Source organism: Myodes glareolus, chromosome 13 (assembly GCF_982192425.1).
Source record: "Myodes glareolus chromosome 13, mMyoGla1.1, whole genome shotgun sequence".
NCBI classification, from domain to species: Eukaryota; Metazoa; Chordata; class Mammalia; order Rodentia; family Cricetidae; genus Myodes; species Myodes glareolus.
In genome coordinates, this window is record NC_142038.1 from 22,860,795 (window position 1) to 23,149,152 (window position 288,358).

Here is a 288,358-nt window from a genome sequence, read left to right on the forward strand (position 1 = left end):
TATAGCCCAGTGGAAGAGACGGGGGGGGGGGGGTGAGAGAGAGAGAGAGAGAGAGAGAGAGAGAGAGAGAGAGAGAGGAGAGAGAGAGAGAGATACTGGAAGTTGCCAGAACAATGACTGTCCTAGAAAACAGTAAAGCACCCCACAGCAAGGGCCAGGGAAGAGAGAAATTGAGAACCGTGTTCCTTCCCCAGGAATCCTGGGAAACACCCCAGACTTGGTATTGGTTTCTTGGCCTTTGCATGGCCTTCTTACGCCTCCCTATTAATTCCTGGCTAGGAATGGAGCAGGGGAACAATAGCTGGAGGAGAGTGAGAGGGTGAGGGGTGCAAAATAAAGAAAAGTCTGGTTGCCCCACTGAGAGGTGGGGGGGTGGTGGGAGGGACACCGCAGGCTCCAGTGCATGTGTGCACATGTTATACTAACGCTACATGGCACACGTGGCAGATGTAGCTCACACACCTCACACATATACCATATGCTATGCTGTATACATGGTGCATGCACACACTACACAGAATGTGCACACATAATATACAGATACACCCATCATACATGCCACATACACCACACACACCATATATGCCCACATTGCACGTATACCATTGTAATATTCTTTACAGGACATGCCATTCACACCACAGGATACACATACACCAGTCTCACACCCTCTGCTGTTTGTAGAGACTAACATCGCCACCTGCTGGTGATTTGCACGCAACAGCACCCCGCACCCTGTTGAAGAAATGATAACAAATACTATTGGGTACTTACTTACCCTGACTCCCGACAATAGGAGATCTCTCTGGTGCTTCTCGATGCTTTCTAAGGAGAAAGACTCAAACCATAAACACTGTTCTAAGAAGGGGTTCTCAGGACCACACAGGCACGGGGTGAAAGGTTCAGAGTATGAGCTGTGTTCAAGTCTCAGCGCACAGGGCACTGTGCTCCACTGTCTGATACTTCCGGCTAGGTGTGTCCCTTCCCATCCCTGCCCCTTTCTTTTCTTTCCCTTTAACAAAAACAGTTTGGGGCCTGGAGAGATGGCTCAGGATGAGTGTGTGGGAGGGATAGCTGGGGAAGTTGAAGGGTATCCCTCCTCCCTTGTCCTCCTTGATACAGAAGTCAGTTGACAGTGGCCATCAAGAGGGCCCCAGGGGGAGGGTGTAGGCTAGGGGCTCAGAAGGGTCCCTAAGAGGGCTGTGGACTCTAAAGGACCTGTGGTCTCCTGAGATTCACATATGTTGTCCTCCCTTCTTCCCTTCCTCCCTCCCTCCCTTCCTCCCTCCCTCCCTCCCTCCCTCATTCTTTGTCCTCTCCTTCTGCCCCTAATATCTTTCCTTCGCATGTCTCATTACACAGCCCAGTCTGGCCTTGAAGATTTGATTCCCCTTCCTGCCTCACTCCTTCCTGAGTGCAATCATTATGGTATGTCCCACCATGCCTGGCTAATCATCATCATCATCATCATCATCATCATCATCATCATCATCATCATCATCATCATCATCTCATTGTGTCTTTCTCTGTCTCTGTCAGACAGGGTCTCACGTAGCCCAGGGTAGCCTCAAATTTGATGCATAATCAAGGATGCCCCTGAATTCCTGACCCTCTTCTCTGTCTCTCAAGTACCGGGATTACACACATGTACCACCGTGCCTGGCTCAAGTTCTTTATTTTGAAATAATTTTAGGCCCTCAGAAAGATGGTACAAGAGTTCCCGGTACACCTTTACAAGTCGCCCCCTAGTGTTAACATCCTACCATGTCCCTGCAGATAATGATGTAGACAATGACGTTTACAGGACACAAAGCCAGGTAGCCAACTGTGGAGTCGCTGTGGTTTTTTACTGGCTTTTCAGGAACGCCACATTTGTGTCTCCGGGTCCCTGCTTTCCATCCGTCCAGCTGTCAGGGCTCCTCCTCCGTGAGAATTCTTTTCTTGCCTTTCATTGCTTGAAACTTGACAGCTCCTTTATCGACAGTTCCAGTCTGAACTGGTTTGATATTTCTCATGGCTAGATGAAGTCTGTACATTTTACGAGAACCCCACAGAAGCAATGTTGGGCAAACTGTCAGCAGGATGGGTGGGGACGATGTGACGCTCCCAAGGCTTGTGACTGGTGATGTTCTTTGATCGCAAGACCAAAGCGGGATCTTCTAATCCCAGTCTGGCTGAAGCTTCCCCTCCCCTGCAGGTCTCAGAGTGGGAGACAGGGAGATGCCGAGGGTGCTCTGAGTTGGTTCACATGCCCAGTATTGCACTGTAGTGCCGACTGCAAGTAGATTTCTTGAAGAACTTTAGGAAAATTCTTGTGCACACCAAACTAGCATATGCTTCCAAGTCCTTCTGATTGGCACCTTTGCAAGCACAGAAGTTTAGGAGGAGCCGGGCCCAGGGCCAGTACAGGACAAATCACTGTGGAGCGGAGAATTTGGTTGGCTTCTGTTTCTTCAAAAACAGAGCCCGACACTGAGGCTTTGAGGAGGAATTTGGATTCAGGGGTGCTGTTTGGGAGCAGAGTGAGGGAGTAAGGAGAAGGAGGAAACCATAACAAAAGACTTTTTTATTTATTTATTTTTAAATATGAGCCGCAATCCTAGCACTCAGGAAGTGATGACAAGTGTATCAGGAACCAGAGGCCAGCCTAGGCTAAATATATTCTGTAACTTTGTCGTAAAAAAAAAAAAACCAAACAAACAAATCAAGCAACAACAACAAATAAACAAACAAAAATCAATGACTGGAGATGCTGCCCAGTTGTAGAACCCAGCATCCATCCTTAGCACTGCAAAACCAAACAAGCAGAGCACATAGTTACTCATCTAGAGTAGAAACTGAGGGGTTACTGGATGATAGGGAGGGGCTGGTATGAGCTCCCTACCTCTTTCCACATGCCAAGTGCACAGGGGCATCTGGAAAGACTTCTGGACCAAAAAGTGCAGCTACTGGTGTTTGGAAGCTGGTCAGAGCACCGTGAGTGACTGATGCCTTAGCCTTGTAGTCTATGGGCAGGCCGCCAACAGTCTGATGTGGATGGGAGGAGGGAAGAGAAGAGGGAAGGGGAGAAGAGGAAGGGAAGGGAGGAGAAAAGGGAAGAGGAGGGAGAGAAGGGGAGAGAAGGGAGGAGGGCAGAGAGGAGAAAGGAAAGGAGGAGGAGGGAAGGGAGGAGGGCAGGGAGAGGAGGAGGAAGGGGAAGAGGAAGAAAGGGAGGAGGAGGGAAGGGAGGAATGAAAGGAGGGGGGAAGGGAAGAGGGCAGGAAGGAGGGAAGGGAGGAGGGGAAAGAGAGAATTTACAGGAGAATCTGCTCTACTGTTTGTCCTGAACTTTGCCTGCGTCCCCACCTCCCCCAGACTGTGTCTGGCAGGGAATCTTTAGTCCATGTGTTCCACATGTTGAAGAAAGGTTGCTACTCAGTCGGGAAGGGCAGAAAGCACAGATGACAGACGGCCACCTTTGCCCACACCGGGCCACATTCCTAGCTTTTTCTTACGTCTCAGGAAGCCCATGTCCTGGGATGGATGTGGTCTGGGCTTTGGTTCTAATTAGCGGTAGGAGCTCAACCAGGTTGTCTGAGCCTGTGTGAGCCTTGGTGTTTATAATTATAAAATGGAGGCAGTAATACTTACCTTGTTAATAAGCAAGATCATGTTCATAAAAGTCTGAGTGCAATGCCACCACAATAGTGCCAGCTCAGGCTCTGTGCTTGAACTCTGAGGCAGGGGCTGGCATGGCAGGAAGGAGAGGAGACAGGTACCCAGGCTCACATCTGTGAAATCTTCCGAGAGTACTCTGGAGAGTCTGGAGAGGGAAACAGAAGATCTGCAAGATTGCCCAACTTACCTTCTTTTGTCTGATGAATTGGCAGCTGTCAGGAAAGGCTCCTGTCCTCACCCGTCAGAATTCGTCTCTGGGCCTTAAAAACAAAACAAAACTCGCCAGGCGGTGGTGGCGCAGTTCTTTAATCTCAGCACTTGGGAGGCAGAGGCAGGTGGATCTCTTTGAGTTCAAGGCCAGCCTGGGCGACAAAGCAAGTTCCAAAACAATCAGGACTGTCCCACAGAGAAGCCCTATCTCGAAAAACCAAACCAAACCAACCAACCAACCAAACAAGCAAAAAAAAAAAAAAAACAAAAAAAACCCCAGCAGGGTAGGACGTCTCTACAGCTGTGAGCAGACGCTGGCGTGGGTTGAGACTTAGACCGGTGGTTTCTTACTAGGCGAGGCTCCATAGGCTGTTTCGGGTCCCTGTGTTTCCTAAGCATTCCACAGTTTCTGTCAAGTGTTGTCAATAAAGGAAGCACTTCTGTGGGAGTCTTCAGAGACAACAGAGGTAACGTAGTCTACCATGAAGTCCTCACTGATGTGGGGTCAGGAGGAAAAGAGCTTAAACCCGGAGGCTCTGACGTCAGATTGCCGTGTGCTGAGCACCTGGGGGCGATTCTCCTGAGTTCTGGCTCCTCATGGTTAAAAGTTTCTTTCTTGTTGGTTTTTGTTTGTTTTTAAAATATGTATGCAGTGTACCATCTGCATGTCTAAGAGTCTCCCACGTGGTTCTGGTTTGGGTGGCAAAAAAACGAAAACAAAACAACAACAACAAAAACCAACAAAAAACAACAAAAAAAAACCCAAAAAACCTTCCGGAAAGGCCATGACTGTAGATGACCCCCAGGAGCAGCAGCTGGGGGGGGGGGTAGCCAGCCCGAGTGTGTGAGATGAGCTCTGTTTTCTGTGGAGGGCAGAGCCAGAGAAGTGGATTCCCCAGGCCCCGGGGAGCCCAGAAGATCACCAGTGGGGCCCAGACATTGGACAGTGATCTGTTTCTGCTTGTGATTGTGCCCTGGTTCCTTCCTCTTGGGGATTAGAATTCTAATTGTGAGCAGATTTGTGCAAATGACAAGAATTTCTGAATCGAAGGGTGTATGGGTCCGAGAATGCGGCAGATAAACCATGGCTCCAGGGCGTACATCAGTGTGTCAGTCCATGGGCTGGAGCCCGCCTGCCTTCTTCCTGCATCTCAGTCTCCGGCTCTGAGAGACTCTTCACTAGATCACTGAAGGTTAGAGCAGAGCAGGGTCCATCACCAATGGAGGAGACAAACCATCGATAAGGTAGGGAGGGAGCCATGGTCAGGTAGGGAGAGAACCATGAGTGAGGTAGGGAGGGAGTCAGAGTCATGGGTGAGGTAGGGAGGGAGCCATGGGTAAGGTGGGGAGGGAGCCATGAGTGAGGTAGGGGTGAGGTAGGGAGGGGGTCAGAGTCCTGAGTGAGGTAGGGAGGGAGCCATGGGTAAGGTGGGGAGGGAGCCATGGGTAAGGTGGGGAGGGAGCCATGGGTAAGGTGGGGAGGGAGCCATGGGTAAGGTGCAGAAATCCGATACTCTTCCTATGACAGACTAGACCTGGCTAGCTGCTCCCTGACGGCAGACTGAACATGCTGATCCTGTGGACTAGGGAATGAAGGGAGGGAAAGAGTGACGCTGGTTTGAGACAGATGGAACAGACTGTTTCCAAGAAAGTCAGCCCTCCATCACCTTTCAAACACTGGGCAGAATTAGATCCTTGGACTCGCAAATAAAAAAATCCTGGCATTTCTTGGTCAGGAGGCATGGACAGCACCCCCATTACAATCCTGTGTATGGGAAGACGCTATGTGGCCTCTTCCTCACTCCCAGAAACACTCAGCCAGGTAGTGTTGGGGTTCCCAGTCTCATTAATGAAAGAAAAGAAAGAGACTGAGCAGGGAGCTAGAGGAGAAGGGTATTAGACTTTGGGAGAAAAATCAATCAACAGGGCAGGTAAGCTGTAAAATCTTGGCAGCAGCTTTGAGATGGAAGAGGGAGGAAAGGAAGAGAGAAAGCCATGCCTTTTGAGTTAGGGTCTGAGAAAGGGCACGGTTTGCTATGCAGGTCAGAAAACCTCTGGACGGCAGAAGAAGCCAGGGGCTTTGGAGAAAGCGAGAAAGCCCAGAGAGTCAGGGAAAGAAAGCTTGCTTAGACTTTGCCCAGGATCCCATGGGAAAAGACAGGAAGAAGGAAGAGGCATTCTTTTTCTGAATCAAAATGAAAGTTTAGCAGGGAGGTCTGAAGGGGGCTACTGGCATGAGGAGCCTGGGGAAGACTAAGTCCACTATCTAATTAAAGGGGTAACCACTCCTATTGCCTTAGCAAGCCTACTGACCAATCAGATCGCCTGTGGGCTGGCCTGGCAAGGTAATTGGCAGGCACAGCTGGGCTAACTCCTAAGGGAGGGGTCAATGGGTACAAAGCTCTAATCTTGGAGCAGGTCAGCGAGTTATCTCCACCCAGGGTTAGAGCTGGCTCATTCTTTTGACCAGAAGGTCTAAGGAGGGGCAGTTTTATCATTCCGGTGTTACCAGGGAAATGTGAGGTGAGGGAGGGGTCCCCATCTCAATGCCCCAGCAAGGCTGCTCACTGTCTACCTAATGACCCCGCCCAAGAGCTGAGGTCCTAAAATCATGTAGGAGATGACTGAAATTGGGGGGAAATAGAATCTGTTTTCACCAGGAAAATCCAGAGATCTAATTCCAAAGCTGTTAGCAGAGGGACTGCTGTCTGGACTGGATTGGCGGCAACACCATTCAGGCAGAGGAATTCACTTAAGGGAAGAGAGATTAGGAGAAACCCTGCCTGATCCAGAACATCCCTCTTGCCTTTTTGCCTTGGCCAGGGATAGATCAAAGGATATTTCTTGTTTCTGGACAAGAAAAAACTACAGCTGTTGAGTTTAGAGTTCCTGCTCCTAAAAATGTGTGGCCAGTTTCTACCTCCTGTTCTTCCCAGGCCTCTCGGGGTAAATTAGACATGCTAGTCACACAACTGTGTGTGTGCAGGTTTATGTATGTATGCATGCATGCATGCGTGCATGTGTGTGCATGTATGTGTGTGTGTATATTTGTATGTATGTGTGAGTGTGCATGTGCATGTGTGTATTGTGTGTGTGGTAGTGATGGTGGTAGTGGTGGATGCTGCTGGTCTCCAGTACGCAGAGATTAGGGAGGCTACTCACATAGCTCATAATTGATGATTCCACAGGCTGCCAACTCCACGGGATGGTCTGACTTCTGCAAACTGCAAGTGTGGGGGTCGGAAAACCACAGTCTAAAGCAGTGGCTCCCAGCCTTCCACTGAGACCCATTCCTCATGTTGTGGTGACCCCCAAACCACAAAATTATTCCACTGCTACTTCATAACTGTAATTTTGCTACTGTTATGAATCATAATGTAAATATCTGATAGGCAGGATATCTGATATGTGACCTCCCCTGAAGGGGCTGAGGTCCATAGGTTGAGGACAGCTGATCTAGAAGAATGAAAATGATTATTTAAGTTGATCCAACAAGGTACAAAGAGAAAAATCCCATGAGAACAAGATTTCCCAAAGCCAGAATTGTTGACACATGGTTTCTCATGGATAAGGCCAGAAAAATTTCTTACTGGCTGCATCTCAGAATGAGATTATTCTCCACGCGGGAGACTTGCTACTTCCTGTTAAGGTGGCCGGGGAAGCAGAGGTAGGGTCGGGATGACTGGCACATGGTTCCCTCGCTGCTGAGGGCCTTACTTTCAAAGCAGGTGAGCTCTGCCGTGGGAACAACCAACAATACCCTGAAAGCCGCAACAATCCCTGAAGGCCCAGATGAGCGCACAGGCCGTCCCCGCGGACCCCCGAGTACCCACCGCCCGGAAAGACATTTCTGTCTACTTTGACACCGCCCACTTGTACAGACCAATGAAGACAGCCGCCTATTGCAGAAACCCTAAATAGATAACAAAAGGAGAAGGGGACCGCGCAGCCTAAAAGCCTCTGTTGAAAAGTCCAAGGGCTAAGTGCAGCCCGGTGCGGACGAGCAGATGTCGGGGTCGCTAATTAGATGGGTGCTGGCTCCCTGATCGCATCCCCTCCCCTCCGACAATGCGGTGGGGACAGTTTGCTGAGAAAGGTCAGAGACGGGTCTAAAGGACAGGGTGAGGTTAATTAAAGCTGCGTGCAGCTGCCTGGCGACTCAGACATATCACCATTTAAAGTTCTTTTTCTTTTCTGTCTTTTAAATATATTTTTATTTTTAACTAGCTTGAAATATAGGAGCTCAGGCACATAAACACACACACATGCTCACACACACATACACACACAACAACAACAACAACAGTAACAACTTTAGAAACAAACAAAAACCCCACTTGCCTTATTTGGTACTTCTTTGTACAAGACTGGGCCTGTATTGTACGGAGGGGGAAAGACAAGAAAATCATTAAATTCCAGCCTTTCATGGACTAGAAAGCAAGTTCAAGGCCAGCATGGGCAGCTTGGACTCTTTTTCAAAATGAAAAATCAAAACTGACTAGAGGGCCTGGAGGTGGCTAAGAGCATATACTGCTTTTTCCAGAGGACCTGAGATTGGTTCAGCGCCCCTACTGGGAAGTTCACAACTGCTTCTAACTGTAGCTCCAGGGGATCCAAAACCTCTAGCCTCCACAGGCACCTGCATTTATGTGCACATATCCACACACACACACACACACACACACACACACACACACTTAAAAATAATAAAAATAAATCTTTAAAAACATCTACTGGAGCATGTGAAGGGACTGATCCTGCAGACTCAAAGCTGCAGGGTCTCCACGACACAGGGCAACAACAGGATATCCAAGAGGAGCCCCAGTGAGGGCCCAGAAGAAGCCAGAGGCCTTAAACCCACCCAATGACTCATTTTCAGTGAACACTTGCAAGATTTATGGGCTAAAGGGTACACTGTAACTCACTGTGTCAAACTACAGCTTCCATGATGAGATTTTCTTTTCTTTTATATTTAATTTTACTTTATTTTGCGAGGGAGGTTGCAAGGGCAGAGGGCAGATATGAAGGGATAGGAAAAAGAATGGGACCGGGATGCATGATGTGAAATCCACAAAGGATCATTAAAAAGTATATATGTATACGTTCACGTGTGTGTGTGTGTGTGTGTGTATGTCTGTGTCTATGTGTGTTCGAAAAAGCCTGTGAATAAAGTTCAGTGATTGGGCACTTACCACCATCTGTGAGGCTTGGGTTCAATCTCTACAACTACCCGAAACTAACCAACTAACCAACCAAACTAACAAACAAAAACCAACACACACACATACAGCAGGCAAAGCAGAGTATAAGAATAGAAAGCCATGCCTTAAGCTGGGTGTGGTGGCACAGGCACAGGCCTTTTATCCCAGCACTCAGGAGGCAGAGGCAGGCAGATCTCTGTGAGTTCAAGGCCAGCCTGATCTATGGAATGAGTTCCAGGATACCCAAAGCTACACAGAGAAACCCGTTTCAAAAAACAAAAAAAGAAAATCATGCCTTATTACTGGCTCCATCTTCTTCTCTCAAGAGAATCCCACTGTTTCCAAGGACAGTTTCAGTCCAAGTCACAGTCCCTTAAAGAGCTGGTGAGGAAAGTTAGTATTGTTCTTTAAAAAGATAGGTGTGTTCCCTGGCAGGCTCACAGAGCAGCTGCTAGTCCGACAAACATGGCTGTGGGTCCCTGCAAGATCTCCAGGGTGGCAGCGCCATGCGGCCGGGGGAGTCAGGCGGGCGGTTACGGTGGATAAAAGGCTCACAGGACATAGTATTACTTAAAGAAGAGAGAGACATTTATTGCTTAAAGAAGAGAAAAACAGAGAGACATAAAGAGAAACATAGAGAGAAACAGAGACACGTACACACGACAAGAGACAAACACACAAGAGAGTTAAGATGGCGGAGGGAGTTAAGAGGGAGGGCAGAAGTGGCTGGGAGTGGGTGTGGCTAGCTCTTATAGCAAAGGAATAGCAGTACGGAGAGGGAGGGACAGGCAGAAGGCCCCCTCGGCCAGCAGCGGCACACCTTGAGATGGGTTGTGATACTAAAATACCCTTGATTTTTTTCAGGGACGCTTTTGACCTACAGCAATTCCCCAAGACTAAGGTTGAAATAGGTACATGAAGGAAGAAGTGGGGGGGATGGCCGGAAGGTAGGTGAGAGACGGGAGACCCCAGGTTGTCTGCATCAGAACCCAGCCTCTACCATGTATGTCCCTTGTGACGTGAGTGAAACCTGTGTGACCTCAGGGCCAGTCTTCCACTCTGGGACATGGGATTAGGACAAGCATTCGCAAGGAGCAGGCCTGGGTGACTCAAACCCTTGGCCCAGGGCCAGGCCTCTAGGATGCACTTTCTGTTCTTGACCACTGTTATCAGCAGCTCAGCTTCTGGCTCATAGTGACCACATAGCTGATGCATTCTGTTGCCTAAAAACTCTGGTCCAGGGCCAGGGAGCTGACTTGGTTAAAAACTACTGCTGTGGAAGTCTGACAATTTGACTTCCACCTCTCTCCTGCCCCCCGACCCCCCTCCCGCTTCTCCCTTCCCCACTCAGGTTCGTTTTTATTTATTGAAAATGTTGACGAAAGAGGTTTGTTTAGTCCAAAAGATGAAAGTACACATCGTCATCAAACTTTTCAAATTCTTCCTTCTTTTCTTCCACATCTTGGGTAAGGCAGGAGTGGTGGCGAGGACAGGGCAACTTGTCGGTGTGGCTTCAACTGCTGGGGCATGCCCGCCAGTCCCTGTATTGCAGACGAAGCTCCTAGTGTTGACTTCCGCCAGGGCCTTTGCAAACAAGCCAGCCTAGGAAAGTTCTGCATTGACAGTAGCTGCGTCACCCAGGGCACTGATCTTATCCCTCCGTATCACCAATCATCCACCACCTAGCAGTCAGGCAGGATGTAGCTGCAGGCGAGCTGAGCTCCCAGACAGAGGCCACAGTACAACTGCCAGCAATGGTAGTCGCTAATCACCAGGTGGAGTAAGCACCCTACCCCAGCAAGGCCAAGCTCCCTCGGAAGGACCAGGATCGAGCACATTGGTAGCAATTGAGGAAAGGTGTGGTGTGATATTTCATTTGTATTTTAATAAATAAACTTACCTGAAGATCAGATTGCAAAACAGTCACACTAGTCAGCCACACAGGCCAGGCAGTAGTGGCACACACAGGCCGGGGGGTGGTGGTGGTGGTGGTGGTGGTGGTGGTGGTGCATGCTTTTAATCCCAGCACAAGAGAGGACTATAAGGCGGGGTGAGACAGGAACTCGCTCTCTTTCAGTTTGAAGATTTCATAGAGGTAAGAGCTCTCTAGTGGCTCGGCTGCTTTGCTTTTCTGATCTTCGGGTTGAACCCCAGTATCTGTCTCTGGGTTTTTATTATTTGTGCTATGGAAAGGGGACTTCCACCCTTGGAACGCATTTTAAAAAAGGAAATGCAAGAAGCGCCTCCATAAAATTGTTCTCTGGTTCCACACATGTGGGAAACACACACACACACACACACACACACACACACACACACACACACACACGAGTAAATTCAGGAATTAACTGTGATGGAATGCAGAGGCTGTGGGAGGAAGATGCTGATTGAGGCCAGATTGGGATGTGTGGAGAGAAAGCCTTTAATGAGAGACCAGAAAATGGGGGCCAGTCCACCCCTAGGGTATCTGCTCAAGCTGCGAGCTGCAGCATCCTGTAACCTGACACCAAAGGGCTGTAGCCTGCTGTCCTGAGGGCCTCTGAGCACAGTGACCTTTATTTGCATGATCCTGGTCCCCAGGGCCCAGGTTTCTGTAGCAGACTTTGTACAACCTAAAATTATGGGCATGACAGTGTGGGCACAAAAGACTTGACTCTCATTGAAAAGGGAATAAAAGAGAGTCTTTCTGAAGCCATCTTGAGAAACCATGGCCCAGGAATACAGATTTAGGTAACCCCAAATTCCATGCTCCAACCTAGAAGCAGTTTCCTGAAGCTTTACTGTTTTACAGAAGAAAGAGAGTCATAATTCAAGGCAAGTTTAAAATGCACTGGTGGATATATCAGAGGGGCTGGTTCAGGAGGATGGGGGAAGCTTTCCTATAGGTCCAGATGCTAGCTGATGGCATCCTTAGCTTTTGGACTGATGGAAGCTAGTGGTCTGTTAAATTAATAGATTCTAAAAGCTTTCTTTCTTCCTTCCTTCCTTCCTTCCTTCCTTCCTTCCTTCCTTCCTTCCTTTCTTTCTTTCTTTCTTTCTTTCTTTCCTTTCTTCCTTTCTTTTTATCATCCTTCATTCCTTCCTATTTCTTTTTTCTTTCCAAGACAAGGTTTCTCTTTGTAACAACCCCGGGTGTCCTGGAACACGCTTTGTAGACCAGGCTGGCCTCAAATGCAGAGGTCTGCCTACCTCTGCCTTCCGAGTGCTGGGATTAAAGGCTTGCACCACCATGCCTGGCTCCCAAAGATTTTTATCTATGAGTTGCAAGATAGTAGTTCAGACAGAGAGGTGGACAAGGGACGACTGCTCCAGAGGGCTAGACCTCGTTTAAGATAAGGTAATTAGGCTTTAGACCTGCACCATTCAGATCTCTCCACAGTACTGGGATTCCAATCCATCAGCCAGTCTCTGTGGACACACTGTCTTTTCAGGAGTTTTCCTTCACAGCAGCTTGTACTGTATCCCCAGAATGCTACACTGGCCAATCAGAACTGTCCTTCACCTGGTGTAAATCACACGCTTGGAAACTGTGTGAGCCCGTCCCCCATCGCTCATCCATTGTGCATTACAGACAGCACAGCACTTTTTCTGCTCCCTTTCCAGCCCAATGGCTTCTTGCTGTACGCAGCAAACCATTTTCCCTGTTGTGGTCTAAAGAGAGATTCATTCACTGTGTGCAGAGCCCTTTCCCGCTACCCTAGTGCTGGATACCAGTCCACGACCGAGCTCCAAGCTGGCCTAAGCTATACAGTGTATACAGTGTAACGGTCTTAACAACAAAATAAACCAAAACCCACGAATAATTACAACTTCCCATTCACCTTCTACACGGCAACCTCTTTCTTTTTTCCTTTTTCTCATTTGTTTTGTTTTATGTTATTGAGACAGAATCTCACTCTGGAGCCTTGGCTGGCCTGTAGCTCCATACGTAGACCCGGCTGGCCTCAAGCTCATGGAGAGCCACCTGCCTCTGCTTTCCGATGAAAACGTGCACTACTATGCTGGGCTTGTACAGGGTTCCCCCACCCCAGGATTATTTTTGAGGGCTCCTAGCTGAGCACACGTCTTGGTATGGGCCATGCGTGGGGAGGACAGAGGGAAGGTATGACTGAGATATGGGATGAGGCGTGTCTAAAAGTTCAGAGGTGCGCAGTGATCTACGGAACCTTGCACCTTGGAATTACTTCCGTTTTTATTTCTCAGCAACGTCACTCTCTAGGTCTGTGCCTTAAAGCTCCCTGCACTTCTGTTCCTCATCCGCGTGCGTGAGTGCGTGTGTGATTGTGTATGTGTGTGTGCACGTGTGTGTGTAAAGGCCAGAAGTCGACACTTAGTGCCTATCTCAAGCATGCACCACTTTATCATTTGTGACAGAGTCTCTATTTGAATCAGTGCTTACTGGTTGGTAGGCTGGGTGGCTTTGATCTTGGGATCTGTCTGTCGCTACCCTGCCTGTTCTCAAACCTGGCTCTGTGTGTGTATGTGTGTGTGTGTGTGGTGTGTGCTGGTGGTGATCTGATTCAGATCCTCACGCTTGCATGGAAGGTACTTCGCCCACACAAAGCCATCTTCCCAGCCTTGCGGGAGTATGTGGAAACCCCAATAATCTAGCATGAAAGCATCAGTACTATGGAACTGTACACTTAGAAATGGCTACATGTGGTGGCACATGCCTTTAATCCCAGCACTCTGGAGGCAGAGGCAGGTGGATCTCTGTGAGTTCGAGGCCAGCCTGATCTACAGAGAGAGTACCAGGACAGGCTACACAGAGAAACCTCTGCTTTGAAAAACAAAACAAAACAAAAAAGGATGTATATTTTATTACATGTATATTTTACGACAATTAAGAAGCTAGTGGGTAAAGGTTTTCGCTGGACAGATTGGGGACCCCAGTTCCATTCCTGAAAAGCATATATAGGTGGAAGGAGAAAACGGACCCCACAAAATTATCTTCTGATCGCCACAGATGCAGTGCTCTATGCTGCACACACAAAATAATAATAAATAAAAGAAAAAAAATAGTATGGATATACGCTGAAACAGACTGGGAAGGACCAGCTGGCCTTCTGTCATGGTTTGACACCCGTCGGAACAGACTCAGGTCGGACTGTGGCTGGGGAGTTCTCCGCAATCATTACAAGGCCCTTTACTTTCTAGCAGACATTTGTTTGCCCCTTTGGAGCCAGTGGAGTCTGTGGGCAAGGAAAGAAGAGAATTGCGGAGCAGCGGCCTGCAGAGCCGGTCAACTGCTGTCCATCTGTGAGGGCGGCTTCCTTGTGCTTGCAGTTCTGAGGGTCCCTCGGGCCCTCTTCGTGCCTCCTTTGGCCCTCCCGTCCGGATCGCCCCCTGCTGTATCGACCCGATCGTGGCAGTCTGATAACTGTCAGAGCATTGTCCTCAGCAGGCTCAAGAAAAACACTGGGAAAATGCCTAGGGAAAGGAGCCGGTCAGCCAAAGATAAATACAAGCCTGTGCTGCCCCCTGCCGGAAATCTCTGCTCATAGCCTTCTCAAACCAGACGTGGTTGGTTTCCCAAAAAGAGCAGGGATAAGGGCCAGGATGAGGGCAATAGTCTTGAAAGGGTTTCCCAGAATCCACGACCCCCTCGTCACAGCCAGCCCCTGTGGTGCCCCCATCAAGAATGCCACCCTAGTGTCCTGTAGGTGAGCTTCAACCGCATTGTGGGGCAGTTCTGGCTCAGCTTGATCCCGCAGGGGGCGTCCTGTCTTCCTCTGGCCTCCTGCATTGCCCCACCCCCCACTTTTTTTTGTTCTAAACCGGTCTGCCCAACGTCACTAGGGTTCTGGTTCTATCATCAGAGTTTCCGAAGAGTCCGCCTGCTTATTAGGCATTAGAGCCTTGTCTCTGCCATCCATCTGATCTGTCCAGAACCTTATCAGATTCCCACGTTCTGCCTGATCTCCCTCAAAGTCAGCCTGACTCAGGATTGTTATAGAGTCCAAAGCCCTTGTTGTCTTATTCTCATCTTATCCATGTTTAATTGCGTCGTTATCCTTTCTACCAGTCATACATTCACACCTGCCGTGGATTCCGAGGCAGTTCCATTTGCTAATTGTGAGACCTTAGCTGAGCGACCTCTATAGCTTCGATGTCTTCATCTCCGCGGGGATAATGCATTAGAAGCAGGTTACTTGGGGTTCTGCAGTGCAGGCACGAAGCAGGACTTCGTGCATGAGAAATGTCAGCTTGATTGCTCGTTGGAAGCGTTGGCCATGTCTTCCCTTTCACGCCAACTTGTGCGTCTACCTGGGTTACTTGAATATTCACGAACAACCCGCTCCACAAAGCTCAGAGCCGCTCCGCTCCATGACTTTAGTTACAGCCACTACACTTTCTTTCCTCTTCCCTTTCTTTTTTTTTAAAATATTTTTTATGGTTTTATTTTAACTTTATTTTATGTGCATTGGTGTGAAGGTGTCAGATCCCCCGGAACTGGATTTTTCAGACAGTTGTGAGCTGCCATGTGGGTGCTGGGAATTGAACCCAGGTCCTCTGGAAGAGCAGTCAGTGCTCTTAATCGCTGAGCCATCTCTCCAGCCCTCCTCTTCCCTTTCTTAAAAATATTTTTATTTTATTTTATGTGTATGGGTGTTTTGTCTGCATGTATATCTATGCACTGCTTCCAAGAGGCCAATGGAAGGAGCTGGAACTAGAGCTACATTCAATTGTGAGCTGCCATGTGGGGGCTGGGAGCTGAACTGGATCCCAGTGTAGCTCTATGCCTTTCTCAGGGCACATTTTCTTTGGTTATTGTTGCTATTTTTTTTTTTTCGAGCCAGGGTTTCTCTGTAGTTTTTGGTGCCTGTCCTGGAACTAGCTCTTGTAGACCAGGCTGGCCTCGAACTCACAGAGATCCGCCTGCCTCTGCCTCCCGAGTGCTGGGATTAAAGCTATTGTTTGTTTTAAGATAGGGCTTCTTTGTGCAACAGTCCTGGCTGTCCTGGAACTCGCTTTGTAGACCAGGCTGATTTCGAACTCACAGAAATTCATCTGCTACTGCCTCCCCAGTGCTGGGATTAAAGGTGTGTGTGACCATCGTCCGGCTCAAGGTACACTTTTTAAGTGCTAAAACCAAGGTCCCTGGGTGACCACGTGCCTATGAAGCTGTGTCTGAAAGAAGCGAATCTAACGAAGAGAAAGTTACCGACAGAGTAGAAAGGAAGCAGGCTAAGCCATGGCAAGATACTCGGGAGACGGAAAGCAGATGGACCAGAATGGGTGGGGCGTGGTGGCGAGGAAAGAACGTTAGAAGACATACGCATGTAAGGGGTCGGGGGTGAGACTTAGGTGGTTTCCAGTTTCGTAAGGAAGAGCAAAGAGAGGCTCTCGGTCAAAAATGAGAGAAGAGAATGAGCGGGAGGGGGCAGGGAGAGGGACTGAGTTTAGGGAGATGTGTAGGAAAGATGGCCAGGATTGGGATTCCATCCTTTCAACGGAAGCCATCTTTGGGTGAGTTGGATGGAGATGGGAGCTGGAAGAGTGGGTGAAAGCAGTTGCTGGCGCATGTGAGCCATAGTGAGCCAGGGCAAAGTAAGCCCAGGTTAGCCTACAGTGGAAGTCAGGAGAGAGAGACAGAAACGAGAAGCGCCAGCGGGCTAGTAGTTTTCGCTCTCATGGCGCTGACGGTGTGAGAGGCCTATCAAACTGAAGCCCAGGATGTCGGGGATGGTTGGGTTTATGAGAAGGGGCCTGTTTGGTGAGGAAATCTGAGAAAACTTGGGTGGGACATGACCACGGAGTCGGGTTTCCCAAGAATGATGGGGGTGGGGTGGAGGATGAGACTTCAAGACAAGAGATAAAGCCTTGGCTCTGTCTTCGAGGTAGCTGGAAATCACGTCTGCTAGCATCTCTAACAACCATGTTTCTGGGAATGCTTTGGGATTTCTTTTTTTCCATCTCTCTTCAAATAGCTTACTGACGGGAACATTACCTTGTCTCGACAGCAGGGGGAGTGAGAGACTGCAACCAAAACTCTTGAGCTCAAGGTGACTGATAATTCCACTTGACCAAGCCTGGCGACCTGAATTCTATCTCAAGGTTTATCCCATATAGCAAGAAAAAGGACTCCCATTGCTGTTTTCTGACTTTCACATGCAGATGGTGGCATGGCCCACACAAAGAAATAAAAGCGTAATTTAAAAAACTAGACTACAAAGTGAGTCCTAGGACAGCCAGGGCTGTTACACAGAGAAACCCTGTCTCGAAAAACAAGCAAAGAAACAAATAAAAATAGATGAAAAAGTTCTCAATAAAATATTACTGGCAAACCAAATCCAAGAACACATCAAAAAGGTCATTCAATATGATCAAGGAGGCTTCATTCCAGAGATGAAGAGATGGCTCAGCATATATGAATCAATAAATGTGATCCACTATACAAACAGACAGAAAGACAAAAACCACATGATCATCTCATTAGATGCAGAAAAGATCTCTGACAAATTCAACACCCCTTCATGACAAAAGTCCTGTGGTACCATAGAGGGAAAGCGTGTTTTAGGAATCATGACTCTTAGTTGGCAATAAGAATGGATACAAATGGGAGAGTAGCAGATGGCACCTTGACCTTGATGCCAATATATGTCAGCAAGCCACTTTATTACTTACGTATGCATGTATGTATGTATTTATTTATTTATGGCTTTTCGAGAGAAGGTTTCTCTGTGTAACAGCCCTGGGTGTCCTGGAACTCACTTTGTAGACCAGGCTGGCCTCGAACTCACTGAGCTTCACCTGCCTCTGCCTCCCAAGTGCTGGAATTAAAGGTGTGTGCCACCACTGCCCGGCAGCAAGCCACATCTTAAATGATACAGTAGATTTGAGGGCTAAATTTGGTGCTCTTTGTTCCAGGGACCAAAACTGCTGGTCATCAGCAACTTAGTATGACTGACTCACAGATGTCTCCCTGCTCTGAGAGAGGAGGCAGGAGACTCCGTCCTCACTGCTAGGTGGGGATCTTTCCCCCTTTTCTTCCTCCACAGTGCAGTCTGGTGCTGCTGTGGCTACAAGTGAGAGGAGACTTGCCAAGCAAAAGGTGGACTACTGAGACCAGAAGCTCCTCGGCTGAGAAACTTCATGCAAACCACAGCTTACCTGGAAAGTAAAAGAGATGACAGCAGGCTTGTTGTCTGAAGCACAAGGGGGAGCCCCCTCTTCCCTCAGACGAGAGCTGCTAGAACGTCTGAAAACCACTGGACTCCACTGTGAGGTCAAGTGTGTGAATGAGAAAGTGAGAAGGGCAACAAAAGCTCAAGTGGGAGGAAAACGGAGGATGCTGAGGTCAGATAACAACATCGGAACAGCGTGTTGCAGATTGCTACAGATTACAAACCTTTAGAGAGAGAAGTGCTCTTTGCAATTCAGAAAGGACACTGGGAGGAGTAAAGCTAAAACTTATAAACCTACTTTAAATATGGGATGGTTTGAATGACAATGGACCCAATAGGCTCACATATCTGAATGCTTGCTCAGCAGCTGGTAGAACTGTTTAGGAAGGATTAGGAGGTGTGGCCTTGTTGGAGGAGGTGTGCCACTCGGGGAGGGCTTTCAAGTTTCAAAAGCCCATACCATTCCCAGTTAGCTCTCTGGTTGCCTCAAAATTGTAGATAAGGATGTAAGTTCTCAGCTGTTGCCCCAGCACCATGCTGATCTGCCATTCTTACTGCTCTGACGGTCATGGACTCACCCTCTGAAACTGTGAGCTCCCAGTAAATTCGTTCTTCTATAAGTTGCCTTGATCACGGTGTTTCTTCATAGCAATAGAAAAGTAACTAAGATGTTTTAGTAATGTTCTAACAGAACAGCCTTCTCCACTGAACAGACCATCTCAACATCATTAATTTAGGCCAAATCCTTTAGAGATTTTTTTAAAAATCTATCTGTCTGTCTGTCTGCCTGTCTGTCTGCCTGTCTATTTTTTAAGACAGGGTTTCTCTGTGTAACCTTGGTGGTCTTGGAACTCACTTTGTAGACCACACTGGCCTGGAACTGAGATCTGTCTGCCTCTGTCTCCCGAATGCTGAGATTAAAGGCATGTGTTACCACACCTAGTTTAGAGATATTTTTTAATGTGACTTGTGGTATTCACCTGAGAGATGGCAAGTTATTTTCTTCTCTGAACATCTTAATATTAATAAAAATTTTCTTGGTCTGGGGTAATGGCTTACTTTGTAAACTACTTGCCATACAAGCATAAGGACCCGAGTTTGAATGTCCCAGACCCATATAAAAAGCCAGGTGTGGTATAATCCCAGTACTGGGTAGGCAGATAGGCATTTCCAGGGCTCCCGGCCAGTTAATCTTGTTGAATCGGTGAACCCTAGTTTCAGTAAGAGACACTGCCTAAAAGTAGGGGCTGGAGAGTTGGCTCATCAGTTAGGAGCACATAATATTCCTGCAGTAGACCCAAGTTTAATTCCTAGTGTTGTTGGGTGGCTCAAAAATGAATTCAATTCTAGATCCAGGGAATCTAATACTCTATTCTGGTCTTAAAGGGCACCTATATTTACGTACACGTACACACACACACACACATTTAAAAAGGCAGTGTAGGCTTTGGATACCAGACAAATAAATGGTACACAGACATACATACGTGCAAAACATTCATACACATAAAGTACAATAAAAATAAATAAAAAATACTTCAAAGAAAAGAAAGGCAGAGTAGGATTGAGAAGACCAGCAGCAACCCTTAGCCTCCATACACAGACACATACATGTGCATGTGCAAACACACAGATAAATAGATAGTAAGTACTCTCATTGAAGACTCAACTACTGAGACACTGTTAAAATGTTCTCAGAAAGCTGGATATAGCGGTACACGCTTTTAATCCCACCCAGCACCTGGGAGGCAGAGGCAGGTGAATCTCTGTGAGTTAGAGGTCAGCCTGGTCTACATGAGGAGCTCCAGGACAACCAGGACTAGAGAAGTCCTTTCTCATAGAAAAAAAAATCAAACCAAAAAAAAAAAAAAGTTATCTAAAGCCTTTTCCTGTTGTGGTTAGAGAACACCAAGATCTAGCACGTGAAGTCTCCAAATTAAAGACATCATTTCTCCTGCTGTCAAAAGTCTTGCGGACTTCAAAGGTTCTTTTTCTTTTGTCTCTTAGACATAAAAATCTTTATTTTCTCCTCCATCAGGTATGAGTACCTAACATAACAGCTTCTGCACTGATTTACAGTCCCTGCAATACCTTCTCCATCATTTTGTAACAGCAAAAACAGCACTGTGGTCTAGGTTTGAGTCATCTGAGGTACATGAACATCTCAGGTTAGCCCAACTATCAGTTTCTTCATCTATAATTAAAAGCCTGTTGAAGGTTAAATGAGACCGAACAAAAAATGCTCTTCTCAGCCTACAGAATGTGGTGCTACCCATTGCTCTCAAGCCTAGCAACTTAATGGCAAATACTTGCTTGCTATTTTTACTACTTACAATGTTATTTATCCACCATGCTCAAACCTGATGAAAAACACGGTGTCTAGGTAGAACCAGATTTACTTTGGTTGGTGGTACTGCGGATCAGATCCAGGACTTTGGGGGTGCTGGGAAGTACCCGCCTTGGCTGAGCTATACTCCCAGCCCAGCTTTACTCATATTTTAACATGAATTAGAAACAAACACCTTGTAATTCACAACATTAAAATGTGCATGCTGCACCAGTACTCATGTATAATAGTGTATTTACAGAAGATAAAAATGTGTCCTCAGGAGAAATTCATCAAAACTGGGGCAGTTTTATATGGTTGCACTCATCTATATTTTAAAGTTGCATATGTTCAGTATGTACACTTTGGAAAACATAGCTAAGAAAAACAAAAATATAATTCCAATGTAGATAAACTTTATAGTGTTCTGGATTGGTACATAGAATACTTTATACATTAACTGCTCATGTTAAATCTGCATTTTTGTTTCTACAAAGTGATTTTGAAGTAAATAAAATTCAACTGTAACTTTATTTTTTAATTATTTATTTTTGTTTTTTTGAGATAAGGTTTCTCCTGTCTACCCTTGGCTGTCCTGGAACTCTCTATGTAGACCAGACTGGCTTTAGACTCAGAGATCCACCTATCTCCTGAGTGCTGGGATTAAAGGCATGCGTTCCTATATCTGGCTTAAGTTATGTGTATGAGTGTTTTGCATGCATGTATGTCTGTGCATGCCTAGTGCCTTCGGAGGCCAGAGACGAGCATCAGATCCTGTGGAACTGAAGTCCAGACAGTTGAGAGCTGAGTCAACCCATGGTTATTGGGACTCACACTGGGTCCTTTGAAGTGCAGCCAGTGTTCTGAGCTTTTCCTCCATCCCTGTGCAACTTATTTTGATGTACATTCCCAATCTCATGAAAATACTTTACAGACTTTAATAACACACACACTCTACCTATATAGGTATGGTTTTGAGAAAATCAAATGTGATTCTTCTGAAAAGACTGGAAGTTTTGAGTTTGCATGAGATGAATCTCTATATAGCATAGGCGTCTGTAGTTCAGGCTGGCCTCCTACTTGTAGCAATCCTGTTTCAGGCTGAATGCTGGTCTGTAGGTATGAGCCACACACCTGGCCAAAACAGGGGCATTTTATAGGATTAGTTTCATTTAGTACTGCTAACTCTGTGAGGTACTTTAGGCCCTCTGGTGTGCTATAGCTCATAACCCATGACAGGAAGCCTTTTCATGAGTAAAGCCTAACTTTGTGTATGGGGCACTCAAGTATTTTCACCGCTGCGAAGTTGGAAACGACAGTATATGTTCTTACACATCAGTTTCATGCTTTAGGTGTATTTTCTGTACAATAGTTTGTTCATATCAGAAATATGTCATATAGTTGTGGGTGTAAAATTTTTAAAATAGTTATGCCTGGGTAAAACTTACAGTATCAAAATAGGAATTAAAGTATTGGGGTCAACTTGAGAAATGGGAGTTATTTAACAGTGGAATATGTAAATTCTGAATTCTTATGTGTGTGTTTGCCTACATGCCTATGTGTACCTATGTGTGTGTCCAGTGTCATTAGATTCCTTGGAACTGGATTACAGAGGGTTGTTAGAATCCACCCCTGAGCTCCTGTTTGTTACGAGCTGGCAGCTAAAAGCAATGACAATATGTGGATCAGTGGAAGTTCAAATAACAGGAAACAATTTACAGTTTATTAGGCTGCTTAAGAAAAACCCACAAAAGTAAAAGGTACTCAGATTTCATTCTCAAGTTCAACTTGTGCCCGTATATAAATCGATTACCTATACTCTGGCCTTACGACTTCGTTTGCTGAACTTGACAAGAATTTGTGACTTACTGACAAGGCTACCTGGCTGCTTCATGCTCAAACCAAAGACTTGAAGGGCCACACTTTTAGGATGAAGCAGGAAATGTCCATATGCTGGCTGTTTTTCTGTTAGCTAGACACAGACTAGTTATTTTGGAAGAGGATGGGAGAAATCAGATTGGTCTATAGGGCCTGTGGGGCCTTTTCCTGACTGATGACTGATATGGGAGGGGCCCAGGACACTGGGCAGTGCCACCATTGAGTTACTGGTCCTGGTTGCTCTAAGAAGGCAGGCTGAGCAAGCCAGCAGGCAGCATTGCTCCATGGGCTCTGCAGCAGTGACTTTCCTCAGTGATGGAATATAACCTGAGAGCTGTAAGCTGAAATAACCCTTACCTCCTCAAGCTCATGGTCATGGTGTTTATCACAGCAATAGAACTGAATAGGATGTGAAGGTGAAGTCCAAGTTGTAAGAGATACCAGGATGCTAGAAATGACAGCACCTGCCATATCTGCCAAAGAAAGCTGCTGGCGTGTGATTAAACCTATACCCTTGCTGATTTTCCAATATAGATGGTTTTTATTTTTTTAGTCCTGGCTAGAACTTCAAGCACAACGTTAGACAGAATTGTGAGTGAACAACCCTACGGTATTTTATTTATTTTTCTTCTGTTTTAAACTTTTTGGGGGAGACAAAGTCTATATATTTTTGTCTGGATTTGTACTATGTATTTCAGGTTGGCAACAACTTTACAATAATCCTGTCTCAATCTCCTAACATCTAGGATTACAGGAGTACATCAGAACACCGCCTTATTCCTGATCTTAAAGGAAAAAGAATTCAGCATTTAATCTATTACCTTTAAATATTCTTTTCAAGTCGAAGGCCTTCTTTATGCTGTTTATCACGAAAGGATGTTAGAGTTTGACTTTTTTCTACTTACCAGAAGTATACACAAGATCATATATTTGTGTCCTTACTGATTTGCTATAACTACCCCCGGAAATCAACACCTGTGGAAGTACTGTGGTTATGTGTAGATATGATGTTTCCAGTTGAGGTCTAACAGTGCAATGCTCTAACTTCCTGCTGTAGCTCTTTGCAGTTGATAAAAAGATGGGGTTGGAAATAAGCCAGGTCAGTATGTTATGCCATGGGCCAAGTTGGACAGGAAGTGAATTCCAACTACCGTAACTTTGTGGGGTAGCCTCACCGAATACTCTGAGCCTCATTTTCATTTTTGTGAAACCAAATCTAAGTTGATGTGTTCAGCGACTTTCTAGAACACAGCTACCATGGAAAGTGAAACTCAACTGTATATGAATCTAATTGACTTTTGAACACTAAACCAATCTTGAGTTCTTGGGATAAATCTTACTAATAAGGTTTATAGTCCCTTTTATGTATTGCTAGATTCAGTTTGATAGTATTTTATTAATGATTTGGTATTTGTATGTGCAACAGATACTGGTATGCAGTTTTGTTGTGATGGTTTGGGCTGGGGGAAATAGTAGGATTTATTTTCTATTTTAAAACTTGCAAGAAAGGTAGGGCTAATTTTAATGTTTGTCAGGACTGAATAGTGACAGCATCTGTTTGTAAGATTTTCTTTGTTGGGGCTCTTGTGATTACTAATCTTTTTGTTACCAGTTAATCTTGTTATTTCAAGTTGCTTTTAAGTCTGCTTGTAGTCAAATCAAAATGATAAGGCTATTATCTCCTGTGGTTTTTGAAGTTAAACAAGGAAGCAAGAAAGCCACTTTCAATGACTGGAAAAGTCAGCAGTCACCAGAACTATTCAGGTAATCTCTATTCTTAACCCCTACTGTTAGTTTTAAATGTAGATAAATATTTTATCACCTCCTCATTGTTGCATGAACTTATGAACAAGAAATTTCAGTCTGTTCCACATAAGATTTATATACAAGCCTCTTGACTAACACTTGAAGCAAAGTTCTGTAATCACAAAATCATAAGCAGTTTTCAGGGTTATAAACAGCTCTCTCTCCCTCCTTATATATACAAACAATACCTATCTAAGAACCCGTAGGGAAGGAAGTGTGTAGTAGGAAACCACTGGCATAGAAATTTGAGACTAGAACTCAGACGACACCTTGCCTTGGTTTTCTCCATTGATAATTGAAGTTTTTAAGTCTGTTGATTGAAAAGGTTCTTGCTGGGGCTGGAGCAATGGCTCAGTGGTTGAGTGCATTTGCTATTCTTTATCTCTCTCTCTCTCTCTCTCTCTCTCTCTCTCTCTCTCTCTCTCTCTCTCTCTCTCTCTCTCTCTCTATCTATTTGAGACAGGGTTTCTCTGTGTAGCATTAGCTGTCCTGGATCTTGATTTGCAGACCAGGCCTGCCTCTGCCTCCCGAGTGCTGGGATTAAAGGCGTGCACCACCACTGCCAGGGGAACACTTGCTATTCTTGCTGAGGACACAGGTTCGGTTCCCAGCATTCACAGTGAGTAGTTCACACCTGTCTCTAATTTTAGTTCTGAGGATCTGATGCCCTCTTCTAGTCTCCATGGACACATGTATACATTCAGGCGCACACATATACACATATAACTCTGAAAAAGAAAAAAGGTTCTTTTTTGGTGCCAACAATTTAACTCACTCGATAGCAATGCCATTCATACTGCTTTTCTGAGTAGTCAAAATGAAAATATTTGGTATACATACATATACATTCAAATAATTTATTTTCCCCTCCAGTAATGATCAAGCCCAGAGCCTTCTACATATTAGTTGAGTATTATACCACTGAGCTGTATTTACAGGCCTCATACTTCACTCTTATAGAACAAATTAATTCACAAAAGCTTAAAATGAGACAAAAGCAAGATATATAGTCTGATTAAATAATGTAATTTTTTTCTTTTGTTTTTTTAAAGACAAGGTTTCTACTTTGTAGACCAGGCTGGCCTCAAACTCAGAGATCCATCTGGCCCTGCCTCCTGAGTGCTCGGATTAAAAGTGTGTTGCCACTACCACCCAGCTTAAATAATGTAATTCTAGTACCTCCCACAACTGAGAATCTGCTATAAACAGCTGTTGCCAGTTTTCCTTCTACATACATACGTTTGCTTTTTCACCTCATTTTATAAAAGTGCTATTTCATGTGAAAGCACTGTAATTATTCTAATTTTCAAACACATGAAGGTCAGTTTTCAGAAATCCTAAGCCTGTCAGAAAAACTGAATGGTATTTCATCAGTTGTCTCTACCGGCACATTACTTCTACCAAACTGGCAGGAGTAATGGTGGGTGGGATAACTTGAAATAAAGGCATGTGGAGTCCGGCTGCAATGACACCTGTCTGGTGGCATATCACTGTCTGAGTTACCAAGATGTGAATGGTACACACCATGGAAGGAGTCCTGAGATGAATGAAAATGGCCTGCTCCCCCTGAGGTAGGTGTGGCGCTGTGATAAGGCTCATCAGGCATACGGCAAGCTTGAAAGCAAGTCTTCCTGCCCACTCCTCGATGCATATCTAACTTGGCAATAAGAGGCTTTCCAACATTCACTTCCTGCTTCTCCTCCACAGTGTCTTCCAGTCCTGAATACTGATATGACAAACATACTGTGAAGATCAGGTGTTCCTAAAAATGAAAAGAGGTTTACCATGTTTATTAACTGTGGAAACCTAAAGTGCCACTCCCTACCCCACAACGAAGCCCCACTCAGCTCCCTCTCTGAGGTTCCTTTTCAACACTCCTAAAGCCAACAGGCAGGCTGTCTCATTCAATATTTATCTGTTTAATGAAATTCCAGTTCTTACTAAAGTAAGTCACATAATTTGTAAGTTATAACAAGTTCCATTTCTGATGCACTGTGAAAGGCATTTCCAAGCAGTGAGGCACTGGGATCTCATCCTTCCCCATAACTAGAAATAGGGTCCTTTAATGTGAACCCATCTATTTCACAAGGACATGAAAGGCCTAAGCTGTTTTAATATATTACTAGACAGTAACTCAATCAGAAAATGGGAGGAGAGTTGATGTAGACTAGATATGAACAAATAATAACAGTCTGTTGTATTCCTAAAAAGTATTCCTAATTTTTACTACACTGTAATCATGCAGCCAAGAAAAAAATGAAGATTTTTTTTTGCAAGGATATGCTTATATTAGAAAGCTTAACTGGACAGAACCAGTTTCTCATTTGTCAGTCAACAAGACATAGAATAAGAAGCAATCTATATTTTAATTTGCTGTGTGTTTTGTAGAAAGCAACAATAAAGAAATCATGCCCTAACTTCTCAACAGCATAGAAGACCGAGAGGTCCCTAGGTGAGTATCAGGGACAGAATTTAATGCCAAAAGTATCACTGAGAAGACCCACTGTAAATTAGTTATTGCTGCTCCAATTTAATATCAAATGAAGCAACTCATCTATGGGTTATGCCACAATCAGCTCTAGTTCCACAGTTTTTTTCATTAGTTGCTATAAACAGGAAAAGTAGTAACCTTCAATTTTTGTAGTGAACTGAGTCTAGTATAGAGGCAATGCTTGGGGAGCTCTTTTGATACTAAATAGCTGCCAGTTTCTTCAGGAGTCCCCTTATTTGCATGTTTTGGATCAATATCTAGGTCCTACAAAAAAAAACACACACACAAATCAGTGAATGTGAATAATGCCATCAATGGAAATCATAACATTGTCTATAACATAAAATATCTCCATAGATATTGTTCTCTCAAGAGCACTGGCTTGAATAGGTAACCCCTTACCCAGGACTAAAGAAATATGAAAACAATCTTCTAAGGTTGCAAGTTGACATAGGAATCCTGGCTTCTATACAATTAAAAAAATAGCTACATTAAAAACATTTAAAATAACTGGGTGGTGGTGGTGCACACTTTTAATCCCAGCACTCAGGAGGCAGAGGCAGGCGGATCTCTGTGAGTTTGAGGCCAGCCTGGTCTACAAGAGCTAGTTCCAGGACAGGAACCAAAGCTACAGAGAAACCATGTCTCGAAAACCCAAAAATATTTAAAATTATTTCTGAACAGATAGTTGCCTTCTAAACTACTCCTTGAAACACTTTGTAACCTATTCCAATTTCCTTTCCAGTCCTATTATTTAACTCCTCAGTTCTCTCTGTCTTTATTATCATTCCGGGAAGGTGCAGGGAGATTTGCATGCTTAGAATATGTAGAAAGAATAAATGAGCAAGATAAAAACTAGCCCCTCTCCTTTTCTTCTAGAGCTAACCCACTAGTGAATGACAGGACGTGTTCTGCTCCTCCAGAGGGAAGCCCGTGGTCTTCTCTGGCCCACAGGGAGGACTACCCTACACACTGTAGCTGTGACTGCAGTCCATGCTACATAATTTGTTCTCACATGAAGTCATGTCCTTCATGAAGTCTCTAGTAGGAATTTCTTTTTTCCCTAGTCTTTGCTTAATTTGTCACATGTACATAGGGAAGAAAATAGCTATTATTGGTTTTTTTTTCTTTTTCTCCCAAGACAGGATTTCTGGTTTCTGCATAGCTTTGGTGCCTGTCCTGGAACTTGTTCTGTAGACCAGACTGGCTCTGCCTGTCCCTCCTGAGTGCTGGGATTAAAGGCATGCACCACCACTGCCTAGTTTATATACTGGTTTTTAAAAACTAGTCCAAAGTGATATCAGAACTAAATGTTTGGAAAGAACAGATTTCTGTTCTTCTTATGGTTAACACAGCTTCACAAGTCAGTCTTTTTTCTTTAATGTTTACTTATTTTTTTATTTATGTATATGTATATGTGCCTGGCTGAGTATACGTGTATCACATGCATAAGGATACCTGTGGAGGTCGGAGGAAGTTGGATGCCCTGGAACTGGAGTTACACGTGGTTGTGAGGTAGCTAATGTGGGTGTTGAACTCTGGTCCTCTGCAAGAGCATTAAGTGCCCATAACCTTTGAGCTATCTCTCCAGCTCCAGCAGTGAATTTTATGTTGTAATAAAAACTTATACTATACACAAGTTTTTAAAATAAAGTTACTCAGCAGGGTGGTGGTAGTTCATGCCTTTAGTTCCAGAACTTGGGAGGCAGAGGCAGGCAGAACAAAGTGAGTTCCAGGACAGGCAGGGCTACTACTCAGAGAAACCCTGCCTTGAAAAACCAAAAATAAATAAAAATTAATAATAAGCAAGTAAATAAAGTTACTCATGACATTTATATACACACACTTTGTATATATAATATTTTATTCTTCTCACATTTAAAATTCTACTTAGGGGATAAGATATTGCAGATATCCTTTGTGAGTGAACTTTAGACACTTCTGAATTTAACAAATTTAAGGTATTATATAGTATAAGTATATAGTATAGTATAGTATGTAAGGTATATATAGTATACATATATAGTATAGTGTATAGTATAGTATGTAAGGTAAATATTATAATCAGTGTTGCACAAGTAAGCATGCATAAGAACATATACTTCTTTTACACTTATCATTGAATTCCATTTATTTATTTATTTATTTTATTTATTTATTCATTCATTCATTCATTCATTCATTCATTCATTCGAGACAGGGTTTCTCTGTAGCTTTGGAGCCTGTCCTGGAACTAGCTCTTGTAGACCAGGCTGACCTCAAACTCACAGAGATCTGCCAGCCTCTGACTCCCGAGTCTTGGGATTAAATGTGTGTGCTACCACTGCCCGGTATATCTTATGGTTTTAAAAGTTTATTATTTAAGTGGCTTCTTTCTTTCTTTCTTTCTTTCTTTCTTTCTTTCTTTCTTTCTTTCTTTCTTTCTTTCTTTCTTTCTTTCTGTGCTAGGGCTAGAACACTGGGTCTTACACACATGACATAAGCACTTTATCCCTTCATACATATATAGAAGGCCTCATCTCAAAATTTAGTTTTTAGTAAATGAGAACCTATCACTCTATTTTAATAAAATAATTGAGACTTACAAGTGGGAAATCGGTAACATAGGCATCACACATTATTATCTCAGGTGGTTTGTGGATTATACTTGTGTAGATTATCATGACATTCGAGAACTCTGCGGCAAATCCTAATTGAATATGAACACCACATTGAAATTTAAGGCACATACTTTCTGGAAGCTCTGGAAAAGAACAGCAGAAACAACATATAATAACATCATTTAAAGAGTGCTTGGTAAATTTTCTGATGGAGAGCAAATAAAACATGGAGAAATATATGGTTAGACCATTTGCTTTAAAACATTACGTAATGTTACTGGTGAAACATATACACACAATTAGTCCAAAACCCAAATTTTTACAATCTATATAGTTTTTTCTAGAGGTAATAAAAATATGCATAGATTTTTATTGATGACTCAATATTTACGATAAGAACTAGTGTGTGTGGTGTGGTATGGTGTGAAGGATAAAGTTCAGGGTTTTGTGCATTTTAGGTAAAACTGTCTACTATCAAAGCTTAAACCTCATACTCAAACAAGAATTGTATAAACTGTATTGTCACCAAGTGGATTTGATAATTTGTTAACTAGTCATTCAGCCACTCCTGGATATCTACAATATTTTTGGGTTTTGATATTTTTCTTCTCCTTTTTTTCAAGACAGGGTTTCTTTGTATAGCTCTGGCTGTACTGGAACAAACTCTGTAGATCACATTGACCTTGAACTCACACAGACTGAGTGCTGGGATTAAAGGTGTGCACCACCACTTCCAGCTTGATATTTTTCTATTAGCCGATATTTCATATATTTAATGCTTCAGATTGTTGGAGGTAGCTATTAGATGGTTCTTACACATGTATCATACAGTTAATTGACATGAAATATAAATATATTAGTTTCACTAAAACAGGGTTATTTTTTTGAGTGTGTGGGATTAAAAAAATGAAATGATTTTAAGTATCTCTCTCTGGTTTTTGAGACAGGGTGATAGATAGGTTCTAGGTAGCCCAGACTGACCTGGAACTCCCTAACTAGCCTAGGCTAGTTTTAACTTTCAATCCTCCTGCCTCGAGCTCTCAAGGGCTGGAATTGCAGGAGTAAACCAATACACCCAGTTAGACATTATCTTATGAAAGGTTTTGTTTTCTGTTGAGTTTATTTAATTTTAATTTTGTGGTAAGGTGCTGGGACTCTAACCTGAGGACTCACGTATGCCAGGCAAATACTTAACTACTAAGCTAGACCCTATCCCTTAATGTTCATCTTTACCACTATAATTTTGTTGGTGTTGTATACACACACACACACACACACACACAAAATGTTGTTCACACATACACAGTGTTGTTCACACAAAAACATATTTATATAAATGTATATATGTGGAAAAGACATTCAATTTTAATGATTTGTGCAATCATCTAGAAGATGATATATTTATAGCATTTTACCCCTTAATGTGCTTTAACATCCTAATTTGACAAAAACTACAACTTAAGGGAACAAAGTATTATAGATATTTTTTAAAACAGAAGTTCAAGAAATCCTTTTTTTTTTTTCGATCTTTTCTATGATAAAAGACTCGGAAAAGATATCTGGGAAATTTCACAAAAAATCCTTTCCTTCAGGCATTAATTTAAGCTCAAATTTTTAACTACAACATATAAAACTACCAGAAGGTTATTAAGGTACAGATATGATTTTCCTCTTCATCTTCTTTTTCTTGTCTTTGCCACTCTACCCACCAATGAAGTGTCACAGGTAGCATGACAGTAATAGCCATGAGCCATGTAGTCTACAGAGGTGGACGTGCAGTTAATATTTACAACCCTATGAGACTGCAGCTGCTTCTTAATTCTAGACAAGCTGAGTGCATGGTAGAACCCAGACCTGCCTGGCTCCTGACAGCTGCACATTTCACAAGTCACACTATGGAGAAGCTAAAGACTTGCCAGCATCCCACATAAATAAAAGCTTAACTTACTTTCAGAACAGAAGAATCAAATATGATTATTTAAGTTTTAGAGTTCTAGGCCAGCCTAGGCTACTTGATGAGACTTTTCTCAAAAGACAAAAACAAAAATAAATTTGTTTTCAATAATAATAAAATAATAATCTAAATAACTTGGTATTTCTAGCATAAACCAGTGTAATATATACAACTGAAAGATTAGTTTTGGACTTGCCTACTAGGTGAACATGTGCTCTTTTATATGTAGACTGGCCAAACACTCATGATCTTTCTGCCTTAGCCTTCCAAGTGTTGGGATTACAGGCACACACCACCCCAATTTCATTGTAAAACTTGGGGGAAAACTGTTTAGTTAGAATAAAAAAAGATGTATGATTTTAAAAATAAATTTATGCCTGGGTATGGTGGCACACACCTTTAATCTCAGTACCCAAAAAACAGAGGTAAGTGGGTCTCTGAGTTTGAGGCCCGCCTGATCTATAACAATGAGTTCTAGGCCAGGCAGGTCTACATACCGAGACCCTGTCTCAAAAGGCAAAGCAAAATAAACAAACAAAAAACAGGATAAAAATTTCTGACAGCTCTCATAGGAAACACATTACCATACCATGAGCCTTGGCCCACTGTAGATTCCGCACTAGAGACTCTGCAGAGCAAGCTGTCCCCTGAATTGGATCAGTAAGTGCTCTCTTTTCTGACAAGCTGCTTCGGATCTCTAGAGCTTGTTTGCCTTTGGTAAGATGACATTTACCCATATCTGAAAGACAAGAAGGTAAACATTTTTTTAAAGACCCATTCTTTTGTTATGTCTAAAATATTCAAGCCAGGCATAGTGGAGAACACTTTTAATCTTGGCACTTAGGAGGCAGAGGCAGGAGGATCTCTGTTTAAGGCTAGCCTGATCTATGTAGCAAACTCCAGGAGAGCTAGATAATATACAAAAACCATGCCTCAAAAAATAAAAACTTTAGGTTAAGCATTTCTTAATAAGTCAGGTTATATTCCCAATACCATCTGTTAACAAATATTTACTCAGTACCTACTATGTACTGAGCATAGTTCAAAATGCTGGGGATGAACCAATGAGCAAACATAAAAATACTGACCTAAAAGCATATTTCCTAATTACTAATTATGAGTTTTTTGAGAAAGGGTCCCATGTTGCATGTGTTGACCTCAAATTCACTATGAAGCAGAGGCTGGACATGAACTTGTGAACCACAACTGGCTCAGCATGCTTTCTTTTTAAGAGCTGCTACGGTAACTTTATGTCTGTGCTATGTGGAGAAACACTTTCAGTAGAAAGTCAAATGACAACACATACATGAGAAAATTTAAAATTAAATGTCACATTTTCTTCAACTTTCTCTACTTTTAAACAAGAAGTAGTATGTTAAAGCCACCTACCTAACCTAAGCATCATCATTTCCTTGCCGCCAGTTTGAAGTAATCAATACTCAACACACAGTATTTGTAAGTAATCTGTTAACATTTTAGCTTTGAGTTTAAAAAAATGATAAGCATGTTTTGCAGTTTTATTTTTATCCAAAATGGGCAGAATTTTGTATATTTGTAAGCATAAATTTAAATTTAAAATTTATCATATATTTGGTATAAGTAAATGGTAATTTACTGATTCTACTTCTGTTTGTTTTGAGACAGGGTTTATCTGTAAAGCCAAGTACTATAATCACGGTTAGACAAAATTCTTGGCTAAATCTGGAATACACTGATTTAGGGTTCTCAAGTAAAATATTACCAACAAGATGTGGGTGTATGTGTGTGTGTAGGCAGATATGCAGAGAGTAGGGGAGGGGGAATTCATGTAGGATTTGGCTTAGAGAAGTGTGAAGGTGCATGTTTAAAATCTGCAACATTCTCAGACAAACTGGGGATGGACACATCAAAGAGTTACGGTCTGACTTCTGGCAGAAATCCTTCTTGTTTGGGAGACATCTTTATTCCATTAGGCTTCCAACCAATGGATGAGGCCCACTCACATTACAGAATAACCTGCTTTAATGAAAGCTCATTAATCTAAACATTAACCCTACCTAGAATAATAGAGCAACCATCTAGAAACATCCTGAATAATGTTTAACTAGATGTTTTGGCACTGAGGCCCAGTTAAGTTAATACAAAATGAAACACTATAAGCTCCAATCCATTTTACAAAGTCAACATAACACTGATACCAAAAATCAAAACAAATAGTATGAGGAAGTAAAAACACAGGCTCACCTCTCATATGAATATAGACATGAAAATTCTTTTTCTACTGAACATTTTTTAATGAACACTTAAAAACATATTTAATATTTGCAACGAGATGTGAAAATTCTATGCAAAATGTTGGCATAGTAAATAAGGCTTCATTTAAAATGTGCCTATATTCATCTAAGTTGAATATAATCAATCATACTAGAAGATTAGAAGAATGGAAGCATCATATTATTTCATTCATAGCTGGAGAAAAACCATAAAATATGTTCACCATTTTAATTATAAAAAATCAGTATAGAAAAGGCTCCACCTCCAGCTTTAAAATATACTTTAAAAATGCAACTGGCCAGAGCATGATGGCTCATGCCCCTCCTACAAACACGTGGGAGGCTGTGGTGGATCAATACAACTGCTGTTCCAGGATGGTTAGGGCTACCTACTTCCCACAAAAGAAAGAAAGTTTAAACATCCAGAGAGTCTGGGGCAGCACCATACTCCTCAGTTTGAAGATTACTGAAGTAAATCCAAGGGCTTTAAATTTGAAGAAGCAGAATGTTTTCAAATGAAAGCTTAAGAGGAAACTCAATATGTAAAACAGATAAAAGCAGAACTTCTCCAGCTGAAGCAGGCAGGACAAAGTCTAAAGACCTGGCAAGTTAATGTTAAGTGATTAAGACACATGGTTTCTGTGTATGCGCACTTGCCTAAAAAAAAAGTGATCAACAGCTGTTAACAAAATATTTTATGCTCAATGTGCTACATCTGAGTTGTGTGGTGGCCTATGCCTGTAATACCTGTCCTCAGTAGACTAAGACAGGAGTAATGTGCTTGAGCATTTGAGGTCATCCGGGCTACAGAGTGAAACACTATCTTAAAAAGCAAAACAAAGACTCAAAAAACAACTAAAACATAACCTGTCAACTCTGTAAGATCTGTGAAACTTTAAGTTTTTAGGGCTTGCAAAGGGTGTACATTCTTTTTGATGTGGTTTACAAAAGTTCATTTCAAAAAATACACTGCAAAGCGTAGTACTTAGTAGTCTGAGGCAGGGGCTGGAGAGATGGCTTAGCAGTTGGCTGCTTTTGCAGAGGACCCAGGTTTGACTCTCAGCACCTACATGGGAACTCATAACTATCTGTAACTATATCAGATAGTTATGTATCAGTCAGGGGATCCAATGCTTTCTATCCTTCTCAGGGTCTAGGCATGTACGTGGTGCATAGACATACACGCAGACAAAACAGTTATACATATAAACAAAATTAACTAAAAAAAATCAATTAGAAAGGCTAGGACAGAAGGATTGTGAGGTAGAGGCCAGTCTGGGCTACACAGTAAGTCCCTGTCTCATAAAACAAAAACAAAAACACCAAATTCAACCACACTGTAACCCACATATTTATTCAAATGGTACAGATTTGGAATTGCCATGAGTTATAGCACTGTATGAATAAAGAAGGGGACAAAAGGAAATGGAAGATATCATCTTTAAGGTCATATACTTAAAGCGGGACCTAGAAAAATCTGAGTTCATCAAAGAAATAAGGAGGCCATTATTTTCTGGCAGGATGTCCACATTTCTGAAAGGTGAGTTGTAGAGGAAGATGCCTTGCTTGGCAGAGACTCCCCACTGCACATTTCTTTCTTTCTTTTTTTTTTTTAAAGATTTATTTATTTATTATGTATACAACATTCTGCCCCCATGTATGTCTGCACATCAGAAAAGGGCGACAGATCTCATTACAGATGGTTGTGAGCCACCCTGTGGTTGCTGGGAATTGAACTCAGGACCTCTGAAAGAGCAGCCAGTACTCTTAACCACTGAGCCATCTCTCCAGTCCTGCACATTTCTTTTCTAACAACTAGACTGGGCAGCAGCAAGACACCAGGTTGATAACAAGGCAGAGCTCTGAGGACTGAATTCTATCTCATCACTGCTCATAATATTCGCTAAGACAGCAAGGAAAGAGAAGAACTGAGTAGCATCAGAGTTGCGGAGCACTAAGCCAAAAAACTGTTTCCTGAACCACATGATAATTCTGAACTCCACACAGTATTGATGAGAATAAAATAACTAGCGAGCAAGGAACCCAGAGTGGGTTTCCCTCCACTGCTGGGCTTCTTCTCAGTGGACTACTCGGGTTAAAATTTTACCTTCTGCAACTTCATCCAGTAACACAGTAATTTTCTTGTCTTCTAATAATCTATCTTTTAAAAATTTCATAAAAATCCCATTTGCCAATCCAGAATGCTGGATTTCAAAAGCTTCTGCTCCTTGGCACCTTAAAGAAACAAGAGAAGAATGTGAAATAAGTCAGGCACAGAACAACAAAACCATGTATTAGCTGACAAACCTGAACATACACCAGAAGTCAAAGGCAGGATAGCGGCGATCAGAGGCTGGGAAGATGGGGTTGGAGGGAGATGTCAGTCAGGGCATAATGCTTATTTCTCTTAGACAGGGGAAGTAAATGGGTTTATGGAAACTGAAATGCTAACGGGGTTCATACAACCAGTTCATGCTGTGCACATTGTAGCACCCTGTATCCCACAAATATATATGCTTACAATCTGTCACTTCCAACACAAAGAAAAGTCAGTGTTTGCTAGTGGAGTGCCCATACCCACAGATAAGCTTCCCTCTTTCATCTGTCCTTCAACAGTTTCCCAACTGGAACTGCTGCTCAGTGTGTAAAGGCACTGAGACTGAAGTACACAGCTGAAGCTGTCAAGGACGTCAAGAAGGTAAATTTATGCCTAGATGCCCATGGATATTTCTGTCTCTAATCTACAGTCAAAACAGATATACAAGAATAAAGCAGCTGAATATAAAGTTTTCTTACGTGGCATATCCAAACACAATATTGGCAGTGACTTTCAGTGCATCCAAGATTGGAATGGTATCATCATAGTCATTTCTATTTATATGTATGGGAAGGAGAAAAGAGCAGATACAAGTATGAGAAATTACACAGTGTTCTTCAATGAAAAATATGCTAATACTTTTAGTACACATAAAATGACAGATTCAAATTCTTTTACTAAGAGAGCTACATACATACCAAAAGCAACCTAGGCACTACTACATTATAAAAATAGTAAGCAGCCATGTTTTGCTTGCACTCTCTCTCTCGGTTTTTCAAGACAGGGTTTCTCTGTAGCCTTGGAGCCTGTTCTGAAACTCACTCTGTAGACCAGGATGGCTTTGAACTCATAGAGATCCATCTGCCTCTACTGCTTGAGAGCTTGGACTAAAGGTGTAAAGCTGGGCCATGGTGGTGCACATGTTGTTAGCTTTTTTTTTTTTTAAAAAAAGCTAGGATCTTGCTGTGTAGTGTGGGCTAGCTTCAAACTCAAGATCCTCTCACTCTCAGTCTCCTGATTGCTAAGATAACGCTATACCTGGCTTTTAGTTTTTTCTAGGCAGGGTCTCATTATGCAGCCCTGGATGGCCTGAAACTTGCTATATAGACCAGGCTGGCTTTGAACTCACAAAGATCTGCCTGCTTTTGCCTTCTGAGTGTTGGGATTAAAGTTAGTGGCTTGTTAGCTTTAAAAATGAAGTTGTGCCAGGCAGTGATTGTGCATGCCTTTAATCCCAGCACTCAGGAGGCAGAGGCAGGCGGATCTCTGTGAGTTCAAGGCCAGCCTGGTCTACAAGAGCTAGTTCCAGGATAGCCACCAAAAGCACCAAAACCTCCAGAGAAACCCTGTCTCGAAAATCCAAAAAGAAAAAAAAAAGTTATATCTGAACTCCTTCATTGAATTCTGGTGGAATAATCATTGGTTCTGATCCTCAGAGACACAAAGGCAGACAAACAGATTTAAGACTTCCAAAATCTACTCAACTATACTTTTCACATTTTTAAAACAAGACAGACTGGTGACTACATGCTCTAAATTCAAGGGTGTGATTTGTTAATTTCTGGAGAATAACAGCAGTGATTGCTAGTAACACATACATGCATTCTAGAGAGTATGCTTTGGGGGTACAAGTATGTAATGTGTACCTTTTAGTTCCTTTCATAGCAAACAGAAAATAAGTTAATAATTAGATACTCAGACTGAAAATATATTAAGTAACTCATAATTCCCACTGGTTCTTAGCATCTTACTGAATTACCTTTTCCGACACATATCCAACAGGAACACATTGAGTCCAGTTTCCTTTTCTTGCATTAATTTCAGTATGTTTTGTACACACAGACAATTTTCAGACCTATATGGATTTGGAGCATCAACAGGGACCATAAAACTGTTCCCAAAGTTCTCATAACCGTGTCCTGCATAATATAACAACCCTGGGGGTGGGGAAAGGAGAGATGTCAACTCTCAATGCATTTCAACATTTACAGATATATACTGTAATAAAGAAAATAATGTAATTTTCTTCAGGTTGACGGAGGCATATCTAAGAAACACCCAATTACAGACACAATCAATAATTAAAAGTTGAAATATATTCTAATTTAAAGAAGTTAGACCCAGTTAATAGTATACTATTAAGGAGAAAAAGGTAGTGAGGATTTCTTTCCTAATTTGTCCCCTCATGAGGCTAAGATGCAAGAAAGAGTCTTGGTAAATATTTAACAGGTTCATAAGCAAACACAATTCAAGATGTTTAACATCATTTACCACTAACAAATCAAAACTGTGGTAAGATACCATTTAATTCTTACTAGGACTGTAATCAAAAGACAGGCAACAAAGATGAGGAGAAATCATCAGGATACTCATTTACTTGTAGTGGCAATATCTTTACCATAAGATTGGCCTTTGGGAAACCTGTGGGACATTTTTTAAAATTAATTGATGTGGGTGGGCCCAGCTCATCACTGTGGATGGTACCACTCTTAGGTGCCCTAGTCTTGAGTTATATAAAAAAATCAAACTGAACAAGCCATGGGGAGCAAGCCACAAAGCAGTATTCCTTCATGGCTTTAATTCTTACTTCCAGGTTCCTACTTGGAGTTCATGTCTTGACTTCCTTTCATGATGTGCTGTGATCAGAACATGGAAGTCAAAATTAAACCCCTCCTTCCTCAAGTTGCTTTTGGTCATGGTGTTTTATCACAGCAATAACAAGTAAACCAAAAAAGTACTGTAAGGAATCATACAGCCAATAGCTGTATGAGGCCCACTAGGACGTGGCCTTATATACTATTTATGCGGATATAAAGCATGTGTCTGCTCTCTTTTCCGGCTGCAGGATCCGGTTTCTGTTCTCCGTTCCAGCAGAGGATCCTGATTTGTGAGTCTACCCCTAAATAAATAACCGTCTAATAGTCTCAATTCTCAGCTAGTGTGGGATATCTTTTAAGCGTCCTTCTTTAACATGTGTGTGAATGCCAGAGTTCATGGAGTCCAGAAGAGGGTATTAGAGCTCCTGGATCTAGAGACACAGTCATTTATGAGCTGTCTGTCATGAGTGCTGTCTTCTGCAAGAGCTGCAAGTGCTCTTAACTGCTGAGCCATCATCTCTCTACTCCCAGTGGTTCCAATTATATGAAACATCAAGAACTGGGAAGTTCCTAAGACTGAAAGTACATTTGCGGTGGTCAAAGAGTGGGTTAAAGAGACGTACAAGGGGACGTGGCTCTCCTTATCCCAGTAATAAAATGAGGACTCATGCACATGACCTGTTCACAACTTAAGAATATTCTGATCCACTAAACTGTACTTTTAAAGAATGTAAGTTATACTTTTAGCAAGTGTTCAAAATGTATATCTATAGTCTTTCTTCCCTGATGTGGGATTCCCCTCTGTATGATGTGAATATCATTGGTTAATAAAGGAACTGCTTTGGGCCTATAGCAGAGCTATAGGGAAACAGAGCTAGGTGGGGAAAACTAAATTAAATGCTGGGAGAGAGGAGGAAGAGTCAGAAAGAAGCCATAAGGTTGCCACCGGAGACAGATGTGCTGAAACTTTGCTGGTAGGCCATGACCTTGTGGTGATGCACATATTAATGGAGATGGGTTAAATTAATATGTAAGAGTTAGCAAGAAAGAAACTAGAGCTAATGGGCCAAGCAGTAATTTAAGCAATATGGTATTTTTGTGATTATTTTGGGTCTGAGCTACCGAGTTGCTGGGTACCAACTAGTGGCCTCCTTCCAACAAATTGGTGCCCACATTGCCAACTAAAATCCACTTAAAACCTGAGAGGGCTTGTAAAGGAATTCTACACACTAAAAACAAAAACTAAAAAACACATTTTTCTCCCCAAATGGGCTTTGCTTGCTGGCGGCATGCTGCGACTCCTTTAAGAGAAGTTTTCCTGAGTTAGCTGTAGCAGAAAAAAACCCAAAAGCCGCAGTTTCAAAGTTGCGGCTTTCTGAGCTGTGCAGCCAGCACATAGGTTATTGAGACAGGATCTTACTTTGTAGTTTGGCTGGCATGGATCTCATTCAGCCCAGGCTGGTCTCAAAATTGTAACCATCCTCCTGCCTCAGCATCCTGAGTGCTGGGATGACAGGTGTGTCACAGAAGAAAAAAATTAAACAGCTGTTTCAAGTCACATGGCTGAGGTTTCTGGACTCCACAGGTGGTACTTCCACCACTGTATTATGTAATGTAATATCCTTGATTGACCATGTCTTTTTCTGTTCTTTCTCTTCATCTTTCTGTTATTACAGTGCCCCCCCAACACTATTACTCTGTATCTGTACAGATGTAACAGGAACTCAGTAAGCACTTGGCACTAACAATCAGCTGAGTCCAGCAGGGAAGGACCTTTTAGAACTCGTGCCATTTTCACAACTGCTATAAGTTAGACACCCAGTCATAAAGTCCGGGTGCTGCCCCATCTGACTCTAACAAGATTCAGCTATGGAGAAGCAGCAATTCTGAGAGTGGCTTAGCTCCTATTGACACATAAGACAGGTGTGGTTCCATCACATGGTTGCCATATCCTCAGAAACTGCTCAAATTAAGGCATTTACTACAAAATACGCTTCTTCCTTTCCAAAATCAATATGCAAACTGTATCAGAGTCTGCAATGAGATTATATCAAAGGGGATAATTTTTATGTAAATAAGCCAGTAAAAACAATTACATTTTAAAAATTCCATCTCCACTACTACTAATTCTCTTAATTATTCAAGGAAAGAAGAAAAATAGATACCTTTAGAAATATCAAGCTATTTAGTGTAGTTAGGAATATAATTATGCAAATTAAATAATTAGAGAATTTATGATTTTCAAGAATCATGTTGGGGCTGGTGAGATGACTCTTTGGGAGGGGGTGCTTGCCACCAAAATTGAAGACCCACGTTTGATCCCTAGGATCCACATTGTAGGAGAAAACCGACTCCTGCAAGTTGTTCTCTGATCATCTGGCACTGTGGTACACACACCAAATAAATACATGTAACTAAATTAGTTTTTTGAGACAAAGTCTCACTATGTAATCATATCTAGACTAGAACTCACTATACAGCACAGGTTGGCTTTGAACTTAGAAATCTCATTGTCTCTGCCTCCTAAATGCTAGGATTAAAAGTGTGAGCCACCAAGCATGTGTGTTAAAATTTTTTTTTAAAAAAACATAGCTATTTATTTTTGGCTATAGATAAAATATTTGAGTGGTGGCACATACTTGTAATCCCAGTACTACAGAAACTGAAACAGGAGGAACCTGAATTTAAGGACAGTTTAGGTTACATAGTGAAACTGTCTCAAACAGAACAAAGCAAAACAATCAAATAAAAACAGTAACAAACCTCTCCTACTCAAGTGGATTTGCATTCTACTTTGCAGAGAATCTCAAGTCACCAGCTCTGGGGGACTCACACACTCCTCTTGGACATACACAGGAGCTCGAGACATTGAGAGGTTTAAAAGCTCACTCCAACTCTAGACTTTGGATGCAGGTGAATTTGATCACTGTGCTGGCTTATAACGTTAATGTGAGTGTACTGACATTTCATTGTGTCAACCACATTATAGTTTATACCTCCCCCCACTGTTATTTTCCCCAAAGAAATCTTAGGAAGACTCTTAATACACAAAACCTGATGAGTTGGTCTTCTCTAGTCAAGGCCCAAAGTGCCACCTAGCCCAAATCTCCAATCTAAAGGACAGTCTGAAGTCCTTTAATAGATTTTTAGAGTGTGTGTGTGTATACATGTATGTTGAGTACACACATGTTTACATGGCTGTGTGCACACTTGTATAAAGATGTGCATGTGTATGGAGGTCTGAAGTTGATACTGGGTGCTGTCCTTGATCACTCTCCATCTTATAGACTGAGGCAGTCTCTCACACAAACCCGGAGATTGCAAACTAGGCTAGTCAGCCAGCTTATTCCGGGAGCCCATTTCTGTTCCTCAACTGCTTGGGATTACAGGCAGGTTTCTATGCATGCCTGTCAGTTATATGGGTGCTGAGAATCTCAACTGGTCCTTATGCCTATGCACCAATCACTTTATCCACTGAGCCAACTCTCTAGCCCATTTAGTAAAATGTCAAAAACTGTAATAATGGTAACAATGGATACAATAAACCAGGCAGTTTGAGTATGTCAGGCATGAGGGTAATTAATTTTATTCCTATAATGCTTTGATAATTGAGTTCTAGCCACTTTATAGATAACCTTCAGTTTGGAAAAATTACATTAACGATAAAATCAAAAGCATGGACATGGGTGAATTTATTCCAATGCTTAACCACTGACTTACACCAAACTAAATGACTAACTCCACAGTAAATGGGTTTTTGTCATATTCTGATCAAATTCATTTAATATTCTCTTCCACAAAAGGCATAGGTAAGCGGTAAGCAGTGATAAACACACAAACACATTTGGTGAGGAGGACAGACCGCCATACAGTTACTTTTTTCTCTACCAATCTATATAAGATAACTATATGTAAATTATTTCTATTTTTGGTTGTTGCTTGTTGACATGTTATGGACTGATTCACCTATTTTTCTTCTACAGTGAGTGGGCACTAAGAGAGCATCAATCTGTGCCTCTATTTTCTGTATCTAAAGTTCTTCATGCTGAAACTCCTAAAGGACCACTAGTCACCTGGGACACCAGGAGAGGTAAAGGCATGGTCCAGAAGAGAAATAAAAAGTTTCTTTATGGCAAGCCCTATACCATGAAGCCTTCACCACACTTACATTTAATGTAGATGTGTCTGATGTTTTTGGTAGTCACAATACTTCAAAATATAATGCAGTCATCCTGTTAAGACATGAATTAGGATTTTAAGTTTTTCTAGCTTTCTTAAGCTGCCCTTTGTTCTACTGTTTATTGTTTATTCTACACCGCAAACTGCTATTGTTACAGGGGATGTGTGTAAAGTGTCAGCCAAACTCAAGTCGTGTCTCCTACCCATCCTTTTACAGTTCCAGCTCTCTGCTTTATAACATGGGCAATGAGAAGTTAAATAGTCAGAGCTGGAAAGTTACGACAACAACTGCAGTAAAAATGAAGAGTGACTGAACATATAACTATTTATATAATTCTCTCACTCTCTAGATATTTACCAACCCAGAAACCTAAATTTAACCTAAATCAATACTTATCATTACTTTTTTTCTTACACTTCACTGTTTCTAGTGAAGTTTTAGAAGCAATTCCCTATGCAAGTCACCCAGGCACCTTAAAAACAGATAAATTATGTAACATATTTAAGCAACCCACTTTTTTTTCCTTAGTTTTTACCAAGACAGGGTTTCTCTGTGTAGTAGTCCTGGCTGTCTTGGAACTCTCTCTGTAGAACAGGCTGGCCTCAAACTCACAGAGATATGTCTGCCTCTCTCTCCTGAGTGCTTGGATTAAAAGCGTGTGCCACCACTGCCTGGATCACTTTTTTTAAAAAAAAAAAAACTTTCATTTATGGAAGACTCAGACTAAGTAAGTTCTCAAAGATAACATTTTTATAGGGAATTTTATCAACTGTAGTCATAATTTTTGAAGCTACATCCCACATAGTGTACAACAATGAATACTGGAAGGAGGACGGTCCCACCTTGGGTCTCAGCTGTGGAAGAGGCCTGGCATGTGATTCAGACAAGGAGTGATTGATAGCCTGGTTCCACCTTCTGCATGTAAAGTACCTGGATGCTTAGTTCACTGGGTGAATACTCTTGTAGACAAGTTTTCTCAAAAATGCATTCTCTGGTTCCTTCCTATCGCCATGATTCCTTTTCCTTTACTCTTTGACAATTTCTTTTATCATCATTACTATATTTTTAATTATTTAAAATAATTTTCAAATTCAAATATATTTTGATCATACTAAAACCCACTTCTTGTTAGAATGAAAAAATATAGGCCAGCTGTCAAAAGGCCTATTTGCATGGAATATGGTTTCCTATTTTTAAAGAAGATCTACTTTTCTTATTTTTAATTATGTGTATGCATATATGTCTGTGTGTGAGTATATGTACACGAGTGTAGGTGCCTACCAACATCAGAGGCATAGTATTCCCCTGAAGCTGGAGTTCTAGGCAGCTATGAGCTACTCAATGTGGGTGCTAGGAACTGAACTTGGGTCTTCTTGAAGGGCAGCATGTGCTTTTAAATGCTGAGCCATCTCTCTAACTACTCCCCATTTTTGTAAGAAAAATGGATGAATACATCCATTAATCATCAATTTATAATGCTCATGAGAAAACTATTCCTTCAAAATCTGCACACCGATAGAAATGGAAAACCTAAAGTAGCTACCTTGCTATTCATGTGCACTACAATAGTAACCCTCTTTACTGAGAGAACAGATCATTTAAATTATAAGACTCTTCATCATCCCTTAGTCAGCAGTTTGCTAAATCTTCAAAGGGGTGTTTTTTATTTTTTTAAAAAATTCTACCTCAAAGCCAGGCAGTGGTGGCACACACCTTTAATTCCAGTACTCAAGGCAGATGCAGGCGGATCTCTGTGAATTCAAGGCCAGCCTGGCTTACAAAGTGATTTCCAGGACAACCAGAGTTGTAAACTCAGAGAAACCCTGTCTCGAAAAAAACAAACAAACTAAATCAACAATAGCAACAAAAAAGAACGTTGTTCTAACATGTTAAAAAAAAACACACACAGAAGACATTAAGATAATTATCTATTCATATGGAATAAAGATAAAATTTATCTTTTTTTTACAAGAATATTAAAACCCTTCAACAGCATGTTTACCTACCTTTATCTGATTTCTCTTTATTTATTTTTTATATATATGAATGTTTTGCCTGTGCACCACTTGTGTGCCAGAATAGGGTTTTAGATTATCTGGAACTGTAATTACATATGATTGTGAGCAGCATGTGGGTGGTGGGTGTTGGGAATAGAACTCAGGTCCTCTGGGAGAACAAGTGCTCTTAATTGCTGAGTCATCTCTCCAGCCCATGACTTCCAACTCTTAACGAGTATAATAGGAATGGCACACAATTATAAAGATGAATATTAGAAATATCTTACCATATACTCCTTTGTCTAAAAGTAGTAAAAATTCATCCACAGCATTGCACATCTCATATTCAGTAAGATCCAACAATGAAACAACTTTGAAATCTAGTTGCCTTAATAAGTTGGTCAATTCATACACATCTACCAAAGGAGCTTTAAGTTTGGGGTGTTCCCAGTAATTCATATTTCCTATCAAAAGAGCAACCTTGTCCTTTGCTGTAAGAAAAAAAAACAAACGGGTGAGTGGGAAGGAAATAAAAGAGGGTATAAATACTAAAATTAATAGAAATATTAAAATGAAAAACTTTGCTTTAAGATTACTTATGACATTAAATTTCATTTTAGAGATATTACTTTACATAAGAGACTAAGAACACAACAGCCTGAAACATCAAAAAATTAAGACTAAATATGTATTCTTTGGGAATCAAAGAATATTTATTAGTTACATATGAAATATATACCGAAGTGTGCTTTCATCGAATTGGTTTTATTTTATTGAGAATGGGGGAAGTAAAACAAAGCAAACACCTAAAGAGGGGTAGGAAGATTTTACAGAGCTAGGAGAAGACAGACCAAAGAGAGAAAAGAAAGAACTTCACAAGGACCACATTTGTTCTATAGTAGTTGTGTGAATGGACTATCTCCTCCTACCTACAAATTAAAAAAATTATCATCATCATATTATAGCATTTATGAATGTGGACACACATATATAATGGTGTGTGTACAGTTCAGAGGGCAACTTTATCTTGCCTGTTCTCCTTCTCAACTTTTTAAAGACATAGTTCCTGTTTGCCTGGGACAAGGCTACTTGAGGAAATTTTTGACCTTAATTTTTTTACTTGGCTCAGACAGAAAGAGGTGTTTTGGGGTGGGGGCATGCAAATGATATGTACTTATGCCTTAAAAAGTATCAGTCTACTTAGGGGTGTGGCCTGGCCTGAACAGTTATAAACAGGCAAAGCTTAGTGCTTAACAGACTTCAACACTGCATCTTTCTTGATGGTCTTTGGGTGACAATGATGGCAAAGTGTCAAGAGACCTACACTGTGCAAAAATGAGAGCACAGAGAATTACATAAAACACACAATACTTCATAGTAAAATTAAAAACCACACTATTTGTTTATATATTTACTATATAATTCTTTTCATTGTTAAATTTTATTTTAAAAATTACAAATTTCATCATTACCGTAGAGTATATGACTTCTACATTTGAAAAAAACAACAGTCTGTTAGCAGCAGCCTCATATGCCTCGGGGTTTACTATATTTCTTCAATGCACTGGGACAATAATTGAGAAACTACCTAAAGGGTCTAATGACGCATGTCTCAAGACACATCTCTATCATTCAGTGATAGGTAATTGGAAAAGAATAATTTACAGAATACACAAGTCCAAGAATGTAGGAGCGTGAAAATACCAATAATTGCCCAAAGCTCCTGTAAAATTTTTTTTTTGTCAATGATAGTTCTTAGATTATATAACTTTTAAAAGTTTCCCAATAAAGATGGTGGGTCTTACCTTGACCAGTCTACTTATGAAGCAGTTCCTAGTTGGCAGGAGAGCTGAAATGGACTTAGAATAGAGAAGTAGAGATGGGCTGAGACAAGATGACAAGGACTCATTCTAGGAAATAGTTGTGGCAAAGAAACCAGATAAAGGAATAGTAAAATTTGAATTAAAGGAAATGAGAGGAATAAAGGAAACTTTAAAATAGCAAGTATGTAAGCAAGTTATTATGGGGTTTAGATGATAAATTTGATAAATTTATTTTGAAATTATTTACTGTAAGAGCCGCTGACAAGTTCTTAAACACAAACCATTTACTGGAAAAAGGACACACAGGGCTCAGAGCACAGTTCAGCAGTTGCGTACATGCTTAGCATGTGTGAGGTCCTGGGTTCAAGTCCCAGCACCAAGAAAAAAAACCAAAAAAATAAAATTCTATTTGATTATATAAAAGAACAATAAAATCACTTTAGAAATATACTTACTAGAGGATTCTAGACATTTTCCAGAACTTAGTACACACTCTTTAGCTTTGGCTGTCTTAGAACTCACTCTGTAGACCAGGCTGGTCTTGAACTCACAGAGATCTGCCTGCCTCTGCCTTGCAAGTGTTGGGATTAAAGACATGCACCTCTACACCTGGCTAAGCTTTCATCCACAAAAAATGAGGAGATAGTCTACATCTCAGGAGTAAATTACACATTTCATAAAGCAAAATAAGTAATCATTGCTGAACTTTCAATATCTGCTCAGTTATATTTGAGCTTGTCATTTGTGTGTAATTATTACATGTGCTTCTCACTACAGAATACAGTAGTTATGGCTTTGTTCGGATTACTATTATAGTTGGTCTTTTTTACCAAGTGAGAGCTAGGGGCAGGGCGGTTCTAAGGAAAAAACTTTATATTTGTAGCCTTGGTCACCAACAGACTATTAACTACATAAAAAACTCTAAGAACCATCTGTAAAACCCACAGAACCAGGAGATACAATGAACTGAACTACGTGAAATTTTACCATTATAAATGAAATGTAGAAGTTTCTTTTTAAAGACAGTAAGTAGTAGTCCTGTGTCTTCTTCAATATCAAGGCTAGCCTGAACTACGTTAAGATACTGCCTCAAAAAAAGAAGACAAAAAAAAAAATCAAAAAAGGAGTTCAAAATTCTGATAAAAGCGATTAGACATTATTTTAATCAGATAGCCATAGATCAATATGTTAACTATTTCTACTCTCTAAACATTAATCTACCAAGCCTTTATGAATGGCTCTCTTGGATCTTCCTCCTTGTGTCTTCTTCCCCAAAGCACACTTAAATGTCATTACCCATTAAATCTTCTTATCTTACATCCTTCTCTTCCAATTGTGGAAGGTGGGAAAGCAAACTTCAAGACTCATTGCCACCTACATGGTATTTTCCTAATTTCCACCTCACCAGAGAACAGCAAGAACTGCTTCTTCCTCTATGGAGCATGCCCATTTCGTTCTGTTTATGTGTTACCAGAAACCGAAATCACTCCTTAGAAACTGACTTGAAACCAAAAACAAAAGCTGTAATCTTTTTAAAGGTTCTTCCATAATTTCTTTTACCAAAAATAAAAATCTGTTCCAATGTCCTTCAATCAATCAAGGTAAATAACATAAATTCCTTCGCGATAATCAAAAATTGGAGTTAAATACTGTAATTATATTTGATGATGTACATTAAACTCAACTCACCCAAAGGCTGATCAGTTGTTTCTTCTTTATTATCTGTACAAAGATAAAAGAGCAAACAGATGCTGTTATTCATGGTATATCTTCAGAGTTAATGAGATAAAAGCAATGAATGCAGACAGCAGGATATCATTAAGCTATAATAAATATAGTAGAGTAGATGTCACAGAGGCTAGAAAAAGGAGGGGAGACAGGGTAAAGAAGAGGGCACAAAAACAGTAAGGGAAGTGGATTTAATGTTATATGGCATAATAGGGCAACTATATCTCTAACAATTATGAATTAAAGAATAATTAAAGGAGAAGCTCTTGAAGGGTCTCAGCACACAGATTCATAATATTTAAGCAGATAGAAAGGCTAATTACTGGACTGGCTCATTCTACACTGTCTATATGTATCAGGCCACAATACGGTTCTTCATAAATAATTATGAGTAATAATTTAAAAGAAAAATACAGAATATTGTTATGAATAGCTAACTTATAAGTAAAACATTTTTTGACAAAATATATGAGCTTATCACTATCATACATAGAATGAAATCACATTCACTCTCCAGTACCACTAGGAAGCGACACATAGAAAGAGGAAGCTCAATTCTCTATGAACCCACTATTTGGGGAAAGGGGAATTTACTTGTACATTTAATAATATTGATGCTATGGGAGCCCACTACAAGCTTTACCATAAATTCAATGTCTTTAAACTAGGTTTGGTTTCTTTGAATCTTGGAAAATAAGGAAAAGTAGGCCTGGAAAATGTTAAAAACTTAGTGATGGGTATATGCTAAAGTTTTCATGAAGTAATTTTACAACTTTTTTAAAGGGCAAGATAAAGCAGGTATTTTAGGGAAAGGGGTTCTATCAACACCAAGAGAAATGATTACTAGGATGTTTTCAATCAGTCTTCAGTTTGGGACACTTGAAGCAATTCTTTCTGAGCTTCACATGAATTTGAAGTTACTACAGCAAAAACGATCTATTGGTCACGGCTTTATTTATTTATTTATTTATTATTATTATTTATTTATTTATTATTAGGCTTTATTTTGCCTAATATGCTTATATATGGTCAGTAGAATCCAGACAGAACTTAATAACCTCATGCCTTCTTAATGCATTTCTGTGTGATTTGATTAAATCTATTCATGGACTCTATTTCTGTCTTTCAAAATGCCCACAGTTTATACTGACATCCTCTTTCTTTATATGATCCTCATTACTGAAATGTCCTTGTCCCTGGTGATAGCTTTCTTTAGTTTAGCTTGTTCAGAAATCTGTTCTAATCAAAACTTGCTAGAAACTGTCATTGTTAGTCTCTTAATAGTTATAGACAATTTATCCATTTACTGCCAATTCTCTCCACTAACTGCCTTTCATCAGGGGAAGGCACCTGCTCAACCACTCCAGGGATGTTTTGTGTCTGACAGTTTGGAATGTCATGTGTCACTCTATCAATGTGCATCCAGTCTTCCACATTAAAAGCAATGTACTTATTTCTATAAGGAGCAACATAAAAGGATTAAAAAAAAAAAGCATCAAAGCTGGATGGTGTAGTCAGCACTTGGCAGCACATATACAAGACTCCGGGTTTGATCCCAAGTAACACACAACAACAACAACAAAATTTTTCATCTTTTTTACATATTTGTTTATTTTGTGTGGGGGGACCATGGTACACATGGCGGTCAGAGGAAAACGTGAAAGAATTGGTTTTCTTTCCCCGCCATGTGGGCTCTAAGAGTCAAACACAGGTAATCAAGTATGGCCATAGGTAATCTTCCTCATTTACCTATACTGTCAGTTCAAGCACTGATATTTTATTGTTACCCAAAATACTTGATTTCAACCCTTATGGTCTTATATTCAAGAATATTTTTGTACTTTACTTGCTTTAAATTGAACTTCATGTAAGTAGTAGTAGCCTAAGAATGCAGGCAAGAATGTCTATTACACCTTTACTGTATCAAACTTACCAACCTAAAACAAAACTTTGTAATACTTACCAGGACATCCAAAATTATTTAATTCATCTACGAATAGAGTAAGAGAAAACAGATTAGTTTTATATAATCTAACAGCCAACAGCACAAATAACAGAATGAAGAGAAGCAGTTTATGAACTGTTAGATCATGTTACAGTGCTTTATTAGTTTAGAACTTTTCAAAGTTAAATAAAGAAGCTATAAAATAGGGAATAGGTAAGACTACTGCTGTTAAACCACACAGGACTTCGAAACTGCTCCACTTTCCCTAAATTACAAAAATCTAAATAATTAAACTCATTTATAATTTGTTCAAGTTTTAGATATTTTTCATAAATTATCTTTCAAAATAAAAACAAACAAAACCTTTAACTTTAAAATACCAGGAAACTGGATGAACTATTGTGGGCTATTGAAGAGGAGGGTTCCTGTGTATGCTAAACCTAGTTTCTCTATTATTAACATCTTATGTTAGTACACTACATGTATCACAACTAATGAACCATTTATGTTTTCCCCCAAGGCCTATTTAAGACACCAGAAGCATTTACTGTGTCTTCTTAAGACACTCTCGGTTGTGACAGTTACTCAGACATTCCTTGTTTTTAATGATAAGACATTCCCCATTTCAACTTTGAGCAGCAGAATATTCTCCAATTGGAATTTGTGTGTTTTTTTTTCATTTTGTTTTGTTTTTAAGTTAGACCAAGGTATGGCGTACTTTTTGGGAAAGCAGAACAGCTTTCAGAATTAACTTGCACCCTCCATACACTTTTCATACAGAATAGATAAATAATCTGATCACAAGTCTATGACATAAAGTCATCAGTGGTTTTTTACTTATCAAACTTTATGAAGACAAAAATGAATATGAAATAAGTTGCAAGTAATACAGGATTCATAAAGTATTATATGGGAATATATTATTTGGTTTATTTGCTTGAGATGATGTCTTGGTACATAGCCTAGGTTATCCTTAAATCTACAATCTTCCCACCTTAGTATTCTATGTCCTGGGATCACAGTCACATCACTATGCTAAGGCAGGTTATTTTCATACTACATAAAATCAGCTTAACAGGGAGTGGTATCAACTTGTTCATACAATATGTACCATTTGTGCTGTTTTTCATCTTACTGCATAGACTAGTTTCTACATAGGTAGGTTAGCACCTTACTCCACCTCTTTTCAGTAAGGATGTCTCATACAACTGTAATATAATTGGATGTTTCTGTCATATTCTGCCTTCCATCTTTGATGCCTTTCTTTTGGCTCCCTAAACAACTGTTTAAAATTTGCATGGTCTCACTACCCTAAACCACAGGCGAGCCTCACTTCTTCAACTACACCTCTTGTTCTAAAAATATTCTTACAAAATACACAAAATGGAATAAGAATCATCCATCATATACTCTACATTAAAATAAGATGTAAATGGAGGATACTGTCCATAGTATATAACAATCTATCAACTATGAAATGTGTTAGTTTTGTAGGATCACTGAGAAAAAGAGTTGGAACTGATGTTTTCCATCTGAAGATTTTAGAGCAACTCTAGCTACACTGCTATCCCTGTGTTCTAAATAGTTATGTGAAAATTATTAATTGATTGTTATCATCATTGAAAAAACTGCATAGTGAGTTGTACAATTACAGAAATAGCAGGGCAGGTTAACAATCACATGCTCACTCTAAAGTCAAACAGAAGGTGCTCTTTTATATTTATTTTTAAAGGTCTCCTATACGTTAGGAAGAGTAAAGAAACAAACATACATGCAATTAGGTAAAAAATGCAAGAGACAAGAAAAGTTTGGTTAAGATTTCTCTACATGGCTTCCCTTCTGTAAGATTAACAGATGCGAGATTGGAACTTCTTTATAGGAGAATTCTGATTCAAAACTCTGCATTAGGATCAAAACAGTAATAGAGATGAATGACAGGAAAACCAGGAAATATATGATTGACTATTACTATCTTACTTCATCCAAGTAGAAACTAAGAAAGCCTATGTAATAGTTCAAAGCAGCAATTGAAAAAATACTTAGCTATCCACAAACCTAATTTTGCAAATCAGTGTAATAGTACACTAAGGGGAGGTAACCTAAGTTTTAATACTGACTTATAACAATTTAAGTACAATGTTTTGGTTAACTGAAACAAGTTAGAAGTTTATACTAAAATGGATTTTCAGTTCTCTTTCCATAGTGAAAGTGGCATATAAATTAATCTAAAAAGAATCACAGTTCTGAAAATCCTTATCAATATTATTTTCGGTATTTAATGCTAGAGAAAAATGTATCAAATGATCTATTCATCCTGAAATTTTTATAGAAACCATATTTGCCTTTAAAGGGCATCTTAAGATAAATAAATAAGTAAAACAATCCAAACAAATATTGATGACAATATTTTAAATAAAGTTTAAGATTAAAAATTAACATTGTATTGCAAATATTCACTATTTCTAACACTATGGAGGAGCTCCAGGCCTTATGTGCAATAGGAACTCAGCTGAAGATTACTTCAGAAGTGTCTGTTCAATAGTGTCGAAGAAGATTTACATAACTTTAAGGATTAAGACACAGTATCCTTCAATCAAAATAGTTTATTAGAGCCAGTATTTTTTCTATCACTGCACTCAGTAAGCTAAGACATTACACCTCTTCCCAGAGTAACCAGCATGCAGGAGACCAAAGGATTATACTACCTTCGGTGCACTCCACTGCCTCATCTGTTCTTCCTTATGTTAGAGAAAACAAATTTGAATATATTGTAACTCATAATCTTAGGAAAGGGAGTCACTAAGTAAACATAGATAAACAACACAGAATCGTCAAAGCAACATATGCATCAATATTTCCTACTATTGAAAATGTCACCATAAATCCATTCAATATAAACAGAACTTCAAAAATCACATAATTCACAATAGTGAATACTGACCAATAATTATTTTTCATTTATGTGTCTCTGACTTTTTATTTTTCATTTAAAATCTTTTTCACCAAATCAATCTTTTACTAATTCACAACTACAAGGAATACATTTTGACACAAATATTTAAGATAAATTGCAATACTAAAAATAACTAAAATGAGCTAAACAAAATAATTTTTCAGTTTTTTGTTTTGTTCTTTGTATATAACTTAGGAGAATTAACTTAGTATGAAGTCTCTAGAATTTATGCATAAACAAATTAACTCCTTATATGTGATATGTTATTAACTGGTATAGGACAAAAAGTAGTAAGAGTTTCTATTGTTTAAGCACTCCAGTGTACACAGTTTATATTATGTCTTCTGTGTCAGAACTCCAATACTGCTTACCTATGATGATTTCTACTTTCTTACTATCTTGACTGTCTTGATCATTGTATACATGACACCAGTAGGTTCCTTCATGTTCTAGATCCACATATGGAACCTGTATCAAAATCAGAACACATATTTTCCTTCAACTTTAATTTAAAAATTGCTTAAATAAGTCATTTATATTTTTTAAACATTTATTTATTTATTTATTATGTATACAATATTCTGTCTGTGTGTATGCCTGCTGGCCAGAAGAGGGCACCAGACCTCTTTACAGATGGTTGTGAGCCACCATGTGGTTGCTGGGAATTGAACTCAGGACCTTTGGAAGAGCAGGCAACGTTCTTAACCTCTGGGCCATTTCTCCAGCCCCAATAAGTCATTTATATTTATAAAATTTCCCAAATACAGATTTCAAAAAATTTATACATCCTTAGATTATCTTCATTCATTAAGCTAAGTAATAGCAAGCAAATTATAAAATGATTCTAACAGTGCAAAGTTTGGTGCAGTAATATTTGACATCTTATTCCGAAGCTTGGGTTGAAATCTAGTCCTGTTGCAAATACAAGAAACTAATTAATACTGAAACAAAGCACTTGAACTAAAAGTACTGAAAACATTCCAAAGAGCATGAGCTTAAGTGGTCCCTTTATATCTTAATTGTATCATTTATTTTATAGATTAATCCAACCCTCCCACTCCCTAAAAAAAAATCAACTGCCTACCACGTAATGCTTTTTTGTTTCATGTGTTAATGGTGATTCATTTTTGAACCACTGGTAGTGAGGCATAGGGCTTCCAATAGCAACACACTGTAAAACCAATGTGCTGCCTGGCATCAGCTTTTGGGACCTTGGTTCAACACAGATTTGCAACTTGGATTCTGAGACACCATCCACACTTCCTTAAATTAAAAGAAAAAAAAATTCTGGGTTAAACACAAAACCAAAAATTTCCTACAATTTAAACAAAGACATATCTAAGCTTATCATTTAGTTTTTATAATCGTTAAAACCATACTTAAAGTATATTTTCATCAAAGTCCATAAATGTTAACAGATGTTCTGAAGAGAAAAGAATACTGTGGTGAACAAAAGCAGTTTAGAAATTCTGGGCTTACAGGTGGGGATACTCAAGAAAGGAGGAGTGAGGGGAGAAACTAAGCTTGAATTACAGCTGCCACATGTAAGTTTCAAGTTCAGCATCAGGCACAAGAATGAGAAGGGGCCATGTCATCTTAAGGGACTGACACAGAAAATGACAATCAAACCATGTGACATTAACTCTTAACGACTCAGGCGTGACAGTTATACTCTGAAGCTATTTTTAAATAAACATTTAAATAAAATAAAGCGATCCACTAACCAATGTGTAACTTCACTGATCACATACCCTGGAAGCTTTCTGTTACTTCTGTCACATCACAGACGTCTAGCTGCGACCACTCGCTAAATTCAAAGGTGGAACTGTTGTTAACTCGGCAGACATAAAAGCCTGCATCTTTTACATGCACTGTGTTAAAAATAAGTTCTGATGAATTTCCATATGGGATCTGCAAAAGAATCAACAAGCAAGGGTAAGTGAAGGATTCATCAAAAATCTAGCTTATAATACATGCTGTGTAAAATCTGATTTCATTACAGACCTTTGAAAAGTATGTTTTTTTTTCTTCAAGTTCTAAAATGTGCTAGTTAAAGGAGTAAAAAGTATGATTTTGAGGACTGGGGTATTAGAAATACAGTTCTTAACAAATCCATTCAACAGTGAGGTTAGTTGTCCCTCAGATCTTACAGGAGCTCACTGAACCTGTCTGTTCAGTCACTAAAATAGTACCTTTATTTATACAACTGTCTCACACACACACACACACACACACACATACACACGCACGCACGCACGCACATGCACACATAATGCATATAATGCAGTAAACACCACTGTGGCATGAAGGGAACAAATTGGCTATTATTTTCATTTCTGGTCAAATAGCTATGAATGTGTGCATAAACTATTTTACCTTGGGACTTCACTTTCTCATCTTTGAAACACTATGAGACAGGCTGCTTAACAAAACCATATCCAGCTATCTTTCAAGGTTTTGGCTTCATGGAAGCATGGACGTGAAAGGAAGAAATAGCCATAATATGTTTTTTTCACTTTGGTCAGAACCTGAGGCAATCATTAGTGTTCATGCTACTCTCAGATCAGAATAAATCTATCACAAATTCTCTCAGTTTTATGGTCATAAAGAAGACCTTCACAACTCTTTGAAGAAATACAAAACTTTCCTAACCTACCCTTGTTCTACTAGAGTCATTTTTTGAGTATGTAATTTTTTGAGCATGTCTATTTTGAGACAGGGTCTTATAATGTAGCTCTGGTACCCTTGAACTCATAAAGATCCATCTGCCTTTCTGCTCCCCAACTACTGGAATTAAAGGTGTGGGCCAACTATCTAGAAACTCTTGTCTTTTATGAAGAAACACACTTGATTTTCTCAGTTTCTCATAAGTTAAACATATAAGCATCTAACTTCACCAGCTTAGCAAACTGCTTAATTTGTAGGTTTCCCCATGCATATAAATAGTTTTTCAAAATATTTTACACATATTTATTGTGTGTATGTGCATGCATGTGCACGTATCACAAGTCATGTTACGATCGTCAGAGGACAACTTTTAGGAATTATTCTCTTTTTTATCATGTGAGTCCTAGGGATAAAACTCAGATCATCAGTCTTGTCAGTAAGAGTCTTTTCCAATGAGCCGTCTTTATAGACCCATGTTTTTCTACTGCTAAACTATCTATTTATCTACCCCCCCTTCTCTCTCTCCACACACCCACTCATACATCTATCTATTGAGACAAGGTTTCTCTACATACCCCGGCTATCCTAGAATTCACTATGTAGACCAGGGTAGTCTCAAACTCAGAGCTTCACCCATCTTTGCCTCTGGAGACCTGAGATTAAAGGCATGCACCATCCATGATTTTTTTTTAAATTTGAAGATACACTTTTATTTTATTGTGTATGTGCTTGCCTATATTTGTATATGTGCACCATAAGCACACAGTGTCTGCCGAGGCCAGAAGAGGCTATCAGATTTTCTGGAACTGAGTTATGGACAGTTGTAACCTGTCAAATTAGTTCTAGAAATCATACCTGGTTCTTTGGGAAGAACAGCAAGTGCTCTTAACTGCCAAGTCACTTCCAGTCACTACTAATCCATCTTATTTGCTATTTGCAAGACCCAAACACAGAGTCTAAGAGGGAAAAGTTTTTCTTTCTCAGTAATCCCATCTTCTCTAAAATTGTCTCTGTATTTTTTTCTTGGCTTCAACATGTGTTTTTTCCCCTTTATCCAATCATTTTCAAAAACATACTCTAAGTCCTTTGTATCATAATCAGCCAACAAACATTCTTCTTGGCATCCTCTTCTTGGCAGCACTGAAGGAGCTGGTCACCCCTATCTTCTTGAAAGACTTTGCTTTTTACTCTTCTAACTCTCTTGACTGGCCCATATTTTAATTTCATTCACTATAGACTCTCACTATTGTCTGTCAGGATATCCAAACTGCCCATGTGATTTCCTTGCACATATAACAGCATGGTCTGAAGTTACACTCTTATTTTCCCTCCTAGACAAAGACCTTACCAGTCTTCTCAAAAACAAAAACAAACAACCCCCAAAACAAACAAACAAAACTTACAGAGTAATTATGGCTAAGATATTCAAGAGGAAAAGCTAGGGAGTCCTCCTTAAGGGTTTTTTTTTTTTTTTTGCTTCTTCTTGCTCCACACTGATCTATCAGTCTGGTTAAGCATACCTTCAAGACACATGCTAAAGCATGCCTTGGGATCTCACTGTCATGAATTCACCAAGACCACATTACAGCTATTTCTCAGCAGCACAGACAATAGATACCTAATTGTCTTGCTGTTCTCTGCCTTCTTCAAGCAGAGAGCTTGTATGTACAAAGGTCATCAATTCTTTGTTTAAAGACTGTTGGTTCCTCACATCCTGTGACCATGCTGCTTATACTTCTCCTAGCTCTGAACTCATAAAGAGACCGCCATCTCTCTCTCTCCTAGATGTAGATTCTTTGGGGGAAAAGAGACATTATGTGTCACTGGTCCATTTTATCATGGCTTGGCACAAAACAGGCTCCATTACAGCTCTTTAAATTCAAGATGTATTCCACATTCCCTATATTCCTAACTTCTTCCAGTCATGATGTATTTTATAATTATAAACTTCATGTAGTAACTTTTTTCTCTATTTCTTCAAAAGAACTTCATTAAAATAAAAATAACTAGAAAAAATATGATAAAATACCATTTCTCAACAGCTAGATACATGTAGAATCTCACAACCTTGGTGACAGGAATTTACACAACCAGTAATGGTAACTAGGGGCCAACACAGACTTGACCTAGTACTAAATGTCTATGTAATCATTTTACTATATCCCATAGCTGCTCTGTCTTATTTTTATGTTGAGAAAAAATGTAAAAAACTGTACATTTTTCTATAAAATAACATAGTCTGTTGCAAACAACTATTAGAACTGTTAGGCCTCCCGGATCTCACGTCTCAGCACTCTGAGGTAGGCCCCACTCTGTTCCAGCCCAAATGTTGCAGGGCTCTTCAAGTCCTGAACTGCTAGGCTTCCTAGTTATCTGACTTGCCATTTGTCTGACATCACACCCAACTCCTCCAGAATCTGACTTCTCTTCACTGCCAGGCTGCCTGACTATTCTAGGATCTCATGTCTTTATGCCTCTAGCTAGACCCATTCCTTCCCTCACACAGGCCATCCTGCTCCTCTGAGAACATGCTTCCTTGTACCATTAGGTAGAATCTGTTCCAACATCCTTCAATAAAAGTCCCACAAAGGAAAGGGTATTAACCCTCTTACAATTTACAATAGCCTCTGCTGAACACTGTACAAACTTCCACTGCAAGAAGAAACATGACTTGGAAACTCAATCAACAAACTATTTCAGATGCACAAGTCCCAGGGCAGAAACAAAAATAACATACATACAAATCATGACAATATGTCACCTCCTAAAGTTACTAATCCTGTAAGAATGACTTGGAAAAACTACCAGATGTAGAATTCAAAAGATAGTAATTATGTTCAAACAAGTAGAATTCGAAAGATTGTAATTATGTTCAAACAACTCAGAGAAGATATGAAAATATTTCAGAAGAATAAAAGCAAAAAGCTGAGGGAAATGAGGAAGTCAAGGTAGACTTGCTGAAGAAAACTCAAACTGAAATCATGCTGAAAATGAAAAAAAAAATCAATAAGTCAAATAAAAACCTCAACAGAAAGCTTGATCAATATAATGGATCATGAGGAGAACAGTGACAGAGATGGAAGACTTGTATTGCTCAGTAAAGGTGAATAATAAACTTTTTTTTTAAAAAAAAAAGTATGGAAAACTGGAGAACTTTGAGAAGACACAGCCTTAGAAATATGAGCACTGAGAAAGGAGACTGCCACACCAAAGGCATGGAGAATATTTTCAATAAAACAACAACAACAACAACAACAAAAGTTTCTAAACCTAAAGAAAGAACTGCACATTCAGGTATAAAAGGCCTATAAAATACCAAATAGAGATGACCAGGAATGAAAATCCCCATGACATAATTATAGTTAAAATACTAAAAGCAGAGAATAAAGAAAGGGCATTAAAAGCTGAAAGACAGAAGGGTCAGTCACTTATAAAGGCAGGCCCATCAGAATAACACCTAGATTGTTCAATAAAAACTTTTATAGCCAGAAGTACCTGGGAAAATGTATTCGAAGCTCTAAAAGACCTTGACTGCTGACCCAGACTATTATACCCAACACAACTATCTATTAAAACTACAAGAGAAAAACTTTTTACAATAAAAACAAGAAAAAAGGAATTTATGCCATCAAGGCAGTTCTACAGAGGGTACCAGAGGGAATACTTTGGATTTAAGAGAAGGATAAACAAAGTCAAGGGGCCACAGGGAATAAACACTACCAAGAAAGCACAAAGAGGGGTAAGGGATGGAGAAATTGAGGGGTGGTGGAAGGCCTAACCAGAATGAAGGCTGCATGAAAAAGCTATATGGAAACCTATGATCTTCTAATCTCCCCTACAGGCAACATAGCTTTTTTCTATGTTTTCATTTAATAACATTATGCCTTCTGGGAGTGGCTTTACCCACCCACATTAGTGAAATAGTCAGGTATGATGGCTCACACTTTAATCCCAGCACTCAGGAAGTGAGGCAGCAGTATACCACAAATTCAAGACTGGTCTGGGTTTCACATTGAGTTCCAAGGCAGCTTGTGCTACAGAATAAGATCTTGCCTCCAACCAACTAAACAATAAACCGAAGTAGAATTAAAAGACATTTTAAAATTACCTCCTTATTCATTTTGAACCACTGATATTGTACAAAAGGATGTCCAGTTGCCCGGCAACACAGTTTTACAAACTGTCCAGCCAAAACTGCCTTTGACTCTGGGTTTACAGTGATCTTTAATCCTAAAAAAAAAGAAAAAGTAAAGTCACAAAAAAGGTTTTCCTTGCTTATATACACAAAACAACAAAGAAATGTTCATCTTTGTCACAAATCATATACTTCTCCTCTATCAGAATACTTCAGCTGAAAACTTTGTAAAACCACAAGAAAAAAATCTTAAAAGACTTTGATATACTCTATTTCTCCATGGTTAGAAAGGGAAATTAATTGCTACATTTCTCCAATTTTTAGAAATACTTTTCCCCAAACTCTAACATTTCTGAGATCAGGATGCACCTTTTGGGACACCTGCTAGACACTGTAGTGCAGTTCTCAATGCCAGCTCAGTACCTGGTCGTAAATGCCCATATGGTCAGAAACTTTAAGTAAGTAGTGTGCAAGTTAGTTTTTTCTGAGAAGTTGAGCTGGTGCGTAACTAGAAGCAACACCCCTACTGACTAGTGTTCATTGTACTGGAAAGGACTCTGAATATAGCAAAGAAGAAAGAAAATCTTCAACATCTCCCAGCTGCAAATGGTGCAATGTACACCGATGATCTGCCTGCAAGATATAATGGTGCAATAGTGGCACAAATGTCATTGGAGTAACCAACCAATTTTGATTGGCTTTAAGGGCTACTCCATGAGGTGGGACCTGTAACTGCCACTGCTAAAATGACAAAGAATCTGAGACCAGATAAGTCATGGGGGAAACCTACTACTATTATTCTACAAAACAAATAGCAATAAAATGATGCTCCTAATGACATATTGCTATACCCAGAATATTGATCAACCCTCATCAGAGAAGCTTCTTCTTGCAGTTGATGGAAATTAACACAGAAACCTAAAAGTGGACAATGTGCAGAGTGAGAGACTTTGGAACACACAGTCTTAAATGAGATTATCTTCACAAAGCCTTCTCCTCAAGGTCCAGGGTTCTACATAAAAGGAGGTAGAAATACTGTGGATAGCTCCAAGGAAGCAGTGTCTTCCAAATACAGAAGCGCTGTGCACATATGAACTCAAAGACACTGTGACAGCATATGCAAGACCTGCACAACTTCAAACCACATAAAATTCCAGCACACAGCAGAAAGGGAAGTGGGCATAGAGCACGACCTTAACCAAAAAGCTATTTGCAACTGATGCCTCTGGCAAAGAGAAAATCAGTTTTTTTCAATGAAGTATACTATATACATACTGGGTATATCAATTACACTCTAGGGCAGGCCCCATGTCCAGGAGTAGTTGGTCAGGTTTGCGTGTGTGTGTGTGTGTGTGTGTGTGTGTGTGTGTGTTTGGCATTTTGTTTCATTTCTGTCTTATTTGTTGTTTGTTTTGAGTTTTGCCTTTTGTTTTGTGGCTTACTCTTGCAGATAAAGAAAACATGGAGTTGCACGGATAGGGAGGTAAGAAGGATCTGAGAGGAGTTGGAGGAGGAGAAATATGATCAAAATATATTGTGTAAAAATTTTTAAAAATCTGTTTAGATTATTATTTTTATGTGTATGTAACTTGCATGCAAGTATGGAGACTGTACATATGTGTTTGCAGGAGTATGCACCTGTGATGAATACCAGGTACATCAAAATGAGAAGCAGTTTCACAAATAATTCAAGAAGACCAGATCTAGAGTAAAGTAGTCAACCCAACAACCCAAGTGCTATGGAAAAGCCCAATGAAAGAGCTAGCAGAAGGGGACAGCTTACTTCTAGGGGCTCCTTTAGAAACTGTTATTAGAGCCGGGCGGTGGTGGCACACGCCTTTAATCCCAGCACTCGGGAGGCAGAGGCAGGTGGTTCAGGGCCAGCCTGGTTTACAAGAGCTAGTTCCAGGACAGGCTCCAAAGCTACAGAGAAATCCTGTCTCGAAAAACTTAAAAAAAGAGAGAGAGAGAGAAAGAGAGAGAGAGAGAGAAACGGTTATTAGGTGCAAGAACTTAAGAGCACAAGTTTCAGGATGAACTTGTATTTATCTTCAACTTCATGCTAGTGCCACTGGAAGTGACACCCAGCTCTGCCTTAGCTACTTTTAGCTTTCAGAATAAATAAAAAGAGAAAAAGGAATTTCAGTTAGCTTCTCAAAAGACAGGGAGTATGGTACAATTATTTATCTCTTAGGAGTTATCTCTGGCTACAGTTCCATAACAATTGAATGGGATATGGCAAAATCAGACTAGAGTTCTTCCTTGAATCAAAATGCATTTAGTTTCTCCTTCTTGCATTTGGACCTTAAGGTCTGGTAAGATGCCATAGCATCTTCTAAGAACATCTTACCCTAATCATGCCTCTCTGCAAGGACTGTCAGAGAAAAACATGACTTTCACTGGAATAGGAACTAATGCTTTTTGTAAAATGGCAAAGTACAAAACAGAGAAAATACTAGCACACTCTACATCTTCAGTAAGATTTAAGAATGCAATGTATTAAAAAGGAAAACAGGTGATCAGATAAACTTACACACACACACACACACACACACACACACTTTTTTTTTGAGACAGGGTCTTACTATGTAGCTCCAGCTGTCCTAGAACCAACCAGCAGGCCGGCTTTGAATTTAGGAATCTATCTCTACCTTCCAAGTTCTCAGATTAAAAATGTATGCTACTACATCTGGTTTATAGTTCAAAGACCTTTTAGTAGGCAGAAATGATCGCCTTGTTCATCTCTGAATTCATATACTTAATGCCTAAAACTGTGAAGATAATGGAATATAAGAAGTGTTCAATGAGTAATTCCAAGTAAAGTCACAAATTAAACTGATTTGTCAGAGCTTATCTTTTTCTTATGATGGTCTTATTCTCAAATTTGTTATTAAAACGTAAAAGATGGTTCTATAATTGTTTTTTGTCTGTCTGAGAAAGACAATTACTCTGCAGCTAAAGCTTGCCTGGACTAACTACGTAGCCCAGGCTAACCTTAAACTCATGGTGCTCCTCTTACTTCAGTTTCCTGACTGATGAATTACAGGCATGAGCTTCCATTCCATGTGATTCCTGTAACTCTCTGAGGCAGAGAACACCCCATTTGCTGCATGCAACCTACAGTCAGAGTGATTATATTACTGAAAAGGAGAATAAGATACAAAAGTTATATTTATTTCTCAGAAAGGCTTAGATTTTCAGAGGCTTTGGCGTTCTATAAAGCATGAGAAATTAGTAGATAGCACAGTGCATTAAGCTAGTAGATTTCAATCCTTACAACTTCTGAGTACCTGTTAGTTGAAGTACTGAGTATATAAAAAATTTTTAAATGCTCCTTTAGGACATTCACTGTTTAGAGATGGGTAATAATGGCCCGTGGCATCTGCATTAGCAGTTCATTGCTCCTAGTCCATAGGCTCCAGTTGAAGCCAAGCATTCAATACTGTACACCTCAAAAGAAGGTATGCAAGGGTCTAAGAGGAAGGCTGGAAGTCCATGTTTCCTTTCTCATAATCTAGGACCCTTTGTATTTGTAGTCAGCAGTCTGGTTACATCTCCAGGTCGGCTGCCTCTTTTTCTTATCCAGCAAGTCTATTTTTGTTTGGTGATCCATGTGGTTCCTGGAAAGCTGACTCAGCCTAACTTCATTCTTGGCTTTAAGCCAGGCATATCAACACATTCCATATCCTTGGCTACAGTGAAAGTATTAGCAACAAGCAAGTGAGCAAAACTAGTTAACTAGAATAAACCTGCCTTTTTGCTTAGCATTCTGGGACAAAGATAAATGAGCTTAAGAACACCTGGCAGACATCCTGGGCTAGGTGAGTGTCAGTTTTAGAAGGAAGTCAATGCCAAGAAAGATGAGGAAAAACATTACACTTAGGGCTCTTCTCTGTTTCTTAGGAAGTCTTTTCCACTTCTGGGTGTTTCAGGTAGAAATAATAACATACACTCATCAATTTGAGCTTGGGTTTCTGGTAGCTGTGATTGACAATTTACTACTATATCTTACGCTCCTAATTTTTCATGTTAAAAATATATCAGAGTGGCTGAAGAGATGACTCAGTGGTTAAGAGTGTTTAGTGCTCTTCCAGAGAATGCAGGTTCAGTGCAGCACTCACCATCAAGCAGTTCACAACTATCTATAACTTCAGCTCCAGGGGATCCTATGCCCTCCGGCCTCTAAGAGCACCTGCATGCACGTGGTGAACACAAACTTATATAGACATGTGCACATATACATAAATAATTTAAAAATACATCATAACCAGTTTGGCTATATAAGGAAACATTAATACACCAAAATTGTGTAAAACAGAGAGCATCAAGTCCATAGTTTACAGTCTTTCCATGCTTGACTGGATTATTTGCTTCTAATGGAACATATAGCCAAATGGAATCCTGGAAAGGAGGCTTGCACAGCTGCTGCCACCAGCAAAGTTTGTTTATCTGAAACAGAATCTCACTACGTAGTGTAGGCTGGCCTGGAACTCTTGGTCTTCCTTTTAGTCTCTACAGTACGCAATACGGACATGGACTACCACACCTGGCCCAATCAAGCAACTTGATGAAAGGTCCTTACTCTCTGATATCACTGTAGTTGATCAACTTCACCTGCAGCTACATGGACAAACTGTTTTCTATTTTTTAAAGTAGCCCTCTCTCCAGCCTGTTTCCTATTTGTTTTGTTTTTATTTTGTATTTCGTTTTTATTTATATGTGTTTGTGTCTCTGTGTATTTCTGTGTATGTTATAGAAACCTTACATGTAAATACTTTAGCATGCATCTTTCTAGAATATGGGAGTCTTGTACTGAACTATAACATTATTGCATAATTCTCTAATATTAAATAGGTGGTTACACCAAAATTTTAAAATAATTGCTTAAAATGTCTTATATAGCTTGCTTCTTGAACTATAATCTAACACTTTTGATGTTTTTCTTTGGTCTCAACAGGGGCGGGGAGAATGATGCTCTATGCATTTATATGTTCTAAAAACACTGAATACAATTTACCTGGTTAAAAGATGTGTTTTTCTCTGAATTTGACTCCATGAATTTTTGAGGAACATTCCCAAAGGAAAAAACAAAACAAAACAAAAACCATCTACCTGGGGGGTTGAGAAGCTGAAGAACCTCAGTGTGCTCCAAAGCCTGTAGGAAGTCATTCAATTCTGTGACTGTACATCCTTTTTCACCCATTAGTTTCAGTAAACACAAGCTTGGGCTTCCTTCTGGCTCCAACACCTTAAGAGAACACTGCTCCAGGTCTAGGCAACTGAAACAACAGATTTAATTCGTGATATGCCCAATACGTAGCTGGACCATTATAGTGGTAGGAAACTAATTACATGATGAAAATTAAGCCCCTCCATTCTCCTTTCCCTCCTCCAGCATTCCTTCCTCTCCCCTTAGCTCCTATAATTAAGTTTAAAGAGTATGAGAGAAATTTAGCTTTGAGGCTAATCAAACTTTTGAATTGAAAAATTAAAAGTGAGGAAAAGACTAAAAATTTCTTCACTCTATTTATTTATTTACTTACTGAAACAGGGTCTTACTATGTAGCTCGAGCTGGCCTGGGACTTCCTATAAAGATCAGCTGACCTTGAATTTAGACAGCTACCTGTCTCTGCCTCCCAGCTGCTGGGTGTTAGGGCACAGTACCACCAGGCCTCTGCACTTTTCCTTCCTTTTCACTCTTTCTTCTTTATGGCTCTTACCAAGAAAATATTTTTATTTTTGTATCAAATACTATGATTAACAGTTGCAGTCAAGACACAAAAGGTTTGAAATTCTACAGATGATAGTGATTATTGGATTCAACCTCCTTTGATTATTTTAGACAGCATTTCTGATAAACTTTCAGCTGAATATTAAGCATGATATATATTCAGGTAACAGACTTACAGCTCCCTTAACTTTTTTAAAAGATGAAGTCGAATATGACTCAAAATGAAGGGACTACCCAGCTGACAAGATGCTGCTCTCATCTGAGGAATATGTTCCTCATCCCATGAGGCCAAGATACTGTAAATCATAGCAGGAACAGATATAAACAGTGGGAGAAGTACTAAGAACAGAGAAGTTAATGCCTTAAAAATGATATTGGATAGGATAATCAATGTTATAAAGTTAGCATCTGGAAAAGTCATAAGATTATATATTAGAATAAATTACTAAGTTTTCACATGAATAGGAGATTCATAAATACATGAGTGCAGTATACAAAATACACATTCCATGATTCAGAAGTCTGCCAGGCACTGAGACTTAAAATTACATCAGATATAAACAAGGGATGTTCTAACTGATATAAAAAAGTTCAATGGCCAGAGTTTTTCTTCTTAACAAAGATCAAATTGAAGTTAAATATTTCTGTTCCAAAACAAGATATAAAGCTAGAAGTAAGATTTTGTTTATCTTTTGCTTTGCTGCTTTTCTGGATTGGCATTCGCTGGCTTTTGGCTAAGGTGATATGTACGCTTAGCCAACTTTTATTTTTCCTGTTTTAGTTATGTTCTTCTAACAGTGTTTTGATGTGGTTTCTATAAACTTAAATTTAGAATTTAAAGAACTTCTTTATCACTGAAGTAGCTGAAATTTTGCTTTTAAAAATTATTTTTAGGTCCTATAGAAATGGCTACAACCCAAATTTGTTTACTAATATTTTGAAAGAAGCATTCTTACTGTTGTGTTTTGAAAAGGCTGGAATGGGAAGTAAAGGAGAACTCAAGCAACTACTAGAAAAAACTGGGTGAGATATATAGGCTTAGCCTAGTGTGGCAGTGGATGCTGGATTCTAAATATATACTGAATACATAGCAGTCAGAATTTACTGACAAAGATGATGTGTCTACAAGTGAAGTCTGGAGTGACTGGATTTTCTGGTCAACTGGAGAGATGTAGTAGTCACTCAGATACAGAAAACTAAGGGCAAGAGGTTTACTGGAGGGTACATACTACGTTTTGGACATGTTACATTTAAGATGCTTACGAGTCATTTAAGAGGAGATGGCAATAGCAGTCTACATACACACATCTGGGGAAAGCAGATATACTTAATAGTTGTAATCAGCTTGACTGTATTTAAAACCGTGAATGAAGGATAACATCAGAAGATTAGGTAGAAAGCATTTAGAGATAAAAGCATGACTTCTAGCGCACTTCAAAATTCAGACTGAATAGATAGATAAGGGACATTTGCGTTAATCGTTTAAATACATATTTTCTTTTTTATCACGATCTGCTTGAGGGTAAGATTTCTACAGCTAAAGAGCATCTTTACACTGAAGACTAGCAACAACAGATGTTTCCCTCTTGGTTCACGTTTCACAATCCTACTTTCAAGCACTCTGCTTTAGATATTTTAAAGCTTTCTGAAAGTTCTGCCAATCCTTGGAGTTCAGCTGTTCCACTCACCACCAGTCAACATATGCTGACACTCTAACACTATGTCTCAACTGGCAGCAAAGACATCTGATTTTCATCAAGCAGGGTGGTGCATACTTTTGATTCTAACACCTGAGAGGCAGAGGAAGATCTCTTTGAGATCCTCCCTTAAATGCCTGATGTTAGATCAGTTTGAACTGAATCAGGGTTTGAATGCAGGGCATTCCTACATGTCTCTGGTTATAGCAAGCTAGACTACAAGCAAAGATTCAAACTAAACCATCAATAATCACCTGACGTTTCTGATATTCCTAATCTCTGGAGACAGCTCTGAAGGGACCCTCCCTGTGGTTTATATTATTAAATTCTCATGTAGCTTAACTAAAAATGTAAGGAGTGAAGGGGAAGTGTGACAACAGGTCGAGGGAGCACAGTGGCACTCAGAAAGCAGAGGCAGGAGGATCATGACAAGTTTGAGGTCAGCCTGGTCTATGTAATAAGACTTCACCTTAAACCAAACCAAAGCAGCAAAACAAGAAAGAAGAAAAATTACTAGAAAAGACAACATTCTGAGATTAGGGCTGTGATTCAGTGAATGGGGAAAGCACTTCACGTTTCCCCACGACTTGTCATATATTCTGGGCCAGACTCTCACTCTGCAACCGGAGGACAATGTCTTTACCACCTCTTATTACCAGACACTCTTCTACCACCAGCATGAAGTCACTTGAAAAGAACGTTTAAAAAGACCTTAAACACAGTAAGAATCACCAACTGTAATCGCCTATCTCTTTGGTTCAGACATGCCAGTCTCAGGTTTTCCGTGCTAACTTTTATTGCTGTTTGTGAGACAGTGTCTTATTATGTGGCACTGACTGGCCCAGAACTCAACAATGATCCGCATGCCTCTGCTTCGTGAGTGCTGGGATTAAAGGTGCGCCTGGCTTTCAGTACTAACTTTTAATAGCAACCAATTCTTCTAATGTCAATCGGTGTGAGTTTACTACTTCCAGATTCTCCAACCCCACCCCCCATCCCCACTAACCTACACGAAGCTATCTAACCACTATCTTGAAAAACTCATGAAATCTACTTCAAATTCTAAGATCCTAAAAATGGACAGTAACTGGCCTTCTCTCTATACTAATAACTCCTTGTAATTTGCTTCAAATGTTTCCCTAAATTCCCCCAAACAATGATTAACACTATTCTGCAGTTTACTTAGCAATATCTTACTGAAGGCGTGGGAAGGAAAACTTAATACCCAGCATCAAGTACCCACTCCTTTTATAGTTTAGTAGCTTAGTACATTGACTTTTGTGTCTTCCTCCATCACCATATAGGCTCTCTCCTAAGCACCTTCCTTAACTGGATTCACAGTTAACCCTGCAGATCTGCCCTCAAAGAAAACAATTTCTTGTATCATGTAAGTCTAGAAGTTGGGAAATTTATGAAGTTTGAATAATATTTTTATCTTTTTGGATACCCAACACCAGTATCTTTTTTCCCTAGAACAGAACTACGTCCTTTGCTCAGTTTTGCTAGTCCATTGTTTGTCTGACTTCTTCTCTGACACAGGGTCTCATGTGCCTGGTCTTAAACTCCTTGATTCTCCTGCCTCTGCCTCCCAAGTGCTAGGATTATAAGTATGCGGCACTAGCTCAGTTTGCCATTTTCTGATTTTTTTTTTAAAATCAGGCAATATGGGCCTCTTCTACTTGAGCAATAATCCCACACCAACAGTACTGTCTCAGTCCTAAAGTCTGAAGCTCAGGGTTGTTGGGAAGGTTAAGGTGGATAATGCATGTAAATAGGACACTGTAACACACTATGTGTTCAATAAATGATATTATTTACACCCAACCTAGCATTTCACGTTACTGTGAATGTTTCCCAAAACTAATCTATCAGAACTTCCAGCTAATAAGAAGCACTCAATCAATATAACTCTTGAGTGAAGGATTCCCCTCTCGATTTAAGAAGTATTTGTCTAAGAGAAGTTCTATGTATAAGAAATGACTTCTGCTCCTCAGCTTATACAGATGCACACAAATAATTTCAGTAAAAGTCAAAGTTTAGTTATTTGACAAGAAATTGGAGGAGCAAAAGGACTGGCTGAAATCTCGACAGGGGTATAAGGCGGCAGTTCACAGTTCCATGTGAGAAGCACTGGTGCACCTTCAGGTGACCCATAAGGTTAAAGTATTTTTTTTTTCCTTATAGTACTAAGTCACCATTTTCTATTTATTCTTCAAGGTGTATACACAAGTTTCTAGGGTTCTGGTACGATGCTGAAGGGAATGAATCAAATACAGAAAAGAATCCAGCTCTACAATTAAACTGTGGCACCATCAAGATGCCAGAGCGTTCAGCAGTTTGAGGCAGGAAGAATGAAGGCTACAAGATCCAGACCGGTTTTACTTTCAAATGGTAAATATTCGTATACACCTGCAGAAGACACAGAACCCCCCAAAAACCTATCTGTAGTCTTCAACAAGTCATCTTGAGATTCAAAATGTTGAGAAACACTGACTGTGGGGCCAAGGCACATATGTCAGTGATCCCTTTTCTCAGCAGGAAAACAGTTTAATTTCTCAAGAGTCTAATGTACATGGTGAAGTCAGGACAAAGTTTGGTCAGCTCGCTGGACTGAAACCGACGGGGAATTAGGTCCCGTCTTTCCCCTCCTTTCGTCTCTCTCTACCCAGCCTCCAGGAACCCCTGCACGCCTCCACCCGCCCGTGTCCCTCGGGATCGCCCTTTTGGGGTCCGAGGGCTGTGTCCACATCCCTCCCTTTTGCTTTAAAACCCACCGGATTACAGCCCTGCGGATAAGCGTTCCTTCTCTTAAGACAACGCGGGTTCATTTCCAGCCAGGGCTTTCCAGCTTCAGGGTCGGAAGGTCGGTGTGAAAGCGCCGTCTGGCCCTAAGGGCCAGACCCTTCCCGATCCCAGGGTCCTTGTCGGTCTCGCGCGACTCCCTGCCCCGGGGCACACCCCTCCACCCGAGGGTCCCGCGTCCCCGCTCACCTGAGCCTGAGGCGTCCCCGACTGCCCGCCAGCTCCGCCAGCTGCCTCCAGCCCCGGCCCTCGGGCGCTCGGTCCAAGCTCTCACTGAGCCTCCGCAGGAGCGGCTCCGGCAGGCGGTTGAGGGTTGCGCCGGCTGGAGGGGCGCTCGGAGGCCCCGAGGGCGCGGTCGGGGGAGACTGTACAGCCGGGGGCAGCGAGGCCTGCAGCGGCTGCCCCCACAGCGACATGGCTACGCTGGTGGCCCCGCCGCCCAGCTCCAGCCGGTCACCTCGGGCCTCGGCGCCCGTGTGCACCTTCCGCTTGCTCCTCGCCGTCCCGCGAGCCGCAGGAGCGGAAGGAGAAGTTCGCCGCACAGCGAGGCCCTCACAGGAAGAAGTACTGCTCCCGGCCCGCGCGACAGGTTCCCCTGAGAAGCCCCGGGGCGCGTCGGCCGAAGAGGGGGGCGGGCCTAGGGGGCGGGGTCGGGGTGCGCGTGTGTGGGCGGAGTTTGGGTGGGGCCTCGGTGCTATGTGCAGGTGGCCTCTCCAATTGCAAGGAGAGCTGGGCTTGGGGGCGGGTCCTAGGGTGGGGCCGGCTCCTGAGGGGCTACAGCCTCACCTGCGGTGAGGGGGCGGGACAGGGGGCGGGGTCTGGTTGAGGGCGTGCCACCGACTGGCCACCTCCTCTTGGCACGGGGCGGGATGTGGGCGGGGCGTGCGGCCGCTCCTCCGGGGCCGCAGCTGAGTCTGCGGAGCAGGAAGGGATGGGTGGGTAGAGCAGTTGGAGGAAGCAGCGGTGGAGGCATTGCCACAGCTAGGAAGCCTGCGGCGTAGGAGCTTCCCGGGACCGTGGGAGGATGCTTACCTCACGCCGGAGAGGGTAGCACGCGCTTCCTGGCGGCGCCCCCACACGCGCGTCTGCTCTCCGAGGACCCCGGGGCTTGCGTATGTGCGGTGTTCGCCTAAAGGCAGCCAGCTCCCCACATTGGGCAACCTCAGCAGACGCTTCCTCTGCAAGCGGATGATGTTGCCAGAGGGAATTAGTAGAATTGGAGATTTAGATACTCATAAGGGAATTGACCCAACTCGTTGCGAGACTTTTTTTAAGACTCGTTTCGAGACTGAGGGATTTAACCGTGCAGTTCGGTGGTAGAGCTCTGGTCTGGCTTGTTTAACGCTCTGGGGCCATCGTCAGCTCCGCAAAAGCAAGCAAGCAAAACCCAAATACTTCCGGGCTATTTTAACTAATTAGATCCTGCAAATGGATTTTAGCAGTAATGGTGTGTGTCCATCAGATGAAACTGTCATTCACAGTGTTCATATTCCAACCGGTTCCCCTAGCTCATGAGTCTAGATCATGGATGATTTAGATCATACAGGGGAACTGCTTGGAATATGAACGCCCCCTAGATTCTAGACGATGCAGCAGGAGAAGCTACACTTAACTCTTGCCTAGTCTCATCCACAGCAAAGGCTGTTATCCCGTTGGAAACTATAGGCTTGTTTGACATAGGAACAAACAACTTAGGGCGGCCAATCAGCCCTGAGGTACAAGCCTTCCAGGCCCAGTTTAGCATGCCTTTAGCTTTTCCTTAGACCCTGCAGGAGTGATTTGAATGATCAGATTCTACAGTAGCTAGTAGGGTGGGTGTTTTCTGTGCATGTTATCACAGTCTAGTACAGCCAGCCCCTGAGTTTGTTATATGACTTTGTTAAGTAAGTTGATTTCTGTCTCTTACCTGTTAAAATGGGACTGGATTGTACTATGTAGAGTTCTTGCCAGGATGAAAACATTTGATGCTCATAAAACAATGACTGACACGTACCAGATACTAATCTTTTTACCCTTGCCAGTACCAAGGCCTGTCTCACATTTAACTTGAATTGGAAAGCGTTCCCCAGGTTTCTAGAGTCTATGTTTTCCTGTTATTGGACAAATAACTTTCTATTATTTATGTGTGTCAGTTAGGGCATTAAAAGTCTTTGTGTGTGTGTTTGGAGGCCTCATGTAGTGCAAGCTGGCCTTAAACTTCTTCCTCTCTTCACCGTGATCCTGAGAGCTGGGGCTTCAGGTATTCACCACCGTGCACAGTTCTATGCAGACCCGGTTATAGAAACAGAGGCCTGTCATATGCTAGGCAAGCACTCTCTCAGCTATGTTACATCCCCAGTCCTACGTTTCCCAATCTATTGTCATTCTACCTTTTAATTTAAATTCAATTAAATTTAAATTCAATAATTTTATTTCCCCTTCCAAACCTACTTGCGCAAGCCGTTGTTTATGAAGGTTCTCCTATGTGAAAAGATCATAAGTTCATGTTTATACTATTTACCATGTGGATATCCTTTCTGTTTTCGGTCTGGGCTTCCTTATGCAGTATAGCTCAGCTAGGTGCCATGTTGCTTCCCTTCCCATTCCCCGGTTCTCCAAGTGCCTCTTTCACTTGGCCCTCCTCCTAAGAGTTTTTTTTCTGTCTAGCTATTTTAGAATCTACACAGTCACCTTTTCTGCTACCCTCCATTCCATTCTTTGACAGACCTTGCATTTTATGGTTGGTATATTTCTTCTCTTAATAAAGTCCTTATATTTCTACTATCTAATTTTCACTTTTCTTCTGGGCATGTGCGACTTTTAAAGTTAGCTGCGAGTTCAAATCTTCATGCTGCCGCTGATTGCTGATGTCCCCTTAGGTGAGTTAGTGACCCTGTCTGAGCTTTAGTTTCTGTGCCTGAGGAAGGCAGAGGATAACAGTACCTATCAATATAATGACTGGGGAAAGTAAGCACAGCATGTCCATTATTTAAGGATGGGAGTACATTCTGAGAAATGCATCATGAGGTGACTTTTGTTGTGTGAACCCAGTCTCCTGGGACAACAGGTGCAGTCTGTTGTTATTCTAGTTTGATTTCTGTTGCCATGATCAACACCACTACCAAAAACAACATATGGGGGTTTATTTCATCTTACCACCATTAAGGGAAATCGGGGCAGGAACTCAGGCAGGGCAGGAACTGATGGAGAGACCATACGGGGAATGCGGCTTCCTGGTTTGCCTCCATGGCTTGCTCAGATTGCTTTTTTATACAACTTTTATATACCACTTAGGGTAGAGATGGCACTCCCCAAAGTGAGCTCGCTAAGAGTTTGTCCCTCAGACGTGCCTGCAGGCAATCTAATAAAGCATTTTCTCAGTTGAGATTCCCTCTTCCCAGATGCCCCAAGTTTTTGTTAAATCAATTAGCATAGTTGTTGACCACCATGTTATGTGGCGTAGGTCTATATTAGTACCTTGAAAATTGATACATTAGTTTTGGGAACATTTTAATAACTCAGCTTCTTTTTCCTCTCCCAACAATTATATTAATGTCAGGAGAAAAAAAATGTATGAGTGCCTTTATATTTTTCCTTTTTCGAGACAGGGTTTCTCTGTAGCTTTGGAGCCTGTCCTGGAACTCGCTCTGTAGATCAGGTTGGCCTCAAACTCACAGAGATCTGCCTGTCTCTGCCTCCTGAGTGCTGGGATTAAAGACATGAACCACAACCACCTGGAAATGGCTTTAATTTTTAACTTAAAATTTTAATGAAAAATTTATTTATTTACTGTATGAGTGTGTATATGTGGTGGCGGTGGCAGCAGCGACAATGGGGGGAGGGGTAGGAGCAAACATGCAGAAGCCAGAAGACAACTTTTGAGAGAGGGTTCCATTATTCCACTGTATGGGTCCTAGGATTGAACTTGGATTGTCGGGTTTGGCAGGAAGAGCCATTTCACTGGCCAAAGATCACAACTTCTAAATATTCCTTAGATATAATGTGTGTGTATAGGTAATAAATATCACCGGGAGTTTTTCTTTATTAGCTGAAAGGGATAAAAGTCTCTTTGAATTGGACAATTTGAGGAAGCTTATGGTTGCAGTCCATAGAAAAGTCTGATGATGTAATCTTAATCTTACTCATGGATGTAGACACTGACTCATTTTTTTCTCTCACAGAATTTGATTGTAGATGTTAACCAAAAAAATGACAGATGCTATAGTTCATAAATGAACAGGTCTTAAAAGACTTGGTATAGGAGAATATCTAAAGGCCTCTGGGTCTGTATATACTGAAGATTAGGGAACTGAAAATGATGACAGCTGAATGTCATTCATCGTCTCCATCCCTTACTCCATGTCTAAACTTTTAGTGACCTCTCTGACTCATCCATGAGGTAGGACCGTGAAGGCCACACTCAGACCCAATACTGGCCATATCCCTTGTAGCCCATTCTGGCTGATGTTTCCTTAAGAACAGAGGGAATTATCTTATTTCACTTATAACTTAAACATAGTAGCTAAGTACATCATTCCAATGTTCCACACCCTACTTTCATAATGAATCATCTAGATCTTAATGCTTCTAGTTATTCTGAAGACTGTACTTGTCTAAATCCATCCATTCAAGTGCCAGCCAATAGTCACTGGGTACTTACGTTGTGTCTGACTCTTGTGCCAAGTACTGTTAGAGAATAGTTTTGTTTTTAGTTGAAGTCATGAACCTCAGCAAATACACAATGAACATATGTCAAAGATTTCACGTAACTCATTGTTTAGTGAGGGAACCAAAAATTATTGCCTCTTTGGAAGAGATTCTAATGATATGATTAACAGTGATAAATACATACAAACATACAAACCTATCAGGGATGCTGGAATGCGTTTGCTTCACAGACACAAAACTGGGCTTTTCCCACAGTGAGAGAGAGAATCAGCTGAGCTGCCACTTTACAGAGTTTATTAATGAGCAAGAATTGCTTACATTGCTGTGAGGTTTCTCCACTTCTCAGCGTTGTAAGACAGCCTTAGCCAAAGACAATGAAAGACAAAGAAAAGCACTTCCTTCTTTGTGGCCAGAGAGAGAAGTGCTCTCAGAAGCAGAGCAGGAAGAAGACCCAAGGAAACCACGGGAACAACTGTGGTTGGGTCAGGCGAGCTGGAGGCTCACAAGAAAAAGGGCAAAGACCAAACTGAAGAAAGGAGTCAGATCAGAATAAGTCAGACTAAAGGACTAAGTTGTTACAGGTTTGTGCCTGCTATGGCATCAGTGGGTTATACAGGGCGCCTTTTTAATAGCGTGTAGATCTTCTTTTCATAGTGTTTAAAAGAAAATGTCTGTCAGAGTCATCAGTTCTCCAGCGATTTGACTAGAGTAATGCCAAATTTATTTAAGTTAAAATGTGATTTTTCTCTAAAGGAACCTATAAAATTACCAAGGCTACAAGTGGCACGTGGAGATGTTGAAATCCTAAAAGCTGGCAAAAGCTTAAAGTTTGAGAAATCCTGATTTTAGTAAGTTATGGGGAATATTTGAAATATTGCAATCATGATAGTTATTTCACTTTTGGATTTTTGAGAACTTACTTAGGCTGTACTAGAAAGAAGACTGGAGGTTCAGGAGTCTTACAGCTGGCTTTGGTGGTGCAGGCCTGAAATGCGAGTACTCAGAGGACTGAGATAGAAGGATCAAAAGTTTAAGACCAGTCTGAGCTATATATCTGGAGTCTGGAAAAGCAAAATCTAAATAAAAAGTACTACAGAATAGATGAGAGGTCTATATGTAGTATAGTATAGTGTAGTGTAGTGTTGTGTAGTGTAGTGTAGTATTTTGTTGTAGTAAGTGATCTTTGCCAATAGTGATCTAGGAATGAAAATAAAAGCCACCATAAATTGGAGAAATATATAGAGTTACTTTTAACCAGTCTTGGTAGATTTTAATGTGAAATATCTCCTACAGGCTTATGTCTTTAACACCTCATCCTAGCTGAGAGTATGATTTGGGAAATTATGTATTTGAGCCCTAGCTCCAGAAAGTAGGTTGCTTTAACCTGGGCCTTGAGGGTAATAGCTTCAGCCCTCTTCTGGTTCCAGTCTTACTACTTCCTGTTCAGTCACTGAGATGTAAATAAGCAGCCTTATGCCCCTGCCATAGTCCCAGCTACTTCAGATACCATGCATTTCCCATCATGATGGATTATAAAAAAAGTAAATTCTTATTCCTTTAAGTTACTTTTGGCTAGTATGGAAAAAGAAAGGAATACAGGAAATGGATACTGAGAAGGAAAAGCTATTGCTATGATAATCCTGACCACATGGTTTGTATGTATTTGGAAATAGAACATAGGAGGACTATGGGAAGAGCTTAGAGCTATGGGTTAGCAAAGCCTTAGTATGCTGTAAACTCATATAGTTCTAGGGTAAAGGGGGATGTCAGGTTGTCAGGAGTTTAAGAAATCATATCCCTAATCAGGAACAGAGAATACTTTATGTGGTCCACCATCCTCTGCCTAGGGAATGGAGCCACCCACAGTGGGTGTGTCTTCCTACCTCATTTACTGTAAACAAGATAGTCCTTCATAGACGTGCCCACTGGACCAACCTAATCCAGACAGTCCCTCATTGAGACTCTCTTCCCAGGTGACTCTAGATTGCATCAAATTTGCAAAACTTACCACCATAATAAGCAGACAAAACACAAGAGTTACAGGGTGTCTTAGTCACTGTTCTACTGCTGTGAAGAGACATCATGACCAAGGCAACTCTTATCAAAGAGTTCAACTGGGGAATTAGGAGCTTGCCTACATTTCCAGAGGGTTAGTCCATTATCATCATGGTGGAAAGAAGACAGGCAAGGCTCTTGTTGGAGCAGTAGAGAGAGCTTTATATCCCCTCTGTCTGTGATCCACAGACAGCAGGCAGAGAGAGAGAGAGAGAGAGAGAGAGAGAGAGAGAGAGAGAGAGAGAGAGAGAGGAAGAGAGAGAGAGTCAGACAGACACACAGACACTGAGCCTGGCCTGGGCTTTTGAAATCTCAAAGCCCATTGCAAGTGACATACCCCTTAACAAGACCACACCTCCTAATCCTTTCCAAATGGCTCATCCACTGGGGACTAAGTATGCAAATATATGAGCCTATGGGGACCACTTTGATTAGGATCATCATGCCTTGCACTGAAGTTCTTGAAAACCATTGAATCCACGCAATATGTGGCAGGGTCAGATTCCCTGGAGGAAGTACTAGAGAGACCATTGTATGGAGCCTCTGTTCTGGTAGAGACCTCAAGCCATTGTAGATAGCTGAAAAAAGGGATGTCTGTGGAGGAAAGCTGCCCACCAAGTAGAGCTGCCCAGAGATAGCCTACACTCGCCTCAGGTGGACCAGGGCTATCCAAACTCATTGGCATTCTGATGTTGTCACCACAAGCTTTGGATAACGGACATGGAGCTGCAGAGTTTGTGTTTTCTCTGCTAGATTTGATCTTGTTCTGGTCTAGTCTTTTTATTTTTTATTTTTTGCTATAGTTCCATTCTTCCCTTTTGGAATGGGAATGTTTAGTCTGCACCATAGTATGTTGAAATTAAGTAACTTGATGTTTGCTGGGACTTATAGCTAAGAGTGCCTTCGTGCTCAAAGATACTTTTGACTTTTGAACAATATTGGAACTCTAAGCCTTTTAAAAAGATTTTTTATTTCATTTATTTATGTGTGTGTGTGTTACAGGTGTCAGAGGCATGTGTGCTCAATGACACATATATATGGAGGTCAGAAGACAACTCCTAGGAGTCTGGTCTCTCCTTCCACCACATGTATCTTGGGGATACAGCTCCGATTGTCAGGCTTGGTGACACACACCTTTTATTTGTTGAGCCACCCTGCCAGTCTGACTGTAGGAAGGTTTAAAGTAGGTTGCATAGTGAGATAACATGACCCTTGGGAGCCATGAGTGGATTGTTAGAATTTAAATGAAAATGTCCCCTACAGACTCCTGTGTGATCACTTGGCCTTCAATTGGTGATGTTTTGAAAGGCTGTAGACCTTTAAGAGGTGGGCCATCTCTGGAGAAGGTAGACCTTCAGCTGCCAGGTCTTCTCTATCATGACGAACCATACCCTCATAAACCATGAGCCCCAATCAACCTTTCCCCTCGTGTTATTTCTTGCCAGGTGTTGGGCCACAGAGCTGCCAAACTGTAGGAATCATCATGACTGAAAAATCCTGAGGTATTAACTTCCACTTATTTTGTTCAGGAAGAACCAAAACAAATCAGTTCTGTTTACATTTTGCGTATGTATTGCTAAGGACGGATGGACCCAGGTGTGTGTGCTCCAGGTGTGTGTGCACCAGGGTGTGTACTGTGGTCAGATTCCCTCCTTCACAGCGTGTGTTCCAGAGGTTGAACCCTAGCACATACACATAAACAGAGTGAGCACATAAATACATGTAATTTTTAAAGTGTAGCACTGACCCACTCTGCTCCTTCTGCCATCCTCACTGACAACCATAGATGTCCTCAAGCACTGTTTTTTCTCCCGTATTTAGGAACTACTCTCAGCCTCAAGTACTTTTTAGTGCTTGGTTTTAAGTCAGACTTGTTATAGTATCAAGACTGACTTTGAACTCGCGATGTTGCAGCCTCTACACTTCTACCCCCAGTTGCTAGGATTATAGGTGTATGCCACCACAGCCAGACAGACAATTTTTTTTTTAAATTGTAAAGCATCAAGAAAAAAGGAAGAGGTTAAGTTATTTGGCTAATCTTGAGGTGTCTATCCTTGTTCCTTGTTCCAAGATCAACAATTTCTTGCTTCCTTTTTGTTTCAGTATTTGTATTTTGTTACAGACTTGTATGTGTTGAAGTGTAGAACTGCAGAATTTCTGCAGGGATACTACATTCATTTTCATCTCTCACTATCCTCCCCTGGGTCCATACACAGAATCCCAGCTGATGCCTTGGTGGAAGCTGTTGTAAAACCAAAGAATCAGTCTAGACTGAATCTTCACTGTCAACTTGATTGGGTTTAGAATCACCATGGAAGCACACTTTTGGGGAGTCTATGAGGGGGTTTCCAGAAAGGTTTAACTGAGGGAAGTAGGACTGACGTTTTGACTGAATAGAAAGGAGAAAGCCAGCTAAACATCACTATTCATCTCTTTACTTCCTGACTGCAGATGTAATATGACCAGCCACCTCCTTCTCCCACCAGCATACCTTTCTCATTGTGATGGACTATATCCTCTCTCAAACTGTGAACCAAAATAAATCCTTTTGTAATTGCTTCTTGTCAGGCATTTTCTCAGAACAAGAAAACCAACTTACACACAGTTCAATAACTATCCTTGCAGTTAATTTTTAAGCCAATTTTTCTACACTTGATACAAAAGAATAGTTTAGCAATGGTTTTAAAAAATAAAAGACATTCACAAATGCTGCTCCCAATGATATTAACATCTTAACCTTCTTATTTATAAAACATTTGAACACAGGTGTCGTGACAAGAGTAAAACTAGACATTCTGATAAAAGTGACACTGTGCTAGGAAAAATCTTACATGATTTATTATCTTCAGAGAAAAACATCTAGAAACTCTGATGTTTACATACTAGGATGTTTACTATGAAGATAGATTTCAGTTGCAGGTAGGAATTACAAGTGAGGCGTCATTTCTATTAAAATGAGATAGTGTTGGGATTTTCAACAGCGCTATCACCTCGTTGATCATAAAACAGGTTTTTAAATTTCTAGCAATAACAGTTGCATTGGCTACAGTGCAGCATATAAAGACATGCCTCTAGTAATGAACTCATTAATTTCTATCTACTTCTAATCTGTACTCTCTTGGATCTTAAAAGGGATGCTGGTATACTAGTGTTTTTCATCATAGGCTACATGTAGGACTCACGTGATGGTGCTGTAGACCTACATGTAAGACTCATGTGATGTTACTGTAGACCTACAGGTAAGACTCACGTGATGGTACTGTAGACCCTCTAGGGGGAATTGATACAACCCATTTTATTAGTACTTGTATATATACCCCAAAGAATTTAAATCAGGGACTCAAATGTTTATGTACTAATGTTCATAGCAGCATTAAAACTGCTATAAAAATTCAAATGTCAAATGTGGTACATAAATACAATTGAATATTGTTCAGATACCAAAAAGGAATGTTTCTGATCCTTTGCTACAGGAGTTGGGGTTGTAGCTCAGCATAGTGTATACAAGGCCCTAGGTTTGATCTCTAACTTTAAAAATATACAAAGACTAATACAGGTTTTAGCATGGATGAACTTGGAAAGCATTATGCAGTGAATAATCCGGATGCTAAATGACAAATATTCTGTGACCTGAAGTTCATAGATTGTGTCATAGAAGCAGAAAAAGGGGAGGTGGTAGCTGGGGAGCCAGGGAAGCAGAAGTTGGTTGTTTAATGGAGAGAGATATTCTTGGGTGATGAAGCATTCTGATAGTGGATACTGGTTCTACTATGCTTGTGAACACCCTTCATGCTACGAACTTGGATACTTAAAGTGGTTACAATGAAGCTAGGCTTTATAGTGCATGCCTATAATCTTAGAATTTGCAAGGTGCCAGAAGAAGGGTCAGGATTTTATACTCTTTCACTATGTAGTGTGTTCTGCGTTATGAACCATCCTTGGGTACACAAGGAATTTAAGGACAGCCTGGGGTACATGAGCCTCTGTCTCAAGATGAACAAGCAAAACCAACAAAATAAAAAGTGAGCCTGGGAAGGTGGTTCAGTGGCTAAGAACAGTGGCTCTCAGCACTCTTACGGTGGCTCATACTATCTACCGCTCTAGTTCCAAGAAATCTGACACCCTCGTCTCACCTCCCGAGGCATCAGGCTTGCCTGAAGTGCACGGACATACATGCAAGCAAGATACCCATACACATAAAATATTTCTTTTTACATTTAAAATCAGAACACCAAAAGCCAAAAACCAAAAACAAAGCAACCATCCCCATAAATTAAAATGATAAATTTAATGTTAGGTATAATCTATATCCTCAAGATTCATTTGAAAAACCCTAAGAAATTACTGATACCCCACCCCCAAATCTCTTAGACTAATTTTAGTTGGTTTGGGTTGATTTTTAAAGTACCTTAACAAATCTTCCATGGCCTAAGAAGGGATTCATAATCGTCAGGATATTGGTGCTCACCCTGCGATCTAGAGAGGAACCATTGGGGAAGGCTGGGTGTGGTGGGTTACACTTTTAATCCCAGCACCCCGGAAGCAGCTTTTCTATTCTTGACTTTCCAGACTCCAGAGCTGTAAGCCGCATAATCCTCCATCATTATAAATCACCTCCTTGTGGAGCTTTGTACTTAGGGCCTAACATTGCCTTTAGCGTTGTGAAGTCTAAGCAGCTGCAGCTGCGCGACCTGCAGGAAGCCCTCCCAGCTGGGACCTAGTGGTGGATGTGGTGAGAGAATCATTAGACCCTAGCATGGAACCACAGCGCCCCCCTCCCTCATGTCTCCAGCCATCAGCTGCATGAGGTCTGAGAAATGGTAGAGCATGCAAGAGCCAGGTTTATGGAAGAGACCCTGCCTCTGCAGGTTCTGGGAGGTCACATCATCCATGCTAGGCTGGAGTTGTGTTATGATGCAGCTATTTGGTGGTGGTAGGGGGCGGGAAATCACTCATCAGTAGGCCCTCGCCCATAAGCTCATTGGTTCAACAAACCAGAGTTAGATGGCATCATTAATTTGGTCTTTCACTGGTGCGCTTTACATAGCCGGTTCTATCATAGAGGTTTGCGCATGCCTCTCCAGGGAAGGTGATGGTTCCTGTTCCATGCTTTCTCCACCATAATGGTGGTAGCCATCAAACCATGAATCAAAAGAAGTGTTCCCTCCCTCTCTCCCACCTTCCCTCCCTTCTTTAAGCTATTTATTTATTTATTTATTTATTTGTCAGGCATTTTGTCACGTCAATGGAAAACAGTAACTAATAAAATGGCAGTGCATACTTACCTGGTCAATCTTAACCAAGTCACACCGATAGAGCGCCTTAGTTGACCTGGTCCAGCATCGTGCCCATTTCAATCTGGACAAGACCTTGGAGCCTAGAAAAATTTTTTCTCTCTTCTTTAGCCTCTGTGACAGTGGTTCTCAAAGGATGGTCCTAACTCAGCAGTGTCAGCATCGTGGGGAGCTTTTTAGAAATGCAAAATCGCAGGCTCCAGCACAGACGGCCTGAACCAGAAAATGGAGATGCCCCCCCCCAACACACACACTGAGTAGCTTCAAAACCCCAACAGGGGATTCTGGTCCATGCTAATGACTGAGAATGGCTCCCCCACACTTCAGCTTCAAAATATTTTGGGGGCAATAATTTCTCTGTGATCCCTTTCAGTCGCATAGAGATTACTTCCTGTTTCACATCTAAATTTATCTTCTTAAAGCTTTGAAGGGTGGAGGCCTCAGTCTTCAAAAGTGTAAGCTACTGCGCTTACATGCCTTTGTGGGTAACAGCCCCAGGTGGGTCACAGCAGAAGGGAAACCACGGAGGAGCTGAAGACACAGCTGGCATTGAGAAGGGGTCGCCAGGGCCAGTTCTTGCTCTCCTCCCCTTGACCACCATTTAATAACTGGACAATCCAAGATTCAGTCCAACACAGTCTGCCATGGTTGAGTTTTAAAGGTTAACTACAGCGTCTAAGGAGTTGGAAACACGTATAGTGGAGATACTGAAGAGTCTCATTTATTGGTCAATATTAGTTCAGAAATTGTGTAAATAAAGAGCAAAAAAGGGGTGTAGGTCTCCAGGAGCTGAGAGCAGAGGAGGAATAAAAATGGTCCCAGATGACAGCGATTTAAAATTTGATGTTTATTTCAAGGGCTCAACAATTTCTATCAGGCTGTGATTTTTATCTTCTTTATCTTGGCATTTGCCCAAGCTCACTGATGTCTACAGAACAGTAGATTTTAAAGCTCCCACACTGTCACCCCTATGCAGCAGTGATGACCACCTTCCTCCCAAGGGAAGGATTTCCTTTTGGACTGAGCTTGCACTTCCTAGCATCAAGCCAATGCCAGAATCGTTGTACGCTCTCACTTATGTGTGTTGTGTGTGTCAGTGTGTGGGTACCTGTAGAGGCCAGGAAAGGGTAGCAGATCCTCAGGAATTGGAGTTACAGGACCTTGTGAACTACCTGATGTGGGTGCTGGAAACTAACCATTTAGCCACCTCTGCAGGCCCATGTTTGCACATTCTTTAAAACTATGATGAATTTAAGTTGAGAAAATAAATTTTCTGTGCAGAAAATTTCCAAATAATTTTATCATTCAAAATGATTTATATCCCTTAGTTTGACAATATTAATCAAATTATGTCTTCCTTTTTCTGGTTACCACTTTACAATTTACTTCATGAATTGTTTGTGCATTTAGATGTTTCTAAATTTTACGGTAGATTCCACTAATTGTCCTCTGGGAGAAAACTTTTTAATTTAAAAAATACAGATTTATTTTTGGAAATAGCATTGAGTGTTCAGCGTCCTTCTGATCCATTGTCACCCGTCAGATCAGCTTAACCAGCAGTAACTCAGTTTCAGCCTAGCTGTCTCGGGGTTCTTCAACACAGACTGCCTAGTTCTGGTGACGTAGGTTGTTTAAAAGGGCTTCTGTTTATTCAAGTGCTTCAAAGCTGTTTGCCTCAAAAATGTTTGGGAGCAAGGCTATCCCTAGAACAGAAAACACAGACTAACACAAAAAAGCCCAAATGCTCCCAGCATCCCTAATTTGTGATTGCGCTGTGTCAGACTAAACACAATGCAACAGCACAGACTCTAAGCTATGGCTGCAAACTTTGGGTTTTCACCCTCTTATGTTTCCTCCCATTGTGGTTAGTATTTGGGAGGGGCTTTCCGGGTGCACACTCTTCAGTTTGTTTCCAAAAGTGTGTTGCATTGTTATGCACGAGTGTATTTCCTACCTTGTGATACCTAGGTCTGTCTCAGAGAGCTGATATACTGTATAGGCACAGTCACATGATCACAGTTTGATACAGTGGTGAGGGAGGGCATCTCTATCAACAAGATACAAGGTAAAATGTCAACAATGTAGAGTCTACCACTCGCCACACCCATTTGAAATGAGCAGTTTAGTAGCATTAAGTATAAAGTATAAATGATTAATATAAAGTAATCACTATCTCTATGAATCTCCAGCAGTTTTTCATTATACTGGGTAGAAACTGTACCCGTCTATCAGTAATTCCCCATTACCCCTCAGTAATGATCATTTTGTTTCTATGTATTTGACACCCAAGGTAGTGTATATAACTAAAGCCATACAATCTGTGTTTTTGGGTCTGGTGAATTCATAAGCACGATGCCTTAAAGGGTCAGCATGTCACAGGGTATATCAGGATGTTATTCTTGCCAGGCATGGCGGCACAAGCCTCTAGGATAGGCAGGTAGATGAAGGAGCACTATGCATTTCAGGCAGCTTGGGGCTACATATTGAGACCGTATCTTAAAATAAAAATATTTTAAAACCAGTTGTGATGGCACACGCATATAATCCTAGTATTCAGAAGGCTTAAGCAGGAGGATTGCCATGAGTTTGAATCAGGCTGGGCCTCATTGTATTATACCTGTCACACCAAAAAATGTTTCTTTTAAAAGGCTGAATAGTTTGGTGTTGTGTGTGTGTGTGTGTGTGTGTGTGTGTGTGTGTGTGTGTGTGTACTTCAGTAATAAACATCTGAGTTGTTTCCTTCTGCTGGCTGTTGTGAATAATGTTTCAATTAACATGGTATGTCAGGACCCGAGTTTCCTGAGTCCCTGCTTTCAATTATTTTGGGCATGTACTTAGCAGGGTGATTCTTGAATTCTTTGTGGAACTAAAGACAATAAAGCTTTTGAAGTATCACAATTTACCTTCACTAACCACAAGTTGCTCTCAGGGCCCCAAACACGTTGTAACAGAATGTCTTTAAAACAAAACAAAAACTACCACAAAACCTCAGTGCCATATAAAACCATGGTGCTTAGACTCATGGGTATGGTGCTAGTTAGTTCTTATTGTCAATTTAAAATAACCTAGAGTCACTTGAGAATGTAAACTTAGATTGAGTAATTCCTTAAATCAGATTGGCCAGTGGCTATGTCTGTGCAGAGATTTTCTTGACTGATGATTGACGTGGAAGGGCCTATCCCACTGTGGGCGGCACCATCCCTAGGCAGGCGGTCCTGGACTGTCTCAGAAAGATAGTTGAGCATGAGCCAGGCAGCAAGCCAGAAAACAGCGTCCGTCCATGGTTTCTGCTTCAGGTTCCTGCTGCGGTTCCTGCCTTGATTTCCCTCATGGGTGGGTTTTGACCTGTCAGTATAAACTGGAAGAACCCCTTCCCTCTCCCAGGTCACTTTTGGTCAGAGGGTTTTATCACAACAACATAATAAAATTAGAACAGGTCCAGTTGACCTTCCCACTGCCCTGGCCCCAACTTTGATCCAAGGCCTGATCAAACAGGAAGGAGGTCATGCCTGGTACTGTAAACCTAGTTAGAAGCCTGTGGCTGGGGAAGTCACAGGCCCCGAGTGGGAAGCCACTGATATTGTTTTGCTAAATCAGAGTTCCTTTTAAATAATTATAAATTTACATTGTAATTAGAAATTAGTGCTGCTGTCGTCAGAGAAGCATCTTCTTCCAGTGGCCAGCGGTGACTGTAACTGGTCAAAGTGCTGACAGTGAATGGCTACTGAATGCCCATCCCTAAATGGGACATCCCTCTCACTCTCTTCAAGACTCAGAAAATACTGGGCTGAAACTACCACTGGCTTTGCTGTGTCTCCATCTTGCAGAAGACAGAAGGCTGAATCTTCTCAGCCTCCATAACAGTGTGGGTCTTTTCCACATAATGCATTTGTTCCCAATTCATTCCATATTTTATGGGGAATCCTAATGAAAGTAAGGGCCTGCATTTTCCCTAGAATTCAACTTCAGGTGGGCCTCCTCACAGAACAATAGAGACCCCAGGACAACGTTTTCCTGAACACCAGAAGATTGACACACAAGACAGAGAAATGAACACTGCTCTGACAACTGTTCTCTGGAAAGCCTTACCCCCGTGATGGCTGAGGGGCTGTGGCAGCGTGCTAATGATGGATGTGGAAAGAGAAGGTTAGGAAGCTGATGCTGTCTGTGGGCCTCTCACTTGGCATGGAATCCAGACAGGGGAGAAAATGGGCTCAAAGCTGAACACCAACAAAGCACACACACTTGGAGGAGTATGTTGTAATGCACAGATAGCCGGAGTCTATGCCATGCAGCCACCGTTGTGGGTCTTCTACTCTAGAACTAAGTTCTCTTTTTGCGTTCAGGAATCCAGAATTGAACAGCATCTGAGAAAGAGGACAAGAAAACAGAGAGAAGTGTTGACTGAGGTTTCTGTCCCACTGGGTCCTGCAGTTGTTCAATCCCAAAGAAATACACAGAGGTCTACTTAATTATAAACTGGTTGGTCTAGTATCTCAGGCTTCTTATTAACTCTTATAACTTATATTAGCCCATATTCTTGTGTGTGTTAGCTATGTGACTTGGTACCTTTTTTGGTGAGGCAGTCACATCTTGCTTGCTCTGTGTCTGACTTTCTCTGTGTCTGGGTGACAACTGCAGACTGACTTTTCCTCTTCCCAGAATTCTCATTGCCCCACCTCTACTTCCTGCCTAGTCACCCTGCCTGTACTTCCTGCCTGTCTACTGACCAATCAGCATTTATTTAAAATACAAGTGAGAGGGTCCAGACCATCGTCCCACAGCAGAGAAGTGTTGTGTTGGTGAAGGTATAGACATTGTCTTCTGGGGTGAGAGGGTGGTCAGCAAAGGTCAGAGTTTGTTGGGTTGGCAAAACTGAGCTCACAGATCGCATGAGTACTGCCCAGGTTGCCTTCAAACCTGTGATTCTTCTGCCTTAGCCTTCTGAGCTGAGTAATAGGGATGACAGTTATATGCAACTGTGTCTGCTGTTGAGTTTGTTACCATTGGTTACTGCCATGCTTCATCTGTCTCTGCTGATCTCAGGATGTAGGTTTGTCTTTTATTATAGCAATAGCATATAGTATCAATTGTCAGATGGAAAGCCATTTCTCACGCTCCTAGGACCTTACTCTGTCACGCGTTTGGAATGAGCCTTACATGGTTTTAGATTCAACTTTATAATGTCTTATTAAGGATAGTTTTCTTTCATGTTTTTTAAAGGTTTAGGTCTTTAATTTTATTTTGCTGTAATATCTTTGTCTTTAGTAGCAGAGTAATATTGAAAAATGGTTTCCCTTAATTGATTTTTTTCTAAGAATTACTTTCTTATTTCTTTAAACATCTCACACTTTTTTATTGAAAATTTAAACTTTCAGATAATATATTTTAGTAAGTCTAAATAGCCCCTTGTTCCCAAAGATTTTTGCTGCTCTTTGGTTTATTAATTTGTTTAGTTTAGTAACTTGCCAGGGTCAGCTCTGAAATTGTTGTTCCTTAAAGTATATAGACATGGATTTATCTATCTGTCTATCTATCTATCTATCTATCTATCTATCTATCTATCCATCTATCTATCTATCCATCTATCTATCTATCTATCTATTGAGCTAAGAACCTCATCCAGAGCCTTAAGCTTGCTTGGCAAGTTCTTACCACTGAGCTAAATTCCCAACACTCTTATTTCTTTTTCTAGGGGAGGGTAGAGTTATTTATTTTCTATGTGTATGAGTGCTTTGCCTGCATGTATGACTATATAGCACATGTGTGCCTGGTGCCCATGGAGGCCAGAAAAGGACACAAGACCCCCTGGAACTGGAGTTAGAGATGGCTGAGAGTCACATGTGGGTGCTGAGAATCAAACCCAGGTTCTCTGGGAGAATAATCAATGCTCTTAACTGCTGAGCGAGCTCTCGTTTCTGCTTCATTTTTAGACCTATTTTTGGTTTGTTTCCTGAGATGGGCTCTTACTAAGATTATCCAGGACAATGTCAAATACCTGGACTCTAGTGATTCTCCTGCCTCTGCCTTTCAAGTGCTGAGAAAACAGTTGTATGGCACTGCACTTTACCTTCTTAAATCTTTTCTTCATTAAAATTTTCTCCTGACAATGACCCCTGTGTCTGAAAACGTGACATTATTTAATGACTTAACAGAGATTGTATCCCAGTCCTTTCAGCCATTATATCTCCCGTGTTCTGCCAACAGATTAGTGAGAGCCAAGAGGAGGGCAGTTAAGTTTCTACCTTTTTCAAGCCTGTCCTGGGGTTTGGGTTTATTTATTTATTTATTTTTATTTATTTATTAAAAATTTCCACCTCTTTCCCATGTCCTGGGGTTTGCTTCTGCAATGCCCTGACCTGAGTCTTCTGTTCATGTGGAGGCAATGCCGACAGCTGGGTTCTCTCTGATCTGCACTACACGTGTACGTAGACTCCATTGCAGTCTCGTTCTTAAGCCAGGAACGGTGTTGACGGCCTTCTCCACTCACCTGCCACCAAGGTTACACCCCACACTGACACTGTTGAGTGCAAGCATTTCTGCTGTTTAAATCTAATGAGTCCCCGTCATTAGTGAAAACCCCCATGAGGGATCCTTTGTGCTTCAAAGTGAGGTGAGGAAATGGGAACAGGTTCAGGGAGAGCATCATAGAGATTCACTATTATTGCCCCAAACCAAGAAGGTGTTTTTTGCTTGTTTGTTTTTCAAGACAGGGTTTCTCTGTGTGGCTTTGAAACTTGTTCTGGAACTCTGTAGACCAGGCTGGCCTCAAACTCACAGAGATCTGCCTACCTCTGCCTCCGTAGTGCTGGGATTAAAGGCGTGTGTCACCATTGCCTGGCACCAAGAAGGTTTTCAAGCATACATAAAACATCAAATTATGGCATGCCTTTAGGTGATTTCCATAAGTATTTTTCCAGCATAACAGCTGTGGTTGGTCTTACACTGTTTGTTTTTCTGGTTTGTTTATTTTTGTCTGGTTTTTCTTTTTTTTCTTTTTTATTAGGATTTATTTTTATTTATGTGTCTGTGTGAGTGTATGTGTGTGTGTGTGTGTGTGTGTGTGTGTGTGTGTTTCCTTCTCAAACACTGATAGCTCCCTAGAGCAAGAGACACCTAAGTAGCTGCAGCTTGTCCTGAGGATTCTGGCAGAACCTCTGATCAGACATGTGATTGGTACCAAGCCTCAGCCAAGAATGTGTTCAGCAGGGGAGGGTATGACATCACTTCTGCCATCCTACACCGGCGTTCACAGACCTGCCATGCCAGGAAGGCTAATATGAGCAGATAACTTCCCCACGTACCAGTCCTAGCCCAAGATATGGGAGCAAAGAGCAGCTAAGAACCTAGTGGATTTGCTCTAAGTGTTCAGATTAGTTAGCGATTGACTGGATCTCTACTCCAAAATCTCTGATGCCTGTGATCACAAGGACATCCACTCCTTTGTGAAGATGAGAAAATAACAAATGGTATTCTGGGGAGAGGGATGTAAAACATCTGTTATACAACTACATTTCTAACTGTACTCAGTAGGCGGGAAGTCTCCGTACAGAAGAAATATTTTTCTTTTGCTTAAGCAGTGGTTCTCAACCTTCCTAATGCTGTGGCCCTCATGTTGTGCTGACCCCAATCATACAATTATTTTGCTGCTATTTCATAACTGTAATTTTGCTACTGTTATGAATCATGATGTACCTGATATACAGGATATTTGATATGTGAACCCCGAAAGAGTCACGATCCACAGGTTGGGCACTGCTGGCTTATAGCATTAGAAAAAGAGATCACTGAAACCTCTTTTTTTAATTCTATATTGCTTTACTTGCGATGGTGCTAAATATTTTACTTTTTTATTTTTAAGCACAAACTTGTAGTTTTTAATGTAATAAAAATGTATAGACCCTACTTTTCCTCTTCAAAAATCTTACTTCTATCTTTCCTGAGGAAACAGAAAATTCAGAGCAAATATCCTGGCTAAATAGGACATAATTCCATGTTTTGTTTGTTTGTTTTACTGATTTTTGTGAATCCATGCCCTTCAAAATCTGTTATTAAAACAAAAATCCTAGTATCTGTGGGCTGATAAGATGATTAACAAAGAAAATGTGGTCAGACCTAATATATATGTATTCATATATATCTTTCAGCTTCATACATTCATTTTACTTTTATCAGAATATAAATCACACAAAGAAATGGTTTCATTATAAGATTTCCATAACTCTTATATGTATGCTCACCTGTTCTGTTTCGCGTTCTTGTTCCTTCACCCCTCATATCCTGTTCTACGTCCCTGCCCACCTGTTCTAGCCCATGGTGATAAACACCATGATCAAAAGCAATCTGGGGAGGAAAGGGTTCACTTCATCTTAAAGTTTACAGTCTATCCTGGAGGGAAGTTGGGGTAGGAACTTGAAGTAGGAATCTGGAGGCAAGAACCGGAGCAGAGGCCATGAAGAATGCTGCTTACCAGTTTGCTCCCAATGCTGGATTAGTCTGCTTTTGTATAGGGCATAAGACCACCTTCTCTGGAGGTGACGCTGCCCAGAGTGGGCTGCTGCCCCTCCATTGACCATTAATGAAGAACATACTTACAGTCACATGGAGGCACTTCCTCAATTGAGGGTCCTTTTATCCCAGATGACCCTAGCCAGACTCCCCAATTCTACACGTGATAGAAAATACACAATACTTATTGTGTTGCTGCTTTTCTAGTTGCTGTGATCAAGGAGTACTGAGGAACGGTTTGCTTTGGCTTAGTTTGAGAGGACATAGCCCATCACAGTGAGGAAAGGCATAGCATCAGAAATGTGAGGCAGCTGGTCATGTGACATCTGCAGCAGGTGGGGGTAGGGGAAGCAGCATGGGGGACGATGAATGTGCTGCTTAGCTAGCCTTCTCCTGTTCATTCATCCCAGGACCCTGGTTCCTAGAATGGCGCTGCCCACATTCAGGTTCGTTTTCCAGTCTCAGTCAAACCTTCTGGAAATACCCTCGCCCACAGCCAGAGGTGTTTTGCAGCAGTGAGTTCTCAGTCCGGTTGAGCTGACAATGATTAACGATCATCACACTTGACTTTGTGAGACTGGCTTATCGTGCACAGTGATCTCCAGTTCCATCCATTTTCCTGTAAACAACATAATTTTAATTTCTTGAATAGGTGATTGAATAGTCCATTGTGCATACATGCCACGTTTTCTTTATCCGTTCATCTGTTGAGGAGCATGTAGGCTGATTCCTAATTAGCTCATTGTGAATTCTACTGCAGCAAACATGGGTTTGAAGATATCTATAGTATTACATTTATTTTTTAGGAGATAAATACTAGGAATTCAAGGAATTGGTCTTGAAATAAAAGTAAGCCTCAGAGTGAGTTTCAGCTGTCCCACATAAGAACTCTTCTTTCCTAACCACTTTGTATTGGTCTATTGTGTTGGGCCATCTGTTCATTTTTAACTCTATCCTCTCTTGTTTTGTGTGTGTGAGATATTCCTTTACTGTTATTGTTTTTAGTACATTTGTTTGTTTATGTACTTACTGTGTATATGTGTATGTGCCTCAACACACATAGCAGTGGAGGACAACCTGTGGGAATTGGTCCTTCCTTTCTAGCAAGTGAGTCCCGGCATGGGACTGAGGCTGTCAGGCTTGGTGACAAGTGCCTTTATCCGCTGAGCCATCTCAGTGGCCCGATTTGTTTATTTGTCCCTATTATTAAGTTTTTTCTCTTTCTCTGGAACAGACCTTAGGCTGAGAAGACCCAGGGATTTGGTTCTCTCTGTCCAGTCCCGTGCCACGGGTGTTTGCAAGAGAGCGGTGTTATTTCAGGGCCTTTCGACTTTCAATATCTTTCTTCTCCTATGTAGATAAAACTGAAGAACTGAACCCTCCAGCTGTGCAAGCTTGACATTTAATAACTTCAGAGTGTGGCTTTTTTTCTTGTGAACCTCTTCTGTCAATACCAGGGAGGCACACACTGTAACTTGCACAGTCGCGTTGCTTTTGAGGAGCACAGTGCTCACCACAGAGGGAGGTTTCGGTCATGTCCCTTTCAAAGTCACCCACTTAGAGGTGCTAATTTTAGCCACGTCTGTCTCACAAGAGGTTTCCTTCTAACTAGTCAGTTTCCAGGTATCAAGCATTAAAATATTTTTGTAGTGAGGCAAGAAGATTTAAAAAAGGATGTCTCTGGATTTTCCATGTCCTTTCTTGGGTCTAAACAAAATTCAAAGAAACACCCATTTCAAAACTGCTTTGAAACAGGAATAATTGCTGACAAACTGCAGGAGTAGGGCCTGGGGGCACTTTCTATGGTTTCTCATGATCTTTTTCATTCATTTGTTCATTCATTAATTAATTTAGAGATAGGGTCTCTATGTAGCCCTGACTGGCCCAAAACTCATTATATAGACCACGCTGGCCCCAAACTCACAGAGATCTGCTAATCTCTACCTCCTAACTGCTGGGATTAAAGGTGTGTTGCTACCATGCCTGTTTTTAAGACAAGGTCTCATATAGCCTAGGCTGGCATTAAACTAATTGTATTACTGAGAATGGCCTCAAATTCCTGAGGGGGGGTACTCCTGCCTTTGGTGTCTTCTGCTCAGAGAATTTCAGAGGGAGACTCAGTGCCATTTCTAAAGGAACAACACATGAGATCTTATTTTCATCTCCCTCCCACCCACCCTCCCTGGGGGTTTCCGTATCATGACTTCCAAATGCCTAATTCCTTCAATGTGATTGCTGTCCTCAGAGGAGAGCAATTAAATCAAGGTCCTGAACAGACTGTGCGGAGAGCTGTCCTTCTCCAGCAGCAGGCAGGGAAGGCTCGTCTGGATCTCAACTCCCTGGGGCTGTGTTTCATCAAGTCCCTTTGCCAGGGCCTCTCAGGCAAGCAGTGTCAACAAGTGTCGCACCTACTGCAGAAAACAGCCCTCAAGTTTCATCACAGTGATGCAAAAAAAAAAAATATTCTCCAGCTTCAGCTGTGACCTAGTTCATTCAAGGGCAGGCAAAACATGCTCTCCTTCCAGAACTTGCTTGGACACGGACTTTTCCCTCCTAGGAAGACATGAGTTTTTCTGAAACAGACCCAACTGCGCTTTGATCTGTTTGTGGATGAGACCCTGAATCTGAGTCCCTGTCAGGGGACAAGGACATAAAGACGTCCAATCAATGCTTCACATACAGCCAGGGGACCCTGACAACAAGCCAGCCCTCCAATAACATCTCTTGGATAAACAATATTGAAAAGTAAGTATGGAGACTTTTGGTTTTTAACAAGGATTGGCTGTCCTTTAAATATATCACCGTTGACGTTTTCTATAACAGAGAACAAAGGCAGGCTGTCTCCTGAGACAGACCGAGGCTGGAGGGGATATTGCGGTGTATCAGGGTTTAAAGTGGCCAAATGCTCAAGGTCTTGTGTCACGTCGCCTCTGACCTCTATGATACTTGGGAACATTTAAGATTTTTTTTTTTATTCTGGCTTGCCAGTGATTAAAACCGTTCCTTTCACACTACCTCTGTCTTAACAGTTAGAAACAAACATAAAAAATGGCCCAAAGGACCGATTTGTAAATGAAGATCATATCCACTGTAAACTTGAGGAATCAAGGCAAATATTTTCTTGATACTGGCCCCAGGCATTTGAATATTTTGTTCAAATATTATTCCTTTTGCTTGAAATTTTCTGAATGATTAGAAAATGTTAGCTTTCTAGGTGGGTAGCTTTCTTGTGCAATAATAGCTCAAGCTGCTGGAAAGTCGGTGGATATTTAAAAATGACTTACATAGACATCACTGTCGCTAAAACAGATTAAAGAAACCTCGAGATTAAAAAGTCAGCCCCAAAGGGAAATAAATTAAAAAAAAAAGATTCATCATCGTGTTACATTTTAGTAAATTTTAATAAATACATTTAAACTTCAGAACTTCCAATTAAGGGTGTCAGTTACAGGCGTCTGACAACCATTTAAAAATAGATCTAAGCAATCACCTGCTTCTGCTCAGATTATCTCCTTTCCACAGCTTCCTCCTTGTGCAAAGGTAGCCTTCCTTCAGTCAAGCCGGAACAGTGCTCTAGAGACACGTAGTCTGATTAGACCAGCATCCAGCTAAGGAGAACGAGCGAGAACTGCATGCTCTAGGGTTCGGCACTAAAACAAGGATCTGAGCAACCTTCTGTATATAAGATCTTAATATAAGATCCAACACATCTTATATTAAAACCTACCGATGGCCAATAAGCAACTGCAGATACTGGAAATCAGGATCTAAATGCATTTTAAATCTCAAAGTATATTGTCCTTCTCAAGTGTTTATCAAACACGGGATCAGAATTTGGGGGCATTTTTAGTAGAGTGGAGTTTGTATTTGTAACAGGTTTTGAACAGCCCTGTGCCCACTTATGTATAGATGTTAGCATATGCAGGGAGAATGTGCCTGGGAGTTCCCTGATCTGTACAGCGTTGAGGAAGTCTTCAAGAAGAAAGGACAGGATCCAAAGCTCAATTTGGAATCTGCCTCTAACTCCATCCCGGTTTTCTTACCTGTAAAATGAAGATAGCATCTATTTTAACAGGACGGATAGAGGATGGGGTGAACAAAACACCCGCAGTATCTATGGCACCATAGTTTCTCAACAAAAGTAGGCTGCCTTCATTAAAAAGTAGGATTTTTGCCATTTAAAAGTCTCTCCCGCAGTACTTCAAGATTTGATCACAGTAACTATATAAAGTAATAGGAAAAACACTTCTTACTGACAGTGGCACAATGAAAAAATTAGATACTTTGAGGAAAATTCTGTACTTGAAAACAATATGTCAAAACAACAATTTTGAAAAGGATTCTACCTTAGAATGTATTGATGATTAATAAGAGAAAATACCCTCTCCCAAGGTTCCCATGCTCCCAGTTTACTCAGGAGATCTTGTCTTTTTCTACTTCCCATGTAGATTAGATCATGTTTGTCTATCTTAGGGTCCTCATTGTTGTCTAAGTTGTCTGGGATTGTGATTTGTAGGCTGTTTTTTTTTTCTTTATGTCTAAAAACCACTTATGAGTGAGTACATTTGATATTTGTCTTTCTGGGTCTGGGTTACCTCACTCAAAATGATGTTTTCTAGATTCATCCATTTGCCTGCAAATTTCAAGATGTCTTTTTTTTTCTGCTGTGTAGTACTCCATTGTGTAAATGTACCACATTTTCTGTGTCCATTCTTCGATGGAGGTGGTTTCCAGGTTCTGACTATGACAAACAAAGCTGCTATGAACATAGTTGAGCGCATACCCTTGTGTTACGATTGAGCATCCTTTGGGTCTATACCAAAAAGTGATATTGCTGGGTCTTGAGGAAGGTTGTTTCCTAATTTTCTGAGTAATCCCCATACTGACATTCAATGGGGCTGTACCAGCTTGCACTCCCACCAGCAATGCAGGAGTGTTCCCTTTCTCCCACAACTTCTCCAGTATAAGTTGTCAGATGATGTGTCTATTATCTTACAGGATAAGTAAAGATTTATCAGCATCATTTCAGAATATTTTTTTAAAAAATTATCTATAAGTACCCTGTTAAAGTCCAAGTGTTAGGATAATCACAGGAATAGAAGGTAGGGTAAATCTTCATGTACAAGCCAATATCTGTGGTTAGTGTGGAAACTATGGAAAGCCAGGCAGGAGCCTAGCTTTCATCAAAAATTATAGTTTGTCTTCACATTGATTAAACAAATCAAGTAGAGCATGGAAGTAGAGATAGGAATTCTCTAAGGAGACATGTAGTTGGTGGAGTAGAACAGACCCCACACCTGAAGAGGCCATCATGGAAGTAGGGTGGTTTCTAGTCTAAGGAGGCACACTGTAGACCAGCGCTATGAACTCGGAGTAGCTAATGAGGCCCGGGAGTAGAGAGACAAGAGTCTTGCCTAGGGCTCATGGGACCTCTGTATTGTCCCTTCCTTTTTTGAACCATCTCAGGGTTTTTCCCCAGACAGATAAGAATATCTTGAATTCTTTGCCTGAGTCACTGGAAGGTCACAAACAGTCCTGTGGTTCTCAGCTTAAATCTGCCCCAAAGGAAAACTAGAAATGTGCAATTATGTAAGAAATGTGGGCGGGAGCAATCGTGCCGTCTAAGACCGGCGGTAAAGAAAGAAAAGAACACCAGAGAATGGTTAGGGTTGGGGAAATAGTTTAGTCATTAATAGTCGGTAAGGTGCTTGCTTCCAAGCATAAGGAAGTGAGCCCAATTCTCAGAATTCACAATTAAAAAAAAAATCCAAGACAAACAAAAAACACAGGCATTATGGTGAGTGCTTGTCATCTTGATAAGGGTAGAGACAGGCAGATCTTGGGGTTCAGCAGCCAGTCAACCTGCTAGGTGAGCTATAGGCTGATGAAAGTTAGTGTCTCGAAAACAAAACAAAACAAAAAACAAAAAAAATTTAGGGTCACTAAGAAGGTTCACTGGGTAGAGGTACCGGGTAGGCAACCCAAGTTCAGACCCTGGGACCCGCATCGTCGAGTGCGAGAACTGATTGCCACGAGTGGCTGACGTCCACATCCATGTCATAGCACACACATGCCCACCACCACCGCACACAAATATGTAAAAGTAAAAACATGGCGCCAACAAGAAATCAAAACCAAGGTGGACAGCATGTGAGGAACGACTACTGTGTCTTAAGACCTGCACACATATTCGCATGCAACCCCCACAAGTACCCCAGCACACATGTACACACACACACTCACATGCACGCGTGCGCACACACACACACACACGCACACACACACACACACACACACACACACAGTGTCTAGCACCCTTATTGGAGTTTCTTTTGATGCATACCTAACCAGGACACTCTGGGCTTTGTGTCAAAGCCTGGATGCCAAACTAACAGGACCCTCAGCTCTGGATAGCTCAGTCTGAGCACCATGCATTTACCACCCCAGAGCCAGACCCTCCATGGTTGCTATGGTTTCATCACAGGACTCTCCTTGATCTTCACTTGATCTTCAACCTGCTCCTAGATGACCAGGGTCATCTACTCCTCAACCCATAGCTTAAAGTGTTCTTGGGTCTACTTGTTCTTCCAATTCCAAGCACACTAGAATCCAGACAACGTGTTAAATACCTGCTGTTGGACTTCACTGAAGAACCTCTGGTTCTGAAGGTCCCACAAATTCTTGTGTTGTCCATATTCTCAGGTGATGCTGATTGTTGTGATGCAGAAACCACTCCAAGAGAAGCAACTCTTTGGCTTGCAATTCCAAAAGACAAACCTTTTTTTTTTTTTTTTTTGGTACATGTGGTTTTTATGGACACATTGTGTTAGAGCTTAAAATAATTCAAAGAAGACAGTCTTTGTCTGCAGCTATTCTGTAGACAAAAAGTTCTCAGTCTAGTTGTGTGTGGGAGAGCAGTCCATCCTCTGGAAGGGGTTAGTTTTCTTCCAGTTGAGGGTGTCAGGGACGCCATTAGAGGAAGCAAGCTCTTGTGTGTAAGTGGTTCTAAATGGGTGGGATTTGAACAGGTAGCTACGGAAGATGTGTAACAGAAGCAAAGAACAACCACAAGGGCAGAAAAGAAATAGATACGGAATAAGATGAGTTTGGCTGTACTTCCCAGTTTCCCCAGTGTTCTCTTAGGGAAGCATTCATTGGGTAAACCACCCAGCCTTAAATCTGTTGCTTCTGTCTATAATTGGGTGATCTCCAGTCTGTTACTTCTGCCTAAGACTTGGTTGCTATGTGGTGTCCGACACAAGATCTGGAATGTAGAGTAGGAATTTCAGGAACCAGGGTAAAGGAGGAGGAGGTGTGGACACTTCAATATGTCTTTGAAAAGTAAAACAAGATTAGCCTACTGACCATCGGAACAACCTGGGGATTTATTGCTCATATAGTGGAAGAAAAGTCTAGGAGATGGGTCAGGACTCATGTTCTGTCTCTGCATTTCTGGAGGCTCAGCTTCTCTCTCTTGGTTTCAACCTCAAGCCGGCTTTCTCACAGTCTCAAGATAGATGCTTTCTGTAGAAAAATCTACTTTGACATCTCCCCCCACCCCCAGCCCACGCATGCTTTCTCTTTTGTGCTGAGGGCAGAGTGAATGGCCTAAGCTCTGTACTGTTTGGATTGCCTCCTGCCCTACTTTCTGGACCACGCACACATGATGGGCTCAGACTTGGTTACTGAACTGATCAGCACCTAGGAAAACCATGATGAGCTTAGATCAACCAGAGCTCACAGAGCGTGCAAGGCGGATCTGATCACACCAAGTCACCAGGAAGCTGAGTGGTGGGAGATGCAGGGGACAGCAGTTAATGGCACCCTGAAAGGATGTTTGGAGAAAGGCCTCTGACGCCATCTCATTATTTCCCTTGGTTTAGAATTAATAGTATGCCTTAAAGCAGTGATTCTCAACCTGTGGAGGTCACATATCAGATATCCTGCATATCAGATATTTACACTGTGATTCATAACAATAGCAAAATGACAGTTATTTAGTAGCAATGAAAATAGTTTTATGTTTGGGGTCACCACAACATGAGAAACCATATTAAAGGATTGCAGTGATAGGATGGTTGAGAACCATTGCCTTAAAGCCTTGGGATGAGCCTGTTGGAAAGTACAGCCCAGGCAAATAAAAGCATTTTTCCACACTGCAACATTAACTGTCAATGGAGTGAGTCCTTGGAGGTAGTACTGTTCTCTGAAGAGCGTAACTTTTTTTTAAAATGTTTATTTCATTTCATGTGTGTAAGTGTTTTGCCTGCATGTATGCATGTGCCCCACACGCATTCCTCAGGCCTATGGAGGTCAGAAGAGGCATCAGATCCCTTGGAACTAGAGTTACATATGGTTCTGAGTAGCCATGAGGTAGCCAGTCATTTCTCCCTGGGACTCTTTAAACGTTTGTTTTAGGTGTGACATTCTTTATCCCTAGTGCATTTCTTGCTTCCTCAAGAATAACTGACAAATTTCTAAGGCGCTTATCATCCAAGGTTTACATAAGCCAGGCATGGTAGTATACACCAGCAATCCTGGCACTTGGGGTGTGGAGACAGGAGGTTACTTCCAGGTCAAGTCTGTCATTGAGGGAGTCAGGGCAGATGTTCAAGGTAGGAATCTGAAGACAGGATATCTTGCTGTCCCACACAGCATTACCTACAACCAGAGAATCATGGAAGTTGCTGGTTAGTTGGCTCACTCTAAGCACTTTTTACTAACTGAACTAAATTCCTCATAAATCTAGTCATTGCTGTTATTTATAACATAACTTCCCATTTAGTAAATAATTCCTACTGTTTAATTTAAATTGGGGTGGGGGCTGGTAGAGAGATGGCTCAGTGTTCAAAGGCACTGAATGCTTTTCCAGGAGACCTGGGTTTGATTCCTAACACACATGGTGGCTCACAGTCATCTGCAAATCCAGTTCCAGAGAGATCCAATGTCTTCATCTGGCCTCCATGGGCATCTGCTATACATTGTGGTGCAGACACACACGCAGGCAAAAACCACCTGTATATATAAGAGAAATTACAAAAACAATGATTGAAAAAACAAGATCTTCATGGCCTATGCCTGAATGTAAGGTAGGGGCTGGCGAATTCAAGGTCAGTCTGGGCTACATACATACATGCGTACACAAGTAGGTAGGTAGATAGATGAGAGAGAGAGAGAGAGAGAGAGAGAGAGAGAGAGAGAGAGAGAGAGAGAGAGAGATCTGGAAAATAAGGCAAGTAGAAACAGTTTAACACACTCTTTCTCCTAAAATACTTTGGCAAGGTTAGAGGCAGGTAGCAAGTGAGCAGGGAGGCCACCCCTTGCCATGTCACATGTCCTGTCCATACATGGCTGTTTTGCTCTCTGTTTCCATACTGACGGGGCCTTAGTTTTGGCCAATAAATTCAGGCTCAGTTCTTTCTACCAAGAATCAGTCCTGTTCTTCAGTGTATGGCAGTGAGCAAGTTTGAAGAGAAACTAATGTCCCAGGCTCTCCCTATGTCATCCCAAGTCCTAAATTCATCAGCATTTTCCTTCTCAGTCTTGTTACATTTCCACAACAGGGTTGCCTTGGGGTTTGTTACAGTGGGGTGTAGTAGCAGACTGGGTGGATGTGGAAAACAAGGGGAGCCAGACAGGAGGACTTTTCTTTTACAGTGTTCTTTCTGAAGGGTCTTGCCGATGCAACTGGAGATTGTACGCAACAGCCTGTGGCATTCAGCTTTCAACCAAGAATCGTTAACTCACAAGAGTTGATCTCATTAGCCACGGGACAATGTTCCACCTGTGCATGTATGTATGCATGTCTCGTGTGTGTATGTGTGTGAGTATGTTTGTGTGAGTGTGCCTCTCTGTGACTGTGCTTGTGTGAGAGAGTGTGTTTGTGAGTGTGTGTATTTGTGTGTGTTGTTGGGAATTGAATCTAGGGTTAGACAAGTGCTCCATGACTGAGTGATAGCCTCATCCCTATCTTTTTACTTTGTACTTTTATAGCAGGATCTCACCCTGCATCATCAGCTGACCTGGAACTTCCCATCCTCTCGCCTTGGGCTTGCCAGGAGGTGGACTGTAGACACGCACCACTAAGGTGAGTTTGCTCTGTGCACTGCGAGCCTTCCTCTCTTCCCTGTCTTCTTCCTGCAGAGGCCAGGGTAAGATGGATGAATGTGTTTCATTTGAATACATCAATAAGTACAGTCAAGAAACCCAGATGCTTTCATTGAAAAGCTGTGTGACCTGGGAAAGATACTTATCACGTCTGTATTTTTTAATATGAAATTAGGAAAGATACTAAGCTCTGGTATGTTTAACCTCAAGATATTTTTTAAATCCCTCCATTAAAGAATTGAAAATGAGTTTAAATGGCAGAGGAGAAGCGAGGAGAGGAGAGGAAGAGGAGGGGAGGGAAACCAGTGGGAAAACTGTAGTCTACTGAAAATTTAAAAAAAAAATACAGTTTTTAAAAAGCTAGAGAAAGCAGCAACTCCAAGTCAAGCATCTACCCTGTCTTTAGCAGTGAACACACAAATGCTGTAAAAGTTAAATTTTGTTACATAAAGCATGTAAATTCACTGTCCTTAAACAATATCATCATGTTCCCAAAAGTACTCAGGACAGCTAGGCTACTACAGTTAGTGTATTTCTAAACATATTAAATATACAAATAAACACATTCATATTTTATTACTCTGTGTGTGTCTTGGTGTGTGTGTGCACACACTTGTGTGCACATGTTTATGTTTGCCAATGTACATGATCTGAGTAGAGGTCAGAAGGCAGCTTTGGTAGTTGGGCTTTCTACTTTTACCACATATGTTCTGAGTATCTAGCTCAGGTAGTTAGGCTTGGTGACAAGTCCCTTTATCCACTGAACCATCTTATTACCTTGTCAGCCTCAGGGTTTTTTTTTTTTTAAATGAAGGGCTAGCATACTTAATACTTCTATATTTCATTTCACTTAGTAATACATTTTGGAGATTTCTTTGTATCTGTCATACAGAACTGCCTTAATCCTTTTTAATAGGTATTGCTGTTAAAGGATTCCATCAAGGGCTAGGGATGTAGCTGAGTTTTTAGTGTTTATATATGTGTATGTATGTATGTGTATGTGTGCATGTATGTGTGCATATGTGTACATGTGTACATGTGTATATGTTTATATGCACATTGTGTAATTGTACGTATGCATATGTGTATGTAAGTATGTATGCATGTGTGTATGTAAGTATGTATGCATGTGTGTATGTGTATATGTGTGTCTGTGCATATACATGTGCATGCATATGTATATGTGTGCATATATGTACATATGTATGTACGTATATGCTATGTATATGCATATATGTATATATTTATGTATGCGTATAATTGTATGCATGTATGCATGTACATGTATATGTATGTGTGAATGTAAGTATGTATGCATGTATATAAGTATGTGTGTATATGTGTATGTATGTATGTGTGTCTGTGTATGTAAGTGTGTGTCTGTGTATGTATACATTAACATATATATATATATATATTTGTTGTCAATTAGTCTTCTTCTCACCAGCAGCCACTAACTGACCTTGTGTCCCTACTGTGTTCTTTGAATGTTTTATATATGGAATCATATACTGTGGATCTTTGGGTCTGACTTCTTTTGCTGAGTCTGATTTGAGAGCGTTCATCCATGTCACATCATGTACATTCTTTGTTCCTCTCATTACTCAGTTGTATGACCATTCACCAGTTGGATATTCTGGTTGTTTCTAATTTTTGGTACTCTGAATAATTCTGCAAATGCTGTTTGTGTGAAGCTTCTGTGTAGATGGATGTCTTCACTTCTCTTGGCAAGGATTTCTAGGTGTAGAATTGCTAGTTCATTAGGTAGATTCATGTTTAATTTTTAAAAGAAGCTTAAATTGTTTTTCACAACGTCTTTACTATTTTTACACTCTGCCGGGGAGACTCAGGGGCTGCTTCTCTTCTTTGCACATCCTTGCTGACATGCAGCCCTCCTGGCAGGTGTGTGGTGGCATCTGACTGGGACTCTGATTTAGATCTCATTAATGACTAAGGAGGCTGAGCATCTTTTCACAGGTTTGTTTTCTTGTCTTTATTTTTCATGTACAACTTAGCATCATACCCAAAAGAGAGCATGACATTCGAGTGCCAGCTCACCTGGGCCCATATCACATTGTGGTCCTGTCACTTTCACAGCCCTCTGTGATGAACCAAAAAAAAAAAACCAGCAATAACAACAACAACAACAACAACAACCCCCAAACCAAAGGACAAACAACACTCCCCCAAAACAACAACAACAACAAAAACACCACCAAGCCAAACCAAACCAAACCAAACCAAACCAAACCAAACCAAACCAAATCACATTAACAAAAAACCCAACAACAACAACAACACCACCTGTACTTTTTCAAGTGTTTGAGATGCCTTTGAGTACCTGCCTATAGACGCATACGTTCTTTCTACCAATTTGAGTAAAAGACATTATTTTTATAATTTTTCAGACATCAAGTTCAAAGTCACAAGTATTAGACAACACTCACACAGTGTTGTCTTACTATTCAGAAGACCTTTATAAAATGTGAATAGTACTATATTTCCATCACCTCTTCCCTTCCCTCTTCCCCTCCAAGTCCTCCCATGCCTCACCACTCCCCCCACAAGTCACAACCTTTTGCTTAATTATTTGTGTGTATGTGTGTAATTTCTCCCAAGTGCTCATCTCTAAACATGTACATTATATGTTCTTTTTAAGAGCATGAATGTATATATTTAGAATCTGTACAATTAAAAGCCTGTATCAGTTTTTAAAAAGTAAGAAACTTGCCCTGAATCATACAGGGAAAAAAAAGAAAGGAAAGCAGGGAGGGATTGAAAATCTGATGTTCTTTTGGGCTAATATGCTTTTTTTTTTTAAAAAGATTGATTTTGAAGCCCACCTATGACTTCTTCCGCTAATGCCATTAATTCAGCATTAATTTGTCACCTCCAGCACATTCAATACCGTTTGTCATCTCTAGCATAGAACAATAAATGTGTCATTCTCACCTTCAGAGAAGCCACGAAACATGAACCACAGCCCGACTTAACTGTCCCTTTTCTTCAGGGAACAGTCAGTGCCCAGTGACTGAGGCTCGTGGCAACTAACCCAACCTTGTGAGTCAAACATACTGTCAGTGCTTTCACGTGTGGGGCAGAACTGGCAGGAAGTGGTCACCTATGGAGGAGTTACAGCTCAGGTATGGGGGGTGGGGGGAGTTTCTCACCACCATTTCAGCTTTGTGAGCCCTTTCTTTCCATTCGACCCACAGCAGTGGTCCTAGGAATAAGAGTGGGAGGAAACTTGCTCTGCAAATTACTTTCCCAGTGAGCGCGACTCCAGGAGACATGTTTACCTGTTAATTGGCGTATCACTTTACAAAACAGCAGCACTGCCGTAACCCACAGCAGAAAAGGAAACTCGTGAAAAAGCAGTCTCGCTCGAGAGCCTCCAAATTACCTTTATATCAGCTGCCCACGTAACAGTCTTAGGAGGCAGCCCATGTGGGCTCTGAGCCTTCTGTTACCATTCCTGGCTGACAGACGAGGAAATAGGTTTGATACTTGGTCCAGGTAAGCCAGAGAGCAGCGTCTATATTTGTTCCTGGCAGGATAGGTTTGGTCCAGAAGCCTAGGATGTCTTCTGCTCAGGAGAGCATTTTCTAGCTGTGAGATCCCCCAGAATCACTGAGTAAGTCTTGTAGGAATGTGGAGAGTCAAGGTAGTCATCTTATTGCCAGCAGTAGTTCCCAAGAAGTATTGCATACTGGCCTCAAAAGGTAATGACGTTCATCAGCACGCATTACAATGCAGACAGACTCGACAGTATTATGCTGAGTGGAAGATTCTGATTGTATGACATGTCCAGAAGGGGCAAACCCACATAGAACCTAACAGAAACAGAACACAGCTTAGTGGTTGCTGAAGGCTGTGTGGACTAGGACTTGGCATAGAGGTGGTGAGAGGGGGAGATGTGAGGTTATTTTGGGGGTAATGGCGTATTCTAAAATTGATTGTGGTAACGATGGTCGCACAAGCCAGTTATAATGAAAGTCATGGAGTCATAACTTCTCGGTGGGTGAAGTGTGTGGTATATTAATTTTCTCCATACAGATGTGTTTTAACATCACCCTGGGTCAATAAGTCACAGGAGGTGCCATTTCCAACTTGAAGTCACAAGTCTGTAGGTTTGCCAAACCTTGTTCCTTCCCTGCATGGAATTTGCTAGACTGTTGCAAAATACCATTAAAAAATGGGGCTCTGGGGAGGTAGCCCAGCAACAGGGGACTTCCTAGCATGTGCAGGCCCTGGGTTTGATCTCCAGCACTGCAGATGTGAAATTCAAGGTGAAAAAACAAAAGTGCCTTAGATTTGTCCTTACTGTCCTGTGTGTACCTCCGATTCTAAAATTATCTCCTCAGTATTACTGAGCAATAGCAACTCTAACATCTTAAGTATGCCTTTAAATACATAAATAAATCTCGCCAGATGTGGGGACACATACCTTTAATCCCAGCACTCAGGAGGCAGAGACAAGTGGATCTCTGGAAGTTCTAGACCAGCCTGGTCTACAGAGAGTGTTCCAGGACAATCAGAGCTGCTACACAGAGAAACACTGTCCCCAAAAAACAAACAAATGAATAAATAAATCTCAACCCAGTTTTATAGCTCCGGCTTCTACGACCAACTTAAACCTCTAGTGAGGAACAACTTATACTGTTGTTGAAGAGCTGTTTCTTCTGCCTGTTCTGCAAAGGTGGGCCCTCCCAGCAGCGTGAGGATGACATATCCCCACTGGCTTTTCTTGTTCTGTACTTATTCTGAACTATTATCACTGTAAGTCAACAATGCCCCTTGCCTCTCCGTCTCTATGTTTGTGTCTGTCTGTCTGTCTGTCTGTCTGTCTGTCTTCTCTCTCTCTCTCTCTTCCTTCCCCCCTTCTCTCCTCTTTCTCTTGTTTCTGTCTTTCTGTGTTGGGGATAAGGCCCAGGGTCTCCCACGTGACAGGAAAATATTCAGCCATTGAGTGATACATTTGTCTTCAAGGTTTTTTTTTTAGAGCATTTTCTTTCTCATAAAAGATGAATTATAAGAATTTTTAAGTTTTGAAAATTTTGAAACTTTTAAAGGTACTTCTTTCTGATTGGGAACCTTTCCAATGACACATTGCTATGACCACTAAGAAATATCCACAGGTTCACGTCTGTGGGCTTAACCACCTTTAGATCAAAATTATTTTGGAATAAAATTGTATATGTGCTGAAAAAGTAGACTCTCCCCATCCCCACTACTCCCTAAATGAGGCTTTCTAACTACTTTTTTTACATAGCACCTGTGGCATCCTGGGCATTGTAAGCAATCCAGAGATGGTTCAAAGAACAAGAGGATACACATAGGTTATGTGCAGACACTTTATCATTTTATATAAAAGACTTGAGCATCCTTGGATCTTCATATCTCAGGACACTCCTGGTAATAATCCTCTGTGAAAAGTGAGGATAGGCTGATAGATAAGAATTAAATATTGGCTTTAGGACAACAGGTGTAGACTCCTCAGTCACCAGACGTGCTTGTAAGCTAATCTAGAATGGAGTGGCAGGGGAATTCTCTTGCTGTTCTGTGGAAATAATTTGCCACACACTGAGATAGGTTCACCTGACTCTTATATGAGTTGAATATGATGGGTTACTCAGGGACTCCAGATGCTTCAGGCTCCCCACATACATGTTTACAGAAGTTCTGTAATCCAAAATATCGGAAGTGTAGTCCCATGTCTCTTAACAGATTCCAAAAGGACTCACACTCAGAAGGTATTCTTTTTCAAACCTTTGCCATTTCCCTTGACAGGTCCTAGCAGGCACCAGGCGTGTCAAATTTCTCTTCCAGGCCGAGTGTTCATGGCTTTTCTTGCTTTTTGATGCTAACATGTACCACCTTCAGCTCTGCAGCATTTTCTACCCACTAAGTGAATCTGGAACCTCAGGCTTAAGCACAGACCTGCAGAACACGGAGGGAGGATAACAGCAAGTTCTCTTAGACGCATGTCTTTACCTGGATGTGCAGAGAGTGAAGGGTTTCAAGCAGAGGCAATTTTGGACTCACCTTTTTCTAAACCAAACAGAACATCTTAAAGGGATGGTGCAAACCTCAACAATAGCTGGAGAGGCCTTAGAAGGCATTTGTGAGCGATGGAACGTCCAGCCCTTGTGAGTGGAATGTTCTGGGGTGTCCACTAGGTAACGTCACACAGGAACACAGATCTAGATCTAGATGCCAAGGTCAAGAGGGCCACCACTCTAAATTCTGGTCCTACTTGAGTAGGGAGCCCCTTGGTCTTCCAGAGCTGGTTCCTGTCAATGGGCAAGGGTCCTTCCACACAGTGAAACCCCCTGGACTTGGTCTCCTCTCCTCACTCCTGCTCATCAAAGGTGGGGTGGGTGCCAGTGAGACCTTTGGCTAATGCTAGGAAGCATTTCTCTGTCAGCCATCTCTCCAAGTATTAGACAGTCAGAAAAACTGAGAGGAAAGGGCAGAGACTAAGTGGGTGAAAGGTTGAAAGTTGGCATTCGCGCCTCGTAAGGGTGACAAGTGAATGTTGAAAGTTCCGAGGCTGACATCCAGGCTGTCTTCGGGTACCAGCTCCCCTAGAATGACCATTTCAGTTTCCAATACCCTCTTCTCCATTCTTGCTCCCCACACGATGGTGGTTCTTGCCCTCTTTCTGAGCTCCGTGGTGTTTGAGGGTTGCAAGGGGAAGTGAACGCCTATTGTTTGGATAGACACGGTTCTGGTTTCAAAACTTGGGCCTCTATAAAAGGCAACTTTGGCGGGAGACGCTGACACGAGTCTGTAGGTAGAATAGGAAAAACAAGTCCTCTGGATTCAGATCCACCTGCATTCTCAGGGCTACCAAAGAGCAATGCAAGGGGGGACCCGTGTTCCTTCAGTGTCACTCTATACAGTCCCGAAGGCAGGCAGCCTCAAGGCAGCGGCCACTTGTTGTGATATCTTCAGCAAGTTGATGAAGCTTCTAGAATCTCATATTCCTATGGATGCAATCTGAGAGGCACTGACAACCACTCCCCAGTTAATTTAGGAGTTGTAAAGTGATCTGGCATTACCTGGTGACTAACAAGTCTGTGATGTCTGTGTCTACCAAAGAGGGCACGCTTTGCTCCAAAGCACTCAAGCCCAGTACATCCCCTCTCCTGGAGTGTTCAAAAGGGTCAGTAGCTTCCAGATTTCAACATCTCTCCCATCTGGAGTCAACTCCTTTTGGGAGAAGTAAATATATGTATGCATTTTGTGTTTTTTGAGATAAGATCTCATCCAGTCTACATTGGCTTCAGACTTGCTGTGTATCCAAGGATGATCTTGAACTCCTGAACCTCCTGTCTATACCTCCAGAGTTTTGCATTTCTATCCTGGTTATGTGATGTTGGGCGTGGAACCCAGGACTTTGTGCGTGCTGGAAAAGCACTCTCTCAAGTGAGCTATAGTCACAGCCTACATAGCAAGAAGAGAGAGCCAGAGAGAGCTGCAGACTCATGGGCTTACTCTCTCTCAGCTTGGGCTTTCATAGCTTTGGAATAGCCCCAACACTGTTCAATTTGTGATTCTCAGGTAGGGCTACCCAACTCCACCCCAATGGACACTTAACATTGCCATTGAAGAAAATGGAGTGCCGGGCATCTAGCGGATGGAGATAAGGGAGACTGAAAAATGACTAGGGATGTGTAAGGGGGCCCTTAACACACCGTCCCAAAGGTTCTCTCCTCTAGGAAGGCTGCTGAGGACCTTCCATGTGCCTACCGTCTCAACTGCAGTTGGCCAGCAGGGCCACACCACATGGTACCTGGGATGCCAAAGGAGGTCAGAGTGATCACAGAACATATAGTGATGGCAGCCTTGCTTGTGTTTCAGATCACGTGGCATGAAAGGATGACAGACCCAAGCTGCCTCCCGAGGCACACACTGTGTTTTCTATCAACCTTACTTTCCCAGAAGGTTCCGGAGAAGTCTGACATCGTGCTTCGATGCGTGATAGCTGGTAATGACCCCTAGACTAGCCACCACTCCCCCTAGACTTGCTGCTTCTCAGACTAACTACTGCTCATCCTAGCCGAGCTGCTAGTCAACCTAGACTAACTACTCACTGCCCCACCTCTCTGCCTGGTTCATACCCTATACCTCTCTGCAGACCAGGGTTATTGGTCAAAGGCAATGAAAACTACATTTGAGAAAATTACCTTAGAAATTTATTCTGAGTAATCGATTAAGCAACTCAATCCTCTGTGAAGTTTTTCCAAGTGACTTTCTGGATACTCAGTAATTGCCTCACCTCATGCTGTGGTTCTTGGTTAGGCAGCCCCCTCACTGGCTGATTTGCAAACAATCTACTTGTCACTTGCTGTGCCATCCAGGAACAACTTGAATAATTTCATGTCATCAAACTGAGCTCTTCTCACAGTGTCTAGCAATGTCTGTGGGCTGGCTGAATTTGCCTCCCACTGACGCCATCCTCAGGCATGCTGGCAAATAAAGAAGAATTTAAAACCAAAACAAGAGGCGCTCAGAGGAGGTAAAGCCAAAGATGGGAATAATCCCCGGACGGGAGACTAGAGCACTCAGAGCTGATGATTGGGTATTAGTGGCCCAATGGTAAAGGGGTTTCATTAAAGGTAAGGGGGCAGAGAGATGTCGCAGGTGATAAAAACACACGCAGCGTGAGCCTGACAGCCTGAGTTTGTTCCCTGCATCCCAAGAAGGAGAGAACTGACTCACGCAGACTTCCACAAATGTGTTGTGACACTCTCAACACACGTGCATGTGCACATCCATGCCCACAGAGAAAGAGAGAGACAGAGAGAAAGACAGGAACAGAAAGATAGAGACAAAGAAAGAGTTACAGAGAAAGAGACACACACAGAGATCCACAGAGGGAAAGAGATACATATATGTATACATACACGTATACACACACACACAAAGGGGAGAGAGGGAGAGATACACACATGCACATACAGAAATACAGAATAAAAACAGTAATTTGACAGAGAGGTATTTTTTAAATCTATGTAGATGATTCGTTTCTTTCTTAGATTATATTGCTACCCTTGAAAACCCAGGCGCTACACCCTTGGTGCTTCCTTAGGGCAGGCAGAAATCCCTTATCCCCTTAGCTTCTCTTCCGAACTCAGAGGAGAAGGGTGGCCATAGAAATAACTGCCCTGTGCAGAAGTCAAGGTGAAACCTTGCCTTTGGTCTGGAGGCAGGTGTAGCCATCCACACTCAGTCTCTCCAGCTCCACAGCTGGCTTTCTCAGAGCTCTTGGATGATTGCTCAGACAGAAGGAGAGACACACGCTGACCCTGAGTCTTCTGAGAGAACCTCCATAACTCGGTCACTGGTCCTCACACATAGTAGCTAGATCATTTAGAATGGTTCAGGCAGTGACTCATAGGGAGGTTCAAAGCAAGAAGAGGAAGGCCGGGGCTGGAGGAGTATTGCATAGTGGTAGAATGCTTGCCTAGCATGCGTGAGACCCTGGGTCCCATCTTTAGCACTAGAAAACAAAAGGAGAAAGGAGTTTTAGGTGAGTTTTCCAGGAGAAAAGAGAACCTTCCAGAAAGTCTAAGCTACCATTTCCCTATGCACATCTCATTTCTGGCTGATGGTGTAGGCTCAGACACACGCACAGGGAAAAACCCTGGCAGCAATCAGGAAACTGAAGGAGAGCAACCAGCCCTGAACATTCTGAATCAACAGCCCTGGAGGTCAAAATGTTCCAGGGGCCAGATCTCACATACTTTACATTCTTTCTTGGTGTGTGTGTGTGTGTGTGTGTGTGTGTGTGTGTGTGTGTGTAGGTAGGTAGGTAGGTACATTTACACTTGCATGCCATAGCTCACATGGAAGGTCAGAGGACAATCTGTGGGAGTTGGTTCTTTCCTTCTATCATGTGGGCCCCAGGCTTGAAACTCAGATAATCAGGCTTGGTAACAAGTGCCTTTACCCACTAAGCCATCTTGTAGGCCCATATATATAAACTTTGTTCTTTCAGGTTCAGGTTTGAGCACTGTTACGTATAATTTCCAATGCGCTTGGGGTGTAGCTCAGTGGCAGGACCCTTTCCTGGTTATGGTTTCTGTTGCTGTCATAAAACACCATGACCAAAAACAAGCTAGGGAGGAAAGGATTTATTTCACCTTACACCTCTAAGGTCACACTCCATCTCATTGAGGGAACTCAGGGTAGGAACTTCAAGGTGGAAATTGAAGCTAAGACGTTCCATGAAAGGGAGCTGCTTACTGTCTTGCTCTCTATGGCTTGCTCAGCCTGCTTTCTTGTAGCACCCAGGACCACCAGTCCAGGCATAGTGCCACCCACAGTGAGCTGAGACCCCCCACATCAATCATCAATTAGGAAAATGCCCACAGGTTTGCTCACAGGTTAATCTGGTGTAGACATTTTCTGAATTGATGTTCCTTCTTCCAAAATGAGTCTAGCTTGTGTCAAGTTGACATTAAACTAGCCATCACGTTCAATAATTGCAATATTAAGAATTGCACCACACACATAAAAAATTAATTTTCTCAAAGGTAATGTGGGGATCTCAAGAGATGGCTTAGAAGCTAAAAATGTGCACTGCTCTTGGAGAGGACTGAAGCTTGCTTTTCAGCATCCACACTGGGTGGCTCACAACTGTAACACCAACTCCAGTGGAATCCTTCTGCCCTCCTTGGGCACTGACACTCATGTGCACACGTTCATGCACAGATACACACATATAGCTAATAATAAAAACAGATCTTTGAAAGACATGAAAGCAAAGTGATCTCTGTGTACAATAAATGATCAAAGGTTTTGTTAACTCTTTAGTATCTATAAGAACTAGAGAATATGAAGCCTGAAAAACTGAATATTTATAGGCATTCAAAAATGTCAGGAGCACATACATGAGCTTAGTATAATACTATTTACTATCCTGTGGGGCAGCAAAACCTTTCAGTGTTATCTTTCTATTAGACCGATATTATTTGTATCTCTGTTGGGTAAAACTTACAAGATGACAAATGAGGTCACCAAATCTAAAAATTTTAATCAGTCCTATTGCTGAGTTACTTTGGCCCCATGTGACATGGAAAATCAAATACCATCTATATCTTTGTCTCTTGAATTTTTTTTAAAAAATTGACCTCTACTGTTCATATATTTAAATTTTAATTCTATCTATCTATCTCTATGTATCTATGTATGTATGTATGTATGTATCTATCTATCTATCATCTATCATCTATCTATCTATTTTGTGGAATGGGGTACATACATGCATACCACAGAATGCATTTGGAGTTCAGAGGTCAGAGGCCAGCTTATGGGAGTCAGCTTTCTCCTTCCACCATGTGGGATCCAGGAAGCAGACTCGGCCATCAGACTTTAGTGGCCAGAGCCTTTATCTGCAGAGTCATCTCCCTGATCATCGACCATAGTTTTGGAGACTAATTTTATTTTGAATAATTAAAAAATATTTTCTTATGATTAGAGACAGTGGTTTTATTCTGCATCTCATTAACATATCCCATTGTGCTCTTGCCTAGGCCTTCTTAATTCCCATTTATAGCTTTACAACCTAAATATTATTATTTTTTCCCCTCAGGTCAGCCCAAGCCAGAGGTGACTTGGTACAAGAATGGTGAAGCCATCGAGAAGGGAAGCAGTATTTCCAGCTATGAGTTCTTTGAGAACCAGTACATTCATTTGCTCCATCTCTCATGGTAAGCAGTGTGGCTTCTGTGAACTGTTCACTAACTGTCTGTCTTCCATGCTGTGCTGGCTTCTATGAGATCAGGCTGAAAGACTTCCTTCTGAGGTCCTGCTCTTAGATGTTACTGGTGGGCAACAGTCAAAGCATCCAGCAGGGACTAAAGTGGTCCCTCTATATGATTGGATTATCTGAAGATTTGATCATCCATGGGTTGAAAATACTTTTAAAAAATTCTCACTGGGGTGAGTGACAGTTGTATGGTTTGGTCTGTTTGTGGGACCCCTGGCAGCGGGCCTAGGCTTTATCCCTGGTGTATGAACTGGCATTTTGGAGCCCATTTCCTATGGTGGGACACCTTGCTCAGCCTTGATGCAGTGGGGAAAGACTTGGTTCTACCTCAACTCGATATGTTAGGCTTAGTTGACACCCATGGGAGGCCTTACCCTCTCTGAGGACAGGATGGGGGATGGGGGAAGGCGATGGCAGCAGGAGGAAGGGAGGGAGGGGGACTGTGATTGGTATGTAAAAACAATAAAGAGAGAGAGAGAAATCTCATTGGGACTGGACATACTTATCTTCTTCATTTGCTAGATCCGTGATTATTAACCCTTTGGGGCTGAACAACCCTTTCACAGGGGTTGCCTAAGACTATTGGAAAACATAGATATTTACATTGTGATTCATTACAGTAACAAAATTATAGTTATGAAGTAGCAGTGAAAATAATTTTATTATTAAGGGTCATTACAACATGAGGAACTGCTTTAAAAGGTCAAAGCATTAGGAAGGTCGAGAACCACTGACCTAGACAAGATAGTACACTAGTAATTTATGTATAATTTACATAGTATTAGGCATTAGAATTAACATAGGGGTGATTTATACAAATACTATGTCATGTTATATAGGAAGAGACTTGAGCATTGTCAGGGTTGGCTGTCCTGGAACAGAGATCTCCCTAGGATACTAAAGGGTAACTATATTCATTGAGCTCAGTAACTTTTTAACCTTCTCTAGTTTGCCATTGATAAAGTTAAATTTTATCTAGAATTATTTCCCTTTATTAGATGAGTTTTTCATCTACTCTTGTTCTCTCTGGGAAGTTAAGAAAGTGTGATAAGATTTCAGCACTGTTATCCAACCTTCCATATTGGATACAGGAGATAGATGTGATTGACCAGAACCTACAGCAAGTGGGTAAAGGGACTGAAGATAGAAACCAACTTTCAGACTTTGTTTTTAGGAGGTAGAGGCAGGAGGGTAAGGAGTTCAAGGTAAGCCTGAGATGTGTGAGATCCTGCCCCCCCCCACCCCCCACCCGGTCAAGAACAAATAAGTAGCCACCGTTCAGTACAGTAGTTTCTAGGTCTTTTTGTTTCCCTGGGAGATATTTGATTTCATGCAATGTGGAGGCCAGAGATGTAGAGAAGACATAACTGTTCTTTAAGAACTGTTAGGGAGTCTGTGCCCTTGGTCCCTATGTTAGCTATCTTTCTCGTTGGTGTGATGCCCATCAGAAGACATTTAAGAAGGAGGGATTTATTTGGAATGCAGTTTGAGGGGACACATTCTGTCATGGCAGGGAAGGCACGGAGAATCAAGAGGTCTACTAGTCACATCGTGTCTGCAGTTGAGAGTGGATGGGAAGAGGGGCTGGGTGGTGAAACCTCAGTGCCTGTGTCCGGTGACCCACTTCTTCCAGTGAGGCACCATCTACCTCTTCAAGGTTCTGTAACCTTCCCAAACAGCATCACCAAATGGGGACAAAGTTTTCCAGCACACGAACCTATGGGAGACATTTCATGCTCTTATGTTAGTATCCCCCAATGCTACTGAATGCCCTTAAGCAGCTCTAGGGAGACTGGCAGCACTGTGGAGCACGGGGGTGACTGGTGGGCACGAATGTGTGCCATAGGCCAGGGCCTGAGAAGAGGAAAGCAGGACTTGAGTTTCATTTCCATGGTTTTCATTTTCTTGCTCTGTGTCCTTGGTCAATTGCTTAGCCTCTCACTTTCTCTGTCTGCAAAAGGAAAGTCTGACAAGAGAACGGAATACTTCCGAGTTTGTAAATTTTCATATAACAGGCGTAGATAGCTACTAACTTGCTTTCTGGTTTTGGATGTTTTTATTTTGTCTATTTATTTTGTATGCTCACGTGCCATGATGCACAAGCAGAAGTCAAGAACAGCCCCCAGGAGTCAGTTCTCTTTAACAGGTGGGCCCCAGAGACTGAACTCGGGTCTGCAGGCTTGGTGGCAGGCATGTTTCCCAGCAGAGCCGTCTCCCAGGCACCTCCATGAGCTTTCCCATCACGCATGTGCCTTCTTGTTGAAAGTAAGCGCAAAGCTCGTCTCACCGTGGTGAACTCTTGTGACTTAGCAGTCTATCGAGGCTGGCATCAAACTAAAGCACATTCATCAGACGATGCAGCAGGCTTTGCACCAGACGCTGAAGATGGAGGTGAATAACAAACACTGTCTACATTCCTCACAAACCACTCACTTCAGCACAGAAGACAGGCAGTAAACAAATGGAGCCATTCTCCTCTCACCAGGTCAGATCTAGCAGGCAGCTAAATTGATTTTATTGAGCTCTACATTTTTCTCTGCTCTCCTCCCTTTCTCTCCCCTCCTCTTCAACCCTCTCCCATGGTCCCCATGCTCCCAATTTACTCAGGAGATCTTGTCTTTTACTACTTCCTATGTAGATTAGACCCATGTATGTATCTCTTAGTGTCCTCATTGTTGTCTAGGTTCTCTGGGATTGGGATTTGTAGGCTAGTTTTCTTTGCCTTGTTTTTAAAAACCACTTATGAGTGAGAATATATTGTAATTGTCTTTCTGGGTCTGGGATATCTCACTCAATATGATGTTTTGTAGCTCCATCCAATTGCCTGAAAATTTCAAAGTGTCATTATTTTTTTCTGCTGTGTAGTACTCCACTGTGTAAATGTACCACATTTTCCTTATCCATTCTTTGGTTGAGGGGCATTTAGGTTGTTTCCAAGTTCTGACTATGACAAACAAAGCTGCTATGAACATAGTTGAGCACATGTCCTTGTGGTATGATTGAGCATCCTTCGGATATATAGCCAAAAGTGATATTGCAAAAAAAAAAAGTCATTACTAATGCACAGTAATCTGCTGGATTACCTCATGGGGTATCTGAATTTGGATTTGGGATCATTAAAAGTGATTCCCGAGTCTTCACAAGCACTTGTTTCTCAAGAGCTTTTTGGGGGAGGTTTACAGACCCAATCTCAGTCCTGCTCTGTGGCAGTTTTAGCTACTTTTCTCATGACTGTGACAAAATAATCCACAAAAGCAAGGAGGAGGGACTTGGGTTCATACTCTCAGAGGACACAGTCCACCGTGGAAGGGAAAGCATGATAGAGCATCTTGGTTTGAGGCACTGGGAGCCTATAGCTTATACCAGTTCGCACGTCTTTAGCAGGTTGAGAAAGGACCAGAAGTGGGGCTGGAATATAACCTTCAAAGGCCAACTTCCAGTGACCCACTTTCTGTAGTCCAACCCACAACCTCCTAAAACAATGTCACCGTATGCTCAAACATACAGGTGTGTGTGTGTGTGTGTGTGTGTGTGCATGCGCGCACACTTCTCAGGTTGAAACCATAGCAGGGAACAGACGCTCTGTTTACTGACATTTGGCTTTTTCCTCTTTTCAGTACCTTTTGGGACTCCTTCTCCACTCCCACCCCGGTTCTCCTCAAAGTCTCTTACTGGGGAGACGCATCAGTGCTTACCCAGTACCGGGTCGAGGGTGTTTGTCAGGGATTAGAGACAGCAGAGAGCTAGTAAAGTGTCCAAGAGAGAAACACCAACCCTACCATGAGCTCCTACAAACAGCCTGAAAGCATTTTTTTTTCTTTAGAGATATAGGAATTGGGAGGGGAGGAGGCGAACACTACTGAATGTTTTCTAATGCATAATGAAAGCAAACAGCGCCAATGTGTGTGTACAAATGGGAAACTGTGTGACCTCTGCTCAAGATCAGCACCTTGAGAGACTGATCCTGTTCTAGTTAGCGTTATCATTGCTGTGATGAAGCAGCATGACCAGAAGCAGTTTGGCGAGGAAAGGGCCTATTTGGCTTATGCCTCCACATCATTGCTCATCACTGAAGGAAGTCAGGACATGAAATCAAACAGGGCAGGAACCTGGAGGCTGGAACTGAGGCAGAGGCCATGGAGGGGTGTTGCTTACTGGCTTGCTCCTCCTGGCTTGTTCCTCTTGCTTTTTTTACAGAACCCAGAACCACTAGTCCAGGGTGGCCTCACCCATAAAGGGCTAGGCCCTCCCCCATCAATCACTAATTAAGGAAATGTGCTACAGGTTGCCCTCAGCCTGGATTACGGAGGCTCCCAGCTCTCTGATGACCCTAGTTTGTGTAAAATAGACATAAAACCAGTCATAAAAAAACCAACATAAAAGCATATCTCTCTTGGCCATAAAAATATTTTTATTGTTGCTGATTTTTTTTAAAAGTTTTTAGACAGGGTCTCACTATGTAGGCCTGGAACTTACTATGTAGACCAGGCTGACAAGAGTCAGTTTTTTGAAGGTCATGGTCACATCCTATTGTGGAGAGAGAGAGAGAGAGAGAGAGAGAGAGAGAGAGAGAGAGAGAGAGAGAGAGAATATGCAGATTGAAGTCAGATGACACTAGAAGCAGCCCTTCTGGAGTGCTCAGCAGCTCTGTTCTGGTGTTGGCTGGGCTGGAGCAAGCCTGAAGGTTGAAAGAGAATGTTCACATAGACGCCTTAAGAAAATGTGCCCACGGAATGTCCAGGTGAATATTATCCCCACAAATCTATATACACTTAGAACCTCGGACTATAACCTTGTTTGGAAATAATGTCTTTGCAGTTGTAATTACGCGTCTATGAGGTTAGACTAAGTCCTAAACTGATGACAGGCGTCCATAGAGAAAGGGAACAGCCAGAGGAGGTGGATGCCCAGAAAGAGGGTGAAGTAGCTATGAGCTAAGAGTTGCCAAAGACTGCCAGCAAGGCAAAAGCAAAGAAAGATTCTTTCTGAGAGCCTTCAGGGGGAGCCTGACTTGGATGGCTCTTTGACTTTGGATTTTTAGTCTCTGGATGCTTGAAAGAATACATTTCTATGGTTTATGTCACCTGGTTTGTGGAGATTTGTTACAGCAGCCCCAGGAAACCCATACATAGTGTGTTTTCACAGCCAAACAAGAGGAATGCTGCCTCTGGTCTATCTGCACACAGGACAGCAGCATAGTATGACAGAGAACTGGCTCCCAGCACATACCCTGAGTTTGTCACCTGGGAGTCATCTGCAGGTCAAAGTCAAAGAATATTTTCTGATTGTACCCTAAAATGGACATTGTATCATCTTCCTGTCTCTATAAATATATCAGAGACAATCAAGAGGGAAAGTTTTAGTTCACGGCTTTGGAGGTTCTGGCCCACGACTGATGATGGCTGCTTTGCTCTGAGGCCTGGAGAGAGGCAGCTCATTCTGATGGAGCAGCTGGAACCAGAGGAAAACCCTCCACTTCATGGCCGAGGAGCCCAAAGGAGTGAGGAATCACCTGGAACCCTACAATACACTTCAAGAGCATGCCCCAATACCCAAAGGCCTCCCCTACTACCTCCCATTTATTTCTTTATGTTCATTCACGATGTTTGAGCCAATGTGAGCACTGGTTGGTCTGAAAGGTTTAAAATACGTTTACCCATGGTAACTGATATCACTCCATGTCTCCTCTGTTCTGCCTCTCATCCCAGAGGCAGGAACTAACTTTCTTTCAGGACAGGAAACAAAGCTACAAGCCTTTGGTGCCCACTTCAACACCAAAACCACCACATTATTGTGGTCAAAGAAAATCACATGGACAGCTCAGGTTGAAGAAATAGGAACATAAACAACTCTTTGAAGGACAGAGTGGTACCTGTGTCAGCAAGGTGTACATACTCAGATTGGAATTAATGGCCAATTTGGGGGGGGCAAAAATCATGTGTATGTATGTATGTATGTACGTATGTGTGTATGTGTGTCATGTGAGGTGCACATGGAGGCCGGAAGAGGGCTCTGACTGTCCTACAGCTGTACTGACAGGCAGCCGCAAGCCACCTGATGTGGGTGTTAGGAATGGAACTCAGGTCCTCTGGAAGAGAAGTCCGTTTTCTTAACCTCTGAGCCAGTTTTCCAGTCCCACCATAGTCAAATTTTATACTCTGTTATATCCTCCATCCATGAACTATCTAGTGGATCTTAAAAAATCTCTGTTTCCATGTAGCCTTGTCTCACTTAAAACCAAACCAAACAAAACCCCATTCCCCATGATTATCTTCTTTTTGTGGAATACTTTTTTATCAATTCTTAATCCACTCATTTATTCAACAAGAAGTAAAAGCCCTTCGTACATTTTAGTCACACATCCAGTAAGGGGTGCTGAGTCTTGTGTGATGTCACATTCTAGTGGAAGAAACAGGCATAAACATAAATGGCTATTTATTAGAAGAAAAAATAAATTATTTATTATATCCCAGACACTAGATTTTATATATGTTATATATAAATATATGTTACATAGTCATATATATGAAACATATATAAATATATGTTACAAATTCATGTTATAGAACATATATTTGTAATATATTATAATATGTAACATATATTTATATATGTTCTATATATTTATATATGTGCTTATACTCATAGCTGCATTTGAAAAGTTGTCTTAGGGGTAAATCTGAGACTTTGGTAATTTTTCAGCCTTATTCTCTCTCTTTCTCTCGCTCTGTAGATATAGGAATACACAAGTGTTTGTACACATGCACGTGTGCGCAGGTGTATGTGAAGGCCCGAGGTTAATACAAGCATCATTCCCCCAATTACTTCTTTACCTTTAGTTTTATAGACAAAGTTCTCACTGAACTTGGAGCTCATTGATTGGTCTAGATTGGCTAGCATCAAGTTCTAGAGAATTCTCCTCTATCTGCCTCCCTAGCACTATGGTTATAGGTGCCCACTTTTTATGTGGGTGCTGAGAATATGAACTCAGATCCCTATGTTTGCACAGCAGGCCCTTTACCAGCTTAGTATCTCCCCAGCCTTTTTGATTATTGCTTGCATTCTGCTGAGCAGACAGACTTCATGAGCCTTGGGACTTGTAACATATTCCTTAGGCTACTTCAGTCTGAGAGTTCAATATCAGAGCTGTGGTTTGAATCTAAGAACTTTGTCCAGTCCCTGAGAAAACCATCGGCCCATTTCCATACATAATCACCCAAGGACTTCTCAACTCTCTTAGGTACCCAAAGCCCTGAATGTCTAACTGTGAATGAGGCTGGGAGGAATTTAAGACTCAGTGACATCTTCCTTTCTCAAGGAAATACCTCAAAATACACACCCAACTAACAGAATTGTCACCATCAACCATTTACAAAAGACGGCATTATTTCCTGCATTAAGAGAAGAATCTGAGGCTAACTTGTCTGTATTGATATTTCAAGCTGTCTCAAAAAAAATTTTTGGAGAGAGGGCTGTAACGCAATCCTAATTAACCTTAACAATGAAAACCTGGAGTCAGATGTTAAGGGTGAAAGCTGACAGATCAGGGAAGCAGAGCAGCTAGCCACCAGAGACTTCTTGCCTCTACAAAAATCTCAGGCCAAATGGGCACAATCCTGTCTCTACAAATCCTCAGACTGAATGCAATTCTCTGTCTCCCCGCTCCTTATATTCCTCTCTGCCCAGCCATATTCCTTCCTGTCTCCACCTCCTTAGTGCTGGAATTAAAGGCATGTGAATCTCAAGTACTGGGATTAAAAGTGTGTGTTACCATTGCCTGGCCTCTATGGCTAACTAGTGACTTAGCTCCACACTCTGATCTTCAGTCCAACTTTATTTGCTAGATCACAAACAAAATACCACCACATTCTTTCTCACTGTGTGGCCCTGGCTGACCTGGAACTCTACGTAGAACAGACTGACCTCAAACTCACAGAAATCCCCCTGCCTCTGTCTCTGCCTTCAGAGTGATAGGATTAAAAGTGTGCACCACACCACCTAAAGGATGCTTCTGCAACTGATTAAAACTGGCATTTTGGAGCTAAGAAAGAAAGCAAGTTTGGAGCAACAGTACTTTTCTTCTCTGTTCTTTTCTTGTTGGAGGTAAAATATTGCTAACGTGTCTGATCAAGACCTCACTGGTTAGAAATAAAGATGACTGAGTCTCATTATGTCTTGGCTAAGTGGCTATGGTTTTCATCCAAGGCTGGAAAGCATTTTGTGAACTCTGCGTTCTGTGTGCTTAAGTAGGTCTAACAAGTCTTAAGGATGACTGGTAGAACTTCCCAGCACCTACAGGCCTCCGTTCCCAGCATGGGGCTTCCCTGACATTCCTCCTGAATGAATTCAGAAGCTGTCCTCATATCCATTTACTCTTGCCATGCCTGGAGTCCGACTTGAATGGGTTCTGAGGGTCTGACGAGAATCTCCCATTTAGCCTCCTGGGTGATAGATCCCTTTGAAGAATTCGCTGTCCATCATCACTTCCCAGTTGTGACTTCAGTAGGCGAATACCTCAGAGAATGATCATAGGTCAGCCCTTAGCACATTTACTCAGCTCTTCCTGGAGACAGATGGTTGGGAGCTCTTCTCATGATTATGCTGATCCTTTAGGACTAACCTTGTGCGTCTTGGCGGTAGGTGACATATTGATTCAAGAGCCCCTTTTCAGACCTTGGCACAACCAGGGAAAGGCTCACTCATCACTAAGAGACATCACTCATGTCTCTTACAAGGTCCTCCCATTGGTGTCGCCTGAGGACTGAGAGTACATCAGGAGTGTTAGGGACATTCTTGGTCCCCCTCTGTCATGAGAGTCACAGCCCAGAGCTTCTGAGGATTGAAAAGATGTAGAGGCAGAAACCACAGCATTCTAGCACTTGAGAGTGTTTGGCCAGCATCCACCAAGACTCTTAGTAAGAGGGCATGGCGTGATTGTGGCAGAGTTGAAACCAAACCAGGACTGTGGGTTGGCAGGACTATGGAGACTGGAACAGGACTGAGGAGAAAGCTATGTGGGCGTGCAGCACCATGGGGACAGAGACAGGATGGAGAACAGGGTCCATTTGTCAGCAAGTGTCTTGGTAATGAGCTACCTCAGACAAGCTTTCTGCCCCTCATGGCTTGCAGTTGATAACATCTCAGCAAAACCTGCAGCCCTTCTCTGTTGCACACCAGGACCTAGAAGCTTCTCCTCGCCTCTTCTGGTTTGTGATAAACCCTCACTCTGTGGTAGAACTGTCACCTTGTGCCTCTATTTAGTTTGGGTTTGGACTTTATCACCTTGACTTCCTGCCTTGCCCTCTCCCTTGTCTCTGGGTTCTACGACACTGGGTCAGTTGTAGAACCTCCTGCCCTGGAACATAAAACCAGGCTCAGCTGGACCTCTGCTTAACAGAAGACCAGAGCTCTGGACCTTTTCAGAACCCTTTCCATAACATACCACACATAAACCTAGAGATAGGGTGTCCTATGAGAGGGATTTGAATGAGGGATGGTCTGACCAATGCTGCTTATTTATTTATTTATTTTTGTTTGGTTGGTTTTTGAGACAGGGTTTCTCTGTGTAGCTTTGGAGTCTGTCCTGGAACTTGCTGTATAGACCAGGCTGGCCCTGAACTCACAGAGATCCGCCAGCCTCTGCCTCCCGCGCGCTTGGATTAAAGGCGTGAGCCACCACTACCCGGCTTGATGGTACTTATTTTTCTCAGCTTGGGCTGCCCAAAAAAATGCTATAGATGGAATGGCTTAGACACACAAATGTGTTTCTTATCATTCTGGAGTTTTGGAATGCAAAGATTAGTGTGTGCTGTAGTCAAGGTCTCAGTATGGCGGAGGGCTAGTAAGGGCGAGCTATGTTTCTGAATTGCAGAATGCCATCTTCTTACTGGGACGAGGTAGAAAGCATGATTCTTCTGTCTATTCTTGCAAGGCCACTAATCCTGTCACAAGGTCCCCACCCTCACGAATTTATTTAAACCAATCATTTCCAAACGCGCCATCTGTAAACACCACTGCACTGGGGATTAAGATCTGAGTGAGGTAACCCAGACCCAGAAAGACAAATATCACATGTACTCACTCATAAGTGGCTTTTAGACATAAAGCAAAGAAAAACCAGTCTACAATTCATAATCCCAAAGAACCTAGACAATAATGAGGACCCTAAGAGAGACATACATGAATCTAATCTACATGGGAAGTAGAAAAAGACAAGGTTTCCTGAGTAAATTTGGAGCATGGGGACCATGGGAAAGGGTAGAAGGAGAGGGGAGAGAAAGGGAGTGGAGGAAAATACATAGTTCAATAAAAATAAATAAAAATTGAAAAGAAAAAAGAATTCAAGAAGCTAGACATCAAAATACTAAATAATCCAATTTTAAAAAAGTAACCTATGTGCTTTCTGTCCCCATAGATGCGTTTATATTTTGTAGAACTTTTTGTAAATGAGATTGTGTGGTTAGTTCTCTCGTATTTGTCTTCCTCCTTGCCCCACCCCCATGCAAGTATCCCAAGCATCATCCCTGCTGTCTGGTGTATGATAAGTTCATCCCTTTTGCTGTGTTTCCACATTTCAGTGTGTGGAGGAACCACAACGTATTATTCTGGTCACATGCTTATGGACATTTGGGCTCTTCCCAGTCATGATGCACAGTTACCTGCAACTTTGCTCATTGTGACTCTCTGCTTCCTGGTGTGGGACCCACATGGGATGGAAGTGCCATGAGAGCTAAGACTTGTCCTATCTGTTCCAGCACCAAATCAGTGTCTATTAGTTGGCAATCAGTAAAGTTTTGTGGTCTGGTTACAGTTGCAGCCAGTGGGTTTTGCTCTGTTTCTCAGAGGCTTGCCCAAAGGGAGGGCAAGAGCTATTCCCCACATAGCTCCCCAAGTCTGGGGATATGATTTGAGTGTGGAGGCCTCCTGGTGGTTGGCTACCAGTATTTTGGAGAAATGGCTGTATTAAGGCATTGTGAAGACTGAATCACTTTCAAAGGTTGCCTGCTGTAGCCACAGAGCACCACTGGGTTAGTCTCTCTTGTCCTTTGAGCAACAAGTAAGAAGCTCCTGGCCATTGTGTGGCTGCCCCTGTCCTTGTCATCCTGCATCTCCTGGGCTGCTGCCCCAGCAGGTGGGTGTTCTTCCTCCAATCAGAGTTGCTGATTATACTTAACCAGTCTCCTGCTAGCTGCCACATGGTCCCCCTGCTTGTCTCTTTGTCTGACAGCTGCTGCTCTGCCCTCATTTACCTAGCGGGTACCTGATGCCAGCAAGGCTGACACATGAGATGCTTGGTCAGGAAGCTGAAACTGGTCACAGCAGGCCCCAAAGCCCTGACAGAGCAGCAGGCAAAGAGAAGCAATTAAATTGGGATTGATTTCCCTCCTGCTCAGAGCAGGTTTGAGCCGGCTTTTTACAATCTTACCGTATTTGTCATCATGGCTGTTATCATTATTATTAGTGGTGCTGGAGATGAAACTCAGGGTCCCACACATTAGCTAAGTCAGCTTAAGCGATGAGAGATTCTCTGTTCAGGTTTCTTCCTTCTTTCTCCCTAGACCCAGCAATTAGTTTTGATATTTATTTACTTAGTTTTAAAGGCGACACTGATTCTGAACAGCTATGGGATTCTTTACACATGACTGTAGCTTGCAGGCTCTAACCTCTGGGAATTCAGCCCAACTTGAGTAGCAAGCCAAGTGACATCTGGTAGTTTTCTGAAAAATCTAATAAGGGGGCTTTCACCTTTCTTGAGCTCACGGTGTCAATGGAGCTGGGAATGACTCTGACTTTGCTGATTGATTTCATCATCAGCATCAGTATCAGCATCCCTAGTTATCATGACAGAAACCCATCACCAATTCTAGACCTAGCCAATCCGAGCCTGAACTTTAACAAGACCTCAGGGGATTCATGAGATCAGTTAAACTTGAGAAGCCCATGAACTGAGGATTGTCCTGCTTTCTTTGATACTGGGAGGCCAAACCACAGTGATGTTCAGCCCCTCCCACTATCCAATTATACTTTTGTTGGTCAAATCCAATTGGTTTGGCCCACTTGTTACACTTTAACCCCCTACCTGTGTATGTGTGTGTGATGTGTGTAAGTCTATGTGTGTATTGCCCATGCTTGTGGGTATTCATGGGTCACCACACACATATGGCGGTCAGAAGACAACCTTTGTGTGTTGTCCTCAACTTTCCACCTAGTTTGAGACAATGCATAGGGCAGGTTCGATAGCCCACGGGCTTCTGGAACTCCCCTCTCTCTCCATCCATCTTCCATCTTCCTTAAGAGTACACTGGGATTTCAGACATTTCTGTCACTGTGTCTAGCTTTTATGTGGGTTCTGGTGATCCAAGCTCAGGTCAGCAGGCTCATGTAGCAAACGTTTTTACCCACTAAGTCATCTCCCCAGCCCACACTTCAGTATGCTTTATAACTCAGTGCAGGCCCAGAGAGATCACAGGACCCATGTGAAGTAACAAAGCTAGTTAAAATCTAAGGTAGACTTGGAACCTAAACACTCTGTTTCCCAGGCCCCCAGGTCCACGATATGGTTCATAAAAGTGCATCTTATCAGTGCTTCCTGCAAAACAAAGTCTACTGACTTGTGGGTAGGAGCACAGCACAGTAGGAATGAATGATAGCAGTGCTTCCTCCAAACATGAGGATTCACTGAATGTCTACAATGTGCCAGGGACCATTCTAGAAACTGGTGACATACCAATGTACACTAGAGTCCCTGGTCTTCTGGGATAAGGATAATATGAAGAGCCAGACATATAACAAGCCAGCAAGAATATGATGCATCAGGTTAAAATAAAAACAGGTAGAAGGAAGGCAGGGCTAGGGAAGGAGGTCTCTCTGGTGGTGTGCCATGAGCAGAGAGGTGGAGGGGGAAAGGGGAGAGTGACGTGGTCATCGTCTGAGGTAAGAGCATTCTCGACAGGGTGAAGCTGGGAGCTGGGAACACCTCAGATCGCTGACCGTCTTAGCCTTATTAGCAGGCACTAGGTCCCAGAGAGAGAGATCTTTTGTTTAAAAAACAAAACAAGGTAGATGGCACCTTGTGGTTGACTTCTGGGTTCCATTTGCATGTGCACACATGTTCACGTGTCTATTCACACATGTGTATATTCACCCGATCATACATATATACATGTGCCAAAAATCATTTTTAAAAGCATTTCTAATGCTCAGCCGACTGTCTGGTGGCTACTGACTCCAGGAGGCTGGTCTTGCTTTAAGCACTTCCTAGCAATTAAGTCCCTGACCTTGTGTCATTTCCCAGTGCCGAAGATTCATTAGTATCCAGAGCTGTTGAGAAGCTTATCTAATGTCACCCAGCACGTGACATATGTGACCCCAGGCACACATGCGGCTGTCCGCTAGCCACAGGTGCACTTGGTGAATAGTAAAAGCAGGCCTGCCCTGCGATTTGCTCACATGGTTCCCGATGTCACTGTGTCTCCTGTGCTGTGCTCCATGCAGCAGCTTGTCTTCTGGGACCGCCACCACAGTGCAATGTTTGGCAGACCCTCCCGCCTGACCCGGTCATCTACTCTCTGGTCCCTCTGCCCAGAATGCCTTCCCTTCTTTCCCATACAACCTAACTTTAATCCTTCCCTACTGGGTTCGAGTTCCCCGTGCCGGCTCTACTCCCTGCAGATCTAGGCCACCTTGACCTCTCCCCTGCTAACCGCAAGAAGCCTCAGCTTGCCTGCTGGAATTTGATGACACTCGGGTTTGCAAATCATGCATGCTCTCGTTTCATTCCTGAAGTAGCAGCTCAGCTCCCCTGCGGGAGCGACTAAATCTTATGCTAATTTTAAAATTTCCTTTATCAAGTCCTGTGACATGTGCTGGGAATGTAGTATTGATTGCATTGGAGAATTGGGTGTTACTGATCAATTAGAGCTGCAGGCCCTATTGCAGAAGAAGAGCCTTCTCTCCCAACCTGTGGTCAGTGGTATTCAACGCAGTGAACATCTTACAGAATTGTCTTCCATTCTGACTTAACTGGATCTTTAATCTGCTTTCCAGCAAACTGGAGCCTGAGGTCTAAACCCCTCAGTGTAGGATAGAAGGCATTCCCCCATCTTGGCTCTACCATTTCTTGGCCGGTGATTGTATCTCTTGGTTCACTGGGGTCAGTTTCAATTTTTCTAGCATAGTTCCCATCTCTGCTTGTCATTTGGGGTGTTAAGAAGACCCCTTTGCACTCCTTAATGTGCCCTGGGAGGCAGCTCAGAGCAGGACCTGTGGTTTTGATCCCTAGAACTCACGTTTTAAAAAAGTTGGAAGTGGTGGCATACATTTGTAATCTTAGTGCTGGGGAGGTGGAGATGTTGGGCCTCTGGAGCTCACTGGCCAGACAGTCTAGCCTAATCAGCAAACTCCTGTCTCAAAAATCAAGGTGGACATCTGAGTACTGAGGCCTAAGGTCAACCTCTGGTGTCCACACATGCACATGCATGCACCCCTGCTTTCGTCCACACACACATTCTCAGGCATACACTCATGCCCCTCCCACACTGATTAAAAGCAAGTGTCCTGATTGGATAGTAAATGGTGGGATTTCCCTACGTGCCTGTCTATCCCTGTCCCTTACTCTAAACAAGGAATGGTTAAATGTTTCTTGTGAACACCGCCTTCTCAGTTCTTCTGTCTGGATCGATCTCTACTCTCCCAGTCCTAGGAAAATGCTATCTTTCCTTTCAAAACTATGTATTTCCTAGGCCTGCTTCAGTAGCTAAGCTACCCAGGAAACCTTCACTCTCTCTATTGCCTGGTCCAGAATCCATGCAGTTGGCATGACTTTTAGTGACTCTTAGTAGGTACTGTCCTTTATTTTAGCTATTTGTGTAGACATTTCATTTCCCTATCAGATGAGAAGGTAGGTTCTATAGCAATTAGCCATTTTTTTGCTATTTTATGGTTAACACACTGTGGTGGCTTAAATGGTAATGTCTTCAATAAGCTCAGATGTTTATAAACTTTGTCCTCAGTTGGTGACACTGTTTGGGTAGGCTTCGGAGGTGTGGTTTTGCTGGAGGAAGTATGTCACTAGGATAGCCTTTGGTGTTTCAAAGCCAAGCGTCATTCCCAGTTTGCTCTCTGCTTCCTGTTTTTAGTTCAAGATGTAAAACCACCATATCTCCTTTCTGCCATCATGGACTTTTCTCCTTCTGGATCAGTAACCCAAACAAACTGCTTCTTCTGTAAGTTGCCTTGGTCATAGTGTTTTATCACAACAATAGAAGAGTAACTAACACACACCCCCACCCATTGTGTATAATAGACATTCCCTATAAGGTTTCATCTGAGTCACTGAAGGCAAGTCATGTCTTCCCTGGGTCTCATATCCAAGATCTGTAAAATATGCCATTTCTGCATCTATGAGGAAAGATGAAACCTCATTTGCAAGCATTCGGTGCAGGATAACAATAGGGATTGAGTCAAACAGGGAACAGAGAGATCACCCAGAGATCAGTATCCTCAGGAAGCCGCCATCTCTTGGGCTGAAGAAACAATGGGAAGAGTAATAACTAGGTTCATCAAAAACATACACAACCTGGAAAGATGCCCAAGGCTAGCTTCTCCCTTCCTCCCACCCTTTAATCCCCTGTCTTTCTTTGGTCAGATACAGCAACAATTCAGCCACCTGGGACGCAGGGAGGTCCAGCTGCAAGAAGTCGACCCTGGTGTCATAGAGCAGAACAGTAGAAAGACAGATGGGACTGAGGGCCAAATGGGCCTGGACACAGCTCCAAGCTTCCTTCTAGCTCTTTAGTTGTATGGTTCAACCCATTGGTTGGTTAGATTACTGAGTGGGTTAGTGAATATATGATCAATGATTTCCTCATTCACTTTGAAATGTTCTTAGCTGGTTATAGACAATGCGACAAGGGAGTTCTATGTGTTTCTGGCACTGTGATTGTATTACTATGACAAACACAGGCATGAAGCTTGGAAAAATCCAAAGCTGTGGGCTGAGGGTGTAGTTCAGTGGGATAGCATGTGCTAAATATGCACAAAGTCCTGGGTTCAATTCCCAGCATAGTAGAAGGAGAAGGAGAAAAGAAGGAGAAGGAGAAAAGAAGGAGAAGGAGAAACAAAGGAGAAGGAGGAGGAGGAGAAGAAAAAACAAGGAAGAGGAAGAGGAGGACAGGAAGGAAGATGGGAGAAAGAAATAACCCAATTTCGTCTCCTTTCTTTAGCTATTTTAAATAACTTAATGAAGATCATTGACAGCCATAGTGAACCAGGTATTAAAATACACACACAGCCTAAGAAAATAGAATGACCTTAACCTGGTTCTGTGACAAGGTAAGGGCACAACTGTCATCATGGAGTTATTTACTGAGTTATGTCCTCTCTTCTCTCCTCATGGCATGCCTAGGCACGGTTCAGGCAAACCAGAGCCTGGCTGCAGGGAGAAGACCCTGCAGACATTTTCTTCCCAGCTCTCCTCCACTGGAAAGCCCAGTATGCCATAAAGTGGAATGACCCTGGCCCAGGGTGGTGGCTAACACTCAGGAAGATCTAGAGGAAGTCTAAGTTTTACCTCTAGCCAGAAGGCACAGTTTAATTTTCAGCAAGGGGTGGGGGGATGCTTGGCATCAGGGAAGTTGCTTCAGAGCAGACACTGAGGAAGAACAGCAGCTATGGCTGGGATAACTCAGTATTCAACCCACATGGGAATCCCTGTCCTGATATTGTGTTTCGGACAGGATTTCATGTGCCCCAGATTGGCCGCCAACTTCATGTGAATCTGAGAATGACCTTGAATTTTTATCCTCTTCCCTCTACCTATCAAGGGCCAGAATTACAGGTGTGTACAGTCTTACATGCTGGCTTCTTTTGAGTCTACTTGACACAAGCTAGAGTCATCAGAGAGGAGGGATCCTCAATTGAGAAAATGCCTCCATAAGACGGGCTCTAGGCAAGCCTGTAGGCTATTTTCTTATCAGTGATCCATGGTGGAGGGTCCATGTTGGTGGTGCCATCCCTGAGCTAGTGGTCTGGGATTCTATAAGAAAACAGGCTGGGCAAGCCATGATGAGCAAGCCTGTAAGCAGCACTCCTTCATGGCCTCTGCATCAATCCCTGCCTTGAGATTCCTGTCTTGTTTGAGTTCCTGTCCCGACTTCCTTCAATGATGAACTCTGATGTGGAAGCATAAGCCAAATAAACCCTCTCCTCCCCAACTTGCTTCTGGCTCATGGTGTTTCATCACAGCAACAGTGACCCCAAGGGATGTCCAGGATTCGCCTCCTCACCACCCTCATCCCATTGGTGGAGGTAGCTTTCTCCTCCCCAAATTCAATCTCACCTTCCCTTGTATTAACCACTGAACCAGAATCTCTGACCATGGGATCCAGGCATAGGTTTGCTTTCTTCTAATAAATCAGGAAAATCAAAGAGATGAAGTCCTCTGCCTAAGAGGCTGCACACATGATGAGATCAGGCAAAGCTATCACCCTGCCAAAACCTTCTGCTCCTAACAGCCATTTACACTGAGAACACTGTGTTGCTGCTCTCCTTAGAGGATAGCTTACGTCATTGTCTCCCCAGTATGTCCTAAGGAACTCTTGTTACTTAAACTCCCTGGAGGAATAGTTAGGATAACAAACCCTTTTATTAAAATATACAAATATTAACCTGAGCATTAATTTAATTCCAACACTTGGAAAGTAGAGGCAGGTGGATCTCTGTGAGTTTGAGGTCCACCTGGTTTACAGAGTGAATTCCAGGACAGCCAGAGGTATATAGTGAGATCCTTATAGTGTTAAAATATTTGTTTTCGTAAATAAATATTGAAGACCAGAGGCAAGGCTAAAGTCGCTAAAGTCACTAGAAGTCAGGTAATGGTGACACGAAAACACACCTATATATCTCTGTGTGTGTGTGTGTAAAATATATGTTTAAATGTAAAAATACATTTTATATACGTATAATTATATATATTTGCCTTCTTCACTGTGCAGATGAATTGGGTGATACCTCTGAGATCAATTAGGGCAGCAGTCCCAAGCATATTAGCTGTAGAGTGGAACGGTCCACTGCCGTATAGCAGTGGTTAAAAACAATGGAGTATTATTTAACATCAACTTCTGTGAACATGTTAAACTTGACCAATTTTATTAGATCCTAACAATTCAGTAAAAACCCTTTTGATAACTATACTAAAAGACAGAATACATATTCACAAAAACCCACTGCTGAACTCCTTGAAGCTATGACTAAGAGCATATGCATTATCATCTACTTTGCAAGCTAAAGTAGCCACTTGTTTCCCAGAATATGATTTTACTTGGGCAAAAAGCAGTGGACAAGGGGCTGGAATGTAGGTGGGCCAGTGTGCAAAACTGTCATGCAGGTGTGAAGATCTGACTACAGATCCCCAGAACCCACGTGAGGCAGGGCAGAGTAACCCGTGTCTAATCCCAGGGTGCCTACAGAAGGATGGGTGGTGGATACAGGCCTTCCCGGAAGCCTGTAGACCAGCTAGCCTATGCCACAGTGATCAGAGAGACACCGTTTCAAACAATGTTCAAGACAAAGATGAACAGCTCAGGTTACCCTCTGACCTCTGCACACCTGTACTACACACAGTCACACGCACAGTTCTACAAAGGGACAAATAATGTTTGGCCGATATTTTCCCAGGAAAAATGGGCTGCAAGGAGAACTAAGCGTCTCTATTGCTGATGATAAAATCCAGATTTCCCAACCTTTCCATTCAACACTCAGCGCCTTTCTGAACTAGAACGTTCCAGTTCCCTCAGATATTCTACTTGCAGCTCTCTTCTCTTCTGGCATCTTCTCGTGTGTGCCTATGTGAGGGCCAATTCTCTACAGCTACTGAAACAGTGTACTGAATCACTCTGGATGCAGAAACAGACCCAAATCTCCAGCTGTGTTCCGTTAAGCCTCATGTTAAAGATATCTAGGAAAGCGTAAAACAATGTCCTTCATAGAATTTTACTTTGTTTTTGGAAGGTATGCTTAGTTTTTTTATAAACATGCTATATATGCTAAGGTATGATAGATTAATTTTGAAATGAATAAAGAAATATTTGAAAAAAATGAAGAAGAAGCTGGGCAGTGGTGGTGCACACCTTTAATCCCAGCACTCGGGAGGCAGAGGCAGGTGGATCTTTGTGAGTTCAAGGCCAGCCTGGTCTACAAGAGCTAGTTCCAGGACAGGTTCCTAAGTTACAGAGAAACCCTATCTTGAAAAATAAAAACAAATTTAAATTTTCACTTTTTGGTTTAATGTAATAGTGACAGACACAAGCTACATTAACAAAGGTGCTTTGGTATCCTCAGTTATTGGAGTCTGATACCAAAAAGGTTTCAGTATCTCTAGTATGGTATAATTCTGGGGGTACAAACCCAGAAGCCCTATTTAGTTACAAAAATTTGGACTTCTTTCCTTTAATAAGGTAATGATTAATTTAGAAAGAGCCTAGAGAATTCAAGGTAAGACTTTCCGACAGGGTGGAAGGTTGCTGCTGCCTCCCTTAGGAAGGACAAACACGTGTGGAACTCAGTTGTTCTGGGAATTTCTTCTTGGGGTTTTAGGAATCCCCTCGGGGTCTACAGGTCTCTCTGCCAGCATCTTTTGCAGTTTCTGTATGCCCATTAGTCTCACATTTTAGCTGGCTACCACTGAAGTCCTTTCTTTGAGCTATCTTGCCCACTCCAGAATGCAGCCTTGCACAGAAATGGCTCTCTGAGGCTGCCGGTGAGAGATGCGAGATCTCACCCATCTCCTTGACTTTCCTCAGCTCTCAACAAAATGCCAGGTATCAGCACATGTTTCCCACAGGATTGCTAAGCGGCAAAGTAGGATGGAGACTTTGGATAGAAATGCTTCATTTCCACAATGCTTTCTCTCTACCTTACTGTTTCCTTTCTCTGAATGGCAGTTTTCTTGAGGCATACACAGACCCAGGCTTCAGAGGTCAATGGATCACTGGCTTATCCCAATTTTTCATTATGGAGGAATTACTTAACTTATTTGCACCCCAGTTTTGCATGTGGGTGTAACTAAACTGCTTTAACATAGAAGCATACAACAGATACTGGTATTATGCCTAATCTCCCCCCTTTTCTGTGGGATGCTTAAAGATAGTGATCAAAGATACATCAACCAAAAAGCAAAAACGCAAAGCATCCCTTAGCCAGTGGAAAGTTGGTCCTGCTTAGTCCAATTCCTTTTCCTCTCTACTCAGTGTATGGAGGGAGGAGTGGAAATTTGATATCAACTGAAATATGTGCTTTAAATTATTTTAACTAAACCATGACAATCTGATATAGCCAATTCAATTATTAACTTATTTTTAATACAGTTACTTTTGCCGTTTTTCGAAGATTTGCATTTATTTTCTCTCCTTGATATAAATGAGTATTTGTAGGCAAAACCAGGCTTTCAGTCTGTGATCTTTCTGCCCCAGCCTCCCAAGTGCTGGGATTAGGCGTGTGTGCTACCACACCTGCTTCTCCTCAGATCTTGACCAATTGCCCATCTTCTATCCTGTGTGGCTCTGCGAGCCTCCCGGCCTTGCTTTCTTTCCACCTTGGTCATCATCCCTTCAGGGTTTTCCTGGCACCCGTAGGTCGGAATGGCTGAATTACTCAGGATTTTCCTGTTGTCCACAGTGTTCTTTGATGTTCCCTGTAAACCCAGAACCGAGGACAGATCTCCAGGAATTAATCGAGAAGGCTCATGAAGGGAATGATGGGTATAATTGGAAACTCTGCAAGGGTCGCTTTTCATCCGTTTCCTTTGGTTTTAGCTGGACAGACCTGAGCCTAACTAAGGAAGAAAGGGAAGCAGTGGACTGGAGCAGGGTGGGTGACCGTTACATGGGAATGGCTCCTATCTTTGAAAACATGTTTTAATTCCTCCATCTAGAAGTTGTGACTTATAAAACTCGATGTTCTTTTTGAAAAGTAATTTTACTTATCTGTTTAATGTGGATGGGTGTTTTGTTTCCACGCATATCTGTGTACCATGTGCATGCCTGGTATTTGTGGGGACCAAAAGAGGGCATCAGATCTCCTGAGACTGGAGTTATAGATGTGGATGCTAGGGATTGAACTTGGGTCGTCCGGAAGAGCAGACTATGCTATTAACTGCTGAGTTATCTCTTCAGCCTCTGATTTAGGAATTTTAAATAGCATTCTCAGGACCCCTCCCCCTCCAGTTTTTATTCTTTTGTTTGAAACAAGGTCTTTCTTTGTAGCCTATTGTGTCCTTGAACTTGCTGCGGTCCGTTCCGTTATCTTAGCCTTCCCAGCGCCAGAGTTACAGGTGTGAACCACCATGCCTGGCAAGCTGTTAGGATGCTTATGCTCATGCTGGGGGAAACTAAAGGCTACTTGGCCCTGACACTTTCATATTCTTGAAGAATACTCTGGCAGTTTTCTGCTTCCTAGAGCCCCCTCACACTCTTCCACACCCGAATAAGCTTGTAAAATAGACTGCTGTCCTAAACTTAACTCCCCAGGCTGTCATCCAAGGCAGAGTGTAGGTCATGGCCATGATCAATTCATCTAGAAATCGACTACCATCTAAATAAAGCATCCTTGAAGTTGTAACTGAATAGGTGAGTGAGCGCTCTCCCACCCCCCACTAAGGCTTATGAACATATATAGGGTGAGAAGATAAAGGGTTTCCCCCGGGGAGGGTAAAGAGGGACTCAGAACTACAGGGTAAGAAGTACCCCTATCTATCTATCTATCTATCTATCTGTCTGTCTGTCTGTCTGTCTGTCTGTCTGTCTATCTATCTATCTATCTATCTATCTATCTATCTAATTAACTACACTGAGTTAGATAACTGTATACATTTTAGACAGAAAACAGTCGGTGATGATCTAAGCGTCTCTCGGAAGGATCCCTGCAGGGAATGAGTCAGTGAGGCCTGTCAGGTGCAGGCTCCTTGTGGCTCCAGTCAAGAGAGGAAAGAGCCGCAGGAGCGCCGTCCCTCTTGGAACAGGGAGTGCAAGCTTAGCTTAGCATGATTCAGAGCTCTCCCCTGCTGGGCCAAAGCTGGACACCTGACTTGATCCACATTAGTCAAGGTGACATGTGGACACACATTTCCAGCAGTGGAGCTCAAGGCTGGGAGCTAGATTTTTCAGTCCCATTACGGAGGAAATGACCTTCCGACGTACAACCCCATTATGGTGTTGTATAGTTTCTTCGACAAGAAGTCCCACTTCTTGGAGGGAGGAAATGGAAGGGGAAAGGACATGGCTATAGTAGTCTCAAAAAAGTAAAATTTTCTTTTCTTTTCTCTTTCTTTTTTTAAAGCTGTGTGTCTTCTATAGTCTTTACAAAGAACTACTGCTGGCATTGTTTGAGAACACTGAGATAGAATGCCTTTATTACTTGTATAGAATGCCTCTCATACACAATGCTCTTTGAAATTCAAGAGCACTAAAGCTAACTTAAACAGTAAAATAAAAATAGACTCTCTCTCTCTCTCTCTATATATATATTATATATATTTATACTCTCTCTATATATATATATACACACACACACACACTCTCTCTCTATTTATATATACTCTCTCTCTCTCTCTCTCAAAATATATATATTTTCCTCCTCAGTATTTTCAGAGTTGGCCATTTTCTCACACACCAAGATGTGACAAATGTCGCCCCACTTACCTGCCTGTCCCCCTTCTAGCTGTACCCGGAGCGATGCTGCTGTTTATCAAGTCTCTGCACGAAGCTGCGTGGGGATGATCTGCTGTTCGGCATCCGTTGAGGTCCAGAGTCTGCAGGACACACAAGTGTCTCCTGACCCAGGAGGTGGCAGGGATGTGGCTGGCAAACGGGAAACGGAGAGACATGAAGGAGATGGCATAAAGCACATGAACGAGAAACGGAGCCCTTGTAAGGGAGAAGAAAGTGTGGGGGTTTGCCTGTCAGCTGATTCTTCCCCCCATAAATCCAAGCACTCATGGTCGCCCCAGAGAGAGGCTATGCATGACTCTGGTGCTTCCAATTCTGAGAATCCTCTGGATGTTAAAGAGACAAGACAAAGGATAGAGCCGTACAATTCAGATAACACACAAGAAAATCCCTTTCATTCAAATAACACTACTGGGAAACAAGATGTATGTCAGCACAGGACAGAGCATACAACTGAGCCGGGGTTAACTGGCGATGGCCTAGGTAGCAAAGGGGCTAGTGAGGAGGGTGTCAAAACCCCTCGCCATCAAAACCCCAGAGCACAGAAATACATCAGCTTTAGTCTCCCGCTGCCGGAGGCCTCCCTGTGTCCTTACCCAGGTGACAGCAACCCCATCACCAACTCCATCACCGTGCAGCCCGGCCCACAGGTTTCCAGTGAAGACTCTGACAGCGACTATGAACTTTGCCCAGAGATAACCCTAACCTACACGGAGGAGTTTTCAGATGATGACCTGGAGTATCTGGAATGTTCCGATGTTATGACGGATTACTCTAATGCCGTTTGGCAAAGTAACCTGCTGGGGACTGACCGAGTTTTTTTATTAGAAAGCGATGACGAAGAGCTGGAATTCAATGAGTGTGGTCTGGGTGGGTGTGAGCATTTCCTCAGTGAAATGGGTTGTGGGCCTCGGGTGTCGGGTGACATGGGGCCTATGAATGCCACCACTGGCTCCTGTTCTTATCTCTCACAACCCCAGGAAGTGGGGGTCAGGAGCAGCGGAACCTCCAGGCACAGTCCCTTACCCCTGCATGCAGGCATGACTCTGACTCTGGGACCTCACCAGGATGGAACGGCTAAGATGACTGAACCGGGGAGGGCTCCACTCTCTACTGCTTCCGAGGCTGTTGGACATGATTGTCCAGGAATTCGGGGAGAAACCAGAGACAACCCTGAAGCAGAAGAGGAATTCTCCAGTTACAGTCTGCAAACCATGGATAAGGCAGAGACAGAGGCAGGGGTGAGGCCCTCGTCTGGGGGGTTAGAAAAGTCAGAGGTGAAGCAGGGTTCGAAAAGCCTGGCTGGGGAAAGATCAGATGAAAAGCATCCGGGCGGCAGAAAGGCTGCCCCGAGACCCACCAGGGTGAGGCGGCCCGGAATGAAGGCCAATGCCAAGAAGCAGCTGCTGAAAGACAACGCTCCAAAAGACACGCTTGATCTGCTCCCCAAGGACCCGACTAGGCACCCCTTAACTGGGAACTACGGACAAGAGCCCACACACACCGAGGCAGGAGCTGCTGGCTGGAATTCCCACTTCCATGCAGAACCATGTAGTCTGCTTCCTGCAGACCAAGACTCCAAAACCCCTCGGCCACTGGCAGACCCACTTCCGAAGGAAGGGGCCACAAGCTTGGGGAGAGGAGGGGAGCTGTTTAATCAAGTATTTGAAGCAAGTCGGATAGCAGACCAGACTGACCATCTTCAGGTAAGACCTGCTTTGTTTTGTTTATTTTGTTTTGTTTTGTTGTTTTTAAACTGCAAGAGGAAACGTTGTGTGTGTGTGTGTGTGTGTGTGTGTGTGTGGTGTGTTTGTCACTTCACACTCACAATTCTTGTACTATAATGTAAATCAAAATAAATATTCCAGTGCCGTCGGGTACTTGTGAATGGCAGCTGCTGTTTCGGCAGCTAGGAAGGAAATCTGGCTTTGACAGAAGGCCCAGATAAACCCTGAGCAGTCCTAATTATAGCGTAGGAGCGATAGGGTGAAGTGTACTAATGGGATTCTGGACAGCTGGGAAAGAAACCTGATATTTTGCCTACTGCATGTGTTTTACTAGGCAGTGCTCGGTATTCCGAGAGTTTCTCAAGTACTTGTTCGTGGCGTCGCCTTTAAAGGGAGGGGGGGTCCCATTCTTTCTGGTCGTTTTTCGGGTACACTTTGAAAATGGTAGACTTCGGCTTTAGTCAGAACACATAATGCAAGTGGCAGGCTTTCGGTGGGACTGAAAAACTTACAGGATCCACTTGCCACGCTGGAGAAAGGAGGAAAACTTGATCTTGTTGCGCGTGCGATACGATGCTTTTGATTGGGCATTTGCCTTATTTTGCTTTTCTTACATCACAAAGTATAAAAGAGGCCAAGAAAATGCCAAGAAGAAAGTGTCTTGTCCCCTAATAATGATTTGGGTATGATTTTTAGTTCTGATTTGAAAGAGACAGAATTATAGGAACAATTAATGCATAGAGAAGATTATGTTTCCTATACTTGTATTTTTAATTATGTAGTTTTATAATAGGTTTTGGGCTGTTGATATGCTATGGACAAGATTGGCTTTTGGAAACAAAGGTCTTTAGGAATGTCTGTGTGTCTGTATATTTGTTTGCACCCAAGTATCTGTTTATCTATCATCTCTATATCCATCTGTCATAATTATTACTATTATTACCATTTTACTATACTTCTTGTTATTCCCAAACTTAAAGAGACACTGATATTTCTTACTACCTGGGAATCTATATTTAAAAATATGGTATTATTTTTAGAGAAGACTAAACACTCCAAAGAAATAATTTCTAATGCAAAGTAGCTGAACTCGATGAGAAGAAATAATAAACCCCAGTGCTCTGGATTCCTAAAGGTCCTGTCATAAAATAGCCAAATACAAATGTCCAGACCTGAGCTCTAGATGAACCAGTTGCTCTGTTCTGCTGGTGAAACTGGCCAGATGGAGCCGCCATTTCTCTGTTCTGCAGGCAAACCAGCTCGGTCCATTGTGTTCCTTAAACATCCCAAGGATCTGCTCACACAGCACAGCCACAGGTCCATGCACATGACCGGTGCACGGAGGAGCTTTGGCTAACTGCTAGTCTGAAGTGCCAGTGTTAATCTTTTCATGCCATTGAACACAGAATGTCCAGCTAAGCACCTTTCTACAGTGGTTGTGCAGTTAGAACGTGTTTCCCCAAAGAGGGCCTTTCCTCTTAAAGGTTGGGGCAAGAGGAAGGAGGCAGTTGACCATGTCGGCTTTAGACTCAGCCCTACGAGAAGCAGGTTCTAGATCTGTTAACTGTGGCCAGGAGGGAAGGGACCCCTGATTTCCTCAGTTTGTGCTCTAACCAGAATTTGAGAGCCAGCAAGCTGGTTTACTGAAAATGCAGCTAAATAAAATGCACAGTCTTTAGGCCCAAGCCAGGACCTATCTGTCAGAGTTCTTTGTGAACCCACATCCGCCCCACCTTTACTGATGTTGTGTAGTGTGATTAGATGATTAATGAAGACCCTGAACTTTGCTGTTTGGAAAACTGAAGGAAAAGTGGAATGTTTGGGTCAGTGACATTTCTTCTCTTTAGATTAAATGCCTCTGGGTTTGGCATATGTAAAAATGCAGATTCTTTTAGCCCTGTGTAAAGTTTCTATTTAATTATGGAAGATATCTATATTTCTTATACTCTATAAATCATGGCCAACAGATAGCAAGTGGCTAATTACTATTGCAAATTTGACATAGAAATAGGGGAGTCACTGGGAATTCTATAAAACCTTGTATAATATGATCCAGGGGAAAAATGGCTTTTTCCATAACTAAGTTCAAAGACATTTTAAATATTTCTTCTCTGACTCCTGAGGTTTGGGCACCTAAGAATTTTTGAAAGCTTTAAAATCCTGTCTTCGGATTCATAGTAATAAGTTTTTCCATCCTCGAATCTAGTGTTACCCACTTACCTCGAGCTGTCTCCTTGCAGGAAGTGACTGGTAGCTTATCTTTTAGATTCTGTCTTCATCTGAACATCATCAGGTTTAGCACTCTGGGGAAAATTCCATGCCTCTAATTGCCTGTGTTACTCTGTAGGGCCTCCTGCAGAATATCTCCTGTCTGACTCACGAGTCTCCAGGTGTCTTTACTTTCTGACGTCCCCGTCTCTTTCACAAAGCAAAGCCATCTTGTTAGGCATTGTCTTGAAATAGTTACTGACCCAGACTAGGATTGGAAAGCCCCCAGTTTCTCTACATTTATGGAAGATTCCAAAGCGCCTTCCAGTTTGGGAGTGGAAAACAGAGAAGGGTACCCCAGGCTAACTTGAATCCTCATCAAGGATCACACCGCCAACTCTTCATCTTGGTTTTGAGCTCATGTTCTTGATCCCAGGCCTGAAACTCTGCCCATCTTAAGTTTCTTTCCCCAGCCACGCTGGAGTAAGCTCACCCACGCCTTGAGTTCACAGGGCCTGTGTCTGCCTCCCTTCACCGCAGAGAGCTTCGTGTTTCTTATTGCAATTCTGAGACTACAAATGGACAATACGGGTGTGCAGTCTCGGGTCCTGGGAGTGAAGATTTTGCTGATGAAGAATTAGCACTAATCAGAGAAAGCGAGCCAACTCTATGGGGGAGCAGAATTTGTTTGGTGTGTGTCGTATCAAGTGCTAGAGTTGTGGCTGCCACATCATAGGTGCCCAGTCATCGAGAGAATATGTCACCCCACAGTAGGGAGATTAACTCCCTGGTTAGGCAGGATTCCAGTGATTATTGATTATGTCACAGTCTTTACTTTCCCGACCACAGCCCGTCCTTATCTCCCCATGTGAGATGCTGCTGTGAACCTCCCACAGACAAGATGCCCGTCCCTCGGCTCTTCCAGCCCTGGGAATGGTTTGGTTTATTCTAAAGCCTAGCTATATAAACTGTGGGTCATGACCCCGTAGTGAATGTGGGGGTCAGGCAAAGTTTAGCAATGGCAAAAGGTTTCTGACCATGCAAGAACCCAAAGTTAATTCCAAATCAAGCACATTAGTTACATTATAGACATTAATATAATTACATGTGTACTATGTGCACAATATAATTACATTATATACATTAATACATCCCGATTCAGGGGTATTCTGACTGTAGCGGCCCATGTTACACTGTGGGATGCCACTGCAACACTGGTTCCGAACACACGTGGGAAATTTGCGCTTGGCATACCATCACACCACACAGCGCCAACCCATGCGGCTGAAGTACCTCAGCTCAGATGGAGGTTACTATAGCTCAAGAATTTCAGCGTTTTTACTGTATATATAAAAAGTTCTGCTCTTCTAGAAGTAAGAATAAATATGGAAACCAAGACTTTTCATATTTCCCTACTCTAAGTTGTCAGCATCAACATATCAAATTAGTATGTCGTTGGATTGTGTTGTGCTATATTATTTAGTCTTACTGACTTGAGTTTCATTCAAAGAATCCATGCAGGACTGTGGAGATGTCTCAGCCAGGAAAGTAGTAGCTGTACAACCATGAGGACCAGAGTTTGACCCCCAGCACCTGTAGAGGCTGGGGCGCCTGGGACCCAGGAGAGACAGAAAGGTTCATGACACTTGCTGGCCAACTAGTACAACTGAAGTGACAAGCTCTAGGTTCAATAAGAGACTGTCTCAAAAAAATATAATAACCTATAGGGCTGGAAAGATGGGTCAAGAACATAGGATCCTCTTGCAGAGGAACTGAGCTCAAGGTGTGTCACAGCTGCTGTGGATTCTGTGCCTTCTACCTCTGCAGGAAACTGCACTCATGCACATACTCCACCTACACACACACACACACACACACACACACACACACACACACACACACACCACACACGGGATTTAAAAATAATTAAAATAAATCTTAGAGATACCTGAGTCAGCTTCTGGTCTCCACACGTGAGCATGCGTGCTCCCCACCGTATGAACACACGTGCACATACAGATCCTTAAATAAATTTTAGCTTGGAGTTTAGGACAGAATATACAACATTTTTTCCAGAAAGAGCCCTAAAAATAATTTTGCCACCTTGTACTACATATTTATGCAACGCGGAGGTCTCATGATTGACAAGTATAAAAATCAAAATATCTATTAACTCTGAAAATCATTAAAGATACTTTCTACCTTGTGGAATCAAGTACTCAACCAAGATTTCATTTTTTTAGGTAAAATTAAGCAGGCATAGCTAATTTAGTTAGTATGCAAATTTACTTTTACCTTTAATAAGTGGTAACACTGCTTATATGCCAAAGAATTGATGTGAAATGTTATATTATCAGTAAATAATATACATAAATGCTTGATTTGTGTACTTGTTTTATGTGCCTGTGTGTGTACCCTAGGATCATATACAATCTCTTGGGCTGAAAGGAGTTTTGGGAGTGCAAAAAGCTTGAGCAGCCCAGTTCTGGAGCATCACACCTCGCACCTGGATTCCCCTGTGCACACTAGAAGTTGGTGTGCAACTTTGGCTCTTAGTGTCTTGGTGGACACATTCCTTGGAGAAGTGGGCCTTTAATTCCTGGTAGAAGGGGATTTATCCTGGAGGGGGCGTGGCTACAGATGTCCCTCAAGCAGGGAAGAGACCAATTTGTGTCCTATGGGGTGGTCTCATGCCAGGTGGGGGAGTTGTAATTCTTGGAGGTGGGCTTTCTCTGCTAACACATGGGGTGAGGTTTCCTGTCCTGGTGGGGCCACTGGGTTGACAGTCCAGCAGTGCTGGCAGTGACAGCAGCCACAGCAGCTGCTCCAATGCCTCTTCCCTGTGAAGTCAAGACTTAATGGAATGGACCTCCAGCTCCTCAGATGGGGCCTGTTAATCCAGCAGGAGCCCGGGGAATAGGTACGCCATCTGGTACTCCTCTACCAGCCCCCTTCCCAGCCTCCAGAACTGCTGCGATAACGCCCAGGCAATACCGGTATTGTCAGGAGGCAGGACCTCGACAGTCATGGGGACCAAGTTCTCTCCATGCTGCAACACTCGACCTAAACCTAGTTCCCCTCCCGTCCTGGCAGGAGGGAGCTTCAGCAGCTACAGAGGATCAGATTGACATGCTTGTCAGGTGCTGGGGAAGATCTTGTGGGACACATCTCATCCTAGAGTCAACATGCAGCATTATGCTCCTCTTTACCCACAACCATCATTGCTGGTCTTAAATGCTTAGGGGAGCGCTGTAAATAAAAGGGCAATGTGGGTTCTCTTGGGAATAACGCAAGCTTGGCCGAAACTTCACAGACAATGGATAGGTCCTGTTTGTCTAGAAATCTACAATCTTGATGTAGATTTGCCTTATGGTCCAGTATTGCCTTAATCTTAGCCTCTTGTGCCACGACAAGAGCAACCGACTCAGTTCTGCCAGGAAATCAACCACGGAAGCCTGCTGCTGCTGAGACTGCCGTGGGAACAGGTGTCGCTCCTGGCTGCTCAGGGAGGCTGTCCTCTCTTGCTTTCCCCATCGCTAACGTTGGTTTCTCCTTTCAGAAAAAGTCACAGCACCCTTGTCGTCATGCTGGGTACGGTTGCTCCCCATCTCTTGTCTGCCTTTCTGCTATCTGTGGTCTCAGAAAGAGATCATTCACAAGAGTTAACTTGTAAGGCGTTCTGAGCAGTGTAATAACATCTTCTGTCATCTAGTTTGGCCCCATGTAGCCCCATTCCTCTGCCCAGAGAACCACACTGCATACGTATTCACTGTCTTGATTGACTGCTGTGGTATCACAGCGCTTGTTCAGATACCTCATCCAGTAATGGCCCTTGAAGTATAGGAAGAGTGTTGTGGCACCTCGGAAAAGCCAAACAGGCCACTAAGTGCTTCCTTCAGGTAGGAAGGAGGAAGTTTCCAACTTAATTAGGAAAGGGACGAAAGATGTATGCAGAGATACCTAAGACCTGCGGTAACAGCAGGAGCCCTGTGCTCTCCTGCAGGAGGAATAGGACATTTTGCTCATTATGCTGTTGTGCCCCCAGACTTCAAAGTCACAGCCTTGGTCCATGGTATAACAGAAAAGGCCCTGAAGAGTAGGGTTGGGTGCCGTCCACAGTTGCAGACATCACCAGAGGTCCGAGAATGTGTCTCCCATGAGCAAAGGGGGTACTACCGGACAGAGTGTGGGCTTGAGCCTTGGATCTGTTCCCCGTCCTACTACTTTCTGACACTGAGGAAAATCATATTAAACCTTCTCGACTTCTCACCTGGAAAGCAAATAGTGATAATATCACTGCTAACGTGTCATAAGGGGTCTGGAGAGACGGCTCAGCAGTTGACAGCACTTGCTGCCCTTGCGGTGGAACAAGGTTGCATTCCCAGGACTCATATCAGGTGGTTCACAACCTCCTGTAAACAGCTCTGGGAATCCGATACCCTTTTCTGGCCTCTTCAGGCTCCAGGTACGCATGTTTTTATATATACTCAGACATACATATAAAATAATAAAAATAAAGTAATCCTTTTTAAAAAGTATTTGCATAGCACTATAAGTTTGAGACCAGCTTGATCTACATAACAAGTTCCAGGCCAGCCAAGATTTCAAGTTTGACACCATGTCTCAAACAAACAACAACAAAATGTCTGAAGGATTCAAGATTATATATAAAGTGCCGAACATAATTAATAACTAATGATATTACCACTTTTTAAAATTATTTTTCTCCTCTTTTGCTTTTGTTACTAGGTTTTGGCAATGCTAAAGATTGAATCTCATGGTTTGCATGCCTTAAGCAAGTACTCTATCCCCATTCATAATTCATGCCTTAGTAAAGACTTCTTGAGGGCTAGCTACAAATGTTACTTACTGAAAGGTTTTTTTTTTGAGATAACTATATATTCACATAAGAAATGACTCGGAATAGCTCCATCAAAGAGATCTCCTGTGTCTCCTTGAACTGTTCACTGGACCCATACCCCTCCTGCCCTCTCCTTCTCTATCCTGGGTGACTGCTGATCTGCCCTCCAACCCTAAAATCCTACAGAAACTGAATTAGAAAGTATGTAACCTCCGGAGAATTTCCCCCTTTTGCACAGTTCCCAGTTATTCATCCAGGCTGTATGTACGAGAAGTTCATGCCTTTTCGTGCTAAGCAGTCTTATGTGAGGCTTGTGCATCCTGGACTTTGTTTAATGACTTACGGACTAAAGAACGTTTGAGTCGATTTCTGTTTTGTTGTCATGGATAAAACATTTGTTGTTAAGTTCTTACTTCTCTGAGACCAGGACTAGGTGCCCTGGCTTCATTCCTGCTTCTGTATAAAATACCTCAAAAAGAAAAAAAAAGCAACTTAAGGGAGAAAGAATTTGTTCCATTCACAACTCCAGGTCCCAGGGAAGTCAAACTTAGAGCAGCTAGTCACATCACACCCACAGGTAAGGGCAAATGAACACGAACACACGCAGCTCCCTTGCCTGTTTCACTCTTCTCGACTTCTCCACTCCATACAGTTCAGCACCCCATGCCTAAGGAATGGTGCTCCCCACGGTGGACTGAGCTGGGAGGATGGACAGTTCCTAGCCAGCTTGGGCTGGTTACAGAGTAAAGTCAAGGATGGCCTGAATATATCAAAACCCTATCTCAGAAAGTTCCAACAAAATCTCCAAACCAAAACCAAAACAAAATGGTGATAGAGCAGGGATTCTCAACCTGTGGGTCATGACCCCTTGGAGGGGTTGCCTAAGACCAGCAGAAAACACAGATATTTACATTACAATTCATAATAGTAGCATGTTACAGTTGTGAAGTAATAATGAAAATAATCTATGGTTGGAGGTCAGCACAACATGAGGAACTGCATTAAAGGGTCGCAGCATTAGAAAGATTGGGAACCACTGTGATAGAGGCAGAGGGGCAAAGACCTTGAAGTCTACATAGCGGAATTCCTACGAAGTATTGGATTTCTGTCCACTAAGGTTACCAGTTGCTGTCTTCACCTACTGGTCCCCAGTTGTATTGTAATGTGGCAGTTTGTCTTCTGGGCTAAGTAGATTTGAAATCCTGGTAGTATGAGTCAAACTTGGGGTTCACCTGCATCCGGCGCATGTGATTGGGAGGCGGTACAAGAATACGCATATCGGAGTTTGGAACCTGTGTTGACTGACCTGTCACAGGCAGGGTGTGTTGGAAGTCTCCTGAAAGTAATTCCGAGAGGGAGCAGGGCAGGAGAAATGAAAGCAGCCCCCCCAAACCTTCTTGCAAGACAGGTTTCACAACAGCAGTTAAACAGTGGCTCCAGAGGACTGATAAGCCAGCTCCCTGGTGACAATGACAGGAAGGGCAGAGGCTACCCCGGCTCATCTTTCTCCGCGCGTGGCAGTTGAGCCTCCTGTCAACACCACTCCAAGACAGGGAGGGACTCAAACATTTGTTTTGTTTTAAATCACAAAACCAGCTACAGTCTTCCAAACACCATTAGCCGTCCTGGATGGGCAAGATCCTGTTCAAGCTCCCTGCGGTCACTGTTCTTGGTGTCAACAACCAAAGTTAGTGCTTGCTGTCTCAATCTTTCTGTGTGGTCTGTGGGTTATCTGGTTCTAAGTTCATATTTTCCAAGCCCCATGGTTATCCTGGTGAATCAGATTTGCCTTTATTTTATTTATTTACTTTTTAAATTTAAAAACAATCTCTTTTCTTTTTCTTTTCTTTCTTTTTCTTCGTTGTTTTTTTGTTTTGTTTTGTTTTGTTTTGTTTTGAGACAAGGTTTCTCTGGATCTTTGGAGCCTGTCCTGGAACTCACTCTGTAGACCAGGCTGGCCACGAACTCACAGAGATTCACCTGCCTCTGCCTCCTGAGTGCTGGGATTAAAGGCGTGCACCACCTCTGCCCAGCTTTATTTTTCATTTTACGTACCAATCCCAGTTTCCTCTCCCTCTCCTCCTCCTGCTCCCCATACCTTCCACCCTCAAATCCATATCTACTCCTAAGAGAGGGTACGGCTTTCCAGGGGGAGTCAACAAAGTCTAGCACATCAAGTTGAGGCAGGACCAAGGTGCTACCCCCTGTATCTAGGCTGTATAAGGTACCCCCCTCCATAGGAAATGGGCTCCAAAAAGCCAATTCAGATTTGCCTTTAAACTCAATCCTCTCAGATGTTCCTGTGATCACCAAGGTTCCAGAAGCCCCGATGGGCAGAGCGCAGCATCTTTCCTAGACTAGAAAGTTCTTAAGCAGCCTGGAATGAAGGGCAGAGGTAGAGTGCTTGCCTAACATGCTGGAGGCCCTGGCTTCCATCCCCAGTATGGCGATAAAAGTGAATGAATGAATGAGCAAATATCTGACGGTGTTTTCCTCAGTTCCCTTTGAATCTCCTGAGATTTGCCTCCTGTGTTCTGTCTACCACCAGAGGTCCACAGCCCTCGGGTCTGCAGTGAGGCTCGGACACAGAGTTTTTACAGCACTCAGTGCACAACGCAGGAGCCAAGGTGTGCTTCAGAACCCTGTGTGGTGCCTTTTGAAGTTGTACCTCGGAGATTCTGATGTCAGTGTGCTAGCCCCGTGGTGGGGCTTGGGCATGGTGCCCTTAAGGAAGCTCAGCTAGCTTAAGACACAACCCGGAAAGAGAGTCTTGAGGCACACATGGAATGAGATGCAGGGGTCACCCTGGGGGCTCCAACTTCAACCCTGCTGAGCAGAGGTATGGAGACCTGAAGGATAGTTATACTCACCTTAAAGCTTTCCAAAATTTTAGCCATGGAACAAAGCATTAGATGATTTAGTACTACTTTTCTAATGGTAGCCATGGGATTGTTCACCTAAGTATGTCCAGCCTATGGTTCATGAGACATGTACATCGTGGGGTAGCTCTAAATGGGGCCCCAAACAGAACTGTAAGCTAACTTAAAATGTTAGGAGAGTTTTGTGTCTGTGTGATTTTTTTTTAAAAGTTCAATTGTGCAGTTCTTGAGTATGAGCATTGTAGATAACAATGTTGGCTCTCAATGTCTAAAGGTTAGGCAAGTCTGGGGCTAACATGTTTCTGCCTTCCTGGGCTATACCTCACATCCAGCAAAATTTCGCACTTGACATAGGAGGACAGGGAAGTAAATTCCTTGTGGGTCATTGTAGTGAGGGGCTGCAGGCAGGCCTGCTTTTCATCCTGCCCAGCTCCCGCACGGCTAGCTTAGCCCCGGAAATAACAACACACAAATTGTATTCATTTAAACACTGCCTGGCCCATTATCTCTAGAGAGTTAGTTACTGGCTAACTCTCACATCTTGATTAACCCATTTCTAATAATCTGTGTAGCACCATGAGGTGTGGCTTACCGGGAAAGATTCGGCATGTCTGACCTGGTGGCTGGCTCCATGGCGTCTGCCTCATTGCCCTCTTCCCAGCATTCTATTCTGTTTACTCCGCCTACCTAATTTTCTGTCCTATCAAAGGGCCAAGGCAGTCTCTTTGTTGACCAATGAAAATAACACAATAGACAGATAACCCTCCTCCATCAGGTCATATGGAAAATAGATCATTCTAAAATCTGAGATAACTGGTTGGCTATCTGTGATAGCATAATGCTAGGATGACGTGGACTGCAAATGCTCCCCATCTTTTAGTTAGGGCAGACAGAAGTCAGGAGCAGATCTCGGAGCCCCCTTACTGCACACACACTCTTAGACACTAGGCCAGCTGCCTACAATCCAGACCCTGGATCCAATTTCTTGACAGGGTCCAGCTATCACAGCAAAAGCTGGTAAAAGTCATCTCTGCTTTCTGCTTGAGGTTCTATTCTGTAATTATCCCAGCAACTCCCATTTATTACGGCTTCTCCCTCTGCCTAGCAAGGTATTGCACAGGAACCAACTGACATCATGCTACTGTTGACATAGCTCAGAGTTGGTACTTCCCCGCACCGGTTCATTACAGAAACATTCCAAAACTCTGACAGAGTGACATCTCTGGGGGCCTAAGGAGAGTAAACTTCAAGTTTGCTCTGAGTCTACGGGGCCATTTTGAAAAGTGAAGGCCTGGCACCCTGGCATCTGAGTCCCACACCAAATTTTTCAGTAAGTTCCCAGAGTGACTCTTGAGGGTAGTTCAGTTTGGAAGCCGTGTGTTTAACTAGGCAAATCCAAAGAGACTACAGCAATCTGGGTTATTTCTGTAAAAATTCGCCCAGTGTGGAAACAGTGGAAAGAGTGGGGCTCTCAAAGCTTAATCCTCCACCCTCCGAGGAGCAAGAGCCCCTCCTCCCTCACGACCACAACTTTTCTCCCCTTTCTAGCTTTAAGGCAAGCCTGTTCTTCACCTGTCCGTGAAACTGAAATAAACACAGACCCTGGTTTACTGTAACTAATCCAGAACAGGTGTGTCATTTGCAGCTGAGTTTTATTTTGAGGAGTACAGCAACAGGGATTTTGACGACAGCAGGGGAGCTAGCAAGAGGAGGGGCATTGGACTTTGAGGGTCCCTTTAACTCATCCTTCACCACTGCCTGTGGTAGGATGGTATGAGGAGGGTCATTGGGCTTTCAAGGTCCCCGTAACTCATCCGGCACCACTGCCTTTGGCTGGAGCTAGAAACCAGAATCAGGTTTTATTGGCTTGTTTGGGTGTTTCTCTGACTAAAGATGAGCTTGCGTCTCTGAAACAAGAAGGGGAAGAGGACATTGAAGTAACCAATCACAGGCTGAGATAAGTGATAAAGCTATAATCATCAAGGCAGTGCAGCCACCAAAGCAGAAGCAGATGAGTCAATATGCATAGAGGGTCAAATACTGCATTGCAAATGGGTTTACAATAACACAGCCGTTCAGATTTTAGGGAATATTAACACATGCAATGCTGACAGCTAGGCATCAAGGAAAATATCGATGCCTCCCAGTGGCCCTCAGGGAGTTTCTAATGGGTCTCTTGGTTAAACATTAAAAAAATCCTACAAACCAATGGGAAAGACATTAGAAACTACTCTTTTTCTTTTTCTTTTTTTTTTTTCTTTTTAGTTTTTCTGTATCACAGTCCTGGATGTCCTGGAATTAGATCTGTTGACCAGGCTGGCCTCAAACTCGCAAATATCTGCCTGCCTCTACCTCCTGTGTGCTGGGGTTAAAGGCGTGTGCCACCACTGCCTGGCTAGAAACTGTTTTTATGACCTTAAGAGAAAGAAAATATTTTTGTAAACAAACAGTTTTTAGATGATATAAAATTTGATAATTTTGAATATATCAGATTAAGATTTAGCTATAAATAACATGCTTTCTTATAAATAAAGGAAAGTCACGATCAGAAGAAAGTCAGAAAGTAACTGTAGTATAGATCAGTTTGGTAAGTCGGGCCTGGTGGTGCATGCCTTTAATCCCAGCACTCAGGAGGCAGAGGCAGGTGGATTTTTGTGAGTTCGAGGCCAGCCTGGTCTACAGAGTGGAGTTCCAGGACAGCTAAGGCTACACAGAGAAACCATGTCTCGAAAGACCAAATAAATAAATAAATAATAAAATGAAATTTTAAAAAATCAATTTGCAAGATACATAAATATACGCATGGTAACTGAGTGTGGTGGTCTACACCTGCAATCCCAGCACTCCTGGAGGCCAAGGCAGCAGAACTGGGAGTTCAATGACGAGTACCTGAGCTACAGAGTGTTCAAGACCAGCCTGGATGACTTGGTGAGACCCCCCTCTCACAAACTGTACAAACTGTAAAGAGGGCTGGGGCTATAGCTTAGTGGTGAGCTCCTGTCTAGTACATGCAGGTCTTGGGATCAATCTACAACATTTTTGAAAAAAAAATCCAATCCCTGCCCCCCTAAAAAATAAAACCCTCCAACTTATAAGGCACCAAACAAGAGAAAACTTTAAAAAGATAAATAAATGTGCAGTTTGTAGAAGAAACAGATGATCTGTAAGCAGGAGAAGATACTGTGGTTCCTGGCGACCGGGAATACACAAACTTTAAAAGAATACTGTCTTTTACCCATCAGATAAAATAAATTAAAAATTCAAGGGCTAGAAAAATGGTTCATTAATTAAGAGCACTTACTGTTCTTCCGGGGAACAGGAGTTTAGTTCCTAGCACCCATACTGGGTGGCTTACAACTCTAGCTCCAGGGGATCTGACACCCTCTTCTGGCATACACACACACACACACACACACACACACACACACACACACACAGAGAGAGAGAGAGAGAGAGAGAAATATACTTTTTTAAAATCTCAAAGTTGAGATTATGGGGATGTGGCTATATTTGCTAACAGGTGCATAGTTTGGCAGTTTTGTTTTGATTTTTTTAAGGGTAAGAGAACTGTTGGCCATGATGGGGCAGTTTCACTTCCCAGTATCTACTCTTAAGCAAGCCGTCACACTCACCCGCAGACTCTGTAACATACGGGTGCTATGAAGTTCGTCATGTGTGTCGGAACTTTTGATCCTGTGACGCGATGACATCATGTACAAAGTTCATGATCAAAAAGTGTGATCCAGTTGCCAAACAAAGAATTGATCACGGAAAGTCTCATACTGTTTCATGTATGCTTATGTTTTAGTGTCTGGCCCCATTCGCAATGTCTCCAGCTTCGTGCAGTCACATGTATGGACCACAGGTTGAAGATACCTGAAAGGCCATGTTGAGAGAAATGTCTCGACAGACTACATAGCCTGTTCAAACAATGGCCACATCACAGTTTAACACAGGCATATTACAATGTAATACATACCACACGGTCCAGTTTGTGTCCCAAAGCCAGTCTGTCATAGTATATATTATATCAAATGATAGCAAATGCTGGGGGGAGGGGAGGAGCAAGAAACCCATAGACACTTCTGGTAGAAATATAAACTGCTATAGTCACTTAGGAAATCAATGTGGTTCTTTAAAAAACTAGAACTCCATGTGGTCTAGCTATATCATTCCTGGATATAAACCCAAAGAACCCTAAGCTGACCCTGCACAGAGATCCTTGTCTGTATGTGTTTATTGCTGAACTCTTCACACTAGCTAAGAAATGGAGCTGGCCTAGCTGTTCATCAAAAGCTCCGTGGAAAAAGAAAATGTGTATATACATGATGGAATTCCTGTCGATGTAAAGTGAGATCATGGTATCTGTAGGAAAATGGATGGGGCTGGAAGTCATTAAGCAAGATAAGCCAGACTCTGCGAGACAAATTAGTACAATTTCATGGGCAGAGTCTAGATTTGTATTAATGTGTATTAATATGTGTGTATATAAATGTGTGTGTGTGTGTGTGTGTGTGTGTGTGTGTGTGTGTTTGAGTATCTAGGACATCAAACTAGAAAGTAGGGAGTGAGAGTAGAGGGTGAGATTGTTTAAGGGGAGAGGGGAAAGAGAGGGTAACAAAGTTCACACGAAACGAAAACAGAAGAGGGACTGGAACAAGTAACAACCCAGCAAGAGATTTCACTGGAGAGCGAAGTGAAAGCACAGGCAGGTGAAGCTGCTTCGCTGCAGCAGGCTCTCAGAGCTTCACTCAAGGCCGCTGGGCTGCAATTCAGGGCGTGCTTTCATGGGTCCAGGCGGGAGAGGATGTTACTGAGGGGCGAGGCATGGGTGATTTCCTGTTATGAGTGAGTCTTGAGCTACAGAAGCCTTTGTTTACTGGGCATGTTTCCCACACAATGCGTCTGGTTTTTATTGTGCGCACACCTGATCGTGTTTAGGCATAAGATGATCAAAGTTCACTCACTCACAAACTCAGAGAGTTTGCCTTATACAGTAAGTGTACACACACACACACACACACACACACACACACACACACACACACACACTGAAAACCAGTTCCAATCGGATCAGTCCAGTTTCCCTAGTTTCAGGACATGTTTCTGTGCTTGGTCCCCAAAGAGGAGTTACTGAGGATTGGTTAGGAGAGGTGATCCATTTTTTTGGAGCTAGTGCATAGACCTCAGTGTAGGTGGGAGTGCCAAATCATAACCTGCTTGGTCTGCCTCAAGGACACACATCAAAGTGACAGATGCAAATAACTCTTGGGAAGGAGGGAAGACTCCATTGATAGGAATTATTAACAGTGTTTTAATATTTTAAGGAAATTGTTAATTTATTACTGGTGTAATCGAAAACTGATTATCTTTTAAAACTCCACTTTTTTTGAGACAGTATCACCCTATGTAGCTCTGGCTGGTCTGGACTTCACTAATTCGACCAGGCTTTCCTTGAACTCACCAAGACCCTCTTGATTCAGCCTCCCAAGTACCAGGATTAAAGGACCGAGTTGCTCCACTGTGCCCAGCTTTTCTTTTCTTCCTTCTTTTTCTAAGAAGAAACAAGACTCGGAGATGGCCATGCTCTGGTTGGTTCTGGTGAGCAAGTGTAGTCAGTTGACCCTTTCTTCACTCTAGTGGAGAAACTCAGTATAAATAGCTCTAATTTCCAAAGCTCTGACTCCCAAGGAATTCCTGATTTGTTGGCAGAATGGGCATCATATGAAGTGAAAGGAAGGGCGAGCCTTGCTAACCCTAAAAGGGAAGCAAAGGAGAAATCAATGCTGTAAAAGCTTCGCACAAACCCCAACCATAAGCTGTATTTGTAAACAAAGAAAGCCAAGTAAGGAGTGAGTGTATTACAAGTTACTGGGTGTGATCCTACCACTTCAGAGGTAGAGGCAGGGGGATCAGGAGCTGACAGTCATTCTCAGCTACTTCGTCCAAGGCCAGCTGGAACTACATGAGACCATTTCAAGGAACCAAAAAGGCAAAACAAAACCAACACAAACTTAGGGAAAGTCTTTATGTGAAAAAATGATGTTAGAAAATATGAATAGCTTAATCAAAAGTGGATGGAAAGGGGGCTGGAGAGATGGTTCAGCAGTTGAAAGAACAGTTGCTGCTCTTTAAGAGGGCCCACGTTTGGTTCCCAGCACTCACATGGTGGTTCACATCTGTAACTCAGGCTCCAGGAGACCCAATGCTCTCGTTTGTCCCTCAAAAGCTCTGCATACAGGTAGTGCATATAATGTATGAAGGCAAAACACACATAAAATACCCCCCAATTTTAAATGGACAAAAGGCTCAAGCAGTTCATTAAAAGATATGTAAATGTGCCATGAATTTGCAAATCCCTTCCCACTCCCTTCATTTTCTCCCTTCTTTCTTGTCTCAGTCTTCAGAGACTGTTCTAGAAGCTGTGGTAGCTCGTGCTGATAAGCCTGTGGGCAAACAGGTTTTCTCCTGCCTTGCTGGTGGGTGTGCAGATTGGCATGCCCTTTCTAGCTGCAAAGAGGCAATTTTTTTTATCAGTATCAATCAATTTTTGTCAATTAAAATATGTATGGTGACTCAATAATAAACCTAATAAAACTATCAGGCTAACAAAGCCATCCTAGTCTCCAAGAACTTCATATGCATTTAGTTTATAGCAGAGTTAGTCGTAGCAGCCCTACACTCTTATGGATGACGGTGTTAGCACCATGTTCAAATGACAACTGAATAAGCATCTTCCTGAAATAAAGTACAGTTACTAGAACCAAGGAAAGGCATAGGTCCTGTTAGTTGTATACTTTGGAGGTTCAATGGTGACACCATCTCAGAAATGTCTTTTCTCTTATTTTTATTAATGTTTCTTAGAAATTGTTTTTCTGTTTGTGGGGATGGGGAGAAGGTGAGATGATATTTCAATTTCTATACCTGGTCAGAAGTTTGCACCAAAGGTAGGAGAAGCAAGTATTGTGTCAACTGCACAAGAAATATGAATTCGCTGTTTGTATAGTCCTAGGTTCAAAGCGGGCAATTAACATAACCAGGATATGTGCATTTTAAGTGGCAAAATCGGAATTCAAGTCCCATACGGAAGTCAAGTCATTGTAAACCACAGAAGAATGGAGATTGAGACAGGTTATGGCCCTGGGGAATTACCACTGTTTTAGTTAGGGTTTTATTGCTGTGAAGAGACACCATGATGGTGGCAATGACTCTTAAAAGAGGAAACATTTCATTGGGACTAGCTTATAGTTTCTGAGGTTTAGTCCATTACCATCATGGCGGGAAGCATGGCAGCATGCAGACAGACCTGGTGCTGGAGAAGGAGCTGAGAGTTTTGCATCTTGATCTGCAGCCAGCAGAAGGAGATTGCCACACTAGGCCTAGCATGAGTGTATATGACTTCAAAGCCCACCTCCACAGTGATACACTTCCTCCAACGAGGCCACACCTCCTAATAGTGCCACTCCCTATGGGCCAAGCCTTCAAACACATGAGTCTCTGGGGGCCATTCCTATTCAAACCATCAGAATAATTGAAAGGAAACAGCATCATTTGGGTAAAAGATCCTATTGACTGGACCATTTAGGAAGTGACTTAATTATTCCTGATGCTGAGGATAGTGCCTGCCCCCCAGTTCCGTGATCCACCTGGCAGTTCAAGCATCTGATAGCTCTCTATCGCCTGCGAACCTTCCTTGTGATCTCGAGGTTGCTTGGCCATACTCACCAGCACATTTGAAAATCTAGAAAATTCTTAACCAAGGAGGGGTAGGAATCATTAGATAATATCTTCACCCCTCATTCTCAGGTAATAATTCCAAGACAGGTGTTCTGCCCTCTAAGGTAGGACGCTCACTCATGCACTGTTTACCAGTGGTGTTTGGTTTGGTTTGGTTTTCCTGTCTCCTACTTCGACTGTCCCATATTTTCTGGGGTCAACTCCCAAACAAACTACATTTAATTTCACGCATCAGGATCTGCTTTTCCTGGGGAGGGATCCTAATTAAGACAACTTCCTAAAGTCTCTCACGAGGACTGAATCTCCCATACCCTAAAAGACTGTGGGCACCTCCCTGTCGTTGTAATGGGAGTTCTTGTAGTATAGGATTGCCTCAGACTCACTATGTAACTGAGGAACTCCTGATCCTCCTGTCTCCACTTCCCAAGTTCTACAATAACAGGCATGTACTACTGTCCCCAGTTGCATGGTGCTAGGGACGGAACCCACAGATCCATGCATCTTGGGTGAGTAGCCCATCAACTGAGCTACATCCCATGAGGGCATTCCCTTCAAAGGGTTGACCTTGAAGGATGCTGGCCTACTCATGAGTGCCTCATGTTCAGTGTTCCTTGTTTCATAACCATTTTGAGATTCTAATCTCCCATATAACCACGCAGCTGTGATTTATGACTCTTCCCTGTTGATTTTATTGACTTTAGAGCCTTTGCAGTAAATCCCACCCCCATGGGATTGGCAGCATCCTGGTTCATGCCCCAGCTAGACTGTAAATTCCTTGTGGGTAAGAGCAAGGTTTTATTGGACACAACCAGTACCTGCCAGTGAGAAGATATAAGGAAATATTATGTGAAGTGGCAAAAAATTCAGAACCTTTATAAATAACCACCACACAAAAATAAGCATCAGAATCATATTAATTTATTTTAAACTAGAAAGAGGTATAAATATTGGAATAGTAGTCTACAAACCACTTAGTAACCATGGAGCCACTGAGAATTGGGACCTGGAAAGTCATCAGTATGTAAATTCCTCAAAACTCAGATTCTATTGCAGTGAAGAGACACTATGACCAAGGCCACGCATATCCAAAAGAGCATTTAATTGGGAGCTTGCTTACAGTTTCAGAGGCTTAGTCCATTATCATCATGGAAGGGAGCGTGGCAGCTTGTAGGCAGGTGTGCTGGAGAAGTAGTTGAGAGGTCTTGATCCATAGACACACACACACACACACACACACACACACACACACACACACCCCCCACATACAGAGAGAGAGAGAGAGAGAGAGAGAGAGAGAGAGAGAGAGAGAGAACCACCCTCAGTGACAACCACTTCCTTCAACAAGGCCACACCTCCTAACCCACCTTCAGTAACACTCAGTTCCCACCCCATCCTTTCAAGCGGCTCCACTCCCTGGTGACTAAGCATTCAAATATATAAGCCCATGGGAGTCATTAGCATCCAAATAACCACAGAGTAAATTCTCCAAGTCTAGAAAAGCAAAAACTGTTCCGTTTCCATATGAAATGAAAAGCTGCAGATTGCCTGGGCCCATTTAACGGTGTGGTAGCCGACTATTGCCCTTAAAGGCATCACACTCCAGTCCTCACAGGCCGCGAACACATCACCGTACTGCACAGAGGAATGGGGTTGAAGTTGTTGCACTTGAGACTAGATTGTTTTGAACTCTTTGGTTCTATGTAATCACTAGGGTCTTCATAAATGAAGAAGGAAAATAAGAGAGGAGTCAGGGAGAAATTTGGAGATGCTGTTTCGCTAATCCCGAAGGTAAGGAAGGTACAGTGTGCCGGTGGTTGCCAGCTCTCCCTGGAGGTTGGAAAAAGAAAGTTTCCTCTAGAAAGAACATAGCCTTGCTGATACCTGGATTTTAGCCCGTGCAGGATGGATTTCTGACCTCTAGAATTCAAGATAATAAACTGATGTACTTCTTCTTTCTTTGTCTTTGTGATAGGTTCTCAGGTATGTGTATCCCAGGCTGACCTTGAACTCTTGATTCTCCTGCTTCTGGCTCCTAAATGCTGGAATTATAATTGGTACCAACATGCCCGTGAGTTTTCACTCTTCCAGAGTTGGAGAATTCACTCCACCTGAGTTTTGAGGAATTTGCATACTGACTTTTCAGGTACTTTAAATTCAAGTACGTTTAAACCGCTAACTGTGGTAACTTTTTAGAGCAGCCATCAGAAGCTAGTACAGACGGAACAGGTGATCTGAGAACAAAGTTGTCCGAGGCAAGGCATGGCATCTCTCTTTGGGTTCTACTTCAGGCATCGTAAGTCCTATTGTTTTGGACTTGGAAAATCCATCATGGAAAAGAAAACACGTCTGCCTTGGATGGGGCTAACTTGATTTTTGGGACTTCAGAAATCTCAGAAAGTAAGGCCATGGCCAACATCCCCATGACCAATAGCTCCAACATGGGTGATAGTTCCCAGGGAACTACTTAGACGACCCTCATAGACCCAGAGCCACTGTTCCCAGGAACAGCGGGCCAGGTTAGCTTTGTGGAAGGCCATGTCCAAACTCTGATTCCTGGGAAGCAGTAAAATGGGTGGAGATAGTGAAACTTGGTGATTGGGGCAGGTGACTTCTGGGTAGCTGTCCTTATAGTTACCAATCTCCTCATGATCGACACTCTGGGTAGGAATGCTCACTGGGCAGCTGGCCTGTACACCGTAAGGTATTAGGCAGCATCCCTGAGAGTGGTAACCCTCCACCTCCCACCCCAGAAGCGACCGTCAAAACTGTCTGCCCCCAGTTGTCTGCCACATGCCTCCCAGAGGTAAAGGAGTGAAAAGTCACCTTGAGTTGCTGAGCTCTGGCTCAGTTCTGTCACCCTCCTCAGAGACAAATAGCAATGAAAACAGATGCTTCTGGTTTCGATTTTTAAATCAGGTCTGTCCAATTAAAATGGATGCCAGCCACACGTATGTAATCTTTTGATAAGGACATTAACAACTTATAACTATGAACATCAGGTGATCCCAGAACATCTTCATTATTCTCCAAAGGATACAAACTCCTAATAAGTATGGGTTAGAATTGGAGGTTAGGCCCTGTGCTTGGCAAAACTCTAATTATTTCCTGTGGCTGCAGATTTTCTTATCTGGGACATCTCATATAAAATAGAATCATACTTGGTGTAACTTTGTGAGCATGGTTTCTTTCACTTGGTGCAGTATTTCCAAGGGTCAGCCATGTGAAAATATTGGCTGTATTCTTTTTCTAGCCGAATACGGAGTCCATGGATTGGATGTGTCTCTTAGCCACCAGGAGCTGGGCATTTGAATCCCCTCCACTTAGTGGCTGATTCTGCATAAGCATTCACGCTTTAGTTTTAGGGTAGACACATTTTCAGTTCTTTGGGGCAGATATCTTGGATTTGAACCATTGGGTAACTCTACATAGCATTTGAGAAACTATTATGCTTATTTTCAAGTGAGCTATACCTTTTTTCATATTCCCATTGAGAATATAATTGAGACTAATGCAAATGCAATTTTATATATTTTGAAGGCACTTTTATATGACAAAGACATAGTGAAATAAACTTTAATAATATTTTTGAACTCAATATAATCCTATTATTTTAATGTGTAATCTATGTAAAAAGTGTTAATGAGGTATTTTGCATCTTTATGAGTTGTCAGAACGTGGCATTTATTTTATACCTGTAGCCTGCCTTAATTGGATGATAGCTATTCAGTTGGAAACACTTGATCTGTATCTAGCAGTTACACAACTACCAGTTGAAAGTATAAATTTGTATATCCAAAATATTACAAATCTACTTCAAATTTTTCCAAGCTGAATCACATATACTAGTGTTTTATGTATGCATTAATTAAATTTATATATATGGTAATTAAAATAAAATTGAATAAGTTTTCAACTCAGTTTCTTTGTTGTGTAGGCACATTTCAAATGCTTGCTAACTACACCTGGCCAGAGGCTGCTGGATCACACGGCCCAGCTTCATGTTATTTCTGTTATTGTGATTTTTTTTGTTTGTTTGTTTTAATTTCTGTTTTTGAGACAAGTTCTCTGTAGCTCTGGATGGCGTGGAACTTACTATTTGGACCAGGGGTTCTCAACCTGTGGATAGTGACCCCTTTGGGGTTGAATGGCCCTTTCACAGGGGTTGTCCAAGATTATTGGAAAACATGGTTATTTACATTACATAACAGAAGCAAAGTTACAGTTATGAGTTATCAACAAAAGTTTTATGGTTGGGGATCACCACAGCATGAGGAACTGTACTAAAGGGCTGTGTCATTAGGAAGGCTGAGAACCACTAATTTAGACCAAGATCAAGCTGGCCTTGAACTCCTAGCGATCTCCCTGCTGTCTCTGACTCCTGGGAGTGGCGGCACCAAAGGCATGCTTCATCGCGCCCAGATGATACTGTGAGTTGTAAGAATGATACAGCGCTTCAGGTCCCAGCCTTGGTTTTATTTTCTCTGCTGCAGCTGATCTCTCCCTCCCCTTTAAAAGCAGACTTTATTTTCTTAGAGTAGCTTTAGTTTAAAAGCAAAACTGAGTAGAAGGCATGAAACCTCCCCAGCAGTTCTTGCTCTCTCCCCACCTCCATCCTAGGCTAGGCTCCCCTGTCCCTGTCCGTCTGGCCAGTGAAGCCACAGGACACATCTCAGCCACCCAGGGGTCACAGTTCTGCATGGGGCTCACTCACTCTTGATGTCATTTACCCTATGGGTTTAGCAAGGGTGGACGTACCATGTAGCCAGCATTATGATTCCAAACAAACAAATAAAATTAAAAACGAAACAACAACAAAACACTTTTTATCACTTGGCATGTTAAAAAAAACATGCCAAGTGTTCCAAAGGAAAGAAAGGATTCCTATATGCTGTGCGTTCCTAACCATGGCCTGCTGGTTCTGTGCAAGTGTCAAACAGTGTCACTTGTCACCAAAGTGTCTTTGGTCACTTATTCCTCTGCTCTTGTAGCCCTTATTTGTAACCACCAGCATGGGCTAAGGTGGCCCTTGCTGCCAAGGCTTAGGCGTTCCAGATGGCATCCTGGCAGCCCTGTAGCTTGTTGGACAGGCTACTCTGTGTCTCTTATATCATTTGAAAAAACAACATGCCACCCTGCCCTGGGGCTGTCTATCAGGTTACCAGCAAGCTACAGGACAAAGGAGGACACATTCCCGTCTACTTTGAGGGCACAGGTTATTGGCCTTGGGATGTCAGAGGTGGAAGAGAAGGAGAGAAAAGGGCTTAGGGTTGGGGATAACTTTTTATTCTGAGTTTTTTTTTTAACATGCCAAGTGATAAAAAGTGTTTTGTTGTTGTTTCGTTTTTAATTTTATTTGTTTGTTTGTTTGTTGAGACAGGGTTTCCCTGTGATCTCTGGCTGTCCTGGAACTCACTCTGTACACGGGACTCGAGCTCAGGGATCCATCTCCTTGCCCCCCTCCCCCAGCTCTGTTTTGCAGAGGTGAAGGGCAGCTGCACTGTGGCCCTCCCTCCCTCCTTCACCAGGGGCAGGGATCTGCAGTTTCTGGGCATCATGCAGGAGACTACCTTTTCTCTCCAGGGGCATGTCACCATGCAGCTTCTGCCTCAGCAGGTCTGGGGAGGCCTGGGGTGTGATTCTAGCAAGCTCCCAGGGATTTCCAGTGACTCGGCTTTGAGTAACAAGGGCTTAGGGCTTTCCCCAGAAAGTATTTAGCCTGTCCTTCCTCCCCCAGCCCCCAGTTTCCAGTTGCCCAATCACTAATCAGAGCTGAAATATGCACTGGGGACTCTGTTAAGCCCTCTGTTGGGGTTAGCTCATTGCATTATCTCAACTGCCCCATGAGATAAACCCTGTTCTTATCCAGGCTCTGTGATTTGAACCACTCCTTCCTAGTCTCCCACTGACTTAAATAGCATCCCCGATTCCATTTGAGGTCTGACACCCTTGACTCTCTTTGGAGCTAAAACTCATCAATTTGGTCCTCTCTCATGAAGGCGACAATTTGGGTGGCGGGAGGAGAAGGGCACGTATTTGCCACTTTGTACCCCTTTTTTCTGTATCACACCATAAGGTGCTCATGCTGGGAGGGGAGGCAGGGATGTGGTGCTGTTTGCTTTTCCATTGCTGTGATGGTATCCCCACGGAAACCACCTCAGGAAGGAGAGGTTTATTTTGGTCTTTTGTTGAATAAGATTTCAGTGGAATGTGATGGAAAAGGTAAGGAGAAACCCAGGGGTGATTCATGGACCAGGAAGTAGAAAAGGGCCAGAATCAGGGGATGGGCTAAGCTTTCAAGGGCCTGTTCCTAGTGATCTGTTTCCACCAGCCAGGACCCATCTTACAAAAGATCCACAGGCCCCCAAAATAGTGCCATCTGCTGAAAAACACTTTCAAAACACAAGCCTGTCAGGACATTTCAGCTTCACAGCCCTAATTACTCATTTGAGTGAATTTGACTAGTTTCAAAAAAATAGTAACAAAACGAACAGCAACAACTACAACAAAAAAACCAAGCCTACAATCCTCATAGTTAGAGCTGTAAATCCAATGACTGGATCCATTCCCAAGGCAAGCACTCAGGGCGGGGTGATGAAAGAGGTCGTGGTGCTGGCCACATCCGTCACATGCTTGGGAATGTGCAAAACAAGGCCAGTCTACAATTCCCCATCAGGAGACAAATGTCACAAGAGACAATGCTTCCTGGTTGGAGAGGAGTTTCAGAGAGTAGGAGGCCTCTATAGTAACATTTAAATAAGTGGGTAACATTAGTAAAGAGCCTCATTTAAGGCCAAGTATGACAACTTCTTCCTCTGGGATAGCTTGCCGTGGGTCCGAATTGCACACTGCTCATCCTTGGTGATACTGAATATTAATAAGGAGCAGAAAAACCAGACAGGACGAGAGATGTTTGCATGTGAGCAGTGAGGGTGCTCAGATGCCATCTGCCGTCAGTCCTCAGTGCCATCTCCTCAATCTGTGCTGGCTGCTGTAATTGTAAAACCGTGAATTTGAACACACATTCTAAAACAGTAGTGGGTCATACTTCCAGATCCACACACTAAGTGGACCCAATTGCTAAGGAGAATGTATAAGAAGAAGCTTGGCCATAGACAGTGTTTACTGAACAGATAAGCGTCCAGTGGAATTAGCTGTATCTATAAAGAATGCTCATGTTAGAGTATTAAGAGGCTTAAGGGAAGGCAAGGGTCAGTTAATTGAATGTGATGTGCATAGAAATAATAATATTGGGAAGGTTGGGATAGAAACTGGTAGGGCCTTTATGATCTGAAGAATGGGAAGAAACCCAGTCAGCTGCTGAACAAGAGACACACGGCTCTGTCCAAATGCTTTTGGCCACCACCACGCAGCACCCATAGAAGCCACTATCCCCAAAGCTTCTCTTATCTCACACATGTACACAACAGCTCTATGGCCCTACCTTGCTCCTCTAGGTACAGTTAAATAATTAGCAAAGGCAATTCAGGCAGCTTTTGTAGCAAACCACACAGAAGTCCCTGGAAAAAACTTTGAGTGAAGCTTAGGTGTAAGTCGGCTGAAGGACCGTTCGAGCCACACACCCTCTGTAGATTCCAAAGAAAGTCACCCGAGTTTGTTATTGATCCTCATACCCACAGACTATGACAAGATGCATAAGCATTGTCCATGAGCTGTGGGTATGCTGAGGTCATTGATGGAAGGTGACCTTTGTCCTGGCCCATGTGTCTTTAGGGCTTCTGCCTCCTGCTCTTTCAGTGCTTCTCCAATCGGCTCCATATTTCAAGGCACCACGCAGCCGTGTCCTCAAAGGGCCGGACACAGCAAGCTCTGGGAAGCTGGGAGCTGAGACACCCCATCTTTATCATCTTCTGAGTTGTCAGGCCAGAGATTTCTCTGCTCCTCCTTCCTCCTGGGACAGTGATTTCTCTCTCCTTTCAAGTCTCTGGACAAAATGTGCCTTTTTTTTTTTAACCTCCGCTCATCCAACAGATACTTCTCGGCTGCTCAACAGCATTAGAACTGGCTGTATTGCTAGGGGTGCAACAGTAAGCAAGGCCAAGTCCAACCATGGGGGAGAGAGGGAGACCTTGAGGACACAGGCATGTCCTGCGGCAGCAGTTCATGATGTCCCCTGCGGAGGCTGACAAAGCAGGAAAGGAGGCGGTGAGGGACGTTCCTTCGGAAAAACTGCTGCAGATCTCCTTCCTAGCATCATTTGGTTGCTAGCAGTGCTTGGTGCTCCATGGCTCCTAGGTCATCATTGCATCTGCGTCCATCCTTACATGGCCTTCTTCCTCCTGTAAACCTGTGAATGGGCTCAGATTACTTTCTCCTTATGACACCAGTCATTGGGTTAGGGACCAGTCTACTCCAGCATGACCTTACCTTCGCTTGATTACATCTGCAAACTTTGTTTCCAAGTCAGGTCATGCTCCCTTTAGGTCCTAGCGGTTAGAACTTGGCTGTATCTTTTGGGGACGGCAGTTCAGCCCTGCCTCCATCTCTCCAGCTACAAGCTGCACTTGGGTTCATCTTTTCTGCCATTGTCATAGCTTTCCTTTCGATCATTCTTGTCAGAGAACAAGTGCTGAGCCTAAGTCTCGGCCACTTCCCCTAGATAGAACGTAAGTTCCAAGAACATCGATTTTCATGGCAATGTTTAATATGCTTAATATTGGCAGTCGACTTAACAGGCTCTACAACGCCCAGGAGGCAAGCCTCTGGGCACACCTGGTGGGTACGATTTGATTAGGTTTGCTTCTGAGCCTGTCTGGGAAGGAGTCTCTGGATGAGTCTGAGGTGGAAATGCCACTCTGAAGGAGGGCGGTGTCATCCCCTAGGCTCAGCCCTATAAATGAAAACAAGAAGAGGCTAGCTGAGTGCAAACATTTATCGCTGCCTTCTTCCTAACTCTGGATGCAATATGACCAGATGCTTCAACCTCCTGCATGACTTTCAAACCACAATGAACTGCATCCCCAAACTGTGTGGCCAGAATAAGCCCTTCCTCCTTAGGCCGCCTTTGCTGAGGGTTTTGTTGCAGCAACCAGAAAAGTAGCTGATACACTCCAGCCATGCCTGGAGCACACAGAGCTTCCAACGCCTTTTTGAGAAATAAAGGAGTTGATTTAAATGCGTAGTCAGGAGATTAACCTGCTCTGCATCGCCCCCTACACACGCAACCATTTTCCCAGAACTAGGATGAATTTTCCCCATCCCATCTCATTTCCATCCCGGTGAAGCCCTCACTCTATTGTACACTCAAATGCTTCCTCAGCCGGGATGCTATTCCGTGAGTTACCTGGAGACAGACTCTGAATCTGATTCATCGCTGAAGGTCCAAACAAACACAGGGCTTACCCTATCAGTTGGCTTGAGCTCAATCTAGTCAGAGTCAAGACAGAAACATGAAAAGCCGTGTTCCCACCCCCTCCAATCCACTGCTGCCACCACATCTGTCGAGCTGGGGAAGGGAGTAAGAGTTGGGGTAGGAGGTAAAATTGCAAATTCTGTAAGTTCCCTTTTCTGCTGATGTTTGAAATTTTATCTTTCTGAGTCAGCACAGGTATTTTGATACTGTCTTCAGATCTGGGGCTTTTGGGCCTTTTTTTTTTTTTTTTAAGTGATGGTTTAAAAACAAGTGCTTTCACATTTGCCATTCTGTACATGGGGTTGAACCGGAAAATAAGCACCATAAGAACCACTTAGCTATTCATCTTTTTGATTCCTACTTTGGGGTTGAAATCAGAGGACAAAGTGGAGGACTCTCTGTCTCCCTTGGCAGCTGGGAAGCATTCAGCATGGCACAGGCATAGGGAGCTCTTTACAAGAACCTCAGAAGTGCCCGGTGCTGATTCCAGGCTCAGGAAGGCTGTGCTACTGGCAAGGATGGTGACAAAGGGTAGATTCTTGGCTGATTGGATTCTACTTCCAAGACAGTCTTTGCTGTCTAGAGACCCAGGTCTCACCTCTAGAGGAGAGCAGCTGTAGAATATCATTCTAGACTTTTCTCAAGTTCATGACGCCCAATGAAGTGGCAAAGCTTCGCTGCAGGGTAGGGATGGATAAATGGATATGGGGTAGGATGTGGTTGGGTCGGCTAGCTCCGAATAGAATGGTAATGGGTTGAAGTGTCTGCTCTAAGTGTATGTTTACCTAAAATCTTAAAAGGAGACTCTATTTACCAAGAAGGTCTTCATAGGTATGACTAGTCAAGATGAGGTCAGACTGGGTTAGAGTGTGACGGAACTATATCTTTTCAAGAAGAGAAGAAACAGAGAAAATGTGAAGACAGAGGTGGGGTTTGGAGCATTGCATCTACAAGTCAGGGAACTAGAGGATTGTGGGAGTTATAAGAGGCCAGAGGAGGCAAGGAGAATCTTGACTTAGTATCTGCAGAGGGAGCACAGCCCTGGGGATGATGAGGTTCTAGACTTGCCAAGAACAGAGAGAATAATGCATGTTCCAGAACAGAGAGAATAATGCATGTTTTTTAGAGTCACCACGCTGTGGTCATGTGTTACTGGAGCTTTAGGGGAGCTATATAGTTGCTAAGGGTGTAATGAGGTCATGATTAGATCCCCCCTCCCCAGTTTCACCTCTAGAACCTTCTTCTAACACAGCTCAGGACACTAAGGTCACTGTGGGAAGAGGTGGGATGGCGATTGGAGGAAAAAACAATAATGAGGCTGTGCTGAGGGCAGCAAACAGGCCAAAAACTGGATTTGGGGCTTTGTTAAGCAGGACAATAGTCTCTCCAGTTGGGCTCTGGTACTATGCAGTTTTCTAATTTGCTTCCTTTCTTTTCTTCTTTCTTTTCTTCTTTCTTTCTTTCTTTCTTTCTTTCTTTTTCCTTTCTTCCTTCCTTCCTTCTATCCTTCTTTCCTTTCTTTTCTTTTCTTTTCTTTTCTTTTTTTGAGGGGCCTCTGGGTCTTGACTTTCTTTTTCTTGGTCTCGGAATCATTAGCTCAGACTAAGGGATGCTGTGAGGACAGGAGAGTTGCCCCTACTTCCTTTTTGAGATGCAGGAGCTAGTGGCCACATGTCTCCCTACTCATGGAGGGATAGCAGAGGACTATTATGTAGAAGGCTAAAAGTCATCCCCACGGGTGTCTGAGATAGTAGATCAGAAGCAGGCTTAATTAGAGGGAAGTTTTGTTATTTTCATGCATTCCATAAATCCCTGCATGTGATTGGGAACCCATGAGGGAGGCAAGATTGGTTCCAGAGATAAAATCAAGGGAGCACCTATATGCATGCCTCTGAGAAATGGAGTGTGAGGGTGTTCAAGTTATCACACGCAAGCAGCACTTCACTTCGATTTTTGCTCAAGGCATCTAGGTGCTTTTTCTTTCGTCTTTGTTCCAAAGTCTTTCCCCACCTACCAGCTTCCCAGAAACTTCTTTGTGAATCATTATCTGTCTTTTCCTCCACAGAGGGGCGGCTTGTTTGGATGGGTCGGCGTAAAAGGGCCTCTAGTGTTACCCCTTCTCAGGTCCTCTCTGGGGATGTAGCTCAGCAGTGCTTAGGTAGCATGCACAAGGCCCTGGGTAAATCTCTAACACTGAAAAAACCAGATGTGATGGCGTCTGCCTGCGATCCCAGCATTCAGAAAGTGGTGGCAGGTTGGTGAGAAGCTCAAGGCCGTCCTTGGCTACACATCGAGTGTGAGGCAAACCTAGTATACATGAACCCTGCTTAAACAAACACACACATGTGTAAGGGTTTTAACCCTAACTCTTCAACTGCACCTTGTAACGCTGCAAATCCATTCACATCTTGATACCAAGGTACCCATCCTCAGTATATGAAGCCAAAGTGATGTCGCTGCTCTGATGTCTTCTTGGTGCTATAACGCCGGAAACCTTGACTGTTGCTGATGCTTCACAATACAAAAAGAGCAGCACAAAATGTCCCTGGCTCTCTACCCAAAGGAAAGAGCACAAGGCTTCAACTTAGGCCTCTAAGAACCAGAAAAACCCACCACTAAATTAGCGGCGATGAAGAAATCTGGTTCCACAGAAGATCCACATTAATCAAGACATTAATCAATCCAGGGGGATTTTCTTTTTCCCAAGAAGGAGATCAGTGTCTCAACAGGGATTCAAGAGGATGGAAGAACAGAGTGTGAATGAGTGAGTGAACAAGCAAAGGGGAAAAAAAACAAGCCTTCCTCCTTCTATCAGCAAAGAGACACTAGACCAAGACCAGACTGAATGGTTGATCACCCATCTGGAACCATTCTCCAGAACCCACCATGTGTCCTGCACCAAATTCTGTCCTCCATCCCCAGGGTTTCAGTGTCTCCATGTCTTCTGGATAAAGCTACCTCAGAATCTCACAGGCTCATCTTCGCCTATTCAGGAACTGCACGTTCTGTGACTGGCTTACCTTAGGAGACATGGCCTGTTTGTCAGAAAACCACACAGGAGGGCCTCTGACTCTCCTGTTGACCTAATGAAGGAGGCATCCAGATTGAATCAAGCCCAAGCCTGCATCCTCTTCTCACGAGGCAGGCAACCTATCTAATATTTGTGTTTGTACTCAGATTTTCCAAGTGCTGCGTGGCATCTGTAGTGTACACTTTGAAGCCCACGCTGAGCCGGCAAAACACACACATAGTAACTGTGACAACTGTTTCCTGTTTCTGAAGTTTACAAGAATTTGCTCTGTACGAGGTATTATTGTCAGTGTAGTACGGTAATTGTCACTACCTTGGTTTTGATTTTGCTCAGGCTCTAGAAACTGTAAAGAGCTCTTGATTTGGAAACATTCTCCTAGAACCTAAGTTAGATTTAGTTTTTCCACTTGTTATCCAGTATCATATCTGCAATGAAGTTTCGACCTGTGGGAAGTAAACACTACTATACTACTCACCCAGGCTGGTAGCCTACAGCTTGGATTTGTTCTGAGCCCTTTGTCCCTTTAGAAGGGGACCTGTGGACCAAGGAGGTCTGATGCCCTCTGAGATAGCATGTGGCCATCTTATTAAAGACAAAATTTCTGACAAGCCATGACTTCCCTGAGCTTTCAAAGCAGTCTGTACCTCACAAAAAGGAAACAAAACTGGGGTCCATTGGCCATTGGTCTTCCATTCTGTGACTGTGGTAGTTTTTACTGGCCCTGGACCTGCAGCCTCCAGAACACAGGAGGGCCAGCATTAAGACCATCTGCCTAAAGAGATTAGCGATGAGCCGAGGCTGTGGATGCACACAGGAAGGAGAAGCAGAGGTAAAAGGCAGATCTAGAGATCATGAGGTACATGCCTGGTGCTCACCCCTGCTACGGCCTCAAAGCTTTCCCGGGTACAGCTCTGGGCCCCAGTCACTCATTCTTGGATGTGTACCATGTTGCATCCCTTAGAGTTGCAGAAAGAGATTAGGTCTAGAAGCAAAAAGAAAAGCTCTAGTTCATTTTGTTGTCTGCCTACCAGCAGGGCACAAGACACCAAAACTGCTGTCACCAAGAGGAAAAATAGACTCAGAGATCATGTGGTTCTTTCCATGTGCCAGCGGGTCCGGGACAAAACAGGGGGTTCCGAGTTCTGAGCTCCAATCCTTTTTCCATTGCCCTGCGCTACTTTCCTTTCACCACCTCATCCAAGTCCTGTTCCTTTCCAGACATAAGGAAAACAGACCAAACCCAGATTCTGAGTATTCAGAAGCGTCGCGTGTAGTTGGCCCCATCGTCCTGCGTGTTTGCGTGTATCCCAATTATGCTTTGTGGAGCGCTTACCCTCTTGTCTTACAGTGAACTCCAAATGCAGGATAATCAAGAAAGGAAGACAATAGCTTTTCTTTCCTTTCATTTTCTGTTGCATGTATGTGTACATGTGTGTATGCATTTCGAATGTGTGTGGGCCCACATATGTGTGGAAGTGCATGCCCATGTGTAATCAAGTGTGGAGGCCAAAGGTCAGTGTCTTTCTCTGTCACTCCGCCATTTTATGTACTATTACAGAGTCTCTCACCAAACTGGCTAATAGCCAGCTTGACCATAAGATCCCTGTCTCCTCCTTCCGAGGATTATAGGCAAGGCTCTGTGCTCACTCGGCTTTTGTGTGGGTGATGGGGGATCCGAACTCTGATCCTCCCTCTTTGATGAAGCATTTTACTCCCCTGCGCAGCATGATACTTTATTGACTCACCCTAAATGAGATTGCTACTCCCTCTTCTTCTTCATCTTCTCTGTTGGGAAAGGTGTACACGTCTCCTGATGATACACAACCCAAGGCCCTCAGGTCCTACCTTTGTGTACCATTTTATCGACATCGCCTGGATTAAGGCATTTAGCAGAGAATCTTGCGTGTGTTGAGGGCTGCGTAGGGCTTAGTGATCAGCAGTACAAATAAGTGGTCCTGACGCCACTCACATATCATGGAAGAGGCACCCTTAATACAGAAAGCTGCTGCTTCGATTTCCAGTACCTCACGCCCACACCGCATTCACAGGCCAAGACTCCACTGCACATGCAGAATGCTACAATTCGAGGAAAGATATGCGAGCCCCATAAACCCCCTTCTCTCCCAACAGGACATCCAATTTTACAAACTCTATAACTTTCCCAAGAAGTCAAGACTGGACTAGTAAACACCATCTGTCTGGAGATTTGTCTCCTGGGGTAGAGGAGTGAAGAAAGGCCATGGAAGGGTTGGAGTTTTGGGGATCTGATTTCAAGACTAAGGGTTTTTGACAGCCTCACATAAGGTAGTGACCTCCACACCACTGTGTCCGACTTTAGCATTCAAAGTCTTTAAGTGAAGCCTCTTTCTGGGCAAACAGGCACTACCTAAAAATAAACCCAAGGTCTTGAAACATTTCGGTTTGCCTTTAAGCTTTCTTTGGCTTGAGACTGGGCTGTCTATTTTCAGTTTTGCAGCCCTATGTGGTATGGATTTGACCTATCGGATGACAAATGGTCTAATGACACTGGGCCAGTCGTGAGGCCATAGTAAGCTGGTCATGGTAGGGGAGCTGGGGGTAGTCTCAGTTAAAGATTCCTGGAACCACTGGAGAAATTGATGGTGTGTAGACAGCCCTGGAGGACACAGTGCCATTTGGACCTAATCCAGCTAAGGACAGAACATTAAAAGCACGCTAAGAGAAGAATAAAAAAAGGAGTTGAGGTAGGACATGGTAGGACACGCTGGTGCTTCTCAGTTTTGCCCGGATAAAGCAAGTGCCCTAGGGGCTTGGTTCTCCTGGCCATGGGTGGTGTATTTGGCTTCCAGAGCCCTGATGATCTGTCTTCTTCTCATATTTCTCCATTCCTCCTCCCTGACTCTACCTCAAGTTCACCTTGCCTTGGGCCCTTTTGATCCCTTGGCATCTCTACCAGGCCCTTGAGTTCTCTTCCTGAGAGCCACACCTCTTGCCCTTTGTGACTCTATCCCTCCAGTTAATCTCTACCAGGGGCTGCCTGGAGCCTCTGGAGGCCTATGGAGTGAATCTCACATGCAATTCATCCCTTAATAAAATATCGTCCTCACACCCGTCAGGAGGTTTTAGCTGTCAACAGACTAATAGCAACTTAGACATAAGGACCCTGTTTATTATAAGAAGTTCAGGAACAGAAGGTATCCATGTTGTTTCAGTCCATAAGACCCCCAGTTCTCTCTCTCTCTTCTTGTTCCACTTGCCTGTCATAGCTTTTCCTTCTGGTCACCCCAGGGTTTATATTATATTACAGCTGTGGTAATAGGCTTCATATTTGGTTAAGGAAAATGGAAGAAGAAACAAAGTTCCTGCCAGCATTTGTAACTGTTGCACTTTAGATGTGTCCCTCAAGAGTTCACGACTGGGAAAGCCAATCCTCAAATTCATTTGCTGCAGTATTTGGATGTGGGGGCCATTGTGAAGTCATTATAACTGATGAGGTCCCGAGACTGTAGAGAGCAGAAAGAGACGCTTGCTGTATCTTGATAGCGCGATGCCCTCTGCCATGTTAGGATACATGAGAAGTCTCTCCTTAGGTTCTGGGTAGATGCTGGTACCACACACTCTTGGCCTTCTCAGACTCCAGAACCAGAAGCCAAATAAGCTTCATAAATGACCAGTCCTAAGTACTTTTTATGGCCACAAAGGGCTAACATAATGCCTTATAGAAGGAAAGCAAAATTTACGCAGAAGTCCTTTGATGAGATTCTCTATATATCCGCTTAGACAGACTGACCTCTGGGTCCCATCAGGCAATGTAGGAGTCTTGGAGGGTATAGGGTCTTCCTGGTCTCCCTGGCTGGAAGTGGCAAGAGAGGAAGGGACTGAGGATATTGTGGTGTTAGTCAGCCCGTAGTTACCATGCCTGCCGCTGATGAGGACAGAAGATCCCTTCAAGCATACAGAGTGTGCAGGGACCTTCTCAGCATAGATACATACAGCCCAGCGGCACAAGCCATGCTTTTTGTACTGTAGGAATTGTCACTAGAGGAAGATGCGAGTTCAGGGCTCGGCCCCCTCCCCAGCCCCAAGCAGTGCTGTCCATTCGTTCTGCCATTAGCACAACTTGCCAAGAAACAATTTCTTTCCTTGCACATCCGTGCCTCTGGATTATAAGCTATTTGAGAGCAGGGATCTTACCTCACGCTTTCTGTTGTTAGGAACTCAAATTAGCAGCATGCCCTTTGCTGGAATCTGGGGCAGTGTTGTGAACGGTGGGGAATATGGCCTCTAGCATGTGCTGTGGACAAATAGGTGGCACTCGTCCCATAAGACCATGGTGGGTATACTCAGGATTTGGTTAAGGCAAACAAGAGAAAGCAATGTGTTTGGGAAGAGTTCCCAGTGGAAAGAGCTTTAAGTTTTCAAGCATAATTCTGCTTTCAAAGGGGACTGGAAGCGCTTCTAATTTTACTTTGCCATTTTTCTCTCCTCTTGTGGAGTCATCTGCTCGCCCCTTCAGTCGAGCTGCTTGTGCCCCTTCTGCATGCTAGACCCTGAGACTCGGGAATGACTAACAAGAGTTCCTGCTCTTACCCATGGAGAGGAAGACAAGTCTTATAGCCTTGCTTCATGTCAGAAGGACCGTGGTGGTGTCTAAGTGTCCCAGAACTCAGGAGTTCTGGGCTTATGTTAATGGGTGTTTCCAACCTTTGGTATTGTTTGGGCTTGTTCTAACTCTGCAATAAGAAAATCTGGGTTTAGCCAGGCATGGTGGGAATCACAACTCCTGGGAGGCAGAGGCAGGAGGATTAGGAATTTAAGAACCTCTCTGGTTATATAGCAAGTTCAAGGTCAGCCAGAGCTTCAAGAGACTCTGTATCAAGAAATCAAAAGAAAAGAGAGGAGAGGGAGAGGGGAGAGGGAGGGGAAAGGAGGAGAGGGAAGGAGAAAAAGAGAGGAGGGGAGTAGAGGGGAGGAGAACATGGAGAAGGGAGAGGAGGGAAGAGGAAGGGAAGGTGGGGAGAAGAGGAGGGGAGGGGAGGGTAGAAAAAGGAAAGCTGTCTTGGGGGCTGAAGATGAAGCAGTGCGAGGCTCTGGGTTTGATCCCTGTCAACGGGAGAAAAAGCAAAGCTGACTTGGTAAGGGTTCAGTATCCAGACAAACACGGCTTTAGGTCCTGGCTGCACCATTGACTCTGGGACCCTGAGGGAGGTTTCTGACCCCTGAGCATTGCTGAGCTCTTGTGTCCTCCCCAGCACTTCTCAGCTCCCACTGTGTCCTGCACTACATGGTTCATGGTCGTGGAAGTCAATCCATCTCCTTTTAAGGGAGCATAGCGTTAGGCTCTCTCAGCAGAGATGAGCGAGTTGAGGGAGAAGGGGATGTTCACTCCACAGGAGTGGCAGAGCTGATATGGGCGTGTATTCATCACCAAGTCTGTCCAGCTATGGGTCCCGTACCTGGTCCATCCACAACTGGCATTAGCCTAATGATGACCTTCCTGAGACCGGCTCTGTTTGGGATTTGGGGTCCTAAATGGTCCATCCTAAAGGCCTCATGCCTGCAACAAGACATGGCACCCTCAGGGGCCATACATAGCCACCAGAGACTGGTGCACACAGAGATGGCTCACTCTGAAGATTCCCCACCTGCCACTCACGGCCCACACGGTCTGAGGCTTCAGCCTCCATGCTCGTCAGGGCCTGGACTCCACCGCACACGCATGACACTTCATGTGATCTCTGGTCCCTGCCTGACCTTGGAAGAGTTGTTTGTTGCTCTCCCAGTGATTCCATTCCTGCTCTGGCCTGGCTAATCCAATGAACTCCTGTGCTACCTGGTGGTCTGACCATCTCCACCTAGGACCGGATCCCATGCATGCTTGTCCTCTGTCACTTCCTTCATGCTAGGATACCAGAGGGTTTCCCTCCATCTTCTAGTGTTCTTCCATCAAAGCTAAGAACCCTTTGCATCATAACTCCCTTGCAGGGCCCACTGTATGCTTCCATCTCCTGCTGGGAGTCAGGCTACCCACCTACCACTTAATAGAGGCAAGAGCATCTGTACTTCACGATTATTTTCAGAACAAGTGAGGAGGCCTTTGTAGAGCTCAGGGCTCTATTCACAAGGGCTGTTCCATTTCCTCTTTGCCTTATGTGCTTTTTTTTAATTTTTTTTTTACCCAGAACAAGGGAAACAAATGTCAGTGTCTTCTGGGTATTAGGCAACCTGCCAGGCACCTGACAGGATGGTGCTGACGTGCATGTGGCTGGCCTTAGAGGAAGACAGTGGGTCAGAGCGGCTAAAGTGGTTACCTGGGGGCTTGTGTAGCGTAGTGGATTAAGTGAGAGCTAATGCAGGCGGCTGGGCATCCTGTCTACAGATTATTACAGGAGCTTCCTCCTTCAGCTGTAAACACTCTCTTTTTGTTTTGTTTTGTTTCCACACACGATTTCTCTCTGTAATAGCCCCTGGCTGTCCTGGAACTCATGTTGTTGACCAGGCTGGCCTCGAGCTCACAGAGACCCACCTGCCTCTGCCTCCCAAGTGCTGGGATTAAAGGCGTGCACCACCACCGCCCAGCTAACCATAAACACTCTGTTTTCATCTAAATGAGAACAACTTTATTACATAACAGATCTCCCTCTCTAGCCCAGAGTTTTTGGTACCCCCGTCCACTCAATAACGGATGCAGCGAGCAGTAGATTTTCATTCACTGGGTTTCTTTCATAATGACAGCTAAGGAAGGTCTGACCCACCGAGAGGGTGTGAGCCTGTGGTTCCTCTCTGAGAGCTGGCCTCTGAATGAGACAGGCCCGTCTTTCTCTCGGAACTGATAACTCCACACCTTAGAAGAAACGGGGAGTGGACCATTAAGGCTCAACCCTCAGAAGAATCTCACAGGTTTCTGCCTTTCTTCCTAGCAGGGATTACAGGTCTTCACCACCAGCTCGGTACAGGTTGCCTATTTCTCTATCAGTGTGGTCATCAGCCATGAGTGGTGAAGAATCAATGGAGCACCTCACAGGATTTCACATCAGAGGTGTGGTCATCATACAGTTTGCGGCCTGGAGTTAACTTCTGACATCCCACGATTTTATGTGCTCACTAAGATTTCTCAGGTACTCAGAACATCTGGGTTCAGTAGCTGTCCATTGTGTGCTCGGCAGATGAAGAATTTATACAAAGACGTGCCACCTGCGGGCCAGAAGAAGGTGTTGGATCCCTTGGAACCTAAGTTACAGGTGGCTGTGAGCCACTTGATATGGCAGCCGGGAACAGAACCTGACTCCTCCGCAAGAGCCACAAGTGCTCTTAACTTCTTAACTGGTTCCCATCTCCCCAGCACCAAGATTAATTTTTATTTATGTCTCTCTCTCTCTCTCTCTCTCTCTCTCTCTCTCTCTCTCTCACCGTGTGTGTGTGTGTGTGTGTGTGTGTGTGTGTGTGTGTGTGTGTGTATGTACCCTATGTGTGTGAGACCCTGCAGAGGTCAGAAGAGCCATTAATTACCTGGAGCTGGAGTTACACCTGACATGGATGCTGGGAGCTGAACTTGGGTCCCCTGGAAGTGCGCTAAACCACTGAACTGTCCCCATCCCCAGTGGGGCTTTATTTCAAAGCCAGCTAGGGAAGGCAGGAGCACATTGCCTTAGCACTAGCTACCGTATGCCTCAAGTGTGCTGCAGCACAGGTGGGACTCAGAGCCACCTGAACTGGGACGTCCTTGTCGCGTTCTCTCAGGCATCAGCTCGTTTATGCGGTCCTGGGGCTTGAACCCCGACCCTCACCACCCTGTATCCCAGACTCTCTCTTTTACCTTTTGTTTTGAGCAGGATGAAGTTGCCCAGGACTGAACCTCACTATATAGCCTACACTGGTGTCGAACTTGTGACCTTTCTGTCTCAGTCTCTTTCGTAACATGGATTGCAGGCTTGTTCCACAAGGTCGGCTCCAGATATTCATTTCCTTTTAGAGTAAGCCTATTGCTCTGTATGTAGCAGTCGTCCAGGAAGGGGTAAGGATAGATGGTCGAAATGGAGTCCTTTGGAAGAAATTGCGTGATGTTGGGCAACTAATTCTTTTGTTTGGTTGTTTGTTTTTTTGTTTTTCAAGACAGGGTTTCTCTGTAGTTTTGGGAGAACTGTCCTGGAATTAGCTCTTGTAGACCAGGCTGGCCTTGAACTCACAGAGATCTGCCTGCCTCTGCGTCCCTGAGTGCTGGGATTAAAGGCGTGTGCCATGACTGCCCGGTGGGCAACTAATTATTTACACAGCAGCTATTCTAGAATGTCCATTGGTACTAAAGACTCTGTGATGATAGCAAGACCTTAAAATAAAGGACTGTTGTGGGTGGAGGGAGACACGGGAGGAACATAGAGTGGCACATGAGTGTGGGATATGTATGTATGGGGAACATGGGTGGAGGCCATGGAGGTCATGGAGGAGGGGTGAGCAGGGAGACGTGAATGAGAAGGGGCATGAGTTGCAGAGATCTGTGTGGGAAGGGACATGGGTGGCTAGGCACATGGGTCATGGGAGTTCAGGCAGAACAGAGGCCCAAGAGGAAGGTGTGGTGTTTTCACAGGGAGGTCTCTAAAGTTCTCCTTTTGGCCAGAAGCTGCCAAACTTTCTGTGCTTAATAACTTGGTAGTTTTGACCATAGATCTTTATAAAAAATTGAACCGAAAGAGCAGATGAAAAGAATACTCTCCGTATGTAGATACTCAGGCCCAGGGAGGAAACCGTCCCAGTGGGTCGGGGGACAAAGGTTGCCCATGGCTAGCTCACAGGCACCGTGTTTCATCTGTTTGGAAAATTTTGCACACTCCATCAAGGCCTCGCTCCTCACTTCCTCCAAACTACTTTTGCTATTTTCAATGTTCTATCTTAATCTGATGACTTTTAAAAAAGGATTTAGAGAAAGAGTAAATACATCCTTACGAATATCCTACCAGTGTGTGTGTACCATCACAACTGGCAGCTGCAGGAAGAGCTCTTTTCTTCAAAACACCGGTATTCGAATTTACGGTGTTTATGGTTAGAGCCTCTTGGCCTGCCTTTCTCCCTCTCTGAGATAGACTGGCATGTGGCCCAGGCTGGCCTCGAACTCTTCATATAGCAGAGAATGGCCTTGGAGACCTGACCCTCCTGACTCCGTCTACCGAATTCTGGGATTACAAGTGTTTACCATCCCACCTGACAAAAGTCTCCTTTACAGTAAGGCTGCCCCTAAGTTCAAAGCAAAACTCTTGCAGAGTTAGAGGTTTCGCAGGTGACCTTGAGCCACAGTAGCCCCCTTTGGTACATCTTTCATTCACCTATTCTTTCTTTCAACAAGCAGTCACTGAATGTCTGTTGTGTGCTTTCTACTCTGTGTGCCTTGAGCACACGTAGAATGGGCGCTCTCCAAAGACACGCCCTTGCCCGGACCGCTTCTTAGTACGTTGGAGGCACTCAGTGTCTATTGGTTGGATCAGTAAACAGTCTTAGTCCTTACGAAGCTCAATAATAAATTTCTCCTTATGCAGTTTTGCTTTCACGCCAATGAAATCCAAGTTCACTGGACACAAGAGAAGCTTAAAAGAAAACAAGAGAGAAATCACTGGTAGGCAGAGAGCACCCCGGGGGGGCTGGAGAAAAGGTGTGGTGAGCTTCGTCCCACTTCCCGCTGGCGGTAGGTGCAGGAATTAACCATGTGGTAGAAGACCTAGGCTCTGACGGAATCTGTAGAGATAAACCTCTGGATTGGAGCTTCCTGTGGGCTATGAACATTCCAGGTCCACCTTGTTGCAGGCTGGGAGAGTGACTGCCCTCTCTGTCTTCTACCCGTTGAAGTGGGGCTCCACAAAGCAAGAGTCCCTGGGGCGAAGATGGAGGGGCTCCCCAAGAATTACCTCTGCTCCTCTCGGCTGACCAAGGAGGTCAAAGGCTAAAAGTTTCATGGGACAAGAACATGGCCAAGAGTTTTCTTTCTCCTTAAATCAAGAATCACACATTATTCAGACAGTGCTGGGCTGGGCTCAGTGTTTAGACTGTAGGATTGCTCCCTTCCCCTCCCCCTCCCTAGCCCCCTTCTTCTTTATTTCCCCTTCCCTTTCTCCAAACAACTTACATAATCATCTTCTACTTCTGGAGAAGGTGGTTTCTTGCACCAGAGCTTCAATGAAAAGTTCAGACTTTTCAATCTGTTCTGGGTCAGACATGATTGGCAGTGCTGGTGGCCAATTGAATCTCCCTTACTCCACTGGAGGCGGGCTTCAGGGACAGGCCTGGCTCTACTCTGTTCCAGCTTTATTTTCTGAAGTTCTGGGGAAAGGGAAGGATTCTACACTTCAGGGATTTAGAAGAACAGGCTTTTCTCACCGCCTTCTCATGCATGCATGTACTTTTGGAATGGGAATCTCACTATGTTGCCCAGGTTGATCTTGAACTTCTAAGGTCAAGTGAGCCTCCTGCCTTGGCCCCACGAATACCAACATAACTGGCATGGACTACCACCATATCCGACTCTCTCTTTCTCTCCGCCTTTCAGTAACAGTATCAATTGGGAAGCTGTAATATTTGGGGGACAAAAGTTGCCCATTGCTGCTTTGTGAGCAGTGCTGGCATCATTTGTAATGGTGACGTGAAAGTCATCACTCAAGAGATATGCCCACAGGTCTTGCTGTGATTTGTTCCAAACTAGTTTGGCATTCCCTTTATTTCCATCTTTCTTCCTCAGGGAGAGGGGGAAAATCATTAAACTCATGATGATTGCCGGGAGGCTTTTTGCTTCTAATGGTAAGACTGGGCATGAGTCCCCCTGGAATAGAGAGTGGTTTAAATTTCCAGTTTCCTGGGAAGTGTCTAATAGCCAGAGTGACTTTGGGGATTAATGTTCAGATTTCAGTCATTTTTGCTATGGTCCTTGTCGTTTGTTACGGTTGTCAAGGATTAGCACCCCTGGGGCTGCAGATAAATCCACTGTGGCCTTTCTCAGGAACATCCTATTAATACCACTTTTCATTTTTTCCAGCTGCAAATCCAGGAAAGCTCTGGGGAGGGAAGTGATCTCGAGCAGACGCCAGCTTTCTCCCTGCCTGCTGGGGAGGGGTCTTCATTCGCCGGGAACACAACAAATTTTGTCTCCAACTTGAGTGAGATCAACCAGGAAAATGCATCATTGGCCCAATACCTGGACCTGGAAGGTTGTCCTCAAGAGCCCCAACGGGAAGCCAGACAAAGCACAGAAGGCCACATGCCTGGTGCTCTTGGGGCAGAACCAGCACATAAATGGAGTACCCTAGAAGGCAACGACGAGGAAGTGACCCAGGGTCCCTCCTCATGGCATCTTCCTCTCCCTCCAGGTGACGGTGCCCACTGCCGGGAGTCAGAGACTTGTTCCTCTCAGTCCTCTGCTCCCTCCCTCACCTTGGAAAATGTGGGCAGTGGGGCAAGGGGCAGAGAAGCTGCATGCGTGATGGGGTGTTTTGAAGCTGGTGACCAAGAAACATGTTATGATACCATGGATCTTCCCGTTGGAGCCCCAGCTGATAAATATTTGCCTGAAGACATTTGCCCTGTGGACTTGGAACCGGCAGAAGGGCAAAGCAGAGAATGTGATTTATGCTCGACTGACAAGACACTGGCTGTTCTTCAGACACAAGGTTCTGAGTCTCCCCAGTCTACATATGAGAGCAGCAAGGATGGAAAGCCAGCCGAGTCCCCACTTTCTAACGGTGCCTTCACCTGGGACACATCACAGGGGGCCAGCGTAGGTGCCGTGGGGGAAACGCCATCTGACCTGGGGACTTCTCCCTCCATCTTCTCTTCCACAGAACTCTACAACTTTGGGGGGCTTGGTGAGACACAGCCCCTGGGTAAGAACAGCTCCTTTGCGGACGTTAGCGAAGGAGGCTGTAAAAGCTCTGATCTCGGTGTTCCAGGTGCCACAGACACACTTCTCGATTACAGTTCAGTTGGGGGATGCCCAAGAGAGCCATCAGCAGAATCAGCTGCTAATGTTGATTGCCATCAGGTGACCAGGAAGACCGAGGACACATTAGCTGATGCCACCAGGGTCCACACCATCAGTTGTCATACCGTTTCAGCTCTCGAGGACAGCAACCTTGATGATGGTGCTGACCAGGCCTCATCTGAAGCACAACAGGCAAATAATTTTGAATCTCTTTCCAACATACAGCCAGGCTGTTCTTTAGGCAGCTCTACTAGTGAGATGACCAGGGAGATGTTTATTGTGGCACCCAGTATTCCAGGAGCTTGTGGTCATTTCTCACTGCCTGAGGGGCAGGATCTGTGGAGCGCTCCCTTTCAGACTGATAACCAGCCTGGGTATAAGAGCCAGCTAGTGGAGGGAGGCCACGACGGAAGCCTTGAAGAGGACTTCCAGGAAAAGGGAAGTGAAAGAAAACAGTGCATATCCCATCAGTGTTCTCTTTCTGCAAATGATTTCCAAGAAAATCTGCCCCCGATACCTGGCACGCAACAGGAGGTCAAAGCGGAACCCTTCGAACACTCCCTAGCAGATTCCGGGGAAGAAACTGGGCAGAGCACCGACCCGAGGACCAGTGTCTCAGCGGCAGCTGAGAAGACTATGGAAGACGATAGTCAGTCGCCAAGCAATGTTCCATCTCTCCCTGACATCCTCCTTGAAGAAAAAGAAGACGTAGGACTAGGAAGTTGGGCTGCAGTCAGCAAAGTGAAGATCATAACGCTGGAAGCTCCTGATTTTGAAACCTGGCAACCGGAACAAGCTATGCATTTTGGGTCCAAGGAGGCAGAAGTTGGTCTCACAGCCCCTAGTAGGGGCTGGGCTCTGTCTGACATCCTAAGAGCAGGTGCTACCAGGCCTGAGCCAGGTGCCTTGGGAGCCGCAGCATGGGTGTCCCGGCCTCAAGCTGACACTATCACAGCCCTTGCTGCCAACAGGGATGCCTGGGCAGGTGAGGCACCAGCCAGATGTGCATATTACAGCAGTCTGTCTCCCCAGTGTCTAGGCCAACCCAGACTCTTGGAGTCATCCGTAGACCCTGTTGAAGAAGAGACGTTAGATGTCACAGTCTCTCCACTAGAGGCTTCCAAAAGTGGGGAGTTGGAAAGTGTTGAAACCAGGAATGAAGACCAGGAAGGAAATGAGAGGAAGCTACGCGGCCCTGCCTTCTTTCGACAGTTTGTGGACGTTCCTAGCATCCTGGAGTCCTCTGTGGATCCCATTGGTGGTAGACGTGGGATGGAGTGTGTCTGGTCTGAGAAGCCAGAGCCCTCTGACTCCAACGCTGAAGGCAATGAATCCACTGACAGATACACATGTCAGAGGGCAGACATCCAACCTGCCACCCTACAGTTTCCCCATCCCCAGAACAGTGGGGAAATCATTCCAAATGAAAGCACAATCAGCCAAAATGACGTAGACAGAGAGGCAGACGCCAAACAAAGTCAGGCTGACAAGGCAAAAGCAGAGGCCCAGGCTGCCCTTAGTCAAACCCAATGTCCTGGTGAAGAAAGACAAAGAATTCCAAGTGTATGCAACATGAGCCAAGATGGCAGTGACCGAGGCCTAGGAGAGGCTGGGCAGGCGACAAAGGACAAGGCCGAATTAATTTCCCCCATGCCATCTCTTTCTAGTTGTCTCAGAGGAGCGACTCCTGCATCTGTTGAGTTTGAGACCAATGATGCCACAAGCCACATTTACGGTGAATGTGTGCCCAGAAACCACCAACATGTACTTCCTACGTGGAAGGAAAAAGGAGCCGTGGAGAGTGAGTGTGGGAAACCTGTGCCCTCTTCAAGTGATCTCACACACACACCATGCACTTCATCTCCCAAAGGAAGTGCCACACGCTTGTCCGTAAGCCATGGCATTGAGGAACTGAAATTGGAGGAGATTCAGATTGTGGAAACCGAACCTCTAACCTCATCCCACTCCCCAGCAAAGAGTTTGGCTTTCATTTCAGGAGAATGTGAGTCAGAGAAAGCCCCTGCAGGCTTATTACTTAAGGACCTGTGTCAAAAGGGCTCCGCCCTGGCTAGCAGGAAAAAGTCCAGAGAGGAACAGCAGAAGCACGTGGTGGCCCAGACCAGCAAGGCACCTGGGGCCCGAGCAGCAACGGCTGGGCCAGAGGAGGACAAGAAAAAGCAAGAGGCCTCAGGGAGTGGACATTTAGCTGCAGGGGTAAAGAAGAAAATTCTCTCCAGGGTGGCAGCCCTGAGACTCAGACTGGAGGAGAGGGAAAATATGAGAAAGAACTCCATTCTGAAGAAAACGCCGAAGTTTGAAAAGTCCTTGTCCCACACTGATGAGAAAAAAGACTCCCAAAAGGCTCCTTGCAAAGCAGAAGGCAAAGGTGAGGCCTTGCTGCTTTTAGCATTGTTGAAAGGCTAGGCATGAGGCTCCTGTGTCCCTTTGAGCCCCTGTCTGTTCAGGTGAGCAATCGGCGGGCGGGTGTGGATGTCACAACTGTGACCAAGAGTCCCAAGGTTCTCAAACTTGACCAAGTAGGCATCATTTCTCTGGCAACCTTGTTCAAACGCCCGATTCTGAGCACCACCAGTTTCTGATGTTGGGCGGGGGCGTCCTCAAAAATCTGCACTTGTACCCAGTCCCCAGGTGACTTGGCAGGAGATGCACGCCAGAGAACCCCTCATCGTGGCTGCCTGCTGGTGCGTTTGATGGAGGGGGATGTGGCGACGATGCTTTGTGGTGTAATTATCACTTTTAGAAATCTCCTTCCAAAGATGAGCAGCGACACTGGTGTAGCAAATCTGTAAGACTAAAACGACCACACGCTGAGCAGGGTGCACGAAGAAACATTTCAACACAACTTGAGATTCTCTTTTTTAATCATCAATTGCTCCCCCTCATTAAGTGTAACTCAAGGGAACCTTGGTTTTTCTTCCAAATTTAAGTGGAAAATTTCTTCCCAACTTCCTGTCTCCAGTACCCGAATCTACCCAGGTTTCAGTCCCTCTGAGCCTCAAAGACTTTGGCATCACTCCTTCCATTCGGCCTAAGGGACTGTTCAGTCATGCCCATCCCACAGCCCTAAAGAAGCTACATTCTTTTGGTGTTATCCCTTCCCATGCTGCCTGGCAGCAGAAGTCTGAAGAGGCAATACACAGATGAGGATCAATGCCCTGGGAAATGATTTACTATTATGGGATGGTTGCTTCATAAACTCTGCCCTTGACAAGACCTGCTTTTCACAATTAATTCTAATTACCATGTATGAGCTTCTATCAGTGAAGAATTTACTTCAAGAGCTGGGTAGTGATGGCACACACCTTTAATCCCCGTACTCAACAGACAGAGGCAGGCAGATCTCTGTGAGTTCAAGGCTAACCAGACCTACAGAGCAAGTCCCAGGAAGGCTCCAAAGCTACAGGAAAACTGTTAGCTGGGCAATATGACACACCCCTTTAATCCTAGCACTTGGGAGGCAGAGGCAGGTGAATCTCTGTGAGTTGGAGGCCAGCTTGGTCTACAAGAGCTAATTCCAGGACAGCTAGGGCTGTTACACAGAGAAACTTTGTCTTGAAAAACCAGAAAAAAAAAATCTACCTCGGCAGTGAGCACTCCAAATGTCTTGGTTTTGCTTTCCAGCTTTTCCTGGTTTTGGTCTGTTGTTTAATGTGCCCACTAGGAAAATACAATAGAGAAGTCTTCAGTTCTGGTATTGGAGGCTGGCTTTGTGAGACCTGGGTCCTCATCTCCAGTCTAGGCAGGTCACATGATGCCGGGTACTGCCTTGGCTGTATGGACCCAGCAGCCTGGTGCTCTTCTTCAAAGCAGCCCCGATTTAATGCCCTCCCCCTGCGACATGATGGGGTATAAGGCGGGTGAATGTACTCAGGTGATCCTGAGAGAAATAAAATGGACGCTGGGTGTCCTTTCCTTGGTATCCAAAGCTTAGCACGGTGGAAGCTTCCTGTATAACAGGAGATTCTTTTAAAATTACATTTAGGTGTGTGCGGGTGTGTGTGCACATGTGTGACTGTGTGCATGTGTGTGTGCACGTACGTGTGTGTGCATTTGCATGAGTGTGTGTGTGTGTGTGTGTGTGTGCAAAGACAGCTTCCAGAAGTCAGTTCTTGCCTCCCACTGGTGGAGTGGAAAGGCTCAGGGATTGAACTCAGGTGTCAGGCTTGGCAACAAGAGCCTTTACCCCACCAAGCTGGCTCTGCAGCAGAGGATTTCTTTTGTCTTCCCTCAACCAAGCTGGTCAGAAGGTAAACCTGGTGCACCTTTGCTCAGAGGTGGCATTTCTACTTGTCTGCCACACGAACATGGTCTTGGCTGACTTTAAGTTTCCGAGTCCATTGTTCAGCTCTGGCCCTATGCTATACCCTCCTCTCTGTGCCATGATGTGATCAGCTCCCATAACATTGGCAGCAACCTCTTTGAGGCTCTAGTTGAGGAATTTACGACTCAGCCAGCCTGCTTCCACTTCCAGGGGCCAGAGTCTGATTTTAAATTTCCTTCTGATATTTTATTATCTGTGGGGCCAAAGAAAAATTGGAAACAACTTAACAAAGCACATCCACTGTAGCAAACTTCAGGCAGCCAAGTGAGCGAGGCCTTGAATTGGTACTTCTGGCTGGCCTGTGGACCAGACAGCATCCTGTGACGATGTGTTCTTTTGTCTTACCAACGCTGCAGCGCTCGGCCCCACCTGGACAGCGTTAAATTGATCACACTCCCTCAATGACAGGCCGGATGAGCTGCCCTGTTGTTCTAATGCCTATACCGCCACCCAGTGTCTGCCCTTTCCAATTACACATTTGCTCATAAGAGCCTACACTCCTCTCAGGTTAAACTCAAGAGGCACATTCAAATCTCAGCCCAACCTGCGGGAGTCATCTCCTCACTATTTCTGCTCCGTTCAGATAGACATCACTTTTGCCAGTGAGGTGGATGCCAGACACATGCGTCCAGTCCACCAGACCATCTTCACAGACAGCTGCACTGAGTGCGTGCATGGGCACGTGTGAATGAATTTTATCCCACAGATAATTTATTATTGAGTTGTCTTTTACATCTGGGGTCTTAACCTCACTTGCCTTGATAGTGCAGACTTCATTCCACTGCTGAATCACCAGCTCTGATTTTGATCAGGTCACTATTTAACAGTATCTTATTTGGGCCAACTCCTAAGGACTAGGCTGCTATAAACTGCTAGACCTTTCTTCTCTTAAAGAAAAAAACATTTTGGGCTGGAGAGCACTTGCTGCTTTTGTGGAGGACTCAGGTTCAATTCCCAGCATTCACGGGGAGGTTCACAACCATCTATAACTTTAGTTCCAGGGAATCTGATGGCCTCTTCTGACCTCTGCAGACGCCAAGCACACACACGGTGCACAGATACATGTGCAGGCAACACACTTGCGCGTATAAAGTTAAGTAAATCTAAATTAAAAATCAGAAATAGCTCAAGTTCTGTTTTGCTAGGAGCATTATAGACCTTTGGAATTTAAGTAACGGAAAGGAAGTGTTTTCTGTTAGGATGGTTCATTTGTTTCCCATGGTTGCATCTGAGCCAGCCAGGTCTCTCTGGTTGCTTCATTTGTGAGTTAGGGACCTGCTCCCTGTCTCTCAGGGTTGTTGCAGATAACTGAGATGACGTGCGAAAGCCTCCCGTCTACACTAACCTGCAAATGTGCTTCTAGCTCCAGTGCTGCTGAAGAAGATCCAGGCGGAGATGGCTCCCGACCACTCTGGAAATGTGAAACTGAGCTGCCAGTTTGCAGAAATCCACGAGGATTCTACCATCTGCTGGACAAAAGATTCGCAGTCAATAGCCCAGGTCAAGAGAAGGTGGGACGCTTGTCCTCCCCGACTGTCCACTCACTTTTGCTCTGTTTCTTAGTGTGGTTGTCAAAGAAAACCATAAGGGAAAAGGAGAGGCAAGTTGGAGCAGAGATTCCATATCCAACGTCATTGGCTATGAAGTGCCTCTCCCCCACCAAAGGCTCCTGAGCTAAAGGCTTGATTGACAGGTGATGAGCTTTGGAGAACGAATTAGAATGTGAGGGCTCTGACAGAACTGGCCAGTCCTCTGATGGCTTCCTAACTTGGTGGCATTACTGGGGAGGAGGGTGGAAACTCGGATGTGGGGCCTGGTTGAAGCAGGTTGTCTGGGGTGTGCCTTTGAAGGTGTCTTGTCTGTGGCTCTTGTCTGTCTGTTTCTTGGTTGCTGTGAAGTGAGGGCTTCCAGCCTCCATGCCCTTCTTCCATGATAGAGACCCAGAAACAGGGAGTCAACCGGCCACGGCTTGAAACCTCGAGTCAGAAGGAAGTCTTTCCTCATTTTACATAGTCTGTCAGACATTTCTGTCAGAGTGAAGAAAGGCTAACCCGTTATCCAAGAGGAAGAGTGGAACTGTCCAGCTGTCCAGACAGGGAACATGGTGGCTGGCTCTGGCTTCAACTCTGCCTCCTTTGAGTTGTGGAAATTGGAGGCTCTCTGGTTACAGTTTTTAGTCATGATACATACAGTATAACATTCTAGTTTGAAGCCCTTCAGGCCTAAGGTTACAAAACTCCTCTGGAACTCTTACTTATGGGTGTTTTCTGATTCAGAACCCCCCATTAATCTAACAAAGGTCAAATAAAGCTAAGGAGAAGACAGGGGTGGAGGAGAACCACAAGGTCACAGAAAAGTAAAGCTTTTGAGGAAGAGAAACGGCTTCCCTTAAGACAGAAAGAGCAGATTATACCCAGGTCCTTACGTCGTTGCAGGAGTCAGAGGAGGAGGTGAGTGTGAGCATCATTGTCAAAACACATTATGTAAGCCAGCCCACTCAGCTCCCTAAATCAGTGCCAGGAATGAAGGAGTGCCTGTTCAAAAAATCCGGTGTGATCCTGTGTCCTCTGACAAGTCCTCCAAACAAATCAATGGAGGTCAGTGTAACTTCAACAGCTCCCAAGAGCTTCTTTCGGCCCAGAGAGGCCTCGGGACAGCTCCCAGAGTCCTTGGGGGCATTCCCATCCCTTTGATCTCAACAGAAACAGACTGAAAAGGTGGGAAATACGAACCCCTATATTCAACCAAATATTCCTGCTTGGAATGAATGCCTGGAGACTATTTTTCGAATGTTCCCCACTACCCTGCCTGTCTTGTACTTGGCTTAAAAACCATTACAATAGTGAAGAAGTGCTTTGATTTTTAAATCCTGGCAGCTCCCTAGAGCTTTATTTCTAACGTACTCTTTATTGATTGTAATTCTTTTCTGAAACTGTCAATCAAGAACAATTAACCGGCACTTCCCACAATTTTTAATTAACTCTTCTCATTCTAGGCTCAGATAAGTGTTGGCACTTTCCAGGTCCTTTTTGTATCTACGGAATAGTCCCAAAATCCCAACCTCCCTCTAGGGAGCACACGTCACTAGCAAGCAGTCAAGGACTTTAAAGTCTTTGTAGCATTTGCTTTGTTTCTTCTTAAAAATAGCTTAGACCAATCTGTGTTTGTATTGCTACTTGAGAAAGTTTGTAAGTCACAACTCCTGTGTCCATAGACAGATTGTTTGCATGATTTCAGATGATTTTGAAAGCTTGTTAATTCCTCTCATCCTTGCGTCCAGCTCAGTACGTGATGTTTATCCATCCCTACCTGAAGTAGCTCAGGGCCTTATTGCGTCAGCTGACTCTCCATCATTCTAGTGAAATAAGCCGAGACAACTTACTCATATGGAGCTTATCTATCTCACCACTGTAGAGGTTCCGTCTAGGACTTGGCAGACCTGTCACTCTGGGTCTGTGATGGGTGTTCCCGATGCCAGTGAGAGGGACAAGGCCAGTGTTAGAGTGAAATGCTGACGTCATAGCTAAGAGTACAGGTTCGAGTGCTGCAATCCCCCTTGAGGACATGTCCTCAAAAATATAAAGATCAACTTGTTTTTTTAAATTGTTTTTATTGAACTATATATTTTCCTCCACTCTTCTCCCTTCCTAGCCTCTCCCCTTCTGCCCTCTCCCATAACCGCAATGACTCAGGAGATCTTATCTTGTTCACCTTCCTATATAGATCCATGTATGTCTCCTTAGGGTCCTCTTTGTTGTCTAGTTTATCTGGGGTTGTGGCCTGTAGGCTGGTTTTTCTTTGCTTTATGTCTAAAAACCACTTATGAGTGAGTACATATTATATTTGTCTTTCTGGGTCTGGGTTACCTCACTCAATATGTTTTTTTCTAGATCCATCTGTTTGCCTGCAAATTTCAAGATGTCACTATTTTTTACTGCTGTGTAGTACTCCATTGTATTAACGTATCACATCTTCTTTATCCATTCTTTGGTTGAGGGGCATTTAGGTTGTTTCTAGGTGATGGCTATTAAAAATAATGCTGCTCTGAACATAGTTGAGCATCAAACACATGTTCTTATGGTATGATTGAACATCTTTTGTGTATACACCCAACAATATTTGGTATTGTTATTACCAATACCTTATGGTATTGCTGGGTCTTGAGGTAGATTGTTTTCTAATTTTATGAGAAATTGCCATACTGATTTCCAAAGCAACTGTACAAGTTTGTACTCCCACCAGCAATGGAGGAGAATTCCCCTCACCCCACAACCTCTCCAGCATAAGTTGCCATCAGTATTTTTGACAGGTGTAAGATGGAATCTCAGAGTTGTTTTGATTTGCATTTGATTTGATTGTGTTTTTTTTTTGGTATCTGATGGCTAAGGATGTTGAGCATTTCCTTAAGTGTCTTTCAGCCTTTTGATATTCATCTGTTGAGAGTTCTGTGTTTAGGTCTGTACCTCATTTTTTATTGGATTATTCATTCTTTTGATGTCAAGTGTCTTGAGTTCTTTGTGTATTTTGGAGACCAGTCCTCTCTCTGATGTACGGTTGATGAAGATCTTTTCCCAATCCGTAGGCTGTTGTTTTGTCTTATTGACCATGTCCTTTGCTTTATAGAAGCTTCTCAGTTTTAGGAGGTCCCATTTATTAATTGTTTCTCTCAGTGTCTGTGCTGCTGGGGTTCTATTTAGGAAGTGGTCGCCTGTGCCAATGCATTCAAGTGTACTTCCCACTTTCTTTTCTATAAGGTTCAGTGTGGTTGGCTTTATGTTGAGGTCTTTGATCCGTTTGAATTTGAGTTTTGTGCATGGGGATAGATATGGATCTATTTTCAGTCTTCTACATGTTGATATTCAGTTATGCCAGCACCATTTGTTGAATATGCTTTCTTTTTTCCATTTTATATTTTTAGTTTAAAGACCAACTTCGATGCCTTATCTCCTAAAGGACCCACTAGCACCACCCTGGGGACAAATCTTTAGTATATGCACTTTGTGGGGGACATTCAATACCCAAATTATAGCATTTGCCAAGACATAGATTTCAAAGAAGTGAACTCTCTCAAAGGTGAACTTAACATAGCAAAGGTCTTAAACTCACCAAATGAGAAGGGAATAAATAAGATGGTAAAACTGTTCAAATGGGCATTTGAGGAATGAAGATGTAAATAGCCAATAAGGCAAAAGGATATATAAGACATATTTTCAAATAAATATAAAGGCAGTTTATGTTTAACAGGCACTAAACTTGGGAGTTATCTTTTCTTCTACACAGAAACCTTCAAGTTAATACATGACACAAAACTGTCTGGGAAGATCATTTTATTGTTTATTTTTGTTTTATGAGCTGGGATCTCACTAGTTGCCAAGGCTGGCCCTGAACTTACAGTCCTTTTATTTCAACTTCCTTCATAGTTGACAGTACAGGCTGTACCACTGTACAGAGCTGGATGTGTTCTATTTTAAATAGTAAACAGCAAAGGCAAATGCAGGGGCAATCTCCTACAAGCAAAGTCACCTTGTGGTAAGCCTGCAGTGACTTGTGACCTACCAGGGACATGAAGTCACCTCTGGCCTCTGTCCAACTTTTAGGTAGTTTCTTTACAGGCTACAGTTTGGAAGTTGGGAGTCAAAATGTGTTCTTGTGGGCAGGGCTTGTAGACCCTAGACATACCACAAAAATATATAAATAAGTAAGAAAAATGCAGTGGCAGGCACTGTGCATGTGTGGCAGTGATGTGTCTTGGCTTCGGGGAGCTTTCAAGTTGGCAATCACTAAGGCTGTTGTGGCCATTCAGACTGTTTTGGCTACTAGGAACCAACTCTCCTCTCTGGGAAAAATAGACGCTTGGGAGTGTCATGAGATTTTGAAGGAAACATTGTGCACAGGGAGTGGTCCAGCTGATAACTGAGCGAGGTTTTTATGCTGGATTCAAGGCAACAACGAACTGGATGCTGCTGAAGGTACATCCCCATCAAATGATCATGGGGAGGGGAAACCGAGGACTCTTCACTGCTGAGTGGATGCTGCCAGCTGCCTCTGGTTTCTTGGGAATGGGGTTGGGTGATGTAGTGTCTCTGAGGAGGCCGAGTTAGGCTTCGCTCTATTCAGCCAGTTTCATCTTTGGCTGTGTGCTTCTGGTCACACTCTTGGTGTGGACATCTTTGACACTCGCCTTCACAGCTGAGCATCTTCTGTTCATGTAGCCCGTCTGCCCTAAAGACGGGGATTCCTTCCTTACAGAGTAACAGATAGGACTCAGCTCTCCTCTCCGACAAAAGACACAGATTCTCATTTGCTTTCCACAATGACATTGCCATATTTCCTCTGAGTTAATGACTGCTTTTCTTCCCCATCACTGAATCCCCACGACTAAACATGGAACAGCCCTCTTTGGGACATTAAAAAGTGGTTTTCCTCCATGGAGAAAGTCCACTGATACTACTGAACCCTACCCTCATGACTCACGACCAAGGTGAGGTCTTTTGTTAGAGACTCACATGCCAGGTGTCTACCGCTCCCCATATTCCAGTCAGCAAACAACCTTGCTTTTTCTGGTTCCACGTACTGGAAGCTGAGGGTGCGACTAAGTAGCATGTCCAAGATCCACCGCAGGATTGGAATCCAGGCCTTTCTGAGTTCTCAGTCCTTTTTCCCCCCCGCAAGGAACTGGGGCAATGAGAGAAGGCAACAAGACAGATGGGGTCTTCCTGCATCTGGACCAAGAATCAGAGAATTCTTGAGCTTGATGATGCTGATGGGACAATTTCCTTGAGTTTAACCCCAGCCTTTTAGGGGGATCTTATTATCCCTTCCCATGACTGTTGCTGTGTAGGGCTATACATCCCTAGGAGTGAGAACAGGGGAGAAAGTGATAGGATTTAGTGACCTTGTTTTCAACCATTGGTCTACTCCGGGCGGGTACCAGTCAAAGAGCTGAAGTCTACTGAAAAAACAGCCAAAACAAAGCCTTGTGTTGAGAGAGCAACTGAGACAAAACTGGTCAAACTATGAGGCAAACCCAAATGGGAGTCACACTGTCTGCCATCCTCGTGGGAGAACCCAACTGCAGTGTTTTAGTATAGTTTTGTTGCAGAGCACATTGTTTTCAGTTTTTTAATAAAGACTGCAGCTCTAACCATTGGCATAAATATCCCCGAGTTAAGGGCAGGAATCAGAAGTTCCTGGGGGAGCCAGACTAAGGTCAAGCTTCCTCCTCTTAGCGTCTCTGTTCCCTCATTATCTGAGGACTGGCAGCAGGGCTTGCGGATCTCTTAAGCAGTTCTGAGGACGGCATGAAGGTGATTTTTTATTTGCCTGACACTTAGCAAGCACGATACATTGTCTGTCACTGCTGTCATTGTCTTCATCACTGTCCCCATCGTCTTTATCCACCACACCATCAGTTTTTGTAGTCACAGTAATTAGTAATTAATATTGGGCAGGAGGATGGAGGGATAGACATAGTCACTAAGTGTACATTATGTAAAAGGGCCCTGAACATGTTTGAAGGAAGACTGGGGCAGGAGAATTGATTTGCTTGGGCCCTGGAATTTGAGACCAACATAGTGAGATCCCATCTCAAAACAAAAATCAGCTACCAAGTAGGAGCCCTCAGTTCTGAATCCTCGGGTAAAGCTAGGAGCCACTTTCTTTAGATTTTTAGTGTATCTATGTTTAGAGTCAATGACTTCCCTCATACGCAGGCTACCTGTGTGATCAACCTAGTTCAGATGAAGTTGAAGCTGTGCTAACCGCAGCTCCCAGATTTTAGCACTCGAGTTGCTGACTTTCCTGATGTCAGCCCTCCAGAAAGTTTGTGTATTCTTGTTGTGTGTTGGAGTAAGACTATTAAACCAAAACCTTTAATCCCAGCACTTGGGAGGCAGAGTCAGGCTCTGTACGTTTGAGGCTAACTTGGTCTACAAAGTGAGTTCTAGAACAGCTAGGACTGTTACACAGAAAAACCCCATCTCAAGAAACAACAACAATAATAATAATAAAATAAAAAAGAAAGAAAAGTAAAAGACTATTAAACTGCAATGCAGGGATCTTCTCTATGTGTAAAAACGTTGTTTAATTAGCAGATTGGGGGAATCTGGTCTATCAGCCAGCCCAATGGCTGACAGCACAGGGCAGGAAGACCTTCGCTCCTTCCTTTTTGAGAACACTAGAACTCCAGAATACTGAAGTATGTGAATGTTAATGTCCCCTATTCCAGCGCAGGGGACAACTCCAGTGTTTCCTTGGCCATCGTCCAAGCTGGTCAGAAGGACCAGGGCCTCTATTACTGCTGCCTCAAGAACAGTTATGGAAAAGTCACTGCTGAGTTTAACCTCACAGCGGAAGGTAAACCTCGGCTTCTTCTCGGCTGCTCGTCAAAGCCCCAGGCCCCTGCCAACTCAGAGGGACACCCGTCCTGACTCTGGTCTCTTTGTTTCCTTCTAGTTCTCAAACAGCTTTCCAACCGCACGGAATACAGAGGTAAGTGACCCCAGCTGACCTGGCAGAGAGTGGGCTCCCCACCAAAACACAACCAGCTCCTCAAACACACATTGTTCTGTGTACTCTCCCAACCAAGTGCACTCTCCCGTCTCCCAGGAAGGGCTACCTACGATGCCCGTGATGGTGACTCAGGATCTGTTTCAACGGGGCTGGAGGGGCCATTCTCCCAGTTATAATCTTAGTAGATTGTAAACACCTAGAAATGTATTGTTTGTGGGAAAGACTGAACTAAAGTCCTGCAGTTTTGGAAAATTGTTCAGGGGAGTTTGGACTTGAATTTTTCTTTTAGGCATAAATCTTGCTTGCATGGAGCTTTCTAGTTGGTTATGCTTACATTTTGATTCTTCCGTTTTCTTTTCAGCTAAGCAGAATATAACCTTGTTTGGTTGCATTCTAATGAAAAAGTAAAGTTGTGTTTGTTTTTGTGCTGTCTTTCAGCACATCTGGTGTTCTGTAGTCTAATAGCTGCCCCTCGACATCCATGCGGCCCTAGGCTACGCACTGAGTTCCCACAGCCTGGTGCACTCTGAGCTTGCTGTGTCGTGTCTGTATCCTCATCGGGGCGACATCTGTGGGGTCCTGCCTGGCTTATTCGTCTGCGCTTGAAGGGAAGAGTGAGGATTAAGAAAGAAAGAGACAAGAGACAGCTGATAGAGTCGGGAAGGCATCTAGTAAATACTGAAATTTGCCTCGTGTTTATTTCTCATAGGCTTTATAGACCCTAATCCAGAAATGAGGAGAATGTCAAAAGGCTTCTTTACCAAGATACAAAGAACAAACCAAGTAATTACCTTCTCCATACCCCAAACACCGAGTAACCACACCCTAGGTCAAAACATCCTGTTAGTAACCACACCTTAGGTCAAACCTCCTGACATATAATAACCTTGAAGCAGCAAGACTAGGTCTGAGCTCTCTGACTTTTAGTCAAGGTGGGACGAATTCACACCCGTGGGCTCCCACAGTCCAGTCATGTGGTAATCCCTCTGGGGAAATGCCTTATCAACCTGCACCCACCTGCACCCATTGTGCTGGGAGAGTCAGGAGGCGCTTGACTGTGGCCTTCCAACCCCCGTGATCTAAATTACCCACCCCCACAGCCATGCTTTAACAAGATGTGGTTGCTGGGAGGAACTGCGCACAGCAGCAAAGCAGCTCCACACACCCCTGCAGCCAGCCCTGCGTCAGCACAAGCGTAGACAACCTCTGCCACAGCATAGCACCCTGGACCAATTTCAGGAGAGAGAAGCATTGGTGGTTGTATTGGGTGAGCATCTGGAAGATGTGCTGCGTGGCATTTAAAGCAAAGAAAATAACTGAGACCTCTGGAAAACAAGGCATTGGAGAAAATCAAGATATTCTAGTGTATAGTACACAGAAAGCCAGAGACGGAGACTGCTGGGTGGGATAGTTGTATCTGTGACCCTGGCTCTGGTATATGTGTGTGTGCATACGTGTGTATGTGTGCATGTGCATGTGTGCGTGTGTGTGTGTGTGCATATGTGCGTGTGTGCGCGTCTGTGTGTGCGCGTGCGTGCGTGCGTGTGTGTGTGTGTGTGTGTGTGTGTGTCTTGCCTCAGCTAGATAGTGAGTTTAAAGTCAGCCTGGTCATATGAGACAGTCTCAAGAGGCAACAAAACAAAATAGCAACAAAATCCCTAGAATCACGATTTAGAAACGGTCTAGCCAACACTGTGATATTACAGACTAACAGGAGTACTTAGGAGTCTGAGGCAGACGAATTGTGAATTCCACATCAGCCTGGGCTACAGAGCATAACTGTCAAGGAGTGGGGGAGGAAGGAAGGAAGGAAGAAGGAAGGAAGGGCTGAGAGACAAGTGCTGCTGGATCTCCTCAATGGTGCTTTTTCCTCTTCTGTTTCACCATCGTTTAGTCTTGCTTTTGGTTACTCTGCATGTCTCTGCTTTTGTTTTACAGATATACAAAAGTCTTTCCTGGACTCCCCAACTTTGTTCCAACCAACCTTCCCTTGTACACAGCCCTCAGCCTGTTCTCCTCCTTCAATGATTTCTCTCCTCACTCCTGTTAACTTTGTCTCTGTCAGGCATTAAGCATGACCTGTCCCTCTGGGTTCTACAGGTCACCTTTATCTCTATCTGCTTTTTGAGGGGGGATATTTGAGACAGGCTTTCTCTGTGTAGCTTTGGAGCCTGTCCTGGAACTCGCTCTGTAGATCAGGCTGGCCTCGAACTCACAGAGATCTGCCTGCCCCTGCCTCCCGAGTGCTGGGATTAAAGACCTGTATCACCTCCGCCCCGTTGTCTTTATCCTTATAAAGGGATAGTAGTTCCGTCATGGATTAGGATTGGAGATGACCCCGCCCACTGAAAGCTGTACTGTGTTGTAGGATGCGAAGAGATAGAATTCAGCCAGCTCATCTTCAAAGAGGACGTCTTCAATGACAGCTACTTCGGGGACCATATGCGTGGCCAGATCTCCACGGAGCAGCTTCACTTCGGGGAAGGGGTGCACCGCAAAGCTTTCCGTAGTACGGTGATGCAGGGCCTCATGCCGGTCTTCCAGCCCGGCCACGCATGCGTGCTCAAGGTGCACAACGCTGTTGCCCATGGGACCAGAAACAATGATGAACTTGTGCAGAGGAACTACAAACTCGCTGCCCAGGTGAGTGAACAAGCGTGGCTCTCTGGGTGAGGGAATGAAGTGTAACATGAGATGAAAATGAGAGGAGTATCTCCATACGGGCTTTTGGCTTCTTCAGGGTGAGGATTAAGGCTGAATGTTTGGGGGACAACATTGGCTTCTCGGTTCTCAGAAGGAGTTGGGCTCAGCTCAGGGACACTTCCTCTTGTCACCTGGGGTCCAATGGGCGGTGATCATGTTGGTCCCCAAGGCAAAAAAAAAAAAAAAATCCACTTGGGCAAAGGGCGATATAGAAGGAAGGTTTCTAAGTGACAGTAGCTGCTGGGATCCCCGAGGACAGATAAAACCAGCATTAGACTGTGAGGGGGAGGTGGGGAAGGGGAAGAGGATGGTCCGAAGGGTCAGGATTCTTCTTGCTTTCCTGCGTTTGTTCAAAGTCTGCCTATAAAGTCTAAGGAAATATTGAGTGACGTGTCTAGCTAAATGTTCTCTCTCTAAAACTGAGCTTTGGGATGAGAGGAGAAAGGGAAGGAAGGGTCAAAGAACACCATCTTATTCCTACCTGTGCCTTGACCCCTGTGCTTAGCCTTGCCCCCCCCAGTGGCTGGCCTTGATCCCAGCAGTTCACCTTGACCCCCGTGGTTCACCTTGACCCCCGTGGTTCACCTTGACCCCTGTCATTTGCTTTGACACCAGCAGTAGCTAAGTTGCTAGGGTTAGGTCTAGATTTTTCCCAATGTGCCCCTTTAAATCGTTACCCATGGAATTAGTAGACAGGACTTGGGCGAAGCTCCCATGTACCATCAACCACTGGCCACCCATAGAGCTGTCGGGTATGGAAATGTGTGGTGCCGTGTGCTCAAGGGCAGCCCCTGCGCTCCAAGGAGACAGAGTTCCCACTTACTTGTGTTGCCTTCACCCCAAAACCAACCCTTCTCTTCTTCCCTTCCTTTCCCCTCCCCCCCTTCCCTTCCTCCCTTTCTCTCAAGCACACATGGAAAGTCCTGACCCTGCTCACACGGGCCTTACAGGGCAGAAAGCAGAATCCACGTGGCTTTCCTAAGGATCAATCTTATCAAATGTTCCCTATTGGCTATTCAAATCACACCTCTGAAGAGGAATTGGGGAGGACCCTGGAGAAAACCAGGAACGCCTCTACCAACCATTGTCTGACATCATGCCAAAGAGCCAGTCCCCTTAGATCAGGGACAACCTTCCTCCATGCTGGTTCTAGAAACATAGAGAGGCCATTATCTGACCGTGGCTTGGGTAAGTCACGTCTCAGAGCACCTTTATAACTGGCACCACATTGTAATTTTTGTTTCTGGAGTACAGTTTAGTGGGAGAATGCTTGCCTAACATCCACAACATCCTGTCATGGTTCCCTAGCTCTGAAAAGAAAAAAGTTGCTTCTATAACGCCAACTAGATATGATGGGCCTAGGAATCTGTTTATCTGACCAATCTCAGAAACAGGAATCGTCTTACTGAGCAATATTCTGAATTTTCTAACCAACTGTATTTACAATGTCTTTGGGGGATACAGGAATGCTACGTTCAGAATACTGCCAGATACTATGCCAAGATCTACGCCGCTGAAGCTCAGCCTCTGGAAGGTTTCGGAGAGGTGCCAGAGTAAGTCTGCTGAGCCTGGCTTGGGTGACTGACTACCTGTGACTTGCTGTGGGTAGTCAGTTTTGTTTGTTTTTGTCTCTCTGACTCTATACTTCATGGGGGATCACATGGCTGCTGCCCTGTTCTTGTTTGGTCTCCAGAGGTATAAGAGAATTCCTGGTAAGGATTATATTTTTAAATTAAAAAAAATGTAATTATGTGGGGCTGGAAGGGTGGCTAAATGGTTAAGAACGCTGGCTGCTCTTCCAGAGGACCTGGGTTCAAACTGTTCCCATGGTGTCTTGTAACTGTTCCAGTCCTAGGGGTTCTGATGCCCTCTTATGGCCTCTGTGAGAACTGCAGGCAAAGGCTGACCAGGCAGACCTGCAGGCAAAATACCATACAAATAAAAATAAGTTAATTTTTAAAATGTAAATTACGTGCTAATTTGTGTCTTTGCGTGGGGATGTGCACATGGGGGCGCAGATGCAGGATTCAGAGAAGGGGATCTATTGTCCTGGAGCTGGAGGGACAGGTGTTTGTGAGGCACTACATGTGGGTACTGGGAACAAAGCTAGAGATCTCTGCAAGAACAGGAAGTACTGTGAACCACTGAGCCACTTCTCCTGCCCCTTGATAAATATTCTTAAATAATTTTTTTAATTATTATGCTGCTAGGGAGATGGCTCAGGGTTTAAGTTCACCTGGTGCTCCTCCAGAGACCAAATTAAATTCCCAACATCGTGGAGACTCATGACCGTCTGTTGCTCCAGTTCCAGAGAATCTGGTGCCCTCTTCTGGCTTCCACAGGCACTGCATGGTTGTGATGCAGAGATCCATGGAGGCAAAACACCTGTACACACAAAACAAAACACACATTTTTAAAAAGTTTATATCATTATTGTGCATGTGTGCGCATATACAGTAGAGCGTATGTGCCATGGCACACACATGGAGGTTAGAGGGTAGCTCTGTGGAGTTGGTTATCTCTTTCTACCTTTCTGTGATTTCCAGGGATTGAACTCAGGTCACCAGGCTTACAGAGCAAGTGGCCTTACCTGCTCGGCCACCTCACCAGCACTGCTATCCACTAAATAAATATATGCGTGAATAGAAGAGTGGATTCTGCCACATTAAATTGATACCGTGATATCTACCATGTTAAATTGAAAATTGGACACACCCCCACACGTAGATTTCACCTTCACCGCCTTGTCTTAACAGTAAACAAATACAAGAGAACAAGAAACTACCACAACGCAACTACTAAGCTATGGTTACACCACAGGGAAGACCAGGGACACTAGAGCAGAATCCACTTCCCATAATCCTCTGGGCAGAAAGTATATACTTTATCCACTCATTGCCTGAGTATTTTGAGGCTCAGCAAATTCCTGAGAGTCTGGAGCCTGTGTTTATTGTCTGCTTATGTGATAAGGTCATATTTGCATGCTCAGTGGAAAGAGAAAGGGCCATGTCAGGACACGGGAGATACAGGAAGAGCAGCCATTTACACATCAGTGAAAACAAAAGGGGAGGAAGAAAACGGTTCTTGTTTGCATGCTCCTGCTTCCTCAGAAACCCTTCCCCTTGGGTGGTAGGATGTAGCAGGATGCTCCGTACCTTCTGCTTTCTGCCAGGAAGCATGTGACACACGTGGCTAGTACGAGGAGCTTCGTCAGAGCTTCAGCAAAATTAACAGCGATGCAGAGAAACAACTGCTTTTCTGTTAAACACGAAGCCGGGCGTTGGGGTGACTTCAGTTTCATAATGTAGGAACTTTCCCGGTATCTTTCTTGTTCCCTCTTTTTCCTGCCTCTGTTCTCTTAAGTTCTGCCTTAAGGGAGAAAAGTTAGAAGCTGTAGCAGAATTTTTAGGGCAAAAGCCCACATTTTGGCAGCTCCAACAGGCTAGGTTTGGACACCTGCCCCCGGATGTGATGGGGAAAACCAGAGAAAGGAGATTGAATTCATGAATTGGGAAGAGGGATGAAAAAGGAGACCCATGACTCCAAGTTCATCCTTGGGATGCTGACAAGAGTTATAGACTGAAATGCAAGAAGAACCAGGCTGTGGGGGCACATGTCTTTAAACCCTGCACTCGGGAGGGAGGTAAAGGCAGGGTGGGCCTCTGTGAGTTAGGGGCCAGCCTAGTCTATAGAGTGAGTTCCAGGATTGCCTGGGCTACACACAGAGAAACCCTGTCTCAAAAAAAGAAAGACAGGAAGAATTGTGGCAGGAGACTAGAAGCATGCATTGCTAAGCAGGGAAGAGGGCCAAGTGCATGCATAATTAAACAATCCTCTATCTTTGCTTCTGCAAGGTGAGCCAGGGTTGTTACTGCTGTCACCTCTGAGGATGTGACCTGGTTCCTGCTGCTGCTCTAGGGTGTAACTGTGTCCTAGAGGACATTGACCTATCTAGGGCGCGGTCTGTCTTGAGAGGTTTTGCTGCTTTTGGAATCCAGGTGTTTGGAGGATGCTGATTTCTGTGGCTTCAGCCTTGACCTGGTGATGAGACAGGTTAGGTAGGCAGGCACTCCTTAAGTGTTGAACATGTGTAGGCAAAATCAGGCAGGACTCTGGCCCCGACGCAAGGAGTCAGACACAAAATGAAGGCAGGGCTGCCAAGCTTTCAGTCTGCATTTAGTTACCTTGAGGGCCCAGATGAGGAGTCAACGCTTTTGTGGTTATTATTTTTATTATTACATTTTTATGAAGTATGTGTATGTGTGTGTGTGTGCGTGCTCACACGTGTGCATGTATGCTACAATAAATGTGTGGAGGTCAGAGGTCAGAGGACAACATGGAGGAAAGGGTTCTCTCCTGTGACCGTGAGGGTCCTGGGGTTTGAACTCAGGTCATCAGGCTTGGTGGCAACTGCCTTACCCAGCGAGCCATCTCATTGAGCCCACGAAAGCAGTTTCTAAGTGCCCATCATTGAAGCAAAGCCGTAGTATCCTAGTGCAGGGGCAGACCCAAGTTTTGTGCAGCTTAACTCTTATACCACGTGGGGCCCTTTTAAAGGAAAAGAACACATAATGGATATCAAGATGGGTTTAGAGGCTTAGAAGGGTGGGCTGAAGTAGGGAGTGGAAGTTTGTTTGATGTCATCTGTATTCACCAAACAGACTGAAGCCCTAAAGACAGATGAGGACATTTTTCTATCAAAAACTGTTTCTCCTGCAGTTCCCTAGGAGAATTTGTGGCTGCATGTGTGATTATAGCATACAGAAGCTAGTGAGCAGTCTCTGAAGGATGTCTAGGCCAGGTACTCACTGACCTAAACTGGAGACTGCTACATCAGGAATGCATACGTGTGTGCCCTGAGCTGGCCCTGCACACTGCTAAGCTTCCAGTTAAGCCCATATTGCTGGGATCTGGAGGCACTGGACCACAGTCAACCTACTCCCCCAAACATGCGTATACACACACACACACACACACACACACACACACACACACACACACCATGTTTACTTCCAGAAATGGGTCCCGAACACAGTTTTTGTTTTAGGGAACTTTTGGGATCTCGAAGACAAAACACTCCATACTCCCCGCAGTTTTTGCTTTCGAATTCATGAATATCAATGACATCACATTGTCTATGCAAAAACTCCAGCCGGGCAGAGACCAAGCTAATTGAGATTGTGAGTAATGCCCAGACTTTGTTCTTGTTCCCCAAAGGCTAAGGAATTAATAAGAACCCAGTCGAACCTTGAATCCTTTTGTTTGGTGGATAATTGGCTAGAAGGAGTCTTCAGAGGGTCCCCGGAGTCTTGCAAATGTGACAAAGCTTTGATAGACAAAGGCTTGGTGACCAAGCTGTTTTTTTAGGGATGTGCAGCAGGGCCACAGCTCCAAATATGCCCCCTCCCATCCCATCCGAGGGCTCCTAGACACTTCTTTAACAAGACACAAGGGCCGCCATAAAGCTGGCAAAGAATGCCTTAAGAGCCTTTCGTTTGCTCCTCCTTCCCCCTGGAAGGTTCTCTCCTAAGACACCCCCATGGCTACCCCCAGCTTTCTGCAGGTCTACTCAAATGTCCTTTATTAATAAGCAAGGACTTCTGAGTCTGAGTAAAAACGACAGCCCCTTCCCCGCCCCAGTGCAATCTCCCCGGTACCACACCAGACTTCCACGTGATATTTAACATCCTGAAGTTTACCATTGCCTGTTACCTCCATTTAGATGTAAGTTTCATGGTTGGGGGTGGATGAATGGGAAAGAGAAATAAAAAGGACAGGACTTGAGTGCTGCTGGGTACGGTGGAGGAGAACGTTTATTGTAGATAGAAACGGAAACATCAGGGAGGGTCCAGAGGAAACATGACCCTCAGCTGGGCCATACGGGGAGATGAGGGAGGGGAAAGGAGAGAGTGGAACCAGGTGCCACAGCCAGGAGGCCAAAGGAACAAAAGAAGGCAGGTAACCAAGATGTCTGGATTATATAGGGAAGAACTTCTGTGGGAAGGGCAGCCCAGCCCCTGGGGGCAGGTAGGGGGCAGAATATGCCAACCAGACCCTGTAACAGGGTCTAGGAGGGGTGCTAGGAGAATCTGGTCCTAGCATAGAACCAGGTCTGCTTTGGTGTGCCAAACAGGCGCCTCAGCCATTTGTCCCCGAGTGTGAAACTTAACAGCCAGGGCCTCTGTTTTCTCTATTGGTGTTTGTGAAAGAGTGTTTGGAAGAGTGTTAACACATGGAAGTCACTGAAAATGAGTGTTTGCTGACTGAGTGAAGTATGAATAGGTAAGGGAAGGATGGATTGGTGGGTGGATGGGTGGGTGGATGAATGGACGAATGGGTGGGTGGGTGGGTGGATGTGTGGATGGATGGATGGATGCAGTATACATGGGTGGGTGGATAGATGGGTGGATGGATGGGTGGATGGGTGGTAGTTATTAATCCAATGGATTACTAAGATAAAATGATAAAGCCTGGTATTGTGGCTCAGGACTATAATCTGAACACTCTGGAGGCTGAGACAGAAGGAACTAGAATTCTAGGCAAGTCTGGGCTACCTAATGAGTTTGAGGCCAGCCTGGCTACCTAGTGAGGCCTTAATTATTTATTTACTGGGGATCTGATACCCTCTTCGGGCCTCTGTGGGTACCATACATACATGTAGTGTACATGTATGCAGGTAAAACATCCATACGCATAAAATAAATTAAAAAATTAAGGCAAAGTCAAAGCTGAACGCAGTGGTTCATGTGTTTAATCCTAGCATGTGGGAGGTAGGGGCAAGCCAATCTCCGTGGTTTCCAGGCCAGCCTATTTAATATAGCAAGTTCCAGATCAGCCAGGGCTGCGTAGTAAAACAATGGTCTCAAACAAAACCAAACAAAATGGCATTAAAAATAATGACGAAGAGAAGTTTCAAAGTAATTCTAGACACAAAAGTAGAAATGAGTCTTTTGGTTCATTAAATATAATTGAAGGCAATGCAAAAACATAAAATAAAACACGGAGTGGAACCCGGATTGTCTGTGTGCCCTGCTGCTCCAGGTGACAGGAATACCCAGGCACTTGTGTTCCCATCTGAGAACCATGTCCTCCTCCCTGACAGGATCATCCCTATTTTCCTCATCCATCGGCCCGAGAACAACATCCCTTACGCCACAGTGGAAGAGGAGCTGATTGGAGAATTCGTGAAGTATTCCATCCGCGATGGGAAGGAAATCAACTTCCTCCGAAGGGACTCGGAGGCTGGTCAGAAGTGCTGCACCTTCCAGCACTGGGTGTACCAGAAAACCAGCGGCTGTCTCCTGGTCACAGACATGCAGGGTGAGCAGACTGGACCACCCAGTTCTGAGGATGCTGTGGGCTCTGCGGTGTTTCTAAGGGGAGGAGGGAGGAGGGAGGGGAAGTAAAGAGGAGGAGAGGCCTACTGGGTACCAACAAGCATCTTCTCCCTAAGATGTTATTCACATCCAGTTGGAAATGAAGCTTGGCAATAGATGATTGGCCAAATGAAGTAATAAAATTCATATCAATGACTACCAGCAGTGCCTTCTACTATAAAAGGTAGAGGCTAGCTTCATTGTCACACTCCAAAATTCAGCACACGTGGAGGTCCACATGTACTGCCATGAGTGAGTTGAGATGCAGTATTTATTTCCCAATAAATGAAAGTGTCCTTATAACCTTTAGATCTTGGGCTCTCCTGTGGAATTTGCAGTGTGCTTTCCAGGTGCATAAAAATTTTTTTAGGGATACAGCTTCTTATAGGAAATGGACATGTCATAATTAGGGTTCTTTCTGCAACAGACTGAAGACAAGTATGTCTTGAGTTGGCTTCAAGACCTCTGTGGATACACACTTCTCTAGATGCTCATGTCCCCTGTATAAAATGGCATTGTTTCTATACACCTCTACATATTCTCCTGTATACTTTGAGTCATCTCCAGATGACTTCTAGCACCTAATGCAACGTAAGTGTCCTCTAAGAGAGTGTGTTACATTGGTTTGTACATGCTCAATATATATTCAGTTTTTTCAAATATTTTCAGTCCCCACCCTCTGATGTGGAGGGAAGACCAGAGAGCTACTGTCTTGAGTGCATATAGCTCATAGAGAAAGAAGCCCAGGAAATGGCAATAGAAGACAGAGAAAGTGCAGGCAGTCAGGAGAACATGGACAAACTCCCAGTTACTACCGTGGGCAACTGTGCTCTGCTGGAAGCCCGCATTGAGCACACTTCCCAGAATCCCCTGCCCAAGGTATGGGGAAGCAGGAATGATCACCCACAACTCCCTTTAGCTCCAGCTGAATGTTGCTCACAGTGGTGGCCTTGAGTCCCCTGTATTCCACTTTTGCCGCATTGGCAAAACTAAGTTTTTAGGCAAAGTGGTATCCGCAGGTGGAACCAGGCAGAAAGGACAATGGTCAGCTGTCCACAGCTTCTGTCTGTATATTTCTTTGTTCCTTTTTTATTTCCACATAATAATACTGTTGTACGATACAGCATAAGAGAGACCTTGGTGGGCCCTATGGCAGGTGAGGGACAGAATACGCCATGCAGAGTGCTTGAGTGTGGAGTGCATTTGGGAAGGGGGTATTGGGAGGGGAGAGGGGAGGGGAGGGAGTGACAGAGAGACAGAGACAGAGACAGAGAGATAGAGGGAGGAGAGGCCGAGTGCTGCTTGCTTCAGCAGGAAGAGAAAGAGAGAGAGAGAGAGAGAGAGAGAGAGAGAGAGAGAGAGAGAGAGAGAGATTGGGAGTAGGCAGAACTTGTCTCTTAAAGGGGCTTTTGTGGACCTGCTTGCCATAAACCGAGGGGTGATTGTCCCAAAGGGGCAAGGCCAAAGTGTCCCTGGATCCTAAGAACTGTTGAGAAGTTCTGAACCATGTCGTTTGATGACTTTAAGGCATTGTCTCGTACCAGAGTCAGAAACTGTAGTGGTGGCCTCCAGGGTTTCCCTCCCAACACTGCCACTTCCTAGCTGGCAGCCTTTGGGCCAATGATGGCGCCCTCCAAACTCTAGCATTTTCTATATACAGGTGTTCTGAGGATTAAATGAGATGGTAAGATGCTTATCACAGCATTGCTGAGTCATAAAATGTTTTTAATAATAGTTTTTAATAACTCCTCATTCTGAAATAATAGTCTCATAAGAACTTATAAAAATATAAACCAGGCACGGTGACACATACCTGTAATCCCAGTGCTTGGAGGTGGGGGCAGGAGAACCAGTCAAAGTCAGCCGGGGCTAGAGGTCTTATATTAGTCAGTGTTCTCTAGAGGAACAGAACAAAAGGGTAAGTATACGTGTATGTATATGTACATATATGTGTGTGCGTATTAAAGAATTTATTAAATCAACTTGTGTTACAGTCACTCATACCTGAGACCTGAGAACCTGCTGCTTCCTCAATGCTTGGCACTGGGTGCTCAGCATTCAACCTACAGCAGTTGCTGGGTCCACAGGGCCCAGTGCCCATGCACTCCCTCTCTGTTACCAAAACCCTGGACAGTTCCTGGAGGGCCGCTGGCCTTCAGTCCACTCAGAAAGCCTAGAAACACTGGTACGTCTCTCAAGGAGGAAAGCAGTCGTAGTAGCAGCAACAGGATGAATCAATTTAGCTGCAAGAGGGAAGGCCAATGGGCATAAAGGCAGATGATCCTGTTCCTGCCTCCCCTTACGTCAGCTGATAGCAGAAGGTGTGGCCTATGATCCTGGCAGATCTTTCCACAACAGTTAAGGCAATTAGGCCAATTCTTCAGTGAAGGGTCTCCACTCAGATGATTCTAATAGCAAATTGACATTAAAACCATCTATCATGGGAGAGAGAGACAGAGACATACACAGAGACAGACAGACAGAGACAGGTAAACAGAGATACACAGAGATAGGCAGAGATGTAGACAGAAGTTTGTCCCGCCTGGTCCAGCAGCTGTTTATATAATATAAATATAAGCACACAAAGGCTTATATTAAGTATAATATATACTTAAACTGAGCTGTTTGGCCAATTAGCTCAGGATTATTATTAACTAGCTCTTACAACTTAAATTAATCCATCATAATTATCTACGCTTAGCCGTGTGGCTTGGTACCTTTATCAGTAAGGCCTTTTCATCTTGCTTCCTCTGCGTCTGACTTGCGACTGTGTTTCTGCCTTTTCTCTTCCCAGAATTCTCCTATCTGGTTGCCCCACCTATACTTTCTGCCTGGTTACTGAACAATCAGCATTTTCTTAAACCAATATGTGTGACAGATCTTTACAATGTACAAGAACATTATCCCATAGCGCAGAGAGACAGAGAGAAACAAAGACACAAAGAGACAGACAACAGTCAGACAGAATTTGCAAAAATGTACAGAGAAGTACACAGATGCCCACATACCCTCTGTGGAGCTTTGCGAAATGATCACAACCCATGTAAGTGTTGCACATTATCAAAACTAGACAGTGAGCCCTGATCCAGCAGAGTGGCTAGATTTTTCCAGCTGTTGCATGCATTCACTTTTCTGTGCTTATTGTTTATTCTCCATGCTAATCCTGTATAGAATATATTAGGCTCCCATTTTACAGATGAAAAAGCTGAGAGCAAGAGCAGTGGGTTTAACTGGTGCCAGTCAGCTAATAATCGTAGAGGAGTCCAAGATCCCAACCCACATGTTCAGAGTCTGGCTATTGCACGTTTTGCCCAAGATGTCAAACTAACAAATTTGCAGTCAATTTACTTTCCAGGCTTCTCAAGTATCCCCGGATGCTAAAAGGTTCTGATGTGTGAATATCTTCTCCAGGGTCTGTGGGACTCCTGTGTGTCTGTCCCCTCCTGGGAACTTCACACACACACACACACACACACACACACACACGCACGCACGCACGCACGCACGCACACACACACACACACACACACACGCACGCACATTCTGAACAGACAGCTGTTTGCTCTGTTGCAATTCTGGCTGTAAATTGTTCTTCCCAAGCTGTCACCCTCGGAGTTAATTTTGCATTAGATGTATTCTGTCTGCGGAAGAAGAGCCCCCTGGAGCTTCACACACAGCTAGTTTTGCTTCCAGGCACCAGTAAACAAGTGTGATGGAATATTCCATCTCTCCGCAAATGATGTGTGCGCTTCAGTGTGTTGGCACAGTGCTTCATAACAGGGCTTATTTACTGTCTGCCACTCGGAAAAGTCTCTTCATTGCCATCGTCCTTGTGGCGCCAGCTCACACATCATCCGGAGGCAGCGTTGTGGCTTTGTACACAGCACAGTTAAAAGTAAAAGAAACAAAACCGAATGTGACTGTTGTCTTCCCCGGGTGCATTTGTTTGTTGATAGAAACTTGATGGGACTGTAGGTTTGTGGGGTCAGGGGTGAGTCCATGGCTTAAGACCCGAGACCTGTTGAGACCACTAGGCTTTCTAAGGAGCCATCCCCAAGAGGACCATAAACCCAGATGCTGAGACTCCTGCCCTTCCTCCCATTAGAAACAACCCATAGGCTACTATCAGCCACACCTCAGTCTGACAGGTTATGTGCACATCAAATTGAAAGTACTGCCCACCAATGATGGTTGAAAACTTTTGTTGAATTACTGGCAAATAATTAAACCAAGTGAGCTAGGATTCTGGAAAATTCTCCATCTCTATCTTCCACTTCCCCAGAGGTACTCTGAAACCACACACACACACACACACACACACACACACACACACACACACACACATCTACACTTCTAGGTGAATTCTGGGAACCTGGATCTGACCTCAGGCTTGCACACTGAGCCATCTCCCCTGACCCTGGCATCCTACTTTTCTAAACCAAAACTGGCAGCTGCCAGCTGTGAGGGCAAGGGAGGACACTGGCCAAGCTCAAGCACCTGTTACCAAATGTCTTATAAAAAAATTGGCCCTTCCTGGAACTTAGAGTTACGGTGTTTAGACAGGACCTTCCATGGAAAAAGATGTCCAAAGGGGCCTTTGCAATCTGGCATCTTTTAAAAACCATTGCACTTTCTACAAATAAAGCAATATGAAGCAGGCATTCATGTGTTCCCGTTGTTAATATCTTTGGAAGAATGAGATGATTCAGCTTTTACAATGTTTACTGGGATGTCCAAAGTACCACCTTTAGCTCACAGGTACGTGTGCAAAAGCTGGGCTTATGGCTACCGGGTGACTCACCCATCCGACTAGCAACACAGCAGCATTTTTGCCATGTTCTTGGTGGAAACTGACGAACCAGACATTCTGCCTTCTGCTTGCCTTCCCTGGGCCTCTGGGAGCAGAGCCGTGGAACCAGGTTGTCATCCAATCTCATCCCAGCTTTGGCTTTAGAGAGAGCTGGGACCTCCTTCCATACCCCAGACTGGTTTGTCACCTACCTGCCTGCTCCGTGGCCAAGTTACCTGCTTGGTGGTAGGGATATCACTGCTTACAGTCCCACTCATATAGGACCAGAGTCAGAGATATGTCAGAGGTGTCCAACAGGTCACCACTGGATTGCACAGGTGGGTCATACGGAGGCAGGGCAAGTGCCCCAGAGCCACCATCCTTGGAAGTCAGAAGCAGGAAGACACTAGAAAGGCCCAGGGACCTCTACAGTCCGGGCATGAGCACTGATGCTCTTCCTAATTGGTAGCCTGGGAGACAGACGTTAAGGATACTGACCTAGGCTGGGGCAGAGGGAAAGTGGGCAGTCCTTTACTGTAGTAGGATGCTCGCCTTCCTCATGCTAGAAGACAGCAGGCTGTTCATTTCCCCTGCACCTCTGTCTCCCCAGCTACTTTCCAGCTGCCCTTCTGGGAGCACAGTAGCCAAAGGGCCATGTGTGCCTGAGTTTCCAGCAAGGACATCAGTGGCTTTTTGCTGAGCCAGAGTGGGAAACTCAGTAGCTGTTTTATTGTCTGGGGTTTGGTATTTCCAGTCACCACCATGGTTCTGTGGATGAAGTTATTAAAAGTCTTAAATGGCTGGGCCGTGGATTCCAAATGCCACTATCCCCAGGCCAATGGCTACACGTCCACCCATAGCCTGTGAATGTTTCCTAGGATCTGGAAATTCTTCAGCAAATGATAGGAAACTATCTTAGAGGAAAGGAGAATTGTGGATGTGGAGTTTGCCTGTGAGTATGTTGCCTTGAACTTGCTTATTTTTGCCATTGACCAAGGCGGTCCATGCCCACGCTTCCTTCTATTTAAGGGTTTCCACTTTCAGTGAGGAACAGGGGACCAGACCTAAGTTGAAGAGACATCATTTCTGGCTAGAAAACTCATTGGGAAAGTGCCTAGTCTCAAATTCATCAGAGAGCAACCGAGTCCCTGCTCCATCGTGGGGCAAGGATAAGTCTGAAGGAGGTCTGCCTTGGGTACTGCTGCCTGAGTCACAGGTCTGCCCTCTCCACCATTACTCCCTACACCAGGCACAGGGCAGACGGACTGTGAGTCTCCCAAGGCTCTGGGGGTAGAACCTGGGAGGTGAGGACACACGGACCCAGAAAGGCAATAAGCTGTCCCCATCCAGCCTGGGAGAGTCCCTGACCAATCCGTCTTTTCTCCGCAGGTGTGGGGATGAAGTTAACTGACGTCGGCATAGCAACACTAGCTAAAGGGTGAGTAGGACAAAGTGAAGTAGGTGTCATTTCGCGTTGGGTTCCGGCAAACGCTGCCTGGCTAATGTGGACCGAGTGGATTTCTTGTCTTTACCGTGGACGACAAATGGTCTTGGGAATGAGCTCAATTCATTTCTTTTACTTACATACAATATTTATGGACTTTGTTCTGGGGGGGGGGACACATTGCTTCCTAACTTTGAGGCAAACAAGAATGCCTGCAAACGCATTGCCAGACTAACTGACTCCTCGGAGGAGCGTCCTGGTGAGAAGGTATTCTGGCATCGCTGGGATGTCTTTCAACCCCAAACCTCCAGTTTCTACACTTTTCATCGTCTCTATGGGAAGTTTTTGTTGTTTTGGGCTTTGCAATTGAGCACAATAAGTTTTACGTGTATATGTTTAGTTCATTTCCCCTCCCCCAAAATCCTCCTGGTGGCTCGTCGGCACGAGAGATTATTACAGAAGCTTGCATCCCTGGCTGTCTAGCCACTTCCCAGCAGCCTGCCTGGGAGCACAGGAGCCTTTCAAATGCCTGTGACTGGGTACCAGTGCCGTTGGCTTTCCTTCCCTGGTTGAATGCAAGGATACTGGTCCACTCAGTTGCTCACTCAGGTGACACTGTGACCATTAGCCAGGCTTTAACAAACTGTCCCGTTTTGCTGCTTCACCTGGGCCTCTCTGAAGAGAAAGTGGCTATTCAAAAAAATATTTTCAAATGTATTGTGTGTGTGTGTGTGTGTGTGTGTGTCTGATGAGTGGATTGACTGGTTAGGCTCAGGTTCCTTGTGTCTGTGCCATCATGTGCCTGATGTCCTTCAAAGCTGTTCACTTAAGCATTCGCCCTGGGTGAGTGTTCCCATCACCTGTGGTACCCTACCTGTGAAGTCCCTGGGTTGTCAGAGCACTTTCCCAAGTGGAGTCTTCTCTTAAGACTCGCTGTTGTCTGCCGAACAAGACAAATTCCATTTCAGCCAGACCTGGCTTGCCTGCCTATCTGCCTAGGGTCCCTGTGGTTTGCTGAGAATCCCCCTGGCTAACCTTCCTCCAGACCCTGTCACCGATGTTAGCTCAACAGAACTCCCTACTCCTGCTCACCTGTGCCTGTTGCCAGGATACACCAAATTCCACAGCGTCACCTAAAGCAGTGGTTCTCAACCTTCCTGCTGCTGAGGCCCTTTGGAACAGTTCCTCACGCTGTAGTAACTCCCGCAACCATAAAATTATAACTGTAAGTTTGCTTCTGTTATGCATGATAATGTAAATATCGGAGATGCAGGATAGCTGATATGTGACCCCTGAAGGGGTCGCGACCCACAGGTTGAGAACTGCTGGCTTAGCACAATCTCCTACTAAACCAAAACTGCTCAAGAAGTCCCCGAACCTGTTGGGAAGAGGGGCGTAAATGGAAACTTTTATAATTTAATAAAATTACTTTAAAAAAAAAAAAAAAGAAGTCCCCGAACCAAAATGAGCACAAGAGCCTGGTGATTTACGACATCTTGTGAAGCATGTCAACGGCTTCCAGGAATGAGAGAGCTCCAAGCGGCACTGCCCCTCCTAATTTAAAAAGAAATCTAAGCCCTTGGTTTTGTTCTCAGCTTTTATGTTACTTTTGCAGCCTGGGACAGCTGCCCAAGGCCCATTAGAAGAGAGGATGGATGGAGCCAAGGGTGGAACGCTGCCTGCAAAGTGGCGCTTACGACTGCTTTCCCACCCAAGCAGAGGTGGGAAGGGAACTCTGCAGTGTTTGAAAGGACTCTAGATCAGCTTGTCCAGGTTTTAAAGTTTTCTTTAGAAGTTTAAAGAAAAGTCACACACTTAAAAAGAACTGTATTTTAGAAGCCTGATTTGAAAAATCAGTTAATGGGGAATCTCTCAGAGAATAAGGGGTGTTAGGGCTTCTTTACACATCCTTATTCTCCGAGTGAACTCTGATGACCATACCCACCACCTAGATTCCCAGGCTCCCCTTCCATCTGGAGCAAGGCAGAGCCAGCAGTGATCTAGGGAGGGAAAGGAAGGGGAGGGCCAGTAGCATCCTCTGCATGAAGGAGGTGGGTGCAGGTGGGGGCATGGGTTAAACACCCTTGATGTACAGGGGTTTATCTCACATGCGAGAAAGCAAGACCTGTTTAAAGAAATGTTCCCCTCAAAGCCAAAATCTGCAAATGGACCGAGAACAATCGTAGCCCACTGGGAAAGGGTTCAGACTCGAAGATGCTCTGCAGATTGAACGAAACTGTTCACACTGAGTGCCAAGGAACAGGGGAAAGAAAGAGGAGGATGTCAGACTTTCCGAGTACAAGGGAGGAGCTGGGTGAATGAGGATCCATTAGACACAGTTTCTCTATTCTGAACAAGCTCACTGATGAAAAGCTTGGAGACGGAAAGAGAGAGTTGCGAATTCTATGTGAGGCTGGTCCCCTGGCAGCGCTTGGCTGTAGAGTGTTGGCAAGCATGAGGACTTGGGCTCAAGTCTAAGAATTCACACACACACACACACACACACACACACACACACATACACACACACACACGCACACATATATGTATATGTATATACATAGTCAGGCATGATGGCTTGCACTTTTTATCCCAGTAGCAGAGGGAGGGGGCAGAGACAGGAAGTTCTATTCCATTTGGCCAGGCAAAAAAAAAAAAAAAAAAAAGGTGAAGGTGATTGACACATGAAGAATAACACTGAGATTGTGTTCTGTCCTCCATACAATGCATGCATTTATATACACATGCATGCATACATGTACATAGTCCTTATGTCTCAACCTGCACATTTATTTCTTTCACATCCCAATAAATGCAACCTGTCTTGTTCTGTAATGAATTTAAAGATATTCAAATGATGATTGGGATGTTATCTGGTGAATAAATAATCTATTCATAATCTCATAAAATAAGGAACCGTTATGATCTGCTCATTGCAACTTTCATTTGGCATGATTCTTAAAACAGCCCTGTCACAGTCCCCCTGGGTTATCATATGATTATGTCTGGAGGTGTCACCTACCCTCCAGATAGACTGGAGAGCCTAACTGGCTCTTGGATTACATTTCTGAGTTGAATTCCTCAGCCACCTAGAGTTCTCTGAGAGAGACAAAAAAAGATTCTCAATCTGGCAACTGGAGATTTGGAAACTTAACCAAGACATGCAGGGGGGACAGATCTGTTACCAGGAGCCCTGTAAGCATCTCTCTAGGCAATGGAGTTTCCCGGGAGAAAGTGTGTGTGTGTGTGTGTGTGTGTGTGTGTGTGTGTGTGTGTGTGTGTGATGATTTAGCCACTAGAGGGCAACAGAGGCTATTCTCTGCTCTCTGGGTTTAAAAAAAAGGCTCTAGTCACATGGTTAGTTGGAAGTGAAACAAAGAGGGGGCACTCTGAGCAGATCTTTCCGTTGGTACTTGCTGTGCCCAAAGGAGATGGTTATGAGTAGATACCAAGGACACTTCTCTGTATGGGCTGCCTGCCAGGAGGAGCCTGTCTACCTTTGGAAGGAAGAACAACCAGGTGTAAGGAGGCACAGAATTGTCAGGCATTCCTGATGTGGAAACCACATTTGAGAGACTCTCACCACCCAGGATGCTTGGAGGTTTGCTAGGGAAAAGTGGTCACCTTACATTTTGGCAAGAAGCCTTTGTAGCAGTGGGCCGTGTATGTACTTGGACCTCCAGGGCCGAGCAGAGCCCGACAGAACACATTTCTCCCCAGGTAGAGAAGTGGCATGGTGTTCTTCTGGCCCCTGCCCAGAAGTCTTACAAACAGTGGCTCTGTTGAAATATCTTGTATGTTTTGTGTGGAAGGCCAGGTGATTATAACTGGAGTTTAAAAAGCAAAGATCCAATAAGTAAAATTTAGCACAGCTAAAGTTTCTAAACACACACACACACACACACACACACACACACACACACACACACACAGATACATATGTCTCTAATACAAAGTTTCTTATTCCACTGTGCTAGATGCTTAGGCCACTAATGCATATGTTTAAAATTGCAAGAGTTTATGGTTTCATAGCTCTGGAGGCTGAGAGCCTGAAAGGTGCCAGGATGTGTCTTAGCTTTTGTTTTTGTCTTTCTGTTGCCGTGACACAGAACTCTGACAAAGGCCACTTAAAGGAGCAAAGGTTTATTTTGGCTCATGGTGCAAGGGTGTGTTCCATCCTGACGAGGAAGCAGAAGGAAGGAGGGATGAAACACCTGTTCTCACGCACACTCAGGAGCCAAGCGCAGGGAATGGTACCTTCCATAGAGGGCAATCTTCCAACTGCAATTAATTAAAAATGACTCCCCACATGCCTGCCTGCCCAGCGGTCCTTCTCCTAGGTGATTCTAGATGCCGCCAAGTTGGCGACCAAGATTAACTCTCACAGCAGGACTAGTTCCATCTGGAGTCTGTTTCATGCCTGTCCCCTACCTTCTAGTGCTTGACTGTACTCTTTGATGGTTTTTTATTTGTAGAAGCATCACTAGAACTCCGCCTGAGACATCATATAGGTTTCTCATGTGCCTCTCGCTTCTCTCTGCTTCATATGTAAATATCAGTAATGCTGGAATCCAGGACCTGCTCCACTGCAATAGGATCTCATCCTAAGTCGTTAGATCTACAGTAGCCACTATTTACAAATAATATCACCCTCTGAGCTTCTTGGAAGGACAGAACTTTTAGGTATCTGTATGTCTAAATAACGGGAACAGTAGCGATGGGTTTCCGCATCTGGGTTCACATTGGAAGGATGTCACGAAGCCTAGATCGGTAGTTTCCACCAAGCCCGAGGGCAGCAGATGGTGTATGTGGTTTGCATATCAGGTCATAAACTGAGAGCTGTTTCCTATTGCTTGGGTAGATGACAGCTTGGTGAAATCAGACTTATGTCCTCTGAATACATCTGTGGTTAATTGGTCTAGAAACATACGGACCTTGCCATATTTTTCTTCCCAGGCAAAAACCATTTCACAATAATGGTTGCCAGTTGGAGAGAACAACAGGGCAAAGCCCAACATCCAAGTTGAGACAGAGACCAAATTTAGAGAAGAGAAAGATTCTGAATTCTGTAGACACCAGGTGGCAAAACCTAAAAAAACAAAACAAAAACGCGTGTACCTCTGGTAAAGCTGTGGAAGGGTTCAATATTGCCTGAGTTCAACTTCAAAGTGTGCTCTGGTTGGAGCATGCCGCCTGGAGGTCTGTGGGCTTGAAGCTTGGTCTTTATTGAACTGTAGAACTGCTGAGCCGTGGGGCCTGGTGATCATGGGAAAGCAACAGGAAAAGATCAATGTTGGTCTTATGGAATGAGGAGCCATAACCCAAGGCCACAGCGCACACTTGGCCCCTTCTGGCCTTTTCTGTACCATATTGCAGCATAGCCCAGAGCTCTCACAGGATGTCGAGGCCACATTTGGAATCTCTAGCTAAATAAAGTCCTTTTCTTTACGAATTGCATCTGGGTAGCGTTGCTTATTTTGTTATAAAAGCAAACAGAGAGAGAGAAAATCAGAAATGTGATGTGGAAATCCATCTGGGCTGAGATCAAAGAGCCCTGCCGGTAGGGCTGGGATCTGTTTACTTGTTGTTTGAACAGTCGTAGTAAAAGCCTGCTCTGGACAGGGACCTTGGATGTAAAACAGTGTCTGGGGAGAGATGGCACCCATGGGGAGATGTGGATATGCACTCCTGATTCTACAGTGTGGGTCAGCTCCTCAGGACACACAGAGACAGAAGGGAAAGATCCATTCTCGTGCTGAGGAAAGGGTCCAGGAGGTTCCATGGAGTCCTACAGCCCAAGCTTGCAGAACTTGGGTGCTGAGAAACATGTCCCAGACTGTGCAAGGCTGCCTTTACCACATCTAACTGTGTGTGACACCCTATCCAGAGGCAGTTAAGTTCTAGTTTCTCCTATGTCTGCACATGAGTGTCCTGGGTTGTCTCCCCCAACACACACACACACACACACACACACACACACACACACACACACACACAGTGGGGGATACTTGGGCAGGCAGGAAACACACACAAACTAGCATTTGACATTTTCTGGAGTCTTCTGCAGAGGACGATAGAGATGGAAAGCTAACGGGCTTAGCCGTGGGAGTCCCTGCTCTGCCGCACTCAATTGCTGCGTTTGCTTGGCTTTTTCTTCAGCAAAGTGCATGTGTTCTTTGGAGAGCAGCTGCAGCTCCTAAGGAAATGGCCTCCTGGAAGCCGAGAGGAGGAGGGGCAACTGGACCATAGCACACCTGTCAGGATGGAGCTGCAGGCCTACACCAAGGCTGCAGGGAGTGGGGAAGGCTTTCAGAGCCCTGAAAGCTGGTGTGCATCACCTAGGGAAAACAGCAGCATTCGACCGCCTGTGTGTTCAGGGCTGATGACGAACCATGTTAGTTACAGCAGCGGCCTTGTGCCGGCGCTGTGCTCCTCTTTGGCCTTACTCATGAGAGAGAGCCTCACACTCACGCCCAGCCGTGGATGTGCAGTGCCTGGGCCCACGTTCAGGAAAGTGCTGTGTCTAGTTTCATCTGCTGTTACTGTCTCAACATCCTCAATACTTTTTGAACATCTTTTTGTTTTGCACTGGACTCTAAATCATCAGGTCAGTAGCTCTATATTCCAGGCATACCCTCCCACTTCTCTGCTTGTCTGTCACTGACCCTCCAACCTCCCCTGCAGCATTCCTCCTGCTGGAGGGCCCTGGCAGTCACAGCAGTGCCAGGATCGGTAGCTGTAACAATCCATGGCCAGGAACTGAATCTTTATGATGTGCCATCCACTATGTGGCCACGTGGGTAAGAGGCATTTTCTCATTTCAACCCTCCACCCACCCTAAAGGGTTACTCTCCTTCCTTTCCCTCCCATCTGAAAGCTGAGACAACGGGCAGATGCTTACAAAGGCTCAGCATCCAGGCTCACTAAGCCAGCAATGAGTATTTCACCAGCATCCGCGTCACTGGGGGTGATTAGACACCTATCTTCTCTAGACAGGAAGTCCATGGGCCTGTTGCTGTGCGGGTTCACTGATGGACCTGTTGCCTCCAGCACAGTGCTTGGCTGGATACTCGCTGGTCCTTCCTCCTGCATGTCTATTTGTGAGGACTCGGTGATGATTCAGGGCAACACAAAAGTAGAACACTGAAAAATATTGACCAGTCATAAAAAAGCACCCAGGCTTGAGAAGGATGCTCACCTTCGTGCTATCGTTGTGGAGTCTATGGCCTACTGAGGCCCCAAGTCCTCTGCTGACGATGGCACAGTGTGTGTGTGTGTGTGTGTGTGTGTGTGTGTGTGTGTGTGTGTGTGCATGTAGGATGTAGCTTGGCTGGGAAAGTCGAGGAACTGAGGATGGACGGTGAGCAGGGCTGAGAGACAGAAGGGAAGCAGGGCATGCCATATAGAGAGCGGTGGTTCTCAACTCTCTAAATGCTGTGACCCTTTAGGATAGTTCCTCATGTTGTGGTGAACCACTCCAACCATAAGATTATTTCATTGCTTCTTAATAACTGTAATTTCATTGCTGTTATGAATAACAATGTAAATATCTGATGTGTGACCCCAGGTAGGTCACCACCCGCAGGTTGGGAACCACTGATCTAGATGAATTCGCCTGAGCAAACTCTTGGAAGGTACATGCATGACCTTTCCTGAAGGTGACAGGTCAGGGGGCTAGAGACACGACCAGCGGCAGGACTAGGGGAGGGTGAGGAGTTTGCTATCATCTTAACATCAGTGACACTTTAATCAGGAGGTGACCCAACTTACTACACTCATGACTTTTCTTATCCATTTGACGAAATACCTGACTACAGCAACCTAAGGAAGATCAGAAAATAAGTTGTGTGGCTCACAGTTTTTGAGCATCCAACCCACAGCCCCGTGCCCAGAGCATCATCATGGTAGGAGTTGCGGGAGCAGAGTGTCTTCATCTCACTGTGGGCAAGAAAGAGAGGAATGGGTGGGAAAGAGCCAGGGAGGGACATACGCAAGGACCCACCTCCGGGACCTAGTTCCTCCAGCTAGGTCCCAACTTCCTCTGAAGTTTCCAGAACTTCTCAAAATAGCACCACTGACCGGGGACTCAGCATTCAGAATATGAGTCTCTTGGAAGAACATTTCTTCTCCAAGTCAGTGTCTTTACCTTTTGTAGAGGGCATTCTTGTGACAGTGTATAGAATGCATTGATGGGAAGGGAACAAATGGATGCAAGCCGGACTGCAAAGGCAGATGTTGCCTCCAAGCCTTTAGCTGTGGAGATCCAAGTAACTTCCAAGTATTTAACTGGGAAATCCAAATAGCAATCAAATGAGGTGGGGAGGAGGAGGACCATTGGAACGTCTCAGGGAATGCCAGTTATGGGGGAGTTGATGGATGCTAAATACATCCTTTTTGGGTCAGCAATACTTGCAAGGAATGGAATTGGAAACTGGAGCTAGCGCACAGGACTTGGAGTTTTGGGGCAACTCGATAGAAAAGAACTGCAGGATCATTTTGCCAGCTACAAAGTTAGTATCAATAGTCTGCCTTCCTTGTAAATTCTGCCTAGAGCCCAAGGTCCTGAGTGTGTGTATATATATATATATATATATATATATATATATATATATATATATATATATATATATAGTTTTGTTTTGTTTGTGAGACAGGGTTTCTCTGTGTAACAGTCCTGACTGTCCTGGAACTCACTTTGTAGACCAGGCTGGCCTTGAACTTACTGAGATCCTCCTGTGTCTGCTTTCTGACTGCTGGGATTAAAGGCATGCACCACCACCGCCCAACCTGAGATCATATTTTTTCCTTCTCTTTTGTGTGCATATACGTGTATACAGTGTATGTGTTTATGTGTGTGTGTGTGTGTCCATATGCAGGTGGGCAGAAGCCAGAGGTTGATCTCAGGTGTTCCCCTCTATTGCTCTCCACCTCATATTTTAAGACAGGGTCTCTCGCTGATTGGGCAGACTGACTGAGCAGCAAGCTCTGGGGATCCATCTAACTTCATCCCCCTCCCAGCACTGGAGTTACAGATGTGTGCTGCCACACACGGCTTTAGACAGTTGTGAGCCACCATGTGGTTGCTAGGAATTGAACCCAGGTCCTCTGGAAGAGCAGCCAGTGCTCTTAACCTCTGAGCCATCTCCTCAGTGCCCCCCCCTTTTTCTTTTAATAGTCAGCCATGTTGTTATTCTTAACGGGAATAGGAACAAATATATTTTCTACGCACCATTAATTTCTCTTTCAGATATGTCTTTTGAAACAGGTAAACTGTCTTCTCTTTAAGTGGTTTCTTTTTCACACCCATGTACAGGTACAAGGGATTCAAGGGCAACTGCTCTATGACCTTCATCGATCAGTTCAAAGCACTGCACCAGTGTAACAAGTACTGTAAGATGCTGGGGCTGAAATCCCTCCAAAGCACCAGCCAGAAGCCCAAGAAAGCAAGCATCGGGAAAGGCAGAGTGCAGACAAACCCGGCATCCATGAAGACGCCGGAGCCTGGGACGCCCACAGAAAAGAAAGCCTAGCTCGCGTCTCTCATCCCTTAGGAACCAGTGACCACCAGCCGACAGCACACGGGCTTGCAAGTGGACACCTGCAGACACACAAGGTACAAGAACCTGCAGCCTGCAGAGCGTGTCCCGGGTCTCCCCATTTGCTGTCTGCCAAACTGACTTTGGAATGGATCTCTAGCCTTGCAGGGAGACTCGTCAGTTCTGTTGTCAGCCTCAAAGACAGTCCGCTTTTTACGTACACAGCTGGTGTCTCTACCCATCTCACGTCGTGTGTCTCCTCGCGTGTTGCACGTGGTTTGTTGTCAAGCGTGCCATGCTGCCTGGCAACTGTCCACTGACAAAATCTTTCCCACCTTGTCTTCTCACCTCAGGATTTCTGGACGTTTCTGAAATCATGAATGTCGGATGTCACCTATGCTAGCTAGCTATTGTTGCTGCTGGAGGTGGCTTCCCAAGTGTGAGGCCATCTCTAAGCACAATTCACACAGCTTGGCACAGTGTTCTGTTTCAATAAATTCACATTTAAGCCAACAGGGTAAGGTGTGCAGGTCATCAAAGCCACTTGGCCGTTAGGATCTGTGCCTTTTCCGCATTCCTCCAAGATTTTGTAATTTAGAAGTTTCCTAACAGGTTTACTGTAACACTCAACATTTGCATCTGTGTTTCCTCCTCGTACAACTGAGGTGCCGTCCCTTTCTAAATGTGGTCTCCCTGGGGTGCTAGTTAGGTAGGGTGCAACCGCTACAGGGATCCTGCACACCCTTCGCCCTCACGGGTCTCCTCTAGGCCACACCTCCTTCCCCGTGATATTCTGGGAAGGCAGAAGCTGTGGCGGACGTAGCTTCAGTCTTCTCAGACAACTGCCTTTCTGTAGAAGACTCCTGGCTTCTTTAGCTTTAAAACACTGTTCTCCGCTGGGCCTGGTGGCAGAGACTCATCCTAGCAAGAGGAGGGAACGTTCAAGGTCAGCATGGATAACTTGGTGAGTCCCTGGCTCACAGAGAAAGAGTAATTAGGGCTGGGATTATAGCTCAGTGGGAGAGGGACCAGAACAAGACCTTGGGGTCCATCAAACCAATGGGAAGCAAAACCCTTTTCTCTTATGCATGAGCTATTTGATGAAAATTGGAACATAGCTGAGATTTTGTTTTTTAAAGAAAGGATTTGAAGAAGAAAACATTTGTCTGTCGATATCTTGTCTTTTTAAAAGCAGCGTGCAATTCTAGTCTTTCTTCTGAGGTGGCTCCCCTGACTTTCCGATGTTAAAATCATCTCTTTTTTTTTTCTCCTATGAGAGAGACTGTGGCCTGACTTATTCACAGACATTTTAGAGATGTGTGTCAAACAGTGACATTTTAGAAAGTTCCACAGTAACAAAGGGGCATAGGGCATATTTTGATTGGGTCTATCTATCTATCTATCTATCTATCTATCTATCTATCTATCTATCTATCTATCATCTCTATCTATCTATCTATCTATCTATCATCTCTATCTATCATCTCTATCTATCTATCTATCTATCTATCAGCTATTATCTACCACATGTAATGTCTATCACCCATCTAAATTGGTCATCTACAACTTATCTAGATTATTATAGATTACTGTGTCTATAATCTATCATTCATCTATACATATATATCCTATTTATTTTACCCAGCAATCATATCTATCATTTCTCATCTGTGTGTGTGTATATGTGGGTGCAGCCAGAACCCTCTTGACAGACCATCACTCTTTCTTGGGTAAAAACTTGTAATTATAAAAATAGTATCAAAATATGTGTTTAAAACAGCATAGAAAGGCTTGACACAAGAAGCCAAAGTCATCAGACGCCTTCTGTCTGTCTAGCATCAAAATCTTGATTTGAGGGGAGAGCTAGAGACTTTCTTGGTGGAACTATCCCTGGCTCCTTTCATGGATGCTTAGGTTGTTGTTTTCAAAGTGCCTGTATTATTTATTATAGTGTGATTTTTACCACTTCGCAAATATTTGGCGACCCAGAGACAGAAGGGGCACCACAGTGAGGTTTGTCCCAGCCAAAGCTCTGGGGGATGGCCTGGCATGACTACATGGTCACCCAATCTTCTATTATGTGCTATTTTCCCTACACAGCCAAACAACGGGACAGGCATGAAACCAACTTTCTTACATGCACCAAGGCATGGCTCCAGGGTCTTACAATACCCAACCCTATCTCTGTGGCTTTTGTTCAGTTTACAACAAGCCAGTTGCTGTTGATTCTCCCACAGTGCAACCTCAGAAGGTCTATAAATACAACAAATGCTCCATTCAGCCAACAAACGAGGAAGGTCCAGACAGCCCAGAGCAGCTTTTGACACCTGACAGTGATCACAAACAGATATGACTTAGCATCCTAAAAGACTCAGCCATGGAGTTCTGTGATGGGCAGATCACACGAATAAAGCGTTATGGAAACAGGCCCGTATTTCCGACAGCAGGCTCCTCACTAATGAGAATGGCTGGGAAGTGAAGACTCCTTGCCAGTGGGCACCCTATCCTGGGGAGGCCCAGAACTGGCCACAGAGACAACTGGCTTGTATTGCCTGTTGTCTATTGTACCTGTGCCTCCCCAGACATGCTTCGAACGGGCTTCGCCATAGCAAAGGTTTCAATAGGATCTGATTAAACAGAATGCCCCAAAGAGTGGCAATTATTTTCTAATTACACAGTCGTCTCTTTTCTAAATATGCATTGCATTTTGCGTATGTGGTAGGCATGTGTTCAGCTGGATGCAGATGGGAGGAACTCGCCAACCAGCTCGCTCTGGTTTGCTTTCTCTGTGTACTTTCTGCTCCGCTGGACCATGTGTGCCATGGGGAACTGAGCAGTGCTCCGCCTACGCAGACCTTCAGCTGCTGCATGGGCTTAATGAGTTCTAAAAAATCGGAGCGGCACCCGGTCCCCATCTGTCACCGTGGCAGATCTGCTTGTTCTAAGAGCAAAGCTGGCAAGCAGGAAGGCTGCCGGTTCCAGCCATAGGATCAGATAACCCCTCCAATACTATTAGTAAACGTTAACACGAAGCATGCCAATTAATCAAGATTTTTCAACAATTCTGTTGTTCATGAGGGCCAAAAAGATGCCAAAGGGAAGGTGCCACAGAGTGTTTGTTTCTTTGTTTATAGTTTCATTTTGAGACAGGGTCTCATTCAGCCCAGGCTGGCCTTGGACTTGCTGCTGAGGGGAGAAAGACCTTGAACGCCCGATTCTACTGCCTCTTCCTCCTAACACCTGGGATTTACAGCGTACCACCTCGACTTTCAAAAGGCACACCCCGAATCTTGTGAAAAGCCAGTCGCCTGACTTCCTTCTTCAGGCCTAGATGAATCTAAGCAATTCTGTCAAGGGGTGTAGGGTCTGTCTTCTCTCAGCCCACTATTTTCTCTCTGTGTTTCTCCTTCTCCATGGGATGCTAAGGTGGCGGCTTGCAGTAAGCACCTTTAGGACTTTCTTTGGTGCTGGCCTCGTTTCTAACGAGAAGTCAGGCATAGTAAGTCGTCATGTCGTGCCACCCGCCCCCCCCCTGCCCCCCCCCCCCCCCCCCCCCCCCCCCCCCCCCCCCCCGCCCGTGAGGAGGTTTATGTAAGAAGCGTCTCGGTTCTGGAAGCTGGGAATCCTACTTCTCCAGGTTGACAGGGCTATAGCGATTTATTTTACTGTTTATTATAAAATTCGGGGACAAATATAAAGATGGGACAATCACCTTGGCCAGCACACACCAACCACCCTTAGCTTCGAAGGGCTCCGTACAGCCTTCCGGCCTCGCCTCCCCTTCTAGGGTGTGGGAGTGGGGCTCTCTCTGGAGTCCTGGGAAACTCTATGATCCATCCTGTCAGGCTTACTGTAAGCCCCGCTTCCTGAACCAACGTCTGACTCTAATTGGACAACCGGCACATCATAGATAAAATTCCGGTAACACTTGGCTGTTCCCAAAGGTTGCAAAGGAAACCTCTCCGCAGACTACTTTGCTTCCAGAAGACCCGTGGCTGACGGCAGCTTGGCCCCAGCGTTCGTGGCTGTTCTCCCTTTGTGTTCAAACTTCACCTTGGCTTATATAGACACCAGCCGTGTGGGATTAGGGCACACCCCAAGGACCTCATTTTTGACTTGGTAAAAGACTCTTAAATAGCCGGGCGGTGGTGGTGCACTCCTGCAGGCGGATATCTGTGAGTTCGAGACCAGCCTGGTTTACAAGAGCTCCAAAACAGGACTTCAAAGCTACAGAGAAACCCTGTCTCGAGGGAAAAAAAATAATCTAAATAATGCCACATTCTGAGGTTCGGCGGGGGGGGGGGGGGGCACTTTGCTCAGGCCAGAGGCCCAGCTGGAAGGAAATAAAGAAGGCACCTAAGCCTCACCCCTCTCCCAGTGCCACCTAGTGGTTGACTAGCCTGGTGCAGGGAGTCTGGCTCCTAGGAGTGTTCACTGGTTCCCGTGGAGCTCATTTGCACCTTTAGTTCTTAGCATCTTTAAAGAAAGATCATTATTTGGTATATCCTAGGTCCTCTTCTAGAGTCTTGGGGAACTCTCTTCTCGAGGCTGAGACGGCAGTCTGTGGCAAAGCTGTCCCCAAATCCCAGGGGCCAGGGTAATGACAGCCTTGTCTTCTTTCAGTCTCAACCCCCCACAGTGTGACTTCAGCATGCTAGTAAAAAAACAGTAACAAAAGAACTGTTCTCAGACTCTAACTGCCAGCACAATTGTACCATTATCCTGCAGTTGATCCAGAGGAAACCAGTGACAAGATGTTTAACAGCTTCCCTTCTCCCTCTCAGGAGGCTGCAAACTCACATCATAAATCTCCCGGTACACCCAAATACCTTTCTCACCTAACCTCAGGGCTTCTTCCGTTGGCTCCAGTAACACTGCTCTCGTTCTCTGGATGCTTCTGCTTTGCGCCTTCTGTTCCCTCTGTCTGGAAGTGTCCTCACAGGTCACCACTTCTTTGGTTGTTGAACCCTAAAGCCCACTTACCAAGGAGGGGTCGCCCCAAGAGACCACTCTCACACCACAGTTGCTGCAAAACCAAGAGGAATTTTATTTACTGCGGGGCGACAGGGCCCCTCAGCCTCGGGAGGAGAAGAACCCCGGGTGGCTGTTACAGGCTACTTTTAAAGGAAAAAACCGCAGAAGCAAAGGGGGAATCCAGGAGTCGTTTGTCAACTATTGTGACTAACTCATTTAATGGTCAGCTAACTGTAATTGGTCAATGCCATCGTGGTTGCTGGGTTGGTTGAGCAAGGAGGAACATCTGCAGGTCATCTGCAGGTCATTTTGCCCCAATTCCAGGAACTGGGTTTATTGAAGAAAATCCGCAGAGGGATGAAAAGTACCTGGGAAATGCTTGGGTGATTATCAGGTTCCTGGTTCCCAGAGGAGGAGGGGCAGTAGTACTGAGATGCCCCAGGGTCTTTCATGGTCATCCTATTGAATTCCAATTTAAGACCCTGGCTTTATTCCACTCTGCATTAAGTAAAGTGCCTTTATTATCACTAGACATCATACAGATTTATCTATCTATCTATCTATCTATCTATCTATCTATCTATCTATCTATCTATTTATTGTCTCTCTCCTCCAAGTTTTCTCACCTCCTGGTTTATTCCAGATGCACCCTAATACCAGGAGATGTCTCCAATAAGGACCCTTTCGTGGACTCTTTGTGTGAAGATGTCTGTCTCACATATGCTGGTGCTTCCTGAGGCAGAGGTACAGCCTCCTTTATCAGGTCCCTCTGAGAGGATAAAAGCCCCCAGTTTCCCTTCATTCTGCACATGAGATCATTGGACTCAGATGCTAAGGCAGCACACAGAACACCACCTCAGCTCTGAGCCAGCTAGGGTCCCGGCTCCATTTTTAACACTAATAGCTGTGTAAAAGTAACCGAATCTTTCTGAATTCCATCGAATGAATGGATAGAACCACAGCTATCCTGCCGGGATGTGACTATTAATTCACATATGGAAAGAAGGGACTTAGGATGGCATTCCATAACCACAATTCACTGCCATAACCACTAGATTTTAATCCTTGCTAGCTCGGGAAGGACTATCAAGCAACAAAGATCTGCATCTCGTTCATACCGCAGCAACAGGTTTCACTGGGAGAAAACAGGATGAGAAAGATCCCCTCGGTGGCTTGGAACTGTAGATTTGTTACATTTTCACTAGCGTTGACATTTCAGAAAGGAAGACATGTCGTATAATGGATTTCTGAGGTCATTTTCTCAAGGTTCAGTTTTGAAGTCATTTCATGCTGTTTCCTTGGCCCCATGCTGTAGAACACGCCACATTTGCCCCAGGCCCCCGACCCTATTGGCTCTAGCCAACTGAGGCTTTCGTTATTTTGCCTCCTGCCCCAAACTCACCGGAAGCACCAAAGACGTCCCATCTCCTGAAAATGGCTGAGGAACGGTGGCAGGGTTGTGGGCATCACTGACTTTGCTGCTTCGAGGTAAGTGGAACTTCAATTAGCAACCCTTCCAGTGTCCCACCCCTCTTTCATTTCCCATCTTTCTGAAAGAGATGTACTTTGAGCAGAACATCAAGGAAGATAATGGACCAGTAGGAAGAAGGGAAGGAGGAACCTTTTGACAATCTCAAAGCTCATTTTAGGCAGCAAAAATCAAATCATCCTTGGGCAACAATAAGCAACTTTACCTGGCCGCAGGGAGCACATCCCAGGAGTGAGGAGAAAGGGGGAGCAGAATTCGGGAGGGTTCAAGATTTGGTCTTGACTGATTGGTTGGGGAACTGGGCTTGGTTCTAGAAAAACTGAACCTAGCCAACCTAGCCCTGGCCCTGGTTGATCTACAGGACCTTTAGAGAGTACAGTGTTCACCTAAGCAGGAGGAAAGCAGAGGAGAAAACAGGGCATCTAGTCACAAGTGGCACCTTTACTATGTGAGACATCTCTGGGTAAACCAAGGACAATAGGAAACCAGTGAGACACCAGATCTAGGATGGCTAGTCCTGGAGAGCCAGAGTCCACCAAGACACAAAGACTGTGAGTCCCAAGGTCACCTAACTTAGCGTGACCTAAGTTAGCGAAGATCCTAACTCTTACAATGGTTTATTAGGAAGTGGACTTGGAGAAATCATTGTATCTGGAGGGTAGAGCCCTGAAGCTTGGGATTCGCTCCCTCATAAAAGAAGCCCCAGGGAGGCCCCATCTCTGCTCCAGCAGACAAGTAGACTACTGCATTGAGAATTCCCTGTCTGTGAACCAGAAAGTGGGCCCTCGCCAGACCCTGAACTTTCTGGTGCCTTGATCTTGGACCAGTCACCAAACCTATGAAAAATAAATGTCTGTGGTTAGTGAAATCCCCTATTCCATGTTATTTTGTTACAGCAGCCAGAATGAACTAGGAAACCTGGAGACATGGGAGAAAAAAAAAAGTATGGTCTTGCTTGCCCTGTTTCCCGTTTGCTTTCTCTGCCTCATGCTGCTGGTCATGGGTGCTTGCTCTCTAGACTTTTATTATGGGAGAACAGCTAAAGCTCCGTTTTAACTAGCTCACTTGTTTCTTAGCACACTTTAGTATAAAATGCTCTGGTGTGTAAGTTCAGTTCCCCTAACAGGGCAAAGCAAAGGGGCTTCCAACACCACCCTTCCTGCCCCAAGCTCAGTCCTGGCTCACATCGAAATAGCAAGTGTGCTTCACCTGACTCCGCCATATCTCTTGCGGCTGGTCTAGGGCATAGCCAGAGCATGGAGGTTTCTAGAAGCTCCCCAGATGATGCCAATTTGGAGTATCTCAGGACACACTCCCTGTACTTTATTCCGAGGCAGAATAAAGTGGCTGATGGAACCCTCCATTTAACACTAATGAGAGCATTAGGGGAAACGCTGAGGTTCCCAGTCTGGGTCTGCATCCGGGCCCTGGGGAGGGGTGGGAACATCTGCTGCTAGCTCTTAGCCTCTCTTCTGACCTCATGGGGCAGCTGGGCCAGATGATTTTCAGCTCCAGCAAGCTCTCAGGTGCCGCTGATGTAGCTAGGAGGAAGTCGACCTCTTGCCCACGTGTTGTCTGTCCCCTGCCCCCTGCCTCTTCTTCTGTGCCCACTCCCTGCCTGGCCCAAATCTGGGCCCTTAGGGTAGTTTGGTTTGATTTAGTGCTCTCGCTGTTGGAAGATAGACACCAAATGTTCTAGTTTGCCGAGTGACCCCTTACAAAACCCTTGCCCAAGTTCATTGCCTTGCACGTAACCGTTGCATAAGAAACATTGCTCTAAAAACAAATCCCTTGAGGCCACGAAAGAAAAAGGTTTTCTTCTCCTGAGCAAAATTTGACAGCACCCCGTCAATATCTTTGGGTGGTGATTTAGAATTAAATCTTTGGGGACACAAAGCTGCCCTTTCTGCACCCGAGGACACCAGGCGCATCATTCACTTTAGCTGGCAAAAGGGTCCAGTCTGAGATGCACTGAGCTCTTGCAGAGACATTGGAGACACTAGAAAAATCTCAGTCACTAGAAATATCAAGCTAGGAATACAGTAGCTGGCACATCCAAGTAAGCAGAAAAGAATCCACTTTTGTATCCAAACCAGTGTGAAGTCAAGCAGAAAAGCAGGGCAAGATGGGCTGCAGTAGACACAGGCAGTCCTAAGAGAAGGGAAGGCATTTAATTAGCTCTTGCCTGGCCCAAATGTGCCAGAAAAAATGAAAAGCAAGAACCTTGTTGTGCAGGTAGAACAGGATTAGTTCTTGTCCGCCGTATTTAATGGGTCAACAGGTACTCCATGGAACAATCCCCCTCATTCTTTTTCCTCTCTCTCCCAGGCCTTTGAAAATGCACTTTATCAAAATTAGGCCGGATTCTGCTGCCAAGGGATGCTCAAATGTAATCTCTTTGCTGGCAAACCTGAAATCTCATCCCAACACAGCAGCTATGATGTGCAGGGACCCATTCTACCACTAGAGGGCAGTGTCCTAAGAGAAGTGCCACCCTGGCTCAAGTCTGCGAGTAGAGCCCCTTGGCCCAGATCAGAACTCTTTTTCTGGTTTAAAACAAAATAGGAAGATAAAGTACCAACTGGATTAGGTTCTGAAGGCATTTTTACCCATATCCTTTGAGAAATCAATCTTTCTGTTGTCATGCTGAGAACCAAACTTGGGGTGTTAACTATGCTAAGCAAGTTTCCTACACTGAGCCACACACACTGCTTGAGAAGTCAAGTCTCCATGTGTGCCACCACGAAGCAGGCAAGCATAGGGAATAGTTCTGCAACCTGGGATCCTACTTGGTTTGGGCTACGTGCACATCCTATTTCTAACAATACACCTGGTCCCTTGAGACTCTAACACAGACATGATACACACGCACTCACACACCACTCAAACATGAACCTTATTAACCTGCGAGCAACATTAATGAACTGCTCGCTCATTACCTGTAGCACGAGGGCCTTGCTTATTGGGGTTTCCATCCTGCCCAGTTCCCACAGCTGGCAAATCCCAAAGAAAATCACACAGAGGTCTGTGTAAGTTATAAAACTGATTGGCCCATTAGCTCAGGCTTCTTATTAGCTATTTATTTATTATGTATACAATATTCTGTCTGTGTATGGCTGCAGGCCAGAAGAGGGCACCAGACCCCATTACAGATGGTTGTGAACCACCATGTGGTTGCTGGGAATTGAACTCAGGACCTTTGGAAGAGCAGGCAATGCTCTTAACCTCTGAGCCCCTTCTTATTAGCTCTTGTAACTTATATTAACCCATTCTCCTTATCTATGTTAGCCACATGGCTCGGTATCTTTCTCAGCAGGGTAGGTCACATCTTCCTTCTTCACTGATCTGAGCAGAACTGGGAGGAATGGGCTTCCTCCTTCTTAGAATTCTCCTGTTCTCATTGCCCCACCTCTACTTCCTGTCTGGTTGACTCGCCTTTACTTTCTGCCTGGCTAATCAGCATTTATTTAAAACATTATTGACAGAATACAGACAATTCTCTCACACCAATTAGCCCTCCCTGAAAAATTTAGAATCTATTCAATAGTACTTTCTTTGTGCCTGAATAAAAGACGGGAAAGACTGATCCAGTCTGAACTGGTTTGGGATACATACATAATAAGGTAAAATCATTTCCTTAAGGAGGACTTTTGGAAAGAATGCCCTATTTACCATCTCATACCTGCACAATTAGGTGTGCATATGATTGAAATCCGGTGCATTATGGGAAAGGAACTTATTATACAATTTAATCTGTCAGTCAAAATGGAGAAGCACCCAAACTGCATTCCTGAATAATCAATTTCTTCTTCCATCAGACTTCTTCCATTTCCAGCAGGAGACCACAGAGAACAACTGGGGACTCTAAGTTTCTTCCCTCATGTGACCTGCTACTCTCATTCAGTATAATCGGATTTTTTCTATTGCCTTGTTCAAATAAAGTTTGCTTGCTACTTTTGAAACTCCAGGTCCAGACTCCCCTCTACTGGTAACACACACACACACACACACACACACACACACACACACACACACATCTCAGAGTTATATACTTCAGTGGTCCTTGGGGCATTCTGGAGAATGCTTTGGAAACTTGAATTTAGCCTCTGTTGCAGTGGAAACCTCGAAACTTTCCTTTCGACAGTCACTGGATGGCTGTTGGAGCAACAGAAGGGCTGAAACACCCCACCCCTGTCCTGACTGCCATCCATGTAACCAGGACGGTCTTGAACTCCTTATGAAGTCAAAGATGCCCTTGACTTTGAGATACCCCCATCTCTATACCCAAGTGCTGGGATTACAGGCACATACACGGACTGGGAGCTGATCCAAGCTTTGGGCGCTATGATCAAGCAATCCAGCAGCAGCTACCCCAGCTCGTAGTCTTGTACAGTGATGCTGGGGAGACTGGTCTAGGCTCTGTGCACTCTGGGAAAGAACTCTCGCCAAATCCCAGCTCTTATTCTTGCCTTTCTCACTAGCCATAGATGCTATTCTCTTCTGAAGCCCAATGGTGTCACGCTCTCTTCCAAGATCTTACTGCTCTGTCTGTGTCCTCACCAGAGAGACCACAAGAAGACTCTGGGAGACCATTTCACCTTCAAATTATCAGTGTCTGGCAATTCAACAGTGAGGAGAATCACGTGGTTGAGTGACAGTAGACTAAATGAGTGAGGGCATCAATACTGTGTTTGCTTGCTCATCTATACCCCGGGCGCAGTATCCCAAAGACACAATAAACTCATACCACATCGATCTTTCTTCGGGGAAATGCTTCTTTCTCTCTTAAGTAGAGTCACAAGTGGTCAACTACATTTCTGTGAGCTTGTGTGCGTTTGGTCCCTTTCCTTTTCAAGCATGAAACATAGAAGGCAGTTGGAGACCTACGAGAAGAGAGTTGATGCCCCCACCTGTCTACTGATGGTGCCTACTGTGGGCTTGCCTTAGTAGCTGTCTGTCTGTAGGATGGGTTACTTGAAAAGGGCCAGTGAAGAGTTCAACTGGGGACTTGGTAATCGGCTTTCTGATAACTGGGAAGAAGCGGCCATGAAGGAAAGAACCTGGTGACCCAGCCCTGCAAGTGCACTGTCAACCCAGGCAGCTTACATCCTTCCCACCTCCTCTGGGGAATTAAAATCCATCATGAATCACTGAAAACCAGACAGCATCATCCTCCAAGCCCCCAGCAGAGTCCCAGCTGGTCCATTAAGCTGGTCAATCACAAAGTAAAAGCAACAGTTCAGAAGATGTGACGTTGGAGCCCCAAACAATGGCCTGACGGCTTCTGAATATTTAAAATGAACAAGGAGGAAGCTTTCCCAGCACTAGCAAAGAAAGATCGTAACATCAAAGACTTGAAATCCCTTTCTCTGGGGAGAAATAAAGGGCATAATTCCAGCTCTTGGCTCCCTGTCTACGCCTCCCACTTGGCACCTACCACAGGGAGGAACGGATGTGTTTAGGCATCTGACCAATTACTAGATGGGGGAAGTTTAGGGAAAAGGACTTGATCTTATTCTTTGTATCTCCCAAGTCCAGTACAATACCTGATACACAGTAACTACAGAAGCCATTTTGCTCTCGGAGTGAGTGAGGATGCTAGGGCTCGAGGTGTTGTCCTAGAAAATTCTAGAATCCCCGGACTTCAATTTCCTCGTCAGAATGAAGAGTGAGCTTGTTTCTAATTGGAGCCTTCGGTTATCTTCCTCTAGGAAGTTACAGTGTAACATTTTACAGACTTTAGAAGGGTTCATAAGAGTGTGTGCATGAGCCCTTGGTACATGGTGACTACCCCGGAGCTGGATGAAGGGAGGAGAGGCCCTGAGTGGTGACTGTCGTGTTCAAGGAACACATTGTACTGAGATGGATGGACTCAGGACTCATTAGTGTAATCCACAAAGTCAAGACTCGAGACTCAAGTGACCCGTTTCCTGAGAAGAAAACAAGTTAATGTGACCGCCCGCCTTCTCAGTTGCCTCTCTGGGCTGATAGTGATTTTAAGTAACACGTTCAAGTGGCCCCTTTCTTCTTGCAAACATCACTTGGAGTCACTTGGTACGCATCCTCAGGAATGGTTGCCTGGAAACTGCTGGCCATATCTTCCTTGGGGCAGGGAGATGAAAGCAGATGTGGGCAGGATGCTATCATGAGAGATGCACAGCAGCAGGGCTGTGCAAACAGTATCTTTAAAGTGGGAGATATGAGGGCTGGGGAGATGGCTCAGTCAGTAGGAGGCTTGCTGTACCAGCGTGAGGACTTGAGTTTGATTCCCCAGAACCTACATGAAAAAGCCTGGCACAGTAGTGCATGCCTATAACCCCAGTACCGGGGAGACCAGAGCTTGCTGGCCATTCATAGGTGAATTTCAGGTTCAGTGAGAGAACCTGTCTCCTAAAAACAAGAAGGAGGGTTGGAGAGACGGCTCAGATATTACAAGCATTGACTAGTCTTCCAGAGGTCCTGAGTTCAATTTCCAGCAATCACATGGCGGCTCGCAACCATGTTATAATGAGATCTGATACTGTCTTCTGATATATAGGCAGACACGCGGGCTGTATACATAATAAATCTTAAAAAATAGAATATAATAAAAACAATGGAAAGCGATCAAGAAAGACACACACACATACAGAGATGCAGAGACACACCTGGCCACACAAAGTAGACACTTGGATGTTTGGCCTTCTATATGTGTTCCTTGGAAACCTACAGAAAGAACAGGCCTTTTCACCTTGAATGAAGAATGAGTCTAGGCAATAATCATAACAAGCCCTTTAATGAGTCACAAGTAGTCGAAGGGAATACAGAAAGCCCTTCTTTATGTTCCCAGGTTAATTCCGTCTAATTAAAGCCTCAGCATGATGGAACAGTATGGACATTGCCCTCAAAACTGGGAACTGTTTTCAGCCAGAAGACTCCGAGTCTTCAGTGCTATGTCCCTCAGCTGAGATCACTAAGATGGTTGTTCCATGTCTGGGCAATTTCTGACCTCGCTAGCTGCCACATAGAGGTTCCTTTTCTTTAGTTTTTCCAATTAGAGTGTTCTACACTGTTTGACTTTCTCTGCACTGTGAACCTTCATGGGAACTGTTGTACACCCATCCCTTGCATGGGGTGTCCTTCATTGTCCATCATGGGGAGATCTGTAGAGGTCTGAGGATGATAATTAACCAGGAGCATGTTTAACTCAGTTTCGGCACGGGCTCAGTCATGAAGCGCAGGGTTTTAGTGGACGAACCAAACCAAGGAAGGCTACCAGTAACGGGCAGAGCTCGAGATTGAAAAGATCCACACTGCGTCGTGGCTGCATTGACCAGAAGACTCCAGAAGCACTGTCCTCAGTTTGCTGTCTATGGGAGGGGACCAAAACCTGTGTCATCTTTGCCCTGTGTCGCCTAGGCCCAACAAAACATCGTGCATGGGATGATTCCTATAATGGGAAAGGCCTCTATCAATACTTGCTCAAGTGATGCTATTCCCAGAAAAATACACATAAAAAAATGTCAGCATATTAATTCTTTCAGGGGGTATGCGATCCCTCTTGGCAGCTGACCATGCAGGGAGAGGAGCAATGGATGGGGAAAACTCACAGGGCAGATAACAAAACACCTTGCTTTTTTTGTTGTTGTTGTTTGTTTGTTTTCTCTTTTTACAAATGACCTTTAAGTATTTTCAGTGCTTGCTAGGAATGCACTTCTGTGGTGCTTCCTAGTGGGGAACTTAGAATCCATTGGCAAAGTTTTCTCACTGGGCTCCTTAGTAAGTGTAGTTGGGGCTGAGAGACCTGTGCTCCAGTAGAATGTAACCCAATGAGTGCTTATCCCTAGAAATAATGTCAGACACTTGCCAGTTAAAAGTATCCCCAGGGCTGAGTACCGTGAAGCCGCTCTCTACATATCTGAGAAGTGATGGCCGACGGATGAGGGAATTTGTATCTGATGGTTGATCAAGTCCATTCAGTCGATTTGACTAAACGTACGCTAGTCCATTCAGGCCAGTCACAGGAGGAACGTTAGCCCACAACAGAACTTTCGGTTTTTACTGACGATGCCTCTCTGAGAACGCAATCCAAGCCAGACCACCCAACTGCACAGCTCTCCCCGAAACTGAAAGGCTTGAAAGTGTTCAGGTGCTCTGGCAGCTCATGCACAACTTATGTGTGGGTTTCTGATGCTAACTAGCAGAACATAAGAAGGATCTAGCATGCAGATCCAGTCATCAGCCTGATAATTGGTTAAAATTGTAAAAAATCAAACATGGAATGTCCGAAGGAAGTGAAGCAACATACAAGTTTTGGTTTTTGTTTTTCCTTGATGGAAAAAAGAGGGCTTCCATGCCTTAATTTATTGCCCATCAGCCCGTGATTGGTATAACCCCATGTGTTGGTTAGTTGTTTTTTTTTTTTTTTCTTAACCTGACACAAGCTAGAGTCGTCTGAGAAAGGAGAACTCCAACTGAAAAATACTTCCCCCATCTGATTGGCCTGTAGGCAGGCCTGTGGGCCATTTTCTTGATTAAAGATTGGTATGGAGGGCCCAGCCCACTGGCAGTGGGAGCTGGGGGAAGGCTGACATCCTGGGTGGTCCTGGAGTGTGTAAGGAAGCAGGCTGAGCAAGGCAGGAGGGAGATGTCAGTAAGCAGCGCTCGTCCATGGACTCTGTCCCAGTTCCTGCTCCAGGTTCCTGCCCTGCCTGAGTTCCTGCTATGGTTTCCCTCAATGATGGACTGTGATCAGCACGTATAAGCCAAATAAATCCTTTCCTCCCTACGTGGCTTTTGGTCATGGTGTTTATCACAGCAACAGTAATCTAACTAAGACACCTAGTTTTAGTTTTTTGCATCTAGCATTTTCCTAACATCAGCTCAATGGGATGATAGCTAAGTAGACTTGTGCTGGATGCTCTGAGACTCTAATCTTTTTAATGACTTGGGGAAGATAAGGAAATTCACTGTAATTTTATGATTTCATTGTGTGTGTGTGTGTGTGTGTGTGTGTGTGTGTGTGTGTGTATACATATATTTTCATCCATGGTTCCTGGCTCATAATTCTAATCTGCCTTGTTGATAACCATTTCTCCTCATTCCAGAGGGTTCCTTCCCTAAGACTCCAAAGAAAGAAAGCCTTTCTGAGCAAACTGCATTATTGACATCCACCCAATCATTGCACCTAGACACAGATGTAAACAATCCCATCACATTTCCGTAGGAAGCACAGCTTAGGGTAAGCACTGGAGAAACCAGGACTGACAATTACACAGGCCTGTTTCCTTCAATGGGAGGAAATGGATGAAGCCTGGTCACCTGGAACACCAGAGTGAAAGCAGTCCGACAACCTGGCGGTCCTCGGCTATTCTATCAGGAGTCAGCCTCCACCTGGATCCCCGCCTCCATATCCTCAGCACTGTTTAGGCCCCAGTCCTGAGCTTTGTGTTTCAGTGAACAGAACCCATCCTTGCGAAAGAGATCCCATGTATGTTGCATCCTCCGCCAATAGAATTCATCCTTATGCTTCTCACTGACCTTTGCCCTAGATCCTAGCCCCGAGTTCTGATTGTCAGCCAATAGAGCTCATTCGTATTGCAGGGGTCACAGGTGCTTTGCTGACTTGCAGGGAGTTTCTATGTAGCTATGCTTAAAGCTCTGCTGTGTTAATTGCCATGTGGCAACCTATTCTCAAGGTTTCACTGTGTTTAAATGTGTAAGAAGAATAAACCACAAGGTCAGACTCTGGACGTTTGGGTCCAGTGCCTGTGAAGATGGTGCTGACCCGAGTTTCAGTCTCCACCTCCAGCAGACATTGTCTTCCCATCAGCCACGAGGCTCACTGAATCCCTGACACACTTTCATGTCTACTGAGTCAAGCCTATACAAAGGACTACCCTTAAAATCCACGAAGAACAGTTTTGGGGAGCTTCTGGGTAGCTGGATATACGTAGTTCCTGGAGCGTTTCTCCGTTCTGTCTTTTCCTTACCCTTTGGAATAAGCTGGCCCCACATGGTTTCCTGAGCTTTTAGAGTCACTCGGGCATGTTAATTGGACCCCAGGGCATAGTTGTAGAAGTGCCAGTTTATAGCTGGTGGGTCGGAAGCCCAGGGAAAGCGGCTTGTGATATTCAAGGGGCACTTGAAAGCAGTGTGGTGGGCAAGGGAGGGCTTGGCGACTGTGCCCTTCACCTGCTGGGTCTGAGGCTGTCCCTGGGGAGACAGTGTCAACAATGAAGAGAATCAGAAAATATCGAGCTGGTGTTCACAGCAAAGTGAATAATGTGCGTGGTGCTGGGGAGAAATCGGGTTACAGAAGTGACCGATGTTGGGAGGGTACCGTAGGAAAGGTTGGGTTTAACTGGCCTTTTCCTTTGTACCACCGTCGAAGCCATCTCTTCCACATCGGCATAGGCGGGGTAGGCTTCAGGCAGATGTAGTTATGAGTGCGAGAATACCAGATTTTATTCAGAAATTACACACAGTAGACAGTGCTAGTATAAGACACAGCTTCTTGCTCAGAGGGAACAGGTGCCGAGACACTTGGGGAGTAGATGCATTGCCTAGCAGTAGCTATTTAGTGTGATAATGGCGTTTGATAGTTTGGACACAAACACCATTGTCACACTCCACAGCTCTGCTAAGGAAAATCTGTTGCTCAAAGGTGTTAACTCCACCTTCACATCCGGCCATTGTCACCGTCAGGGGCTCCTCCACCGTGGCTTCAGGCTGTAATAGGAAAGAACATAGGAAAGAGACGGGGTTTCTTGAATAGAAGGGAATCACAGAGGCCTTTTACCAAGATGAACAAACTCCCGTGGAGACAGATGGCTGTTTGTTTACATCTGTTTCTCTGAGAAAGCTTCCTAAGCTTGGGTCCCTGGAGGAGACAGATACTTTACACAAACCACATTATATATGAAAGGGCTCCATTGGATTAATAGATTACACTGGCTTTCTGCTCACCATCGTTTCCAATCCATCATTAGCAAATGTGATCAATTCTTCAGCTCAAGAAAATTATGATGACTTTTTCCTTTTCTTTTTCCTTTCCTTTCCTTTCCTTTCCTTCCCTTCCCTTCCCTTCCCTTCCCTTCCCTTTTCTTTTCTCTTCTTTTCTTGAGACAATGGTCTTACTACATGGCCCTGCTTGGTCTTGAACTCAACATATAGACCTGACTGACCTCAAACCCACAGAGATCACCTCCTTCTGCCTTCTGAGTGTGGCATTAAAGGCATACACCACCACTCCGAGCTTGCGATTGTTGTTTATGAGGCTGTGGCACTAGACTATGGGGTCTTGTGAACACAGAGACACCCTACATTGCTCAAATTTTAAATTATTTCCAGCACAGTTCTTCTCTAGTAGAAGAGCAGGTAGAGGATGAGGAATCTAGGAAAGACAGAAGGAGAAGACAATACTCTAGCTAATACTCGTCTTCTAGCAGAAAGGTTGCCCTGGGTGTAAATCCCTTCTGGATTTATGTATGGTTCCGGTTAAATACAGCTTCCGACTCCTACTCCCAGTGGAGAGTGAGAGGAAATAGAAGGGTTTTCCCTAATCCTTTGTTTTCCCCAAGAACTGGGAAAGGAGAAGACTGGGGGGGGGCAGTTTCCCACCTCCAGAACAGTCCAGTCACCGTTTCACTAGGGAACTGCTTTAGCTATCGACCCGGCTGTATCTAACTAGTGTAATTCTCCCGCTTTCTTTGGTCTTTCATTCCCATGCAGAGCATGAAATCATCCTTGAAGCCAGATCCTGCAGGGACAGCATTCTATGACCTCCCACCCCCTCCTATGGGGCCCACAGGGTATTGGCTCCTGCTCCTTCCCCTTTCTTTTCTATTGCTCCAATTGTCTCATTTTCTGCTTCATAGTTGGTTTTCTTTTGTTCCTCTGTGACCCTGGCAGGCAGCAGGAAACGTGTACGACTCAGTCCTAAGACAAGCGTTCCTCAGGGGCAGCTTTGTATGATGCAAGGAGAAGCAATGAAGCCAGGAAGTTCCTGTTGACACCCAGTCCTGCCCTAAACCCTTTGTACTGACAGTGATGGGGACACAGGTGTGGTGGATGGCCTGTCCTTTCCCCGCCGCTCCTTCCAACCAGAGATAGGCTATACTGATTTCTCTTTGCTTGAAGGACCTAGAACAGAAATCCCCACCTCTTGTTCACCCACTGTGGATGCCCTGACCAACTCAGTGAGTCTCTAGAACCCACTTCTGCACATTTGATAAGAGCCACCGGTAGAGGAGAGGCATCCATTAGTGACACAGGACCTGTGGGGAAATGCTAGGAAAGCTCCGTACTTAAGCCAGTCTGACCTAGTCCATTCCTCTGGGCTTTGCTGCAGGGTGTGAGGACCTGTCTGTGCTAATCTGCAAAGACAGAAGCAGAAGGAAGAAGGATCATAAAAGAAGAGAGGGAAACCTATGCACTAAACCCAAACCTCCCCAACCCCTCCCTCTGGGGGCTGGTCATGAACCAAGCACACATCTCAATGAAAAGGTAAAATAACTAACTAAATAGATACAGATTTTTACCTATACGATAATTCATAATGACGCTATTTAAAATAAAGAACCACATGCCATTCAAATGCCCAGCTATAGGAAAATGGCCATCTGCTCACCACAGTACACTGTCTTCTCATCCCAGTCACAGAATTGTAGAAACACGGTTGCTGACTTGGAAACAAACTAAGATTTGGTTTTGACCAAAGAAGTGATTTTGAAAACAATGCATACAAGTTGGACTCTTTCTATGAAAATCATGCAGCATTCCTGCCATAACAGCTCTCTACCAGGTAGGAAGGGAGCTACTGGCTTATTTTTCCCTTTATTTGTATAACTGAATTTCCACAACCTTTACAATGCTTTTTTAAAATTCTCAAAGTCCCTTTTCCCTTTCTGGATAACCTAAGTACTTCCCATTTTGCAAAGACTTTTCTTAAATTTGGAGGTTGGGGTCTACCGAACTCAAGCACACTTGTTTGTCACCGTGAAATGTAGTTTTACAAATCATTACTGAAATATCTTTTTATACAGTATAATGGTTTTGTGATATTACGTCAAGAAATAAGTTCTTATTTATTAGGGTCCTGCAAACAATTTTTAGACATTGCTGAAAACGTTCATTTTTTTTTTCCTCTCTGCGTTCTTTGACCCAGTGATTATTTCTTGTCAGTCCCTCTGCAGGCGGTTGAAAAGGCCAGCAGAATATTCTCCTGTTCATCCAAATGTCATTTACTAATGAATGGATCACTAAAAAGAAAGCCAAAGTGGTTAATTCTAGGGTCAACTTTTAGGCCCATAGTTGGGTCTTGTTCTTCAGATTTAAAAGGGCTCGTGTCCTAAAGCTTTAGATTGAACTTGAAGCTCCACTAGTACTAGTTAATACCCAACAGGAACTTCACTGGTACTAGTTAATACCCAACAGGAACTTCACTAGTACTAGTTAATACCCAACATGAAGTGAGTTGCTTGGGAGGGAGCAATGCCTGTTATTTTCTATGACCCCCCCCCAAAAAAAAACCCAATGCTGAAGACAAAGGTGCTGGATGCTAATCAGGGTGACATGTCCAAATGCCAACAGGTTTTTCCACAGCTCAGAAAGGCCTCGTGAGACCATGCCTCTTCCTTGTCCCCAGAACCTCCCACCTGCTAGCAACCTGTGTTCCATGTCCTCACTTTCCTCAAGAAGATGGAATTCTAGACATTTCTAGGGGCTGTGGCCTGTGAATCTAAGGAATCCCTGTGCATGAAAAAACAAGTTAGACTTGGTTTGCTCCTTGTTTGCTAGGCATCCCTTTTCCTAAGTAGGAAGAATGGGAGTTCTTTAAGGAGGAAACCTGAAAGAGCCAAACCAGCACCAAATATATCAGTATGCGCCACAGCTCCCAGGAAGACGTCTTGGAGCTACAGGTACTAAGAGATCAGGGAACGGTAATTTCTCAGCTTGTTCAAAGGGGCAAAGAGCACCCTGCAGAGCGTCATAGACCCAGAGAAGGGACTGCTCTGGGACATGTGTAGAGTCACTTCGCTGTAGAAACAATTCAGTACCACAAAAGGATTGCTTAAGAAGCAAAAAGGAGAGATACTTTTGTATTGCAAATCCACCTTTACTGTCAGGTGAAATAGATGTGTTAAATGCATCCATTTGACTGTTTTAGGCCATTACAGTCTAGACAAAGAAAAAGACAGTCGGTTCATACTTCCTGAGTCTTGTCATCTTTGAGAGCGCACGGGGCTTTTAAAATAGAATGTTCTTGTCAACAGAGAACAAAACAGCTTTTCTTTTCAAGGGAACCCATCTAGAAGGAGAAATCCAGAAAGTTCCTTATTCATAGCATCGAAATCAGTATTTAATTAACCAAGAGGTGAAGAGAGAATCCGTTGGGCAATTCTCAGCATTTAGGGTCTTGGTGGGCTTTCAGTCAGGAGTCAAGACTTGGGGTTCCTAGAGACCAGTTTCATCTCTGTGTGGGAGGCCAGCTATTTCCAGTATCTTTGAGGGGACAGTACAAATTGGTCACACATGCAAGAGGAGCAATTTCAATGCAATGCAGACATAAAAGAAAAAACATGGTGAATATTGCCTGTGTGCTCACTCTGAAGCACAAGCAAAGAAAAGAATTCTGGGTCAAGCAAACCCCACTTTAATTATAGTGGTAGAATCTTCACCCAAGCCCTTGGTGTTATTGATAACCAGGCCATTTTAAACCGGGAAATGGCTTTCTATAGCCACTCCAAGGGTAGAAATATAAGCTTGCCTTTGGTTCCTCCATTTTTCTCTAGCCTACCCTTTCCCTTCTCTAAGGAATATAAAGAAGTTTCCAGAAAGGGTCTTGCTCAGGTTTTCTAAAGAGAGTGAATGATCATGGCAAACATATTCAAATATTGCATGTCTTATATCTGATATTGGTCAGGAGTTGTGTGGAGCCTTTTAAACACCCTCACCTCACTCAGCATCCCTGAAGAACAGCCTCATTTCCATAGTGGGCTGGCAGGCCCTGGAAGAAGGTACTTACCCCAGTCGGATTTTGCCTTCTTTCAGCCCAGGGCCCCTTATCTGGTTGGCGGGATGGTGTTTCTTATTTCTGCTGGGAGTCCAAGGGCAGCTGTGGGTGAGAGGCCTGAGCATTTGGGGCTTTTAGGCCTCTGCACTCTCCCTTTATGGGATCCAGGGCTTAAAAGTAAACAGTTTTTTTCTCTTACTGATAAGTCACATTAAATTATCGATTGTTGGGGGACGGAGGGCGTGACCTTAGTCCACTAAGTCAGAGTCACCTTTGGTTAAACACTAAGCAAAACTGAAGGTCCAGTTTTCCTCTGCCCACTTGCTACGTGGTGTGCACCATCTGTGGGTGGACATGAAGGCCAAGGGCAGGCGGCTGAACCTAGCGAACATTTTTGTCTTGGGACTCTGAGCCAAACCTACTCCACTACTTTCCTCTGGGGGAAAGTGACACCCAGTGTCACCCCCTCAAGCTTCCAGAACTAGGAAGTCACCTGGTCATATGAACGTGTGACATACACCTCCTAGTTCATCCTACTCAGGAGCCTTGACTGACAGCAGGGAGCCAGTCTCATGTTCCCTGTCATCTCTGACGAATGCACATCTAACCGCTGGTTTACATGACCATGTATGAAACACTTTCCCGACAGCTAAGGTGTGGACAGCCAAGTGGGGAGACAAGGCAAGCAGAGTTGGTCACTCCGGAGTCAGGACAGACACATAAGCAGTGACAGTCACGCAGGCTGCATGCTGGTGTGTCCAGCCATTTCCTTTTCTCTTTGGGTTATTCTGACAGGTTGCTTTCTTCAGCGTAAACGGAAACCCATCTTTATTCTCTCTCTGGTAATCTACTGTGAGGCCAGGCCTTTATGAAGAAAGCTGGAGATCCGTGGCTTCGACTTGTGGGTCCTGCCACCCTGCCCCAACCTCATTTGGAGTTGTCATGTTTCCTCTGTGTTGCAGTTCACTGGGCTCCAGGACCAAAGAACTGTGGCAGTCCATGGGTCCCACTGCCTCCTCCTTTCCTGGGGAGACTCAGTTCTTCCCCTAGTGTCATTTGACCAGCTGAGGTCATCCTGCATCCTTGCTCCTTGGAAAGACAAGGTCTTCCTGTGTCTTCCTAGGGCAGACACGTTTATAAGGTAGAAGCCCTAAGTCCACCCCAGGAAAAACTACCTTATGGGCTGGGCTGTCTGGGAACAGCTAAGGTCCAGTTTCCAGCAACAGATATGGCAAATATGGCGATCAGGTGATTTCTAAAGGTGGCAGTGCTGGAGTAACCGCGTGGGCTGGAGTAGCTGCGTGGGCCACCTGAGGTGTCTTTTGCCTTGCTCTTTTATTGCTTCTCCTACTCACAGCAACTGTGTGTGTGTGTGTGTGTGTGTGTGTGTTTGTGTGTGTGTGTGTGTGTGTGTGTGTGTGTGGTTTTCTCCTTTTAAAGTGAAGTGAACACCTCATAATTTGGCATATGGATGCTCTTTCCAAGAACAGGATATCCCTCCCTCCAGCAGATCCCTCCCAACAGCTTCCTTCTGTCCATGAGAGTTGCTGTCCTGTCAGACAGACAGCTGCGCTGTGGGATGGGGGACACGGAGTACAGTGTAGACCACTTGCTTGGCCTGCGCAAAGTACTGCCTGGTCAATGCTCACCTCAAAGATAAGATGACTAAATAAAAACCAGCCACAAAACCTTTTTGTCTCTAAAAGCACGATGAAGCAATTCAGCTTCCAGATCATTTTCTTAAACTCCAGAGATAGGATGAGTTTTTTCCAAACTTCTTTGAACAACCTAGCGTCATATTAATGAGAGCTAGTCTCTAGGAAGGAAGCTTGCGGGCCAGTTCCAACTGGACTCCTCCAAGACCATTGTCTGTAGTATGTGGTGCCTTCAGCAATAGGGTCTCGCTTTCGCTCCGGGAGGCCACAGCAATAACCTGTATTATTTGGGGAGTCCTCTTGGGCTCCCCTGACCAACTCCTGGAAGGGATGCTAGCCGTGCCTGGCATTGACGTTTCTGTTAGCTTGTTAGTCTATGGCTCTTGGCAATGGCCGGATGGGGCTCGGGAGGACACATTATAGGCTCAAGTGATGTCACTTTATTCAAATATACATAAGCATAAAATACACTTATTTATATTCTATATGTATTTTAAGTGAGCATAAAATGTTTTTTTACAGCTTCTTCAAACATACTTGGTGTTCTTTACTCATCCTCCCTCTTCCTCTGTGTTGCCCTCCCTACCCAATTCCAAGCTGAACCCCCCTCTCCTACTCTCCCTGTTTCCCCCATTCATAGCACCTAAGTCTTACTATTGCCTAGTGCTCCTTCTCCTCTCTCCACTGTGGAGTTTTTTTCTCCCCTTTCCTGGTTTCTGTAGTTACTCCAGGTGCCACCCATCTAACAATTTGGAGCGAAGGTTCACCAATAAGAGAAAACATAATGTTTGTCTCTATGGGTCTAAGTTACTTCAATGGAGAAAGGCAGTCAATAGTTCCACCTAGCTATAAAGGCTATGAGCCAGGACAATGACCAGGATGGCAAGATATCCCCAAGGGCGCAATCACGGGAGTATATGTATATGTTAGGTACAACCAATAGCACTGTAATTGGACTTACGGCCTACTCAATAGGACGGAAGTCATGCCTGATACTGAAAACACAGCTTGCTACCTGTGTCTGGTGAGGCCATGGGTCCTAGATGATAACCTACAACTGTCACCGTCCTAAACCAGAATCATTCTGGATGACATTACAAATGCTTGTCCTTATACCCACAGAGAAGTGTAGCTCTCACTCCTCAGCCATGAAGCTTCTTTTTGCAGTAGACTGAGACCGTCCTAGAAAGCCACAGCTCGTCAAAACTGAGGGTAGGGTGCTCAGCCCCAACTGATACACCTACAACGCCATCCCCATACCCAAGGCTCAGGTAATGAGGACGAAGGGGTGGAAAGACTGTTAGAACCAGAGGACAGAGGTGCCTACTGCGCCTATGGGAAGCTGCACCCACGACATCGCGAAAATATGGTTGCCTAGCAACAACAACACCCGTTGCCGTGCCAACGTAGATGGGGGAAATACCCCTAGATGAAGAGCTACAGGCAGTTAATGGCTGCGGAGAATCAGTGTACTCCCGGGATGGGCTTCCTGGTAAGTTATTCAGTCCTAAATCGTCAGCCCTAAGTCAATACTCGCTTGAACAGCAACACTTGGCGGATGCGGCAGGCTGTATTTACATAGACATATACAATAAAAGAAGAGGTCAGAGGTCACGATGTAGAAAGGGAGCGGGAGGGGCACGGAGCAAGTTGGAGGAGAGATGAGGCAGAAATAATGAAAACATAGCATTCACGTATAAAATTCTCAAAAAAAGTTCAAACATTTAAGCAAAAAGAACACTGGCTTTTATTTTTTAAGAAATAAGCAAGATGGGTTCCCTTTAGTGATGGTGGCTCCCCGTCCTCCAGGGCTGCGGTTCAGCTTGGATATCTAAATGCTTGATATCTGTGCTTGCCGGAGAGGCCTTCACCAACAGGAAAAAGCAAAACCCGGTAAACCTGCACTGGCAGCAGCTGTTAGTAATCAATTGACCCTGGCAATTGACCGACTGCTTGGTTTTCTTATCGTCCTGCCACGACCTAGAACTTTTTTGAAATAAAAAGAAAGAGAAGAAACCAGTTTTCACGAAGAATGCCCAGCGTTTGCCTGGAGGGACACTGAAATCTGGGGGGCAGGAAGCCTGGGAGTCATTGAATCCATGTTTGGATTTTTGCCTTTGAAGTCTTCTTCTCTGAGCAGCAAAGCTGAGAATCCTGGCCTTTTATTTGCTCTAAAACCTCGGGCGGCACAGATGCTGGACTGATGGAGCAGAGGCAACCTAGGGCGGATGTAGAGACACTACTGACATCCCAAACTATATCTTCTCTCGGCTTGTTTATTCCACTAGCAAAGAGGCAGAGGCCAGAGCCGTCCAGTCTACCGTGTGCTGGGGGAGGGCTTCGTGCAGCGGGGCTGAGGGAGGGCTACGCGCAGCGGGGCTGAGGGAGGGCTACGCGCGCAGCGGGGCTGAGGGAGGGCTAAGCGCAGCGGGGCTGAGGACGGGCTGAATTGCACGGCCTCTGATTGATGACTAAGGGCACCATAATCACTTTCCAACTGGTGTCACAATCTAGGGCCTGGGGCAGAACTGAGTGTTGACAGCAATCCCTGGTTTCATCATGGTTGTGACATATAGGTCACATCACTCTATGAGTCTTCCTGCTACTAAAGGAAACAGGCCTAAATCACTGGTGCAGTCTGGGGTAGGAGGGGGGACAAGGCCCGACTGTGGGTAGGGGGGCAAAGGTCGGGGGTCATCACTTGAGAGAGCAGTACCCGCTCTTAGGAGGCAGCAAAAATAAAGCACAGACATGATTTTTTTCCCCACTAAACACTTTGACATACACCCACCAAAGTGAAGTCCACTATCCTGAGTCCCATTTGGGAGGTAGAGGCAGGCAGATCTCTATGAGTTCGAGGCCAGCCTGATCTACAAAGTAAATTCCAGAATAGTCAAAGCTACATAGTGAAACCCTGTCTTGAAAAAGTCATAAAGCAAAACAAGCAAATAAACAAAAACAAGCCCCCACTAACAACTAATCAGAATTCATCCATTTATTCAGTTTTTTTTTCTGCTTCTTTAATCCAATACTTCCCAGCATCCTTCAAACATTATTTCTAGTACCCGCCACCACCAGAGATCAGGCAGTGCTCTCGGTTTCTAGGAAGCACTGGTAGAGATTCCAAAATCTCTATCAGTGGTAGTACGCATTCCCCAAGGTCATGATGAGGCACATATGAATTAATATGTACACGTTTAGGAGCTAACACAAAGGGACACTGCAAAGGTTTGTTCTTAAACTCTTACAATGACTTGATTGTTTTTTTTTAAATTTTAGCAGTTTAAAGGCACATCTGGGACCTGTCAGTGGGATCTAAAGTGCACTTTCCTGAAGACGATTTTTATTGCCTCCTGTCCCCCAACCCCAACACATATGTGAAGGAAGCCAGCCACCCACGGTTCATGACTCTGCTTCTCCAGGACTAAACCCAACCCTGTGAAGATCTCTAATCACATGATTCTAAGCAGCCCATGTTCTTTCTGCAGATGCTCTGTTGTGCTGTGCAAGTCTCCACCCTGCCATCCTGAGATGAGAACAGACCTCTGCTAGATTCTAGAAGATTCCGGGGAAAGAGCTGTCCAGGGGGATGGGGGGAGGGAGCCCTAGGTCTCATTCCCTAAGCAGGATGAGGGAGATAGGACTAGAGAGAAGGGAGGTGTTCACGGAGGGAGACCCAAACTACAGACCCTCAGGAGACAGAGGCTATCCCAGCCTTCTTCTGTCTTTGTGACTAGAAAGTTCTGACTGTAGTCATCCCAATCTACCTCACTATCTTCAGATCTCACCCTCAAACAGAATCATTTGTGAAATGCCAGGTGGAGAAAGGACAATTTGATGTGTTTGCTCATTTTCTCAGAGGTCACCTCAGGTAGCACCTCCTGGGACTTGGGTTGGGGGTCACAGAATTATCTCTGCCCCTAACACGCCCCCAAGAAGAGCATTATGAGACTTCTGAGGTGACCTAGACAGTTAAACATTAAACACCCAATGATGTCAAATGTCCTCCAGGTTGGTGTTTTCTGTTATAATTTCCTTGAAGGCCAGGCATATGAGAGAGTTAACAAAGAGACAAAACAGGCTGTGTTTCTGCAGTGTGCCCCTGAAGTAGGAGCTTGGTAAAAAGTTAGGGCCACTAGGTCACTGTAATAATGGTCTCTGTTTCTTTTCAGGCCTGGTGTCAATTATGAGAAGCCCTGACATGAAATCTGTGTTTCTGGAATGCACTGGGGCCTGTGGTTCTTACTTCGTCACTAGGGACAAGCTCCTCCACACTTCAGTCCTTCTTCTTCTCCTCGTCTTGCCCTCATCCCCATGACTTGCCCCACACTGCCTGGCACGTTCTCTTCAGACTCCAGGTCCCTCTGAGGGCTAGCTTCAAACAACCATCTTGTTTCCCTCTGCTGGGTGTACTGACAGAAGCCGTCTAAGATTCACCCAGAGTTAAACTGTTCAGTAGAAGGATTTTTAGCCATCAAATTGACAGCTTTGCTCTCTGTCTTGGCGACAGCTGTTTACTGTTTCTCATTAAAAACAACAACAACAACAGAAAAAAAAAGAGTCAGAGATTTTTACTTTCTCTTTTATGAAATCCGATTCTTCCAGAATTTATGGATCTGGATGCCAAGCCAGCCGTCTGATCAGTGGTTGAATTGTTTCACTGAACTCCTGGGAGATTACTGTGCTCACTTCTCTACTCCCATCCCAGCCAATCCCTGTCAGGCCCCTGGAGTTTGTTGTCAGGCTGGGCGACTCATGTGTTAAGACACAATTTCAACCCCAAAGGGTTTGGAGGGCGCTGAAGAGTTTGACGCTGCAGACGCCGCAGTTAGACAAGGGGCAGCGTGAGGAGCTGTGTCGGAGTAGGCACACAAGTGCCACGGTGGCACGGAGACACAGGCTCAGCACCAGAGCAGGGCATCCTGACCCAGGGAACAATCCTACGTCTGATTCTGAGCTTTTGTCAGGCCCTCTGGTTCTCTACCACAGGTACAAGTGTGCCTTGGTGGCCATGCTCAGTAGCAAGATTTAAATCAGCCAGTCACTGGGGCCCAGTAGACACAAAACCATATTAGGGGACTGAGCTGTTACTTCTGAGCACAGGAGATTGTAAGAAGCACAGGGGATTTGGGGAAACACAGGAGATGTAAGGTGTTCAGGGCATTGTGGGAAATACAGGCAGGTTTGGGAAACGGTATATAAAGTGTGGGAGAAAATAGTAGAAACAGATAATGGTAGGGGTCTTAGGAGGTGTAGGAAATCATGAGTTATGCAAAGGATCATGAGAGAAACATTTAGCAGCTCTCTGGTGGCCTACAAGGTATAGAGGAGGGGACAGAGAAGGGCTTCACAAGGAGAAGGAAAAACAAACAAACAAATGCACCCAGTAAGATCAAAAAGGTGTGGGTGGTCCTCAGAATCCTTCAGAAAAACACACCCAAAGTGGAGGTTAAGATTTGGGAATTATGCTGGGCAATAATGGTGTGCGACTTTAATTCCAGCACTTGGGAGGCAGAGGCAGGTGGATCTCTGTGAGTTTGAGGCCAGCCTGGTCTATAAGAGCTAATTCCTGGACAGGCTCCAAAGCTACAGTGAAACCCTGTCTCAAAAAAAAAAATGATTTGGGAATTGAGCTTAAATCTATTTCTTCCTTGCTGGGGAGGTTTGAACCTAAATTCTACACTTCATTATTTTTATTATTATAGCTAAATTCTGTAAACTTCCGGTAATAATACTTACCTTCTAAGACTATGACAAGTACTAAGTCACATGCATGCACATACACACGCACACACTCTATTTACTGCGGTACCCGGCACAGAATAAGCACTCAATAAAATAAATATCATCATTCTTCTCAGACAGGCATTACAGCAATGTCAGGAAGGGTGTCCATTTGGTGGGCAAGGATATGGAATGTTCCCTCACAGAGCCCTTGGGTTGTGGCTTGCCTCTTCTGGTCATGCAGCCAGGATTTGGGACTCTTGTTGCAGCAAGGTACTTTCTTCATTTTCCTGGGAAAGAAGGACTTTTGGGACAGAGATTTAGGAAAGGGGCAGAGGGCATATCTGGGACATTTCCATCTACCACAGTCTTATGGATGGCTAGGGTTATTTCAGATAACAGCTCAAGTGCTAATCGAGCAGTGGCATCACACCTGCCCGTGGACACCCTTTTCTCCCACTGCCCCTCCCCTTGTCACTCAGAGCTGCTGGGCCTTACGCAAGAGTCCCAGGTACCACATGGAATGTACAACCTTACCCGCCCTTTTACTTTTGCAGAACGGGACAGTATCAGAAGTCAGCACAGAGGACACGTAGCCATGGCCCTCAGAGTCGCCACCATCCCTGTCCCTACTTAACTGGCCCAGGGAGAAATCAATCAGCTTCAGCTGCCCCACTGGCCTGTGACAACATCTCTTCATCTGCTTGTGTTTCCCTTCTTGCGCTCTGGAAGGCGTTTGATGACTGCGTCCCAAGAAAAGACAAACCTAAGATGGTTCCGAGAAGAAAATCCATATCTCTAAACCAAGTCCAGTATCTTAGTCTTTGCTCTCGCGTCTTTCCGCACAGGAAGTCTTTAATTTCAAATGCTGAGGCTGGTGGACTTTTTAAAGCTCCTTTAAATGGTTAATGGAAAACAAACAAACAAACAAACAAAAAAACCGTGTTGCACCACAATGCAGATAACACAGTTGGGGTCATACCGTGAGCAGCAATGACTAAATGCTCACACATCAGTCATGGTTATGACATGTCTGCCCCTCCCCCAGCAATTAAACGTGCTGTCAAACCCCGAAGGCATCCTACCTTTAGAGATGCTAAAACATGCCTTTCCCGGTAAAATACAATTGTTTCATGAAAGTTTGATAAGTTTTAGCACTTTGTATTTTCATTCTGTCTTCCCCTCCAGCATATTCCCGTGTCAAGGGAGAGCTACATTAACACTTAAAAATAACTTTGGCTGGGTTTCACTGACTGAATTTGTTATTTATCAAACTTACTATGAAGTAAGTTGGCTACTACCTACCCCACAAATTAACAAAGAGCATCTTTATTGAGGAATAATAGCTACATCTTTAGTTACTTTAAAAGAGTGTCATAATATGATATTATTAAATTTTAAACTTGGTACCAAGAAAAATGGGCACGGTGTTCCTCACTTATAAGATCTTTTAAAAATTATATCTTTTATTTTTTAGACTATAATTTTGTTACACCATATCCCCCTTCCCCTGAACCTTCCCATACACCCCTCTTTGCTTTTTTTCAAATTCATGGCATTTTTCTCTCTCTCATGTTTTCATTCCAAAATACAGAAGTATGTTTTCAGGACTGACCAGAGATATTAGATGATCTCTCGCACTTCTCTGATGGAAAACCATGCCGACAGGTCAACTAACACCTCCTCAAAGTAAGGATGTCGTAAGTCTTGTCATATTCACAGACCAACTGTCTTTCCTTCACTTGTGTTACCAGATTTAGCAAGCAGAAACATGGGATACCTGGTAAGATTTTAATTTCAAACAAGTAATAGTGGGTATTTAATATACTATGTCCCATGTAATGTTGTCAATGTCCAGGCATACTTACAGTAAATGACTCACTTAGGACAGGCAAATTTATTTTATTTGGAAACTCTATGGCCAGGGGACTCCCAAAGTCTTCATGACTCTGTGCTAACACAGAGACCTGATTCATCTCATCTTGGAGGTTGAAGACCAGCTTCGTTGGAGTTATTTCCATCATTTTACATGTGGTCATTTCCCTTAAACCTTTGTAATCTAAAAATTTTCACCAAAATGTCTTGCTGGGGGAGCTTCTGGGGGAGTTCTAGAACAGGAAGCAAGCTCTCCCATAACCACCCGTCAGCACGCTTTTCCCAGCCACACCCAGCAGTATCGCACTCAAAGCATTTTCTCCCAACACTGCTAGCATACACACATTTCTTACTTTGCTTTGAAATATCCCTGTGTGGTGTATGCACGAAAATGTTCCCCGTAGGCTCACTGGCATTTGAATACTTAGTTCAAATCTGAGGGAGAGGGCGGGTTTTAGTTATATAGCCCCAGCCCACTTGCGGTTAACGCTCCCTGTTTCATGGTCTTTCCTGAAGATGTGATCTTCCGACTTCCTGTTCTGATTGCAAGCCTGCTGCCTGCTGCTGTGTCTCTCCTGCCATGATGGATTCTTATCCTCTCAAACCATATGCCAAATGGACCTTTGGTTCCTTACCTGGCATTTGGTCATGGCAACGGAGAAGTAACTAATACACTGTAATGTTTCCTATTTTAAAAGTGTTTTATCTTAATCTGTGGAAGATAAGGAAATGAAAAGTCATATAAATGTGGGTAGCAGTGTGTGTATGTGTGTGTGTGTGTGTGTGTGTGTGTGTGTGTGTGTGTGTGTATGCTTGTGTGAAGAATAAGAGCTAGTTAATAGAGTCTCTTTGGTGGATGGTGAAATGTTTTGGAATTAGATTATGTTAATTGTCACATAAAGTTGTGAATTCATTAAACAATGGATTGAAACATTTAAAAGGGTAAATGTTTGGAGTGTTTGTGTGTGCCCAGCACAGAGGTGGCTAGATCTGCTCCTCTGTCCAGTGCCAAGACAAGCCCGTAGACACCAGTTTTGTTTAACTGATAAGAAATGGACTTTCATCATAATAGCCACAATTCTGTGTTATAGGTATTTTTTGTTTATTTGTATTAGCTTTGAAAATTAACATTTTGGTTAGCATGTAAAAAGTGGGCAAATATGAGGGCGATCTGGCTGAGATATCTGTCACCCCATTGATCGCCAGGGTTGATTTGGCTGATCTGGCTGGCTATGCGGGTGTCCCCTTCCTCCCTCACTGCTCCACGTGCGTCCGCTCGAAGCTGTGAGCTCAGTCAAACAGGATGGCCTTCCCCGAAGAGAGGAGGACCAGTCTTTGGTCAAGGGTATAGAGTAGCTGTGCTCCCCTGTTAGAATCTCCAAACAAACTCTCAAGAAATGAATGTCACTATGGCATCGTCATAGGTATATATCACTACACTTCACTGACGCTGTAAGGAAGGACACGGGGAGGCTATCACCACCCCATGGCAGGCCGGGCAGCACAGGACCTGGGCAGAGATAAGAGGGTAGCTTTGTGATATTTGCTGAAAAGGAGGTGAGGAAAGAAAAACGGAGAAAAGACTGAATAAAGAAGAGAGACCACACTCGCTGATCATGTCTCTGGTTCCCCAGCCTGTCAATCACTCTTCAAGCAACCGAGATCAAGCAAAGAGCAGTCTTCCTGACGTCCCGACTAGCCTGGCTGAAGTGAGCTTTGCTGTCAGCAGTCACCAGGTCGGGCACCCGCGTGCCAAGCATGATGCTGCAGGGAGCACAAAAGACCAGTTCATGGGGCAGTGGCCAAGGGTGATCTGGTCTGGAAGTGAGGGCAATCTGCTGGCCCTCCCCGATGTGGCACGTAGGCTCATCAGCGGGGTTGCTCTAGTAACCAATGCTCCAAGCAAACGTGAAGGCGAAAGAGAATGTCTCAACAATTTTGTTGTTGTAAGGCAGAGGTCAGTTAATGTCTGTGAAATCCACCCAACCTCTGGCTACAACTTGCAGCCCTCCCCTGAAGCTGGTTTGCTATGGAGAGAGTTTCCACCTTCGTAGCCTGCCTTTTCTCATTGGTAAAGTAAATAACTGGCTAACATGGCCGCCTTGGGACAGGAATGAAGATGCATGGGGACTCCACAGTTGCTGGCGGCTTTCTTCTTATTTCAGCTAGTCGTATCTGCCTGTCCCTCAGGCAAGGCCAGCAGCAGGGCACAATTATGACGTCATGATGCCATCCAAGTTCCAGAGCAGCACGGTGAACTTTGACTAGAAACCCGGACGAGGTTAGCCTTGGACCAGAAACCTAAAAAGGAGCTGCCTTTATTTTGGCCGTGGGGCGAAGGTTATTATCAGAGAACGCGGTTTTATTCGGACCATATTCTCGGGGGGGGGGGTGTTACAGGAAGAGACTGAGAAGGAAGGTACCTTTAAAAGACTTTCTGATGTGGTTAGTACAGACAGAACCTTGCCAGTGGGAGATAACTCATTAAGACTGGCCCTGATGGCCTGTGTGCTGAGCCACAGGGAGGTCACTGATTACAGCGATCGGCAAGTGTGACCAGTTAATTGCTTTTGGGCACATGGATCCAACCACACATTAGGATTCTTTTTTTTTTTTTTTGGTTTATTTTTATTTTGTTTTTTGAGACAGGGTTTCTCTGTGTAGCCCCAGCTGTCCTGAAATTCACTTTGTAGACCAGGCTGGCCTCAAACTCACAGAGATCCATCTGCTTCTACCTCCCGAGTGCTGGGATTAAAGGTGTCACCACCGTCTGGCTCACATTAGGATTCTTAGCTCCCTGCATGAGATGTAGGGTGTCACAGTACCAATCCTGATGGGATTACAGGTCATTGGTCTTGGCTGATGGTTCCTCTAAGGAACCATCTTGTGTTTGGGAGCCTTTCGGCTTTTTTCTGTTTTCAAAACTTACCAGTTTCACAGAGTGTTGGCAAGAGCCCTGGCACCCCGTACACGGCTGACTGGGGGGATGTGGTAATGTTCATACGAATCACCTTGGGATTTGTTAGCATATATTTAAAATTACCAATGTCCAGCCATATCTTTTGGCACACAGTCCCATTTCTAGGGACTCATCCTACACACATGAGCAAAACCGCAGAATTAGAAAACACAGCACAGGAAGCCCTGCAAGTGTCTGTTAAAATGGAATGAACCGCAACAAAGCCACCGGAATATTACAGATGCCCGCGGGCATGGTTTTAAACAAGCCAAATGAGTATCTTGAAGACCGATTGTTCTTAAAAGGCAGAGCAGACTCGAGGGTTTTTGAAGTGTGAAAAGAGAACACAACAGTCGGCAGCTGGCACACCCTGCTTCCCCCTCAGTAGACACAGGGAGGAGGAGAGACGGTGTCCCCGTTGTCTGACAGGGCATCGGAGCAGTGCCTGTGGAGTCGGCACAGGAGGAGACAGGTGACTTGGGGTTTGGGAGCAAGGAGGTCTCTCTCTCTCCACTCTCTTTCACAGTTTTAATTTTGAGCCATTGCAACTCAAAAAGCAGGGTCCTAGGAAGCATCAGGTTTTCCATCTGGTTCTTTCTCTGCCCCTTCGGTTACCAGCACTATAACAAATATGTTAAGGTACTTAGTGGGTGAGTGGGCCCCACTCTCAGTCCTGACACAGACTGTGCCTCTCCTGGGGTGAATGTCTATCCTAGCTCGCGTGAGGGCAGCTGCCCTGGGCTATGCAGCTCCCCTCACCAGCTTCTTCAGACGTTCATACACACCTCAGTTCCTTTCGTAAGTTCTAAATCTGTTGTCCTGGAGGGAAGGGGAAGGAACACACTGCTATTTCATGGATCGGCCCAGCATCTGACAGATCATCCATGCAAAATGTGAAGTTTGACCACCTTCCTTCGGAAGTCTTTGGAAGGTCATTTTTCTAGGGCCACAAGCTCCAGCCTTTCTTGCTAATATTCCCCACGTAGAAGAATGTCTCCTTGAGTAACAGCAAACTTGAACGTTGGTAGCACGCAGGCAGGATGTTGGACCGCCTCTTTAAAACCTGGACTCTCAAAGAGTGAAGGAAAGGCTAACATTCCATGCCTGTGGAAGGATGGAGCTAATGAAGGACAGCAGGTAGCCTCCATTGATCAATCTTGGACAAAAGAGTCCTAGAAACCGAGACAACTCTGGCCTAGGCACAGTTGGGTAATGTGATGATTCCTGGAGTCAGAAAGACACTAGATCAGCCATGGATGAGTACAGTTTCTCCAAGAGGCCTCTGATATTAAATACACTGTGTCCAAGCTAATAAACAGTCTTGCTATTGCATGCTGGGACTCAGGTGGAGCACTCTGCCTCAATGAGCTTAATACTTATGACTGAAAGATGGGAACAGTGACACATTGGACAGCCCTGCCACAAGGGACTGCTTCTGCCTGTGAGGGGATGTTAAGGGTTGGGTCTGTGTTCATCAGTTTCTTGCCTCTGTCATGAATACCTGAAAGACACAGTGGAAAAGGAGGCTAACAGTTTCAGAAATGCGGTCCAGGATGAGATGGAGCCATAGCTTTGGGCCTGAAGTGAGGCCGGAAGTCTGGGCAGTAGAACCGAGTGGCCACGAGGCAGAGGGAGAATGGCACTAGCCGGTTTCTTCACCTTTTATTCTGTCAGTGCCCTTGCATTAAGGAAGGTCTTGCCCCTCAGTGAGTCCTCTCTGGGAATACAGATTCTCCGAGAAGTAGGCCTAATGCCCTAGGCCTTTCTCGCTCCAATCCATTGGCAGTAAGACGAACTATCACAGAACCTGCTCCCTTTGGTCTCTCTGTAATCTAAAGAGACGTGGAGGATGTCTCACTGTTTTAGAATCTCAGCCAAGAGCCGAAGCTCCAAACTGAAGATGCTCAACATTCCTGTATTCTACAAAAGGCTCTGACCACCTCCAGCCTTACCTCAGCGGGCTTCACAAGAGGCATCAGAAACCTCCCGGAGAGTATTAGCCCAATCCAGGCCAATATGAGGTCTTATCCATTGAGGGGATTCTGTAAGGAGAGCCTGGATGGAAAGAGGGACGAAAGTCAGCTTGTGGGGAGCACAGTGTACCCAGTGTAGGGGGTGTATGTGTGACTTTTTTGTTGCCATGTACGTGGATGGGAAGGATATCCCAGAATCTTTCATAGGGCCTCATGAGAAGAGGGGGGAATTATTTTTCAAGTCTGATACTCAGTGAACCACAGAAGGGAGGGGTCCATAACGTGGAAGGGATTGGGGGATCCAAGGCAGCTCAGAGATATCCTCTGGCAGCTCATGTGACCTGAAAAGATGGTTATGCTTTGGCTGCCAGGAGAGCAGAATGTCTAAGGGGGTGAGACTAGCTGGCTGGTCAAGTCCCTTGGTATTTCAGGGGGAAACGCAGACCCACCTGAGCTTTCCCTGAACCTCATGGAAGACCCAGAAAATGTAAAGGAGGCACAGAGCCGTGTGTGTGTGTGTGTGTGTGTGTGTGTGTGTGTGTGTGTGTGTGTGTGTGCAGAGAGGCCTTGGGGAATTGCGTGCCTCAGTCTGGACCAATAGGAGACAAGGCCTACTTCTGCCTCAGGTCCCCAGTGCTAGAAGACCTAGGTGAAGCCAAATAATAACCCTCTGGTTATTATTATAACCCACCACCTACACAAAGACAGCGGTCTCACTGCAGTAGAGACAAGGCCCAACTCATGATTTTTTTGGATCAAGAAATAAAGCACCGTGATGCTGACTCACTGAACAATGGACTCCTAATTCGGTGAATTATTCTGTGGGACACTAACTGAAGAGCCACAAGAAAACCTGATTAATATTATTCCGCTACAGAAAAACAAGCGAATGCCAGAAGTCGGTTGCTGTACAAGATTAGATCTAGAGAGATTCTACGGGGCTGTATTCTGCACTCATTGCTTTTCTGGAGTCAGCCTGGCACTGGTCAGCCTGGCCACACTGGTCATCCATCACTCTATTGTCAGACAACTGAATCTGTCGTTTTTGAAACTCAGTCTCTCCTAGCTTAGGCTTACTTTGGCCCTTCTGAGTAGTTAAGGATGACCTTGAACTTCCGACCTTCCAGCCTCTACCTCCTGCAGGCTGTGATTGCAGACAGGTGGTATCACAGCCCATTTATTTGGTGCTGAGGATGGAACCCATGGCTTCCTGCATGCTTGACAAGCGTTCTGCCAGCTCATCGACACCAGCAGCCCCCAAATCTGCCTCCTCCTGCCGCCACTGATCACGGACTGAATGACGTGCTGTGAGTCTGAGGCCATGGGCCCACCCGGGTAGCTCCCACACTTGAGTTCACCGCTCAACCACTAACATCTCACAGCCGAGGCAGACAGTTCCCTGGAACTTTCTAAAGACCCAGTTTCTGGCTGCGTGCGACAAAAATGACTGCTTAATAGATGCGAATGTCAGGCTCCAATATTTTTAGTCTTCCTTGTCGGTGCGTGAGTCATTTGACATGACAGATTGCATTTTAAGAGGAAGCAGGAGCTTCTCGGAGGATCCTAACCTCTCGGTTTATTCCATGCACTGACCCTCAGGAAGCCTGTCTCAGGTTCACTAGGAAGCTGCCCTGTGTCCTTACCTAAGGCATGACATCCCAGCTTCCAGATGGGTTAAATTTCCATACTCCATGAGAGGGAGAGTCCCCGTAAGGGAGATGCACTTCCCATGGAACTCTGCTGCCCTGCTGCTCGGTCTAGGCCTGACCCCAAGTCTAGAGCATCTTCAACCCATCTGCTCCTATGGTTTAGGGGAAGGTCGTTCTTTTTCTGAATTTTAAATATTAATTTATTATTAGGGGTGGCACGTGTGGAGGTCAGAGGACCAACATCATTTTTCTCCTTCCACCCTTATGTGGGCTTCAGGGAGCAAACTCAGTTTGTCAGGGTTGTGTCACGGGGCAGCAAGCGCCTTCCCTTGATAAGCCATTTTGCTTGCCCCAAGTCATTATTTTTATTCCAAGGGTTTCAGACCCTGGAGTCGTGTGGGGTGGAGACTGTCCAGGTGGTAAGTGGATGCATGTGACAGATGTGACAGTGCTCAGATGCCTCTTTTCCTCTGCAGCTGAGAGGGTTTTGAAGGATGTGGCAGCAAAGGAGATTTTAGGAGGTCTCTCGGAGAAAGGGCAGCTCTTCCAAGTCACTCCAGGTTGGCTCACAAGTCCAGAATCAGTGAATAAAATGTTGAACGGGTGATTTAGGAGAACTCGAGGGCTGGGTGATGTCTTAGTCAGTGCTGCTATGTGAGCACGAAGACCTGGGTTTGGATCCCCAGCACCCATGCCAAAGCTGGGCTCAGTGGCATGTCTCTATAAACTCAGCATTGGGAGTTGGGGTGGAATCTGGCCGATTCCTGGTGGGCAATGGCCAGCAAGTCAAGTGGAAGTGAGGGGCTCTAATTTCAGTGAGAGATCCTGTCCTCCAACTCAGAAACGTGGGGAGCTCCCAAGGATGGAAGACCCACTAAGCTGATCTCTGGATTTCACACTCGTGCACACACATGCATGCACACTTGAATACATAAGCACACACCTAGATGTATACCTATAGCATGTGCACACGCGTGCGCGCGCACACACATACACCCAGAGAGAGAGAGAGAGAGAGAGAGAGAGAGAGAGAGAGAGAGAGAGAGAGCTGGAAAAGTTTGACGACAGGTGGTAGGAAGTCATGTAACGGTGAAAACAATCCAGTTAGCTATGGCACTGGGGCCTGGGCTTCTGTGGCTGAGCTCAGATTTGTCCCCACACATGTCACCGGGTCCCTTGAACCAGAAACCCCCCTTCTCTGTGTTACCGTCTCCTCAGCAATAAAGCAGGAAGGATCCCTAACGTTCCCTCTCTATTTTAAAGCTTCTCCTAGCTGGTGGTTGCCATGCCTCCCCTGGCACGTGGCCCTGTCCCTCAGGAAAAGGCAGAATTCCAGTCCTTTTCCTGTTGGCTTCTGAGACAGAGCAGCTGTCCTGGGGCCATCAAAAGAGAGGTTACTTGGTGAGAGCTTACGCTGGGCGGCACATCTGGTGTGAAGAGAGAAAGTGGCATACTCTAGAACATTCTCTCAGAGCCACGGCATGGACCAGGCGAGAGGCTAGCCATAAATCTGGAGGCTTTCCCTTCCCGCCTTCCTTTTGTTTTCCTTCCTTTCTCTTTAAAGTAAGATGTAGGCAAACGGATAGAAACACGGTATCTGGGAATCTAAAGGGCTGAATTGACATTTTCCCTCCACCCACCGTTGCCCAATTCTCTCCAAACACCACAGAACACTGTATCAGTAGAGATAAAGACGAACGTTCTGTTGACTTTTATTTCCAAACCCTGCCTTTTGGAATTGACACAAGAAGAGGACACGGTGTTGGCCAGGCCTGACCCTCAGGTCGCAGATTCCAATGCTGCCTGCCTATCTCCTCAAACAGAAGCTCTGTGACAGATATCGACCACACAGATAGAGAAGCAACATGGGCTCCAAACCCCAGGCCTAACAGGCTCATCACACGCTGGTTATAGCTTTGTTCCTACTTCTGGGGACGAGAGACAAAGCTCCTCCTACTGAGATCCCCTCAGCAGAGGGTCCAGTCCCCTTTAGGGTCCAGACAGTAGCCGAGGAGGCAAAGCCCTGGTTTGCTTTGGTGAGTGAGGTTCTTGCTTTGGTGGCAAGCCTAAATCAAGACACTGGTAGCAGTAGGGCTAAAAGCTACGCTCTGAACTCAGGTCCCTGTTTTATCTTGTATAAACTTGGTGACTTTGGATAAGTTCTTTGTGTTGTTTGCTTTGCTTTGTTTTTCCATTTTTTTTCTCTGTTCTTTGATTTTCCTGTCTGAGAACAGGAATGACAATTGCTTACCTGGAAAGGGCTGGAAGGACAGTGACATGCTGATGCTTTAAAACAATTTAAAAGAATGTCTGTCACATAGGACGAGCCAAGTATTAGTGTTTCTCCTACTTGGGCATGGTAAAAATATCTTGGGGACTCTAGTTACCCATAGCTCACACATTCCCTTCCCTGGGAGGCCTTGGGCTGGGCACTAGTGCTGTGTCTCCGACAGGAGTGACCACTGCCATGCCTGGTCTCCCTCCCTCAGGACAAGCAGCAGCTGTCCCTTGGGCTACTCACTTCCTTCCAGACTTGGGCCCTGTGGGAGCTAGTGTAAAAACCTGGCAAATTCTGTTTCTTGCCCAGCGACTGTTTCAGGTTTCAGTTCAAACATGCCTCCTCTTAGAGGCCACTGCCTTGCCTGGGCCTCTGGACGGGGAGGGGCGGGGCTAGGCTCCCTTTTCCGCCATGCCAAAACTCATGTTCTGTATGTATGAAGCACTCTGACACTGGACCAGAGCCTCAACTGATGGCAGAGAGCTGACCGTCCACTCCTGCATCCCTCTTTATCTTCTGCTGATTCCTTAGCGCGATAGTCACGTGTTGACTGTAGAAACAGGAGTGGGTTAGCCAACAGGGCGCTGCCCCAGGCCAATATAGGTGCTACACAACATGTGACATATGCAACATATTAACTTCCATAAATGAAAAACAAAAAACAACAAACAAACAAAACCTCCTGCATTTCATCCCACACCTGGATTCAAGAATTTTGGAAGTGTCTCTGTGGCATGTTTCGCGGCTTAGTGGCTCTCTATTCTGCCTTGTCGCTAAACAAAAACACTTGGAGCCAAGGCCGTGGACGTAGCATAGGGCTTGGGCTGAATAATCAATTCTGAGGTCTGGAAGGAATGACCGGTCTTTTCCAGTCCGACTTTGCCTTCGTCACTCCCCATCCCTTCGGGATCCTTGCAGTGGGATTAGTAACATTAATTTCACACAGCTCTTTAGTTCCTCTTTGGAGCCAGGCCTGCTGTTTGGATAGAATGTCCCCAAACTGGAGTAGGATCTGAGAAGATGATGTTTCTACTAGCTGGATTGCCTCACAGGACATTTAAGCAGGATTTTTTTCTTTTTGGTCAAAAGGAAGTGTTTGTGCGTGTGTGTATGTGTGTGTGTGTGTGTGTGTGTGTGTGTGTGTGTGTCTAACATGTCTTTAATTAAGGACTGTGCATGGAGACATTGAAGACTCACATATGAGATTCTCATTGGTCCTCCTTCCTTGAGAGAAACCTCTATTGTTGCAATAACAAAAGGGGAGTGGTGGAGGGGATCTTAGCATCTCCTCACCGAGCTGGAAGCGGGTATGGAGACCTTGAGACAGTTCTAAGAGATTTAGTCTCACTCTATGTGAACCATGAGGTCCCAGGCCCTGGGGATATGTTATGACAAGATAGAACAGTTTCATCCTAAGTAAAGAGAAACAGGACGGTCAGATGGTTAGGTTCAAACTCCACCTTGGTCCACGTTGCCAACATCCAGGTGCAGAGGTTGCAAATATCAGTGCTCATCAAGCCGGGCAGATAATGCGTGAAAAGGGCCAGTTAGGACAACCAGGGCAAGGGGAGTGTACCAAACTAGAAGTTTCATATCTCATTGAAAGGGGGCAGGCATGCAGAGTCAGCGGGTTGGTGCCAAGGCCTCTAATTTTTAAAGAGAAAAGGGGGATCATGAAATTTAGATGCAAACTTCCTTATCTGAAAAGTCTGGGGATGACCACGGAAAGGTCACGGACACTGAAGCTTTGACTTCGGCAACTTCTAAGTCTCCATATAAACCTGGTGCTCTCCCTGCATGTGGCATCTCAGAGGCCCATTGGGAATTCCTGCGATGTCCCTGCCCTTCTCAGGTATAGCTTCTCACCATACCTCAAACAGCGAGCAGAGCAGGCTCCGCTGCTCCAGGTCACCTCCTTTCTGTGCGCACTAGTCCTCCTAACCAAGTTCCCAGAGGCAGTGACTTCCTGAAAAACTGTCAGTTCTAAAGACGGAAATGGTTGCTGGGACCGGGGCACTGGCGAGTGGAAAGAGAAGTGGAGGCACAAAAATGGCAGCTCAAGTTTTCATTACGTTCTAGGAAGCACGGGGGTTTGATTATGTGCTCAAAGGCTCAGGCAGGGTGGCGTGCCTACTGGTGCCCTTGGCTCAACGTCCTCTTCTCTCTCTGTCCAGAGACCCCAGGATGGACAGTCGTCTCTGTCAGGTTCACGTGGTAGAGGTCTCTGGCAGCTTGGCCAGGCTTGATTGTTTATTCAAGCGTGGACCAGCAAGGGCAAGAGTAAGCCAGACTCCTTAAAACTGAAATCCAGACCACCCCCTTCCTTGCTGTAGCCAGGGTCTCCTTCCTACTTCCAACGCATGCGCTGACATTGAGTTTGCCTGGGCAGCTGGGTATGGAGCAGAGGCGGCCCCCAGGCTTCTGGTAGTGATGGGCAGGAATGAAGCGACTGGACTACTGGTGGGAGGGGACAAAAGCTACGGTTCAAAGAAGCGTGGCTCTTGAGTTAGTGGGCGATCAGGAAGGGCTTGGGGATGAAGTAACACTGAGATATGGGAGGGACTTGGTCTGGGTATGTGGAAAGTTCATTCCTTGGGGAGTTAGCAGGAGCAGGAAGGAACCATGGCAAGGGCTATGTGGGGATGGTGCTGTTGGAGTTCTGTAGGAAGATAGAGCAGACCTTCAGGTTTTCCCGGAGGATGCTGGCAAGCCTCTGCAGGGCCAGGTGGACAGCAGGGCCAGGCTAGACTGGGAACTGTGTGCAAACTGGGCTGGGAGTCGGGAGAGAGTGACTGTCACACTTGGGTGAAGTGTGCAGAAGCATGTGAGTTAGAAGTGCGGTGGGGACAGAAGCATGGCATACTGCCTGTCCCTGCTTGTCACACAAGGCCCCGCTGACCCAGTGCCTTCTCCCCTTTTTGTAGAACCTTCTTTCATTAAGTGTTTACACTCAGCATCCTGCCCAAGCATTCCCGGGAAGGTCACCAGGTCACCCTAGCTCTCAACTCACTGGCTGGCCAACAGAACTCAGAGTCTCCTCTCTGCCAGCGACGGACGCCTGTACCCTCCTCAGCCCCCAGATCCACTAGGGTCTGGTTTCCCTGCCACCACTCTGGCCGCCCCTCTTCTCTGACTTTGTCTCCTCTTGGAGTCCTTGGGCCCCCACTTCTCCCTTGCAGCTGTTTTAAATGCTATCTACATAGTCGTGTGTGGTGATACTTGTCTGACATGCCAGGACTTGAAAGACGGATGCAGGAGGATTGTGAATTTGAGGACAGTCCAAGCTATGTAGTGAGACTCTGTCCCCCAAAACATTAAAAATGGAAATTTACAAACCATAAATACCATTTATGTGTTTCTGACATGAAAATCCTGTGAGATCTGGCCTTCCCGGACTCACACTTCTGGGCTTACTTTCTCCATGGGCTCTCAGTGGACAGCTGATATGGCTCCTGCTCATCTGCCTCTACTTAGGGCCTTTGCTTTGGGTGTTCCTCAGCCCCCAAAACTCTTCTCCAGTGGCCCCATGGCTGGCTCTTCCGGCTGGCTCTTCCACTGCTTTGAGGACTTCATCCTGCTTTGTCATGTTATCTAAAACGAGGCCACCTTCACTACCTGTAGCCCCTCTCTGCCGTGGCTCCATTAATAACATCATGCATGCTATTTACATGCATGTTTGCCTTCGCTCTGAAACAAGCTTCATGCTACAATCTTACTTTGTTTTCTTGCCTGCATCCCTGGTGCCCGCAATCATGGCAGGTGATGGGAACTTCCCACGTCTGTTGGGTGAATGAAGAAGGCAGGGATAAGGAACCATATCTTGTATTCTTCCTATCTGGGGAGCAAAGATACAGGGAAGGTCATTGATGGGGTTGTGGGTGTGCATGCCTGGAGGACACAAGGACTCCTAAGGTCAGGTCAAGGAAGAGCGGTTGGAAAGTGGTGTGAAGGACATTTTGAGTTTGAGTGGACTTCGGATGTGTCTACTTGCGTACTGGAAATGAAGGGCAGAAGAGAGGTTGGGGCCAGAGGTAGATGGGACTGTCCGCATGGAAGCGTAAAGGAAGAGGAGGTAGGGAGAAGGAAGAGAAATGGGGAAATAGCAAGCCCACCAAGAACCACTTCTGTGTGCACATGTGCACTTAGAGAAGAGATATTTGTAAGCACATGCTGAGCGTGAGAGATTAAACAAGAGGGACATGGAAACCAATGGACTGGCAGCATCAAGGTTCAACTAAGATGGCCCAGTTGGTGAAGGCATCTGCTGTCAAACCTGCTGGTTAGAACCCACATGGTACCAGGACAGAAACAACACCTACAGGCTGTTCTCTGACCTCCACGTGTCCCATGCAGCAAGCCCCCCACCTCACCTGAAAATACTCAAAAGAACAAAACCAAAAAGAACAGGGTGTCTGGCTTAAGGTCACAGGAATCTGGGGGTTCCTAAGCCCCCCACTCAGGTGTGACCATTGCTCTCTTCCTGTTGCCAGCAGCAGATATTTCTCAATGATGAGGCTCTCCGCCTCCAAAGCTAATATTTGTCTCCTCTTGATCCAGCATCGAGTGTGTTACTTTTTAACTGGGGCCCAGGGTTCAAAGGCCTGGCTGTTGTTTAAACACCCAGTCTACAAGGATGACATGTCCACCCTCCTTTCCCAACCTCACTGACGAACCAGCAAGGAATGTCCAAGCAAAGAATATGCAGAAAAGGGCAGAGGGCCAAGGAGTGACTGCAGCCCCGCAGGGGGGTCTGGAGAAGGAAGACCCCACGGCAGGGGCCTTTGGAGAGCTAAATGACAGGCACAGCCCCAGTTCAGGCTTTCTGACGTACTTATTAAATACAAGCTACTATCTAAGATTCGTTATCGACAGAGACTCTTCTACAAATACAACATGGTGGTGCTCCACCACGCATCCCCCAGAGTGGAAATTCCACTTTCCAGTCTCTAGGCCACTTGGCTCTTTGCCCTGTTGCGCAAATGGGGTGCTCACATGATCCACAGGAGGCCCTGGCTTCATGCTGGAGGCAAGGGTGACGGGAGGGAGGCCTGGATTCTTGGACAATGTCTTTTCAAGTTATGTAGACGTTTCCTACTTACAATGGATTTAGTGGCTGAAATAGACCCCCTTGTCCTCAAAACCCTTTCATATTTAGTTTTCTGGTAACTAAATGGTGTAACTTTGTTCTTTTTATTAATTTTTTTTAACTTAAGCATCATCTTTAGCGGTGAAAACCACTTCTGTGTCCAGTTAATTGGTCACTTACATCTTAGTATAAATGAGTTTACTGGCATTTTCCATGGGATGTTTGGTGAAGGAGCCGATGGTCAGGTAGTAGAGTCATAGGGGAGTGGTGGCCTCCTATCCAGACACCCTGGATTCCCAGTTCCACTCTGCAAGTCTATTTCCTGATATGGAAATTGGTGCGAACATGGTAATATCATATTAGGGTGATATGGAGATCTGTGAAAGCAGCAGAACCGAGAGAGTAAACCAAAGACTCCAGAGGCTTGGCGAATGGCTCCGAGGCCACTGTTTGCAGGAGAAACTGTCTCTTCAAGGTCGTCCCCAGACTCCACTGCATCTAGCTACAGCTATGGTCTTGCTCTGGCCAGGGGACCCGGACAAAGGTTTGCTTTCATCCTGCAATCTTCCCAGGCTCTGTCACCTCGCAGGCTGTAGGTGCCCTGTCTCAGAGGATTGTGGAGTTGCAGAGGGAGAGTGTCTGAGTAACTGAAGGAGCATCTGCTTAAACCTGCAAAGGATTGTGGGAAAGAGGCCTTTGTCAAGCCACTTCGACTTGGGGATTGCTTGCTCCCGTGTTAATCTGTCCCAGTGAACTCGTTTCTTCTTACCTGAGGATCTTCCATGGAGGAGGAAAAGTGAACTGTGATCCAGAAACCTGGAGAACAAGCCACACTACCCTCTAGGAGGCCTGGGAACTCCCACTGCAAGGTGAGTCATCTAGATTTTAATTCGAAGGCCAAGATCATTGCCAGGCTTCAAAACCTACAAGGTGACTATATATTCTGAAGGTGATGACTGACCCATTCCATGTGAAGTGGGGCTACTATTTATTTTTCCCCCCTATTCATGATACTACTATGTCGGCTTCCAATCAAAACAAATTTTTTGAAATACGTTCTTGTAGAGATCACACTTGTGTTGAATTTGACACATAGTTGAGGAAGACATTGAACTTTTGGTTCTCCCTGGGATTATAGGCATGCACCGTCACACAGTTTCACATAGTTATGGGGAACTAAACCTAGGCCCTTGTGCATACCAGGCAAGCACAGCCCCGGCTTACTAAGTTTTATTAGGTTAAGAAACCATACGTACTAACTAGAAAAAATAATCATCGGAATAAATTATATGGCTCTACATGAAATCCTAGCTACAATAACGCTAGTATGTAACGGAAATTTAAGAAAGACTTTGAGATGTTGGGGTGAAGACTGGCTTGGAGAAGGCACGGAGTGTTCTGAAATACAGTCCAAGTCGGGACTGGAGAAATGGCTCAGTTAATAAAGCGCTTGCCCTGCAAGCAGGAGGAGATGGGTTCCACCCCTAGAAACCATCGAAACAGAGGATGAAGCAGGCTGATCTCTGAGGATTGATGGTCAGGCGCTCTAGCTTACGTGGTGAGTTCTAGCTCAGTCTTAAAAAAAATAAAGAAAGGGTAGGCAGTGCCCGAGGGACAACACCTACCTGAGGTCACCCTCTGACCTCCACACCCACCCACCATCACAGTGTGTGCATATAAACACACATAAAAGACATGGCCCAAACTTGTCTTTTATCTTGGATTTGGTTGAGGAGCCTGCTGGAGTGTTCCAGGGGCTGTTCTAGGCAGCCATTCAAGGTCCGTCCCCCCCACTACACCACAGGAGTTTCTCTTACTGCATCTGAGTGCTTAGCTTGATGCTCCTCTTACTCTAGTCCCCGACACCCCTGCTGAACTGACTTGTGAGGTGAGCCCTTTCGTCAGAGGACAAGGTTCCTACCAGCATCAGAGCACAGAACCTACCGCACTGCTGAGAACATCTCCCCCCTGCCCCCCCCCCAGCTCCCGTGACGCCCTGCTTGCTCGTTCAACAGCTCCTATCTCCAAGGGCTGAGGCCAGCACCTCTGAGGTGGCAAGTGAGAGGTGTCTTCGCCAGGGTCTGGGCATCTTGCTGGAGTTGGAGGAGGCATTCTCCACCCACCTTCTCAGCAGAACACCCTTCCTACTCTGAGATCTGCAGCCAGTGGGAAGGCAGCCCGAGCCAGCTTGGGCTTTGAAGGAGAAAGGGCGGGGTGGGGAGGTACATCAGTAGCATGGGGCACACGCTGAAGAAAGGGTACCAGCTGGGCAGCCATTGCAAATGTGCCATGAAACAGTGGACCCTCTCTCCCCAGCTCTGGGCCTGAGCAGACTCCAGCAGGAAATGAGCCTTCTCTATCTCCACAGGCTCTAGTGTGCTACGCGAGGAGCTAGCACCAGGCCTTAGTTAACTCAGGCTTGACCTTTTCCTACCCAGGTCAAATATCAGAGCATGATCCACAGCCTCCCACCTCTGGAAGCTGTGCTGAGAAACCAAAGGGGAGAGAAGTGGCGCTAGTTTGATTGTGGCTCCTCAGTCAACTCTGGGAACGCCTGCTAATGTCAGGGGCTATAACATTCTGGAAATGCCAACATCACTCGGCTCTAACAGCAGGCTGAGGGTCTATCAACCTAGCAACCACACAGTAGATGCAATCTGTTCATCCCACCTTCGTTTCCCTCTAAGAACTGACAGTGGTCCTTCCCACCTGTGCTTGGGTCCCCTCCTGAGCCTGGGTGAGTGACAGGAGTTCTGGGAGCTGCTGACCACTTGGCAGCAAGTTTATGAAGCTACAGCACGGCTGGCAACCCCGAGTCCTGCTTGGATGTCACAGGCCAGCAGTCTCTGAGGGCCGGGGTGAGGACACTGAGAAGGCAGTATGGACGGAAAAGGGCGTCCTCCACCCCCAGGGACAGGGAGACCGAATTGGAATGAGAAACCGACACAGGTCTGGATGCCCAGGACATCTTTCTGAGACGCTCCACGGCTTGGCTGCCAAGGTCATTCACTCTTCCGAAGTCCAGCGCGCACTGGAAAGCAGCCGTGAACTCAGTCACCTTTCCAGGTATGGAGTAATAGGATCATGCTTTTTGTATCAAGTTGGCAATTCTTAGGCTTAATAAACCTAAGACGAACACAAAACCTAGAATATGGATGAAGGCAAATGAACTTCTTATTATGCTTATCCTGTGTGTTCAGGGAAGACTTCACCCCTAAGGTAGGACCGCAGTCATTCAAACCTCTGACACGATTAAAATGGCAGACTCTTGAAACAGCTTTAAATCAGACAACCCATAATACTTATGTAGGAAATGTTCCAGCTTTCATAATTCTTTATTAAATATTTGACAAGTGGCGTCACCGCTTTACAACATCTTTCTTCACTTTGTCACAGTTTTTCATTGGCTGTCAGGAAAACAAGCTACAGTATCTCTTTAGCTCTCTCAAGAAGAACGAGAAGGACTTGACCGAGAAACTTGGCGCGTGTACCAGATTCAAGCTAGGTTAAAGTTCTCCGGACTGGAAAAGCGAGCATCAGTCACTAGGCGGTCTTAGAAAAAACATCAAGGTAGTTTGGTTTTGACCATTGTATCAAATAGCACTCAGCTTTGTTAGTGGGTGGGGTTAGAATAAAAAGTTAAGAAACATTGAGAATTCATTTGGAATGCTTGAAACTCTTGTCACCTTCAAAGTCACTTTAAAAAAAATGTTTCATTTGATAACAGATCCCGAATTTAGAAATGACAGCAAGCTAATACCTTCCTAGGGTTCTCTGGGACGCCGAGGGTCAGAATTCTCAGGACATGGAGAAAACTGTAGACGGGACTAAGCTCTCATATTCCCTTTTGAATCCAGATTGCTCCTAAGGTGTAAAAGTGCTATACAAATATATACAAATACATTTGGACAGCATACATACACAAATGGGTATGTATGTTACATCTGGGGTAGCAAAAGGAAGAACAGAGTCACAAAGGTCGACATGAAGGAAGTCGCGATAACATAGGTGAAAACCAGTCTGAGTATAAGGTGCAGACTGGCTTACACAAGAACAGACATTTGTCAACACAGGCTATGGTCACAGGAAAGGCTTTTAATACACCGAGACACAGTGGAGGGAAAGCAGGACATAAGAGGTCACACGCCAGCAGATGCCCTTAGAGTCCCACTGCTGCACCTTTCGAATATGAAACCAGGAAAGAGACATGCTGCTTCAAACACGCGCTTGGCGTGTTAACATTGCAAATAAAGGAGAGATGTTGAGTGAGAAGTTTTCTTGGAAGATTTCATACCCAACGGAAAGCTACCCCTTTCCTAGAGAACCCTAGACAGGCTCACGTCCTAATGCGACAGCTTTTTCTCTGACCCACTCTGGGATGGAGTGCATACACAGATGTATATACACTGTTCATTAAGGCTTATAGAAATTAAAAAAGTGGTTCAATGTGTATCACATTTCTACCCGGTTTTAAAATCTAAGATACAAAGTGGAGTTTATAAGTTTTTTTTTTCTTTAAACATATCCTAGTCCTGAAATTGGCAGTTTTGACATGACTTAGGATATACCCCAATACATGAATGAGACAGAGGTAGCATGTGGTCTTCTGGGAGCCAGATAGGGAAGCAGGGCAGGCAGTGACCCTGCACAGCAGCACCCCTACTGGCCAGGAAGCGAATGACAACAGTTAGTATCCCCCTTCCATTACTGAGATAGTTGAGAGCCACAGACAAAGAGCTAGTTCAGTGGGGATGGGCTGGGCAGCTGTTGAACCCAGACTTTCTTTGTAGACTTTCATATTTCAGAGGCAAGATGAGAGACTATCGGGAAAATAGAGAACACATTAGAGGCTGCTGCACATGAGCCTGACTCTCAGAACAAACTGGAATCTGGCGAGACCTAGAGCCACAGGTCATGCAAGATGCAGAAGCGTTAAATTATTTTGCAGCCCACTTCCACAAGTCTGACGCTGAGCCTTATGGGGGAAAAGATGCGTATCAAGTCACTTGACATCATTTTTAATCTCAATGTCAGGATTCTCTGCTGTCTCTTGCTTCAGGTCCTTGGAAACAGAATTCTTTATCTTCTCCACCCCCCTGCCCGCCCCCAGCAATGGGAATCAAATCTACACTAGGTACATGCTAGGTAAACACTGTCACTAAGCTACATCAGCCCCGGAAACAAAACAAATACAGATCTCTGGTTCTTGTGATCCGCAGAGGACCGGTCACAGAAGGTAGAGATCAGTGTTTTAGAGAGACAGGAAAGAACAGTGAGGACACCTAGAATAGACCAATGCCTACGGCCACCGGCTCTGGAGTCAGTAGGCTAATCCAGGCTTACCGTGGACTAAAAGGGGCGGGGAGGGAAACACAAGACAGTCGCAGGATGCTCAGAGTCATTCATTCCACAGGGAAGAGTTCTCGAACCCACTCTGCAGCCTCAAGATAAATGATCACAACTACTGTTTGCTGCAGCTGGCTGCAGAGGTCAGGCCTGGAGAATGAGCTGCCTCCTGGCCCTCAGGGACAGCATACTCTCCATGGCCGTTTACAACTATCCTACAAAGATGACCAGGCATGGGCATCATGATCTGGAGACAAGACATCAGGTGCTGCAGGCAACAAGTGAAACCTCACAAACCGTATTACAGTGAACGGTAACTTTACTTTCTAACTATCCAGTAACAGCTGCTAAAACCTGAAGTATGGACCAATGAACTCAGGCATTATTCACAATGACCCGCCTTTCAAGTACTCCCAGGAGTGTATTTCGATAGGTCTTTCCCGCTCTTGGATTAGTAATGACCCTCCCCTCCCTATACTTTTTTAATTAAAAAGAAATCACATATGGGTTAGGTCAAAGGACAGCTTGCAGGAATCACTTCTCTCCTCCAATCAGGTGGGGCTCAGGGATTTGAACTCTGGCTGTCAGCCTTGGTGCCAAACACCCTGATGCACTGAGCCATCCTGACGGACATTTTGGCATTTATTTAAAATGCAGAATGACTACGTTGTATCTAGTGAATGACTTGGCTCGATCTAGAGCCTATAGAATTCTAGAACCCCAGTTCCTAGAGCGGATTTCGGTTTCTTCTTCAATCAAAATACCCTGCTCAGCTCGGGCTTTGGCACTCTTTGTAACAGAGAGACGGTTCTGGATGTGGAAGGTTGAACAACAACAACAACAACAACAACAAAAGACCCCCGCCCCCAATATCTGGTAACTACAGAAGGTATCTCACCAGAAAGCAAGAATAGAGTGTTAATTGTTTTGTAATTACTTGATAGCACATGGGAAGAAGCTGAAGCTCAGGTTGGCAGGGCACTACGCTCTGGGGCTTCCCCCACCAAGAATGTCCATGGCTTCTTCATGGCACCCAGGGCTGTGTAAACACGAACAATTTCTTACACTGAAGGTTCTTCTTACAGAGCAGAGACCGCAGTCTTTTTGTCAATATTCACAACTGGCAAGAGATCAAAATGCCCCGAATCCCCTCACTTCCAGGACAGGGTCTAGGACAACACAAGTTCAAGGGACAGCAGGTGTGCTCGACTCCCATGCTGCCTCAGGCATCTTCTCAGAATGCAACAGAATTCTGCAACAGAGACTTACACACTGCAGACAGCCACGTTTCTCTACCATGGCCAACCAGGCAGCTCGAGCTCCGTAGATCCCACTGGGTCTCCTCGCTCACATTTAAACTAGCGCACAATACACGTGACCTGGGTCGGGAGGGGGGCAGTACACAGTATCGCAGCATGCAAAATAGATCATTATGTCACACGACTTGGCTAAGGGTACAGTAGGCAAAATCCGTGTTGTTGAGTAGAAATTACAAAGCAGTTGGAGAAGGCCGGTGTCGAGAGGCTCAGCATTACATCTGGGTTCACGGGCAGCTAAATTCACAACTGACAGATACTGCACCGGCCAGATGTGTGCAGGGAGGAAGAACAATCACATGTAATGTTTATGAGGGAAACATGAAAAAAAAAAAGAGCAAACAGACATGACCTGCATAAAGTGCCTTTGGAATTGCAGCAGTTACAGCGAGAATGGGTCATTAGCTACTGTTTCAGCCAACAGAGACAGAAGACCACTGACTCTGGCTTCCTCAGTTTTGAATCGAGCAACACCATTGGAAATGTCTCTACGAACACCAAGGAGAAAATAGCATGAAGAAGAGGCTGTTCGGCAACAGGAGGGGTTAAGGGTTTCTGATGCAACATGACAGTCCAACCCTGTCTTGAATGTGTGATGGCACATGTCAATACTTCGAAGGAACAATGGTGTCATTCCTTTCAAGTTAACACGAAGATTATCATGCTATGCTACAGTTCTTCCAGCCTGTACCTAGCATCTAAGTTTGTACAAAAAAGAGGGTAATATCCAGTTTATTTTCATTCTGAGCACGGAAAAAAAATGGTTATGCTTAATGCTCTATTTGAAATTCTTGCCACGTGTTGGTCTGTAGAATGCTTTTGGAGAAAAAATTAGTCTTCCAATTCTAATAAAGTAGAGGGTGGGAGTGTCAAAGTTCTTCAAAAATAAAAATGTCACTGACATGAAGCTTGATATGAAATTCAAATACAAAAAAATATGCCCACTTTTCCAAGTACATGAGACATCTTTAATTGTAATGAAATAAAATCTGAAAATCAGTCTAAATCATTTTTAAAAAGTAAACATGAGTTGTAATACTACACCTGTCGTGTGATTAATTCCATTCATTGTCATTAGAAAGTATGCAAAATATTTATTAAGGGCTTTGCCTGCAGAGGCACAACATAAATAGAACAAGTCCTCCTGAAATGTAATCAGAGTACACGTTAACCGGTTGAGAATTGGTGGTGAAGGGGCGGCACTCGAGCCGGGACTGGGTTCCCTGGCGGAACGTGGGCATGGCCTGGACAAGCTGGGCTCCAGAGCCAGGTCAGGCAACTGCTTCTGCCACCGGCTCTGCAAAAGTCTGCTAGGCAAATGCAAAAGTGCACGCAGAACTTGCTGGAAGGGCAGTGCCCCCGACGCAGAAGGCCTTAATCCACCCCTTCAAAGCCTTGGGCGTTCTCCACGGCCATGAGAAGTTTCTCCCGCAAATCTTCAAAGGTTTCGTATGGAGGTAAATCAAGGCGATTAAAGCTGCCAAAGGAATGGAAAATGGGGGTGAGCGGCCGCCATTTTTCTTGCCATAGTAGCATGCTCTTGTTTTGGCTAATGGGTATTGGCTGTTTGAGCAAGGGAATTATTAAAAAGAAAAAAAGTCACACTTTTATTACCCAAAGCCAAATTCTAGTTAGGAAAAGTGTCCATGCCAAACAGGTCATACAATCAACGGGGAAAGAAGACAGCCTTTCTACTGTGCATGATTCCTTTGCTGCCTGGAGGGAGACACAAAGCACCAACATCCACAGAGAGACTGAAAATGTGGGCTGTTGAAATGGCTCAGTAAGTACAGGGGCTTGCAGACAAACCTGGTGACTTGAGTTCAATGTCCAGACACCACATAAAGGTAGACGGAGAGAATCAGAGTAGTCTCTGACCACAGTGGTACCATATGTACCCCATCCTACACACACACACACACACACACACACACACACGCTGCACGTTTTAATAATAATAATAATAATAATAATAATAATAATAATAAACCCTTTTTTAAAAGAAAAGAAAACCCACGGAGCATGAGGCCTGTACAACTCAGGAATGAAGGACGGACTGTTTCTTACACTATCACTGGTCCATCATGGCCGCGCCAAGGGCTCTTCTGTAGGTGTGAAGCAGGTTAAGGCTATGTGCTCTGCACATGCAGATCCCTAAACAAGGAGGTGAAGCCAGGGAGCCAGGGGTCCCACTCCTAGCAACGGTCTAGACCCCAGAGCAGAGCTCAGGCTGCCTGAGTTTCAGAAAGCCGAGCCCCCTCTGCTATCCGGTTGGCCACCAGCGATGTTCAGAGAGAGCCAACTCAGAAGACTTCAGCTGGGGTGGGGCTGGCACAGCTCACCCCTCAAGACTGAGGTTTTTAGATACAGATGGATGGCCTCTGCGAGAAGTCAAGCCCACTTGTTTACAAGTTTACAAATCCTGTCCCTGCCGTCTTTGTAACGTTGGCTAAGTCACTTCACCTCTATGAACCTGTCTGCTCAGACGTAAAAAGGAGAAACTATCCTCACAGGAGTACAGGAGGTCAAATCAGAAGATGTGCAGAAGGAGCTGGGAGCCCAGGCTCAAAAGACGGCAGCTAGGGCAACTCATCCAGAGTTTCCTGAGTATCCACTCTGTCTTACCCAGTTCAAGAGCATCTGAAAGGGCTGTGAGCCCTGTAAAGAAGCTGTCTGAACTCTGCAGACATCCTCCCCTTGGATAAAAACTGTGGACGGTGCCTGCTCTGGATGGCCAATTTAGGGCTCAAATCAGTGTACGTCAGCAAGGACCACACAGGCAGTGACCACGTTGTTCCATGCGGTCACAAATGATCCTTCTGGTGAGGGAAGGGTATCCACCCCACAGCGGCCAGCTCTCACAAAGACTCTTACAGGCATTGTGGGTGAGAGAGGGCATTCACATCAGCTCAGCACGGCCAGCACAGGCTTTGGACCCTCACTGTGCAGTGAAAGGCAGGACCATACTCCCCCACTTCCGCCAAAGGAGAAGCCTGGACAGAAACGTGGGACCCCAGCTAAGTCTGGACTGAAAGGAGCTTGCTGATGTTGCTTTAAAACCCACTGGGCCCTGTCTGTGTCTCTGCTGGGAGTCGTGTGACTCCTCTGAACTAATTCCCGAGGCGTCTTCCTCCCTCTCCAGCCAGAGAACACCTTCTGATGACATCACAGCCCATGGGTCACCCATGGGTCATTCACATGTACAGACTGAATAGAAGGCCTTTGAAATTGGGGCTGCTATGGGGAAATTCTGTCCTTAGTTTTTTTTTTTTTTAAACATTTATCATGGGCATGTGTGTATACTATAACATGAATGTGGAGGTAAGAAGACAGTCCTCTGGAGTTGATTCTCTCCACCATGTGGGTCCCAGGGCTCCAACTGAGGTCATCAGACTTAGATTCCTTTATGTTTATGCGCCTGAGTGGTTTGCCTCCACGGATGTGTGCCACATGTGTGCCTAGTGCCTATGAACATCCAGTCTCCTGGAACTGGAGTTCCAGACGGCTGTGAGCCACCATGTCGGGACTGGGAATCAAGCCCGAGTCCTCTGCAAAGAGCAACAAGTGCCCTTCGCCACTGAGCTCTCCCTCCGGACCCCAAGGAGAATGTGTCGCTTACCATGTGTGAGCTCTGGGTAGTTTTTCAGGACTGCCCCATTGCTCTATTGTAAACAGCTGAGGACCATTGGAACCTGGGCAAAACCAAGAAAAAGACACATCAACAGGGCTTGAAGCAGGAGAACCAAGTTCTGAGGGTGGGGGAGGGCCTTAGTGGAAAGGGGAGGGGTGAGCATCAGGGTGGGGCCTAACTTCCCAGGTGAGTCCTACTGCTCAGTGCTTGCCCTATCTCCTCTGCAGCTCAGAACTGGGCCAGGGGTGGCAGTAATGGCACAGGCATAGGAGCTGTGGCCTCTCTACTTCAGGGGAAAGTAATGCACCATGAGCCTTGATGTGCAGAACAGAAAGAGGCCTCTCCACTGGGGGCGGGGGTCCTTCAACGGACTAGTTTCGATCATGTGGGTGATTCTGAAAATCTGGTTTTAAAAGCTGAACCAAAACCCTGAACTATAGGGGGGAAAAAAAAGAAAAAGAGAAATGAAGAAAAAAGACACCTTCAGGCTCTCTGGACAAACCCTGCCCCACCCCCGCCTCTGTCCTGCATCTCCATGGGTCTCTAGGGAACTGACCCAGTTCAACTGGTCTGGAAAGGGGCCAAGGTGGCAGGATGCTGCCTGTGTGGGTCCTCACAGGAGGACAGGGGAGTCTGAGACATGCCATACTCACCATAAAGTTCGGCAAATCCATTCATGGGTACTCGGGAGGTGCCTGTGACAAACTGTAGTAGCCGGATCCGCTTCTCAGCATCCATCAGGAGCACAGCCTGCCAGAGGCAGAAGGTCATGATGTCACCATGCAGCACACACTGTCATGATGTCATGGTGCACCACGCACTGCCGTGACGCAGGCAGACAACTAAAGTTTCATTTATGCTGCCGCAGAACTACCTATATTGCTGACTCTGAAAAAAACGGTACCGCTGCCTCCCTTTTGATGGTTGCTACAACCCAGCCTCTCTAATCTTAGAGCATCGTGGGGTCTTTTGTTTCTTCCTTTGGTCAAAATAAATGGTATAAAAAGAAAACTCTTTGATGGTTCAAGCTCCGGTTTCTGGTTTTGAGGCCTGGTGTCTCCTTAAAGCCATTTCTAACCAGGCAGTGTTCCAGAAGTGTCTAAAACAAGGGGAAGCCAGGTGATGTGGCCACAGAAAGTTCCCAAACGACACCTGACAAATAGAAGGAAACCCAAGGCAAAAATGGGCCTCGGGATCAGTCTATGTGCCTCCCAGATCCTAACTGCTGCAGAAACCAAACTAGCCTTCCTGGACATGCGATTTGATCTTCTATAATACAATCCAAAATCAAAGCCAAGTTCTAGACTTTGAAAATTCTGATTTTCTCTGTACTTTTACTGGTACTTGAAATAGTAATAGCAGATTTAGAAGTTAAAACTCGTTGGTTGATTTCTTCTCATTAAAAAAAATGAAAGTCAGTATCTGCCAGTTATAGTGGCACATATCTTTAATTCCGGCACTTTGGAGGCAGAGGCAGGTGAATCTGTTTTGAGGTCAGCCAGGACTATAGTTCAGGCTGTCCCTGAACAGGCTGCACATCCCAGGCCAGCTTCATGCTCCCAATTCTCCTGTCTCAGTCTTCCAAGTACTAGGTTTATCAACGAGACCTGGGAGTGTAGATATATCCCACCATGCAGGACTGATTCTCTTTATTTTGTTTGTGAATAATCTTTAAAATTTTTTTTTTATGTTTAGTTTACTGTCTTTGCCAAGCCTTTCCCGAGCACAACAGAATACAAACACTGGCCCTCAAGACAGTAAATCAGATTTAACTTGCATCTTGGGCTGTAAGATATAACAATCAAAATAGTTACTGGAATAAAAAAAAATGTTGAAGCCAAGGGGTGGTGGTGCACGCCTTTAATCCCAGCACTTGGGAAGCAGAGGCAGGCAGATCAATCTCTGCAAGTCAAAGGCCAGCCTGGTTCACAGAGCAATTTCCAGGACAGCCAGAGCTACACAGAGTAAGTCTGTCTTGAAAAAAAAAAATTGAGAAAGTAATTTCTACACGTGGATGAGCCAGCTTGAAAGCATGACTATTCTCAAAGACGCTCCCGTTCTGATTTCCCCCAAGAGGCCTGGTACAACGCTTAGGACTTCTGCCCTGATTTGGAGGAGGAAGCCTGAAGCAGAGGTGGGGCCGAGAGAGAGAGCTGTAGTTACTTACCTTCCAGAACCACTGGATGACAGGATGATTGGGGCAGTAGCCGTTCTTGTAAATAGAATGCTGTCTCCAGTCATTCACATCAACGTCACCCAGGCCGCACATCAGCAACTAGGAAGGAGATTTACCAGATGTAAGTGAGGTGGGATGTGGAAGTGGAGAACTCCTTCTTCTCAGTGCTGGCGTTTGTCACCGGACAAGCAAGTAAGCCAGCAGTTCAAGAGAGCCAAAGAACGCAGATGCATGGGCTGCACTTCCCCTGACACTAACATCGGTTGGGAGAGAGAGAGAGATTTCTCAACTGACTTGCATCTTGCATGCAAGGCCATGACATTTTATACTGGAACACACGGGTCATTTTTCCAGCCCGCATGCTTCAGGCACAGGGCTGTAGAGTTCTCCGTACTGCATTAGCAGATGTACAGATATCTGAATTGGTCCCATGGCAGCAAGAACTCATCTCCCCCAGATGGGTCAATTCAGGTGACAGCAAATGACCTCATCCTTCCAGCATCCTGTGGGTACCCAGGCAGGAACTGGTCCCCTGCCAGTGCTTAGTCTACAGTCTGTTCTTACAATAGGAGTTTCCAACGAATATGATATTCCCAAGGAAGAACTAAAATACAACAGGAAGAAAAATTATTTCTAAAGCCTTAAAATTGATTCCTAGGCCTCCTTGGGACCAACCTGGCTGAGTCATCTTGGGAGGCTGTTCACATCTCACAGTCTCTCCAGACCTGTGGTGCCTGCGACACAGAATTTCTAGGACACTCATCTCGAGATGGATGAGCTTCGCTGGACATGGGCTTGGAGAGAACCGCTGTGGACAGATGCAGCCTCCGTCCTGGGCCTCGACACAACCCAGGGTGAAATGTGAATTCGGTTTTCCAGTGTCTTTCTCCCTCATCTCCAGCAAAGCTGAGAAGCTGATGGGCCATCGGACACTTCCTGCCACTACCTGGTGGCCTCCTGATGGTCCAACACAAGCCACTTCAAGTACAAGGTCACATCTCCTTTTCAGACTCCGGAGAAGGCGTACAGCTCTAGTGTGACCAAGGTGAAGACTGGGAGGCAATAAAGGGCACTGGGCAGGCCTGGTTATGCACGTAGATCACTGTCCTAGAGGGCTGCAGGGAGCCAGGCTCCTCCAGTGACTCCTCCGGTGACACCAGTGTCTTCTTTGCACTAGACTATGCATCCAGGGCCACTAGATATGCCCACAACTGACCCGTCACAGGCAACAAATCTATTTGGCTGCTACAGTTGCTAGCCTTCCCGCATTAGAAGACTGACCTCCTAACAGAGCATTCAATATGCCATGTGTCAGAGAATACAAAACCATCATTTGCAAAATAAGGGGATACTTAAAATCGTCTACATTATATAAAAATATCGTAGTGAGAACACAAACCTCCAGCTCATTTTCATCAAAAATTTTAATCAAATCGATGGGAAGAAGTTCCGTAAATCCCTGAAAGGAGAAGATAAAAACATCGTTAGTGCCTTTTTACTCTGAAAAAGAACACTTTCATGGGCGGAATAAGCTTGCGGTCAGCCAGAGAAGGGTCACTCTTTATTGCTGGCTCACGCGGCAGTGAGACTGTCAGGTGATCACAATCCCAATAAAAGCACGCCAGGCACAGGAGCCTGAAAACGCACACAGTCTAGAGGCTTCCCGTGCTTGCACACTTTTTTGAAACCCTGGGATACTAGTGATACTGGAGGCAGGTGGATTGCAAAAGCAAGTTATGACACACACTTGTGAGTCAGTGTGTCCTAAAATGCATAGACCATAAGCGTGTAAGAAACACATTTAAAAATAGCTGAAGGCATGGGTGGAGGAGAGGAGCAAGCAGTAGGAGCTGGCACCGAGAACTGACAACACAGCAAGCCAGGCTCTGGCCTGGGCTGTCAGTAATTAAGGGGCGACCCAGGAAGAGATTCTAGACGCTGTGGGTCCTGAATGCTGGGCAGGGCTGGGAATCTGTTTCCCAGGACTTTCCTTAAATACAGAGCAGAAGGCGCCATAGCCAAGTTCACCCTCATATCTTAGGCCCCCCAGGCCCTGGCACATGTGCATTTCCTGCTCAGGGGCGGACTGTCTTCACGATGTGCAGGCCACTGTGCTTAAGAGGATTGTTCCATGAGAGTGGGCCCTAGAAACGACCACCACGGGGTTTGGGTTTTTCCTTTCAAAATTCATCTATCTATTGTGTGTGCATGCATGTGTGCACTGGGGGTTTGAACTCAGGTGGTCAGATTTCGAGGCAAGAAGCATCTTTACTTGCTGAGTCATCCCACCTGCCCCTCTTGTTGCTTTTAAATAACTAATACTATTAAAAAGAAATTTTACTTTTGCTAACACGAACCACTTTTTATGGCTAAATACAAAAACAAAACCCCACCACCTGAAGGGGTTGGGGAAAGTCCCCTGTGGTACTTGTGGAAGAGGTAGTGACTTCATTCCACCACAGGGATAAAGCTGGTGTTTGGAAGTAACGTAAAAACCCCAGAGTGAATCTGGGAAGTTTAGTGTCACGAAGGGTAGGGTTCTGTAGGGAAAGTCAGCATGCCTGGATTGGGCAAGGCACGAAGGAGAGGACACTATTTTTGGAAGAACAGTAGCAGGCAACTCCTCTGAGTACTGCTAGAACTTCAAGGTAATGGCTCTACACCAGGTATGAGAAAAGTTCTGTGTAAATATAGTAGAAATACTAGTGAGATGGCTCAGTCCAAAAAGGCGCTGATCATCAAGCCTGAGGACCCCTGAGATCCATCCCTGGGGCCTACTCGGTGAACAGAGACAATCAAGTCCTCACGTGTGTGCACACATACAAATAAATAAATTCCAAACCAACAAATGAGTAGAGGTGGAAGCCAGGCCGTATAATCCTAGCAGGCAGGAGGTTGAGGCAGGATTGCCATCAGCTCCAGGATGGCATGTGCCATAGAGACATTGTCTCAAGCAAGCAAGCAACAATGCATTCAAAACATTAAAAAGGGAGAAAGGGACAGCAAGAGAATGCTTTTTTAAAAAAGATGGCAGAGCATCATGGAACATTCCCACCTTGGGAAATGGCCAACAGGGTGAGTCACCTGTGCTGGCCTTCTGCACTCTGTCCCCACCCTGACCCCATTAGTTGTGCTTACCTCCAAAAAGGCATTCATTTGCTTCTGGACCCTGTTCACAAATCTCCACTGGATGACTAAGCTACAAGAAAAAGAGGAACATATTTAGCCCTCTCTGCAACAAACTGGCACCAATGTGGTTGACTAAAATCCACTTAAAACCTGAGAGGGCTTGCAAAGGAATTCTAGACACTAAAAAACAAAGTTTAGTCACATTTTTTCCCCCAAATGGGCTTTGCTTGCAGGCAGCATGCCGTAGCTCCTTTAAGAGAGGTTTTCCTGACTCAGCAGTAGCAGGAAGAAAGCCACAGCCATTTTAAAATGCCGGATTTCTGGGCCATGCTGCCAGTGTGACCTCTGGCTCTTTCAAGAGACCAAGCATTTGAATAGGTTTTGTGAGCAATGTGCTATGGTTTGCTTGGTGGCAACATGGACTGGCTGTGTGCCTAGAGATGGGGCAGTGTGCATGGCTCTTGGAGGTGGTGAACAACTCCACCATGCTGGACTGGGTGGGGCAAGCAGGCAGTGCTGTATTTCCCCTAGCAATGGTGCCGCTTAAGTTCATAAGAAGTGCTTAGCATTTTAAGAAGCACTTCTGGTCAGAAAATAACTACAGATACATAACAAAGACAAATTCAGATATAAAAGAACTCTAAACAAGTCACAGTGTTGGATAAATATATGTAGGCTTGGGAGAGAGAAGAAAATGAGGATAGAGAGTCATAAAAGGAAGTAAATTGTTTAGAAAAAAAATGAAACAAAGCCTTTAAAGAGACAGAGTACAGACAGTCTTAGATTAAAGGAGTAAAGATAATGAAGTAAATATTAAAAAGTAATAGAGTAAAAACAAGCCACATAAAGATTAAATAAGCACAGAGAGTCTGGGCTATGTATATTATTGTGTTTTCTTTGAATTTTTTGACTGTGAAGGAGCTAAGTAACCAACATACATACTTTAAAGGTATCTTGATTTCAGAATTTGGGTCTAAGAATATGTTGCTTTGGAAAAGAGGTTCTTCTTCTGTTTCCAGACTCATGGTTTGATGGGTCAAGACCCCCAAAAGGTTATCTTGAACACCCCTCAAAATAGTACTTTCGCTGGGCAGTGGTGGGGCACGCCTTTAATCCCAGCACTCAGGAGGCAGAGACAGGTGGATCTCTGTGAGTTTGAGGCCAGCCTGGTCTACAAGAGCTAGTTCCAGGACGGGCTGCAAAAGCTACAAAGAAACACTGTCTCAAAAAACTATATATATAACTCTCTCTATATATAACTCTCTATATAAAACTATATATGTATATATATGTACACACACACACACACACACACACACACACACACATATATATATAACTTCGTCCAACAAACAGCAGGAAGCAGTATGGAGAAAACTACACCCAAATTCCCCCAAAAAAAATGTTTGTAAATATTTCTTTACATTTAAAGGGGGATATGCTATAGAGATGGATACTTTGCATTGGTATGGATCTTGGTTTATTGATACAAATTTAAGGTCAATTTTGTTATATGTATATTTCTGCTCTTGATTAAGGTATTGTATTTGTGCAGCTTATTTAAAAATGTAATGTATAATTAAGAAATACAGCTTAATAGGCATCTATAATCGTCAAGCTTATGGTCATGTTATATTTTCTAGATGTACAGAGGTATATTTCAAATGGATAGGTATTCTTCAAACCTTTCAAAAACTACAGAATATGGCATTTAAAATGTTTAAGAACTTAGGACTTTTCATGACAATGAGACACATCTGCACCTGGTAGCACCAATCTACTTCAAGTTGCCTAAAGAAGGTGAGACAGTCCTTTGGGGTTCCTGCTTCATGAAAGAGTCTGCCAGACACTCTGCAGGGCACAGAAGAAAGTGACTGACAAACTGCCAATATAGGCATAACTGTCTTTGAAATTTCCTGCTTCATGGAAAAATCTGCTGGATACTATGGGCCTGTAGGGTGAAGATGGATGCCCCAATGGTACAGAAGAACTTTGGGTGACTGTCTAGGCAGTATGATGTCTCTGTCAATTCTAGAGTCTTGGAAGTTGCTTACAATGCACTTTCAGTTTACTTAGGTAATATTGTATCCTTCTGGAGTCTTTGATGGAGTTGAAGAATTCATAGTTATAGTTTTCCTTAGTTATGATAAAAGATAAAGTAGATATAAATATTGTAACTATAATTCTTATTTAATACCTGTTTTTTATATGTAATTTTAGCATGTTGTAGATAAAGCCTTCCTTTTCATTTAAACAGAAAAGGGGAGGTGATGTGGGATTCCCCTCTGTATGCTGTGAATATCATTGGTTAATAAAGGAACTGCTTTGGGCCTATAACAGAGGTAAAGGGGAACAGAGCTAGGTGGGGGAAAACTAAACTGAATGCTGGGAGAAAGGAGGCAGAGTCAGGGAGAAGCCACGGAGCTGTTGCTGGAGACAGACATGCTGAAACTTTGCTGGTAGGCCATGACCTCATGGTGATGCACAGATTAATGGAGATGGGTTAAATTAATATGTAAGAGTTAGTCAATAAAAAACTAGAGCAAATGGGTCAAGCAACCTCTTCCAACACCTCTGCCACCCTACAGTCACTGCTTTCTTTATACTTGGGCCTGCTGCTCCTTAGGTGGGGTAAGCAGAGAATCCTGAAAAGAAGGGAAAGTGGAGTGACACTTGCTTTGGAACATCTGCTGAGAATCCCTGTATTCCTTTAAGAGCCACTGGAACATTTGTGAGAAATGTACGCTCTCTCTGAGGCTGTCAAGAGCATAACTGGTCTACCAGATTGCATCAAGCCCTGGTGGATCCAAGTGCTCCACAAATGTGACTTGACAAAGAAGGACAAAAAGGTGAGCTGGAGAGATGACTCAGCACTTAAGAGCATCAGCTGCTCTTCTGGAGACCTGGGTTTGATTTCCAGTACCCACATAGCAGTTCACATGTGGGTAACTATAAATTTAATCCCAGGGGATCTGACACCCTTTTCTTCTCTCCAGGGACACCACCCACACATTATGGTACACAGACATACATTCAAAACACTCATACACATAAAAATAAATTAAAACATTAAACATCTGCTAATAAAGTCACAGGATAAGATTAGACATATCTACCCATTCACATGTATGTTTAAGGATGAACATGTGTTAAGGATAGTTTATAATACCATATATTATACAATAATATCTAAAAATATTTTTTGAGACAGGGTCTGCCTCCCCAGTGCTGAGATTAAAGGTGTGTGCTATATGGCCCCCACTAATACTTTTAATACTGAATCTGAAAGTCACTGGAACTGTCCCTGAGACAGTGTTCAGTGTGAGCAATACGGACTCTGAACTCATCTTCCAGGTGGCACCATGACACCAGCCCGAGAGCAGCGTTCTGCAGTGTACACAACACTCAGCTGTATGGGTACCACAGGGCTAGGCTGCAACCAACTGCCCAGCACCATTCTTCCAGTGCCAAGGGCACCACAGGGGCCAGTGAGCAGCGGGAGATTTCAATCCTATGTAGCTGAGCCCCTGCCTGACCTTGGTCCACATGACCTATGCCCACAGCCTTAGGCCTCAGCCAACCCGGGATAGAAAAATTTTTTAAAAAAACCACTTGATGCCAGACCTTTACAGAAAGGGTCTCCCAGAGGGCATCTGATAAAACTGACCATGGTAGAATAAGCCTACCAATTATTGTGCGTGGGCACACACCACAGTAGCTTACTTTTGGCTTATTTACTAAGTACCATGCACTTTTATTTGAAAGTGACAAAACCCAAACCAAACTAACAAAAAACTTTCCTACGTGTGCTTGAGGCTTCATCAATGACTTCCAGGTAAAGCCTGCAAGGCTCTCCCTTGCCTCCTGTTTAGACAGCAGGTTTTCTTTACATCACACTAAAATATAAGACCCCAGTCCGTCCTCTGAATCCAAGCCCACTGACCTATTTGAAATGAGACTAGAGGAGGACCTTCCAGCTTGATGAACGGGAGCACAGACTGCAATTGAGCTCAGTGTGGGCCGGACCCACGGACATACAGAAACCAGGACCTGTGAACCAAACACAGCTGCATTTCCCTCACTTGGGCCCAAGCCTAGACTAGAGCTCATCTTGCAAGAGCCCAGAACTGAGTGTTTGATTCATGTTGCTGCACTGAAGAGGAAGACGTAACGCGCTCAACCGAGAGTTCCTCCTGTCTGCTATGGATGTCTAGTGCTACCCAGGAACTACACTTCTGTTAAACTAAATGATCTGTTCCACAAAATGAAGCTGAGATTGGGTTGTCAGACAGCAACTGTCAGAACCATGTTGGCAATAATTCCCTCAACTTCCAGTATGGACAAGTCAGGAGAGAGAATATTTTCCTTTTGGCAATCCCCAATTCTTCCCCGTTAGTGTCTAACATCCCCATGGCTGCGAATCTGAATTTCCAACAAGTCATCCACCCCAAGGAGCACTTGCCACTTTAATGTGCACCCTCTCTTCCCTCTATGGGTAGTTCACTGAAACTGCCAGAGAAGGGAACATCCCTCCCGCCCATTCAACTGCTAAGCAAAAAAGGAAATTGCTATTATTTAAACTGATAAGCCAGGTGTGGTGGTACTGGTGGTACCTGCCTTTAATCCCAACACTGGGAGGCAGAGGCAGGTGGGTCTCTGTGAGTTCAAGGCCAGCCTTGTCAAAGGAGCAAATTCCAGTCACACATCACAACAGAGAGATACTATCTCAAAAGCAAAACAAACCAAAAACAGACAATAAGTTCCTATTTGTGGTATGCAGGAGAAGTTCAGGGAAAGGACAACAACCACATAAACCATTTGATTTCTTAAAAGTAAAAGTTACAGGGGCTGGGAAGATGGCTCAGCTGTTTTAGGTTGTTTGCTGTGCAAACTGAAGGACCTGGTCCCCAGCACCCATGTAAAACAAACAAACAAACAAAGCAAAGCGTAGTGATGTGTCCTTCTGCAGGGAGGTGGAGACAGCGTGCCCATGGAGCACAGAGACAAGGCTGCCCGGCTGAACCAACGAGCTCCAGGTTCACTGACTAACCCCGTTTTTTTTTTTTTTTAAGTGATTGAGGAAAATACGACACTGACCTCACACCCCATGCATGTACACCTGCACACACACACATGCACACAAAGATAATGTAATAAATATGTGCATACGTACTCAATATATTCTCTTTTGTTTTCATTCGTTACCATTATTTCTGACCCATTGGGCTTCAGATCCACTTGATAGGTCTGTGATTACAAAGGAAAAAACAAAAATCAAAGACATTAAGTTTTTTAACATATTATTGAGTAACATCTGTACTATAAAAGGAAGAGAGGCAAAGTTTGTTTAAAACTATTTTCCAGCAATGGGCTCTCTGTATAGGAGGGTGTCAAATGAACCTTTTAAACTGTTCCAAGACTCTACGCATGTAAAGATGTTATCATTAAAGTAAAATTACTTTATGATTATTTATGGGTTTAATTATTCTTCATACATTAGCAACAACAAAGAGTGACATTTTTACATGCTTTTCATTTATCAAGAAATTAATTATGTTCAGGGAGAAGAAAATAGATGCCAGAGAGCATGCATGAAGCTCACAAACCCCAATCAACCATCAAGCCCATAGATGTGAACTCCAGCATTCTGCCTGTCACTAGAAATCATGCTGCATAAAGAATAAAAAATGGAAATTCTTTCAAGAGGCAAAATACATGGACTTGAAAAACAAAACAAAACAACTAATCAAACAACATCATCATCACCAACAAAAACCAAGTAGGTGGGTAGGGAGGGAGGAAGGAAGGAAGGAAGGAAGGAAGGAAGGAAGGAAGGAAAGAAGGAAGGAAAGAAGGAAGGAAAGAAGGAAGGAAGGACACACACTTGCTTAAAAAGGCAGGCAGAGATTATATATTGCTTTTTATAGGGGGACAGAAGAAAGCTCTGGAATCTATATCTGTTTTCTCCTTTTGGCAACAGTTTCTCTTTTAGAAGTTAAATGTATGATGTGTATAGTATACATGTATATTCCAGGGTTGTCATAGACACACCAGGATTGTCAGTTTATAAAGTAAACATCAAAATAGACTACACAACTACCAACAGGGCAAAAATGCACATCTAAAAGATGATATTCATTGTAGTCATTAAAACAGCATAGGATATTTATTTACTGACACTTGAAGGCATTTGTAGTGTATCTATTTCAACTTCCGGAAACAAACACAAGTAGACTTGTATCTGTGTACTTGCATAGAGTAATTCAGGAGAACATAAGTAAAAACTTCATCATGACTTTTCTTGACCTGGTATTCTTCTATTTTTGTGTATTTTTATTTTATATACTAGCTTCATTTTTACTATGAATCAATTAAATTGGTAGAATTGTTTCTGAAAGAAAGAGACTGGACTATTCATGTTAAAAAATGAGGCCATGACAATAAGGTGGGGCACAGGTGATTCTGCCAACCAGGTCCTCTCTGTCAGGTGGCAGAGAGAAAACATACAGCGCCCGAGGAAGGTATTTCACTGTCTCCTCCTTCAGCCTCCAGATCCCAGCGGCAGCTTCTTAGATACTGGGGGCACTGACACCCCACTTCCTCTTTCACTTGTGCTATTAGCTGCCAGAATGAAGATTAGAGCACTTCCAGGGTCCTGTTACGACGTGGGATCCACAATGTTGGTGCCATTGCTACTTCTTTGAATTTCTCAGCTGAAGGAGTGTGCCAGAGGGCAAAATCAAGTCCCCAGCATGCTGCAGCTGTATTATGTGAATGTATTTCCTGCATGGCCCCATACTTCCACCTCTCTCCTATTTGTATTTCCTCCACTCTTCAAACACCACTGCACTGTATAGCAGCCCCAAACAACGCAGGCATACAGGCAGCTGGGCACCGAGGAAGCGGAATGGAAGGCAGACGAAGGCTCTTCCAGACCAGACATGTTCCCGCTAATAAGGCGAAAGTCAGTGCGGCTGCTTAGTGGTCTAGCCATGCTGCGCTGCAGCCCACAGCAAAAGAAGCACGTGGAAGGGCCACGGGAGCTGGACCCACATACCTGCCCGAAATTCTCTTCATCTATGCAGAACATGAGGTCAAGTTCCGTGGGGTCATTTTCTAAGATCCATTTCAGGGAGTTGTAATACTCGCTGTCCTATAGGAATGACACAGAGAGGAAAAAATGAGCATCTGTTTTCAGAACACAAACCTGTCTGGCTCTCTTACTGGTAAACTCATTCTAATGTAATTCCATGCATCTGTGCCCAAGGGTGACACTACTCACCACAGTGGCCAGGGGCCGGCTCTACCCAAACCACTTCTGATTTCTTTACTTAACGATTTACTTTGCGTCTGTGTGTGCATGCACCTGTGCTCAGGCGCCTGTGGCGGCCAGGAGAGGAGTCAGATCCTCTGGAAGGATCTGGAGTTACAGGTGGTTAGCTGTGAGCCACGCTAGAAATCCAGTCCTCTGCGAGAGCAGCACACACTCTGAACCACTGAGCCATCGCTCTAGCCGTAGCTCCCCACTCATTCAAAACACAAGACCTCTGGACAGTGGTAGTGTGTGACTTCCTCCTGGTCTCGATGGCTCAGGCCACCTGACTGGGCGGGCAGTAAGAGTAGTGAGATCATTCAGAGGCCACTTCCGTGAGGACAACAATGCACCTAGTAAACACAGGCAAACACACACACACACACACACACACACACACACACACACACACACACACACTCACAGATGGCAGAGCATAAGTAAACAAAGAAAGCCAGACATGTAAGTGTACTCTGAAAAGAAGGGCATGTTTTGTTTAAATACACATATTTTCCCTATCCAAGGATGGTCAGTCCAGGTAAGGCATAAGCACTGAGCATGATCAGGTCAGGCAAACAGTCAGCACCACTGCATGTGGACACCACTTTCTGGAGGGCCTGTCTTAACTACGCAAGCCCCCGTCTCTCATTCTGCAGTCTTCGGTGTCAAGATGACCACATCTAGGTGACTACTGTTTTGGCTTTGCCTCCACCACTTTCATGAGGGCAGAAACAGAAGGTGGAATCTTCGAACGTTTAGGTGGAGAACAAGGCTACTAAGACCAAGGTTTCAATTAAGACCAAGGTTTCAGCTGTCCCTTGAGTTTAATGCGCTCCTCTCTTCTCAAAACTTTGGTGTACCCACCTATGTGCCATGGTTTTTGGAAACCAATCGTAAGTTGCTTATTATCAAAATCAGGAAGGTCAGCTGATTGGCAAGCAATCCCCCCCCCCCGTTCTTCACGCAGAGTGACTGTACCCATAACTGCCGTGACTGTAAACATGGTTCCTGACGCCTGTCCGGAAGGCGAGCAAGGCCTATGATGGATACACAGCGTCCTGCCTTTACTCACCACGGACTCCATGTCGTTCAGAGTTATCTGTTTCCCCAACATCATCTTGTAGAACGGTCGAATGAAGAACCCTGAAATATGGCAAAAGGTTGGTTAAGTTTCCAGTCCTTGATGCGGCTATGCATCTGCAAATGAAATCCAAGAATAAACCGCTTCCCATATAAATGGGTGATCATGACAGAATGATCAAAGATCTTTTAGAGTAACCCATGAGCAAGTGGGGAGGGGACACTGGTTCATTTTAACTATTAACCTAAGGCAATCCAGAATCACCCAAGAAGACGGTATCAGTGAAGAATTACCTAGGTCAGTTTAGCCTGTGGGCACATCTGTAAGTGACTCTCTCAACTGTTGAATGTTATAGGAAGATCTAGCCCATTGCACGAGGCACCATTCCCTAGGAAGGGGTGCTGCTCACACTAAGAGAGAAAGATGCTCTTATTCTCTCTTTGCTCTTAATAGTGCATGTGATGTGACCAGCTGTTTGAGCTCCCGTCTTGTCTTCTCCACAATGATGGATTGTAACTTGGATCTATAAACTATGAACTTCTCTTCCCCCATGCTGATTTTCGTAAGGATATGTTATCATGGCAACAGGAATGAAGTGGGACAGAGGGCCTAGGAAGGAGTGGAGTGGAGTGGAGGGTGTCTGTACTTGGAGGTGGTTTAGCAGCAGATGAAAACGGCTTCCAGGGGGTGTGTGATGCCACCAAGGCTGGTGTCAGCAGAGGGCTGTTATGGTAGTTGTGAGTACAGTGTCCCAGGCCGGGCCAGAAAGGAGACTTCTCCCAGGACAGTGTTGAGTCAATGAGGACAGGCAAGCTCCACCTGCATGTCAGTGCCAGTTCCTGGACACTGCTAGTGACAGAGGCCCCTGTGCGGGTTGAGCAACAGTCTGTGAGGGCTGCCGCGGCAGCAGGAAGGCCACGACAGAGAAGACTCCCCAGCAGGTAGATGTCTTCCTAGCACATCTGCAGAAAGGCTGCACCTTTGCCTCCAGATGTGGGGTTGCAGGGCCCCGCGGCACAGGCAGCTGCATTTTGGCTTAGTGTAGTCCCTGGGCCACAGAGACACACTTTAATGTCTAGTGAGGTAAAAGCATGACGCTGACCACAGGGGCAGAGGGTTGTGTGTGCTCTGCCAACAGGGCATTCGTGTGCCGAGGGACTGAAGACCCGTGGATTTCTGACATACGCGTGACCCCACTGTGGGAACCAGCTCAGTCACCTCAGGTCCCCAGCCTCCCTTGGAGCTATCCATTTCTCCTTCTGCAGAGCTGAGAGCTGGCCTGCCAGGTTCCTCTGAAACGAACGAGCCTGGATTCTAACGCTTCCAGGACACTCAGCCCCAAGGCAGAGGGCTTCTCTGGCACTTCCTGTCAGTCTGCAGCAGGGAAGCCCCCTCTGCTATTCACCTTTCTTTATCGTCTATTTCTCCCTTAACTATGAGGTCGTTGGAGTCAGGACCATGTTTTACACTTATCTATACTCCCCCACACTAATGAACAATGTCTTCTTGCGTGGTGGAAGATGAACAAGCAGACTTCCTCAGAAGGTAGGGAGGGTTAACGGACTGACAGAAGCTAAGGAGGGACCTGAAGTAAACAACAAGCTGCATACACACATGGGAAGAGTCATAAAGAAGTTCTTACTGTATACATACACACATGGACAGAACCAGAAAGAAGTGCTTACTGTATACACATGCACGGACAGAGTCAGAAAGAAGAGCTTACTGTGAACACACACAAACAAGTATCAGCTGTACACTCTTGAACAGTGAATCAAACAGTTGTATGCGCCTTATGCATACAGTGTCCCTTCCCCCTTGCAAAATAAAATACTGATACCGGAGAGTCACAATTAGCTAGCCATTAGTAGCACAAATACATTAAAAGAGAAGTTTGGAGGGCCCATCAATTATTTACTGGAGTAGCTCAAAGTAGATCAAGCTTCAAAAAGGCATCTAGCCAAATCCCCTTGCAAATGGCCCTCTCTATCGTCACGGGAATGTTGTCTTCAACTACTCTACCCCACGTCTCAAATTTCTCATGACTTTCTGCTCACTAATGATTTCTATAGTG

At 44.3% G+C, this 288,358-nt stretch overlaps 3 protein-coding genes and 2 long non-coding RNA genes across 18 annotated transcripts in view; 1 reads left to right on the forward strand and 4 right to left on the reverse strand.

Moving 5' to 3' along the window:
- Positions 1–25,049: 25,049 nt before the first annotated feature.
- On the reverse strand, positions 25,050–70,676 carry Malt1 (MALT1 paracaspase). 2 transcript variants are annotated; one of them, XM_048419250.3, is made up of 17 exons: positions 70,266–70,676; positions 64,958–65,124; positions 59,819–59,940; positions 54,795–54,954; positions 54,128–54,306; positions 53,415–53,511; positions 52,796–52,828; positions 50,109–50,135; positions 48,107–48,139; positions 44,882–45,085; positions 37,580–37,757; positions 36,300–36,374; positions 35,611–35,738; positions 31,841–31,990; positions 29,283–29,440; positions 26,836–26,961; positions 25,050–25,968 (listed from the first exon to the last, which is right to left on the reverse strand). In XM_048419250.3, the coding sequence occupies exons 1-17, from the start codon at positions 70,490–70,492 to the stop codon at positions 25,528–25,530; spliced, it is 2,505 nt and encodes an 834-aa protein (XP_048275207.2). In that variant the 5' UTR covers positions 70,493–70,676; the 3' UTR covers positions 25,050–25,527. The 2 variants fall into 2 exon arrangements, with proteins under 2 accessions (XP_048275207.2, XP_048275208.2); XM_048419251.3 differs by lacking the exon at positions 52,796–52,828 and having other exon boundaries at positions 70,266–70,675.
- A 22,239-nt stretch (positions 70,677–92,915) lies between these two features.
- Positions 92,916–218,149, forward strand: Alpk2 (alpha kinase 2). 2 transcript variants are annotated; one of them, XM_085699796.2, is made up of 14 exons: positions 92,916–93,325; positions 100,574–100,667; positions 108,554–108,680; positions 112,290–112,407; positions 135,180–136,893; positions 177,994–181,321; positions 184,641–184,788; positions 191,505–191,632; positions 191,732–191,767; positions 194,157–194,431; positions 195,956–196,044; positions 201,594–201,811; positions 208,046–208,094; positions 217,414–218,149. In XM_085699796.2, exons 3-14 carry the CDS (start codon positions 108,572–108,574, stop codon positions 217,628–217,630), a joined length of 6,429 nt encoding a protein of 2,142 aa, XP_085555922.2. In that variant the 5' UTR covers positions 92,916–93,325; positions 100,574–100,667; positions 108,554–108,571; the 3' UTR covers positions 217,631–218,149. The 2 variants fall into 2 exon arrangements, with proteins under 2 accessions (XP_085555922.2, XP_048275023.3); XM_048419066.3 differs by having other exon boundaries at positions 100,577–100,667.
- LOC146891701 (uncharacterized) lies at positions 148,498–152,613 on the reverse strand. Of its 2 annotated transcripts, none has more exons than XR_015005318.2 (2): positions 152,327–152,613; positions 148,498–148,769 (listed from the first exon to the last, which is right to left on the reverse strand). It is a non-coding gene; the product is annotated as an uncharacterized LOC146891701 (long non-coding RNA). The 2 variants fall into 2 exon arrangements; XR_015734688.1 differs by lacking the exon at positions 152,327–152,613 and adding an exon at positions 150,164–150,270.
- A 16,371-nt stretch (positions 218,150–234,520) lies between the features above and the next one.
- On the reverse strand, positions 234,521–239,246 carry LOC125390196 (uncharacterized). The gene is made up of 2 exons (XR_007228686.3): positions 239,107–239,246; positions 234,521–234,809 (listed from the first exon to the last, which is right to left on the reverse strand). It is a non-coding gene; the product is annotated as an uncharacterized LOC125390196 (long non-coding RNA).
- Positions 239,247–269,900: 30,654 nt separating this feature from the next.
- Positions 269,901–288,358, reverse strand: part of Nedd4l (NEDD4 like E3 ubiquitin protein ligase) — a 325,219-nt gene continuing 306,761 nt past the window's right edge. For all 11 annotated transcript variants that reach the window (XM_087895985.1, XM_087895987.1, XM_087895989.1 and 8 more), the window contains 9 exons: positions 286,276–286,346; positions 284,949–285,044; positions 283,065–283,138; positions 277,901–277,961; positions 276,162–276,221; positions 274,754–274,861; positions 273,240–273,336; positions 272,575–272,647; positions 269,901–270,432 (listed from right to left, as the gene is read on the reverse strand). In XM_087895985.1, coding sequence (XP_087752111.1) covers positions 270,330–270,432; positions 272,575–272,647; positions 273,240–273,336; positions 274,754–274,861; positions 276,162–276,221; positions 277,901–277,961; positions 283,065–283,138; positions 284,949–285,044; positions 286,276–286,346 — 743 coding nt within the window. In that variant the 3' untranslated portion in view covers positions 269,901–270,329. The remainder of the gene's footprint in view (positions 270,433–272,574; positions 272,648–273,239; positions 273,337–274,753; positions 274,862–276,161; positions 276,222–277,900; positions 277,962–283,064; positions 283,139–284,948; positions 285,045–286,275; positions 286,347–288,358) is intronic.

Coding starts and splice junctions, on each gene's coding strand:
- Malt1 (XM_048419250.3), bottom strand. CDS start 70,492: ATGTCGCTGTGGGGGCAGCCGCTGCAGGCCTCGCTGCCCCCGGCTGTA. Junction 54,955..59,818: donor GGTTCAAAATGAATAAGGAG/GTAATTTTAAAA, acceptor ATTCTTTTGCAG/ATCCCATATGGAAATTCATC. Junction 37,758..44,881: donor TTTAGACAAAGGAGTATATG/GTAAGATATTTC, acceptor CCCCACCCCCAG/GGTTGTTATATTATGCAGGA.
- Alpk2 (XM_085699796.2), top strand. CDS start 108,572: ATGACAGACCCAAGCTGCCTCCCGAGGCACACACTGTGTTTTCTATCA. Junction 181,322..184,640: donor TTGCAAAGCAGAAGGCAAAG/GTGAGGCCTTGC, acceptor ATGTGCTTCTAG/CTCCAGTGCTGCTGAAGAAG. Junction 201,812..208,045: donor CCTGGTCACAGACATGCAGG/GTGAGCAGACTG, acceptor TTTTCTCCGCAG/GTGTGGGGATGAAGTTAACT.